This window comes from Microchirus variegatus, assembly GCF_963457635.1.
Source record: "Microchirus variegatus genome assembly, chromosome: 6".
NCBI lineage: Eukaryota > Metazoa > Chordata > Actinopteri > Pleuronectiformes > Soleidae > Microchirus > Microchirus variegatus.
In genome coordinates, this window is record NC_139807.1 from 13,418,686 (window position 1) to 13,664,671 (window position 245,986).

The 245,986-nt window shown below is 40.8% G+C and overlaps 4 protein-coding genes across 4 annotated transcripts; 3 read left to right on the forward strand and 1 right to left on the reverse strand.

Annotated features, from left to right (window-relative positions):
- Positions 1–560: 560 nt before the first annotated feature.
- On the reverse strand, positions 561–1,826 carry adra2db (adrenergic, alpha-2D-, receptor b; the record flags this gene model as incomplete). The annotated part of the gene is made up of 1 exon (XM_083890697.1): positions 561–1,826. The coding sequence occupies one exon, from the start codon at positions 1,824–1,826 to the stop codon at positions 561–563; it is 1,266 nt and encodes a 421-aa protein (XP_083746823.1).
- Positions 1,827–16,887: 15,061 nt separating this feature from the next.
- Positions 16,888–22,258, forward strand: simc1 (SUMO interacting motifs containing 1). Its single transcript, XM_083891814.1, has 10 exons — positions 16,888–17,264; positions 18,123–18,566; positions 18,654–18,901; positions 18,998–19,067; positions 19,875–20,035; positions 20,235–20,327; positions 20,449–20,580; positions 21,409–21,571; positions 21,774–21,858; positions 22,008–22,258. Exons 1-10 carry the CDS (start codon positions 17,133–17,135, stop codon positions 22,217–22,219), a joined length of 1,740 nt encoding a protein of 579 aa, XP_083747940.1. The 5' UTR covers positions 16,888–17,132; the 3' UTR covers positions 22,220–22,258.
- Positions 22,259–23,818: 1,560 nt separating this feature from the next.
- LOC310928991 (CCR4-NOT transcription complex subunit 6) lies at positions 23,819–34,520 on the forward strand (the record flags this gene model as incomplete). The annotated part of the gene is made up of 11 exons (XM_083891673.1): positions 23,819–23,939; positions 25,180–25,366; positions 27,022–27,107; positions 27,205–27,309; positions 27,619–27,687; positions 27,954–28,111; positions 28,614–28,768; positions 31,905–32,059; positions 32,265–32,498; positions 33,347–33,549; positions 34,305–34,520. Exons 1-11 carry the CDS (start codon positions 23,828–23,830, stop codon positions 34,518–34,520), a joined length of 1,680 nt encoding a protein of 559 aa, XP_083747799.1. The 5' UTR covers positions 23,819–23,827.
- Positions 34,521–108,274: 73,754 nt separating this feature from the next.
- LOC310929021 (A disintegrin and metalloproteinase with thrombospondin motifs 2-like) lies at positions 108,275–230,189 on the forward strand. Its single transcript, XM_083891717.1, has 23 exons — positions 108,275–108,402; positions 109,844–110,268; positions 164,834–165,002; positions 197,807–198,012; positions 208,937–209,020; positions 211,421–211,577; positions 212,745–212,850; positions 213,115–213,258; positions 214,068–214,200; positions 215,205–215,234; positions 216,335–216,448; positions 216,853–216,998; positions 217,647–217,822; positions 219,626–219,759; positions 219,854–219,977; positions 220,434–220,514; positions 220,629–220,792; positions 220,876–221,032; positions 221,118–221,253; positions 221,376–221,583; positions 221,836–221,965; positions 222,877–222,963; positions 226,152–230,189. Exons 1-23 carry the CDS (start codon positions 108,315–108,317, stop codon positions 228,275–228,277), a joined length of 5,325 nt encoding a protein of 1,774 aa, XP_083747843.1. The 5' UTR covers positions 108,275–108,314; the 3' UTR covers positions 228,278–230,189.
- Positions 230,190–245,986: the final 15,797 nt, after the last annotated feature.

The window sequence follows — 245,986 nt, forward strand, 5'->3', positions numbered from 1 at the left end:
AGTCAAGATGAATCAGAATGATTTTACATTCAAACCGTACAACACATGTGACAAACCCTGTTTCCTTTATTTTTCTTTCTATGAAACCCGCTCGCTCATCCCTATGCATATATTTTATGGATGGTGTAGACTTTTCTTCTATTGATCTCACCATGTAATGCACTGGGAGCCAGCCACCAAGCACTGGAATCCAAAGGACTTGGATTTCACCCTGCAGCAGATCTGCTCTCCTGCTCGCTGCAGCATCAAATGTGGCTCTAACACATGCACTGCACGATTTCATTTCTGGATCTCAAGTGGGATGGATGAAAAAAACAAAACATGTTTGGTTCTGTCTAAAAACAATCTTCAGATGTTTTTTTTTTGCTCAACTTTACACTTTATTCATGGACATTCAATGTGTACACAAGACTGGAACTTTTTCCCAATAAGATAATAGTTACAGGACATTAAAATGATTTAGGGAGGGGAACTAATCACAGAAGAGGAATGAGTTCCTTCCCAGTACTGTCCAATGAGAGAGGCAAAAAAAAAAATCAATGTGTGCCTTTAAGTGCTAATTAAGTGCGTTTTGAAGTTCTGCATACGATTTTCTTGAATGCTTTTCTGAAATCCCTGTTGAAAATAGTGTATATTATTGGGTTCACAGAACTGTTGCAGTAGCCAATCCAAAAGAAGATGTTAAAAAGTGCACCGGGGATGTAGCAGCTGTCTCTGCAGATCGCCCGCAGACTGTACGTGAAGAAGAAGGGGAACCAGCAGAGCACAAACACTCCCATCACGACCGCCAGCACAAAGGTGAAACGCTTCTCCCGCATTTGAGCCACTTTGGTCTTGTTGACCAACTGTGGTCGCTGAGCTGGGATCTTCTGCTCCGGGTAAAGCTGTGACGCCCGGGCTGATGCCCAGGAGAGGCGACAGTTCTGAGGCGGGCAACAGTCCGACCCCTCCACCTTCCTGCGCTTAGAGAATCGATTATTGCGGGGTTTAGTGTCTGACTGACAGCAGCTCTCCTCCAGGTCTATGTCATCCAGCTCCCCTTGCCTTTGCTGGTGACTATCCGAGCCTTGGCTACTGGGGCTCTCTGTCTCAATCCTGTCCTTCCTGACGAAGCAGGTCTCAGACTGAGACGGCTGCCTCTCCAGGCCGTTCTTGGCCACAAACACAGTGGAGGAGCGCTGCTTGGCCACTTTATAAATCTTACAGTAGACCAGAATCATGATGAGACCAGGGGCGAAGAAAGACACCATGCAGGATGACAGGATGTACCAGGTCTCGTCGTTCAGCAGACATTCCCGTTCGTCATGTTTGGTCATGAGGAGAGGAGGGAAGGAGATGATCGCTGATATTACCCACACTACAGCAATCATGGACTTGATGCGCTTCGGTGTGCGCTTCAGGTTGTAACTGACAGCCTTTGTGACTGACCAGTAGCGGTCCAGGCTGATGGCGCACAGATGCACGATCGATGAGGTGCAGAACAACACGTCCAGGGCCAAATAGAAGGCGCACCAAGTACTTCCAAAGTACCAGTATCCCATGACCTCGTTTGCGAGAGAAAACGGGATGACCAGCGTGGCCACCAGGATGTCCGCAGATGCCAGAGAGACCAGGAACAGATTCTGTGGCGCACGGAGAGCCCGGCTGGTCAACACCGCCACAATCACCAACACATTACCGACAATGGTCACCGAAATGATCACAGTCACCACCAGGATGATGAGCGCAGTGGCCGCCTGCGTGTGAGGCAGAGAGAGCGGCGCGTCCGTGTTGTTCTCATCTTTGGAAACGTTCTCTACCAACAGATTTGACTGGGCTAAATCCATGCTGGCTCCAAATTGTCCTTTCGTATCATGTTTGGCGTTTTGCACCCGTCGTCCTTACATAAAACATCTAAGTCCGGGTGCGCGGCGCTGCCTTCCACGGAGGAATGGATGTGCGTCGCGCGTAATGCTCCTGGTCAGCGCATGCAGACAGAGCACCGCCACGAAAGACACAGTGCCCGCACAAAAGCTTCTTCTCAAGCAGTAAACCCTTCATCACATGTCCACATAGTTCCCACGCAACCACCGAGCAGCGACTATGTGTCACAAATATGAGAAGATTCCAAAGAGTGGAGTCGCTCCCCCAATGTCACATCGCCGTGCGTAATTCTGCTCCTGTGTTTTGGTGAGCAGCATCTCTGGAAGCTGCACGTGAGATGCACACTGCTGTTGGAATGAATGTCCACACATGAGCGAGGTGACATCACTCGGAGCTCAGAGGACCGACCCATCCCTCAATTTAAAGGAGAGAGAGCGAGGGAGAGAGAGAGAGAGAGAGAGAGAGAGAGAGAGAGAGAGAGAATAGGAGCGTTAATATTTAACATGGCCCCAGAGCAGTCTGTGTTTGATGCACACTCACACTTTGATGTTTTCCTCATTTTCATATTTTTTTTACTTCGTTGTGTGCACCATATGCAGTGACCCGTCATTTTAAAAACGATAGGCCTATTGCAAACGTGTCCATGCCACTGACGGGCATTCAGAGTGACAGGACCATTACGAGTCACTGATGATGATGAACTGAGGTTTCTGTGAAATTCCACAGCCCTTCGAGCCTATTCATCAAAAGCCAGCATCAAAATAAAACCGCAGCAATTGATAAATCTGTACTTTAGGTACTTTTGTCATGGTCCACTTCTGTCATGGAGGCACAGACTGGTTTATGAACCCTCACTTGTGTTATTCACTGTAATCTGGAATTGTTGTAGGAGACACAGATGAGACCACATCTGTCTGTTTGATCTGGCTGTTATGTAATGTATAAAGTTATGTATAGACCCACACTCATTGAGGTCATTGTGAAATGATGTTACATAAAAAAAAAGGTGTCAAGTAGTGTTATTCCTTTTAAGTATTTATTAAGTAAACTGCATGTGCAGTTAAAGGTTTTTGATGGATGCCAACATGAATGTTGATGTGAGTGCGTCTGCGTTCATCCACGACAGTTAAGTCGTCTGCAGGCTCAGTCAGGACACCCTTTAGTGGCTACAGGGAGATTTTAAAAAAGTGGGAATTTGCAGAGAAATGTTCAGTCACAGAAGCAGACAGGAGTCTGAACGTGGGCATGAGGCTTAGTGAGTGTGACGTAGATGATCCTGTCGGTGCGACTCTTTTCAAACTATTTCGAGCACAGATCCACCTCGCTGGTGACACTTTGCATCGCAGTGCAGTAACAACATTATAACAGCATGGTAATACTTAGTATAATGGTAAAGCCATCTTATTTCTAATATAAGTATTATTATTTCTTTATAATACTTGGTAATAATAACGGTGGTAAGAAATAGGAGTCGTACTATTTAATTAGTAGTAATGAGAATTATTATTACCATGTTATATAGTTGAAATTCATTGTCCCATATGTTCCACACACATTTTCCATTTTTTATTAGCACACTATTACTTGGTGATGGCTATAGACACATGCATGTAGTACAATAATATTACTTCTCTATGACAAAATCATAACCATACCATTACCATATTGTTACTGCACTGTAATGTAAAGTGTTACATTTATTGATTACAGGATGGAACTGTAGATTTACTGGCAGTAGATCAAAAATCTGGAAAACATGCAGTAACCAAGTGCAAGACAGCTAAATAAAACAGGAAGGAATGTAAAGGGAAGGCAAAGAAAATAATAGAATAGAAAAAACTTGAGAAGAATAATGAAACAGCCAAAACAAAAGGCAACTGTCCATATTTCTTACATTATCTTGTTTCCTCTTCTCTTGTCTCAGTCTAATCTCAATCCCCAGGATGAAAAATAAAAAAGTGTGAAGATCATCTAAAGGGTGAGTGTCACTATATAAATTTATAACCGATCTGCAGACATTATCTTAAGGTTTTACCGTCTGAGCGAAAAACGAATGAAACACAATTGAATCCACAAACACAAAGCAGCTCTTCACATGCAGACAATAACACTCTTGTGTCTGACTCTATAACCTCGGGGGATTAAAGACATTACGTCGAATTATAATTACTACAAATGAGTCTTGTTATGGAATCCTCCAATGTGAGATGTAATTATGTTGTTTTTGTTTGTTTTGTTTTCATCTGTGAGCTTTTCTGAGCATTCAAAGGCGATCAACACATGAATAATACTCAAACGTCTCAGCTGCTTTTGAAGTCATGATTAAATTGGATTTACAATGATATACGTACACCAGAGAAATATACAATACCTCCTGCACTTGTCGCTTTAATCACGCCCTCAAATAAAAATAAAGTATTCATCTATTATTAACTTGTTTGTCACCTTGTAGGTGTTATCAGATAGTTTTGCCTTGTAATTGTATTTCTTTCTACATGGTAACACCGGATTAACAGAGAAAGAACAAACATCTCAGCAAAACTCTTGTTGTCTGTAATCCATCCATTTCAATCTCAGCTGACAGGGCGATAGGCGGGGTACGCAGTTTGTCAGTCCATCACGGGGCCACATATAGAGACAAACAACCACATTCACTCTCATATTACGCTCAATTTACAGTGTCCAATTCACCTAATCCCCACATCGCTTGTTTTTGGACAGAGAACCCGGAGAAAACCCACGCACACACGACGGAGAACATGCAAACTCCATGCAGAAAGGCCCTTGTTCCAACCATGGGCTCAAACCCGGGTTTTCTTGCTGCAAAGGCAAGAGCGCTAACCACTACACCAACCGTGTGGCCATTGTGCGCAATCCATATTTGATAAATACAGAATTTACATGTACATAAATGGCAAATAATCTCATTCATTCATTCATCGTCTACCGCTTTATCCTCCGCATGAAGGTCGTGGGGCTGCTGGTGCCAAGCCCAGCTGACATAGGGTGAAAGGTGGTGATCGTGAACAATCATTCACTTACACACTGTGTGTGTGTGTGTAAATAATCCCATGAAATACAATAATACATTGGCTTTGTAGGTATGTGTTGCACATATACTGCATTTACCAAAAATAAGGCATATTGGAGAATAACACGCATGTATAGACCCACGCTATATTTTTTTCACATCCCATTTTCTTGACACATTTTAAAGCAGTAAATGACTCTGTATATGAAAACAACCACTCACACACTCACACGTTCCTCCCCAGCCTGCACTTTCTATTCTCAGTGATACAACAATAAGCAGAATCCTGTTGCGTAGGATCCAGCTTCCTGTTATGATGCAGTCATCGCTGTGACAGTGGGCTGCACGTACGAGCTGGTACAAGCTGTGTGGCTGAGGGTTTTTTACCACAAAATCACCCAAAAAAAAACTACACCGAAGAAAAGTTGCGCCACACGTGACCTCTCCGTGGCACTTTAATTTATGGGCAAAGTTTGAAATATGAGCAGCACTTATGAAGCCACAGATGTGTTGTTATCCACAAACCGCTCGAAAACCATCAACTCATCAATCACTAGAGGTGCACGGCCATTTAACCACTTGTCCCACTGCCAACAGGTAATGTTCTGACTGATGAGGTTTTAGTGATAATTACTGCTCCCAGAAACTCATCATTAGCAGCGATTATTTAAAATGCTTGACAAACACCATTTTCTCTGCCAGTAACTACACTTATTGTAAGCCGCACACACACACATACACATACACACATTTTCACACTTGTGATGGCTGTACTTGTGGATGCGTTTTTTTTTTTTGTGCTTCAACTAAAACAGAGAAATGCTCACAGGAAAGTGATTTTCCTTTGTTGGACTGTATGCTGACATACACAGTGATGATGCTGATAACACTGTTTACCATACAAGACTGTATAGATAAACACAGAGCCCCTGATGGCAGTGTTTCCCTCAATGTCTCAATCCTCTTACCTTCCTGTTTTCTTCCGTGGGAGACTGTTTGGGTTTTGACGTGAACAGAAACCGCTGCTGCGTTATGTAACACTCACAGCAGTAAATGGCTGGAGGTGCTGTGTGAAAACCTCATCTCAGGTCGCAGGTGATTTGTTATAGTAAACGTTGTCTTCGGGGAATTCACCCGGCAGAAATTTCAGCCGTGGCCCACTGGCCCTGGATGATTACTTAAATGCTGTATATATACTGTGTTTATTAACTATACATGTGTGTGTTACAGGATCTTTGACTGGTGTTGTTGTGTACACTAACGAGTGGGAGGACACACCGTGTCTGTGTGTGTGTGTGTGTGTGTGTGTGTGTGTGTGTGTGTGTGTGTGTGTGTGTGTGTGTGTGTGTGTGTGTGTGTGTGTGTGTGTGTGTGTGTGTGTGTGTGTGTGTGTGTGTGTGTGTGTGTGTGTGTGTGTGTGAGAGAGTGAGGTACATCCACGCTGTGAATCACATGTTCTTTTTTACAGAAAACGCACATCTTTTAACATCCTCAACCCTCCTCCTCCTCCTCTGCTGCTGCTGCCTCTGCTGTCACTGGGCTTGGCAGGTTGAGATAAATGCATTGCTGCTGACCTTTGTTGAGAACCAAACAAATAATACTTCCATCACATTTTCCCGCAGTTTCGGACAAAAGCACACTGGAATATGAGAGCGTAACTGTCAGGGTTAATGAAGCCCTGAAGGTCAGACATGTCCCTGTGTCCTCTGACAAAGGTTTTTTATATACATTGAAAGATTCTTCTTTTTAGATCTTTTTTTATTATTATAGATATACTATATATAATTAAAGTATCTTTCAATCCATCTTAACTCTTGAATCTAGATGTAATGTAAAGGGCTTCATCTTTGATAAAGAGCCGTGACACTTCACATCCAGCACAGAAGGGGGAGCTTTTAGAATTCACTTCCGAGGCCTGCGAGAATTAGTTTCCCTCAAAAACACTTCAGAGAATTAGTTCCTTAGTCACGATTTATGTGGAATTACATACGTGTAGCTGCTTAAAAAATGACTCAAATGACTTTAATACACTGTGAGCCTTCAGCTGCTTGAATTTACGAAGAAAAAAAAGGGAATGAGAAGGAAGAGGCAACATGTGGGGATAAGGTCCTCGGGAATGTGGTTTTATCATTCTGGTGACAAAAAAAACACCCACAAAACTTTTAAAAAATCCACTCTCGTCTGCTCCATTTTTGAGACGCGGTGAGTCAGAACTCAGTCATGAGTCAGAACACAATCACAACTGAATCACTGTTGTAAACAAATAAACCTTAATTATCGCATGATGTGTGTGTTGCAAATCCTCTAGTGTGATTTTATTCGTGTGAATTTTCACACGAGTTACGCTGAGAATGAGATTTAAAAAGGCCAATCGCACACCAGAGAGTACAACTGTTAGATGAATGACAAGAAATAATAGATCATGAAATAAAATAAAGTGATTTGACCATGTAGTAGCCCCAGAAAGGCTAAACATTCACATTACACCATAGTTAAAGGTGCATTATGTAATAAATCTAAAGCAACTGATCGTAAAATCCTCCTAATATGTCACAGAGACTCAGGAATAATGTTCATATAACAAACTGAACTCACCAACAACAACAGTACAACCAAAATATTCACATTAAAACAAATCTTTTACAGACTGCAAATCTTGTTTATGTTTTCTGAAATCATGTTTTGGCATGTGGCGCCACCTACCGCCATCTACCAATCATTGCAGTCAGTAGAGTCAGTGCAGTCTAAGCTACAATGGCGGAGAAAACGAAACCTAAAAGACCTCGGTATTTTGAATTTGAGTGTTTTGGCAACATTCTTACATATAGTGTCTTTTAATGCATGTTTAATGTCTATATGATAATTTGGATCATGGATCACTTGGATCATGTGAATCAGGTGATCTGAGACAGAATGACAGCTCAGCATTTCCTCTGGCCTTTGTTTACAGACACTCACATGCTTTGATCATCTATTTTCCTCTAAATGGGAACATAACTTAACCACATTTCCATTATGCTCCATTGAAGAAGAAATTAAACTATAGCACATACGGAGACGAGACCTCCTCAGTACAATGTTTAATGATGTTATAATTCAAGTGACAAGAAGAAGAAGAAGAAGGCTCGTTTTCTCTGAGACATTTTTTCAAACAGAACTCGTTATGCAGCAAAGTGGAACTTCCACATTTTATATACGGTCTTTGTTGTCAACATAAGAAGTGAATTTAAAGATTTCTTTTTTTGGTTTATTTGTTTAGTTTTTTTTGTTGCATTCATTGTCGCTGTCACTTCCCTGTCATTTCCCCTCAGGCAGTGCATTGTTACAATTTGGATGGAAATGGAATCAGAAGTTTTACAACCATGAAAATTGAGTAGACATCCAAACATAGTGAAATGTCCTGAGCTTCATTTCAGCAGCACGGCACGGTCCAATAGTCATTTTTCTACATTATGCATACAGCCTGACCAAATGGGGTCCCTGTGACACCAAATCTGAGTGTCTAATCTCTCCACTTTAGGTGACATTGAATTAGATTACAGTCCTCGTGCTCTCTGTCCTCAAGTGACAGGTTACCGTCAAAAAATCCATATAAGTACTTGTTTACAAACGTTAGCTCTGAACACTGTTAGTATTCAGGATGTCCCTTTGCATGCAGCCACCAGGCCAAGTACTCATTAGAGCATTCACTTTGACTTTGACTTTGTTCCCTGTTAGTCTTGCATCAGCCTGTTTATTTGTGCAATTGCTGTGTTTTACTACCACCAAAAACATCTCTGTTTATTATCTGTAAACATTTCTGTTGGCACACAATGCTGCTCTCTTTTATGATGATTCATTCACTGATTTTTTTTCTCTCTCTCATTATTAGTTGGGGGTCAATTTCTTTCTTAAACTATCATGAAGGTAAAATCAACAAGGCGACGGTTACAAAACAAACTGTAGGTTAACAACACAGACATGATTGGCCTTTGGATTGTAGGATCGTTCAATGTTCTTATCAATATTTATACCAAACAAGTAGTTATATAAAAGCAGACCATTTTTCTTTTTTCACATTGTGTTGCAGTACTGTGTTTTATTGTTACTGTTGTGGGATTAGCTGTCAGCCTCGCTGAAGGCCACCTGCCACGCACACGTCTGACATCAGTGGCTGAAATGACGGATCACTTTTGAATCCTAATGCCACTTTTTCACTTGATCACCTGCTCCTAAAAATGTGTATACGCCACAACTAAAGTTTCAGCTCAATTTGAATAACTTTATTTTTTCCATTAGGAACTTCATTTTTGCAAAAGCATCAGTGTGTGTCATCACACACATCACTAAACATCATCACCCCATCCATCCATCCATCTTCTACTACATTATCCTCCACATGAGGGTCACTGGGGCTTCTGTGCCAATCTCAGTCCATCACAAACATTCACTCACACTCACACTATGGTCCAATTTTCTATAAAACACTATTTATAGACAGTAAATTTAGTATTTAGTATTTATAATACAGTGTGTCATCTGTTTAAATATGTGAAAAATAAAGCAATAAATATAATATAGGTAATGAGAAAGGATGTTAATATACTCACTCAACTCAACTTTATTTATAGAGCGCTTTAGGCAGATATAGCTGGGACAAAGTGCTTAACAATACAATAAATAAAACATGGCACATAAAACATAGGAGACAAAATAAAAACAATTAAACATTTAAAAAATATATATATATTAAAACAATAAAACTATAAAACAATAACAATGTTTAAACAATAAAAAACAATAAAACTATAAAATGTACAGTGACACCCATTAGCTGAAAAGCTATTATTAGCTATTAGCTAATTAGCTATATAACTATTAGCTATTTAGCTAACTCTGGTATAGACCTGATTCTGTACATCATTATACTCAAGTACAATAAAACTTTACAAGCATCCCTCAAAGTATTAATACATAGTATAAAATGAATCTGTGACTTTTATGCACTTAAAAGTGGATTAAATGTGTAAACTAAAACTTCTAGCGTACCTAGAATTAGAAGGCTACTTGCAGTATACTTCAAAGTGTACTTTTATAAACTAAAAGTGGGCCAATTTATACCCAAAAAAATATACTACTTTGTACATAAAAGCATACTTCTGGAAGTATACAAAAACGGTTACTACATTCAAATTCAAAATTCCGAGGTCTTTTAGGTTTTGTTTTCTGACGTATCTGGCAACCCGTGGTCGCTCGGCAGCTGAGACTACTGACTACAATGATTGGTAGACGACGGTAGGTGGCGCCACATGCCAAAACATGATTTCAAAACATAAAAAAAATGTTTAATGCAAATATTTTGTCTGTACTGTTGTTGTTGGTGAGTTCAGTTTGTTATATGAATATTATTGCTGAGTCTCTGCGACATATTAGGATGATTTTATGGCCAGTTGCTTTAGATTTATTATATAATGCACCTTTAATAAAATGTACTTGAAGTATGCTTCTTTTTGCTCAGGTGTCTCACTGTGTCTGGAGGCCACAGCACTGGGATGTGATCATCATGAACTGCCTGACGGCTGGCGCTGGTTCCAGCAGAGAGTAAACATGGCGTGTACTGTGTCCGTGGTGATGCTGATTGCTTTCTTCCTCCAGTCAACACAGTGTCAAGGTTTGGGACCTCCATCCCAGTGATGTGCTGAGTAACCACAGTAAGAGGCTTCATTGCAGCAGAATTAGGCATCTCAAAATTCACACCGCATTTGCCGGTCTGCTTCTCTGACCATGCCTCTGTCCGGTCGACACCCGTCAGCCTGTGCGGTCACAGATCACAAAGTGTGTCATTGGGTTCTGGTCCACCATCATCTCCACCCCCTCCCCCCCATGTCTCTGGACCTGGCACATTCAGTCAGTCAAATTAAACCTGTTAGGATTATTATTCTTCCGTCCTGAATGTGATGGCAAAGTGAAGTAGGGCATGTGACAGCCCATGCTCTGAACAGCTGAAAAGCATGGCATGGATGTGGACAGCAAACCCAAAACTTCACGGGGGTGGTTGTTGGACACTTTTCAAACAGCGTCCCAATCTCACTTTATCAGACCTCTTTTTTTCCCCAGCCATCTCTGTTTCATGGTCTTGTGGTGACAGGTGACACCTGTTGGTTCAGTGTGACCCTCTTTCTACCTGTCACTCTCACACTCTGCTGTTGTCTCATCACATTTCCATGAGATGGGACTCTCGCTCTCTCTCTCTCTCTCTGCTCTGACCATGTGGTACAGCTTTTTTTGGGGGGGGAGACCCAGGCCCGGTGCCATTTTGTTCTCTGTCTGGCAACAGATGCTGTTTAGGTTCCTACAGCATGATCTTTAGATACAACTTGAACCCTGATAAAGAACAATGTGTTCATCGCCATTCCACGCCAATGATTTTGCATCTTTAGTTTGCACATCGTACTGTATTATTCTTCCATTATGTGTTTTTGACAGATATATGGAAATACAAAAATAAAAAATAAATATAAAATTGTACAGTACTGTGCAAAAGTTTCAGGCACCACCAGCTCTGTTGTTTTTTCTGTCTGTCAAATTCTGTGATCATTGGAATTCGGAATGAAGTGATGTGACTTAAAGCTGCTCTTATATATTAGCGAGCTGTCGATGAGTTTAACTCATCAATGCAACATGTGTGTGTAATACTCAAGCATGTCTTGAATAAACCAGGCGTAATAGATGTTTTTTTATAGCAGATATTTCTTTAAATGAAATAGCAGGACAAACACAGGATTTACCAGTAACATGAGTTAAGGTTCCACTCCAGTATTAACAGAGCTGTGTTATTGTTCAAGTGTAAGGGTAGACCACGCTAAATACTTCACACCTGAAGAGGATGTTTTTTTGTTTGTTTTTTGTTTTTTTTTAAATGTTCCTGGATGTGTTCCAGTAAAGTGAAATAGAAATAATGATCCTCTATTGTCGTTATATCATTGCTAAATCAACAAATCGAATGGTGGCTTAAGACTTCTGCACAGTACTGTGTATGTATATATATATATATATATATATATATATATATATATACATATATATATATACACAGTATAAAGTATATATATATATATATATATGCTTTTGAACAATATTCTTTTACAGATTAAAGCAGTGTGACACTTTCTGATAAGTGATTGAAATAAAAGGTCAAACTTGCAAACAAATAATGATAACTATCACAAAGGCCTGACGACATTATAACAAATTTGTGTGGCATTTATTCATCATGTCATCGTTGTCGTCATTATGACAGTTTCAAACATCATTCGTCCAACTGTTCACTTCCGACGTTATTTCTCGCCCTCTGAAGAGTTGCACAAATCCTCGATTTGCCAGGCCAGCCTGTCTCCGAGCAGTAATGACGCCGGTCGCACGCTCCGAACAATGACGGTCTGTTTTCTGGACACAATGGATTTTCCCCCTGAGGATATTTTATTCGCTAATTATTTATTTAAATATTATTCATCCTCTGCTAAATGTGATAAGACAGCAGATGTGACCGACGACTTCGTGCAGCACAGAGTGTTGGCTCCGCTCATTTGTCAGTGTCACAAAAGAGCCCACTGTCGCAGATAAGGAGAGGATAAACAGTTGTCACCAACTCCATTCTTTAAGACTTTAAGACAAACTAATCCTCTCACTGACTGATGATTCTGCACTCACACTCATCCGTTCATTCACTATCTATACAATGTGTTGAGGGTTTATGGGAGGAGCTAGTGCCAATCCCAGCAGACACAGGTCTTATATGTCTATCACCGGGGCAACATTATATAATGTCAGAAACATGTGACACAGACCACTCAAACTCACACCTACAGCTGCTTTGATTTTTTATTATTATTTTCTTTTCAAGATAACCACATTTCTCATTATCAGTATTTAATAGTATTCTCTTTTGTGAGAATTGAATTTAATTTAGTAGCTTGTTTTGCATATTTGACTTTTTGTTATTGAGTTATGTTTGGGCACCACATACTGCGGTTTGATAATTGCTAAGGGACCAGAATGCACCTGGGTGGGCTAATGGTTTTTTTCACTGGAATAAGAAAGACAGACAGGAATCCCTTTGTTCTTTTCTTTTTCTTTTATGCCTTCAGGCGTGAACTCAATTCATTCTCTGATTCAGCTTTAAAGGTGCCAGCAACTTGAAGATAAAACATGCTTTCAAAACTCTTAAAAATGATTTTTTTGTGTTGCGTAACATGCCCCTGCAGACTTCGCTTCCTGCCTCAGGTGAGTGGTTTTGTTATTCTCTCTGCATTTGAGAATATTTGATCTGATACAAGCCAGAGAAAACAGAAAATAGAAAACTATTATTTAGCTCTTTTTTCTTCTTCTTCCTCCTGTGCTGCAAGTTTGATGTATACCGATTTAGATGAAGTGGACTGAAGTTGAGAAGAAACAATAAATTTGGCGTTGACGTCGCGCCCAGTTCCTGCCTCTGGCTTCTGATGTAAATGGAATGCACCATAATGCATCCTCGGAGATGACGTTGTTTCTGGCATGCTCCAGACGCACTGTGGCCGGTATGAACCAGGCTTTAGATGTCACTGATTCTTAGATTACAGCTGGCAGACACTTTTTAAGACAAAACAAAATCCACCATTTAGCATCTGTACAGCTTCACAATCTACAGCACATGTGTCAAACTCAAGGCCCGGGTGCCAGATGTGGCCTGCGACGGGATTGTTTGTGGCCCACGAGTGATTAATTGGTCTTAAAAATCTGTGTTAAAATAGGTCTATGCTGCTTTGAGGCATGCGTTGACCATAAACTATATTTCCCACGATGCATGGCGATGCATGGCGATGCAAGTGACGGCATCACCATAGCGGACCGGGTTACATCAATCTTACATCTTACAACTTGAATAAGTAATAAATACAAAAAGTTATTATAGCAATATGTTACCTTTATGTTACATTATATTTGGTTACATTTATTTTGTATGCCCTTTGAGGGTAACCATTATGCAGATGTGGCCCTGGAAAATGAGTTTGACACCCCTGCTCTACAGTAACTCCGATTTTAACAAAGCGTTAAAATGGCACCCTTTTGAAAACTTTTTCGTTCTTTCAGGAAAGGCTGTGTGTTACTCTGGTGCTCAAATGTTTAAAGAACAAACAGAAGGCATTACAAAATTTGGTTGATCAAGTGAATTCTTGCTTTTCAAACAAACTCCTTCTATTTCAAGTATTCGCAGATGTCTGCAAACATGTCCGTCTGATGCCAGCTGGCCCGACATTAGACACGACTGGTTCCCAGTGCGAGCAACCGCTAACGAGTGCAGTCATGCTCTTGTTCACCTTGGAAAACCGGCATGTTCTGCTCCCCGATGAAGTAGTTTGTCTTTAATCTGTATCCATGTACGGGCAGCAGAAAGTTTATAGATTCTTCAGGGATTTGAAACATCGAGCTCTCCCTCTCTGTCTTCTATGTGAACTCCAATCACATTTTCTTGCTGAATTAGGTTTGATGTCATTTTGTGTGTCAGAACCAGACCAAGTAGTCACATGAGATAGATGATAACGTTGTCGTCCACGGTTTATTAACCCAATATAAGCAAACCAAAATATGAGCCCCAAAACACTCATAGTGTCATAAAAATCAACAGAAAAGTTGCAATGATTTCCCAAAACTGGCCAGAGAGGGGACACACACACTCACACACACACCTTGACTGACTCTGCTCTATTGCACAACAGCACAATGTCTCATGATGAGATTAATATTAGTAGACTAGACTGACTAATAAGTCTCTCCCTTATGCCATTGCACCTGATCCTATGGGTCATTCATTCTTTCACTTTTTGCACTATTTTCTTTACATACTTTTGTACACTTATTTATGTTGAATTATTTTCGTGTATTGTATTTTGCTGCTGCCACAACAATTTCCCCTTGGGGATGAATAAAGTATTTATATTGTATTCTATTCTATTCTATTCTATTAATAAAGTGTTATGTAATATTACTCAACAGCAGAATGTTATGAATGACTCATCCTACCTGATGTTATTGGTCATTACAGGGTGAAATGACGGCAGCATCTGAGGTTAATACCTCCTTTCATCCAATTTACAACAAGTTACAAGTAACAAGTTACAGAACAGCATTTTTTTTTTTATCTCTCCCTAGAATATCTCAGGCACAAATTTGAAAAATAAATATAAACAACTTTTTACAATATGCTTATCACAATTACACTGGTCTCTCTTATCAACTCAAAACACCAATATGAATTTATGTCACAGCTCTTTATCAAAAGGAAGCAGCTTCGTGACGACCAGCACAACATAACAGTTGTATAATGTTATGTAGTACTGGGTTCATGAGATCTGAATGTTCTTATAGACACAGTCAGATATGCATTGTTGTTTTTTTCCCCCACAGCTGTGTGTTTATATCATTAAAACACATGGGTTTCTATGACAATGTGTTTCTGCTTCATGGCCACTGGCTCACAGAGTATCAGAGATTCATCCTCAGGGATCAGAAGTCATAGCAGCGTCTGTTTGAAGGATGTGTCTTCCTCTTCTCTTCACACTTCACTGTCTGCGAGCTTCCTATGAAGCGCACACAGATGTGCTCTTATAATAAGTCTGCACTCTATACACGACACGAGTGCGCCCTAGTGGTGGTAGATGATATTACACACTGTCACTGTCTGTTTACATGTGGGATAGCAAAGGACACACAGTAAAAACGTGTGTATCTTGTTTTCTTTGTGTGTGTCTTAAGTATTAAAAATCATCTGTCTTATATTGGTTTAGTACTTACTTACTGTCTCAGGGAGGAGTTTTATTGTTATTTGGGCTTAATGTAACAAATGAGGCGTAAAAAAAACATATTTTTTAAGGAAACCAATAGGACCAATATTTAGTAATAAATAATTTAAATATTCAATGTATAATTATACAATATTCATATCAGTTTTCCCGTTATCTGTCTAAATTCATAATCGTGATAACACTCAGGTTAGTAATTATATTAATGGTGACTCTGGTATCACACCAGTGCACACTTGTTTGAAAAAAGTATTTTCTAACTCATTGTTAATCTACAATTGTGCTCTATTATGCAACAGTGTAGCAGAAGGATAAAGCCATAACACCTGAAAGCAAATATGGACGTTGTGTTATCACCTAAAACCAAATACAGCTGTATTCTATTTTTTTTTTTCTGACCACAGGGCTGTTTATATGACTTCGAAATAAAGGCCTGGAAAAATATTGTCATTTTGATGAATTCCTGGCTTTAAATTGTCAGCTTTGTTGTATGAAATGATTATGTACATTAACCCTTTAAGGTACGCACCAAGAAAAAAGCAAAAGCATTTTTCATTATTTTATTTTATTTACTAATGATAACAATAAAGTGAATTTAGACCCTACAGTATTTCAGATACAGGCCTCTACCAAACGGTTGAGACGCCTGTTCATAATAAACCTGGTTTGCATAATTCATAAAGTACAACATTTAGAACAAGTCGCATTAAGTGTTAGTGAGTTCAGCTTGATGCATTTTTCAATGAGATATAGTGACTTAAAGTGAGGTCGACCAAATGGTTGAGTAGTACCTTAAAGGGTTAAGCTTGAGTTAATTTGTTGTTGGGAATGAGGTGGACAAAGTCCTTAAAGTGAGTTTGAATGAATTGTGTGGGTGAAAACTCAATAAAAGTGTGGCAAATTAATTGGAACAATTTATTTTCTACATGTTATATATCTGTTTCTACAGATGTATATGAACACCGACCCACTGAGTGTAATAAATATCAAGAAAGATGAATGAAACGTGAATTTACAGGGTAAACAAATCTATTTTAGGAAAAAGATGACGACCGTGCAGCAGGTGGCGATGTTTGGCCGCTTGTGCTGTGTCATCTGACCAATACCACAGAAGAAGAGAGAAACCGGAAAAGCTCAACGTCACGCGACGCGTCATACGTTCCTGTCATTCGAGTTCTCTAAACATGACTTAAAACGTGTGCCTTTTGGATTTATTACTGAATTAAACCAGCTGAGTGACGGTAACTTGGAAAAAAATACAACCGAACTCCAACCTCTCGGCGACGCCACGTTCATGTAACAGAAGGTATCACCAAGGAAATGCCACAAGTACTAATGTTGACTGTCATGGGCCTGCTAGTAACGTGGCAGCAAAGATTATCCGCAGAAAGTTCGTGTCACCTGGAGTTTAAAGAGGAGAAATGGATGATGTGATCTGCCTCAGCTCTGACGAATCTGATGTGGAAATCGTCGGCTCGTCGACGGAGACTGAGCCGCTGCTCCTCACGTCTGTACGGGCTGACGTCAGCGCTGTGAGCGACCGTCTCCCACCGGTGAGATAACAAATAAACTCGTGCTTAACGCTTAAGCTCTAAAAATCCTCTCATAAGGCTGCCGAGAAAGTGAGATAAATAGCCTTCTGCAACTACAAAAGCAACGGCAGACGTTTCGGCGTAGGGATATTCTCTGGATTATTAGAGTTTTTCCTTTTATGCTCTTGAATATGTTCCTTTGTTTATGGCTTTGTTTACTACAAAGCACAACAATCAAAAAAACTACACAGACAGACACACAGTGAGAGGACACACAGTTTTCAAAGTGAGTCAGTACATGTTTTTAGTTAATTTAGTAGTAAACTTTAGTAGTTTAGTAAATAAATCATACAAACAGGACTCCAGTGTCAGAATAGACTTGTTATACAGGCACTGTCTTATTAAAGATGACAGGCAAGGTTCATGACACAAATTACTATATAAATAATAATAAAAAAAAACAGATTATTTGTACATAATATCATGTTGGCGAATGGCAACCCAAAACAAATCTCCTATGACCCTGTGGTCCTAATGAATTTTCTGTGAATGATCAAGTTAGAATTACAAAATTATGTTTGCCTAAATTAAAAGGAAAAATTGAAAATAATACTAGGTAATAAATACAAAATCAATACCTGGAGGAAAACGTGTTGCTCATAGACTGGAGTAGTGGTGCACTTCAGCCTCTAGTGACGGAAATGAGTATTACAAAAACAGGCACTGATGTGTGTTCAGTGCCTGAAGATAAACTGACGTTTGAATATTTGAGTCATTCCTCTGCCTCTTGATTATTCGTATGTTTAATCATATTAGACAAGCAGCCATATTATTTAATGACCTCTTTTTTTCTGTTTACTTTTCCCTCTTCAAACTCAGATATCACATCGGTCATCATGCCGCTCACCCTACACAAAACTGGAACCCTCTGATCTTGAACCAATGCCACACAAATGCCCTGTATCCCATGACCTGAAGAGCCAAGTCCATCCGTCACCCACACCCGGAGATAAACCAGCTGAAAACATGTTTGAGTTGGACACGTTAAAGGTTGAAAGGTCCTCAAAAAGTCCTGACTTATCGTGCTGCAGCGTTCGTGGTCAGTCCCCTACAACAGTGTTGAACAGTGAGGACACGGATGAGGCATATTGCAAGTTTATAGAAAATAACAGTCCACCATCTTTGGTCTGGCATGACGAGAACGATGAGGGTAATGAAGAGAGCAGATTTGATTTGGACTTCAGGGCGACCAGTCAAGAGGACAGGCATTTTGTGTGCCCTGTTGCACTGAGGAAAATAATGTCCGGACCATGTCGAGCTCTGGTAAGAGGTTATTCTCCAGTTCTTTGTATTAGTAGTTAATTCATTACAAACCTCACATGGCAACTACTCTCTTATGATTTTTTTCAGAGTGGTGTTATAGACAATGGTTTTGAAACTCCACAAGTGCTGAGTCGTCAAAACCTGAGCTTGGTTTACATTGCTATGGAAGAAAACTACCCAGAGGGCACTTTGCAGCTCTTGTCTGATCTACTCCAGCCTGGTTATTATTCACCGAGAGATATCACTACCCATCTCCTGCACAACATTCTGCTCAACCCGCAGTATCCCCATTACCTGTGCGTGCAAGCATTCAACTTGTTGATGAGGACACAGAGGTGATGGAACCATCAAAATGAATAGTATTATAAGTATTATTTATAGCGTTTCATCTGGATTTTAATACATTTTCTCTTCTGTCCTCGCATATTCAGACACCACATGGCTGATAAAAACACAGTTCCATGGGACTGGGAAATGTTGACCACATTCATGGCCAATCAGGTACTTCCCCCAGCCACACAAATATGAGAATAAAGATGGGTGATAAATCAGTGTCAGGTTCAAACAGTATTGTTGAACACCATACTGGCCGGCCCAAAGAGGGAGCCTCAAGCAAAAGGTGTTCACTCGTGAATAAAGTCAATAAGTCATTTCAGTGTGTTGTGTTTTTTTAACTTTTTTTGCTCACCCAAAAATATGAGGTCACCTGACTACTTAAATACATTAATAACTTTTTGGGGACAAATTTACAAAATGATGCTTGAGTTAATTAGGCTCAAATTGTGAAAGAATGATTCAGGGAGCGAGACATCAGTGCAGGCATTTGCCCAATGGTTCTCAAAGTGCAGCCCGCGGGCCAATGGCGGCCCGCAAAACATTTCTGGCGGCCCGCAATGAATAACAGTTGATAATTTTAATCCATTAGCCCCACTGAGAATCTTTGGGATGGAATGGAGAAGACATACTGTGGTTTAAATCTTCTGTCATCAATACAAGATCTTGGTTAAAATTTACCATCGAGTTAAATAAATATTGTGCCATTGCATAAGTTTATCAAAACCATTCCATGGCAATCAAGCTAAAAAATGTGTTTTTTCAACTATGCTATTAGGCTAAAGATATGATAATCTGCAAATGTGTAAGCAACAAAAGAGTTGCATTATGCACAGTATAAGTCCACTATTGGAAAATATAGAAGTAATTGTTTTCTTCATGGTGGTCTGCCTTACTATGCAGACATATTTCCAGCTAAACACCATTTTTCTTATTTCAATAAACTCACATGCGATGACTTACCTGTTTTGTTAGGACTCTACAAAGAGACATCGGTGTGAAGTTGTGTGCATGTTCCTGGACTACGTTGTACAAACATTGGAGGATGACTTTCATGCCAAACTCTCAATTTCTGATCTCAATCAGTCGATCGCCAAATGTGTGTTGTCGTGTGATCTGCAGTTTCCTCGAGTTAGGTGAGTTAGTTAACCAGGAAATAACTTTGGACTCAATATGCAGTTTAATTTTACAATACTATTACACCTAATACACATAGTGAAAATTCAAAAAGCACATTTTCTTTGTCATACAGTTTCAGGTTTTAGGAGATGTCGCTATTGTTGTTTCTAATTTTTACAATAATGTGTATAGATGGGGTGTTTGTTTCTTTTTCAGGGATGTCATCAAGTGGCTTTTTTCTGCTATTATAAATTCTGAAAAGTTTGGGGAGAGTAAAGAAACAGCCAGAGAGAGAGATGAACAAACCAGGTGAATTATTATAATATAATGTAATAATCTAATGTATGTATTTACCCTCATTCACATTATGTACTTGCAACATGTCTGTCCAAGTGCACAAACCCTGCTTTGGGCCCTTTCTCTCCCGCAGAATGGTGTCCATCTTTCAGAGGATGCTGTCTCTGGCTCTGGAGGTCGACTGCTCTCCAACTCTCAGCTCTATAAAGCTGTCCGAGGAGCTCTTCCATTTGCTCATCGGCAACTTGCCTTCGCGGGCTTACAGGTGAGGACAGATGACAACGCTCTCCAGGTTTCAATATTCACTAGGGAAAGAGTAACATTTTATTTTATTCTGTATGGTTATATATATATATATATATATATTTTTTTTTATTTTTTTTTGAATTAGTTTCCAACTGCATCAGATTTACGAGTGAACAAAATATTGTTTCCTAACCTGCTCTGTGTGTCAGTAAAGACACTGATGTGCTGCTTGTTTGAGAAACCATAAACATTTATGTGGAAGCTTCACAGTCTTACTTTGTTTTTAGATTTTAATGCATGGATTTACCCTGACTATTAGCTATTGCTAGATTGTAAGATAACTTGGTTATTCTTACAGTAGCCCAATAGGCAAGGCAGCTTGATTTGTAGGGCACATTTACACAGGGGGAACTCCATATCATCTAATAAGTAAGAGAGAGAAAGAAAACAAAAAGCTAGGCTAAAACAGAACACTTTATGTTATACTATGAATTATAAAGCGCTACAGCAGATCATTTTAATCATTTTAAATGCAGATGTACCTAATAACATACATTATTTTGCTTTTCAAAAACCAGTTTAAAACTAGGAAAGGACTCGGAGAGCGCAGACCTCCACCAAGGCAGCTCAGCCCCCCACGGATCACACCCAAAATTGAATCACTTGTTTCTGGTCCTATTGCGGATCTGAAATTTCATCCAAATCTGTCTGTGACTTTACGAGTTATGTTGCTAACAGACAGACAAGCAAACAGCTCCTTGGTGGAGGGCAATAATATTATTACTCCAGTGGCGCAATGTGATGTGTTTTCCAAGCCGTCGTTGACTGATGTCTTTCCACCTCCCAGGATGTTGTTGCTAGAGAGTCTGCAGAGCAAGCAGCTGAGATGTAAGCTTCTGCAACTACTGCTGGACTATTCATGCCCTCAGAAACCCCCAGAAAAACTGCCCATGTCACTTAGTCTGCTGCTTCACTTTATGAAGAACTGCGCTCTGGCACCAGACCCCATGGTGAATATAACACTTGTTAAATTTCACATTTTCACATCTTAAGATTTTCAGCCAGCCTTCTCATGTGTAGTGATACTAGTCTGAGAAATGTATAAATAAGGAATTTAAGATGCTTCTTCAGTTTATTTTTGTGAACTTAAATGTATTGGTAGTTTGCAGCAATAAACTATTTTAATGTGATAGAGCTGATTTTATTATTCAGGATGGTACTGAAAGGTGGAAAAGGTGGGAAGAGTTGGTCCATCTTCTGTGGATGTTGCTACTCAGCTACAACAAAGCAATGACAGGTGACATGTTTTCTCATACATATACACACATGACAGTACGCTTCACAGCATTTTTGAGCGATGGCATATTTGGGATATGGTGGTGGGGATGTAAGTAAATGTAACCCCACGCTGATGTATTCTTAACTTCTTTCATCTTTTATACCTAGGCTATCTGTGCAGCTCAGTCAGTGAACAAAGCGGTAGACGTGGCAATATGGCCTACAGGCTACATGATAATGTATCCAAGTCAGCCATTCGTGAAGCTGTAAATGCCTTCCTGTCCAGATCCCAGGCTGACATTGGTAATTTGTTACCTGTCCATGTGGATGAGTCTCTCAACTATCTACAGGATCACCTGCTAGATGTCTGTCAGTGCTGAATATAACAATCTCACATGTATGTACATTTTCTCTTGGAAGACCTGTAAAGCATTCAGTTGTTTATATTTTTGTATTGTTCATTCATTAATGAATTATATTGTGTGTTTGTGTTTTTAATAAATGTTCGTCATCGGTTTGTTTTGTATTATATTGTCCTACAGTGAACAGACAACCCATTACATAAAAATTGTCTTCAAGGGATACAGATCAAACCATAACATATTCACTATTATAGTCTGTTAAATAATATAAACTGCTTTTTCTGCAAACACTGTCTAATTTCATTAGCCACAATACACTTAATTATAGTGCCGTAGTCATTTCTCATGGTCCATCACTGATCTCTCAGGGATTTTATTTACTCTGGTTCAACAGCTGGTTGGATCGTCTGCACGCTGACCAATAGGATCGAGCGCTGTTATCGGCAGAGGGAAAAAAATCCTTACAGTCGCCATGATACAGCAGCGGAAACGGCTGAGAAGTAGCTAGAAAACAAAAGAGAACACGCAGTCCTCGCGATTTGGTATGCTCTTGCAGGTAAAAGTGCGATTTTAAATTGGAAGGCTGAAGTAGCTTCAGCACAATCTTGTCTACACGATGAAAGCGCCGTGGTAAATGTCGGAAGTAGAGCTTCTAATACACGGAAGTCGGCTCAGTCTCGTATCGTTTTTATCTGTTAGGGTTTAGCCAGCAAGCTAACTGAAGCTAGGCTAGGTAGCTCGCGGAGACTCGCAGACCCATCATTGTACACCGCTGTGAGCTCGTTTACTTTCTGTTTATCTCAACGATTGTGATTTTTGCTGCTTGGGGCTAGCTAGTTGCAGCTTACCAATGCGCTGTGTCGCGGCCTAGTGTCAGTGCTTTTGCTATTTGTAAACAACAATTTTACCTTTATATGTGTATGTCAAATTAAATTAGTTTCGCTAACCAACATGGACACGGTGCGCTGGTCTGCTATTCGTGACATTTTACTAACTTTGCTTGTCAGTTTCCACCTTGCTAGGTAGCAATGTAGCTAGGGTTAGCCATTTAGCGTTGGTTGTGTACATAACAGCCATCTACTTAGGTTCAGCTAAGCCATGCTAATCGCTAGCGACAACGAGGAAAAATTCGGCTAACTCCAGCTAGCAGTTGCTGTTTTTCTAATCAGAAAAACACAATTTAGTCGTTTTTTAAAGTGGCGTTTCACACAGTCGTGAACAGCTCTGATAATCAAGTAATGCATTGCAATATCGTCCTACTTTTTCAGATTTTAATGGTGATTATTATGTAACTGTTTAATCCAGCCTTCTCAGAAAGACGTTGAACTGTCAGTTAATTGTACCGACTTTGAAGCGAGCGATAACGATTCACTACTTTAAAGCATATTTTGGGCTAAACGTTATTTCTAGTAGAACGGGGATATTTGATAATTTAGCTGTGCAATAGTATAAAATGCACGTACACTCAAATGTGATTATCTCGTTAGCCACATACGTCACTTAATTATCAAGGTTCTCCAACTCCGGGTGTCTGGCCAAAATGACTGAATTGATTGCTGACAACTGGCACATGCTGTCATCTTATGTAACGTTTAAAATCCAAATGAATTGTGTAGTGTTATAGGAATGCCCAAGGAAAAATATGACCCGCCGGATCCCAGGCGGATGTACACAATCATGTCCACCGAGGAAGCATCCAACGGGAAGAAGTCATACTGGGCTGAGCTGGAAATCAGTGGTAAGTATCGAAAGAGTTCTCCACTTATGTAGGTGAAGTAGTTGTAATGAAGTGACAGTAAATACACGCACTTGACATGGCAGTAGACCATGTTCACATTTAAATGACCCATTTAGTCTATTGATGTGACGCCATCTGTATGTTTGACTCTGTGGAAACAAAAATTTAATTGTCAAGTCGATTGCTGTTTTTAAATCAAAATTGTCTCGTGGTGGTAGATCTGACATACACTCACCGGCCTCTTCATTAGCTACACATGACCCACAGGGGTTACACCTGGTGTGGTTTTCAGCTGTTGAAGCCCATCCACTTCACGGTTTTGGTGCTATCTGCCTTGAGCTTCTGCATAGCACGTCACATGTTGTCACATGTGTTATTTGAGTTGGTGTTGCCTTTCTACAATTTTGAAACACCGTGACCATTCTCTTCATTGGCATGGTATGAATTCATTGGAGCCAACTCACTGGATAGTTCCTCTCTTTCCAACCATTCTTTGTAAAACCGAGAGAGGGTTGTGTGTGAAAATCCCAGTAGATTTAGAATAACCAGATATCTTAAATGTAATATTTCTTGTAAATTGAATCTGTAGCAACTGGACTTAAAGATTTAAAAAAAAAAATGTGTTTTGAAATATTGGAGAACCATGACCTGGATTAAGGAGAATCTACACCGTTGTATATCTTTGTATATTTACTCAATCTATTTGTCATTAATTGTTCTTGAACTGCACAAACAAGATGCACCACTTTGGTGCAGCACATGGAACCATACAGACCAGCAGCTAGGAATATTTTTTTTCTACAATAACTTGCCAATTATATTCTTGGTTAAATATTTTGTCAGTAAGTTTTAATTTCAGTGAGATGTCTTCAAATATGTTTTAGCCAGTTTCAAAACCCAAAGATTCACTCTCACAAAAGAGCAAAACCAAAAGCACATAACCCATGATTAAATCTGAAAAACAAACAGTAACTTTTGGTTTCGGGTACTTTTCATTCAGACAGTTTTGTTAGTTAGATTACCTTGTTATCCACTAAACTCACTGCATGTTGAAATTAATCTCTGTTGAAATGTCTTATCCAATATGGTCATGTCTTTTGATATGTTTTCCATTTAGCTTTAAGTGTTTTTTAAATTGTTCCCAGGCATCATAACTATCGTTGTGCTAACAATGAATACAGGAAGTATAAGTTTGATCCTTAAACCTAAATCTCTTGTTTGTGTGTTTTCTCCCTGTAAGGCCGTGTAAGGAGTCTCAGCACAGCCCTGTGGTCTCTCACCCACCTCACTGCCCTGCATCTAAGTGACAACTCATTGTCACGCATCCCACCAGACATTGCCAAATTACACAACTTGGTGTACCTGGATCTGTCATCCAATAAGATCAGGAGCCTGCCGTCAGAGCTTGGCAACATGGTGTCTCTCAGGTAAGGTGTGTCAGGCAATGTAAAAAAAAAACACCTTTAATGTGGGCATGATATCAAAGAGCCGCAGGATTCATTTTGATTTTTGTTTTCATTTCATCAAGGAGTCAAGTGTTGCATAGCCAGTCCAAACAGGAACTGGGCTATCACCTTTTAATATAGCTTGGTGAAACTAGCCAGTTAACATAACTGTGGAAATGAGCAAAATCAAGAGTTGCGGTGAGATGAAAATTCCCCAACTGGCTTTGATGTGGAGCTAAACGGAGCAGTTGTGGTTCGAACATGTGAATCGTGTGGCGGTATTGTGGTGTCTGTCTGCAGTCTTAAAAGGGTTCAAGTCCAATACAGGAATGGCAAACTGTTAATGATAAAAAAAAATATACCCATATTTTATTCAGTTACTTCACTGTAGAGCTGTGAACTCTCATTTTATAATACACACTAGGGCTACAACTAATGATTATTTTCATAATCAGTTAATCTTTACATAATTTTATCTGGTAATCCAGTATTTGGTGCCATATAGTATTGCTGGTTTGCACCCCTGTTTTGGCCCTTTCTGTGTTTGCATTTTCTACCTTTGTGTGTGTGGGTTTGCTCCGGAATCCTCCCGCAGTCCAAAACATGCAGAGGGGTTAATTGGGCACTCTAAATTGACCATCGGTGTGAATGTGGGAGTGAATGGTTGTTGTTCCTGCTGTGTTCCCCCCCCTGTGATTGACTCGAGCACCCTCATGTGGAGGTTGACCAGTTGACAATGAAAGAATCAAGTGTTTGTTTGGTCCCAAAACTTCTAAATGATTTTCGATTTTCTCAAATGCTTCATTTTGTCCACTAGCCATGATTAATCAATTTGATCATAGGGAGCAAAGAAAATATTCACATTTAAGAATTTGAAGTCAGACGGGTTGTTATAGCTTAAAAAGCACTTGAATCAAGAAATCGATATTCAAAGTAGTTAAAGATTAAATTTGTTTTTTATCGAATCAATTTATTGTTGCAACACACACACACGCTTGGCTTTGTGTCAACCATCAAAAAGTCCATTAAATTTTTACCATGGCATAACACAAGTAGTATCTACTGCAAATTTCACTGTCTCCACAGTGGTGCTTTTAGACTGAACTCCTGCCCTCTCTGTGGCTAATCACACATTCACAGTATTTACAAGGGCTGCATGATTAATCATTTTTCAAATCGAAATCACAGTATGAAACAATTAGCAACTCGCAAAGGTTGCCGTTTAATTGTTCTGTATTTTATGCAAGTTAAAAACAAATTAATACCTCTGTGTTGCAGTGTGTAGAATTAGGGGCTTCATCAACCGAAATTGCAACCATCCTACTTTTGTAGCTTATATTCATTGTTGTAAATGTATTCATTTGATGGTATTATTCAACTTCAATCCTACATTCTCCACAATGGTCCTTGCATGCTTTTATGGTGTCATGTGGTAATGCTTGTTCATGTTTTTAAATTATTGCACTGCAAATGTTGAACTGAAACTGACTCCTAAAAAATGTATAATGCAAATTAAATCGCATTTCACATTTTCCCACCTCCTTGATGAGAACTATTTGGCAAACAAAGCTTTTTAACAAAGATGGGTTTTGTCAGTGCTGGTTTCTAATGATCAAATCCCCTTATGTCTACCACAGGGAACTGCTTTTAAATAACAACCAGTTGCGGGTTCTGCCATTTGAATTGGGCAAACTGTTTCAGTTACAAACACTGGGGTTGAAAGGTGAGTGGCTTATATATGTGTTTTGTAGCCATTCCTGCCTTGAAATCCCATTGGTTTCTTGGCAATGATTCAATCTGGTTTGATTTTCCTTCACCAGGAAACCCACTTGCACAAGAAATTATGAGCCTCTACCAGGAACCTGATGGCACGCGGAGACTGCTCAATTACTTGTTAGACAATCTGGCAGGGGCTATCAAACGCTGTAAGTACCCTCTATGTCTTGCGGGTTTCGATGCTGGGACAAGAATTGCATGCAGAAGTTTTTCCTTATTTCCCCGATTCATGGGTTCATCATTATATATATATATATATATATATATATATATATATATATATATATATATATATATATATATATATATATATATATATATATATATATATATATATATATATATATATATATATACTGTGGATGGGGAGGAAAGTGTGAAACCAGCAGTTAAATTGCCATTAACCTTGTTGAAATCATTATCTAATATGGAGTCGTCCTGTTTTTCCTTCTACTCAGTACCAACAGAGCAGCCCCCGGCTCGCTCATGGATCTCACTCCAGGAACCAGATCGTTCACGGGGCTCAGGTAAGGCTAACAGGGCAAAATATAATTGCTAACTATCAATCTAGAAATTAGTAGAATTTAAAAATATCCATTATGGATGGCTTGTTTTTTTATGAAATACAATACTTATTGCCAAGAAGTCCAAGCCTTGTTGTGAACAGAAACATTGCTTATTATAAAACATGTAGAAAAGAGAGTCTAACGCGTGGAGGAAGATGGTATTTTAGTCGCTTAATTATGTAAGTGTTTTAGTAATACATTTACATTTTGTCCATTTCTCCTCTCAGCACTGTTCTCTGTGATGTGCTACAATGTGCTGTGTGATAAGTACGCCACGCGACAACTGTATGGTTACTGTCCCTCCTGGGCTCTAAACTGGGATTACAGGAAGAAATCAATCATGCAGGAGATCATGGGCTGCAATGCAGATGTCATGAGTTTACAGGTGAGGGGTGATACACGAGTGTGGCTTTAATTTAGATTAATAAAACATTTTTTTTATTATAAATGCAGGTCAAATGAGATTTAAATAAATTGGTGTTGGCTACTGGATTGCTAGCATCACTTGGCCAGACAGCATGAAAGAAATGCCTGTAAATTGCCATGCAATCCAATAACCCTGGAAAAAAATGCTCCCTTTGTGAAATACTGGTTAGTGCTGACACTTTGTTTACAATGTGTGGTCATTTTCCTGGGATAGGATAAATGTTTGCAGCTTCCATTGTGAACTAATAATTACACCATTTGTGGATGTATTTAATGAAAGGATGTTATGTTTTGTTCGACTTGTTTTTGTGTTATTTATGTTATATATTTGGATATATATCGTTTTTGTTTCTCACTTGAAGAAAGAGGTTGACTGTTTCCTTTCCTACTTGCTTGTTCTGTGTTTGTAAGTACAACTGCCAGTCATTTTAATGTACATTCTACCACTGTCTTTATTACAGGAAGTTGAGACCGAGCAGTACTACAATTTTTTCTTGCCTGAGCTGAAGGAGCAGGGATATGAGGGGTTCTTCAGTCCAAAATCACGAGCTAGGACGATGTCGGAGTCGGATCGTAAACACGTGGATGGATGTGCAATTTTCTACAGGACGGAAAAGTATGTATCTCCAGCTTTATAGTTATTATACATACATGTTACTGTTGTCTTGCCTTGAAAATGTATCGTTTCTAGGGGTGTCACGGTATGAAAATTAAACCTCACGGTTATTGTGACCAACATTATCGCGGTTTTTGGTATTATCGCGGTATTTTTTAAAAAAGTGTGTGAATATGTTCAGAAAGCATTGATAGTCCTAAAAGCCATGCATTTTTAATATGCTGGCGGTGGGTGCTGCAGCTGTACTATCATGTTAACATTATTGACACAGTATTGTGTGGCGATCTCACATTCCAGAGCTTTTGTTGCTTTTTCAGCCAATCGGCTGACAGAGAATACACATGGCTAATTAATATGCACGCAGAGAGAGCGAAGAGGGGAGAGATAGTGCCTGGAACTTTCCTGTGTGCAGTGTGTGTGTGTGTGTGTGTGTGCAGTGCGAAATTAAAGCATGATTGTCAAGAAAGCAGTCATCAACAAAAGCTTTGTTTGACAAAGGAAGGCAAGGAGAACAGGACAATAATCGTCTGTGGCTGAACATCTAGAAAGCACAGAGACTGCTGGTGTGTGGACTGTTAGCATTTAAGCTAGCGATCTTTATGCTAACGTGTTAGCAGACTTCTTCGTCACAAAAACAACAAACAGATGGATTATTCAGCAGCTGAAAGAGAGCAGGACACACGCGGTAGTTGTCTGAGATGATGACGTGACGCCAGTACCGCGCTATACTGTTATGGGTGAGTTTTCATATACGTATATGTCCTGAGGGCTGTCGTCTCCTCCTTCGGCCATGATTCCAGCTTCGATAAAGTTTGAACATCAGGTTGTAGGCTACAGAGTGCGCCTGCACGGCAACTTCAGCAGACGAAGACGCTGGAAAGGCTCACGGTGCCTACACCGCGGGCGCGGTTATTCACCGAGATAAAAAATTACATTACAGTAGTAATGAAGACGAAATGAAGACGGTAATTATTATCGTCAAAAATGTTATCGCGGTTTACCGTTACACCGTTAACCGTGACATCCCTAATCGTTTAAAAAAAAAAAAAATTCATGGTTAAACGCTGATAAAGATATTCCAAAATTACATTACAGTAGTTTTCCCAGAGTCAGAAATGAATAAATCTTTTAAGATAGACGTTAAATTAAGGAGTGTTTGGATTCAACTGATTCAATTAGTGTGTAAGCTTTCAAATAACATAATCATCACGACAGGTGACCAGAAATGTACTAATACAAAATAAATGGACGTGAGGTAAGGGTGCTCCCACGGTGTTGGAGATTAAAAAGCTCTTATGTATCACATTGGGATGCCATACAATGCAGTGGCACTTTGAGGAAAATCCAAAATACTGTTCTGCTGTGTATATACTGGAGTGAAACAGTTCACTAAACACATCTGTCCCATTTTATGCTGTTTGTTCATGACGGAACATAAAAGACGCACAGAGACATGTAGGGTAGTGACCGAGATGACGTTTGGTACGGACGAATGTAAAACGGTATAAATGGGCCTGCGCCAGTAAGCCAGGGAAGGGTTTTTTTTTTTTTTTTTTTTTCATTTGATACGAGCCAAAGCGTAGGCGTTTGAGTGCTGCAAGTCAGTTGTTTAAATGGCGAGAGCAGACACTGGAGGACGGACGTGGACGCACCAGCAGCATCTTTTTACGTTCTCCTGTGTGGGAGAATTTTAGAATTTCGTGTTATGGCAGCCGTAAGAAGGTGGTGGGTTAAAATTGCAATATAATAATAATAATAATAATATAATAACAATAATAGTCACCTGATCTGGCGCTCCATCTTTATCTATTTCACTACACCAGTGTCTGAAGTATATGTGAGGAAGAGGAGGATGATGAGAGAGCAAATGATCTTATTGGGAATAAATCTGCCTCCCGTGAAAAGTCCATAGCTGACGTTGCTTGCCCTTTTTACACAACTGTACTTTAATGTTGGAAATAATGGTGTTGCTTTGTCCCGACATATTTCATGATTCATTTTTTTGTCATGCATCTCGTAAAAGATGTACAACTTGGTGTTTTGCGTCATTGCTTCATTGTTGAGCGTCTGAAGCACTCTTTGTCCCGCTGCCTCCCACTCTCTCTTTCACACGAGGGCCAGCAGATGATCAAACCGTCCATAATGTTTTACTGTCCTTTGACACTAAATCCACCGCCCTGTTGGTCGACTCTTCTCTCCTCACATAGGACTGCTGTTGTGATGTGACTGTGATATAACTGCAACATGTACTAATCCATTTTACCTGTGACCTAAAAGGTTTTAAATCAGGCTTTTAGCTAGAATTTTTTAAGAGGGTGTGTGTCCCCCCCAAAAAAAGTTAGTGAATCGATTACTTGACTAATTGGATAATAAATCACACAATTACTCAATGGCCCCTTTTTTAAGCTACTAGCTTTTTTTAGCTACCAGCTTTTCAGTTTACATTGGGTTTGTTTTGGGCAATACAATTAAAAACGTGATTGAAAAGTATTAGTTTAATAAACATTTCTACTGTTTAGGATACCTCTACAAAAGAAATGAAACTGCTTCATGGAAATATAATTTAAAATTTAAATCAAAGTGCTGATAGAAATACAAAAATCATGAACAACCTGACAAACAAACGTTTCCCTTCATAAAAAGAATGTAAAAGTGCACATGAGTTTTGTTCAGTGTTCCCACTACATGGTGTAAGATCAACGTCCTCCTGTGATATGTGATCTCAGCTTTGCAAATTTTACACCCGATTACTTTCCTTGGTTCTTCCAGAGTAAAATGCTATTCCTTTGATATTTGAACTGAGTGAGAGGGTATTAGCTCTGCATGTCCGACTCCCTGCAGTGCTGTGTAGAAAGCAAGATATCTCACTCTGTATTTAAAAAAGGATGCATGAAAAAGCTGTGTGATGACATAACCAATAATTAAATATGTCGGCGACTAATTTTATCATCGATTGATGTCCACTAATCGTCGCAGCCTTATTATTAGTTCAGGTATTTTTTATTTTTCCAGTAAACGTGAAATTATGTCCCATTTGCTCTTGTTTAATTTAATTCAGTCTGGTGAGCTGTGTGTGAATTGCGGCATGCTTGAAGAAGTTGAGTCTATTCCTTTGTCTCTCCTTGTTTATTTCCAGGTTCAGTGCAGTACAGAAACACACAGTGGAGTTTAACCAGCTGGCCATGGCTAACTCCGAGGGCTCAGAGGTTATGCTGAACAGGGTGATGACCAAGGACAACATCGGAGTAGCTGTACTGCTTGAGGTCCGCAAAGAGATGATGGAGCTCTCCTGTAAGTTAACACCTGATCATGATCTTTGGAAATTCTTATTTGGATGCTACATTTGTTTTTTTGCAATTAGCTTGTGCTGCTCCTTTTAAAAAGTATGAGACTTTGTATGAGACTGAAGTGAGTACAACGGATGACTGTTGTTTAAGTTCTTAGAAACTCAGAATTCCTGCTCCCTTTTCCCTGCTAATCATGTTCCTCCTTCCAGCTGGAAAGTCACTCCACGGCATGGAGAAGCAGCTGCTTCTGGTAGCCAATGCCCACATGCACTGGGACCCAGAGTACTCCGATGTTAAGCTCGTCCAGACCATGATGTTCCTGTCGGAGGTGAAGAGCATAGTGGACAAGGCTACACGCAGCCTGAAGTTGTCCTCTGTGTCTGGTGAAATTAATGCCATTCCACTGGTGCTGTGCGCTGACCTCAACTCTCTGCCTGACTCTGGTAAGTGAGCTGCGGTGTATCTGATGTTGTTTTCTTTTAATTTGGGTTGTTGGTGTTTCCCAGTATTTCATGGGTGTTGATGTGCCCTTGAGCAAATATGAAACCCAAACGTCTCTGGGTGAGTAGTTCCACCTATTGCTGCTCTGTCAATTTTCTTAAATAATAAAAAAAAAAACAGTGTTGGTTGGTTTGCAAATCTGATGTGTGCGAAACATTAAAGCACTTTTTTTTTGTCAGTTAAGGTTAGCATGTGATGGAAAATTAATCAGTTATGAACATCATTTCATCATACGTTGTACAAAAAATGTCAAAGCACTTGGCATATAAGTTTGCAAATATGAACTTTTTTGTTTAAACGAGTCTTGAGGCTCAATCAATCTTATTTTATATCGCACTTTTCATACATATAAAATGTAACACACAAACATCCCCACCCAGCCCCAATCCATCACATTTTCCCCACCCAGATACCTCCACACACCTTAAATGTAGCTAAAGGCTGAGGAACCACTAGGAAATATTGGGCATAGTTAAGAAAGATGTCGTAAATGATCAGAAAAGATATGATGGACCAAGACAATTAAGAGCAATGTAACGGCTGATGTTGACCTATACTTTTTTGGGAAGACATTGCAATAATCAATTCTACATGTGAGAACATCATCAGGAAAGGTCTCTGCGCTGGTTTGTGAAGAAAAGGCACATACTTTGAATTTTTAACTTGGAGTGACGCTGAATTCAAAATGTCTGCCTCTGGAAATTGTATGAACAGGGGACAGTCTTGAAAAAAGTGCCACTTGAGTTTTTGGAACCCGATTAGGACAATTTTCTCTCTCCCCGCCATGCAGGCGTAGTGGAGTACCTGAGTACTGGCGGAGTAGACTGCACCCACAAGGACTTCAAGGATCTCCGTTATAGCGACTGCCTGACCAAATTTAACTGCAATGGCAAGAACAGCACGGCCAACGGCAGGATCACCCATGGCTTCAAGCTGAAGACCGCTTACGAGAACGGCCTGATGCCTTACACCAACTACACCTTTGACTTCAAGGTAATTGATGTTTTAAACATGTGCACAGAAAGACGGATGCTTAACTTTAAACATACGTACACAAAGTGTAGATTAAGTGAGGTAAATACATGGAAGTGTATATGAGTTGTTGTGATAAATTGTTAAGCTACATTTTTATTTACTTAAGCAGCTGATTCCTAGATACAGGGGAGCTGGAAAGAGCAGGGCTAAAAGAATCTTAAGGAACTTTTAAAAAACTCGGCAACAGGTTCCCACATAGAAATAAGTGCCAGGAGCTGATGAGATGTGTTAGGTGTGCACAGTCTCACAAGATGTGCAGCTAAGAAACTAGTAAGTGTTTTGTCAAAAACATAATGGAACACATCGTTGGCACTGAATGTGTCAGACACTTTGCTGTGTGTTGGTCTCTCAGCGGAAGCAGCGGTAGAACAGTTTACTGCTGAGGGTGAAGATTAGGTAGAAGTGCAGCAGCAGCTGTGAGCGCTGCTAAGGTGTTGCTGGTCTCATGTTGTATGCTAGTCTGCCCTCTAGTGGGCAGAATGTACAACAACCACATGGTGTTCCATTCTAGTTGCCTTTAACGACTTCATCAGATTACCAGTCACCATTATTGTGAAAACACAATGGAGGCTTCACAGAACTGCAGCTTAATTTAATGAGTGTCAGAAGAGGTAAAAACATGTACAGCACTTACAGAGAGACTGACTGCCCCCAGCAGATTAGTCTCAGGAGAGATTTCTGGATATGTGACCCTTCTCTTTTTCTCCCCACAGGGTGTCATTGACTATATTTTCTACTCCAAGCCTAACCTGAACGTGCTGGGTATCTTAGGCCCACTGGACCCACACTGGCTCGTAGAGAACAATGTCAGCGGCTGCCCACACCCCCACATCCCCTCCGACCACTTCTCCCTCTTTGCTCAGCTGGAGCTGCTCCTGCCCAACTTGCCCTCCCAGGTTAACGGGCTCCATTTGCCTGCTCGCAGGTAGTGAGTCCCTGCCACACCACCAGGGGGGGACTGCGAACCACAGCCTCTCCCTTTTCGTCCTCCCACTACCAGCTCTTCCCTCCACCACAACGGAGGAGGAAGACTAAAAAAAACACAACCTGTAAAATAATCATACAGTGAGGTCTGGCCAACAGGGATTTCGTATAATGTTATAGATATTCTATTTTTTTCTTTCTTTTTTTTTTCTCTTTGTTTTTTTAACAGCTTGATTCAGTCCTTTTCGTGCATCATATTTTGTGTTTTGGACTCCTTTCCCCCATCCCCCTGCGAATTCACTCATCCACTTTGTCATCCAAACCTGAGGGGATGGTAGCTCTCACAGATTTGTCACACAGGGCGTTGTTTGGTTTCAGAGCCGGGGGGGCAGGGGGGGGGGGGATTGGGGATGACGAAATCTCCACAGCTGATGGTCTGCTTGTCTGTCTGTCCTGTATAAATCTAAAACCAGCAAAGACAGCAGACTCGTAACTCTCAGACCCAGATGTGGCCAGCCGGAGCAGCGTTTAGCTGACAGACGTGCAGGTGGATGGAGTGCAGCTCGCGCGAGGTGAGATTTTTTTTCTGCTGTCGTTCTGTGGTGCTGAGGCCTCTGTGTGCTCGAGGCCTCACATGGTGCTACAAGATAGTCTCCACCTCTGACTCTGGCCCTGGTTGCATTCGTTACCAAACGCACAAATGCCTCAAGAACCAGGCGTTCGAGAATTACATCCACCTGATTAGACATAAGCAGTATGTAGTGTTCATTTGACAAGGGAGGATGTTGTGAGCTGAACTGAGAGCAGCTACCATCCCTTTTTCGCAGACTATTTTACCCCAGCTTGTTTAGTTGGTTAGGCTAGTCCTGCGCTTAGGAGCTCATGTGGCCCACAAATCACCTTTTTTTTTGGGCGGGGCAAGGGGGTTTTAGGCTGATGGAGAAAGTGATGGAGGGACTACTGCAAACCTTTCCTTTATCTCGATTGCTTTTAGGCAAAGAGAGTGAGTAATGGCTGATACCAGGAGTAAAACCAGCATTCCTCTCACTGTCGGGAGTTGACGTCCAACTCCGCACATGCAAGCTTACACACAAACACTTACACACACACACACAGACTCACACGTACAGGTAATTTGAAGGCAGATCTGTAGCACTATCTCTGAGGCCAGTAGTGACTTTCCCCAGCCATAAATGACATACACAAAAAGCAGTGGGTTTTTTTCACAAGTGTTTGTACAGAATAGAAATCTCGACTCAGTCTTTACATGATTGTATATGAACCACAAAAGACCTGTTTTCTGGCGTTTTTTGTACGAAGAGTAAATTATGATCAGATTTGAAAAAAAAAGAAGATTGTATTGTAAACTATGGCTAAATTTTTATCCAGTTAATGTATGATGAATTGATATTACCAGCTTGTACAAAAGACGTAAGAAGAGGTTGTTCAAGGCGTTCACTGTCACTATTTTGCACTCCCTAGAGATTAACTGTAATAAATGTGTCAGTATTGTTTTTATTTTTGTCCCCCTCCCTCCCCCCACTCTCTTTCTCTGTCGTTTTTGATTTGCCGGCACATTGCTGCGATTGTAAATAGACACTTATTAAACTCTGCCTGTTGCTTCTTGCCCATTAACAAAGCCATCGATCCACACTGCTGCCATTCAGTTCAGAAGAAGACGCGCAACAACGAGTCCCCATCTGTTCATTTGTTCATCTCTCACCCGCTCTCTCGCCACTGATGCGTAACTGATACAAACCCATATATGAATCCCCGACATAACGCAAAACATCGTGCCTCACTGTAGCAGTTGTCGTCTTGCACTATTAACATTTTACGAACGCCTGAACAACCTTTTCTCCTTTTATTTTTAAATACTGTTGAGACATTTGTGAAGATTTTATGTCTTTCTTTTTTTTTTTGTTAATGTTAATTTCCTTTTTTTTTTATGAGCTGTGACAATGTTATGATGATGTGTATAATATCCTTCCTATTCATTGAGCTCTCTAGTAATCAGGTATGCTTTTCCCGACCCACCCTTTCTCCACGACTTATGAATATGAGTAGACTTTACTAAATCCACTCTTGATGGTTTTTTCTGTGCCCAGATCCTCAAAACACTGAGCCCTTTGCTCCTTCCCTGGCCATGAGTTTTAAATCCATCACCCTAATACCCCGCCACCCTAAATTGCCCAAACACAGACTTTACTTACCCCACTATATTACTCAAGCTGTGTCGTTTAAACCCCTTTGCGCAACCACTTTGTATAGTTCTCCTTCCCCTTGTCACTGCAGCTATAGTGCCATCTTCAGACCCCCCCCCCCCTTTACACACCTCTGTATTTGAATGAGGAGCGTCAGAAACCGGCTGCATTTCTCTGAAGGCCAGGCAACGCGTGTCGCTGTGATTTAAAATTTGCTGCATCCCAGATCCACAAGAGAAATCAACTCCTAAAAAAACAACAGCCATGCTTTTAATGCGGACACACCTGATGATCGAGCACTTAGTAGACACAGATGACGTCGCCCTCACTCCCTGTCCCATCGCAGTAGTGAGGAAAGATCTTATTACTGCAATGTATATGTTTAAAAGACATTTTTAAAAGCAAGAGGGGGAAGCAAGTAAATAGGAAGTATAAATTTAGTCTTCAGGTCTTGTCCCGTTTGTTTGCCCCCCTTCATGTTTGTTTTTTTAAACTCTTTGTTTTCCAGTGGAAACCAATGTGTCCAGTTTGCTTCTTTATTATTTTTGTTTTTTCCTGAATGGCATTAGTATTGTAGTAGATTTAAAGGCTAGCTTTTTTTGTAAAGTGTGAATAAAAGATGTATCTCATGTTTCCTTTCTAAAAAGATATTGAATTGTGTTGTTGATGTGTAAATCATGAATTTTATGATGATGTTATGTTCGCTGCATTGTCCTCGATTTAACTCCCCGGTCCCACGATTCTCCTCCTCGTCACGAACCAAATCCTCTGTAGAAATCACCAGACATTGTCTTGGAGAAGTTGAATGTTCTCGATAGTGCTTCGTACCGTGGATTTACTGCTTGTTGAAGGCACTCGGAGTAGCTGCGTCGTTGGTATCGGAACTTTCAGCACAGGGATATTCAATCTTTTCTTTTTTTTTTGTTAGAAAAATCTCAGCTTTATTTTGGATGTTGCATGGCACTAGCTGGAGAGTGCTAGTGCCCTGTAGGGTCAGGGCAGCAGAGCTGTCTTAACCACTGGTCACACTTCAGTATAATAATGGAACACTGTTCTCACTGGTGTAAGGTAACGTTGTGCCGCTGGTCACATGACTGGTCCTGTGATTTTATTGTTTGAGTCCATCTCACTCTGTGCTCGTGCGTCACAGTGGTAAAGTCAGTAGGTTACTATCAAAAGTCACTAATTTGACACTTCGGTATCTTCTGTTGTCGACTCCCCCTTTTCGTCGCACTGTTGTTGCACCGCAGACTTCTGATTTTAAAATCTGGAATAATCACAGGGCTGAGTGAGTAAAGCCCCCCCTCCCCTCCCCTTTTAGTTCCAGCCAGTGATGACATGTTGGCTTTGTACTTTTCACTGTCGCATTGTTTCATATTTGGGCTTTTCTAGGTGTAGAGTGATTTTTTTTTCCCCCCTCCCAGGCTGCATCTCTGTAACGGTGCACACCAAAGCTGCTTGTAGTTGAGTTTTCTGTCGTACAGCTTGTTTCACCAACCAGTGACATGCGTTTTCTTATTTTTTCTTTCACTTCACCTCACATCGTAGTCTTCATTAAATGTAGGGCTGTAAGGAAAGCAAGGTACTTGGTCCTTTTTCCTCACAAAACATCTGTCGTCGTTTCTCGCCATCGTGGATGTACCTCAGCAACTCGATTTAGACGCATCCTTTTTCCAACAACTTGGCAATAATAACTAGACACCTTCAGAATGGGTTTTTAAACATTTTATCTGGAAAATGTAGCTTTGTCATCTTTCCAGCTGTGGTATCTCTCTCTCTTTTATTTTTGCTTAATAACTCTACATTTACCACCTCAGATGATTTCACGATCTAAAAACTGTTATAAGCTTCTTCTTTTTTTAAAAAAAGAGAATTCCTCGTATCGGTCATCTTGTATATTTGCTCATATCCTTCTTCCCTGCTGATCTAGTGGTAGTTGTTCAATGATCAGGATTGTCTATCTGTAGTCAGCTGAGTACATATATTATTGATCTGTGTCACTGTGTTTATGCACTGGACCAACTATTGTTTACCATTCATGAAATACCAGCAAAAAAAAAGGAAAAAAAAAAAAGAGATGAAACAATTGCACAATGTTGTAGAATGTCCATTAACCCAGATGAGAAATCAAGGCAGCTGTTTTCAAATCAACACATACTGTTTTCAAAAGAAACTGAATGGTAAACAATGCTTTCTCTTGTACCCTCTTAGCCGTCCTCTTGATTCCTTTTGGAGTAGTTTTGTTCTTTTATTTGTTTCTGTTTGACAACAGGTTCTGCTTGTTTCCTTTACACCTACCTATGTATTTTCCTACTTCTGGTTGAGAATAAATTCTATATTATCTGTTTCAAGCTGTGTCACCTCTTATTCTTTGCCGTGGATATTGGAAAAAATAAATTCTATATCTGTCTATCTCCTTGTCTTGGCTTCTTTTTCTGTCAGTTTTGGTTTGTCGTGGTCTTCTTCTGACTTGATTTAATTCTTGAGTATGGTCGGGTCAAAATATCGATGTCCGATAATCGATACACCGATATCGATATTTTTAAAGGTGCTCTAAAGTCAACGGTCACTGTCAGTTTCACTCTTGTGTTGCTACTTCATGTGTCCTCACGGTGGCGCTGCTCTAATGAATGAGGGAAAGAATAGGGATCATGGTGGAGAAAGCTATGCTAAGAGATGCTCCATCCACGTTCAATACATAGACTTTATGCACTTTGTTCTCTATGTTGTGAATAAACTAAAGAAATCCTGCACTTTTAACCCTTTTTTAACCTTTTTAACATCAAAATGTCCATCTTGGATTTTTTGAACTTTTGCTTATTTCAGGGGTGGCAAACGTATGGCCCGTGGGCCAGATCCGGCCTGCAGGATTAATTTGTTATAATTCAATTCTAGAAATACTATATTGTTCACTTCCAGTATAATGTGTTTATATGGTCAATTTAGGCATAATATTGTGGAAATTGCACTTATTTTTCTCAATAAATATCATGTTTTGTAAAAAGATACTTCATTAAGTGTAAAACAAAGGGGGAAAAATCAGAGTTCTTGTTGTTCATAGGTTATTATGCTATGATTTTACTGGTCAGACCCACTTGAGATCAAATGTGGACCCTGAACAAAAATAAGTTTGACACCCCTGGCTTATTTGAACTATTAAAGGACCAGAAAATGCCCTGTGAGTAAGCGCTTTTGACCATTTTTCCAGAATAACGTTCAATATCTGGCAGTTATTTACAATTCACTGCATGTGAAAGTAGCTTGTTTTGTTTATGTGTTTATTAATTATTTAGAAACAACACCAGATTTTGCGGGGTTAAATTTGAAAGATTAACAGTATAAATCATGCTTAAAATATAATTTGTTTGAGTCTTGAGTCTCATTGTCTGAAAACAGGCCAAAAATAACTTTTCATGGATGTTGTGTTTTTTTCAGTGAGACAGATATCGTCATGTATAATTATACCATTGTCTTGCAATATATTGATTATCACAGTATCGTGATATTATTGGTATCATAGTGGACTGTGTATCGCGTATTGAATCATGAGTTACCCTGTGATTCACAACCCTAAAATAGAGTAAATTTAGGCAATAATTTCAGGTTTTATTTTCTCTCCACTCCAATAATAAGGTCAGTGGACTGACACTTTGAAAAATAATATTTATTTCGTGACAAATGGCTGTCGATCAGCAGTTTCTATAATGTGAATGAAATAATGTATTTGTACACCTTCATGTAAGGTGGAGCTTGAAAGTGCTTGAATGTGACGCTGGCAGGTTTTCATTTATTTATTTTGTTTATTCAGGGACAGTGTTGAGCTTGAGTGTGTGTGTGTGTGTGTGTCAAACAGCTGCTGAGGTTTTCTTCTGGGTGTGCACGTGAAGCTAAAACTCTTCCTCCGTGACACCCGTTTCCAAACCACTGAGTCCAAAAGAGAGGCCGTCCTGGCTCCAACACCTGTGTGGGTAAATACGCCCAAACCCCTGAAGTGTCCTTCAGTGAGACACTGAGACATTACCGGCACCACAGGTGCTCTATCGTGGCCCAGGCCTGACTGAAGACTTTCCCTGCAGCGTGGCAAATGAAAAGAGAAATTTCCCATTGGGGATCGATAAAGTTTAACATTAACATTTAATACCTTAAACAGCCTGGGGACAGCAGACAGTGTGCTGACATTTATGGGCACACGGTGGAGCCAAAAGATCACCTCATGGACGAGCAGTGAAACCTGATCTTGACTTGATATGATGGCAGGTCTGAGCAGAGACGGCGAGAAGTGTAGTTAGATCATTATCACATGGGAAAACTCCAACAATGCTCCCAAGATCTCATCAAATGTCAGATGGAGCCGTGTCAATAAATCTCTTTTTAATGAACTACATGCAAAGATAATCTCTGTTTACAGTCAAATGTGACAATAACAGTGTTGACACTTATACTCAACAATACAGAAAGTATTTATTCAACGTAAAAGACACCCTTTTTTATTATTATAATAGTTTACTTGTTATTCAGTTATTTGTGTGTGTAGTGCATGTTTGTTATTTATTATTAGGACATATTTTGGCTCAAAAAGGGACATTTTCACAACTTCAGACGGCCTTTAAAAAGGGTTAAGGATTAGTTATATGTTGTTAGTTGCACATTTAGTTAAGATCAGGGGTCTCAAACTCAAATGACCTGGGGGCCAATGCGCATCTCTTGTGGTCAAGAGGGGGCCGGCCTAGAGAACAAAAAGTGGGGGAAAAAAACAACTGTTCACAATATTGCATCATGAAATCACATACTTAATAATACCATTGTATTAATATCAAAAACAGACATTTATATCAAATTACATTAATAATAGTGTGGACAACTGTAATTAAAATTTGTGCCAGGAGCCGTTTTGGCCAATGCCATTCGTGGCTCGGGCCCTAACAAGTGTATTTATATAAGTAATTGAATGTTGTATATGATACATTTAATAATGGGATAATTATGACCAAATGTCTTATTATTACTGTGACGGTGACGTCGTGGGTCATGTTTTCATCATAACATGACATTAAGTGGGGGGCCGCATGTCATCGATTGGGGGGGCCGCATGTGGCCCCCGGGCCACCAGTTTGAGACCCCTGGTTAAGATAGTTACGGTTGTGCTGAAGGGCTCTGGATTTGCATTTTACCCATGAGTGCCCTCCAAACTATACACAGACACACAGGTGCATGTATGTGTGTGTGTTCTTTTCTATACTTTATAGTTGCTATAAACCTTATAACACCAGTAATAAATTCACTAAATCATTGTACGTAAGCGCCTGGTTAAATACGCTAAAATACAGTCTGTGTGCCCTGCTGATTCGGCTGCTTCTTTTCCAGTTTTGTGCTGTAAAAAAAAAAAAATGTTATAAAACCCACAAACTCAAAGCTCATATATTAAAGGCAATGAAAGTGATCAGCGCTGAGTTACAGCGCAGAGTTTCAGCCTCAACAGTTCAACAGTTGAACTCGCCTGTGTTCATCATGATCATCGACCCGCCATGTAAACACAAACAGCTGCTGCAAACTGGTGCTATCAAGGCAGTCGCTTCCATTTGGTGGGTGTTTTTGCTGACTGTACAAACTGGATTTTTTTTTTTTTTTTATTTAAACTGGTATTGGGAAACAAAAGGGCAGCAGCTGGGTCCATGAAATTAGTACCAGTGATCAGGCATGCACCACTCCTCCAGATAGCACCACATACACACACACATGTGAGGTTTTCATGACTTAAGGCAGGGGTGTCAAACTCATTTTCACTGAGGGCCACATCAGCATAATGGTTACTCTCAAAGGGTCAGATGTAACTGTCATACAGAATAAATGCAACTAAATGTAACCAAATATAATGTAAACTAAAGGTAACTACTCTGTAACATATTGCTAAATAACTTTCTGTATTTATTTCTTATTCAATTTCACTTGTCCAATGATGCATATACAATGATACAATGATCGCCATGCATTGTGGGAAATGTAGTTTATGGTCAACGCACGCCTTAAAGCAGCATAGACCTATTTTAACACAGATTTTTAAGACCAATTAATCACTCGTGGGCCACATAAAATGACGTGGCAGGCCACATCTGGTCCCCGGGCCTTGAGTTTGACACATGTGTTACTTGACTTACATTCCACCCTGACCCTAACCTTACCCTCAACCTAACCCTTAAAACATTTCTTCACCTTAAAATATAGTCATTTACGTTATGGGGACTTGCTTTTTGTCCCCACAAGGGAGACAAGTCCCCATAATGTGAGTGTGTAAACAGTTTTATGTCCCCACAACATTAGTAATACATGGGCACCAACACACACACACTGGTTTCATGAGTTCAGAGGACATTGCATTGACTGACATTCATTTCCTGGAGACTTACTCTGACCTTAACCATAATTGCTACTCACCTTAACCTAACCCTAATGTTAGTCTACAGTGAATATAAAGTCAGTAACCTCTAATAAAGCAGCAGAGGCTGTGTGAAAAGTGTTGGAAAAAGCTTGATATTATTTCACTCAAATGGGCTGTGACAGTAAATATCATTCTCACCTGATTGTTCTCATGTGGAGGCCATGAGCTTTAACACACACACACACACACACACACACACACACACACACACACACACACACACACACACACACACACACACACACACACACACACACACACACACACTGCCTCAATTCCAGTTAATGTGTTTAAAATTAGAGTTGGGACAGTGGAAGAGAGAATATCAAAGGCTGTCCAAGTGGCGATTTTCCCTGTTGAGGTTGTGAACTATTTCCTGCTTTTCAGTGGAATATTCTTGCTGCAGCAGTGGTCCAAATGCATGTGTGTGTGTGTGTGTGTGTGTGTGTGTGTGGACTTTTAGGAGAAGGAGGGAGTTTGTTGTTTACAGAGTTGAAGAGAGGGAGAGAAAGGAAGAGAGGGAGAGAGAGAGAGAGAAACAAGACAGATTCCACTTTTCTTCACCCCAATGCAGCCGGGCAATCTGTCTTGTGTTGACGTGGCAGCATGACTGCGAAGCCTGTAAAGTCCTTTACAGATGCAGATGCTCTATCTCTCCTTGTTTTCTTCCTTCTCTATCTCTCTCAGCCCCTACTCAATCATCCCGTTTTTCTTTTTTTTTAAATGAAAGGAAGAAAAAAAAACAAAAAACTTTTCCCCTCAAATTCCCACTCGTGTGTGCGTTCGTGTGCATGATGTTAGGCCAGTAGTTTCCTGTGTGATGTTCAGCCAACTCCTTCTGACACGCTCACAGCAGACTTTCTCTTGGCTCCACGCTCGTGGATCTCAGTTGTGTTGTGCTCTCAGAAATGCACACGTGAACTATCACTGTGTGTTTTCTGCTGCTGGACCCGGCTGCACAGAGTGCAACTGAGGGGAAATCACTTCAGTCACTGAACAGGAACCAAAAAAAAACGGCAGTGGAATCATTTCAGGCACAGTGAAGATGATGATGATGATGATAAGAAAAAAGCTTTTTATTGTGGAGAGAATGACACCTGAGCATGTGCTGCTCTGAAGAACAGATGCCAGTGTTTGTGTGTGTGTGAGTGTTTCTGTGTGTGTGTGTGTGTGTGTGTGTGTGTGTGTGTGTGTGTTTTATTACCCTTGTTAAACCAAGGGGTGTGGCTTTGTCCTGTTAGAGAAACCTGAGAGTTATGTGTTTTAGCCAACAGCCGCAGCAGCAGCTTTGAGACGAGGATGTGCACTGTTAAACACTACAGACTTAATTGTTTGTTTTCTGCCCTGAAAATACCATTAAACTGAACTCAGCTCACACTCTAAATCAGGGGTTCTCAAAGTTTCGATACCTGAGGGCCAATTTAGGAACCCAACATTGGACTGAGGGGCGCCAAAGGAAAAAAAAAAACAGAAATAAATCCCATTTGTAATAATTCTAATGACCAGATTGCAGTTGTACAGTTTACACTTATTGGTCTGTATCCAGTAATGGCCAATAAACATTTAACAAGCTTAGTACCTCCTGGATTAAAGCTGTCAACTGTAATTCATATAGCGGGCCGCCAGAAATGTTTCTGCGGGCCACCATTGGCCCCCGGGCCGCACTTTGAAAACCAATGCTCTAAATTGACCGTAGGTTTGTCTCTATGAGGCCCTGTGATGGCCTGGCGTCCTGTCCAGTGTGTTTGACCCCGTCTTTCACCCTATGTCAGCTGAGATTGTCACAGCGCCCCCCCCTCATGTGGACGATAAAGCGGATATATGGATGAACTCAGCTCCAAGAATCAGTTTATCATCCTCTAATCAGTGTCCGCTGAGGGCCACAGGGACATAAATGTCGTCCTCCACCTCCAACTGTCGTGGCCGTATGCACATACTTTTGACCACACGTGCCATCTGTGCATTCATATAGTGAAGTGGAATAAAAATGTTGGATCAGGAAAAGCCATGAGTGGAGCGCCAGACCAATGTGGACTCTGGTTTTGGTCCGAATGGAACTGTGGACATGTTTGTGTGACACAGAAAATGGAAAAAGGTTGGTCTCAGTGATGTAACTTATGAGATATAAAAGTTCACTTTTGTTTTGCGGGAACATTTTTCATGTCAGTGTCCATGGCAGGCAGACAAAACACATCCGTGCTCCTTCATTTAGGAATGACATAGTTGTGACTGACATGGTGGTTAGGCGCTCTTTTAATCACCATCCAAAGACACAAGCGCGACTCCAGAGAGAAGAGACAGCGAAACACTCTGCAGCACTGCCATTCTACTCATCATCGAGACATGAATACAACCTTCTGCATATAGTTACATTTGATTAACTTCATGCGTCACATGCACAATTTATTCATTTGGTTATTTTTGGTAAAAATCAAGTCCCCACAACAGAAATTATTACAATTTAAGGTGACGACATGTGTTATGTTGCATGTAAAATACTATATTTTTCACTTCCAGATACCTGTGACTTAATGTGTGTGCCTCTATTGAGCCACTGTGGTCTTAAGGTTGAATTGCACATGTGTAAATGTTAAACTTTACTAATTTCAATACTTTGTTGAAATTGCACTTAATTTTGTCAAGAAACATCATGTTTTGTAGAAACGTGTACTTTATTGAATGTAGAACAAAGGAAAAAAAACATTGGGGTTCTTGTTGTTCATAGGTTTTTATGCTATTGCTGTACTGGTCCGGCCCACTTGAGATCAAACAGTGTTGTTTGTGGCTCCTGAACTGAAATGAGTTTGACACCCCTGGAATAGGCCATTAGTCGTTATGGTTAAAGTTAGAAGTAAATGAATCTAAGTGAATGTAATGTCCTCTGAAGTCATGGACACCAGGCTGTGTATGTGGTAAAGGTCAGGTTACATCCTGACCAGATGTGAAATCTATGGTGGCCCTGAGGTGCAAAACACAAACGCAAAACAAAAAACACAAATCACAAATCACAAAACACAAACTTAGTTAATGTTTTTGTTTTGTGTCATTTGTGTTTTTTGATTTGCGTTTTGTGATTTGCATTTGTGTTTTTTGATTTGCGTTGTGATTTGCATTTGCGTTTGTGATTTGCATTTGCATTTGTGTTTGTGTTTTGTGATTTGCATTTGTGTTTTTTTGATTTGCGTTAGTGTTTTTTGTTCTGAGTTTGTGTTTTGTGATTTGCGTTTGTGTTTTGCACCTCAGGGCCACCGTAGAAATCGAACATTAAACACATGAACTGCAGTCACCTGTTGTGCAGGTGTGGTCGTGCAGAGACGGTGCTGTTCTCTCTGTAAAGCAGAGCTGTTCTTGTAGCAGTTGTTCTGGACATCTTCTGTGATGCACTGCTGAGTTCATATGTAAAGACACTTACATGGAAAACCTTTTTTTTTCTTGTTCTGTTTCCCTCTGTCTGTATTTTTGAGTCATTCAGCGGCTGTTTCCCATCGCTCAGTTTGGGCAAACACTTCAACATATTTTAAGACGTCGTGTGCTGTTTGTGTCATTGGTCATAAAAGAAGATCATAAAATGTCTGCGCGAGCCAGACGCACACTTCAGTGATGCATGTTTTCTGCAGTACACAGCGTACGCAAAGTTAATGATTTTAGCAGTTAGAAGTAAACAATGCTGCTCTGCTAATGGCACTAATTCTAATGTGACTCCTCCTTGAAGTTATTATCCCAATAATAAACTCAATATGAGGACGATAAATCACACAAAACATCTTCAAATTAAATACAGAAATGTCAGAAAAATGAAATAAAAGCTCAATATTGAACATATTAGGGGACAAAATGTGTGGAACACCCACAAACACCAAATGAAGACAGAGGACGACACGTCTCAAAAAATGCATGCTCTGATATTTTCTCACAACAATGCAGCATTTCCCGAGTTTATTTGCGGTCAGCGTGTGAGAGGTCAAACGATTGGTTTGTTGTCAGCGCTTTTGATGCGTTGTGTGTTGTGATAATGTTGCAATTATTCACGGTTGAAGGCCTCGCTCTGTGCGTAATGATGAAACCGTGGGGGGCTGATTCAGCTTGACCCATGCGTCCCAGGCGCTTTGTGAAATTAAGAGCGACCTGTGACATGACTCTTTTCCACAGTGTCAAAGTGTCGCTGTCCTCGTCAGTAATTGTCCACAGTGTGGAGTGTGAAGCATCTGAAAACTGAACATTTTCTCTCCAGTGACCTCTCTCTCTCGTTCTCTCGATCATAGAAAATCAAAATGTGCTTTACTGGCATGAGTTTCAGAATGAATGAATGACAAAGTAAAAGAAAAGTACGAGTAAGGAGGAGGAGTAGGAAAGAAAATTAAACTAATCTAAAAATTAAAGGTGCATTATGTAATAAATCTAAAGCAACTGGCCATAAAATCCTCCTAATATGTCACAGAGACTCGGGAATAATGTTCATATAACATCAACAACAGAACAGCCAAAATATTTGCATTAAAAAAAATCTTTTACAGACTGCAAATCATGTTTATGTTTTGAAATCATGTTTTGGCATGTGGCATGTTTGGCCTACCAATCATTGCAGTCAGTAGAGTCTCAGCTGCTGAGCAACCACGTCTGAGCCAAAATGGCGGAGAAAACAAAACCTAAAAGATATTATGTATTTTGTATTTGAGTGTAGTAACTGTTTTTGGCCACATTCTTACATATGGTGCCTTTAAACAAACTTTTAAAGCTTTCCACTTCACTTACCATACTCATATAAACATAATCAGGCCACAAGTACAAGAAAACAAAAAGATTCAGCAGGAGATGATCAAAACAACCTCTTCCATCATATATTCGTTCATATTCGTTTGATCGTTTTAAGCTAATTATTGACATTCTTCCATCATTTGACTACTGCGACTGTAACACACTTATATTTGGTGTTTGTTCCTCTCTGATCAGTGTTTCACTTAGTTGAAACAACGTTTGGATGCTGTTGAAATGTGTGTGTTTTTAGTGTAATGAAGAGTGGGTTTGTTGTTGTTGTTTTGTTTATGCTTTTTGTTGAAGGATAAAGATTGACTTTGTGATTGTTGCACATTTCCATTTAGTTCCACACAGTATCGTTGCCAGCATTAAAGTATAAGTTTATGTGTGTAGATACTTGTGCTGACCATTGCGATGTTTTGCACTTTACTTTATAGTTTAACAGTTTGGCAGTTTTACAACCTTTTTTTTTTACAGTTGCAGTCAGACTAGATGAGAAGATTGATGTCACACTCACTGACTGTTTACCTTTGTTGAACCTTGAGCTGACCTGAGCTGACCTTTTCACATGTACAATGCCTGAAGCACCTCACTTGTGATTGGTGACGGAGTAGAAATATAAAAGGCATGTTTAACATCAAATATCTAAGTGCTCCTCTCTATCTCTCTGACTGACACACATACCTTTGCAGTGATCAGCTGCGCTCACTAAATCACAGCTGAAGCTCAGAGAGGATCAGGCTTTTGCAGTTGCACTCCCTAAATTGTGGAATGGGCTGCAGTTACATTATGTCTTCTGTGTTTGTATTTGTTTATTTTATTACTGTACGTCGCTTTGTTCAACTGTTGTTTTTCAAATGTGTTTTATATCTATAAATTGGATTGGAATAGCTTGAACTATCTGTCATGTTGAGACAGGAAAAAAAAGAGTCTGGGCAAAATGTCAGCCTTGCTCCAGCTACTATGTTTGCCAGAAAACACTTTTTAATTTATTATATAGATTTTGCTGTAGTTTGCGATGTTGACATTTCAACTTGTTGGTCTTTGTGAAGTCATTCCTCTTGCTAATGACAACAGAATGACTTGGATTAAATAAACACCTGCGCTGCAGACCTGGTTCTTCCCATATGGTCGTATGACCCAGTTTGTCCTCTGGGCCTGATTCCCAACAGTCATACCAATAGTCTCTGAAGTGAAGGGGTGGTTTAACTTGTCTTCACACACTTTTGCCAAACCAGACTGCAAAAAATAATGGTATGCAATTGTCTGAAGTTGGGGAGGAGTTGGACAAGAGGAAAGCATCAACAGGAAAAGGAAGACCAGCTGCCTGAGGGAAAGATGCTTGAGGTGGCGCTGTGGCACGGAACAACGGCCTCAACAAAGCAACCGTTTGTCTGCTGCTGCTTTTGCAAATAAATAACGTGAGTGAGGAATAATTGTTAGCGTCCGATCCCTGAGTTATGCTGCTGCTGTCGCAGCTGCCACAGTTGTTGTTGATGCTGCTGCTTCTGCTGCTGCTGTCAGGGCTTGTGGGGGAAGAACTGAGGCCTAATGTGAGAGGTCGCTGGCTGTGGCTGTGCCTTTGCTTACTGTTGTTTAGCCTCTGGTATTTATAGGTACAGAACTGCTTAGTTCAGCTAATTATACTGTAAACACCATAGGGATCATAGCAGTAATGACTGGTTGGCTTTTTTTTCTAAGCGATCAGCGTTGTTGTGCTTTACGTTCGTTTTGCTATAGGACACAATTGCGTAGAACGTGTTTCCACGTGTGTATTAAAATAACCACCAAAATAACCACAAAAATGCACGACCGTGACTACGTGCAGATGGCGCATTGTGTCGTTTTTTTTTAATTGCTGAGAATACTTTGTTTCTCGTTTGATGGAAGCCCTGGTCTCCTGCAAACCTCCGCAGCTCACTTAACATTCAGACGCAGACCCCAGGAATGTTCTTTAATCAACCTTAATTATAGTTTCCCAGACTCTGCTGCTCCCAGGTCAGTTGTTAATCCAGGCTTCTGGTTCAAAAGTTCAGAGTGTCGTTTGTTCACACACAGAGAAGGGGCTCTGAACACCTTTTTTTTGCCAAATACTGACCAACCCTATGCAACCTGCATTCATCATCACATCTGAGTGCTGCACAGGCTGATGTTCATGATGAACCATGCTGATCTGCGTTGATATCTGAGTGTTTTAGAGCGACAAATAAAACTCTCCTCTTCCCGTCAGTTACTTTTATGCTCTATGTACAGCTACATCGAGACCGCAGACAGAGACGGGCCAGCTACGCTGAATTTGCACCACAGAGGCTGTCAACTGTTGTGCACCTGTCTGCCTCACACTTGCATGTAAACAACAGAAAATCTCTGATCGGCTCCCATTAAAAGGAATCCAGAGAGCTCATTGAGGAAAAGCAGCGAGATAATTTAGCCCAGATCCAGTCACACACACGCAACATGTGGAGAGCAAATGTCATCAGCATAGTTTAGAAGTAAGGCTGACACGTTTTCAAAACACTGCACTGCTGGGTTGAAAGTGTGCTGGATGGGTCAGTGAGGTTTGACAGGAGAAAAACACTCTGCCGGGAGCTGGAGACACACATCTCATCTTATATCTGACTGTTCACAAATGCACAGCCCCAAGAGGCTTCATGTTTTTACACGAATACCTCAAACAGGAAGTACAACATAGTTTGCTTTAATGCGAAGTAATATTTGACAGGTTTTACCTAAAGGACTGCGTTTGTTTGGACAGAACAATGTAAATGTTAACATGTGGTTGTGTGTATGTGCATGCAAAGGTAGATTACCATCTATCTATAAAGCAAGTTGCGTCCGTGTGTGTCTGTGTGTCTGTGTCAGATTGCCTGTAAGAATTTGGACATGTGTTGAGCATGGCCCGATGGTGTGCATCCTTGATTTTAATTGAATTTTAATTTTCGCTGATTTATCATGCTGCACTTGCACTGATTTATCACGCTACACCAGGCAGGCAGTGGCTCATCAGCAGCAGCTGTGCTGTCTGGAGCGGGGAGGTGGGAGTGAAGAGGCTGTCGTCACGGTGGGTGAGATATTTTCACACGGTTCACCGCAGAACATGATGTTCTACTGAAACGACAGTGTCTGTGTCCATTCACCAATTCGCAAGCACATATTTATTTTTGCACTAGCATGCTGCTACTTTGCGGCTAACTTGGCGAACCTGTTTCCAAAGGTAAGCTAGCGAGGCTACTATTAGCAAACACTGTGCAATCTCATTAGGCACAACGCAAATGTATTAATTGGCGTGGCTGACAGTCACAATACGCCAATACGCTAATGCTAATCGAAAATGAACATTTGCATTGTGCCCAATGAGGTCGCACAGTGTTTGTATTATGTTAGCTTTTTACGTTCCTTATCATGCATTGCCAAAACTGAAAAACATTCTTCAGTTCCCACTATAGGAATACAACCTTCCTACAGGCACTGCACTAGTCTTTAAGATGAAGGAATCACATGTGACAAGTATCATGGTGATTATAAAGAGGACAGAAGTGTCCAGAGACAAACAGCCATTCACACCACACTCTAACCTGTGGTCAGTTTAGCGTCCAATTAACGTAACCTTAATGTGCATTTTTACGGACAATGAGTGGAAGCCTGATTTACAGGGAAAATCCACACAACCACTGGGTGAACGTGCAAACTCCACACAGAAAGATGTCTGGCCTAACTCGGACTGAACGATCACTGATTTGACGGTGATATGTGGTGTCGTTCACTCATAATTTAGCAGATTCTCTTTTGTTTCTGTCTGTGATGAGCCTAACAAGATAATATCTGCTGTCTGCACTGCTACTGACAGACAAGTGTGCATGTGAAACAAAGGGAGGCACATCAGGGGGTGTAATGTGATGACAGCTTGGACAAGAAATAAGAGCAAAGAGACAAATGAGTTGAGCTGTGTCTCATGAGGCCTTATCTCTGTGTGTTATTCACTTATATTTTTGTTTGCGTTGGGACATTGCGCACAAAGAACAACAACATGTAAATATGCCAGATCTTAGCCATCGGGCTTATTTACAACAGGAGTCTTTAGGCAGGTTGATGGAAACGGACAAAAAACATCTGCTAAAAGGTAAAAGAAACTGAAACAAAACACGAAAACATATAAACATGACAATAACAACAATATCAACAATTGAGGAGAAGCAGCATCGGCTGTGTTCTAGTTAATGAAGACGGACTAACAATATAAAATATAGGACGTAACAAGGCAAACCGTGAAGTAAGGACCATACGTTTTAAGGCGACCAAAACATAAAATGCTAAAGTGATTATTGTGTTGCACATACATTATTAAAGAGTTTGAGATAAATTGCATATTGTCCTCATTTCATTGCACTTAGGTTTTTAAGGAAATGGCTTAAATTCCCCACTTGTATAAAGTTTCAGAACTCACTGTTGATATATAAACATACAGACAATACTGTGTGCATGTGTGTGTGGTCAAAAGACAATTGTCGCTAAATATCGATCAGTGCAACACCTGTGAGCAGAGGAGGCCACCGCTGTTTTTTACTTCTTCATTTTATGACACTGCCTCTGTTGCTTTACGATGTCGTTCTTCTCACCAAACTCTGGAAAGGTGGAAGATCCAATCAGTAAGTAAGAATATACAGAATGACCACCAGGGGGCAACTATGCTGGTTACAAGAAAAGAGGTCTCTTTGAATGGAAGTCAAAGGGAAAATGACATCTAGATTCAGTGCGTCTTCAAGAACATGATGTCAGTGAAAAAGTACAGCACATATGAGTGGACGAATGTGATTGACACCTGGTACCATCCATTAGGAACTCGATGTGGCACCAGCCAGTTAGCAAATCCTGAGGAGTTCATATTCTTATGGGTGATGACTCCACTGTGTACAAGAAAAAATGCTACTACACTCTTAGAAATAAGGGTTCCAAAAGTGTCCTTCTACAAGGGCTGAGGTTCTTCCTGGAACCATTTGCTTCTGAAAAAAACCTTTCCCTGAAGAATGGGTTTTTTAAGGGTTCTTGGTAAAACTAATGGTTCCAGTAAGAACCATTTTGATCCAGAGAACCGTTTTAGACCCCTTTGCTGAATAAACGGTTTTAGAAGGGTTCTTGGTGAAACCTTTATAAAAAGGTTCTACCTGGAACGAAAAAAAGGTTCTCCTATGAGGACAGGCCGAAGAACCTTATATGTTTCTACTTAGCACTTTTATTTCTAAGAGTGTACACACCATCACACAGCCTGCAGCACACATACCTGTTATATTACTGCTCCAGAGCAGAGATCACCCTTTACTTATTATGACTTATTATTCTGACCATCACACTTTTTTTCAAATGAGACCAGTGTACATGACAGAGAGTCTTTGGCGAGGCATCAGCTTCTGCTTCAGTGCTACTTGACAAGCCCTGAGCATCCAACCTGGATACCACTGACAGTGTTAGGTCTGAAGAGACACGTGTGGTATGCCAGCAAAAGATTCTGCCAAATAAGGTTCCCACATTCCACCCAGGGCACTGCCAATCACCGCGAGGCTGTGCTGCAGAATTTAAACACAGCCAAGCCTGACGCTGGAGGTTCAGCATTAAAGAGATGAGTACACAAGATACAGTTGCGGCTGATCTCTGCTGTCAGGAAGGCTGAGTTTGGCCTCCCTCTGCCATTCTTCACCACACAGGGCCAGGGGGAAGGGTATTATCACTGCATTAAACCGACTTTGCAAAGAAGGTATTCTCAGGTAATGTGCTGTGAGAGGTGACTGCTTTCACGAGGTGAAAAGGATGAGGGGGTGGAGGCGGTGGGTGAGAGCGTTTAAAATGTCCCGTGGCAGAGCTCATACAATGGCTGTGTTATTGTTGCTATTGATGAGCGCTTCTGACAACATCCTGCTCTGTTTGTTATCCCACGTTTGGTTGAGTGAACTTCCAGCCCATCCGTCAGCCTGTTTGTCTTTGGTGTGTTCGTTGAATCCATGCTGAGTGTTATGCAGCTGTTTGTGAGAGCGTCTGCGCGCGTGCATTTACATGTCTGGAATTCTTTGAAATCCAGCAGACAGACACACAGATGGACACTTTGTGGCTGTAGTAACTTTCTTGTGTACTGATGTCAGTCTTCTTACTTTCCCACTACAGTGCCTTGTGTCATATCAGCCAGTGAAACGCATCTTGGTGTGTCAGTGTTTAACTTTCGAAGCAAAAATGTTCCTTTTAGGCAAACTACAGATACTGTAGAGCAGTTTTTTCATGAAGCCCCCCTTGCTTTTGCCCAAGACAAACCAGGGCCCCCCAACCCTAAGCCCTGTCCATGCACACACACACCTAAATAATAAAGTGAATAATTACATGTTTTTATATGCAAAAATAAACAGTAAGTGTATAAAACTGTCCCGTGGTTCCATAAAACCAACACCAGGCTAACTCTTGAGATATTGCCTTGTTTTCTCATTTGACATCAGTGAGTCTTTGGTTCTTTTACGTTTCTCAGACCTGATATTTTGTGGATCATCACACTCACTGACCTGATGAGACTCGCTCACGCAGTAATGGCCACAGAAGTTCAGAGGTCACAGAGGTGTTGGTAATAAATATGGACCAAAACATTTAATTTCAGTGATACCAAGTTCTGATTATCTGAGTGAGTGATTGGGATTTTCTAAATTGAATATGCACAAATGTTATTTAATAACAGACCTTGGACCCCAGTTTGGGAACCATGGATATAGAAGATAAACTCTCTGCAAAGTAGTCCTTGAGAGGCTGCTAGAAAGAAAATGTGTGTACCACAGTGACAGACAGCAGAGAGGTGGTAACATGTCTGTTGTGTAAGCAGCAGGATCCTTTGAACCACCTCCTCCTGTTACACAACCAGTAGGAGCACCTGTACTCCCCGCCCTGCCATCTCTTTAACCCATGCCTGGTGACACCTGAGTGTTTGTTGTCAGAAACCAGTCTATTAGTTTGACCCCATGCCTGTTTCACATAAATGACAGCCTTTTTTCCTTTTCTTCCGTCGCTCGGTCTCTGCGGCAACTCGCCACCGGTGTGAAACTGAAAGAACAGGGAACGCTGAGACGGCTCACTCTGTCCCTTTGACCTCTAAAAAGTTGAAAGAGAGACGCTACCTTGTGTAGAGTGAGAGCGGAGGATGATGGATGTCTCTAAACAGTCTAACAGCGTTGCCCTTCTTTATAGAACGAGAACAAATATCTGCCAGAGCTGAATGATGTGTGTGTCCTGCTCCCATCATACGCTGTGCCAGGGGCTCTCATGTGGCTTTCCTTCCGATGTACTTTAAAGACAGTGAAATAGAGAGAGAGAGCCATGTGGACAGATAGCATGAGGGAGAATGAGATTGGACGAAAAGCAAATTCACCTGTGATGGAGGAGGGTTAGAGTGACATTGAGAGGTAGCTGGAGAAGAGAGCTCAGCTGTGTCAGGCTGCCTGTCTTCACACAGTGAAGATAGATGGTCCATGGTCATTCCTGGTCTAATGATCATCCAACAGGCCTGATGTCTCCTTCACTATGACATGGGAAAACAGCCAATTTCCCCCTAAATGTCACATTATAATGACACCAGTGTGTCATTATAAGCACAAAAATAAGTGGATTCTTGAAATACAGTTGAAATCTAGTCAACTCCATATATTTTTTGTGAATGCTACGTTAGCTTAATCTATACACAATCTTTTCCACTACATGGTACCAGCACGACTTGGCTCGCCTCCGCACGTTTCGTTTTTTGCTTTTCCCTTTTACCCGGTTGTTTTTTTTAATACCTGCTCTGGCGAGGTTCCAAGTGAGCTGAGTCGATACTAAAATGTGACTTTGTCAGACTGCCGGCCACGGATTGGTCAGAGTGTCGTCACTGGAAGAGGCGTGAGCAAGACATCCGACACAAGAATATAACCTAATAATGCCAAACTGCAGATCAGTTAGACTTAAAAATCCTGAAAATGTGCATTAATCTCCCACATTTAGCAAGGAAATGTCTAAAATCTCAATATTTAAAGGTCCATTATGTAATAAATCTAAAGCAACTGGCCATAAAATCTTCCTAATATGTCACAGAGACTCAGGAATAATGTTCATATAACAAACTGAACTCACCAACAACAACAGTACAGCCAAAATATTTGCATTAAAAAAAATATTTTGCAGACTGCAAATCATGTTTATGTTTTGAAATCATGTTTTGGCATGTGGCGCCACCTACCGCTGTCTACCAATCATTGCAGTCAGTAGAGTCTCAGCTGCCGAATTTGAATGCACTAACCGTTTTTGGCCATTTACATATGGCACATTTAACAGGGTCTGGTGTATTTAGCGACAGCACTGGCATCATGTTTCATGCAGGAAGTATACAGGAAGTACTGAACAAATCTTTTTAATGAACTGATTCTAATGATTCAGTACACAACTGCTTTACAAGTCACAAGTTTGAGGTGTGTCAGTTTCATGCAGTCGTGCAGTGATTACTCCGCCCACATTGAGGAGGTACTCTATTGTAATGGAAAACCAACCAATCCGTTCTGAGTTGAGGCGTGGCGGGACCATATAGTGGAAAAGCACCATTAGATGTATATTTTATACAATCAAAGCCCTTGTCCGGAAAAGATAAAAGTATCACAAACTTGGCACCCCCTTCTCATAAAGCCTGGCAACTTTGTCCAAAAATGATTGCATGCCAGGGTGAGCTGCGGCCCTGAGGGTTTTCAAAGAGACCTTTAACTGAACAGCGATTGCTTTACACCTGTAATATAAATTAAGTGCAGGCAGGGGAGGGGAGAGGATGGACACCTGAATCTCTTCCACAAAGCAATAGCTGCATCCTTATGTTTCTGGCTTCATGATTTATTACCACTGGTTGGAGCAAGGCTAAGTTTTGAATCCTAAAGTCCTCCTCTGATGACCTCACGGGCGTTTTTTTAAACAGGCAAAGCTCCAGTTTGAGACAAAGTTGGACCATAAAATGATATCTGAGTGGCGCCACCACAGATCCAAACTTCATTTTGCCTGAAGTTGTGACTGCAGCAGATAATCTTCCATCACTGTTTGAAATGGGCGATTTACAGAGAGGCTCAAATATTTAAACAAGATGATGAGGTTGACAGAAGATTATCTTTATAGATTACATTTAAATTTTCATTTCTCCCCAATATGTCTCAATCATCCTGTGTTGACAAAAACTGAGTCGACGCAAAGTTTTATAATTGTGTCCTTTCGATGCTTAACTATTGTTGATTTTCTTTCCAGATCGATTGAATCAGTCTTTGAACGACATAAGCAGAGCTCTAGGGAGAACAGCAGAAGTTCTCTATTATGGGACTCAAACCAGAAGGGCTTGTTGTGAAAGTTTCCTTCTGCTCAGAAGTGTGTTCGTCCCTGGACGAACAGATTGTTGTGCTGGCTTACTGGCAAGAAGTTTAGCCTCTCTGCTGCAAAACACACACACGCATAATGATGGAAACTGTCACAGGGACGTGATGTCTCAGAAATGTTCAGACATAATCCCGAAAAAAAACAGTTTCCCCTGTTGTTAACGGCCATATTTTGTTCATGGAAAAACATAAATAATATAATATCATTTTATTTTCATATTTAAAGGTGCCATATGTAAGAATGTGGCCAAAAACAGTTACTACATTCAAATTCAAAACACCGAGGTCTTTTAGGTTTAATTTTCTGACGTAACTGGCAACCCGTGGTTGCTCAGCAGCTGAGACTCTACTGACTGCAATGATTGGTAGACGGTGGTAGGTGGCGCCACATGCTAAAAAATGATTTCCAAACATAAACATGATTTGCAGTCTGCAAAATATTTTTTTTAATGCAGATACGTTTGCTGTACTGTTGTTGGTGAGTTCAGTTTGTTATATGAACATTATTCCTGAGTCTCTGTGACATATTAGGAGGATTTTATGGTCAGTTGCTTTAGATTTATTACATAATGCACCTTTAACCTTGAATATTTTTCCTATTAAGAACAGTAAGAAAGAGTAGCAAGCAGAAATATTCTAAACAGAAAATCACAATATATATTACAACTCGATTTTTCTCCACCAGTTAATATATAGTGATTTTTAAAAAAAATTATTATTCAAACACAAGTTGCAGGAAAAACAAAATCACACTGAAATTATACTATTTTTTTAAGGAGACCTGTGGCCAAGAAAGGGAACAAAAACAAAACAAAAACAATGACTGGTTCATCTAAAATCCTGCCTCCACTTCTTTTATCTTCATTTCAAACACATGTAGTGTAGATGAAGTCACTAAGCTTTAAACCTTCTGGCTCATTCCACGCCTCAGGTGCAGAATATAGAAAAAAGGCCCTTTTTCCAGTTTCCATGTGGAGATTTGGAACAGAAATTAAAAGATGTTTTTTTTTTTTTTTTTTAACAACAGAGAGCGTTTTTAACAGAACATTTCTGTGCAACACAGCCACAGTCAATATAATATAATATAATATAATTTAATATAATATAATATGAAGTCTGAACAGCAGCTAATTTAAGCACTCCGTTTACACCTGGGATGATTTTGTCAAAATGGCTGCTGTGTGAAGTGACAGTGTTAGCAAAGGTAAGACAATGATTCATGTTCTCTGCTATTTGAAGTGAATGTTGTGTTGGTTCGTGTTCAGCTGTGTGTTCAGTGAAAGACAGACAACATACTGTATGTAGCTGAAGTCTGTATAGTCAAATGTGTCCTTCATAGGGACTGTGGTGTTTGTTGTTAGCATGAAGCTAACGTAGCACCGCCTCTGCAGGTGTGTGCGCACGTGAACAGTTTGTTTGTTTGTTTGTTTGAACTCGGTGGTTCCGTTAATTCGCTGGTTTCTTGTTGTTGCGGTTTGTTTCGGGTGAAAGTGTGGATTTATTTTATTTAGTGGAGCTTCTTCCTGTTTTAACAAATAGCATATTAACTTTAGATATGGACACAACTGGACATTTGTTTTTTATTATTTATTATACAAACTTCCAGACCTTGCGTTAACCGGTGTCATCTGTTCAGCAAGCTTTGTTTTTTTTTGTTTGTTTGTTTTTATGGAGACAAAATGGAAATTGCTGTGTTTTCGTAACATGGTGATGAATGGGTCAGATGAATCAGTTTAATAACTCATACAGAGTTGGACTGGGATGATATGCTTTTTTTTCTACTCGGTTTCTATTGTGATTGTGAGTATTTTGATACTGTAGTGCAGATAATTGTAATTTACTTTTCCTCCTCAAACCATATTGAACGAGACATTTCTTGAGTCATATTTCCAAAGCATTCGGTCAGTCTGACATTTCTCTCCGTGGTACCTAACATGTTCAACACAATAGTTAGTCTCCTACATTTAGCTCCCCCTGCTAGTAATAATAATAATAAAAATTCAAAGATACAATCAGGCAAAGTATTTTCAAAATAGTGAAAATATTATTTTGCCAACTCGCTGTTTCCTGAGCTAGTGCTGTAACACAATAATATAAAAATGCTGGGCCAAAATGAAAAGTGTCTCTCCAAACAGGACACGGCACAAATGTGAGCCTTCAAGTTATGCTTCGTGCTTCACATGAAACTGAAAATGTCCTTTCTGAAACTCTAGGCTGCAGATCACACTGATAAACAGGAAAGGGCTGCAACTATGGATCACTTTCATAATCAGCCAGTCAGTTATTTCCCTCAATTAATCAAGTAAACTTTTAACATATTGAAAAGTGTTTTTCAAAACTTGGAAATGATGATGATGTTCTCAAATGTTTTTGTTTTGTCCACAAACCAAAATGATTCAGTTTCAAACTTTCAATGATTGCTTTGTTATACTGAGCAAAGAAACCAGGAAATATTCACATTTAAAAGCTGAGAAATCAGAACACTTGTTTTACTTCTTTGAGAAAACAGTGAAACTGATTCATCGATTAACACAATAGTTGACAATTAATTTAGTAAATCTTTATTTTTCATGGATTAATAATGGAATAATCGCCGCAGCCGTAAAACAGAACCTCCAATACTTCACAAGGTCATTTAGTGACTGCTGCTTTTTGATTCTGGGGAAGAAAACATTTTTTTGAGCTATAAATCAACTTTTAAATAAAATTAGAAGACGCCTTAAACCAAAAGTCACTGATTTAATGTGGAGTCTTGTTTGTGGATCATTGTATATGGAAGTTGAGTATAAAGCAGCAGTGAAAGGAATTGGCCTGGTGTGAAACAGCTGGAAATCAGTATTTCTGAAAGAATAAATCAATTTTTTTTAAATATTGAACTATTCCTCTCGTGTGAGCTCATCAGCCCACAGCACTGTATGATGTTGTTGTCTGTTTTATCATGTTTTAATTTTGATGTCTGAAATTGTAAATTTCTTCTCTTTGAAATCGTCGATCTTTGAAAACGAGTTAAATTCAGACGTGGAATTTAGCTAAGCAGTTTTAAATGATTGAGGAGAAGCTCTTCAGGATGACTCTGAGTATCATCGAGTTACAAGCATTAACATTGAGACTTATAGGCCTCTTAAGATTTGTGTGGGGAAGAAAATTGAAGAAATTTGTCTGAGTCTCATCTCCTCTTTTACTCCCCCCCCCCCCCCCCCCCCCCCCCGCTGTGCTTGTTTGCTCATCGTGGGAGAAACAATCAGCAATTCTGGAAGCTTCCATGGGCCCCATTAAAAAATCATGAATCAATTTGTGCTTGTTCAAAATTTCAAACAGAACTTTGATTAAAAATTCACCGGGACCTCTCTGTCTGTCGCTTGTAAATACATCATTGGTACTGCTGTGGCTGATGAGGGCTGCCTCGGAATGAGCCCACCGCTTATGTGCTTGATCTTTGACTTTGGTGTCAAGGGCAAAGTCGTAGACTCGGTTCACACGAGTTCTTCTCCAGACGTGCGAGCGAAGCGGTCACTTAGCCATCCTCGTATCTATTTCAACTCCAGTTTAACGTCACTCAGTTTGAGCCGTTCGCCACAGATGCTTTAGAACTAAAATTCCCTCTGTGCTCATCTTTAATGAGGGAAAAACCAGGTGTTAAAACTGAAGTGAGTTCTGTGAGGTGCAAGCATGCATTTAACTGCAAACTCTCCCACCCTGACACACACACACAGAACCTTGCTGCTTTCCCCGGTTTCCATGGAAACCCGGTGGCGAGGGAACAGAGAATTCAAGGACAGGTATGTTTGCAAATGAGAGTTCCTAATATCATATGTCCACTGATCCAGCGTTGTATCAGCACATGTCATCATCCATCACGCACTCCAGGTCTCAGACACCAACAGGGTGCGCTGCGTAAGCACTCGAGTTCCATCATGGAGACATTTGAAGCACATTTGATTGAACGTGATCACACGTGATGCTATTTGCATGCTTGCCTGCTTGGAGTTGGGTGCATCTGCAGAGCATGCTGTGTTTGTAGGTTTTTGCTCGCTCGCATGCGTGTTTGTTTGGCTCCCTCGCAAAAGCAAGAGCAGATACAAACACACGCAGACATAGTCCAATATGGTCCCCGATTAGGAGAGCAGACTGTCCTGACTTTACTTCCTCTTCAAAGCACAAACAACTATCTCAAAACAACAAGAGTAACATGAACAATGTTTTAAACAGATGATAGAGCTGGTAGGAAAAATAAAAACAACAAATCACACTTCTTTGGGATTGGAACAGGCACGTTAATGATACCGTTTGTGTATTTTCAGTTGCTCACGGTGTGTCCTCATCACTTTATCAGTGGGTAACGGGAAAACAATATCTGTCTTTTAGCTCTCCGTGACTGTGTTGTGTTTATCTTGCAGAGCACGGGGAGGATCACATCTCTCTCTGATCACTTACTCACCGTCACAGACATTTAACGCATCAGAAAATAAACATGTAGTGTACTGACACACCTGTGTCCAGAGTGTGAAAGTTTACATCAAGATTTAAAGGTTTACTCACCTTCAAATTATATATTTTTTAACTGTCAAAATATCGCAGTATATTTCTTTTACACCGTATTGTGCAGCTCTACTGAGATGCATCACCTGATTTTTGCATTTCCCAGCTAATTGTTTTGATTTTAAACAACAAAAATTTATTGATTACCCCCATCTTGCCATTCCCCATAAACGGCAGGGAGCCGTTTTCTCAGCAAAACAAAACAAAAAGTCATGATAACGTCATTATGTCTAGCTTTACGGCTAACTGCCAAGGTTAATGACTAACTGGTGAGCAAAGAGGAGCTTTTATTGGATTATTAAGTACGGGACTTGTAAGGACTTGAACTTATATTATGTTGGTATTTGTTGCTAATGTGTGGCAATTAGGCTAGCATACATTATTAGGGGTGGTGGGGGAACAATTCTGAATTGATTCATAAACTTAAAAAAAAAAAAAACACCAGTTTGTGTTATTTGTGTACAGTTTATTTTTGTAACTTAAAAATAAAAAAAAGGCAGCTAGTCTAAGCTTTTACTTTTAAGTTATTTTTTTGTTTTGAATGAATAAATATTAACTTTTGTCTTAAGTTTGCCTTTGTTTGATCACATTCACATTATCATATACAAACTGTATTGTTTTGATGCCATAATCTGCCTTAGCACACTATGCATTGTATCAATTTTTGAATCGAGAATCGTATGAATCGAATCAGTTGAATCGAGAATCGATTTTGAATCGAATCGTGACCCTAAGAATTCATTCGAATTGAGCCACCCAAAGATTCACATCCCTATACATTATGTTGATATTTCAAGAAACACATTATTTTCTCCTTTTACGTTTTCTTTTTCCAGCTTCTTTTTTATACGTCTTATATTTTGCGTGCTAATGTATGTCCTGTGTGACACGGGCTGTACTAAAGGGCATTCCCTCAGTCACATGCACATGTATGGACAGACTGTTATGCCCCTAAAGCTCTCCACACCATATGTCACCCCTGGAGGAGACGCTAACTCAGGCTGTTGCTATGTAAAGTGAGTGCACCATGCTCCAGACCTCATCATCATCATCACGTGTGTTTATTTCTGCCGTGTCTCTGAGCATGTGCTCACACATAATGCACTTTTTTTTTTTTTTTACACATAACTCCACATCACTAATTCTGTTATCACGTGCTCGAGACTTGTGAAGTTTGTTTTCATATATTTGTGTTCCCGTCGCCGCGTGTCTCCTCCTTTTGTTGCTCGGCTCTGTGCCAGCGTGAGTTTTCATCACCCCTCATCGACGGCGTAGGTTTGTTAGGGTGATGGGCTGATTAGTGGCAGAGCCGCGTTCTCGCAGCCTCCACACGCATCTGCATGGCAACCATCTTGTTTGTCTCCTTCAATCATCTTTTCCTGAACTCAGGGTCGTGGAATATTATTAAGGCTCTGTCAGGGGGAGGGTTGTCACTTGTGTGCGCGCGCGTTATGTAATGGAGATGCATCGTGATTTACTGAGGTTGACTGAAATCCACATTTTATGACAAAAGATGAAGTGTCCTTGTTTAATTAAAGGACAGATTTAATCAGATTTTTTTTTATACCCCATTATTAATAAAATATTAGTTTTTAGACTTTTGAGGCTTGGTTGATATCTTTGAGTTTTCATACATTTTCTAATACGCTTCAGCTGCTCGTTGGTAAAAGACTGTGAATTGAAGTGTTTACATGTGGTGACTAAATGAATTATTGCTCATAGTAGATGTAGATTTGTATAATGGAGATTATACAACCTGACAGAAAGTATCGGGACCGTGTTTCTAACCATGTTGGTTGACAAATTAGATTTGGCAATTTGAAGCCTTGTGTTCCGAAGTTTGAATTCAATTACACCATAGCCATATCCTAACGTATACTAGGCTTAAAAGATGTGGTTGTAACCATAACCTGGCTTACTAATGTTATAAATCATGTTCAGAAGTATTGTCATTTTCTCATTTTTGTTTTGCAACCAGCTGCCCCCTGATGGTCATTTAAGAGAATACAGTTTTCAGGCATTCCTGACTCACTTTCCAAACCTGTTGGATTTTTTTTAAAAAACGTTTTATACCTAAAGGATTCTGCATTTAACTGTAGTATGTATTACCCTTATTTATATGTGTTTATATGTACAGTGTGTATATATTATAAAAACCCACTCTCATTCTTAAAAGACAGAAGAGAAACATTCAATAGCAGTGTGGTGCTTCATCATTTTGAGCTTTCCTGTTTATGACTGCTTCTGTCTGCCTAAGTCAACAGCCAGACAGGGGAAAAAGTGGACCTGGTATGCGTTCTTTTTCCGTCATACTCACACACTGCCTGTTTTGGTTTTAATTAGCTGTTCCTCTCTCTCTCTCTCTCTACATTCCTCTGTTTCTCTTAGTGTATATTCCTCTGTCGCACACTGAAATATTCCTGTCCGTCTTTGTTTCTCTACCCATCTCTACCCATGTTCATGCACCGTGTATGTGTCAGGTCTTGGCATGGGTGGCACACTTCCATATGGAAGTGTTCAGGAGATGATATAGAACATATGCGACCCACGCTTGCAGGCTGGGGACTCTGTGGAGATCACACCGTGTCATTAGTGGCTGTGAGAACGCCAGCACTGCAGTGCAAGGGAGGAGAAGGAAGGATAAGGACAGATATAATTAGGTTAAGGATGGGGGGGAAAGGGTGAAAAGGAGAAAAAGAACAAACAATGGTGCTGAGCACATTGTGTCCTTTCTGGTGCTCGGTGTGTTTGTGTGTATTCTGGCCCCTCGCTGGTTAGGTCTCAACACTGTTGTCAGGTGAACTTGGCAGAAAGGCCAGGTACACTCTCTTACTTCAGTGTGCATTCAGTGTTTGCTTTGAACCCGACTCTGCTGGGACCAACTTTAACAAATTGATTTTCTCTGAACCTTTTACGTAACAAGATCTGTCAGGGTCCATTTAACCTGCTGTTGTACCAAAAGAGTTCTTAGTTTAATAAGATACTTTAATAACATTTCCTTGAACTGCAGCCTGCTAAACGGGCGAATGCAGCGAGTCGTGGAGACACGCGCTGATGTCACGCAGACCTAAAAAATTAAAAACAAACACTCGTCTTCCACATTTTCCATATAATGTTTTAAAGTGTTTCAGTCTGTTTTGATTGTTGCTGTTTTGACTGGCCGTATAATGAATTGGTTTAGCCACAATTATTTTGGTTAGGCTGTCGAAAGTTAACATTTTTATTGCACATTATGCACTTTGAGAGAGATATTTCTCAAATGAAGTCATTACACAGATTGTGTTTTGTTTTGTTCTGTAGAGCCAGATAAGGAGATGTACCCTTGTCTCTATAGTATACTTATCTGATCTTATTACAGTTATATTGTAAATGTAATCATACACCTAGACTGTCAGAACACCTTGGAGGTGGAACAAAAAGTCACCAGAACGTAGTTTACACTAAAAGTAACAAGGTTTTACCAACAGTTAAGTCAGAAGACAGCTCTCTACAGATATTGTAAGGTGCTGCTCGGGTTGCCAAGAACATATACTGAACCTTACTGTAATTTAGCTGGACATTCTAAAAAAATTGCAGCCTTCATGACCAAATGATGTTTTGTTTTCTCTCTGTCTGTGTCTGTGTGGGAGTAGATGAGCGAAAACATCCTCGGAACTCAGTAGTTGTAAAGCAAAGTACCCACAGTCTAGTCTACATGTGACTTTAAAATATGTAACCCGTTAACACCGAGTGCATCGCAGGCGACGGCTCTCTGAAAGCTGAGAAGTTGCACGTCAAAGCCAACATGTGCTTATTACAGTAATTTTGCTCGCCCTGTTGCAGGAAGCTGGCGAATCAGCATCTTTGTCACCAGAAAGGACAGAGTTTGAAAAGCACCTGTACGTAGTTTCCATTCCTTGGATTGTTTTTGTACAGTGAGACACGTTATTTTTTTAGTTTTATACTGTTCAAATTTAACATGCAAAATCTGGTGTTTATGTACAACTTCAGTGGTTTTCTTCATTTTATAGTGTTAAAACACTATTTTAACATACAGTAAATTGTAAATAACTACCAGATACCGAAAGTTATTCTAGGAAAATTGGCAAAAGCACTTACACACGGCACATTTGTCAGTCCATTTTATGATTAAAATATGCTAAAAAGTACTGATAGATATTATGAGGCTTAGTTGTTAAAGGGTTAATGTCGTTTTGAGCCATGATGGCCACTGACCTCTAATTTCTTAACTTCATAACTTACTTACTAATCAGTTTACTTGTTCTCAAAACCCCATTTTTCAACTCCTCCATGAATATGTACCACCCAGATGCATCCACTCGTCCTCTGCTGCCAACACACAGCAGCACTGCTCATGCTGCTTTGTAAAACTGACTCAGCAAACTGAACTGATGGCTGAAACGAAGGATCGTAAAAACCCTCGTTATTTTACAGTTAAACCACTCTCATAATATCGTTTTTTTTTGTTGTAGAATTTACAATGCCCAGACAGTAAAATATATTGATCCAAGTCATGAAAATAGCAGGCAAAGTGTCTTCCTTATGATTGTACAATTATAATAATAGATAATAGAATCAAACACATTTGGAGCCTGATTTCATCAGTCAGTCAAGGAAGACAAATTGGGTCTTTTACATTACATCTTTATTAATGAAACGAGGTCAGAAAAGTGGCAAAGAACAAAGTTAAGAAAATAGAAATCGAATTGGAAACAACAAACGCCTGCAGGGTGAACATAAATAAATTAAGATCATTTTAAAGAAACAACTGAAGTTAAATATTGGATGGAGTGCATGTAAAAATAGTAAACATAATATGTGGCTATCTGAAACGAAGGCTGTCAAAGTGAGCAAGATATTACAGTGAAGCAGAAGAGCGATCCAGCAGAGAGGAAGACGGCAGCTGAGAGAGACAGACAGAGATTGTTTGCTCAGGCATTGATTCAGGGCCCCTCGAGGCTGCGTCTTCCATTTACCAATTTGTGTCTTTCTTTCTCTCATCCTCACCTCCGCCCATCTTCCCTCTCTCTGGCGGATCATTCGTAGGTAACAAACAGCGCCGCTTGGGAACGTCGGACCTTCGGTTGCCGGGCAACCACACACTGACTTGATGAAGTGGAGGCAACTTCAGAGGCCTCTGTGAGAACAGTATCAAGGTTGTTATTAGACCTGAGTCCCGATTACCCCCATGGCACGCGCCCGTACACACGCATGCAAACGCACGGTGTTTGTGCAGTCCAACGTACACACAAATACAACACGTGGAAACACGCTAGAAATATGCAACGCTGCTGCTGTTGCCATAAAGTAACCGCCAACAGAAGCATCCACCCCCTCATCATATGTATTAGTGACAGAAAAAGTAACACACAAACTTGTGTGCCGACTGCTATTACAGTCCATACGTCCTATATTTTGCGCTTCTGTTGCGAATGTTAAACCTCTCTTTCGCCACCATCTCTGTTTTGTTTATGAGGTATAGAGGGAGGACTTCCCTTCTCTCCTCCCAGCTAAAGATAAGTGCGGCTTTGGTAATAACAGAGACAGTTATTAATTAAAGGGGGGAAACAGACTTGCTGCTCCCCTCTTTAATTCACCACCACGCCACATGATGCTGAGATGTGGGAAGGAAAAATGTGGGTGCATATGTGTTGGCAGGCCTTGGTTTTTTTCACTTTTTGCTTTAAGCTTTTTGCTGCGAGCATGGGTGTGTATGTGTGCATATGCGTGTCCTGGATTTTGAAGCATAAGCTAGTGATTTACTAAATTTGGTTACGCCATTAAAACATCACAAATGTATTTTCTGGAGGACTTTTACTAATAATCCATTTTAAGCACGATGAAAACAACACAACACAACAGGATTTGTAGCATATACCCCCACCAAAAATAGTTTTGTTTTTGGAAATAATACAGTAAAACTATTCCTTTCCATTTATCAGTGAGTAAAGTAGTGCGTGGGAAATGTCTGATGATAATAAACTACGTGATGTTACTTGGACATAAAATCTTGACAGGATCACTAGATAAATAGTTTATTGTTGAGTTTCATCCACAGGTTATTAAAAGACATTTGAGATGGCCGCTCTCTATCGTGAGTGCCTCTCATCAGATAAGCTCTGTACAGATGCAAACGTTTTTTGCATGTTGTGTTTTACTGCATTAAGTATTCAGCAATCTTTTTTCTCTTTTGCTAGTTTAAAGGTCTCATATTATGCAAAATCAACTTTTTAATCATTAAAATACTTATATTTAGGACTCTGGAGGTCCTATCAGTCGGCAAAGTGTGAAAAGAGATGACTCACTCGTTTTTTTGTGGTCCTCCTCAGTCTAAGTACAGGAGATAAAACATGTGATGTTGACTTCCGCGCTCATTGTGACTTCACAAGTCGCTAAATTCCTGGAATTGTTGTCTCGTGGAGCTCCGCTTTGTCCCTAAGAAACTCGAGAGTGCAGGCGAGGGCAACGGTGCCCGAAAACCGGAAGTCCGCAAGAAGTTCTATTCTTGGCTCCACAGTGCAGCACAGAGTTCTACACAAACTTCCAGCCTCAGAGGATTTATCTGTCCAGTGGATACATGTTGTATATGATGGCAATGTGCCTGCTAGAGCCTGTAAATGATCACTTTTCCAAATGCTAACTGCTGTTAGCTCCCAGTAGCCTCTATGGCTGATTTCCTTTCCTGTCCCTTAAGTTTCTTTCTTCTTTGATGCATAGCAGCGTTTTTGGTGTAACCTAGTACCAGAAGGGCCCTGTATGCAGAGGAGGTGTCGTAGTGGAACAGACAATAGTTCTGGCTGGAGTCCATAGACATGTGTAACCGTCAGCAGACATACCAGGATATTTGTCAGGCAACTCATCTCTTCCTGAGATGCAAAAAAAGTCAGATACAGGAAAAGGGAGAGCCTTTTACCCCAAAATCCAGAGTTGGCTGATGGATCACTGTCATCAAAGTGCTTGAGTCATGTACACAAGACAGAGTGATGGGAACCAACGGCCAACCGCTTACTTACTTTCTCACCGTTCTCAGACGTAGGATGAGGGAAAAGTTAATCAGATGCAAGTCTGGAATAATGTCTCCTCTGGCTGTTTTTCATAGTCATGAAAAGCACACAAGGGCACATATATGGTCATTTATATTCAGGCCGTCAACTTCTTTGAGATATTGCTCGATCGCCATGGATTTAAAGTGCACAGTGAACCATGGTTTAAACAAACGAAGTCATGTGATGTCTGGGGCTCTATAGAAGTGCCCACTGTCACTCTCTGAAAGGCCATGTGATTGGTCAATCACTCTCTGTGATCTGTTTTGTCAAAAGCGGTTTGTTTGCTTATTGTACGGCTGAGCCATCTTTAGACTTTTCAAGAAACATCGATATATATTTTCATACAGAACGAGAACATATTGTTGTATCGATTTTGTTTGTTTGAGCACAGCCCGTCCCTCCCACCCGCTCTCGGCCCAAGTCCTGCATATAGTGGCAGACACAGATTCTGCTGAGGAGCTGCTTTGTAAAACAAAAATAGAGGCTCAATTATTTGGAGATGGACATTGAGGAAGCTCCAGTTAGAGATGGAGCAGATGCACTTGTCTCACTTCATGTATGTGTTTAACCTTTTTCTTTTTTCTTTTTTTTTTTACATACAAATGTGTTTAATGTCTGATTTGCATATAGCTCTCTAGCTCTCACTCGTTGAGCAGCAGTAGCTAAAGTCACAGTTTCACTTACAAACATCAGACTGACGTGAGTTTAGTGCTCGTTAAAATATATTGTTTTCTATGAAGTCATGAGACTGGATTTTTTTGCGGAGGAGGAGGCGGCGCCTCGCAGTAAAATCCCTGGTTGTGATGAGAGAGTCTTGTAGCACGCTGTGTCTGAGAAACGCCTGAACGTTATTTACATAATTAATTATACAGCAGTGTGGCTTTGACTTAGAACAGTGTTTTTGTTATTAATTAATTGGAACAATATTGAAATATATATTGTATATTGCCATTCTCTAATTTGTCTGCTTTATAGGAGAAAATAGTTTTAATAGTCATTTAAATTACTGATTCTAAATACTTCTGCTGGGAATCAAGCCAATCACTGTGTTTCCAGCCAAAGGATATGCTCCAGGTATAGAAAAATACGAGGAATCTTGGCATCATAGTCAGAGGCAGGAATATTTCAGGTTTGGGAACGGTGATCAAAGGAACTTTACGGTGTGTTGTAAGATGAAGGATGTGATGAGTTGTGATGTCTCACCACATTAGAGATAAGTCCACCCTCAGGCCAGATACAGTATCACGAACACAGTCTAGTATGTACACTTTTCTTTTTATGTGTAACATCTTTTTTCTATCAGACTGTCATGTCAGTCATGGACTTGAATTGGGTTCAAATGAGCAGGAGTGAGAAGGACAGGATCAGATGAATGGCATACACACTTGCAGATCAGGTGCCATGTTTGATCAAAACAAACCAAAACAAATGCTTTGACCCTCTGCTCACTCACACAGGGCAGCTGGGACTATCCAAGTCCATCCCCATTCACTTGAATGAGGTATTACTTTTTCCAATATGAACGCTGTTGTTCCAGTGACCCGGTCCTCCCAGGTGTCTCTCTGCTCCTCTCTAATACCTACATTTATCCTCTTAGTGGGCCATAGGTAGATTAACTACTATGAAATGTTCATAAGAGAGACTTATGTGCGGTGAGGGGAACTAAGCTTCTGTCTCTGTCTCTGTCTGGTTCTTTGTCTTTTGTTCTGTTGATTTCATTCATGTGTGTTGATATTTATCAGTCGGTAGATGCTGATTTTTTTCAGTTTCTACTTTTGTTTAGCTTTCTTAAAACTACAGTGAGGAACTGTTGTGATTTTTGTTGTTCGGTCTCTATTTGGTTTCCATGCGTTCTACATTTGAAAATGTGCTCTGTCAAGCAGTACTATCAGACCTGACCTGAAGGGTCGTTTGTGTGTATACAGCAGCAGCACAGGCCTGGGCAGGAGCAAGAAATGGCTTTCCTGTCAAACTGCTGAATGACCGTATTTTATGAGCAGTAAGATTCACTTCTGAAACTTTTTGTGCGCACTTATTGATTATTTCAGTCGTCCAACCTGTTGCAGCTGTATCACTTTCATGGAGCAGTGTTGCTGTTGCCTGTCTGTCTTGACATAAAACAAATCATTTCCTGAGTGCAGCGCTGTGATTTTGCCGTGGCGGCATGACATCTTAACACTGCTGCTATACTGAGAAAGAGAGGGTCGTGTGGAGCTGAAAGTTTTGATCAGCATTGTGTGAACTCATCTGAATGTAATAAACATTTGTTTATATTCAAAGGCTACACATTTTAAGTCTGCCTTATTGAGTAGAACTAGATAGGCAATAGTTTTCGTTTACCATAGAACAAGGAAACGTGGCATGCATATATTGCCTAAATATAACTGTCCTTGTCCATGTTTAATCATTATTTGAGTACTTTTAAAAGGTAAAAACTAACTTGTTTTGTTTGATCCTTGGTTTTGCCAAGTTATGGTTGTTCCAAAGTAGTAGGTCCTTCTTGTCTGAGTTCTGAACAAAAAGTCCTGATAATTAATAATTGTATCCCTTAAACAACTCAGTGATTGGATGCAGTTTCTTGGAAGCATGTTTTCTTTTTGTTTTCTATGTTTCACATTAGAGTCAAGCTGCTGCTTATGGAACAAGCTGGAAAAGGGCCAGGGATTTGTTGCCAAATCTAAGATCATTACAAGAGTCTAGACAGTTGTGATGAATGCATGAATAACGTGTTTAATGTTATTAACAGGGAGTTGTTACAATGTTCCCGACTTAAACGATGAGTACGACCACATCACCGTTTTACATGCTGGTCTGCACTTTCAACAGATTGTCAACACCAATGTTTCCCCTGTGCTTAACTACATTCTGAGGTCATTGATCAAGTTGACTGCAAAAAGAAAATCTGTAATTTATTTTGCATCGGTTTGCAAATTGTCCTGTGTAGCTTTGAATTTGTAAGAGCGTGCATTTACATGTGAATATAGGACATCGCAAGAGAGGTAGAATCAGACAATAAAACTGCATACACGTGATTTATGTAGTAACATGGCCCAAAGGTAACATAAATATATCAGACATAATTGTTCCCAGATCTTACCCCAAGATAATCCCACAACTTATAGATGTTGGAAGGGAATCTGAGCAGTAAAACTTGATTTTGGATGAATACCTGTCCAACCAATACAGTGATCCTCACTGTAACTGCAGGTAGGCCTGAAGAATTTGGGAAAAACACTTGACCATCAACTGTGAGATGTTCTGCATAACATACACAGTATATCCTAAATTGCTCCCTTTACAATTTGCTAGTTGTGTCGTTTCAAATTGTGATTTTGGTTTGGAAACGATAAATTGTCTCAGTGAACTTGAACTGAAAAATCATGCATGGTTTTGTCAGGTAAAGGTATAATTATAAAATTGAAAAGGGTGAATTTGTGTGTGAGAGAAAGAGACAGACGGAAAAAGATGAATGTCAGAACAAGAGGTGCAGACAGGGACAACAAGTTCTTACTGACTGTCTGAAACAGTGTTTGTCCTGAGTGAGATATATTGGACTCATATCTGAGGGGGGGCTCCCGTAGAGCAATGTTTCCAGATTGCTCCTGACACCCTCTATTACAAGGTTATGTGGTTGTCAGCAGTGGTTTGAAAAAAGGGGTCAATGCGTGAATGGAGGTGTTATGAGAGAGTGCTAAAAAACAAAGACTGTTTCACACAAAACATGAAGGCGAGAAACTCTCCATTTACAAAAATCCCATGTCTCCTTTTCTCTCACCCAGACCTTCAAATGAAGCAACACCACTCTCCAAATGTTCCTGAAAATGTTCCAGCGTGTGACAAAATCCTTTAAGTCTTTGCTGTTATTTTATGGTGACGGACATAAAACTAATCACGGTACGATGTGCCGTTTATTGCATTTCGCGCTCCCCGTACAGTAGATCAGATCAAAGCTGCCACTAAGTTGCCTGCGGCAGATCAACCATTTTGTGGGGCCTTGCTTTACCATGGCGACCCTGTTCATTTGCTGTTGAGCCCAAGGGGAAGCAGGGAGGAGTGAGGTCATGAGGAATTGGATATCTGATCCGCCTCCAAAAAAGTATGAAATGGCATTCCAATAACCCTGAGACCTGAGGTCCTGCCTCAGATCAAAGCCTGGAGGGGATTATGTGTATACTCTTTACATTTCCCCGACTGTGTGCCTGTTAGGGCTGTCAATTTGTTTTTCTGAAATGTTCATATTGTTTTGAATGTTGGATGTAAACATCACATTTGAGCATGAATGACCTGCTCAAAACGTATGCATACCTCAGTCTCATAGACGTTTATGTAGTACCCCTTATGATCCAGCAGAGGGCACTTGTAGGGATATTGTTTGGGGGACACGCGATAATTCTACAAAATGGAAATGCTATAATAGTGTTTTTATTTACAGTGATATGTACCTGGATCCTAAAATGGGCTATATTAACAAGAAAATAACACACAATGACCAGCTATTTGACTGACCTCACAAGCTCCACACTTTGTGCAATGCTGTCGATCAAAATTGGTTCCGCCTTTCAACAACGTTCTATTCTCGTTCTAGCGCACGTTTTAGTATTGAAATGTAAATACAACACTATACATATTTGACGACATTATAGATGAATTTGAACTTCCCTTGCTGTCTTAGAGCAATCACCACCGTTTGGGGGCCTGTACAAACCAAGTGACTTTGGAAAAAGCAGCTGCAGCAGCGTCAGCGCCTTGGAGATGCTAAACTAGCTAAGGGAGGCTCCTCTTTCTACGTTTAGCATCCTGATGGTTTGCTGTAGAGAAACAGTGTTCACCTTATACCTCGAGCTCGTTGTAAAAGGGTGTGTGCCAGGGAGAATTAAAGTTGTTGATAAAATAATGAAAACTTGGAGGTAGTAGGGGAGTGGCCTTTGGCAGCTAAAAAAAGTGACCGCCTTGATGCCTGTATTTGCATTTTACTGTCAATAGTCTGCAACTGCAGACTTAAAGGCGAGCACAGAATTTTGAACACTTTATGGATTCCCTCTGTAAAACCAGAGATGGGAAAGCGAGACAAAGCAACATTTTCTTTGGCTTTGTCCTTAAAATCAACTGCGGCAAGTCGTAAAACGGCTTAAGGAGAAGACGTGTGAGACTGCCTCTTTGGACAATCGGGAGCAGTGCAACATTCTGCCCATTACACAGCTGCTATGTGGCGTTTATGTTACACAGGCTGCTTGTCTTCACGAATGTACTTTTCTTCAATTGTTTGCTAAACATGAGAAATGAACAGGAGTTCATATTCAGGAAAGTGTGTATACATGCCCCCCAAGTTTACTCCCACAAACTCGTGTGGTGTCTTCACTTTAAACAGTATAAACGATTGTTTATTGTGAATTACTGCTATTACACATCAGGATAAAACGGAGAAAACATTTACTGCTTGTTAATTTCCTGACCTAAGATTACTCAACGATGACATTCCTCTGTTGGGATGTAAGGATCATTTTTCCCAGACTAGGTCAGGGATCTAGTGTTCAGACTCGCCTGTGGATTGCTCCAAATTTCCAGTGGAGTAAAGCCAGCAACATTTTCTTTCCAGTGACTAATGTGCTTCTTGGATGAAAAATCTTATTGCCCTGTCAAGTGTGAGCTGAAAGATTCTGAATGTTTTTCATATTTGATAAAAAAATAAATAATTAGAAACACATCAGAGTTAATTACACGATATTACTGTTTGCATGGAAGAAGTGGTTGACCTGCCTCTGCTGGCTGAAGTATTTCACCCCACTTAAAAGACAACTTGGTTAGGAAAGTCCTCGTTGAAGTCACTAATTTAAGCAACGGTAGTTTTTTCCGACTGTCGCAGATGCGTCAGGCGGGAGCCAAGTTTAACCATGTAAATCAACTACCTCACGGATGATTTACTCTCTAAATCATCAGACGTGTCTAGAGACACGGTTCCTCAGACTGGGACAGCACACTGACGGAACACAGACTGGGTAAGTGGCTTCTGTTGTATGTTTACACTCCTCAATCGATGGCAGTTGCATAACTTTTGGTCAGACGCTTACCTAACCGCCTTTTGCTCTCTCCTCTGAGGTGCTGCTTCTTCATCTGAGAGGAAGGCCAGCCAATCACCAATCACACGGCCCAGTTAACGCTGACCACCCCCCCCCTCCCCACACACACACACTGCTACCCCATACATGCATGAGCTGTTCTCTTCACTGGTCTAATTAACAGCTACAAATAAACAACTGAAAGGTGGGAAGACAAAACTTTATATTCCTGGCATACTCAGGTTTTAGAGGAACTTTACAGATGGACCTCGTGCATAATTTGGCGGGGGGCTTTCGTTTCTGATTTTGATAGGATCACATCTGTAAAGGCTGGTACAGTGTCTCCAGCAGATGGGGTCTTGACATAGTTACGATTCCCATAAAACATGAAATGCTCATAATAGTCAAGATTTGCGACGATAACCATGGACAGACTTTTGTCTGTGCTGCTGTCTTGTTATTGTCTGTCTGTAGGGCTGCAGGCGCCAGATCTGACACTACTGATTTTATTAGAATCATTATTAGTATAATTAGTACTATTATTTATTATTTACTGTTGTTATTCACTCTATATCACTATCGTTAAACGACAACCAACCTGACAGTGCTCTTGGAGACAGTTACACAACTGTTCCTGACCTCTCCCTCTCCTGCCACTCCCCCTCTCGCTCTTTACTCTCCCTCTTTCCACCCATTTCTCCTCTCATCGCAACAGGAGTCTGGTTCCATAATATATATTATATATATATATATATATATATATATATATATATATATATATATATATATATATATATATATATATATATATATATATATATATATATATATGTCATAAGATCTTTACCTCGTTATATGACATGCCTTGAAGTCTTGAGATTACATATGTTGTGTTTCTGCAATATACAGTACAAATAAACTGGGATTGAAATTAATTAATATCAGTTCTCCTTTTTGTTCTGCGTGTGTACCATTTGGATCGTTCGTCGTAAATCGGATATTCGTTATTAAAAAGCTGCTAAAGCATCATGGTAACTGTACGAGTATAAGAGCTGAATGTACCAAATCCCCACACCCTGATGAACAGAGAGGTTCAGGTGTTACTGTTTAGGGCTGCAGCTATCAAATGTTGTTGTAATCGAGTATTCTATCATTCTATCTATTCTTCGACTAATCATTTTTATCTGAATAATTGGTAGAATACTCAATTACAAAAATATTAGTTAGCTGCAGCCCTAGTAAGCTACATTAAATCAGCTAATATCAATGTTTACTTTAGCGTGTGTCGGCAGTGTTGGCAACTGGATGCTGAATCATTGAGGATGTGCTGTTGTGGTACGCCAGTTGCACCTTGTTGGCTTCTTGTTTAAGTGTGAAGTAGTCCAACATTTTCTGCCTTTTATGGGCTGTCTCCATCTCCCCCATTATACCACCTGAAATCCCGATGTGTGGTGTGCGTCTGGTCAAACAGTCCGTGTGGAACAATGATCCCTGCGTTGAACAGGCCGCATAACGCGCAAGATAGGAATTAAACGAATACTCGAGGCAGAGTTTTTGCCTTGAGGAATTTTGTAATCAAGTTACTCAAATTCCTCGAGTAATGGTTGCCGCCCTATTTCTGTGTCGTCGTCATCAGTGTTGTTATAGTCCTTCATAGTTGAGGGTGATGCACATCAGACTGGTTTATCATTGCTGAGAAGGGCCCATAGAAACAGGCTCAGCTGTTTTCCGTAGTTTTTCTGTAGTTTGATTCATTTTGTTTTTGCTTAACAAACAATGTGTGTGTGGGGTGTTGTATCTGCATAGATAGGGAGAAGTGGTTCTCCCCTTCAAAACACATTTTCACGTCACTTTAAATACCTTTCAGTCACATCAGGCACCTGTTCACACTGCCACAACCAAACTCACTTGTTTTCTTTTCTCTTGTGACTGTGATCTGCACAGCAATTTTTTATTTTTTTTAAAGTTTTTGATGAGGATATACCATGATGTGATTTCCCTGTACACTGATGATCATTAGACGTCTGTAGTGTCGAGACAAGCAAGTCCAGCGGGTGTTCTCCAGGGACATTTTGAGGTGTTTTCACCTTTAAGCAGATGCTAGACACGGTAAGCTCGGTAAATATTGAAGGTGTGCAGCCGAATATATTACTGCACGGCAAAGACAGACAGATTCCGTTTGCTCTCTCTGTGCGCGCGTGTGTGCAAAGGCGAGAGTTTGCACATAATCGTACTGTAGGAGTATTTGTGTACACATTGTGTTTGTGTAGATAATTCATCCTTGGTGTGTATGCACATTTGTATAGGGATCAATACAGAACATGGTCTTTGTGTAGTCCGGAGTGTTAGTAGAAATCAGATGTGTGGCAGAATATAAGCTGAAGGTTTGAATTGAGTTTATCGATGTCACACTCTTGAGCTTCCTCTCTAAATCCCCTCTCAGTGTGCTTGGTGTTTGTTCGTGTGTGTGTGTGTGTGTGTGTGTGTGTGTGTGTGTGTGTGTGTATATATGATCGTACGTGCAATTGTCACCTATCCCCTGCCTGCAGAGAGGGCTTTAAGGATTTTAATTGAACGCTGCCTTTAGATGCAAAGTGAATTTATCCAGAGAGAGTCACATCCCCTTTAACGTTCCTCGTATTCTATGTAAAGATCCTGGATTTCAAACCTACGAGTCCCTGTTTGATGTCGGCGTATTAATACACAGACTCTCACAGGAGACATACTAAATCATTATTAACGTTTACTGAAGCTGTTAAAGGCTTGTTTATTTCAATAGTATTTCTACAAGCATTACAACCTGGCCTTTTTCTTTCATATGTGTTTGCTTCCATTGTTAATTAGACATGAATTTATCCAAGATATAAAATCAATCATCTGCTCTCACTGAAAGAACTAAGTTGTAAGGAATCATTTACTGGCAGCTAACATGGTATTTGTCTGGATTAGCCCAGTCAAGTATGAAGAACAAGCCACACTTACACACAGTGACACACTAAGAGAGGATGAAGTGATTTTCAATCACATCACACTTTTAAATTGCTCTTTGTTTTGCTATGAGGACAAACCCTTTAATTTAAACCCTTCTGGTCGCAGTTACCATTTTCCTGAAGAGTTAACGATCTCATCCACTAGTTTTAGTAGTTTTTAGTAATTCTTGTGTGAGAGAAAATTCTAATCTTCATCGCCATCTTTAAGTTTAATTACTTGCATATCCTAACAACCAGACACGTTGTTTAATATAAACAGTCATAACTTACGATAAGACACAAACATAGGCGCCTTTCAAGGTTCCCTCCCTAGATACGAAGGCGCCAAGCATCTGGACCGGATAATCTCAAGGCTCATCTGCGATGACGCCTCACTGTTCAGATGTCGGGCATTGTCTCAGATCTGAACTGTCTAAAATAATATCTTGAGGTTACATCATTGCTCATCTCCCCGATAATCAAAAATCATCTTGCACTTGTGATGTCTGTGATTTTTTTTTGGTTGCAAAACGTCAACATGACACTGGTCAAATTGCATTCCTATGGGTGATGTTTGAACAGTGTGAGCAGAATCTTTTTAGATTTTGCTTCAGTCTACCAAGCGTTTACTGAAAAACTGAAATGCTCAAGTTGATCTTTAAATCCTGTCTGTGTAGGCTCTGTGTTGGTTTCACACTCAGTGAAACCTCAACTTTTTTCTGTTTCATGGGAAAAAAAACTACAATAAATCTATCAGTTGATGTTACTGGTCATTAAAATGGCAAGATTGTTTTAAATCAGCAACAATTGGACACTTTCACATTGGTCGGGTCACGTCAATGGCTCCCACTATTGTCCTTCTATTGTAAGTAACTATTTGTGTTTTATTGTTCTTTGCTAAAAACTAACCAAAGACATAAATAAGAGTAGTATTTTTGTGACAGTCACTACAATTACCGTACATCTGTACTATGTCTAGTGCAGAGATGTAATTTAGTTTCAAAACTTGCGTTTGGGCTCAAAACAGCATCACAACAGCATATCACAACATCTTCAAACTCCACACTCATGTGATGTCTAAATGTCTTTTGTGTGCCTTTTGAAAAATAATTAAACGAAACACTACTCAAAATATGAGGATTATGACCTTGTGCATGTGTCGTTCAGATTAATTTTTTTCTCGATGTGCTCGTAGGATCTGTTCTGTGTGTCTTGGCAGCAGTTGAACGATGATGAATAAGCATCAGGATTGATCTCGTGTTTTTACAGCTGGAATGTGTTTAAGGAATGAGGCGTGTTTACAGAATCACCCAACCCTAGTTTGTCTTTATTTTACAAATAGATACCATAAATTCCATACAAAGAGTGTTTGTTTCAATTTACTCATGCTCGTGCATGCATGCGTGTATGGGAATTAATCCACTGAGACCAGTCTTGTGTTAGGTGTGTGTGTGTGTGTTAACACAACCTTGTCAGGACCAGTAGTCCTCTTGGAGACCAAAACCTCGCCCTAATGAGGCTGTCTAATTTGAAAAGGAACTGGTAGTAGAAATGGTCACAGGTTATCAGGCGCTAGTGTTAAAGGGGACATATTATGCAAAAGCAACGTTTTAATCATTTTAATACTTATATTTGGGACTCTGGAGGCCCTATGAGTAAGCAAAGTGTGAACAAAGCTGACTCATGATTTTGTGGTCCGCCTCAGTCTAAGTACAGGAGATAAAACACACAATGTTGACTTCTGCAGGGTATCTGACGTCAGAGTGATACATTCCTGGAATTGTCCGCGGAGCTCCGCTTGGTCCCTAAAAAAAAAAACATGAGAGTGCAGGCGAGGTCAATAGTATCTGGAAGAGCAGAAGTATGCAATGCATAGTGTTCTATTCTTGGCTCCACAGTGCAGCACAGAGTTCTGCACAAACCTCCAGCCTCAGAGGATTTACATGTCCAGTAGATACATTTTATATATGACGGCAAAGTGCCTGCTAGACTCAGCAAATGATCACTTTTCCAAATGCTGACTGCTGTTAGCTGCCGGAGCCTCGGCGATGCTGACGTATTTTCGTGTGTCTCATTTGCATTCAAATAGACAGGCACCCAAAACCGAGCGTTCTGACGGGGCTGTTTGCAGGGTGATTGAACTGCTATGGTTTTTCATCCTTAAGATATTTTGACCAAAGCATGTCACAGACATGTTCATTAGGACACCAGTGAACTTGGTTAACTTGTAGAAATAGGGTATAATATAAGTCCTTTGAACACCCTGCTCCTCAGTGGGGAAAACCATGTTTCTAATTCAAACCCAGTCTGTTACTGGCATATGGATATGAGCCAATAACACTAACTTAATACTTACCGCCTCACACTCTGCATATTACAGCCACTGACACAATAATATCAGTTCTGGAATAGTTGCTTTTATTGCCCACATTTTCATTTTCGGGAATGACGGCACAGTGGTGAGCTGGAGAGAACGTTGATATGTGATTAAATTCCAATGTTGAGAATTAGCTCCTGTGCCTGAAATAATGAGATTTAATGTAAGTGGGTAAGGATGCGTTTCACTTGGTCAGCAAATCCCTGAGCGAAAATGAGCTCTCATAAACTCCCCATGCAACTGTTTGCTGTGAGATGTTGAGCCAAACACATGAGCTCCATGATGCCAACTCTGCAAGCAATAATAACCTGGTCTTTATTATTTATATATCACATTAACACCAATTCTTTCTTCATGCTTGATTATTTTATTGTTTAACTTTACTTGAGTTTTAATTCATCTGTCAACATTTTCAGATACAAAAATCCCCAGGCAATCGCATCAAACTTCAGTTAACACTAGGTGCTGGACAACATCAACAGTACAGCACGTAGTAAAAACATGTCCAAACACCAACTTTGCTCTTGGAAAGACTGTTAATCACTGACCAGGTGACGCTTCAGGCAGGCAGAAGAAGGGTTTTGGCCTGAAGTTTTTTTTTTTGGGAGCAGCCACTGGAATGTGGACATTTGACGTCCCACTTAATCTAATGACAATTTGCTGCCTTCAAATTCAATTTGTTAGCTAGTGGTTACAAAGTTGTAAGTCACATACTAGGGCAGGGAATCATAGGGTACCTCAAGATACGATACATGGTCCACGATACCAATAATATCACGATACAACGATTCTGTGATCATCAATATGTTGCAAGACAATCATTTTGCGATACATCACGATATCTGTCTAACTGAAGAAAACGAAATGTCTGAAAAGTTTATTCACAACATGAAGAACAATGCGCATAAAGTCTATGTATTGAACGTGGATGGGGCATCTCTTAACGTAGCTTTCTCCACCATTATCCCCCTGTAAACTCCCTTTACTTCTTTGGCCAGGTAACGTTCATCCAAGTTTCCCTCATTTATTTGATATATCATATTTATTGATTATTGATATTTTGAACTACCCCTGTCGCATACACAGCATGTTTGGTGTTCAAGGGGTAAGAAGGTTGCTGCTATGGCAACAGCAGTATGGATGCGCTTGTTTGTATTACCGTTGGTATTGTGATGGCACACAGGCTTACAACACTGAAATGACACCTGAGTTAGGTCTCTTATCCATCGTAGGGCCAACATGTGCCAAGAATGTGAGCATTCTTCTTTTCATTGTGTTGTTATTATCATCGATCTATCTATATTAGTAGTGCTCGTGCAAATGACTAATAGCTTTGTCCTGGCAAAATACACCATTTTATTCTTTTTTTATTGTCTTTTCAACAAAGTGTAGCAGAAATAAGACATTTTGACATGGGAGTAAAAGCAGAGGTTTTTAAATTATTGAGTATGATTGGTTGTCTGCTGCTAAAAATGTCTGCTGCTAAAAAAAAGGGCTTAGTTGGCAGACTTCAGTTACACTTTTAGGCTGTTCATTGATGTAATTGTGTGATTGGTTTATAGAAGAAATCAGACACAAACAGCTGCTTATTATTGTCTGAAAGGTATGATATGAATGCAGCATAGGAACATATTTAAAGACGGTAAGGTGAGCACCAGTATTTCTTACAAAAATAACTTAACTTTGCTCACAGCAGTTACCAATTATTTCAGAAATAGTAGCTATTAGTTCACTAATTCAAAAAGTTTCAAGCCACGTTTTGACACAGAAGTGAAAAGATATAGCTGGAAAAGTTTCTGGCAACATGTTTAATTAACTTTCTCCTGCAGGACTTTTTTGGATCAGCTGATGTAATCTAAGCTGATGATTACAGCCCCATGACTTTCATGTATAGAGCTGATCAGTTGCTCATATTAAAATATTTGATATTATATATTGAAACAATATTTTTGTCAAATTTTACCAAATTGCCTATTGAGCACAAAAGTCCATCAGCAGGTTATCTACTCTTATTGTTATGAAATGTTCCAGTTTCTGCAATCACAGCAAATTAAGCAATGATCTAGTGAAATGGCTGATACAAATCAAAGATGTATTTAAAAGTCTGATTCATGTGATTAACAGTTTTTCAAAATCTACAAAATGCGCAGGTTTTATTGTAAAAAAACAAACAAATACTAAACACTCTAAACACATTAGAATCAAGGTGAGAATAATTTAGGTTGTAAATGTTACGTTGAGCAACAAACATGATAATGAAAAGCTGCTGGAGTGTGTGTGGTACTTTGTACAGATTATAAGGTAAACTGACTGTAATAGTCTATGTGAATGAGAGGAGGATATGTAGCTGAGGGCATGACCTCCAGAAAATATTTCTGTTTTCTTTAGAGCGGCATTTCGACAAAACATTTCTAATGGCATAGAGGCGATGCAGCTGTCTACAGTATGTGCTGTTTAGTGAGGCAGATGTTTAAATGTACAGTGGACCACGTGTGGGCCTTCTTCTTTCTTTGTCCGATTTGCTCCATTTCTCTCTTGAAATCCATGATCTCGAGCAAAGTCTGGATTGGCTCAAGGATCGACGGTCTTACACCTGTCAAGTGCGTCACTTATGGGGAATGTGTTGTTGATGCGTGCCGGGGTTAAGTGATTGTGCTGAATTGGACTTGACTCTAAACAGAATGAAAGGCGGATATTGTTAAGGACTCGGGAGGTGAAGGAGAGAGTGGGGAGATTAGATGATGCATGTTGGTCTGTTTTCAAGTATTCATGAAAGTCTGTCCCATAGCTCCTGCCTGTGTTTTTCTCCTGTCATCAGCTCATCTTCGCTGCACACTCTGCCCAAACTTGCTGTGTACCAAACATTGGTCCAACATGATTCATTGGCCTTTTAATCCAATACTTGTCCTGAATTGTTGTGCCAGGGCATGCTGATACTCACAACTCACCCATAGGCATCACTTCCATTATAACTATAATATAATAAAATGAAATTCATGTGCATCGAGACACTTCTGCACCTCCTCTGGGCTCTGTTGTCAGTTCCACAACTAAATCTGTAGCACGGGAGGCTTTGACCAATCACAGGGCAAGTTCAGGGAAAGAACAGGTGTTCCTATTGGCTGTTCCACCACACCCAGTGGAATGATTGCTACTCCAGCAACAGCAGAAGCTTCCATTGAGAGTTTCATTAATGGAGAGATTACTTATATTATGGTCTTCAGTTGTGAACAATTTTAATAAGCTGTGGCTAAAAATCAATACTCAACTACTTGAGGTTTTCTTCAGGTTTAACAAAAAATTGACATCTAATAAAATATCAGCTCAAATAAGGCACACATATATGTGTATATGTATAAAAATAAATGAAAGGTACATTTTGTACATCGGTGGCCACAAACCTTTTTTGAGCACAAGATCCTTGACCTCAGCCCTGAACAAAAAACAAGATATCTACCTATTGGAGCATGAAGATACAAATTATGTACTTCCAACTCAAGGCCTTTTATTCAGGCTATCTCTGACATAATTATTTGGTCTTTGCCTTTGCTTTATTCCCTTTTAACATTATGAAACCGCAGAATGGTTAGCAACAATATTCTTAGTCAATTAAATCAAATACAGTTCTGGCCCATCTTAGGCACAATCATACTTTTAAGTGTTTAATGCCAACAGGCAAAGTTTTTGCATAAAGTTCAAGTTGTTCAGTGTGATGGTTGTTGTGACTGAAAACTGTTTATGAGTTCTTTGTGTTTTGGCTCATATAGCTCCAGTCAGCCAGTCTGAGGCAGTATGCGACGTGTCTGTCAGTGAGGCAGCTCTTATACTTTGATTATTTTTTATCTATCAATAAATAATTTCACAGAGTTAAGTGGATCCAAAGTGGGCACTCACTTTCAGTGTGTATGCACTGAGGGGGGGAAACTTCTCTCTGCTTACCACTGTCCCTTGATCTGGCTTTCAATTCTGTCACTTTGCAAATCAAATATCTCCATGACAAATACATCATGTTGGACAGGTGTCAGTGTTGAGTGCAGTCAGTTTTTGCAGTTAAAGCGGTCAAGTAGCCCAAGTAGCCACGTATCATCGGCCAATTCTTTGTGCTCCTCGTTCCTCGCTGACAGAAAAGTCTTCATCTCTGGCAGCGAGTCACCAAATCGCTGTAGCACTTTGCCGCGACTCAGCCAGCGAACATCAGCATGAAGAATTAGGTCTCCATTAGCGGCATCAAGCCATTAATGCCATGAATAAGCGGTCTTGAAGAGCTTGAGCTCGAATCAAGTTGATCAATTCGACTGCTGACCATGAGAGAAGTCCCAACCAAGGCCTGCTGATAGAGTTTGCAGTGATAACTCATAAAGTCTAGGGAAAGCAGCATCGTTGTTTACGCTTATCATAGATTACATTTTTTAAAAAGTAGTGGAGAAAGAAGTGACTTTGTGAAAATGTGTGAACAAATAAAAAATCTGAAAATTGTGCACACGAGAGCTAAAATTAGAGTACTGTGTAATTTTCTCCCAACAAACACACGCAGATGCAGTTTACAGGCTTATAAATGTTGATCTACAACCAAATTCTGAATAATTTGACACCTTAGAAGCTTAGGCGTCTGGACACACGATATGAACCTAGAAAACTGACAAATCTAAGACACTGTATGTCTGTTGTTCTTCGCTATCAGCCATATTTAATTTACTCTGGACTTAAACACTGACACAATTGGCATTATAACACTGATGGGCAGACTAACGAAGAGCATAAGACAGTTTGTGATTCTGCAGCTGACGAGCTTGACTCCTTTAAGAACCACGTCTTGTCTTAATCTCTCTGTCAATTAAATTTTAAATGAAGAGACATTTTATTTCATTACACAACACTGCAGAACAACACAAGGCTGGTGTTTTAGTTTTTTGGTTCTTCAAATGTTAATCAGGAGTATTTAAGATCGTTGGCATCCTGGAAAAGTCTTTGGTTCAGTACCAACAAAAGAGGGAAGAAGTTTGTCATAGAATGGCATGGTCATATACACATTGTCATATATGTGTGATGCCTTTGTTTAAATACTCACACCAACGCACAGAAGCACATGTTCTAAAACGGCAACATAGACAAAAACACACTCACGTCTCACCAACATCCTTGAATCGCAGCCGTGGCAACTGTTTTTCTTTCTGTTTTTAATTAGAGTAAAAGATCAGAGAAATACCAAGTGTCAATACAACCGAGAATGAGAATATGGCAACGGCGACCTTTTAGAGCACTCTGATCTTTTATAATGTCAGGGATGGAGCGTCTTGTTCTTTTCTGCCCGAGGTCTATGCCCCATGCCACGCCCCCACATGGAAATGTAAAGAACTGCAAATTAATAAGGTGCATAGTTATTTTTCACTGGCTATATTTAGGTTGCCTCCACGGTGGAAATAGCCAGTTCGCATCAGAAGTGCTGCTCTCGTCGCTTCTCTCTTGTTAGACTTTCAAAAGACCTATATAGATATCTAACCCTAAGCCAGATATAGATCTATATCTATAGATATAGATATTATGCACAGCTGTACCACAGATTTTGTGTGCTTGTAAGAATGTTCCATTTTTCAATTCCTCTGAGGTGAGAACAATGATCCCATAAGGTACTTTTGCCATGTTCAGTCCCGTCGCCACTTGCTCCTTTCCCACATTCCCAAGGCAGTGCAGTGGGCAAAGGATGAGATAAATCACCCAGCCTGGAGGCTCACTGGCTGGGATCATCTCTATCTGTACAGCCCTCCCCTCTCCTTCTGCTGCATGAGGGTGTTAGTGGTTAGCACTAGTATTAGCCTCAAGCTGTGGGACAAGGGAGGATTTCTTTGTGGTGCTTGTGCCCTGGTCAAGTGCAAAGCAGTCTTATCTCTTAATCCGGTTAAATAAATGGCCTGCATTTATGTTGTCAGTACACTGAAATAAAAAGGACAGCGGTAGGAGATATATCATAGAGTGTACGAGATAAATGTGCTCTTTGCCCTTCTCTGTGGATGGTGGCAGAGGTGCTGAAATGATAGACTACGATGCCACACTACTATTTGTTCTTCTTGTGAGCCACTTATGACTTACAGCAATATGTTCACACACTATAAAAAGACTTTATCAGTGCAGGCTTGAGTGATAATATAGATTATTTTGTTGATATATTGGCGCGGCAATTGGATAAAAAGCCGGTGGAAGAGATAACAACAGCAAAAAGTTAGCAAAGGCCCCATAACAAAGATGGAGAATGAAGGAAAAACTATTGACATTGTTGACGTGTGCTGCAAGAGCACATGGGCATGTTGTATGTGGTGTACGAGAGCATGCTCATGTGCATCCATGCATGTTTCTGTGATCTCATGTCCATGCATGGCTGCCAGTAGAGTGGGTTGGCCTGGCTGGTGGCCTACGTTTGTTTAGCTGTGAATTCTTCCTCCTGATCCACTGACTCACAGCCTGTGGCTTAGGCAGCATTTCTGTGCCCAGAAAACACTAATCTGGAGCATGCAGGCCCGAGACCACATCACCACTACTGTTTAATCGCTTTCAACGTACGTTTAGTCGGGGCTCAAACTGTGCAACTAAGAGATGAGATAGAGAAGTTTCTAACTGCACACGTGAACGTTTTTTACTTGGAAGATGACACATCAGCTGATTTTAACAGTTTTAACTTCTTCGGTTTGTTGGTGCGATGTGGAAACAGATTTCACTGAAAACAGAAGTGTTATGGTGTAAGAAAAATGTGGAAGCAGATGTTCACAGGTTTTGAACAAATATCCAGGTCAGCGAAAGAGAACAATGATTAGGAATTAATATGAGAGAACAAAATTGTCCACTGTAAACATGACTTGTTGTAGGCGACACACACTTTACATTCAAATGTTATTACTGACTCTTCACTTGATGTATTCAGAGCTCTGGGCATCAGGTGAAGAGTCTTTTTTACACCATGTTGGCAGGAGAAGCTTCTGGGAAAATCCAAGCAGATCGATTAATATATCACATAATTTGACGACCTAAATATAATTATAAATGCTGTTTGATTCCAGCTGTCGAATGACAGGCTTGTGTGACCGCAGCTACTGGAGCTTTATACAAAGTGGATTAGTGGCTAAACTGTTGACTTGTTTATGGTGTCTTTGCTGTGTTTCCCATTAAATATCTAGACTGTGGTAGCCCGCTATTTCCTAATTTGTCCTGCCACAGTTCTGTAAAAAAACAAAAGAGGAGCGCTAATGCAGAGTAGATAATCAGACTCATAGTTTTAGATGTGGCTTATACGTATAAGTGGCATGCAGGACAGTTCTTTCTCTCTGTTTCACTCTCTTGTCGGTATGTTTCTGTGCAAAGTTAAGTTGAGCTAAAGCCATGCTGTTTATAATCAGACTACTGTCATTGTCCCAGAGTACAAGCACCGGCTGAGATGTCTGCCTCCGCTACACCGATACGCCCTGTTTCTGCTCATTAGCAATGGGCGGATTTCATCTTAGCTGGCTACCATCCATGAACTTCCATTAAGCTAGCAGGTCTCCTTATCAGTCAAAAAAATGTACAGGCCTGGATTTTATCTCTTTGTCACTGTCTTCTTTGATTATTTCTGGGTCAAAACCAGGGGATTTGAACTGGGGAACATGCAGTAGTAATTGTACTCCCAATCATATTTTAAGTATGTGTTAGTGTGAATTTTAAGAAATTCTATTTAGTACAATTCTAGTCGGGTTAATCCAGTTTTAGTCGGACTAAAAATTATCCGTTTTTGTTTTTTTTTGCGTTTACATTCGGAATTGTACATTGGAATGTTTGGTACCCTTCCCTTGGTCTACTAGAGTAATGGTACGGTATGGTGTTTCTTCAACGCCAACAGTCTGTTCTCATACAAAGTTTGCCATCTTGTTGAGACAAACAGCCACAAACCGAGCAGAAAAAAGAAAAAAAAATGTTCATTGCGTTGTCAGGGCCCTGGTCAACTCACGCGACTTGTCTAATTGACGCAGCCCTCAAGCATAGCCCACAACCTGCCTACCAAATTCTCTGTCGAAATGCAAGCCTGACCGATGGCTTTACGGTTCCAAACCGTACTGATCTGTACCAACCGGAACTGTTCCATCACAGAAACATGGCTTAAAAGTACCAAGTCCATCCGGTGATCCTTAGACCAAACCGCATGCATGTGTGCCCTTGTTGCCACCATCTATTTAGTTAATTCTGTAGGATCTTTCATTTGATTTATGTTTTCTTCCTCCCTCCAATTATCTCAAGGTGTGGTGTCACGTTTGTGGTGAGGTGTCCCACTGGGCTTCTCATGGACACACACTGTCTATGGTAGCTTGAGTGATGACTCAACGGCTCTGTTAACTCGAGTCCAACCTCCTGACTTTGACAACCAACCAACGTCACTTTTTTGCCAAGTGCTTCTTTTAATTTTTATCTAAAATCACAGCAACGTCTTCAGCTCCCAACTAGTAGGTGGGCTTAGACATTTCAACTTGCCTTGCTGATGTCACAGGTAGAGCTGAAATGATTAATCGATGAATCAATTATTAATTGATTACTAAATTAATCGCCAGCTATTTTGATAATCGATAATCGGTTTGAAGCTTTTTTCATGATTAAAACAAGATTTCTGATTGTTTGATTGAATGTGTATATTTGCTTTGTTTTATATTTGACAGACACTGATCAAAGTTTTTTTTTTAACATTTTATGGACCAAACGATTCATCGATTAATCGAGAAAAATAATCGACAGATTAATCGATTACGAAAATAATCGTTAGTTGCAGCTCTAGTCACAGGTCGTCCTAGTCATTTTCTAAACCTAAACAGTAATGGTAGGCAAATTCAGCCAGTCTCAGGAGAGGTCTTAATGTTGTCTCACACACTGCCTCTTCCATTGGAGATGTCCTGCGCATGTGGCTCTCTGTACAACAGCACGCAATTAATCATCATATATTAGTAATTGTGTGGCATTCAAGGGTGGCTCTCCTGAAAAAGAGGAAGAGGGAGAGGGAGAAAGAGAAGGCAAGAAAACATGGCTATATAAATAGCGTGTTCGTGTGAGAAACAGACTTTTCAAGGCCAAAGGGACATGAAGAGGGTGTGAGGAGCAGTACTGGCAGTACACTCTGTTATTGTGTGTGTGTGTGTGTGTGGGACCCAGATGGACTGTACTGAGGTTACTTGGAAAGAAGAAAAGAGTCGTTTTGTTGCCTGGGAAATGGACTTGCCTAAAAAGGAAAAAAAAAAAAAAAACTGTTGCTACATGCTTCCAGAAAAGCACTTGTGCATGGGATGTCATTGCACTGCATTGTCCACTGTCAAACGAGGAATGAAGAAGAAAAGGATAGACAGTGAAAAAAAAATAGACAGACGGAGAGACAGAGGGACATGCGGCAGTCTGAAAGGGAAGGAAAGGAAAGTTACAGAACACCATGAACTGTTGTTTCCTACCTTGAGCTCATGTTCGCTTCATTCGTCAGGAATCCAGTGGAGGCAAATCTCTACCCAATAAATGTTCAAGAAACAAGTAAAAGCCTAACCTAGATTGGTTCATGCATACTCCTTGTATGCTTTGATCACACACTTGTGCACATCACACACACACACACATGCAATGATTGTTTGGTGTTATACAAGTGGCCAGCTGGGTAGAAATCAATCAGGTAAACTAGGTCAGGGGAGGAGAAGAGAGTGGGAGATGCAGGAGGTCTCAGAGGAGCAGGCCTTTGTTCCACATAGGTAGATACAGAGAGATGCATCAACAAAATGCCGCTGGCCTTTCTCTAAGGTGCAGGGAACGCATCAGGTACTACAGGTACACTTTATGGGTCTGTATGTGATGCATGAGTACATGTAGACTCATCATTTGTTCCACATGTTTGGCAGCGCCCTCGGTGCAACACGCGTGCATCTGATCCACGCATCTAGGCGTATTAGATCTTCCACTGTTTTCAAAGTGATGCTATAGACCCCGAGCCCAGCATTACTGTGGCATTACTGTCCCGACTGCTCCTTTCCCATGGAAACTCCAATCACAATCCACCATACTAAGCCCCATCCAGAGAGATGGATGACCGTGTTGTCATTAGTAACCTAATAAGCGTGCTCAAGAACATTCAGCAGCTCTGAACAGACAGGAGCAGTGTTGGATAAAATCTATTCAGAGCCAATTTCCGTGTATCATTCCTAATAACTGGTGTTATTGCATCCACAGTATTTGCTCATCTTTAGGTGCGGAAATAATGAAGCGTAGCATCAAATCAATGAAATTCCCACACTTTCATGTAATACAAAAGATGCATTACAGACTTGCACGCTTATTATTGCTTTTTCTTTCAATTACACACGGCCATGTTCTCAGGATTTATCAATATTTATTTTTAGGTGTGGAATTTTAAATCATAAGTTATGTAACAATCTGATCATGCACCAGCAGAAATTACTTTGCATCCTCCGTCTTTGTGTGTCGGTGTGTGTGTGTAAGACAACCTGCGTCTCCACATGAGCTGCAGGGCAGTTCCATAAAGTTTAATTATATGTTGCATTCCCAGCGGAAGGGCTGAGATTAAACTAAATTAAATTGTGTTGGGGTGCATAAAACGATTCTCTGCTGCAGAGGATATACACACGCATTCATGCTCACATACAAAGGAAGCATGCTTCCCTACAAAACATGTACAAAAAAAAACAAAAAAACACAGGGCACTGATTTCACTTTTACCAACGAAAGCAATTCTGATCGCCATACCAGTGTGTGTTTGCTTGTACAAACTTCATTTTAAAAGGTTTTCATTCCAATACTGATTAGTGTGTCTTTAAGGAAGGGCTACAACAACAACATCTCAGTTTAAAAAGTTTGGAAAAGTTTAATTAAATGGTTTACTTAATCTCACTTAATGCCACTATTAGATTGGATGTGAGTCCAGGAATGGATGCCTTTACCTCCACACCTTTTCTTTTCCTTCCTTATACTGTACTTAAAATGTCGGCTTACTCATGGGAGTTTAGCCTCAATAGATCATTTGCGTTCACCAATTTATTTAAATATTCACATATTTGCATTGACGTCATGGACACGTGTAAATCCTTCAACCTAAATCATGATATATTTTCATCTCCTCAGCCTGTACAGTTCTTTCTTAGCTTCACTTATGCAGTGTGACAGTTCCACTGTGTTTAAAAAATTATACCAAAACACGGCATAAGCTTAATTAGGATTAGAGGATTGCTCATGTTTTATTGATTTACATTTAGCTTTGTTATTCCACGGATAAGTATTTTTAATACAGAGCTCTATCCATCTATGCAACGCAAAATTTTGTGTTCTTCTCCACATATGTTACTTGTCCTCGTGGTTTTTATTTGCGCATGAGTTCACATTTGTTGGCTTTTTTTTCCTTTGGCAACAACTTTTAGCTTTGTGATATAATTTGCTTTGTTTATCAATAGCTGGATGATGGAATGGCTAAAGCTGCTTGGTTCTGCTTTCTGCGATCGCCTCTTCGCTGTTTTAAAACACCTGGACTCATAATTTAAATATTTGTTTGCAGATGTTGTGATAAACCTGAAGAATTATACACATTTGATGATGGATCATAAAAGCAATTAACATAACTGCAGCTTTATCACAGCACCTCTATGGTGCCTCTAGTGTCCTCTGTGATCACTCATTTTAAAAGCCAGGCAGCAAAGTTGCTCTTTCTTTTTTAAACTTTGCAGCATCTAACCTCTTGGTTGGCTCGTGTCAGAGCTTCCCACAAAAATGGACAGCTGGTGTTTTAAGATGTATCCACTCAGGGGACTGCTTTCAAAAAGGTCCTGGTTTTGGGTAATAAAACCATTAGTTTGAACAGAAGGCCAAAACGTTAGATAGGATCATTTGAAAATTTGCCAGCTTCGTGTAGATGCACTTTTGTTTCGCACTGATAAATCTTAAATAATCAGTGACTTTTAACTTTCTAGAAGTCTTTATTTAGTCTATATTGTACTTTGTCTTTTCTCCACGCTCCACCTTTTCATGCCCTCTGTGTCATTATATAACTTGGTCATGTCTTCACCTTTCCCTCTGGAAAGGATCTCCATTCATCATTCTCTCTCCTCATTGATTCCCTAATTTGCCAACTAACAACTTCCTCGCTCACCCTGACACACTCACTCATTTACCCTTTGGCCTCAGACACCTGACCCCCACTGAACATGCCACAATGGGAACAGGCCGCAGGAAACACCCATTAGTTCCTCTGGTTTTACAAACAGCCAAAGGTCTGACACTTGTATATAAATAAATGAGTGATGTAAATGATATTTGGAAATATCAAGCTTAAGATATACGACTATGCCCCTTAATGGTACAATTTTGCAAATTTGCAGTGACAATTAAAATTTTCCGGTCCATATTGATCATCATTTGAACAATCCCATATCAATAACATCTTTATCAGTGTTTTTTCCCCTGTATCCTCTGCACAAAGCTTGCAAGACTTACACCACAATAGTCTCACGTGACAGCGAGCTGTAGCTGAGCTTATAGAGCTGTGTCTGCAGATTTGTTGTTGTTTTGTTACTTTGCCATCTGTGGTGCTGAACCACTAATACTTTGAGATGAAGCTTTTCAGATACTTTGGTGTCATGACTGTCTACTCAAGAGGACAATGCTTTGCTTGTGTCCTCCATTGTCACCATTACCGCAAAACAACATAACATCTATGCTCACAGAGCCCTCTTCTGGACAACTTAGTAATTACTGCAAACTAGTGCACTTCTAGGTTGTTTGTTTTGGACTTTGTTAGGTTTTTAAAGGTCTCATATTATACCCTATTTCTCCAAGTTAAAGTAAACTTAAGGGACAGGAAATAACATCAGCCACAGAGGCTACTGGGAGCTAACAGCAGTTAGCATTTGGAAAAGTGATCATTTGCAGGCTCTATACATATAACATGTATCCACTGGACAGATAAATCCTCTGAGGCTGGAAGTTTGTGTAGGACTCTGTGCTGCACTGTGGAGCCAAGAATGGAACTTTTCGCGGACTTCCGGTTTTAGGATGCCTTTGCCCTCACCAGCACTCTTGTGTGTTTTAAGGAGATTAAAAAGTTGATTTTGCATAATATGGAATTATTTGAATTATTACCAGCGACTTTTACTGCGTGCGTTTTGTATTTTTTTATGATATACCAGGTTTGAGAGATCAATATTGAATTGGAAAACGAATGGAATTAAATCGGGATCTTGTGATACCTGACCCTAGTTGGAATGTAGATTGTAATCAGTTCTTGCCATTTTAATCTGAAGCATTTAAGTAAGCTCTAACATATTATGATGCAGTTGGCGTTGCAATCATATGACACCTACTGCACCTCATTAGTTGCTGTCATCACACACACACTGGCTTCATAATAATTATGACTGGCTGACATCTTGTATGTTGATATCAAATCTGTGTCCGCTTAATGAGTAAAGAATTAAGTCCAGCACACCAGGGATAGCATTCACAGAAGACTCGTGCAAATACATTAGTGCTGCGTCTATGAAAGCCCTTTCAATCACTGTGTCACCCAATGTGACACCAATCTCTACAGAACTGAATGGTTCACGTGTGGCTGCATTAGCCTCGAGCCTGAGCCCACGCTATGCAGGAGAGGAGAAAACAGGATTTCCATTCAATTACCAGGCCCCTTGCACTCTGCAGAACTGATAATGCACCTACGGAACATATCCTACCTCTCATTCTTCTGAAAGCTGGACATGCCTCTGAGGGGTTGTCCCACCTCGTGAGCAATGCTGCAACTAAAAGTCCCTTTTAGAAATGGTAGCCACGTGTCCATTTGTACCCGCAGGCAATGTATTCACAGTAATGGAGCAATGCATATACGCTTCTTATGATACTAAAGTAGACATATTTTTATTTGAAGGTTTACCTGGTGATTTACCAATAAGTCTTGGTTAAAAAGGAGGTACAGCAATCGTTCAATATCATACAATATCATGTTGCACAAAAAACGTAACCACACAACACAAGTTTACTCTGCTTCAAACTGTTTTTTTTGGTGTGGAGTAAGTACTGAGGCTCTACCTCTGTTTTCAAACATTTTTTTCTGCTCTGGGACCTTTTAAAAAAGCAAAAGTGTTTACATTTAGATTGATGTATGTTGCAAACCTCACACACTCACGTGTCTAATCAGCTGTTTTCCCTTGTTATATTGCTACTGCTTCTTTTAAATGTTTTATTAGTAAATTACAACAGCAACCTAAATTACAAACAGAGGATGCCTAAGCTGACGCTGCAGGTCTGTGTGTTGTGCAGTTTGACTGCATTAATTAGGGCCCCTCCCCATAATGGTGGTAGTGAATTCAAAATATAATAAATACATACAATAAATGGACAGAGATTAAGAAATGTCCTCTAAATGGTATAACTGCAATGTATATGATTTAGCAATGATGTTATTCTACCATTGTTTGGTGCATAACTGCACAGAAGAGCCAGCTCATCTGGACAGGACTCAGCTGTCCACCTACATGTGAATTACAAGGGACACTCTTTTGATGACAAGAATGTTCACATTCTAGCCAGGGAAGACAGATGGTATAAAAAAAAAAAAGCTTGAAGGAAGCCATCTACGTCAACCTGAATAAACAATCACTCAACTATCAGCAGTCTATAACGTTGTCCTGAGCTGTCTTCCTAAAGGGAACAACAGTCACACACAGAGCAACAAACATGAAGTCCAACAGCCACACAATATCAGTCTCGCTGTCTTTCACACCTTGACTCTGGTGGAAAAACTAACCTGAAATTGGTGTCTTCAACGTCTTCAAACGTAACTCACGCAAGTCCAATTTCCCACGGTTAACCACAGAAGAGGACAGAAAAAAACAGTATTTGATTGCTGCTTCCTTCATCTGTAAATGGGCTGTGTCGAGCAATACCAGACATGACTGAGGGAGCATTTATTTATGTATACAGCAGCAAATAATATTATAAATAATATACATGCGACTTTTTGAGCAGTAGAATCCACTTCTGAAACTTTGTGGTTGCTTCTTTGTTTCAGTCAGCTAAGGCCGTAGTCTGACTAAGACAGGAAGCCAGACTACTTGCCGAGTTCAGAGTTTACATACGGCACTCTCTATAAGCTAGTGTGTATTTAATCCGTTTCCTGTTGAAGTTTATGTCACAGAAAACCAAACGGTGAGATGGACCGTGCTCTGGTCCTGTATGTTGTACAAAAGTGTTGTTTGTTCTTTTCCGGCAACAGTACTATGGTTTGTACGTCGTCTCCTGCTACTTTCAGGACAAAGACGGGGGAGGATATTTGAGTGCATACACAAAACGCCAAGTCTGACTCCAGTCCGACTAAGTGTATACAATCAGGAGTAATTGGACTATGTATCGCATTACCCTGGTATATTAGTCCAACTAAGACTAGCTTGATTTTAGTCAGACTAATGTGTTTACGTGACATTAAGAAAAAAAATATTATTGTGTTAGTCTGACTTTTAACATGCATGTAAACACACTGATGTTGCAATGTTGCTGTTGTCTCCATCAGTTTTGACAGAAAAGTCGTCACTTCCTGTGTGCAGCACAGGACACAGGCAGGTGCAAGGCAAGGCTATTCTGAGAAATACAGAGAGAGTCATGAGGAGCTAATAGGTGTTTGACCACTGCAGTTTTAAGTCATAATAATATTTGCAAATGTTATGTAAAAAAGAAAAAAAAAAGAAAATTTGCTGTTTGATTGGCTGGACCCATTCAGGGCCACTATTAGCCACTGGTCGGCACCCAAATTCAGATGTTTTTGCCCACGCTGTGCACTCTCTGGCCTAACAGGGTGACATGAGTTTCTCTCTTTCTCTCTCTCACTCGCATACTTTCCCACAGAAAATTACAGTACAACAATAGTACTTATTCCTGGGTGGGACCCTGTACTTCCTGTGGTCAGGTGGTTGAATGCAGTGGTCACCGTGCCACAGAACTAAGGCAGCATCTGTCTTAGTTGGCATGGCTGCATCTCAGTGGAATGAAGCACTGTTATAATTACACGTCCGACTTTTTGACTTCAGGCAGCCTGGGAAAGTCCACTTGTTCACTGCCCTGGTCACTTGCATAAATTAAATGCAGCCAAAGATTATAAACATACAAGGAAAAAATCCCATTCTTTTAAGAAAGATTAATAATATTAATTTTGTGCAGAGCAAACAGTTTCTTTCCACAGTCCAAAAACATGCAGAGGTTAATTGGAGACTCTAAATTGACCGTATGATTGAATGGTTGTCCGTCTCCATGTGTGTTCCTGCGAGCTGAGTTTTGTTTTTGCTAGAGGAAAAAAAAACTATATTGTCAACAGCTGTTGGAAGAGCTTTTGTGGAGTGTTTTTCAAATGTATTGCCTTTTTTATGTAATAATGCTGTAATAAACAGCCCTTCAGTGTTTGTTGTTTGAGCAGAGCTGAGTTAGATATCTGTAATGCAGAGACTAGCACGCCTCCATGCTCTAGATCCACGATGATCACCTTCCATAAAGGGCACTTGAGCCAATCAGATCAGTTAAGGGCATAAAGGGAAATAGGCCACAGGCACCTACTGTGAGCTTAGATAACATAAGACACACAAACAGTCAATAGCAAAGGCTCTGTGTGTGTGTGAGAGAGAGATGAACTAAAAAAAAAACCTCATACCTGAAGGTGGTCCTGCACTGGACGGCAGCATATTGACAATGTCAGTGAATATGTAAAGGCACTATTGACCTGAGGGTTGAGCTCCATGGGCATTCACAGTACTCCACCCAGACAAAAGTGAAAACTATTGACATTGAAAACATACCATTGTGAAAGGAATTGCTGCTACTGTTTCTCAGTATGCTATATGCCTCTCCATCTTATACTGCGATAGAATTATATAAATTGTTCTCTAAATACATTGGATAAGTGCATTTTTGCGTTGACGCAGGTGTAAAAATGTTTCTGGTATCTATTGTTTTTGTCACAGTGTCATGAATCAATACTGTTTCTCCCATTGTCTTTGAATGGTTCCTGATCAAAATGCTTGTTAAATGTGCAGACCCTCTTTGGATGTTTGGATAATGGTTTTAAACACTAAAGAGACGATTGACTTGGAGGTAAAGTTGGTGTGTGCTGTTATACTTTTTGTTTTCTGAGAATAATTTTACAGCCCTATTATTCCTTTTGTGACACTGACTAGACTGACACCAGCACCAATGCAATATCAAAACTTCACATGATCAAGTTAAGAATGACCCAGCATCAGGAAGCACCCCCAGCGTGTTGCTAGCACAACAGCATATATCTCAGATCTGCTCAAACAGCACTTTTTTAATGGATTTTAAGTCATAATTTGGAGTGGACACAACGTTGGACAAGATCCAGGCAGTTGTCATTGGTCAGAGACAGCTTTCGATGGATCTTGAGTCTAATGCAGAGGAGGTGTCTGCAAATGCCTGGAGCAATTTTTTTAAAGCTCATTTATGTTGACTTACTCATGAATAGAGATGCATCTGTTTCAAACAATGTAATGTACCATACATCTACTATAGAAGAGGTCAATGCATCAACAAGTTCTTATCGTTATTGAGTTTCCTCTTACAAGTCTTTCTTCAAAAAATGTCTCTATTGTTGGCGTTTCTTCCCTATGTTCTTGCTGGCCATGTTTTCCAGTGGCCCGGTGCTGCTTCATCTGTATCAATTATCTTTCTGAAGTACAAAAGCAGTATGTTTCCATACGTCTTTTATGTAGCATAAATGAGAACATACTTCTTGTTGAGGGAAGAAAACAAGGCTGATTTATAAGTTGTAATGTAGAGGGATGGAACAGGTGTTATATTTGTACTGCGGGAGTCATTTGAGGGTACGTCTCTACTTGATCTAGAATTCCTTGCCAACAAGTTGAAATTTCATAAAGACAGACGGTTCAGATCTGAAACAGTGGTCTAATTTCAAGGATGTCATAGCTTGAACTTCATGAAGGAGGACTCTGACCTTCTCTCCTTTTTCCTAGTAAAGCTACATGTCACAGTCCGTAGTGATGAGAAGAAGTGGCCACTGTCTGTTTCTAAACTTCATCCAGAACTTTGGGGGGAGCTGGCCCTTTTCATCTTAATTTACTAAGCAGTGGCGCGTGACCAGTGACATTCTAGCCTTGCGGAGATGGAATTAGAGGAGATGGAGAAAACATGAACGTCATTATATCTATATTCCATTTTCCTCTTGTTAATTTATATCTTTTCTTGTCTTGTGGATTAGCTGTTGTATTTTTTTCAACCAGTTAAATTAGACCAAAGTTCAAGGTCATGAAACAACACAGCTTATCTTATTGTTTTCTGGTTTGTTTGCAGAGGTGTGAATGTGCAACCAAACTCTGATATGCATCAAAGAAGCGAACCCTGCTCCGCCTAAAACGTATACCAAGTGCATTGTGGGTCAACACAACCAAAGCATACACGCGTGTGTAGAACGATAGAAATATGGTCAGACGAAAATATATCACAACTGCTCGTAAGCATGAACGGCAAAGTTTTAAAACCTAATTAGTGAGCTAGAGGGGTCTACACTCATTGTTGATGCAGTGCCGCCTCAGGCGAGGAGGGGAATACGTTATTTTTTAGTTTCACTAAATTGCAGCGTGAAAGCAAACTCGGACCGGCTGAATGTTGCCACCCCCAATTGAATCCAGTGGACGATTAGGTGTCAAAACAAACTTAGATTTGGGAAATGTTTAGGGGGACAAATTGTGTTGTTGCACATGATATCCAAATGATGTTATTCTGTTTCTGTAGGTCTTTCCAGACTGCCAGAATTTTTAATTCCCTGTGTGTCACATATGTGGGTCCGCCTACGTCATTACCAAAGCAACCCTTCCACATTGGTTATGTCTGGACACACAAATCTGATGTGAAATTAAATTAATAGTGGGGAAGGCTTGCCTAATTTAAGCAAAATATACGATTTGCCAATGAGCCAGTGAGTGAAAAGTATTTGATTCTTGTCAGTACAGATAAGTAACTGAATTCTTGGAAAGTTTGTTACAAGGCCAGAAAGTGGCCTTTCCAAGTTCCCATCAAACTTGTGGGTTGTAGTTCGTGTAATTGTTGGAACAGTTGAGAAGAAGAATGCATTTTTCACATTCTTTCCTCCCCCTAACAAAGCTACGCTTTCTAATCTCTCATTCTTTTAATTGTTCTACATACAGAGTCATTTCTGTCTCATTACCTAGAATGTCAAGGTATTAAATCACCCATTACCAAAGTATTTGTAGCCTTCCCCCAGAAAACCCACGTAGTATGTTATTGAGCAGTGTAGGAACATGCTGGGCATGACATGACATGCATCTTTCCAACTTTAAACAGAAGGCTATGGCTGCCCCTATTGTTAGGAATATTGACTTTGTAAAATTTTGTATGTTTCAGGCATTTTGTTCAATAGTATTTCCGAGCTCCATGATCTGCTTTTTCATTATCCAATTCTTGGAAGGATTTCAACAACAACTTTGGCTGCTCCTCCTGTGCTGAGCGTGACCTAACCACTTATAACAAATCTACTGCTTATATTAAATCATTTCTCACCAAGTTTAGAAGTTCAGAACAATACTTTCGTTCCCCTATATTCACCACACTTCTGCTCAATGAATAGTACATTTTTAAACAACGTAAGTGGAAGGGCCGCAGAATAAAGACTAATCGCATTAATACAGTAAAACATTGTAAAACACAGATGAAGGAGAATGAAAGTGAACTCCCTGTCAACTGGCATTGTGGTTAAGACTTATTATCAAAAAGTGATCAGTGAGAAAGTGTGGCCATCATAAGGACATCGATTATTATAACTCAGACATGTGCAGCCAACACAATCGAGACCGACTCGTCCCTGTGACTCCCCACAGTGAACACCTAGAACTCCCTGTGTTTTGTCTGAACTGACATTCAGCAGCCACCTGTGTCGAGCTTTCACGGCTTTGGCCCGACGCGCTGTCACGAGACTCCGATGCCTCATCATGTGACCTCTCCGAGACACTGGGAACACCTGTCCTTGCGACTCATAAGGCATGCTAATACATGCAGACACATGGCGGCTTGACCTTGATAGGACAGCGGGAATCATCGGAGAGACATTTCTGCCACGCTTGTGCGCGATACACCATGTTGCATATGGTTGTTCCGTATAGATCTGAACACATGAGACGAGACTACAACAGCAGTGCTCACAGCTCAGATTTTGTTTGTGACATGACATCCTTTAGAAATAAAAAAAAATAGATACATTTGCTGTTGGAAACGGGAGTAAATAATTAAATTATTATAGTAACTGCATGCTTTTGTTGATGTTAACGTGTTCTCACCGTGTGTGCATGGATTTTGTCAGTGTGCGAAATACCCATGAATAATTGGGGGGTCCCATCTCCCATTTGTTGGGCCTTTTCCACAGCGCCATTTGGAAAGCAATTAATTAAAACATTAAAATACAAAATTCCAAATAAAATCATTTACATTTTGTCTGGTTATGTAAGATAAGAAAGCATGCAAAGTGTATTATGTATGTAGATCATGTTATGTAAAACTGAAATTACAAAAATCTTTAGGAAAAAAACATGTTTTCCAATTACACTGTAACATGTTTAGACCCCTCTCAAATTTAGCTTTTGAGGCTTTCAGGGGGGTCTCGAATGTTAATCAAGGGGGTCCCCCAGACCCCCCTGTATTTCGCACAGTGGGTTTTCTCTGGTTTCCTCCCACAGTCCAAAAACATGCAGATTTGGGGATTAAGCAAATTAGACACTCTAAATTGACTGTAGGTATGAGTGTGATCCATGTGACAGTGACCCTCATGCGGAGGATAAAGCTGTAGAAGATGGATGAATGGATGTTTTTGTTGTTTTCAATGTGTAACTTTCTACTGGATGAAGCCTGCGTCCCCCTCTCATTTACAATCCACAAAATAGAATCTATGACTATCTAGAAATATGACCAGATCAGATAATAACCACACCCTCAGGATCTAAAGTTTTCTAAGATAATGTTCTTTCTCCTTATAAATAAATGTATAACCACACAAAGGAAGAGAATAGTACGTATGAGCACAAACTGACACACACACACACACCCTGAATTTCAATTTGGCTCCAAAACTACGGAACAAACGTATTTTAAAGAGCGAGTTTGAACAGCGCTGCACACTGCTGATTGCTCAGAAAACTGTAGGATATACACTTCCTACACTTCGCTGTGTTTTCCGCTATCATGGCGACTGCATTAACACACACACGCAATTTATTTTAACACTTTAACTGCACAATATATTGAAAACACAACAGATTTTTTGCTCACTTGTCTCTTTGGACCATGCAGCTCTATTTCTCCTCTCACAATCTGTTTGCACATGCATAGGCAACAGACATCTGAACACCCACCTCCCAGACAAACACACAAAAACTGGTGTGTGTGTGTGTGTGTGTCTGGGAAGAGGGATATTACTGTCTGCCTCTCCCCTGCTCCTTCTAAGTGCACTTTTCAAGGTACAGGGCTTGGTATCACCATGGAAACAGCAAAGCGACCAGGAGCCGTAGGAGGAAGGAGGTGGCGGGTGGTGGGAGGATGGAGTCTGGGGAAAGGGGGAGGGGGGGGGGGGGTGATGGTGTTGATGAAGACGTTCTCTGGTCACAGATAGATAGAACAGTGCAGTTTAGACACTGGAACATTGTGGTACTTTTGCGTGTTGTTTAACGGAGGGCAAACAAACGGGGTGTTTCTTCCTGCATTTGTCCGTGTGCATCTGTCGTGATTTCTTTTGTGTGTGTGTGTGTCACAGCCTTGTAGATCACTATGGAGAGAGTCCAGATGTGATCTCAATGCTTGGTGAAAGATGACCTCTCACTCTACAACGCTGAAGGGTCAGGGTCTGTGTTTGTGTAGCTATGGCCTTAATTGGACTGTGTTTACACGTGCAATTTCTGGTCTAGTTGTGTCAAACTCTATACATTATCTCTCCCTGACCTCTTCTGTTTACTTTTGCGTTTCTCTCCATTTTGTCTAAGATCAGCCTTTTCTTATTAAGCGTGTTTGCTCTTTTGTTTTCTCTTTATAGCGCCTTGTTTCCTTCTGCCCCCTTCCACATACAGTTTTAGCATCTTATTTAGGGTCTCGCTGCAGACTGTGAAACAGATGGAGGTGCTGGTATGTGGTAGCTATAGGTGTCATAGTCAGAATCAGCAATAAAAATAAACCTCAACATTATTTTTAACAGTAGGGGGGAGATTAAACATCAACTGGATTTGTGCAGAGTGTTTACAACTTGGAGCCAGATGTGGTGGACAGTAAACCCTGCGATGTGATTTTTTATTTAGTTATTTATTTATTTTTTAAAGTTTACTATTAGAGCAGGAGGTGCTGTGGAGGAGGAGCAGTGGAAAGTGAAGCTGTGGAGTTCAGGGTAAAGAATGAATGTGACCTCATTATTGGGTGCATGTCATGTCATCATTAGTTCATCTGTAGGATTATTTAACCTTAAAGTGTGTTGGAAATAGTGATATCCAAAGGTGAGACTGCAAATTGGAACAAAAGGAAGACTCTTCCACTCACTCCTCCCGTAACCATGTGTGTGTTAGTGAACTACAGTGGCATTTCCAAAGCAAAAAGTATGTTGTTTTTCTACATTTGTGAAGTAAGACTTAGCTCCAAAACACACAAAAAAGCACACTCTGGCTCTTTCGTCTGTTTCGGCTGCTCTAGAAATGTTGGCGATAAAGATATTCATGATATTGCTCAGAATTTCAAAGTAAAAGGGCTGGTTTTGATATGGAATGACATATACTTCACAATAATAACATTTATGCTGCAAAATTAGTCTAAAGTGAGATAAAGAATTCTAATAACGTGGGAACCTCTAATTAAAACACCAAACATGTTGAATGTAATGTATTTAACTGAATGTTTTATTACTACTAATATAAAAATAATTGCTAACAAACATATGTATTATTATATCATGTCTATATTCTATCACCTCATTGGCAGCAATGCATCAGCCCTATGTGCTGATTTAAAGAGGACATATGCAAAATCAACTTTTTAATCATTTAAACCCTTATATTTGGGACTCTGGAGGCCCTGTCAGTTGGCAAAGTGTGACAAAAGATGACTCCTCAGTCTAAGTACAGGAGATAAAACATGCAATGTTGACTTCCGCGCTCACTGGGACGTCACAAGATTATAAGTTCCTGGAATTGTTGTCTCGCGGAGCTCCGCTTTGTCCGTAAAACACGTGAGAGTGCTGGTGAGGGCAACGGTATCCGAAAACCGTAAGTCCGCGAAAAGTTCTGTTCTTGGCTCCACAGTGCAGCACAGAGTTCTACACAAACTTCCAGCCTCAGAGGATTTATCTGCCCAGTTGGATACATGTTATATATGACAGCAATGTGCCTGCTAGAGCCTGCAAATGATCACTTTTCCAAATGCTAACTGCTGTTAGCTCCCAGAAGCCTCTGTGGCTGATGTCATTTCCTGTCCCTTATGTTTTGTTTTACTTGATGAATCAGATTGATTCCTCAAGTGATTACATTTTTGGAAGAAGAAACAAAATCTGTCAAATATTTTGCAAACATAAACACGTTTTCTGATATTTTGAAGAGAATGAAATCCATATCACAATTTATAATAACTTTATTTTGGAGATAGACGAGTTTACCTCACTACTGCTGCATGTACGGCTGTAGTCACACCGTCCTCTGCCCGTGCTCAGGTGCTGCTTCATCTCGCCTCACAGTTTTTTCCCTGCACTCCAACTTTTACTTCTGCTAATCATGTCAGCACTTTGGTCGATGCACGCCCACTGCTGATATAAAACTTAATTACACAGCATGTGAGGTCCGGAGAAATTACACTCCAGCAAATGAAACAGGTGTCGTCGCTTCATTAATTAATAACAGGTAAAAAATTGTCCGAGCTGCGACTATAGCTGATGAACAGTTACATTTTAACATCCCTAGTTTACATTGGGGCAGCGAGTAAGTTAGAGCAGCAGCATTAAACTTGTGCTAATTAAATGAACTAAGGCGGAACAAATTACCTGCCGAATGGAGTTACTCCTACGATGTTTCTGCCCTCGTGAACTGTAATGGTTTGATGCTGATGATGATTTTTGGTCACGTCTGCTCAGTTTCTCATAAAAAGCCCAAAGATGATGTAACAAGTTCAGGAAGATCCAAACTTTAGGGCATGGCCGTCACAGATCGAACAATAAAAACAGAGTGTGTGGTATCACTCAACACTGCAGTGTGAACCATGCTGTCTGAGGTGGGATGATTTTTAGCCTCAGGTTTGATTGTTTACTCCCAATATTAACTGATAATCTCCAGTTTGACCAGTGGCATTACGGCGGAGGAGAGAGATGTGGCGAGCGATGGGGCACGCGACGAGATGAGAGACGTGTTATTAAAAGCAAACAACCACTCGCCGCATGTGTTGTGTGTTTTTATATCATACAAGAATGTGTGGACAGAAATGTACAGTCAGTTGATCACAGTCAGGTTAAACTGCTTGGCCTGGAAAACAGGAGAATTTCTTTTAAGGAGATTTTAAATGAATAATTTAATGTACAAAATCTGTGGGGGTCTGTGCTATATCAGCTATAATAATAATAGTAATGTTAATGTTTTTATTAGTTGGTTAGCTGGTTAGTGCAAAAGTCCCAGCAGAAAAATATATAGAACCTGAAAAGATCAGATACAAAAGAGTGTGTGTGGTGTCCTGTGATATCGCATGTGCAATGCATGTGATGGCCTTGCTGTTATTATTATAATTATTTTTGTGGCAGTGTTGGTTACCTGAATTAGTTTGTTGTGTTTTTTGTTGTTGTTGTTGTTTTTACAGTGAGCATGTTGAGGAAACGGGTGGAGCAGTATAGATGCTTGTATGTAGTAACTGGAGTAGCTGGGAGTCAACATGGAGTCCTTTAAGTTTGCGTGTTGTTGAAATGATTTGCCTAACTTTTTGTGAGTAGTGTGTACATAAATTACTACTGCCGTTTTAAAACTGCAATCAATTTGTGTAAGATGTGTACAAAGAATTAACATTATATTTGTGTAACTATATAATATATGTATATATACATATACAATATGTTCAATATCTAATTTATAAGTGTTTTAACCTTTTCACCTCTTCAAATACATGTACATCTATCTATCAAAGTTAAACTGCAACTCCCACAGCTGATCTGAGGCAAGGTTATTATAGTTAGCCAAATAAGGAAAACTAAATGAAATAAAAATAAAAACTAGATTTAAAAAAAAAAAAAAAAACATAACTAACTGAAACTGAATTGTGACTATAAAAAGAAATGTAGTGAAAATGTACTTAGTTTTTGTCTTTGTGAATTAATTTAATACATAATCCTTTTAGGTTCATATGAAGTGTGTTTATTTTTCCTCAGGTTGTATTTGAGACAGCCTTTTCATTCATTATTCATAATAAAATGTTTTAGGTTACAATGTGGGACATAAGGCTATTAAAGATAAACCTCTAGTATTTTATTGGGTTTATTGTTGCTCATGTTTATTCTTTTAAAATACAATACTTATTAATCTTGCACCTGACAAATGCTTCATATAACACTCAAACTAAAAACTAAACTCAAAGTAAAATCTGATACAGAAATTGCAAACTTTCTCTAAAAACTAATTTTATAAACAAAAAGTCCAAACTAAATAAAAACTAAAACTATCATAACCATGATCTGTGGGCCACACAGTGGTGCACGTGGCTGGCATTGTTGCCTGGCAGAAGGTTGCTGGTTCAGGTCCTGGTCTGAGCTTTTCTCCAGGTTCTCTGGTTTCCTCTCACATCCAAAAACATGCAGAGATTCATTGAACTTTCTTAAATCTCCCATAGGTGTGAGAGTGAATGATTGTTGTCTCTATATGTTGGCCGTGTGGTGGACTTGTCCAGACTGTCACACCTTGTTTTCAAATAGAAGTTTTTTTTTATGTTGCTTTTGAAAATCTAGTTCCAAATGTAAAAATCATCAGGAACATTAGACTATAATAAAACAAATTTTAAAAGCCAGAACTTTGTTGAAGTTGACAGAACACTGGAGTGGTTGATGTTAGGGTCTGCAACCCACAATTATTTTCAGGATCATCATTTGGTCCATAAAAATATCAAGAACAAAATGTTGATCAGTGTTTTACAAACAAGTTTACCGGGAAATGATGATCTGATGTTCTTAAACGTCTTGTTTTGTCCACAAACAAAAATCTCTCTGTTTTAATGATATCCAGAATGCTGGTTTGCATAACACTGCTGCTCAATGAGGGTTTGTTTAACACATAAAGCTGTTCTTTTTTATTTCCAGTGTTATTCGTGTTTTTGGATTAACATATAGATCTATCTATGTAGAGCTGCAACTAACGATTATTTTTATAATCAATTAATCTGTCGATTATTTTCTTGATTAATCGTTTGGTCCATAGAATGTCAGAAAAAACATTGATTAGTGTTTGTCAAACCTGGAAAAGAAGAAACAAAGAAAATATTCACATTAAAGAAGCTAAAACAATCAGAAATCTGGTTTTAATAATAAAAAAAGCTTCAAACCAATTCATTTATTCACTGACGATTAATTTATCTGATATATGATATAGTATAGATATACATTTATCTTCATATGTTCGATTAATAATCAATTACTTGTTAGAGCTCTAGATCTATCTATCTATCTATCTATCTATCTATCTATCTATCTATCTATCTATCTATCTATCTATCTATCTATCTATCTATCTATCTATCTATCTATCTATCTATCTATCTATCTATCTATCCTGATTAATCAATTTACAAAATATGTTACAGTTTGGGAATTGATTCATTTTAGTAATAATAAACTTTATTTGTATAGCACCTTTCATACTTGAGTGCAGCTCAAAGTGCTTCACGATAAAAGGAAAATACAATTTAAAAAGGCAACAATAAAACAACACATGGTGGAATGAAGGGGAACATTCTAAAGTAAAAAACCATTGTGATTTATTAAAATCACAATCATTAATGACTAATTATTATGCTATTAATTTCAGCCCTATAGTTGATGTTATGTCTGACACAGTGGTGGATAGTTTGTCAGTCGTCTTGTACCTGCTGCTGTTGTTGTTATGACGAGTAAATCTGAAAATGAAGTATGTACTGTTAGTGGATCAGAGGAGTAAATGATGCTTTAAAGTGGAACAGTGCAGGTTAGGGCTTTTAAGATTTCCCTCTGTTTTCTTTTTCCTCCTGGCTTAAAATTGGGCCCATGGGCCCTGTACAAAAAAAACAAAAAAAACACTGAGTGCGTCTCCGCCGTTGAGCCACAAGGGGCGCTGCTGCTCGGCCGTCTGCAAGGCCCACCTCGGGACGCCTGATGAGATGTACAAAGTTTATGCGAGGATATGAGGGAGAGGGAGCAGAGGAGTTGTGGAACAGTGTGTTAATGATCCAGAAAAAGGAAAAGTCTCACACACACACACACACACACACACACACACTGAGTGAAAGTGTGACTGCGCAGCTTGATTATGAACTGTGGGCTGCGTTTGTGGTGTTTGAGTGCTGTCAGTCTGTCAGTCTGTCAGTCCAGCCCATCCTCTCTCTGTCTCCCGTGCGCGTGCGTGTGTGTGTGTGTGTGTGGGGAGAGAGGCAAAGAGTGGGAGAGCACGCGCAATGAGAGAGAGGGGAGTTGAGAGAAAGAGAGAGAGACACGCTGAGGAGGAAAGAGAGAGGAGGAGAGTTGAGTGAGAGTGTGAGTGGGAGAGAGAGAAAGAGTGTGTGTGTGTGTGTGCGTGTGTGTGTGTGAGACAGAGAGAAAGAGAGAGAGAGAGAGAGAGAGCTCCGTCTCTCCTGGTGCACTTGGCAGTCTAGTTGCGGGCTGCTGTGCTGTTGCTGTCGTGGCGTGGCTGGTCGCGCCAGGCGGGGAACTTCACCACACTGGAGCCCGGAGTCCCACTCTCTCACCTGCGCAGTTCGGAGCTGCCATGGGTCTCTCGCCTGGATTTACTGTCCTAATAATTCTGCCGGCCTTTCTGCTGCACACAAGCGGCCTCTACATCGCCAGTAGCGTTGGTACGTACCGGTCCAGTTAAACGTGGTCAGTGTTTATGTTGTTATCTCTCTATCATCATCATCATCATCATCAGCAGCAGCAGCAGCAGCAGCAGAGCGGATCCTCCTCATCCCACTACAGGAGCGCAGCTCTGTCCGGTGTCTGACTGTGCTTTTTAAATGGCAGTAGTTGGAGAAACAACAGTGTTAGGACGCGTTTTCTCTAACTTTGTGACTGTTTTTTTTATTATGTTTTTTTTTTACCCTGTGCCGTGCAGGAGAGAGATAGAGATATATTTGTCGGCTGTGGTGTGAAAGGGCATCAGATACACACAGGTTTACTGTCGGGTTATTTACACGCAGGCAGTCAAACATCTAAATCGGCCGCTGTCGCAGATATCGATCTGTCACAAGACGCTGGAGTCAGATGTCGGATTATTGATCTCACACGTTATCAAATCACTCCTCCAACATGGGAGCTCCACATTTATGAGCAGTGTGTTTGTTGTTTTTTTAATCTGTCAGCAAACTTTATAGATTAAATATGAACGGTCTGTGTTATTAAATAAACAGTTATTATTATAATAATAATAATAGCACGTGCACCTGTAGACCCCAATACATGGTGATTTGCGTTCATTGCGCTGCACTCAGTTATGTGCACTTTAGTTGTGTCACTGTGTGAAGCATCTGCAGGTCGCCTCCATCATGCACATGTTTCCACTGTCACACATGAAGCACACATATTCCTGAATGATAAACTGTTTTTTTATTATTATTATGGAGTCACTTTAAAAACATGTCTGTTTCACACATGTCAAAATATATATTTATATTTTGTCAAGCGTTTTGCTTGATGGATTTGTAGTCAGTTTTTTTTATTTTATTTATCCCTCTCCCCCCGAATTCAGTAGCTGTCGAGGTTATGGAAATAATTCCTCCTGATAGTGAGAAAACAGCGCGAGAACGCCGCAATTATCACTTTGCTCCTGTGTTGGCTTTCCTGTTGACGGTGGAAGGGCACAGAAGGTGTCAGGAGCGCAGCGCGCACTGCTGAGGCTGCCGTTTCCAAACGCGCGGCGCCGAGCACCAGGGTCGCCTCTGGGCTCATGGGTGGGGCTGTGAATGTTTGTGCGCGTGCACGTGCAAAAGGTTACTGTTTTATTTCCCTCATTTTATGACCGTAATAGCCCTTTGACGCAATTTAGAATATGGAAATAAATAACCCCATTGCATGTTTGACATTTTTCTAATCCCCTATTTTTCCTCCCACTTATTTTTTCCATCCTCCTCCTCTTCTACCCATGATTCTCCACTCTTCTCCCAATACTTCTCTCATGACGTCTCTCATTCCTTTGGTTTCTTTTTCCTTATCTTTCCCTCTTGTCATTGCCTACATTTTCCCATCTCACTCACACAACCTTTCCCCTTCTCTCTCTCCCCCAAACTTTCCTGTACCCAGACTCCCTGCAGCATGTACTGGGGGAGTATGGACTGGTGAGGCCAATCAGTGTGGATGCAGAGGGCCGCTTCCTGTCGCACGCAGTTTCGGCTGACCATATGGCAGGAGGGCAGTCCCGTAGGCGCCGGAGGAGGGAGGTAGGAGTAGGCGATGGTGAGTGGGAAGGACCCAGGGGAATCGAGGAGGACCAAGAGCCCGTGGCCCGTCGGGAAAGACTTTATTACAACGTCACCATCTTCGGCCGGGAGTTCCACCTGCGCCTGCGCCACAATGCCAGGCTGGTGGCCCCCGGAGCCAAGATAGAGTGGCGCGATGACAGCGACAGCACTCGGCACACAGAGCCACTGCAAGATGAATGCGTGTACGTGGGTGACATCACAGACGCGCCAGGAGCCACCGTGGCCATCAGCAACTGCAACGGCCTGGTGAGTGTTACCTGTGCTCCTGTTCCTCCCGACAGTGCTGAAAAAGGGTTAAAAACACAGAGATGGGAGCAGATGACGAAGCTCTTGAGGTTTGCAGGTGAACTCTGTGCTAGAAATAGCAGAAATGTTTGGCCCTTGACCCTCGTCTGTGTCCCTGCTGATTCCTCCTCACTGACCCCGCAGCTCAGAGGTTGTCTGCACACTGTCTGTTTTCTATCTGTTCTGTGAACGTGGCTGCAGTCACCTGGAGGAAAAGCCTGAGTCATGTTTTTAATCCCTCTGTCCTCTGCCCTTTTATTTAAGTCATGTAAATAAGAGAAGAGATGATCAAAGCAAAAACACTGATGTTTGACAGATCACAATGCCTTTAAAATAATATTTAGTTGGTTTGTTTTGCTCTCTCTCAACACACACACACACACACATGCTGGTAAATAATTACATCTGGGATCATAATAGACGCCAAGGATGTGATTTCACTCATGCATGTGCCAAACCAGATTACAGATTTTTACATTATAAACATGTCGTTTTACAACCTTAAGGCATATTGCTAAAAAACAATCAATCAATCGACTAATTAATTAGTTATGTACACCAAGGAGGATTTTATTGTCATTTGTTTGTCTGTCTGTCAGCATCAAAAACGACAGAACAGTTTCCACAGATTTTTTGGAGGGTTGAGGTTAAACCCAAACACAAACCCCTTTAATTGTTAAGCGTATTAAGTCATTTTTTGATTCCTTTAACATACTAAGATAGAGACTGTATGTATCAGAACACTTGTGGTGCTCTAAATTAGTTACTTGTTCCCATTTTTTTTTGGAAGAAATTTATATAAATCTACATGCATCGCTCCGTACTCGATTAGGTCAGGTTTTCAAGACATTGTTGAAATAGCAATTTGAACCTCTTCACCTGTTTGTTTGCAAGTCTGATCGATTTTAAATTGACATTTAAATTGTCGTACAATTACCAACCAAAATCAATCACAATAATAATGATGACAATGACAATATTTTTTGAAAAAGAGCTTTGGTGTTGGTTTCTGCTGCTGCGGATGATGAATTGAGGACAAGGAAAATATGTTGCAACTTTTACACGCAGACGGGAGGAGTTAGAGATAAAACCTCTGACTTTTCAGTCGATCCACACTCCTGAGCCACAGCTGCATCAAAAATGTTGGTTGCACAGGTGCTAATTCAGAGAGATGGACATGAGTACTAGAGCAAAGATGGAGATTATGCGAGAGTTACTGAGCCTACGGGGCAGAGGTGAACAAGCAAGTAAACAGCGTTTTTTTCTTAAAAAGTGCATCGCGAATGATAAAATTAGTGGGAGGAGTGTTTCTCATTAGGAAAAGTGTTCATTAGTCAGCCACATCAGCCCACCACTGAAGCTGAGCAGCAGCAACTGGATCCGTTTAGGGTTGAGGACGCTGGGGACCGAGTGAGCAGCTGAGAGAGCAGGCAGGGAGCCAGGACAGCACAGGCCTGACATGCTCACTTAGCCTGACATCAGTCAGAGGCAACTCTGCTGCTGCTGCTGCCGCCGGTCATCCCTCTACTAACTGTTAAAGTGTAGTTGGTTATAGATAAAAGTTCAGTAGCTGACTGCACTTATTCCATGACTTTAAACATTAGCATGTTTTCCTGAGAAATGTAATGTCCTTGACAAACCAAACCGTTTCCCAGTGCCGTTTTATGAGATAATTGTGCCGGCTAAAAGCTTACTGATATCAGTGCTGTAAAATCCGGGTCAAATAGTTGAAAAAGAGAAAAAAAAATATAGTCAGCACATTAATTATGTCCACTTACATTTAATGTGTTTCTCTCCGCCCTTGAACAGCTCGTGTCATCACTCATCAAATTCTTACTACATCCTCAGACGAGACGAGAAATACAGCCAAGTTCTTTGAGGCTCTTCTTGGTCTCTGGCCACATCTGCCTCTTTAAACCTTTAAAAATCAGAGCTGTGTGGTCCACTTCTGCCCTGATCTGACCTTACTTCCTCAGTGACCCAGAGACCTGGTTAGCGTCTCTCATGCCTTGTGTTGTCATTTAGAGCCAAGAACATCTTGCTGGCCGTGATCCAGGGTGTGTGATGAGGGAAAGATCTAATAGATGACCAAACTAAAAGGACACAAAGTTAGTGTAGAGAGGGACACGTGGACAAATTAGTGTTCTGGCGGGGACTGGATTCGTTGAGCAGAAGTTTTGATCGTGTGGTTAGTTGTGTGGATGCTAGAGGAGGCAGTACTGTAGTGTACTGTAGTGTGCTGTGTGTTAGTGAAGTCTGAGACGGTTGCAGGGCAAAATGAAATCAAACTCAGATGTGCCGAATGTTAACAAAAACAAAACAAAAATTAGCAGGAGGTTTCCACTTTGCTGTTTGTATTTGTCTGAAGTTATTTTGGAGACATTTGTACTACAGTCATGTTTTTTTTTTTTGTAGCTTTGGTACACAATCAGAGACATCTCTGACCTCACTTGTGCTCTTGCCCGCAGCCTCAGTGTTTGTTCAGAGATGCAGAGGCCGGGGCCTGATTCTGTGCACATGTGGGTGTGAGGTCAGATGCGTTCATGTCAGTGTCTGTTTTAAGATCATCCGTGGAATTTGCCTTTCAGCAGATTTCCTGGTCTTTCCTCTTCGCCGAGAAGATATTTACAGAAGACAGAGCGATGCATAATTATTGCCGGTTGGTTTCTATTTGACCACTGTTTAATCACAGCGTTTGTCCTAAATATATATATATTAGTATCTTTTAATTGCATTTTTATCAAACAATGCTGTGCTTCTGAGCTCCGTACTTACTCCACACTCCTCCTTAACATGATTCAATTAAGGATGCAAGGCTTATGGAAAATGAAAATATGGAAAATCCATGCTTTCACTGTTTTTCCGAGTATACTGCATTGCTATTTTTCAACACTACCCTTCGAGTGGATTACATATTGTTTTGGAGAACGTTAGGTATGATGCTCGTTTTCCTGCCTTGCTGTTGTTGGTTTATGTCGCGCTGACACTTTGGCCGTTGCTTAGCTAATGAAGCCATGTATGCCATTAATGTTGAGTGGCAACAAGTGTTAATGGTGTAGAGTGTGTGAGTGCCGTTCATAGATATGCGTAACTGATCTTGTTGCTGTGAAGCTGCTGGGGCACCCGACTCAAGTTGCGCCTGCAGTAACTTGTCATTTTCCTCACGAGACTACTGCTGCAGAAACAGTTAAATAACCATGATGTGTTTGACCACAGTTAAGAGTGAAATCAGGTGATATTTACACCACTTAGTGGAATAGTGATAAATGTTCACCACCAAAGCTTGAGGCAGGTTTGTGAAGCAAAACACGTTTGGTGTCTAATCAAATATAAAAGTCCCTAAAACAGAAAACAATAAATTAAAAATGAGCAATAGTAAATAGCCATGCTGTTGCAGGACGAGACAAAAACATGTTGTACTCTACTTGACACACAGACACATCCTCTATATCCGTCTCTCGTGTAAATCTTCCATTTTTCCAGACACAGGATCTGAGGTTAAAATAGGGTCCTAACTAATGGCAGGGCAGCTCCAGGTTACGAGATCCACCTGGGCAAAAACAAAAAAAAAAAAAAGTGGAAAAGAGGAAATTTGCTACCTGTCATCTTTGGGTTCACTCATAAAATCCAGGTGGATACACACCTGCATGACGAGACATATGTTTCCACAGCTGTGACGTGCATTAAACACCTTCACGCATGCATGTAGTAAACACACCTCTGCTGTGTCGGCAACATGTGCACCATTACACACGTGATAAACCTTGGTAGGGAGAGACAATGGAAGTCAAAAGCAGACTTTTCCCTCATCTATCTTTACCTCGCTGCATCACAAAAACCCTTCGCACATATTTTCCCCCCTATTGTTTCCATCGCTCGTTTTTCTCTCACTCTTTTTCGTTTGTCTCTCGTCTCATGTTTCTTGGCCGGCAGCGGTAGCAGCATGCAGGAGAGCTCTCCTAATGATGGTATTAAAAAGAGTCGGGGGGAAAATGACAGAGAAAGAGAAAGAAAAGGAATGTGGCAGACAGCTTTTTTACTCCCAAAACACCCACAGATTCTCAGCTCTGGCAACAAAAAAAAAAGAAAGCAAGAGACAGTCTTCCGTTAGTGATCGGGTCTTTGACTTTTATGGCAGCATCTCTTCTCCCAAACATTGATCAGACAAGTGGTGTTAAGGGTTAACGGTATTCTTCACTGTCTGTGCAGGGAAAAAAGTTTAGAGCGTGGATGATAGAGCTAGTTACTATCCAGGAGATATTTATCTTTTGTTGGCAGATAATTAGCCTCGATTCCTGTAAAGGTGTTGCCCTTTGTATGTTCTGATGTGCCACTTTTATGAATGGCTTTGTGCATGTGTGTTGTTAGCAGCAGGAATGTTGAAGGGATGTAATCACACAAATTGATAATCTAAAGGTAACAAGGCCACGGCATAATATTTATTGTGATGTTGTGGTCGTTACAGTATCTCTGAGTCGCTTGTGAAGTCCACCTGTCTATAGTGAGTGAGATGTGCTGTGATTGCTGATAACTTATAGTGGTGATAGTGTTGCATGACTCGCTTTGGATCATTTATGTAAACCATAGACTGTGTTTTAGTTTACCTATCGCAAAAAAACTCTCTGGTTTTGAATCCTCAAGATTTGCGATTTGGCCGCCTTCCTGTCTATTTTTTTCAGACATCATTTGCAACTAAGAGTGGAGAAAAACATCGGATTTGGCCGATTCTGGATGGATTCACAAATGTCCAAATACCGGAGTACAGCGGGCTCTCACCCAGTCACTTTATGGGGGGAGCACATAACAAAGAATCATGGAGCCAAGATGCAATGATGCTATTTCACTGACACAGCCAAAACAGAAGTCACAGCCTCACTAGTGTAAGCGGATAGGAGAGCAGTTACATCCAATGCTTAGGGCATCCGTTCACCTGCTTGGCTATGGCTATGAACCCCCCCCCCCCCCCCCCCACGGCCGCGGCACAAAAAACTGTGTTACTATAGAGACTTATTTTAACAACCGGGAGTCACGTAAACATGACGTCACGCACGTCTTTTTTCGGTCAGTTGTCATGGAAACTCATTGTGCGGCGTTAACGTGCCCAGCACTAAACGTAAACAACAACAAAATCAAAAGCAGTTACACACTGGAGCTTTAACAGCCAAGGCTCTGACTAGAATTTGTTTATTTATTCATAAATTTCTTTCTTGAACAGTCCAGGGTGTACCCCGCCTATTGCCCTATGTCAGCTGAGATAGGCACAGCACCATCTGCAACCCTCCGGTGGAGGATAAAGCGGTAGATAATGGATGGATGGACATTTCTTTCCCTTACTGAGAATAATTGGAGTTAGCACAAGGATATTGTTATTGTAATATGACTAAAATCTGGAAGGTCCAGAATTCACACACAAACACACACTTGTGCCAAGAGGAAGAGTTAATCCACTTTCAGTGTGTTGATAGAGACGCAGGCCAATCACAATAATAGCCCTCGGAACTACACTAAATGCCAGTGACATGGACACTTGCATCTGCTCTGCCCCTGGAATACGCTCAGTCATTACCTCCACATTAGGAGTCAATAGAGGAGGCAGCTCTGGGCTGAACCAAGCCATCCATCCTTCCAGCCCAGCAGTTAAGCTTGGTCAGGCATGGCAGCTCTGTGGACCCTACAGCGTGTTATTCCACCTCGGGTCACGGGATAAGCAGCTCTCAACTGTAATCAGCTCAAATTGAAATGATGACATCAATTACGGCACGACACACAACTGTTATTGACCCCGGCCCTCGCTGGCTGTAGAGAGTAGGCTGTGTTTATAGAGAAAAAAGAAAACAGTGGAGGGGGAGAGAGTGGATGAGGAACTGCAGGGCTGGAGGGAGGGCCGGGTATGGAGAGGCCAGACTGCTGAGGCATAGTATGAATGGAGAGACGGGCAGACAGTGAGTGAGAAAGAATGAGAGAGGGAGACAAACGTGGTCTTGGTATCTGATTGCAGGTTCCACCCTGTAGTGTAGCTCCACTCAAACACACAATTACTCAATCTAGAGCTATTATCAGACGGAGAAAGAGAGAAAAGGAGAAGGAGAGGGAGAGAGAGTCAAACAGGGCTAACCCATTCTGAGCAACGCTACATGGAGCAAAAGAGTGCTTTTACCAGAGCTGTGATTACTGCCGCTCACTCAGTGCACTTAACCAGCTCCCTTGCCTCTCTTTCCTCTCGCTGTCTGTCACTCACAGAGTGCTGCCTCAGAGCACACGGTTTGTTTGAGTGGCTGTAATAACAGGGTTCATATTTGAAAAAAAGAAAGGAGCAGTGGAGCTCCACTGATTATAGGGAAACACCACTTAATGTCATGAAAACAGCAGATTATACTGATTCGATTTGCGGAGATGAACACTCGAGATTTATACCTGCCGTTTCGTAGTGAAACGTCACCGTTCTGGCCTCTGCTGTGTCACTGAGACCAGAGGTGATGCGATGCTTTGTCTGTACTCGATGTCTATAGCCCAGTGCAGATATATGATTAAAATAAAACAGATTGAAAATTTCTAATAGCATTTTTGTGGATAAGTGGTAGATTGATATCCCAATTTCAAGGGGACATATTATGCAAAATCAACTTTTTAATACTTATATTTGGGACTCTGGAGGCCCTATGAGTAGGCAAAGTGTTAAAAAAGATGACTCAGCCATGTTTTTGTGGTCCTCCTCATTCTAAGTACAGGAGATAAAACATGCGATGTTGACTTCCTCGCTCATTGTGATTTCACAATGACGCATTCTTGGAATTGTTGTCTCGTGGAGCTCCGCTTTGTCCCTATAAAAAACAAAAAAACGCGAGAGTGCTGGCGAGGGCAATAGTATCCGGAAGAGCAGAAGTCCATGAAGTGTTCTATTCTTGGCTGCACAGTGCAGCACAGAGTTCTACACAGACTTCCAGCCTCAGAGGATTAACGTGTCCAGTGGATACATTTTATATATGACTGCAATGTACCGGCTAGAGTCGGCAAATGATGGCTTTTCCAAATGCTAACTGCTGTTAGCTGCCGGAGCCTCAGTGACACTGATGTAGTTTCCTGTGTCTCATTTGCATTTAAAGAAACAGGCACTCAAAACCGAGCGTTCTGTACAGGGCTGTTTTGGCAGGGTGATTGAACTGCTGTGGTGCTTCATGCTTAAGGTATTTTGACCAAAGCATGTCACAGACATGTTCATGAGGAAACCAGGGAACTAGTTTAACTTGTAGAAATAGGGTATAATATGTGTCCTTTAACAATTGGGGTTTGATTCCAGTTCCTCTAGTCTACGGTACAACCACAATTGCCTAACACATCCAACCACTGGTGTGTACGTGTACTCCTGGTTCTGGTCCCGGTGGTAAACGGAGAGGCTTGTGTCAGGTACGGCATCCAGCTTAAAAAAAATGCTGTGCTAAATCAGTAATTCCAAAAACATCCACTGTGACTCCCCCGAAATTGGGACCAGCTGAAAATACTGCTGTGTACTTCCATATTATGCATATAAACTTGTTGTGCACTTTTTTGAGAACAAAATCAGTAGACGAAAGCCAATTATTTAGACCGATCTGTCTCTTAATGAGATGCAGATTCTGGATATGTGTTTATCAGAACAATGATCTGTGCTGACGTGGCTGCATGAGCCGGTCATGAGTTCACATGATGACAATGGTTTCTTCCTCTATTTCAGTAGTTGAAGCGAGTACAGACTCTTTCTCTCCAGGCAGGTAAATTATCTTTTCTGAGAAGTGGTAAAGACAGAAGGTTACATGCACTCTTTATATGTGCACAATAAAGGACACAAAGATAAATGGACAATGTCGTTTTTTTTTTTTTTTTTTTTTTTACAATAGTCACAACAATGAAAGCCACTGTGCTGGACCATTGAATGAAATATATGACGTCCATGAGACCAGTGTATAAAAACATTATTCTGCGGAGTCTGAAATAGAATGTTATAAAATAGAGAATAGACCAGGACTTATTGGTCATTTTTCAGACACCTGTCTGTCTGTCAGTCCTGCAGGCCACAGGGTCGTGCAGGAAACTAATCGATGCTGGCCGCATCAGCAGTTCTCTGTAGCGAACAGGCCAAAGCAGCTTCTGTAGAGAAACCTCAGAACAGGATGAGACGTTTTCCTTTTGTTGCAGCACCTTAACAAAAACCCTCGGCCTGCCTGCCCTACCTGTGGCTGACCTGACCCATGTTTTGCCTTGTCCACCACGCTGTTTTCACACCCAGCCGCGACACGGGTGGCTTTGTGTTCGTAAACCTTCCACTCGTCTGCAAGTTCCACCCCCCACCCCCCCCTTCTCCCTCCGCGTAATCCTAACAAACAAAACACCACATCAGAAAAATGGGGAGGAAGAGACAGAAATGAATGTCAGGAGGGCAGAAGAAGGTTATGTGGAAGAAAGGAGTAACAAAGGAGGCAGAGTGAGGGAGTGGGGGATTTGAATGTGCCCAAATCTGAACACACATAACCCTCACCGTTTGCTCAGTGTTTTTAATTTTCTTGATTAACATGACAAATTTAGTTTATTGCACTTCATTGCCACATGTTTTGGCTGCACGAGTGTGTAATTAGACTCCCTGCTTTCTAAAAAAAAAATATGTGTGCGTTTTTGCGCGAGCTTGATTTAATAATTTGCATTTGTTCTTCCTCTGGGTTGATTTGTTTCTCTGTCGGGTTTCGTATTTTCTGTTTGCGTGTTCCTTAATAGAGCAAAAGCGTATCTGTCTGTCTCCACACAGCACATACGGTTGGAAATCATTGTTCTCAGTGCAGCAGGCAGCTAAGCAGCAGGAATCACACCTTATAACACAAACTCACACCCTGCGCATCTTACTAAGGCTGCGTTTTTGTTGTTTTCAGCAACACAGAAATAATCACTTTTCCTCTCTCTCTGTGTGTGTGTGTGTGTGTATTATATTTAGGGATTTTTGCCAGTGTAATAGGACCAGGGGAATTGTTAGTGCGCCAGTGTATGTCGTATATTATATAATAATATGGTATATTCTAATAACTGACTCTGTGGGGGCTGGAGTGAAGCAGCAGAAACAAAGAAACACATCTCGCACTTTGATCACTGTAACAGATCGTCTGCCTGCCAGTGTGTGCATGGAGAGCTGTGGATACTGCCTGACAATTATATCATCTGTTTGCCAAGATCTAATGGAGACATTGGGATGACCTTGCCCATATAGCACCATGTGAGAGTGAGTTACCTTTAGAGCAAAGACAATTAATCGATTACTATATTAATCGTGAACTATTTTGATAATCGTTTAGTCAGTTTGAAGCTCTTTTCATGATTAAAACAAGATTAATGATTGTTTCAGCTTCTTAAATGTGAATATTTTCTTTGTTTCTTTGCTCCACATAACAAATAAATCATTAAAAGCTGAATCATCTTGGTTTGTGGACAAAACAAGACATTCAAGATCATCATTTCCAGGTTTGACAAACACTGATCAAAATTTTTTAGCATTTTCTGGCATTTTCTGGACCAAACAGTTCATGGATTAACTGTGAAAATAATGGACAGATTAACCGATTTATGAAAATAATCATTAGTTGCAGCTCTAGTTACATTATAGTCAAGAGACAGGACCGAGCACCTTAACAATGTCAACATTTTGACAAAACTGTCTTCCAAATTATAGATGTAGGTATTTGTCACAACTAGTTACTACGTTTGTACAAACTAGCATTGCTATATTCAGAAATTGGCGCATAGGGTAATACAGGCATGTCCAAACGTCTGGTCCCTGGGACGATCACGGCCCTCTGTCAGATTTTCTACGGTTTTATAATGTATTATTTATTGCCAGAGATGGACTGGGTCAGAAAATCGGCCTCAGTCATGGTTGATATTAGTTTCCCGGGCTTGCTGCTCATTGCAGGATATAGTTCTAATAAGTGTTGGAGGTCCATATGGTTTATTATGTTTTAGACCAATGGCCTCATATCACTTCTGCTCTGCTGAGGTGTCCTTGAGCAAGGTGTCCTCGCCAGCTCCAAACTGCTGCTTGACATCAGCTGTCTTACTTCTGACCTTGCCAGAACAAGTAAGGAAAAGCCCTGCAGGGGACCAACAAGGATGCATTTGTGTAAATGCTGTGTGGTTTCCTCACCATTGTTTTAAGTGCTCATGTTATTAAGAGATTAAAATAATATATATAAAAAAGGGGCTTTTATATGACTTTGCCTGATTGTTTATCTCTTTGGCCATAATCAAAATTATGCATCCTCCCATCCTCACCCTCTCTCTCACACACTCTCACACAAACACACTCTCTTACAGTGCAATGATTGACAGTTTCACTCGGAACACAAAGGGATTTTTCTTTTCCTCACAAGCTAATCCTTGCCTCTCTATCACGCACACTGACACACAGACACACTGGGGAGAAGGGACTTATTGTCAGTTTGTGCTTCATCTCCACAGTTCATTTCAAATCCTCCTTCTCACTGTCTGTGCCGTCTCCCCCACGCCCTCCCTCTTCTACAAGCACAATCACACCATTCAGACCTGCCCCGGCCTTGGGACATGTTTAGATGCTGATTTGGCCGCACACTGTGGCCAAATCAGGGAAGGTGGGTGGCAACATAGTGAGAATGAAGGGAGATGTGGCGGATGTGAGGCACACCGAATGAGCTCCTCTCCTCTCGTGTGGTTGCAGGACAGGTGTGGCTGCACCTGACTCTGATGTGATGTGACAGTATGCTCCTCTCTATCCTTTTTGCCGGTGTGTGACAGCACGGAGCTGCCGTCCGCCTCCATCTCTTGCCCATTCCATCTCCTCATTTCTCTCATCTTTTGGAGGAGAAATAAAACTATTTTGGTGCACTCTCCTATTCAAACCTCCTGTCTGTTTGCATGGTGTGTGTGTAGTGTATGTAGTTCGGCGTCTAGCACGGATTCAAAATTTTCCTGAATTTGTATTTTTTTTTTTATTGTCCTGCGGCACTTTATCGCAGGAATCCCAGGAAATTCACCGACTGTCTTTTTAAGTACAACTTCTTCTTTATTTCAAACACAGAATATTACTTAATGAATGTGATGTGAACCAGATTGTTGTGTGTAAGTGTGTCATTTGCAGTATAGATTATAGTATGAATAGCTGTTCAATATAAATATTTCACAGTGTGCTGTGTTTCAAAAAAAATTTATGATTCCGATGTTCTTGCATGCTCTGGTGACCTTTCACTTTCAGTTTTGTCACGCTGAGATCACAAATGTCACCGCTTGTTGAACCTCCGGCATGTTTCATCACTTGTTCACAGACCGTGTTTTTTCCATCTTCGGTGGTCACTCGTTTGAAGTCTTTCCACGCAAGGTTTGTGAACAGGCATCGTGTCACACAGTACGTGTTGGCCTCATATGGAGGTTATAATACACTGACAGTATAACCAACCACAGACACTGCCCATAGACTGTAAGGCCCCAATCAGATTTAACCCTTTAAAGGTCCCATGTTATGCAAAATCAACTTTTTTTATCATTTTAATCCTTATATTTGGGACTCTGGAGGCCCAATCAGTCGGCAAAGTGGGAAAAAAGATGACTCACTCATGTTTTTGTGGTTCTCCTCAGTCTAAGTACAGGAGATGAAACACACAATGTTGATTTCCGCGCTCATTGGGACGTCACAATGCACTAAATTCCTGGAATTGTTGCCTTGCGGAGCTCCGCTTTCCCGTAAAACATGTGAGAGTGCTGGCGAGGGCAATGGTATCCGAAAACCGGGAGGCCGCGAAAACTTCTGTTCTTGGCTTCACAGTGCAGCACAGAGTCCTACACAAACTTCCAGCCTCAGAGGATTTATCTGCCCAGTGGATACATGTGATATATGACGGCAAGGTGTCTGCTAGAGCCTGCAAATGATCACTTTTCCAAATGCTAACTGCTGTTAGCTCCCAGTAGCCTCTGAAGGTTAAAACTTTTTTTTATCAGCGTGCACGTGCAGTAAGCAACTCACTCTGTCCCACTGTTGTGGTTCGGCATAAGATGCCACAGCCTCCTATTGTAGTATTCTAAAGGTTTGTTGTTGGGAGCAATAATAAAAATATGTGGGGTGTAAAATTTTAGTATATTTTGAATCGGTGCCCACGGCCCTCTCCAGCTGTTGCATTCATGTGGGAGGCTGCACAGGACAGGAGTCACTTACTTTCATGCGTAGAGAACAGTGATAATTGCATTATATTGATTTCTACTGTATGTAAGTGGTGTTTTTTTTAGTTTTGAAAGCAGTCACTTTCTGCATGAACGTCCTGCACTTTGGTTTTTCGAGTCTGTCTCCTCATGCTCGGACAACTTGCGAGCAGACGTCGTAGTATCAGCAAACAAGTCGGTGTTCTGTAGAGCCAACGTTGCAGGAGGCGGAGGAGTGCACAGCCTAAACGGTTTTGAAATGGATTCCTTGGAAACATGCGTCTAACAATTAAACACTTGTGTTTGTGTGTGTGAGGACCAAAAAGCTTATAAACACACACAGGGAGTGAGGACATTTTTGTCTGATCCTCACAATGTTAAAGTGCTTTTTGGGCGTTATAACCCTTAGTGATCACGCGGCACGGATCTGTGCCGCAGGTGCACCCATGATAATTTGCCGTGGGAATAATACACAACTCCTTATATGGACATCCTGGAGGTGTATGTTTATAGGTCACATATTCAGGCTTTACATTTAAAAACAAAAAAATGTATATCGCTTTTTTGTAGCGATATAAAGGAGCAATAATTTTTTCCAAATTTCACAAAATTCAATCTGATTTGAAACATTTTGTGTACTTTTTGTTCAGGTGTGTTTATATGGTTGGTGAAAATGGTTGCCTTTTAGGTTGTGCTGAAAAAAAGGACTTTATATTGCACATTCTTATAGCCTCTGTATATACATTTTAACGTCATAATGGGGAAAAAACAGCCAAAATGCTCTGTGTTCTAAGGGTTAAGACCTGGTCTTAGGGTTAAATCTGTGTCCAAAACCAAACTTTGTGATGCAAGAATTAAAGAACAACAGACTGGCGTTTCATTTAAATCTATTCTCTTTCCCTAAATCATTGGCCACACGTTTCAAAGCAGAATGACCTCCACATTAGCATGTCTGAAATTGTTGGCCTGTTTCCACAGCCACTCTAGGCTAAACTGTGGCTCCGTCTGGTCCAGGAATGTCTTAGAGGTTCAGGTCAGTAAGACCTCACCAAACCCTCATCTGTTTTCTTCCTCTGTTTGTTCCTAATATCACTGATATCATCTTTTTCTGTCTGTGTTGTGGTCCTGGGGTTTTCATCCTGAGGCAGTGAAGTGAGCCTTGGGGTTTGTTGTTGTTGTTGTTTTATCGTTCACACTTGTACTGAAGGTCCACTCCATTGTGTGGTCATTATAAGGGTGTTTTGTTTTTAATGGATGTTGGTCTCACCTTTCAAATATAATGTGTTACAAGCGGCTTTATTCCACAATTACAGTTGGAGTGTAAATGTAAAAGCTGGCAAAGCAGTTGCCTCAATGACTTGCTGAATCATGTGAGCTACTCAAAATCTAAAATTAAGTGTTTCACAGTGTCACAATGACTCAACACAATCGGCACTAAAATTGTCATTGCCTCCAAATGTTTCGTGGGTTTCTGTAATTACTCACACCATCACTGTTGTAGCAGTGTTACTGTTTATCCCGCCAAATTGGTCTAGTTGGAAAGGAAAGTGGTGCTAATAATTCCTTCAGAAGGTGACCAAATTATTTTTGCTAATCACAAGTTATAGGAGATGTTTTGCCGAGGCCTTCAGGGGTTTTTCCATTAGGGTCAGAGTGAGTAGAGCAGGAGAAAAGGGATTTGTTTTCATGTTCTCCAGAGTTTGGGGGCTTTTTTTTCTTCAATGGTGTAGTTTTTCTTTATCAGGAGACACAGGGAGTGTCTCACTGTGGCTCAGATTAGGTTAGACTAAAGAGCTCCATGTCCTTCCTCCACTCTCTCACACACACAAGTGTAACCCAAACCTAATCCTTGAGGTGGGAAGTAATGAATTACATTTACTCGTGTTACTGTAATTGAGTAGGTTTTTGTGTACTGAATTAAAAATAAATAAATAAATATTTAGTGAATGAAGAGGACAGGTGAATTGGCGTTAAGGTCCCTGATACATTATATGTTTACATATTTTATTTTATCAGCACTTTAATTTGTAAAGGTTTGCCTTTATTTGAAACATGAGATTTGTGTCCCCTCCTTTTTGCACGTTACAAGAAAGAACCCCGACTTTGTTAAAAAAAAGGAACTACGTTCATTTTAGACAAGCTACTTTTTTACTTTAACTTGAGTACATTTTTAGACCAGTACTTTTACTTGTACTCAAGTAAAATTTGATCAAAACAGTGGTACTTTTACTTGAGTAGAATGTCAGTACTCCTAACCCTAATCTGAATTTATTCACCTTAAAATGTAATAATTTCTTTTATGTGGACTTGCGTCGTGGGCCCATAAGGAAGAGAAGTCCCCATAATGTGACTGTGTAAACAGATTTAGGTCCCCACAACCTGAGCAATACCTTGAACACACACACATACACACAGCCCTTTCAGTACAGTGCATAGAGGTCATAGCCCTGGCTGAGCCACAAGCTGTTGTTGCCTCTCACTGATGATTCTACCTGCTAATATGTCCAGTGAGTCCAGTTCATCATGTTACTCCCAAGGTCTGCTCGAGGAAGATCTCTCTTTGAAACACACACATACACAGATAGCTTTAATCTTGGGAGTATAGAAATGGCTTTAAGATGTGTGAGATAGGATATTTAATGAAAAAAACACGAACACCTTTAACAGCCACAACTGCACATAGACTGACATTTATCATTTTGGCGTCAGATTGAAAATCTGACATCCTGACTTGTTTTATGTTGATGAAATCTTCAGTGTTAAGCGATCAGTGCTTTTGCATTCCACCCCCACAGATAAAATGGTAATGAGTGTTAGTGCTCCCAAACAGATTGTCCAGTGCAGAAGTACACTTTGCACCACAAAAAAAGAGAGAAAAATGTAAATAATCTTTTGAACGTGTCGAGCCTTGGACTCTTACACGTTGATCCACCAATTGCTAAGAGTTTGTGTTTGACCTAAGTGGTTTTCAAGGAAAAGAAATAGAAAGGAGTTATTGCAGGCACCGACTGAGGCCAACGCGGACTCTAAAATATGTTTTCCAATGCTGCTCCATAATTATATCGTTGTTGTTGTTACTTATACGCTTTGATCACCTGGGATCTAAAAAGTAGGAGTGGGAAAATGGCTTTCTAGAGTGGGTGGTGTAACTTGAAAAACCTGCACCAGCAAATTCTCCTCCCCCTGTTTTCCTCTTAAAGTGCAGGCTGTTGTTTGTTTGTTTCTGAAACGAATAGTGAGTTTGTTGGTGGTTGTCTTTACTTATTTTCCTGCTCAGCAGTGGTACCTTCGCTCTTTGCTTGGGTCCGATGAAGCGGCTCACTGATGAGAATGTTGCACTAGTAAACCGGCAAATAAATTGAGAAAGGATGATTTTCATTAAAGCTCACATAGAGTGGTCCTGTTGCACATATATGTTGGTTATGGAGGTCTACTTACATACATTTACTTGTTTTTATTGTCAAAAACCTCCTGGTTGCTGTAAACGAGGCGATAGAAATCTGTCTTTTCTGATGCTGTTCCTCAGCCACGATATTTCAGACTGAACTCTCACACCCAGAAGACAGAGTGTGTTGTGATTGGCCAGCCAGCGTAGAGCCTTCCCAACTGTCTTGTGATTGGCCAATACCCGGAAGTGACATATTCAGCACACCAGCTCTCAGAAGCACAGCTCCCCCCTCTGGAACGGTGGATGCACTGCTTCTCATTATCAAAACACTGTTTTAACAATGTTTAAAAATAGCTTCTTCACGACTCCCCGCTGTAGTCCCTTTTATGACTTTGACCCAGAGTCAGAAGACACTGTCGCTTGTGAAACACCTCCACAACGGACGTTATTCTTCTTCTGTGGTTCAATGTACTTAATCGGATGTACCCGGACTAGTGCCCGGACCAGCAGGATCTGCTGTTCAGGAGAACTGCTGTTTACGTAAACCAGACCGGGTTTTTTCAGAGATCTCGCTGAGCCCGAGATTACAATAAAACACAGCGTTCTCAGCAATGGCTGAACTGTTTGTTTCTAAACTTCAGGGCTTCGTAAACGAGATACACACTAAAAAACAGCGTTAATTGGAACTTCCGGTCTAGGTCTGCTTTAAATAGCTGTGCTGCTTGGTTATTTCAGAATATGACCTTTTGTTTACTTTAGTTTTTCCTCTCATGCTGCTGGACATTGCTGTTGACTTTTTGAAGCAGTTGCTTCAGAGCTCATCTCTCAGTGTCTACAGGAGAGGGGGTGGGCGACGCGGGGGTAATTTGGTTAGGGGAGGTAACTATGAGATATGGGAGGGAGGAAGGCAGGCTTTCTGACACAGCCACTCGCTGCTGCACTGCTGTGATGTATAATGGCAATACGAGTGAGCTCGTAGAGAGCCGAATGGCCTGCGTGAAACCGAACACACACACACACAGAAATTTGCAAACAAATTGTGCACAAATTGAACCTGTAGGCTTTCCTTCTAGGATATGAGCTACCAAGCACAAGCCCTCATGTGCTGTCAGGATTAAGGTGCCCGTTTGATCTCAGTCAAAGCATTACATAAAAAAGAATAATGTGGAGTCTCTACGAAATTGTATAAAATCCTTTTCCACAAGGAGCTGGAGTAATTCCTGCTCTTGCTCTCCTAGTATGACAGTTTAAGTGGCTTTTGCTGGAGCTTTGGCCGGCAACGTGCCGCTCACAGGAGAAGCACAAAAGGGGCCGATTTTCTCCCAGACACTGTGATTGTATAAAAGTGTGGCTGTTGACTCTGCTTCAAGGCCCCAGTAATTGGGGGCAATGGAGGAGCCTTGTGCTCCCCCCCCCCACCCAATGAAAGCTGTGCTGTTGCTCATATGGGGTGTGAATTACAGTGTCTACTGTATTCCTGTGCGCGTCACAGAGATGGAACAAGTCTGCTGGTGTTTGTGTGTGCACAAGCACATATTTACAGGATTAAATCTGTTCTTGCTTGAGAGTGGTGGGATTCCCCAGTGATTGTCACTTTGGTAGCATGCCTCATCTTTTGTTATTCCTGCAGTGAGTTTTCTCTAAGGGAACTCTGTATATAGCTTGTTTTGTGTGTGTGTGTGTGTGGTGGGTGTGACTCCATGTGTGCATGGGTGAATAATGCTGTTGATGGGTGAATGGGGTTTGGACTTATCTTAGAGAGAGATCTGCTCTCAGCCTGATACGTTGTACTAACGAACGAGAGCCTTTGGATCAGATGTTGGAACAGCGATGCTGTGAAGATGTGTCAACATATTAATTGGCACCCACAAATAAATGAGGTGCAAAATTGGAGTGCAAGACAGACTGTGTATACATTTTGCACAATCACAGTCTTAGGCTTCATCCTTAAGCCTTGCTTTCTTCTCCTGTGTGTGTGTGTGTGTGTCCTTGCTTTCATATGCATAAGCAAAACCCTCACATTTAATATTATCACATCGTTTACATTTAGAGAATTATACTAACTTATTTGCATGGATAGCATTAGTCGATCTTTATTTATAAAGATTTTCTTGCTTTAAACACATAACAGGTTTATGGAGGTTCAAACATCACAGCCCATACATTTAAATATGAACAATATGGTTTTTAATTTGCTTTAGTGTTGAAGGATGGAGCTAAATAAATAGAATCAAGTGCATTGTTTAATGAGAAATCACCTTTACAATATCACCCTGTTCAGTTTCTTTCCCCTCCCAATGTCATCCTGGAGAATATGTTGACATGGCGATAGTATTTCATCTCACACGGCGATATCTTACCTGCACACATTAGCTTAGCAGTGCCATGTGAGACATAATCAGTTCCAACATGGTGGTTCTCTAAAAACCCAGCACCAAAATCACACAACGGTCAGTTGCACGTCACTTTTTTTCAGCCTACTATTATTTAAACAAATTAACAGGTGTATTTTCCTGCATGCATGAGCATCTGAATTTCTAAAATTTAGTCTACCAACCTGCCTTTTAAAGTGACTTCTCTGTCAACATTTTTGTAGTTTAACCGAAATAAATAAATTAAAATGCTCCCATTTCACATCCTGGCACAAACGTAACATCTCCTAACATGGATCCATATTTTTGTTGTTTTTCTCCTTTCTCACCACATTTCTCCACACACAGTTCTTTTAAGAAGTGCCTCCAGGGTAAGACGACAGAGGACAATCCTTGCTGTGAAAGTATTTGTCCTTGTTCGCTAAGTCAGTGTCACATCGTCTTTCTTGACATTCTCTCAGGGTGTTTTTAAAATAGGACTTGAGGGCATTTAACGCTGCTTTAAAATATTCTACATTTTATACCAGCATTCTGCAAAGATGGTCAAAACTGAAGCCTTCAAGAGGATTGGAGAATGCAGTGTATACTGTATTTTGATATATATGATTTAATGTTGGGAAGAAATTACAATAGCCAACAATAAAATGGAATGAAAACATTTAAAGGCGGCATGTTATGCAAAATCAACTTTTTAATCATTTAAATCCTTATATTTTGCGACTCTGGAGGTCCTATCAGTCGGCAAAGTGTGAAAAAAGATGACTCGCTCATGTTTTTGTGGTCCTCCTCAGTCTAAGTACAGGAGATCCACTAAATTCCTGGAATGGTATCGGAAAACCGGAAGTCCGTGAAATATTCTTGGCTCCACAGTGCAGCACCGAGTTCTACACAAACTTCCAGCCTCAGAGGATTTATGTCCAGTGGATACATTTTATATATGACGGCAATGTGCCTGCTAGAGCCTGCAAATTATCACTTTTCCAAATGCTAACTGCGGTTAGCTCCCAGCAGCATAACCGCATTTCCTGTCCTTTAAGGTTTGTTTTACTTTTTTTTTAAGGTGGACCTAAAGAGATACTAGATATTGAACTGCTGTGGTGCTTCATGCTTATGGTATTTTGACTAAAGGACACCAGGGAACTTGGTTAACTTGGAGAACTAGGGTATAATATGAGTCCTAACACAATTAATGCAGCTGCGTATCTTTTACTTTTGCCACCAAACCCTTAAAGAGGAAGAAAAAGCCACTGTGCGACTCCACGCTCACTGACTAACTATTGATGCTTGTAATGATAGTGGTCTATGTAAAGCCTGCCCTACGCTAGAGGATAATTGGCCAGTTTTCAGTCTCGATCTAACACTTCTGATAACTGTGGGTGCCTTCCAATTTAAGCTGATTTGAATAGATTGTCCTGTAGTGTGAGGGATTAAGAGACGCCATTTTAATGCCACCAGATGCATCACATCTTCGCGATTTCAAATCATAAATATTAAGCATGTTTGATATTTACGACTGAACAGCGATTGGGGGCGTGAGGAGAGCCCCGCAATTATCAACAAGGCAATCGGAGTTGGCAGACTTCACCCCATTCCCACACAACAAGCCTCTGGCGGCCTCTGTTGGTCATATTGGCAAGTGCAAGTGTGGAAGCACACACAAACAAACAGGCATGTCTGCACAGGGCCACCTACTTCGTACAAGTATTTCTTGGCAAAAAACATCACACACGCAACAGCTTTTTACAGACGACACCCTGGCGATATGTCTGTTTATATTCTGAAGTCATGTTAAATCATGTGAGTTTGTGTAAGATCCCTGAAATCATTTGATCAAAGCTAAGTGTGTGGTCCTGCGTCTTCACTGGATTGTCTAGTCTTTCTCAGGATTAAAATCGGTGACAAAGTTCGTTGTGTCTGTGGTCTCAGTCAGATTTGAAAATCCTCTAGTCTGAGACACACCTTCACGTATTATTTAATGATAAGGACAGGCACTTACTTGTAATTAAATGTCCATGTCAATTTGATGGTTTACAAAGCTTACGGCGACTGTGATGGTTCTCAGTCATCCAGGTCATGGTCGTCTTCAATAGTTAGCTGAAGACGACTCCGTTGCCTTCAGCAAACTACCAAGGTTTACAAAGGTACACACACACACACACACTGTTCTCCAGGCGAGAGAGAGAGTGAAGCTCGAAGCATGCCTGGGAATATTCTTTCTCAATTTGTGTGCGAGTGCCGCGAATGCATGGGTGCTGGCGAGGCCCTCCTTTGTCATGGAAACACCAATTTTTAATCTTGGGTCCTTCAGCCAATGAATTCAAGCCTCTCACATCAGCTAACTGACTGACTGACTAATTCATGCACCCTGATTATTCTGATGCATCTGAAATTTGTGTCACTTCTGGGCACGTGTATGTATGTACATATATGTATGTATATGTCGCATTCACAGGGAGAGTAAGAGGAGCTGATGAAACAACACCTGACTGTTTCTGCCGTGTGTAGGAAAAGTCGACCTGCTGTAACGTGTTTTGAAAAGGACACGTACTTCATTTGCTGCATAAAAACACAACAAAACAAACATCATCAATTAAGATTGAGAATAGGAATTTATAGTTTTTTCACTCAGACTTTAAAATATGAAGCAATGAAACCTCAACAAATTGTGCCTTTGATGATTTTTTTTTTTTTTTGACATGAAAACGTAGACATCGACCAACTAGACATTGGCCACGCCCGGTTTCTACATTTTCACAGGCGGCTCCAACGGTATCCCTGGCTACCACTGGTAACCTTGGTGATACCGGTGGAGATATGCTGCAGTCAGTGGGCGTTGCCAGGGCGTGATATGAAAGCATAGCTGGAGCTGTGTATGTGTGTGCATACGCGTGCACGTGTACGTGCGTGTGCATGCATGCACACACACATACATGCATGTGTGTGAGTGTGAAATAGAGAGAGAGATCCTCATAGCAGCCTCTGCCAGAGCCTTCATTTTGACGTATCCTTTGATGACGGCATTGGCATTCGAGCAGCCACACATGGGAGAGGGAGAGGGGGGGGGAGAGATCGAGGGAAAGCTGTGAAATATGAAACAAGAGCATCTAAGTTCAGGTACACTCCTGCATAAACACCTACTGTATTAATTAAATGTGGAAGCCAGCAGCTCATAAGAGGAGGAGGAGGCTTAAGTGTTTTTTATTGTTGATATACTTCTATTGAATAAACTGTGGCGCGTTCATGTCTCCGTGTGTGGTCCTGCGAGGCCTGAGCACCATGAAGTAGCTCCTCTCTGTGTGATTTATGGCCAAATAATTGTGCTTTATCAACAGTATTGTAAACCGTATCTCTACAGCAACACAGCCACACCTCCTCTGCCGTGGACATGAGTACTTTAGTTGCTTGGCTAGTAGGATAGTCTAATGAGTTAATCAATAACGAAATTAGCATATCCAACTGCGCAGTGTGAACATAATGTGACTCTAGATGCTGTTACCCCATTTGGTAGTATCTTTAAAACCTCCTTTTATATCAGTTCTTATGTTTATTACGCTAATTTGTTGTGTAAATGAATCCCTAATTGTTGTTTTCAAATCATTTGCCAAAGTCTTTGACTTCAAGAGTTCAATACTAAAAGTAGAAACACTATATATAGTTAGACAGTGAGGATAATGAAATGAGTAGACATTATCTGTCTCCTTTTCTCGTGATAATCCTACACTTTCGTGCCTTTTTATCTGAATAATCCCTCTACGTGTTATCTCAGGCTAATGTACGAGGAATGGAGGAGGGAGGGGGGGGGGGGGTGTATGCACTCGCAGGCTAAAGCTAGAAGCTTCCCAGAGAGGGTTGAGGCGGAGGCCAGCGATGTTCACTCGTCTGTCGAACACGCACACACTGTGCGTCTTCCACGAGAGACAGACTCCCTCGGCCTGGGCCGTCTTCATCAACACATTAGCAAAATGCTGCGGCCAGCGTTTTTCGACGTACTACAACAAAACACAGACGCCGTCCAGAGACAGATGAAAGTGGGGAGGAGGTGCAAAGAACATAGTCCCTGACTACACACACATTGTGACTTGATTGTCATTTTGTCTTTGTTTTTACCTCTGCTGTGTCCATTATTTCCTCCTCTTTACTTTTCCCCCCATCTTACCCCTAAGACTAAGACGAGATTCCCCCCAGAGGATTTTCATAATAAAATATTTGACCTAACGAAGGGATTTAATTACTGGTTGCCCAGCACTGGAGGTGTCAGATTACTGCTCCCTCTTTTCATTGTCCCTGCAATTTATCACGATCCTGACAGCAAAGGTATGTACACGTGATTGTGTGTTCTCATATGTGTATCTTTGTGAGGACAAAGATACACAAGGGCTTAAGGGCTTTCTGGGAGTTAAGACCTTGTTCTAGGCTTGGGGTTAGAATTAGGTTTACGTTAGGGTTAGCGATTTAGTTAAGGTTAGGGTATGGGGCCAGATTAGGGCTGGGGGATATATCGAAAATGTATCGTGACCGAAATTTACGACGATAATCGACTACATTTTGCCGTTATCGATACATTTGATAATTAAAAAATAAATAAAATTGAAGTTCTTTTGGCTGTGTGTGTAGGTAGGCAGGCTGCCTGTATGTTCATGTCCCTTTAAGGCACTCGGACACTTGTATCTGGCAAATGCTCAATTATGCAAATTAGGCGATGGCGTCATTTAGCAACTTCGAACTTATCGAACATTTATCGTTATCGAGGTGAGCTGCTCAATATATCATGATATTGATTTGAGGCCATATGGCCCAGCCCTAGGCCAGATAATGTGTTTTGTGTCCGCAGAGGGTCCACATTACAAATGCTGCACAAACGTGTGTGTGTAAGTGTGCAAGTGTGTTTTTGTAAATAAAACAAAATGTAGTGCTGCAACAATTATTCAATTATTAATCAATTGTTAAATTAATCATCAACTATCATGATCATCGATTAATAGGTTTGAGTGGCTTTTCAATGATTAAAACAGGCTTTCTGATGATTTTTCAGCTTCTTAAATGTGAATATTTATTATATATTAAAACAGAATCGTTTTTGGTTTATGGACTAAACAAGACATTTGAAAACATTATTATTTCCATGTTTGAAAAGCACTGAGCAACATTTTATAACATTTTATGACATTTTATGGATCAAGGAAGTGCTCGATTAATCGAGGAAGTGTCACCTTATTTTCCATTCTTTCAGTTAAGTGGTGATGATCATAGCCAGACTCTTTGTAATTCAGTTGAGAAGGTCAAAAGACAACAAAAAACCTATGTTAATGGTTGCTGTATTTGCACTGTATACAAATGCATGTGTGTTTGCTAGACATTAGTGGGTGTGAGGTAGACAGTGGTGGCCCTCCCAAGTGTAAAATGAACAGCAGTGGAAGGGTTATGTGAGTGTCCAGACCATTTAGATTTAACTATAAATTAATAACCAGACAGGATCACCGCAGTGGAAGAAGAGCAGGAGCCTGAGGGGGCGAGACAGAGGAGAGCAACAAAACAGAGGGGAGTGGGGAGGATGGAAATGACTCCTAAAGCCATTCTGTACGTTGGTGGAAGCCAGAAAATATTACACAGGGAGAGCGTCTTTATTCTAAACCCTCAGCCTCACTTGTCCTAATATTGTGTATAAAGTCATGATATAAGAGGGAGAAAAATATCAGACACAAGCGTCTCGCCTCCATTTCAAGTGAAGCAACTGCTTTTTAATCACAGCTCAATTTGTACTACCCAACAGTTTTGTGATTTTGATGAGGCCACATTGAAAGTACTTGGCAGACGTTAGTTAACATGAGTTATTTGTCAGCTTTAACAGCTGCTACCAACCTTCTTCAGCTGCTGTTTACTACTGAAAGTGACTAAATCTTGAGTCATGAAGTCTTTGATACTGACAGGCGTTTAAAAACACAAATGTTTTTCTCTGGAACTTCGAAGTTAGAAAATGTTTCTCTGCATGGACACAAGTTTCTTTTTGACCTATTGTCTTGATGATGCAACCTCAGTGTTTGTGGTTAATAGTGCAAGGTGTACAGGTGACCCATGTGTTAAATTGTTATGGCGCTTTTGCACTTCATGGTCCCGGCACGGCTCGACTCGGTGCGTTTTTTATTGCTTTTCCATTAGTGATAGTACCTGCTAATTTTTTTTTTAAGTACCTGATCTGGCGAGGTCCCAAGTGAGCTGAGCCCATTCTATGTGCGCTCCGGTCATGCAGGAAGACCTGAACAAATTGTTTTAATTAACCGAGTCTAATGATTCAGTTACACCTAAAACAACTGCTTTACAAGTCACTAGTCGCTAGTTAATGTGTCACGTAAAAAACAAAGTCACGGCAGTTTCATTCAGACGTGCAGTGATGACTCCGCCCATGTTGAGGAGGTGCTATAGTCTTGGAAAACCTGACCAAACCGTGTAGAATCGAGCCGTGCCGAGGCATGCAGGGGACTGTGTCGTGGAAAAGCGCCATTAGTTTGTTCTGAAATTCTCTGCATGGATAAGGGGTGAAAATGTGTGTGTTCATGCAGGTGTTAACTGCACTTGGTTTTACAATGAGGGAAACAAATGCACCAACATGAACATGCAGACGCTTGTATCACAACACACAAACACACAGCTGCTTTTGCATTCTTTGTGTGGACACTCATAGACATAAGGCTTTCAATGGCCAGTTACCCTAACTTTAACCATCACAAGTAAATGCCTAACCCTTACCTTAACTCTAATCCTAACCCAATTCTAACTCTAACCCTAAACCCAGGTCCTAAAGCTGTATGGACTAGCCAAAATGTCCTCACAAAGATAGGTTTGCTTGACAATCGGTCCACACAGCCTACTGAAGACATGAACACACACACAGACACCTAATACTTTGAATGTTAAATCACCACCCTTCTATGTTCTGTTGGTGTCAACACAAAAAGTGAGAGTTCAGCCCTGGAGACCACACCTATGATAGTGCAGCTGTTGGATGAAAACACTTACTGCACAATTTTTCCAAGAAATAATAAGAAAAGAACAATATCTCGGGTTTCTTACAGGGTCAGGAAATGAACTGCATAATAACTTTTAAAGTGTGTGTCACAGAACCACACAAAAAAAAACTGTGAGTTGCTGGCTGTTGACAGGATTCAATGTGATACGTGAGTGAAGAGATGATTTATAGACCCAGATATGGTTCTCCTCTTGTAACATGTAATCATTTTCCACTGTTAATCCCCCCTGCCTCATCTTCAGTCTCCAGATCAGCCCCCTGAGGCCTGATCCGACTCTGTGTCTACCATCTCCTGACCCACTGAGGGTTAAATAAGTCAGAGGAAACTTAAGTGAATGTGGCAGTTTTCCAAGTGCCATTCCCACAAATTATCAGTCTAATTCTGCTCATGTGTGAGGTCATGTTGGATGCGTAGATGCAGGCACGTCATCCAAATCATCACGAAACATGCACTCGTATTTGTGACCTATTGACCCCTGCATTACCATGGCAGTAAGGGGTAACTAAACACCAAGTGTGCTCATGTTGTTTTTATAGCCTGGATCTCTGGGTGTTATTGGAATACTTCCTTTGACGTGTTGCTGTCCTCTATTTTTTATAATTTATCTGCACTTTCATCTGCAGTCCCATTTAACTCAGAGCCACTCATCTAAATGAAAACAGCTTTGTTTCTGTTTCTTTTCTCAATGTCAAAATAGCTGTAGGTTTTCAAAGACTCTTTTGAAAGGCGTCCACTGTAACCCTTCAGCTTGCAATCCTTTTCCCTGACACGTCTTGAGGCATCTCCTTCACTCAGATTGTATGAGATTGCACACAAATTGTTGTTGTAATGCTTTTTAAAAGGCCGTCAACTCTGATGGATACCTGTGCTGTTCACACCATGCCCTTCTCTCTATAGTGTCCTGCCTTCTGTGCTCAGCTGCTATCGCTGCTATTCACTGGGTGGCCTTCGACAAGGTCTGTAGTATAAAGGGGAGCCGACCTCGAGTGTGTTTGTGTGAGCGAGTTTGTTTGATTACTGAAAGACATGGGGTGTAGGGTTAAACAGAAACGCAGTTACATGATGGTTGTGTTTGCCGACAAGTTGTACAGTATTCACACGGTTAATTTAGCACAAAGGTCTGTCCTTAAAAAAGTGTGGTTTTTACAACAGAAGCAATAGCTTCAATCGTTTACCCAGGATTTTGAAAAACCTTGGCACATTTCAACCGAAATTACCCAGAGAAAAACTTTCCCTCAACCACAAACTTTTCCTAGCACCTACTCACGACTAGGAACTTTTCAGATTACCAGGAACTTTAGAGGAGCGGGGCTGTGTGTTGAAGAACACAGATTGGCGCAACATGTTTTGCAGCTGTTTCAGTGTTACTATATTTAACGAGTATTCTGACCCCTCTAGTGACTGTTTTTCAAAAAAGCAACGACGAGCAACAAATCTAGTGACTTTTTTCTGATGTTATTGGAGACTTTTGGAGACAATGACGTGAAAGCACGTATCGGTCTAAAGGTCTTTGCACACAGATGCGAATTATGGCTTAACACACCCAGCAGCTCAGAGCAACAATTTTGAAACTTGATTTGCATACGTAGTCCCACTGAAGCTCCATTATAGCGCCCCTGCACATATCTTGAAATCGTATTTTTTTCTTGTTTGTAAAAAAGAATCAGATTTTGGGAAACAACACAATCAAGCAATCTGCCACCATGTTAAAAGGGACATAATATACCCTATTTCTCCTAGTTGTTCCCTGGTTCCCTAATGAACATGCTTTGCTCAAAATACCATAAGCATGAAGCACCACAGCAGTTCAATCACTCTGCCAAAACAGCCCTGTTCAGAACGCTCGGTTTAGTAGTAGAAAAAAAGTAAACCGAAACTTAAGGGACAGGAAATGATATCAGCCACAGAGGCTACTGGGAGCTAACAGCAGTTAGCATTTGGAAAAGTGATCATTTGCAGACTCTTGCAGCCTCATTGCCGTCATATATATCATGTATAACAACATAACAAGAATCCAATGGACAGATAAATCCTCTGAGGCTGGAGGTTTGTGTAGAACTCTGTGCTGCACTGTGGAGCCAAAAAGTAGAACTTTTTCGCAGCCTTCCGTTTCGGATGCTGTTGCCCTCGCCAGCACTCTCGCGTGTTTTACGGACAAAGCGGAGCTCCACGAGACAACAATTCCAAGAATGTCTCATTGTGGCGTCCCAATGAGTCAACATCTCATGTTTTATCTCCTGTACTAGACTGAGGACGACCACAAACCCATGTGTGAGTCATCTTTTTTCACACTTTGCCGACTGATAGGCCCTCCATAGTCCCAAATATAAGGATTAAAAAGTTCATTTTGCATAATATGTCCCCTTTAAATGTTTTGGCTGAACGTCGTCACCAACACTCGCAGAAACTCAAACCACAGGTCTTATGTGGTTTCTTATTTCCCACAGGTAAATAAGTTTCTGGTAATAAAAGCTCCTGGAAATGTTGGTGGAAAAAGTGGGCTCATGTATACATTGTGTTGCTACCATTGATTCATTTCAAAGTCATAGCAGGTGAGACCAGAAACACCGTTATTCAGCCGGTTGGGACACAGCATGGGCTTTGCCTCCTCAATTGGATTTTCCGCACACTCTGTTTAAGGCTACAGTGGAGAACTTTTAGTGATTTTTTTTTGTTATTATTCTGCCTCTGTTGGTACGTGATTGACAGTTGAGTCAACAGAGGTGATTTAAAGTTATGTTTATGCTGCATCCTTCATCTGAAAACCTGACGTATACGCAACGCATGACTATATGAAATGGAGCTGAGCAGGGCATTCAGTTGTTTTTATGCACCTCCCCCTGCTGAGTGTGACATGTCATTCACACAGTAAATACAAAAGGATATTTAGTTCTGTGCTGCAACTTGTGTTCTTTTATAGGAAGCCTATACTCCAATAAATGTGTGTTTAAGTTCAAACAGTAGTCTCATAATCATAATTCTAAAAAAGCCCCCACATTCACTTCAGTGTGGTGCAAAGCCTCATCGTCAAGGTCGTGCTATTTAGCAAAGGAAATTGCCTTCAAGAGACTAAATATGAGCTTGCACGACAGATCATCATCAAGTAAAAATCTTTAAGTCGCTGTGGATAGAGCAAGGGGCTTGTTGGTCAATGTTCAACCGAGCATCACCATGAATTACAATAATGTAATCAATATTATTGGATGGCTCTCGTATAGCTGGGGTTGCGGCAGGAAGTGGGTGTCCTGCAGAGCATCCTCTGTTAATTTTGTATAGCATATACTGCATTATATGTATGTATATTATATTATATCATAGCACATTTTATTAAAAACAATTCTGCTTGGAATGTGCAATCCTGTGGCCTTAAGCTACTGCATATGTACTGTTATATGATTTATAAAAAATCATGTTGCTGTGGTGGTGCCGTGAGTCATGTTGAAACAAACTATACAACCTTAATTAAACGGTGTAATTCAAAGCTATTACACAGCATAGTCTGCTGTATAATCACCTTAACCACACAGAGCTTAAAATCCCCATCAATAACCCCTTTAATAAACACTTTTATTAACTACATTTCTACTGGCCTATTCTCAGTCATTAATCTGACGTGATGTGGCATGTGCTGATAGTAATGGAGTCATTTATCCTCGCATCTCACTCACTCTTTCACTCTGTCTCTCATTTTCCCCGATGCTCTACTTAATCAGAAACACTCCATTTTGATCAGTGGGGACGTCAGTCATCACACTGTGTTTTGGTTCAGTCCTTGAACACAACATCTTGTGATTATATGTTGTTTGAATTATAGTGTTTTGTACGAGTGGGAGGATACAAGGTTTTCATGATGGTAGTCATTCAAGGCTTCTTTTTTTCCCGTTTCTTCAAAGAATGGGTGTGTTCTCTCTGTTGTATATTTGGTCATGCACTATATACCTTACCTTTTTATTTGATTAATAAAATATTAGGATAACTGTAGTCTGTGTAAGGTCAAATGGATTGAAAAGTGTGCGGCCGCTGTTTAACGTCCTTTACTGCGGTTTCCTCTCGGTGGTCACAGTTTACTTACTTTCGTGCTCGTTCTCCAGTTACGAATTCTCACTCTGAGAAGTCGATAAGTGTCTTTATTTATTTCACAAAAAAAAAGGTGGTTCATAGATCTGGTTTTAAAGCTTGTGGACCTGAGAGGGTTGTATTTTATATCCACACTGTAAAACCCCAGTCTGTTGATTCTGTCTCGTTTCAAATGCTCCCCTTGGACCTCCAGATCTGATTTGATCACATTTTACGCCCTGGTTTTTTATTTTCCCTGCCCATACTTGGCCCAGTGTGGCATATTCTCAGGTATACATGTTTTTAAATTGTCATGGGGTTTATTGAGTGAGTGTTGAAGTTGTTATTCTATTTATCCTTTTTATATGTGGTTATCATCGGAATATTTCATACGTTTTTAAACAAAACAATCAACAATAATTAGGAGATGCGGGACATTATCAGCAGCTATTGGCTTTAAAATGTATTATCAGACATTGGCAAACACACCAAGATCCCATGATATGACTTATGATATAGGCTGAATAGGCTGCTGCGACATGAGTGCAAAATACACTCAACACAAATTAGTAGTAGTAGTAATTGTTATGTGACAAAACAGAGTAACTATCCAAAAATAACAGTACAACTTTATCAAGAAAGTGGCTTTCACAAGCATGGACATCACCAGGTTGTCGATCGTGGCCTGGGGGATGTTGTCCCATTCCTCCTGCAGAACCACTTGAAGTTGGTGGCCGTTCTGGGGAACTGGAACTGGAACTGGAACCCGCTGGTGGACACGCCTATCCAGAACATCCCAAAGGTGTTATGATAGGTGACATGTCTGGTGAATACGGCATCATTCACTTGTGTTGCCACAGCTGTAACGCTCAACCCAGCACTCAGCATGCCTAATGGCACGCTCCCTCATGATTTGTGACATCTGTGGCATATTGACAAGTGACAAAAGTCCACATTTTGGTGTGCCCTTTTATTGACCAGACCATAAGAAGTGTCTGTGTACTGGTTTTAGTTATTGGTGAGGTATGGTGATGTACCATATTGGCAAAAAGTCCAACATCATACAGCCCCTTTGTCTCGTACATATACTTCCTTTCACGTGTCTATTTAAGGAAATCCATTTGATAATGTTTTTGTGAAGTTAATAACCAATTTATCCATTATAGATTCACTCCATTATAGATTCAAAAGGAAAGCTCCTTTTCTATTCCATCATGACTGTGCCTCACTGCACAAAGCAAGCTCCATGCTTGGGTGAGAGTTTGGTGTGGAGGAACACGAGTGGCCTACACGGAGCCCTGACCTCAGCCCAATCAAACATGTCTGAGGTGAAGTAGAATGGAGATTGAAAGCCACGTGATCTCATCTCAACGTCAGTGTCTGACCTCTCAAATGTTCTAATACTGGGGTTATAGTCGATAACATTTCTGAGAAGGCCAGATAGAAAAACAATTCCTCGAGCTATGTGGTCCAGTAAAATGTCCAACAAGTGAAGTTGGCTAAGGAGTTAAGTGCGTTATATTCTGTATATTTAAATGTGTACATCAGCATTTGTGTGTTGTCATTAATTGGATTTTAGTTTATTGAAATGATATGTTGATATGTTTCAGTTTGAAGTGAATGTTATAGAAATGTTCTTTTCTAATGTCAGGTGAAAAACAAACCTTAAAAAACAACAAGAAAAAGCACTTTAGATGCACATAGACAAATAATTATAGGGACTAAAATACAGTGTACATGAATTACTTAATGTAATTAATCAAGTTCACCCTTTTACCTTTTTATTTACTAAAAACAAATTCAGTTCTGCGCTGTCACACCATGCAAAGATCTGTTGTTCCTCCCTCCTCTCTCCCTTATTCACACTGGGATTTACTGTTTTATTTTTATTTTTTTTCACAGGGTTTACCTTAATGCCATAATATATGTTTAAACACTCATTTGTACTCAACCTTTCGTGTTGTTAAAGCCTGGAAAATATGCCCCAGTTAAAATACAAATGCGCCATCAAAACATGCAGTTATCAGTAATTTATGATAATAGGTTGAGGTCCGGATAATACACAACATACGCACTCCAAAATCTTCCCAGAAGCGTGGAAGCTGTTATAGCTGCAAAGGACCATATTAATCCTGATTTATTCAAAATGGTACGTCATAAAAAATCTACTCGATGTAATGTGTGCATTGTCCAATAATTTTTTACGGCGAGTAAACAGGCATACTTTTTCCTTTAGAAACCACAATGCGAAAAATGTTGGTCTCTTTATGCCAACAATGACAAGAGGAATGAAGGCTCTGTGTTAGAGCCAAATATGCACACACACACACACATACACATGCACAGGGGACTCTATTGGCAGGTAACTTCCTGTCTCAGTATCCAGTCCTCTCTGCTGCAGTGCCAAGGTTGCCAGAGGCCGCTCGGTAATGTTTGAAGTGCAACAAGCTGCCTCTGTCCTCTTAAAAGTCGCAGATGGGGAACCCAAGCTTGGCGTTGTGAGAGAGAAGCATCCCAGTGAGATGGGTCACAGGAAACAGAAAAGATTACAAAAACACGGTTACACAAAAAGGCACTCTCTCACACAGACAGCGAGAGAGAGAGTGTGCTTTGTGATTTGAGAATGGGGAAAGGGACTGAGAGTGAGCCAAGATCTGTTTGAGCATCCATGTCATTTCCTCTGAATGCTGTCTGTCGGTCTTGCTGGCTCAGTTACTGTATGATCACCTTCCAAACCCCGGTTTGCTTGCTTTTGTGCTGTTCTGTCAAATATCCTTCTTTCTTACTTTGTTTTGTGTCGCAGTTCTTCTCTTCTTAAAATGTTCTAGTTCATGTCGTGTAAATCTAAATCAGGTGGTCTCAAACTCTAGTTTGGTCAGTAGGGGCCGGTTAAAGGGACACGGTGTAGTATTTATGGGTTTATATGACCCAAAATCCACTTTTGTATACATATTATGTGCTCCTGCATTGTCTAGTCGCTGTATAATATTCTTGGTTTCATTTTCGTAGTGTTTCAAAAAGTCATGTAAAATAACATGGTCGCGGGCCGCTACTGCCTTGCCACGACGCCATGTTTCTACGGGAGTCTGTATAGACAAACGCGAGAGAACAAATCAAGTGTCGCTTTACTTGTAGCGGACATCCCGCCGCCACTCTCTCCGCTTCGTCTGCTATGGCCGCGGTAGCTCGCCCTCTCTCCCTCGCCTCACGAACCTCATCAACTGACACGGAGAAAGATGATGACATTTGACTGGCTGAGGATACCGTAGTGCTCAGGGAAGGGAGGGAGTGAGCAGAGGAGCAGTTCTTTGTTGTAAATGTCAGCCTCTCCTCTAGATGGCACTATAAACTACTTAGTTCACCTTTAAGTGGAAAAAAAAGTCATCAAAATAATAATGTTTATGATAATAGTTTGCATAACTCCAAAATAAAAGTGTTAGTTTTGATATGGAATGATGCATAGTTCACAATATAACTGTATTTATAATGCAAAATTAATCCATCTTGAGGGTCGCAGGGGGTGTTGGTGCCAATCTCAGCTTACTTGGAGCGAAAGGCGGCATTGACCCTGGACAAATCATGCAAAATTAATCTATAAATCAAAGGAAAAACATACAGAGGTAACTAATTAAAAATTGATTTTAAGTGGCAGGCAGCATCAACATTATTGGGGGGCCGCATGTGGCCCACGGACCACGAGTTTAAGACCTCAGAGACAGAACATGAGCAGATTTACTTACCAAAGGGCAATCTAACATGTCAGCTCAGTGTGTATGGTCTTAAAAGCACAACATCTGATGATTACATTTTTTGATGACATTAGATCCTGAGCTGAAAAAAATGCCATACCATAATTAAAACAATTTCTATATTTACATACATAAAATATACTGTAACTAGAAAAGCACTCGGAGAGCGCAGACCTCCGCCAAGGCAACTCAGTGCCTACAAAAAACACCCTGCCAGCGTGCAGCGCGTACGGATCACGCCCAAATTTAATCACTTGTTCCTGGTCCCATTAGTCAATTAGTAAGATGCATGTTATAAATGCATTGTTGAGTCTGTCTGCATGAGCACCAAAATCTGTTAAATCACATTGACTGTGTCTAACTTTTTATTTCTGTGTAATGAGTTCATATAAATCCTTATTTTCTGGTGTATGAGACATTTCTAAAAAAACGTTTCCAGGCGTGCTCGTGTGACACGCGGTTCCCCGGCACATAATACAAACAAGATGTGTCTAGTTATACACATAATAGGCACGCTTAGAGAAACACAGACGCCGAGTCGAGAGAGGAGAAGATCAGAGATCAGATGTGCAGAGACAGTTCACTGCAGACGGTTCCTCTCACATCTCCGCTGGCATCTGGGCCACAAGAGGAGACATCAGGTAATTAGAAAGAAAAGTGAGATAAAGAACAACAGGGGGGGGGGAGGGGGGGAGGACAGTTGGGAGGAAGATAATGGACAAGCTCATGCAGTTTCTTCTGCAAACGCAACTTTTCGTTAGCAGTGTTCTCTGCAAGTGCCGTCGTAGGTTTGACCATAAGCCTGTCACTTTGGTAGGACAGGAAGTTCCTCTTTTTGTTATCGCTGTCACCATTAGTTTAAACATACTGACTAATATATATGAACGTGTGTGTGTGCACGCGTGTGCGCGCGTGTGTGTGTCCACATGTCCTGTGATGAAATATTAAGCTGAAACTGTCAGGTCTGCTCAGGACAAACTTTGCTTCTGGGCACGTCCACCTGAGGCTCCTGACAAGTGGGGGAGGAAACATTAAAGTTAATGTAGAAGGTGAGGAAGTTCAATCATTTTTTGGGGTCGCGGGTGAAACAAAACAAAAAAGATATATATAAATAGAGAGCGAGTGAAAGATTCCTGGGAAGTGAAGCACATGAGCGAAACATTTGTCTGTCTTCCCACGTCCCCTCATTATCTGATCAGTCTGAGAAAGTGAGGAGGTGAGAGAGAGAGACGCTGAGCTGCTGTGATGAAAATCCAGTCTGTTTTCATCCTCTGTTTGCTTTGTGTTGTCATGGCAGCAGTATGTGAAGTTACCTTGTGTCATGTACCTGTTGCTTTCACACGTCACCCTCCACACCCCCTACCCTCGTCTTTAAAGCTGACATGCTCTCGAAAAACCTAGTGAGGAGTTTGGATGGTTCACTTTCACACACCCACACAGGCTCAAACACATGCACAGGGACATCTGACACACACACACACACACACACACACACACACACACAGAGTGCAGATCTGAACCCAGATCTCAGATTCTAAGTATGTCAGGGGTGGGCTCGCATGGAAGTGTAAATCGAAGTTGATTAGGGCCTGTCAGTCTGAAGAACATCACACCCCCATCGTACACGAGGAGAGTCCTTTTCATCTCGCAGTGAGATATGGGAGAAGAGTAGAAGTGCAAGTGGTGAAAGAGATAAGACTTGGCCTCTGGTCAAAGAAGCACACCTGTCCTGACACATCACTCTTTAAAGTATGCTCATGGACCTTGTGTGTGTGACCATGTCGACACGCTGGAGGAAAGATGAGGCATTACAGAAGAGCGAGCGAGTGCGTCTCTGCACAACAAACCCCAGCAAAGGGGTCCAAACATGCCGGGGCAAAAAAATGAATAAGTAAAACCAAAAGTCATACGTGCACATTATTCATGTGATGCTGTCCGTTTTAACTGCATGTGCTGTTACCTCAGCTCTCGCTCTCTCTCATTTCGAGTGAATGTCTCTCTTGTTCTGTAAGCCTTGTGAATATTTCAGCAGTGCAGGCGCCTGCACTAAGCCCAGCCACAGAGCCGACATGTCATTGACCATTAGTGCTAACCTGCTGCTTCTACCTCTCACCTTTATCGTCTCACTCTTTTGTTTCTCACAACTTGATTTGCCACCTTTTGCATGACGACCTGGTTGATTGTTGTGACGAAAAACAAAAACAAAGATGATTTCTTTCCTATATTTTTTAATCATGTTTTTCCTGTTCCCACCGTTGTTTTTGGTAAATCAAGACATTGTTTTTGGTAAATGTAGACAAATGATTAAAAAAAAAAAACACAAGAGAGTAGATATTGGAAATGATTAATGTCCTATTTTGCATATTTGAGAATTTCAGCAACTAATATCCTGTTATTGTGCATTTCCCTGTTTCCACTTTAATATTAACTGTAAAGCTGCAACCTCAACTGTTCCTTTAAGATTTTATGTATACATTTTTATTTATATTTATATAAGGTGTTTTGAAAGTACCATTCTGCCTGATTCTTCGACATCCCCTGGTTTATGTTGTGCATTTCAGCTTGTTTAACTTACCGAAGTGGTTGTGCCGCTTGCTTTTCCCATCCCGCTTGTAATAAATTGAACATTTTGTGGCTTATCATATTAGGCAAAGTAAGGTGAATAATTCCTTTAAGCCGCAGTCCCACAGTTGTAAAGTAAACCACTGCGAGACAATTCCAGGGAAAGGAATGTAGTGTTTGATTTAATGGGAAGTGTAGATCATGTTTAAGTAGTAAGAGTTCAGAGGAACACAAAGGAGGATTTTTATAATGGTCTTTTAACAGGCAGTGGTTGTTAGAGGATGAGTTAAAAACCTACAGAATACAAACCGGTATTTGAATTGTTTTATAAACCTTTCTACTCTGTCGCGCACACACACACACGCACACACGCACACACACAGGGTGGATCAATCAAGAAAACAACAGACACTGCCTGTCAACTGAGGCACAGTCTGAGTCCAATCGATCCAGAGCTAGATCTTATTGGTGTACACACTGTTTGGGCTGGCAAATACACACATGCACAAGCACGCACACACACACACACACACACACACGCACACGCACACGCACACGCACACGCACACACGCACACGCACACACACGCACTGTACAGACTTTTACAGACATGAGTCATAAGCTCTAGGTCAGAATCTTTTATTGTGGCTTTGGTCCTATAGTTGTTAATCTGTCTCTACTACATACTGTAGATGCTGCTGTAGGAATGTTCTGTGTGTGTGTGTGTGTGTGTGTGTGTGTGTGTGTGTGTGTGTGTGTGTGTGTGTGTGTGTGTGTGTGTGTGTGTGTGTGTGTGTGTGTGTGTGTGTGTGTGTGTGTGTGTGTGTGTGTGTGTGTGTGTGTGTGTGTGTGTGTGTGTGTGTGTGTGTGTGTGTGTGTGTGTGTGAAAGAGGAAGTGTCTCTGGAAAATACGGAGGGAGTTGAGGGATAAAACAGCAGCTTTAAGAGTCACAGTTCTGCACTTAACCTGCCAGCAATAGAAATAAAAGGACCGAGAACATGAGAAGATGGAGAGGTAGCAGGGACTGAGAGAGAGAGAGAGAGAGAGATGAAGCTGTCAGTGCCGCCTTGGCACTTTCTCTTTTTGCTCAGTGTGATTGACCATCAAACTCTTTAATCCCGCGGAACTCAAACAACTTCAAAGTGATTTGATTTGTGGTACATTTTCTTGATGTTTTTGTCCACATCCAGCAGTGAGTTTCCCAGAAGTATTGCTGCCAAACAAATGTCATAAATCCAGTCGAACGAGGCACAGTTGGGAGTTCGATGTTTTTGGAAAAAAAAAAGAGGGATAAATCATAAACATGCGTGAAGTCGTTTATTCAGGACTGTTGTTTGTTATTAAATCTGTCGAGCTTTCTGTCCTGAGCGCCTGTCATCCTGGGCAACTTAAAGTACAATATATTTTAAAATGAAATACCGAAATAAGAAATGTATCAAAAATAAACTACACAATACAGCAACTGCACCATGTATCAAAATAAAATACTGTATTTTACCCCGAAAGTGGTGGAGTATGGGCTTGTAACACAGTACACAGTAGTGAATGGCATTAAGGTACAAAACTCCTATCCATTAAACAAAATGAAGACATATAGTGGCCAAGCGGAAGGGAATTGGGCTTATAACCAGAGGGTTGCCATTTTGAATCCCCGCCAGTTGCATCAGGAAGGTGCTGTGGTGACCCCCTAAAGAGAGAGAAGCCTAAAGCAATCAAATAAAGTGACTTGAAATATGATTCTTTGGTCATACACAGCCGCCGAAAAGCAGTGGAAAGAAACGACATCATGCTGCAAGGTTGTTCTGGGCTTATTGATAAATAATGACGACACGCAAGCTTTTGTATACATTCAAGATGGCGGCCACCAAAGAGCAATCCAAGTGCGCCTAGAAAACTATACAAAGGCGTTTGTTGACACTTTTCTGACGTTGTTCTTCATACGTCATACAGATCATTGGTCTGAATGGTTGCAGTGTTCTCCATTAGCGCACACAGGCATTTTCATCTTCATCTTTTGGCCACGCCCCTTGCAAATGGGAGGTGACCACACCCTTTTCCAGACTCAATCGATGCAGTCTTGTTGTTGTTAGCCAGGCTCCCTGCAACTGGAAACACAGCAAAGGGAAGTCGCTCAGCAGTTGTCTTCAGGTGATGTAAACATCTGGTCAGTACAGAGGGTTCTGATGTGATGATGATGTTGAAGGCCATGGACGGAGCCGTTATGTCAGACTTTGATTGATGTCGTATGCGGGGCTGCACCGGTGTTTTAAGTACTGTGATTATGTTCTGCAGGATTTCAATTATATGCACAGCTGGGCGTTGTGAAAGCTACCATTTGTTTGCTAACCTGTTAAGTTTAAGATATTGCAAAGTAATAATAGGTCAGATTATGTCAGGTGTGTGTGTGTGAGAGAGATATCCAAAGTGATTTCTTGTATTGCTCCTTATCTGATCAGCTCGACAGTATCTTACAGAAGAGGAGCAAACATGTTTGCTGGCAGGGAAAGTAATGGAAACACCACTCACACTTAGATCTTTGAATTTGATAATTTTTTTTCTCTGGTTGTGAAGTGCTGTCATGATTATGCTCAACTGAAAGGTTGTCGGTTCGATTCCCAGCTCTGCTATTGTCCATGCCGATGTGTTATTGGGCAAAACACTTAACCCTACATTGCTCCTGATGGTTGAATGACAGATGTGTGATACATGGATTTGCTGTATGAGTAAATGGGTGTAAATGGGTGATTGGCAATAACTGTACTGTTAAGCAGTGTGACTTGAGTGATCAACAAGACTAGAAAAGTGCTACAGTATAATTACACATCATTTAAAATTAGTCATTTTTGCACACACACCTGTTGGTGAAAGTGAATTTGTTCTCTGCATTTTACTCATCATTACTACACAGCAGTAGTGAACACAAAGAAGCCGAGCACAGGAGCACTGGGCAGCACTTTTCTGTTCCCAGGTGCCTTGCTCAGGTGCAAACTAGCCCAGAATTGAACCAGTGACCTTTCGGTTACGTGCCCGATTCCATTCCTCTTGGCCATATATCCCCTGTCGCTGGGGAACCATTCAACTTAAAAGTACTGTATGGTGAGGTTAAGAGGAGCATCTTCAAGATGCATTCAAGAAACCTTGTAAATGTCATCACAGAAGCATGCAGGCCACAAACCAAATGTTTGCTGCTCCTGCTGCTACCTTGTGGTAACACATGCACCACAAATGAGTTAGTCATCAGAGAAGAATGTGTATTTATCTATTTATTTATTTTGAATCAATGCATTGATAAAACATTGTCTAAATGTTTTACGTAATCACGATATATCATTTTTACGTCACATGTGGTCGAATCATTCTGACAGGAAAACTTTCCGATGATGCTGTTAACTTGTCTCAACTGTGAGCTTTAAGAATGGATTGAACACTGTCACTCACTCCACCCTCTGTGCGTGTGTGTGTGTGTGTGTGTGTGTGTGTGTGTGTGTGTGTGTGTGTGTGTGTGTGTGTGTGTGTGTGTGTGTGTGTGTGTGTGTGTGTGTGTGTGTGTGTGTGTGTGTGTGTGTGTGTGTGTGTGTGTGTGTTTGGTTCTGTGGGACAACTGCCCTCTCTGTGTTCAATGTGCGGTCCAATTCCGTCTGCTGTGTCTTAGCTAATTAAAGCTTAATTATTGATAGTCTAGTGAATTATTCAGAGGGGATAATTAGATATAGAAACAATGGTAAACACAGGTACAGCTGCACGAGAGATGATGCTGAAGAGACAGAGAGAGAGAGACGGGGGAAATTAAATGGCGAGGGACGGGGACAGTGTGGCCTTTATTCCTCTGGCTTTTTGCCAGATCTCTCTCAGAGAGAGAGAGCCTCCCACCTCCTCCATTCCCTTTCCTCCATGTTTATATATTTCCCATCACTCCTTGCCTGATGTCTCTGTCCTTGACTCTGCAGTGTTCTTCTCCCTCAGTTTCACCCTTTCTTTCTTTCTTCTTTCCTTCCTGTCCGCAATTCCATCCCTCCATACTCCAATTCTTCCTCCCCTACTTCCTCTTTCTTGCCTGTACCTGTGTTTCACTCCTCTTCTCTGCACCGCACCCATTAGACTTTCTATCCCCCTGTTGCTATGACATTAGCGGGATGTAGCAGTGTCAGGCCGGTCTTGAGGGATGAGACTAAGGAGCTAAGTCTTGCTCTTTTCATTTAATTACTCTCCAACCCCCATATCCCTCCACCCCAACCCCCAGGCCTTGTTCCCCTGTATATCACACCCTGTCTTCCTCCCTCTCCCTCCCCTTCTTCAGTGTCTCATCTTTATGCCTCTTTGTCTCGTCCCCTTTTTTTTTCTCTACCTGTCTTCACACATGCATCCTCTCCCTCATATGCTTTCTGTCCTCATCTGACAAAGAGAGGAGGGGAGGAAGGAGGAGAGAGCAGAGGGACACAATCACACCCACATCATTCCTGTGAAACTGTTTGAATCATGTGGTATCCGACAAAACTCCACCCATTTTCCTCCTGCTTTTGCTCGTGTCTTGCACGTGTCACTAATTCTTTGCTTTTCAAAAATAGGGTCTGCTTGTGTGTGTGTGTGTGTGTGTGTGTGTTTGTGGGTGTGTGTGTTTCTGTGTTGGCCTAGGCTTGACCTTGATTACCATGGTGATGGTGAGGCTCCTCATTAGTGCTGCACTGGAGGAAACTGTTTGGTAATGAGGGAGCAGTACTGTCCTTAGGCGCGCGCACACACACACAAACACAAACACACACGCGCTCAGATGCCGATGCACCACGTCGCATTAGTGCTTGCATGCACCTGCTGACACCTGCGCTTATGCAAGATCTCATACATAACACACACACACACACACATACACACTTTCTGAGCACATCTTGGTCTCATGGCCCCCTACTCAGTTGTCTCACCTCACTGTCTGTTTTATTTTTTCTCTCCACACCCATTCCGCTCCCCCGTCTCCATGTACCTTTCTCTCTCCTGCTCACCACCAGACAGACCCTGCTGCCCACTAAGTATTTTGATAGCAATTTTATATGACCTGAAAAAAATTTCACATTTAATCTTCAAAAAAACAATGGAATAAACCTACAAGTTATCTTTTTTTTTAAAGAGGAAGTTCCCCAAAACCTGCAGTGCATCACATGAGATTATATTTTGTTTGTTGTTGTTTTTTTTCCCATGCACAGCAGGCTACTCAAATGATGTTGCAATATTTAAGTTTGTTTATTTAATTATTTATTCATGCCATTTCAAAACGAGAAGCGCAGTGTTGTTGTTTTTTGTTTTGTTTTTTTCTTCCTGCTCTTATATAAGGAATCATTAGCACTACAGGCTAACTAACCTCTGTCTATAGTAGTGACCAGATGCTACACCTGAAGCCAAGGATCTCATTATTAGCTTACTACAGTAGTTTGTGGTGTTACACCTAATTTATTCTCTTAAGAGTGCCGAGGCCCACTTCTGAATAATCCTCTGAGGTCCTAACCTTAAAGGTGCATTTAGTAATAAATCTAAAGCCATAAAATCCTCCTAATATGTCACAGACTCAAGAATAATATTCATATAACATACTGAACTCACCAACAACAACAGTACAGCCAAAATATTCACATTAAAAAAATATTTTGCAGACCGCAAATCATGTTTATTGCGTTATTGCATGTTTGTGGCGCCACCTACCGCCTTCTACAAATCATTGCAGTCAGTAGAGTCTCAGCTGCCGAGCAACCACGGGTTGCTAGTTATGTCTGAGCTACAATGGCGGACAAAATTAAACTTAAAAGAACTCGGTATTTTGAATGTGAGTCTAGTGTCCATTTTTGGCCACATTCTTACATATGGCGCCTTTAACCCGACAAAGATCAACACACAAGACTAGGATCAATAATTCACATGTATAAATTATTATGTTTTCATGAACATGGGGATACATCAAATTCACTGCAGATTTAATAATTAGTTCACTTTCTGAACCTTCAACACGTGCATGTGGTTATTACAGCTACGCATTAGCAAAATAACATTAAGTGCAAATACTGAAATGTTAGGTCTACATGCTGACCGGCTGACATCACTTTCTTCAAAATGTGTGGACTAACGAGGAAACCACAGCATTCCAACGTTTAGTGCAAGAAGCAAATATTAAAAACTACAATAATAAACAGAAGCAGCAATCATATTGCGCCTTGTTATCCCTGCATAGTGACATGGACTTTGGCACCACCCACAGCTTGTCTCCATGAATTAACTGTCACTTTTCTTTTTATAGCAGTTCATGGAAACTGATACATGCACGTTTTCTTTTCCCCGAACGAAAATCTAGGTAATGTCAAACTGTGAGTACCGATCAGAATGAAGCAGTCAAATCAAAACAGCCCGACAGAGGATAGTGTGTGGAAACCAGTCGCTGAATTCTACTCAAAAACGCTGCATCGCTCTTTCAGTTATCACATGTGACAGAAGCTTTACAGGTGAAGTAGCATGAGCAGCTGTGGCCTAAAACAAGAAGTCTGCTTTCAACCAGACATATGGATAGAAATGCACTCAGATTCACACGTAAAATGTGTGATTAAAATGGTGTTGTTTTGTATTCTCTTTGGGCCAGAGAACAAATAAGCTTTGTGGTTCTTTTAGCCTGAGTGTACCTTGAAAAAGCTAAAAATATGCTTAATTAGTGGAGCAGCCTGCTGTCCACAAACCTAACCCTTAGCATATATTACAATATAAATATATAATACTGTATACCTTTGTTAGGTCTACGGCTTAAGGCAGTGATTTAAAAAGATGTTGTACGAATGATCCATTTTAATTCACTGTTGATGAGAGATTTATAACTTTAATTTACAGGGTGTGGCCTGTAATTCGTCTCCTTCAGTGTAATTTTGTCTAACTTGTCATCCACATGTGAGGTTGTTATGTTCAGTACACACCAGCCAAAGCTACGAGTGAGATCATGTTCATTTACAGATTAAATCACCTCAATAAATAAAAGGCACTGGTCTATGAATTGGTTATTATTAAAAAACATAATATTTTCCTTCTCCAAGTCCTAACGTGGTGATTTTTGGGCCTAAACCTATTCACGTAATCACCTTCATTTCATCCAGAAGTAGTTAAAAACATGTTGATTTGTAAATGTGTGACAAATAGTGACTTTAATTTAGAAAATGTTTGCTCACATCCATCTGTTTTTCTTTGCAGAAATGGTACAAGTGCATCATATTATCCTGGTGAATAGATTGACTAACTTTGAGGTTAATATTGGAGCCAACATTTCCAATAGGAAAATCTCTCTATAAACTGCCCAGTTTGCCTCCATCCTGCCTGCTGACCTCATCAGTGCTCCACCACACACACACACATAACCACACACTGCTACTCCCGATTTCATACCTGGAATTCTTAGAATACTACTTTGGAGGCCTTGGTTGTTGAAACATGAAGATGTTTTTCGTAAGATTATTATTATCTGACAGTGGAAATTTGAGTGGAGAAGTTTGCTGCTCTGATTACACTTAAACGCTGCTGTGACTTTTCGTCCACGAGCAAGGGTGATGATGTTTCCACATGTGCAGATGAAGTCAGGGCTCTTGTGGAAGACAGGGTTTGCAATAACATGTCTGTCGATTTGAGTAGACGGGGAAACATCGCTCCTTTTCCCCTCTTTCTGTCTCTTTTCCATCGATGAAACAAGACTGAGACTGAATTAACCGTCTCAGTTTTTCTTTCCATCAGAAGGCGTCCAAACGCGGTCAGAGCCGTTGACATAGCGAGAGCTCTTTAAATTAGGTCGTAAAAGGAACGCTCTCCCCTCCTTAACTTAAACTGGACTTTAAGTCTACTTTAAAAAACATGTAAACATGTTAGTCCAAATTAAATGGTGCTAAATAGAATTTAGAAAAGTCAGACCAGAGTCCTGTCCCCCTACAACCATTGTGATTAAGACAAGCTGGATTAAGACATAATCAGCCAGGACCTATTTTAAGAACTAATTATACTAATTACATTTTCCCAACGAAATAACACTTCCCAGCGTTTACAATTAATAATCTATATGTTTTATTTATTTCCCATTTGTATGAAAATTAATTGAACATCTTTACACTTTGAGGTGTTGATTAGACGTCATCTCTTTTTTAAGACTTATCAATATTACAAAAGAATAAGAATCAAAAGTTTAAAAAAAAATCTTAGTTTTCAACATTTGTTAATCTTCTAAACTGAATCCTAGTTCGATTGCTTGGAAAGTCCAGTTTATTTGGGGAGGTGTGAATGTGCAACCCAAAATCTGATTCGCGCCAAAGCAAAACATATGTATATATGACGTGGACTACAACGCAGGGCATTGTGGGTAAACCAAAACACCAAAAGGGCGTGTAGAATGACAGTGTATATGTGCCGTATGTTCGCATAAAACGATAGGATTTGATGCGGAGGAAACAGAAGTTGTCCTGCATTAAACAACGGACGCGCACGTATTCTTGTTCATTGTTGTCTTGTCTTCTCCTTCAGTAATTCTTGATGCAGCGCCGCCTCAGGCGAGGAGGGGAATACGTTATTCAAAATGGTATAGCGGAGATTATTAGGTGTGAAAACGACCTTAGAGAACAATCACATCTGTGTTTCCCCAGTTAGATAAAATGAGGGGATGTGGCACTTAAGCGACACACTGAGCATAATCTGTTGCTTGGTTTCAGTGTTAAAGTAGTGAAATATTTTTGACTTACATTAGGCCAATTTATTTCACCGCTTCTGTCGCTCGAGTCTTCCTACATTTTACCAGAATGTGTACAAATTGGTATCAATAGGAGGCAGAATCAAAAGAACGCTTTTTCATTTTTCTTTTTCTTATGAGAGAGACACGAAGCTCTCAATAACTCTGAGGTATAAACTACATTATGAGAGGTCTCCCGTCCTCCTGGCAGAATAAATGTGAATATTATCTGCATAATAATAAAATTTGACATTATTGCATGTTCTGGCAAGAGGGAGAATACAAATGTGCTGTGGAAACGGGGAACAAGTGGAGAGGTGCACGGAGGCATTTAAAAACAATTGATCTTGACATTTAATGGGCACATGGTAATATATCAATTCCCCTGGACAAGCACATGTTGATTGTTGTAACACAATTTTACAGCAGGAAGCCACATTTAAGATATCACGTGCAGACAGGCAGCTGTGGTCAGAGAGGCAGAAGAATCAGAGGGGACATTATTTGATCACACAGTGGCGTTGGCAGCTCTGTAACGGGGAGTAAATATTGCCTGTTCTTCTTACACATGATCTGATATAAAAATACACTTCACCAAGCTTCATGTTGTGCGTTCTCTGCAGGTCTTGAGCAAAATGACACGTCTCAGGTGGAAAAGTGTAGTTTGGCAGGTTTTTTTTAATCAGCAGCTCGACTCAACCACACACTCACACGCGTGTGGTCGCTTTTTTTTTTTCACTTCCATAATAAAGGTTTTGGCGAGCCGTTCCTGATCCTATGATCTCCCCCCGGTGTCCTCAAGAGACTTGGGGCTTGTTTGCAAATGTGTTTTTTTAACACGAGTGAGGCGATGCTGTGCAAAAGCATGCGTTCCATGGTGCGCGGACGTGCTCGTTACATTCGCCCATATGTGGGGTCAAAAGTGTGGAGTGCAGAGGGGGGCAACTCCCTGTTATGCCAAACGTGTGATTGGCTCCTGCTGCTGCTCTGGGAGCGTGCGATTGGCTCTCAGGTTCAGCAGTCAGTGCAGTGAGCAGGTAGGGGAGGGTCTTCGCTCAGCTCTGTTGCTAGGTTACAGGTATATCCAATAGATGTGGAGATAAAGAGATAGAGTAGAGATAAGGAGTGGTGTGGACCTGACCCTGTGTCTGTGTGTCTGTGTGTGTGTGTGTGTGTGTGCGCTTCAGTTATTACTCATGTGGAAACCTAAAACTTAAAGTCACATACTGGGGACTTGGTCTGTATGAGCAATAGAATATTTAAGATTTTAAGATGAAGATGTGTTTTTAGGTTAAGGTACAATTTACCTTAAGGGTAAGGTTGAGGCAAGTGACAGGTGGTTATTAATATTTAGGTTAGAGGAAGTCTGTAAGAAATCCAGAGGTTTGAGTAAAACGGGGATTTCTTGAATGTTTTAGCCTTGTTCATACAGACAAACATCAATCATCCAAACTCCAACAACCCAGAAAAAAGTGTTATAATGTTATGGAGTTGGTGTTGTGTGTTTTTTTCTTCCTTTTTGATGCTGATTACAGAGAGCGAGAGAAAAAGGCTCATTATTTGCTTTCTAGTGTTTTATTGTTGCGTGACAGAACTTAAGTTCCCAGGTGTTGGCTTTCGTACAAACTTTTATAACTGAAGCACGATGCACAACGTTGCTAAATGCTCCCAGAAGTTTTGAGGTTTTTTGTTGTTTTTTACTCTTTGATGAATTAGAAAATAGAAAATCTAGACATTGGACTCACACACCTCCCTGTACGACAAGCGCTATGAAGAGTTGTAACCTTAATGATCCAATTGTGGCCTGTGTTGCTGTGCTTGCGTCACAGAAAACCCTCAAAATGTTGTACTTTTCGTGCCACGGCATAAAAATTCACAGGTGTGGCAGAGTAATCATTACTGGCGGGCAGATCCCGAGCCTGAGGTTGGTTTGTAATTCATTAAAATGCTGTTATATCAAATACAGACTGCTCTCGACAACATCGCTCGGAGAACAGCTGCTCTGCTGCACTTAGATTGCAATCACAGAGCGGTCAGTCGCCACTAATCGGGGTCATTTATCAATCCGGAAGAACCATACACACAAACGTTAACGCTCAGAAATACACGCGCACGCACGCGCACAGACTCGCACACACACTGATCGATGGCTGGGCTGTGGCAGTAAGAGAGGTTGATGGGTGCTTGGCTGGTGGTGTGTGTGTGTGTGTGTGTGTGTGGGGGGGTGTGTGTGTGTGTGTGTGGGTGTGTGTGTGTGTGTGTGTGTGCGTGCGTGTGCGTGTGTGCTGTCATGAACACAGTGAAGGAAAGGAGCGCACAAAAGCTAAAGATCTGTAAAGATTAACCTCCTGTCAACGATAATGCATCAGAGTTGTCACTTACAAGCTAGTTGGGCTGTGACGTAAATGGGATAGATTCAGATTTCCACAGTTCATTTAAAGGACATATTATGCAAAATCAACTTTTTAATAATTTAAATACTTATACTTGGGACTCTGGAGGCCCTATGAGCAGGCAAAGTGTGAAAAAAGATGACTCATGAGTCATGTTTTTGTGGTCCTCCTCAGTCTAAGTACAGGAGATAAAACATGCGATGTTGAGTTCCGCACACATTGTAACGTAACAATGACAAATTCCTGGAATTGTTGTCTCGCAGAGCTCCTGAAAACGCGAGAGTGCAGGCGAGGGCAATAGTATCTGGAAGAGTCCGTTAAGTGTTCTATTCTTAAAGGACTCTTAGGCAGCCTATTCTTAGGCTGGAAGTTCTACACAAACTTCCAGCCTCAGAGGATTTACATGTCCAGTGGATACATGTTATATATGACGGCAATGATGGCTTTTCCAAATGCTAACTGCTATTATCTGCCGGAGCCTCAGTGACGCTGACGTAGTTTCCTGTGTCTCATTTGCATTTTAAGAGACAGGCACTCAAAACCGAGTGTTTTGAGCGCTGTTTTGAGCAAAACAGAGCTGTTTTGGCAGAGTGATTGAACTGCTGTGGTGCTTCATCCTTAAGGTATTTTGACCAAAGCATGTGACAGACATGTTCATTAGGACACCAGGAAACTCTCATCTGTTTCTGCTGCATCAAACGTGATTAACATGTGAAGGGAACGCAGGACAACAAAGTCTCAGGCTCCTGCTTCTTCTCTAAAACAGAGGAGGGGAAGGCTAAAACAAATTTCCACAGCTTAAACAAACACTCCACAGTCATTGCCTTCAGATTGCCTTTGGTGGCTGCCCCAGCGTCTGTTTGGAGGCCTGAGCTTTCCTTAATGACATTCCTCGAGTTTGTTGTTAGGATGACGAAACCATAACAAAAGCTCGGCAACAACAGCAGCTTGGATCGGAATTAAGTATGTTGTCGCTTGGACTAAGTTTGATCAGCAGTACACCAGTTTTATGTTATACATCCTCTGGGCCTCTGCAGCAAACAACCACCTCTTTATAAAAGTGCAGGCCCTCTGCACTGCGAAGAAAACAGTTCTGATTCTTTAATGTTGTCCTGAGAAAGACAAACAAACAGGAGACGGAGAAAGGGACAGTGAGGAAGAGTTATTCTTGATTTTGTAAACATTTGCACTTTTTGTCCTTGTCTGGTGCCAACAATTTATTGAAGTTTTTTCTCCAATTAGTCTTCCACCTCTCTCGCTCTCATTTTCTTCCACCCTGAACATGTCTACTGCTTCCTTTCTCCCTCCATCATCTCCTCCCTGCTGGTCATCACACATTGCATCTGCGTGAACTCCTCTGCTCATTCTGTCTCCGCTTCCTCTTCTTTTTCCCGTTCTTGTACGACCGATTCATAATCTCAGTTTGTGCAGCGGGGGAAACAGAGGGAGAAAGCGTCTGTCCTGGTGAATACCATCAGGAATTGGGAGAGAGGAAGAGAGAATGAGAGAGAGAGTGAAGTGAGGACGGGATATTGAGACAGCCTCCTTTTGCAAACTGCCTGTCTGGCTGGCACCACGTCTCTCGGTCTATCTGCCAGACTGTCAGTGACTGCAATCCTGTCTTTGTCAATGCTCTCACTCTGAAGCGAAATTTCCACATTTTATGTGGTCAGGCAAACCAGGTTTGGCACACTGATGCTATTCTTAGACTTGTGCCACCCTTTGTCTGCTTTAATGATACGACTCCCGTGATGTTGTCTTTCTTTCTTTCTTTTTTTCCCACACCTGGCCCCGTCACCGCTCCCTCTGTCTCTGTGAGTTAGTATTATGAAAACCTGAAACAGATGAAGGAGGATCATGGAATTGTGAGGCGAAAAAAAAAATAAAATGTGCGATGGAAAAGATGGAGAAGCAAATTTTATGACATCAGATGGACGGAAGAACGAAAGTATAGGAATATGAAGGCAGAGAGGGGTTGGACTGGAGGTAGCTGTAGCATAGTGTGGATGCTATTTCCTGTTTATTGATGTCTCTCTCTTCGACTACTACATTTTTACAGCCCACCATCCCCTTCTTTTATGGGCCTGAGTGACCCAGAGACTGTGTGTGTGCGTGTGTGAGTAGTTTTGCTGACATACTGTGATTAAAAAAAAAAAAAAAATGTAGGTCAAAGATGAAAAATTTGCAAATGAGCTGAGGGAAAAAAGCTGATCAAGAAGAGTAGAGGGTGTCCATACATGTGCACGTATGAGACGAGATTCTTTTAAAGAGCACTCAGTGTGATGTGATGTAATGAGTCGATCAGGGTGACAGGGATGGAGCCACGTCTCTGTCCTGTCATCTGGCTTCTACTCATGCACACAAAGAAGACTTAGGGCCTGTCAGTGTCTGTCAGCATATCCCTCCTCCTTTTCCCCAAACGTGTTGACGTTGATTAAAGTGTTGAAAATAATTATTTCTAACATGCACTGTGTTGCAAAATGTGGATGATTCTGCGTTTCTGCGTTTTATTCCTCGTAGCTTAGGAGCGGCAGCTTGAGTGTGAGTTGCTTTGGGATTGGAATGGAACATATCAATCAAATTTGTAAAGAAACTCGTATTTTAAGTTCTCATATAGTGCAGTAATATAGAAAACTCAATAGAATTAGAGCTGCACCTAATGATTACGTAATTTCGTTGCAACTAATGATTATGTAATTTCGTTGTGTTACCTGTACTGTATGATGACAATAAAGTATCTCTCTTATTTTCGTAATCGATTAATCTGTCGACTATGTTCTTGATTAATCCTTTGGTCCATAAAATGTCAGAAAATGTTAAAAAAAACGTTGATCAGCATTTGTCAAAACCAAAAAATCGAATGTCTTGTTTTGTTCACAAACAGAAATGATTGAGTTTTAATGATTTCTTTGTTATGTGGCGCAAAGAACCCAGAAAATATTCAAATTTAAGAAGCGAAAACAATCAGGAATCTTGTTTTAATCATGAAAAAAGGTTCAAACCAAGTCGTAATCGGTTAATAATCGATTAATTGTTTCAACTCTAGATAGCAATACCAATGAAGATGCACGCCCTGCATGTTCTCCTTGCTTCTGATCAGGCATTCACCTCACACTAAAGGACATGAGGATCACCAAATATTTTAATTCACTTAATGGATCCGTCTTACTCAACTCTTACTTGCAGTTCTCTCACACTTCCCTCTCGTTTTCTCCTACAAGAGTTAAACAGCAGAGAGAAAAAGGTTTGCCAGGGGTCATAAATGTCTTATATATTTAGCTTCCCTGAATGTTTTAAATAGCTTTGCTTCACACTGCCTTCATAAAATTCATTATAAATCTACTTTTTCTCGCAAGAGCCGCGTTCCTATAATCCAAAATACAAAACCTGGCTTTCTGCGAGCTCGGTGGGGGGACCATAAAAGTACAATTTGCTGCTGATGTGATTAAAGAAAACACTGTTTTTTATTTGCGTTGACATGTGTAATCTCTTCCCCTGAAGTGTGTCTAATTTTTCAAATCAGCTTTACTGTTGCACAAACCCCCGATTTTCCCTGCGACTCAAAGGCTGAATGAATCGGGAGGGTTTTCACACAGTGTGTGAGTGAGTCACTATCAAAGCCATATTTGTGTGTGGATGTGTGTCAGTGATTGTGTGACTGTGCCTGCTCTGCCTCACTGACTGACTGACTGACTGAATATGTGTGTGTGTGTGTGCCACTGTGTGTGAAGTGGCAGCAGTAACAGGGTTATGAATCAGATCAAACACACACACATGCACACATAGTGACACCAGATCAAACACACACACACTGGACTGGACTGTCGGGCCCCGGCCGTGTGTGACTTTGATCATCACAACATCCGCTCTTCCACTCCAGCACTGCTTTTACTTCTCCTGTGTCATGTGATGTGCTCCTCAGGACACTTACCTAAGACTCATGTTACTCTTTTCACATCTTCAAATAGAGCTTGTTGTGCCTTCAAACACACAGGATCCTCCCGCTGTAAGTGGACACTGTGTGTGTGTGTGTGTGTGTGTGTGTGTGTGTCTCTCTGTGTGTGTGTAGGATCCGGATTTAGAACTCAGAGATGGGTGTCAGGTCTCAAAGGGAGGGTTGTGGTTCGTGTCACTATCGCAGTGGTCATGAGAGCAATAATATTCAAGTTAAATTATGTTTAATTGTGACAGTGTGTGAATGGTGAAAATTGCTCTTTGGAGAATGTGCGAAAGGTTTTTGGGCTCGACTCTGAACTCCGAAATTGATTTCCAAATGTATTACTATGACTGTGAGCGTGAATGGGAAGGATACATGTGTAGAAACATGCAATTAAGATAAAGAAGTGTGGAGGTAAAAATACAGAAAGGCAAATTATTAGGGGAATCTTCCTGAGAGTTGTTTAATGGTGTACAAATATACCCATATTTATATTAAGGAACACATATTCGCCATTAACTAGGTGCTTACTAACATGCATATAGCATACTAGCCCTTTATTAGTAAATATTAAACATGTATTAACACCTTATGTAGGAAAAATCCTAATTCATGTCGCAATAGAGGTAGAATAAGGTGTTGATACTGGCTTAATAATTACTAATAAAGGGATAGTATGCTATTTATCTATTATTAATATTAGTAAGCACTAGTTAATGGTGAATGTGTTTCTTAATCTAAAGTGTTACCCAAATGTGTATTCTCACTGTTTTTTTTGCTCTTTTGTGTAGTAGTGATGCACACCCACAAATTCTAACAATATAAAGTATATGTAGCAATAATAATAACATCAGAAAGATGCTGAAAATCTTCATGAATGACGAACAGCGATACTTCCTGAATGAAATATAGCTGAGGTTAACTTTCTCTTGAGGGTTAATATGCAAAATTTAAACACATCAGACATCATAAAACATCTTAGGGCTCTTCAACCAAAGGAGCAGATACTTAACTGGAATAAAAGAGGAGCAACAAGTGAGGCAGCTGCAATCCATGGATAAGAATGAATGAATGAATGAATGAATGAAGAATGGATGTTTTTATAGCAGCTAAAAAATAAACTGGGATACTTTTCTCAGGAACAGAACTAAACATGACCTGCTCACCAAGAAGCAATAGAGTCCTGTGAGCATTGATTAGGGATAAAACACATTATAAATACGTTATTGAGAAATTAACAAATTAAAAAACTGATTTTAACACCATATGAACTTAATTTTCATGTTTCATGTAAATTGCAAACGCGCACAGGAACCAAACAGGACGACAATTCCCATGATCCCACGCTGCCTCCCGGAGTCATCGAGCTACGTCTTTGCGTTAGCTGCGTCTCGATTGTGACGACTCCTAGTGGCAGAAATGACACACTGTGACTGCGTCAAAGCTTCTGCGATAATGGTTCTCACTATGGAAATGTATGCAGATGCTTTGATGCTTTATTTACGTCGGCTTTTTCAAAGAACGCGTCCAGTTCTTCAACTCCCTCACACCTTCCCCTCTCTCTAACCTTCCACCCCCACGATCGGATTGGATCGATCCAACCATGTCTCCCAGTCCCACATGTCAATTTTCTTTCTCTTTTTTTTTTGGACACAGCTCTCCTCTCCTCTCTGCTTGGTATTCTGGAGTGGGAATGCATGCATCATCGCAGGCCCATCAGCTCCAATCGGAATGCTACACCACAGCTCTGGGAAATGGAGAGGAGAGAGAGGTGGAGTGAGAAAGAGGGGAGTGGGGGGGGGGTACAGGTCAGTGGCTTGTCGACATCCTTCTGGGACTAAAGCCTCAGACTGACAGAGAGAAAGAGAGAGGGAAGGGATGAGAGAACGAGTCAAGGCAAGAGAGAATCTTTTTATTTTTTTGACCAGCCTTTTTGAATGAGCCTCTCTGGGATGTTCAGGAACATGCACATTCTTAAAATGACTCAACAGTAGCTGGTGTTCATACATTTATAATAATATGATATGATAAAGCTCCATGTACGTGTGCTACCATAGATAATAGCGACATTATGGATACAGATGTGGACGTGGAGATGGCTTCTACAGTTCATACATTGGGCCCCTGAGAGGGGCGTTAATGCTTGTTGCAGTGTATATTTTATATCTCTTTAGATATATTCATGAACAGTGAAATCAATTACATTTATACAGTGCAAATGGCTGAGAGAGCTCAACTGACTGGAACACAAGAGAGCGTGTGCAAACAGATGGGAGAGGCAAATGATTAAACATCCACAGCAGTTCCACAAAACACGAGCTGCAGTTAGAGGAAAAGAAAAAGCACATGAATAAAACACATTCAGTGGATTGACAATGCAAAAAGTTACATAAAGCAAACACTGATGTGCTGTCAAGTTCTAGAAAGCACTAAAAGCTAAGCAATGGTGTTTTTCTTTACTTTTAACGCATGTGAACTCATTTGTAATACGACTATACATTAGCCTTTAAATCTGCAGAAACTGAGAGAAACACAGTACTGACGTAGTATCACGTTGAAGCTGGGTAATTTAAAGGGGACATGTTATGCAAAATCTACTTTTTAATCATTTAAATCTTTATATTTGGGACTCTGGAGGTCCTATCAGTCGGCAAAGTGTGAAAAAAGATGACTCACTCATATTTTTGTGGTCCTCCTCAGTCTAAGTACAGGAGAAAAGACACGCGATGTTGACTTCCGCACTCTCTGGGACGTCACAATGCACTAAATTCATGGAACTGTTGTCTCACGGAGCTCCGCTTTGTCCGTAAAACACGCAAGAGTGCTGGCGAGGACAACGGTATCCGAAAACCGGAAGTCCATGAAAAGTTCTATTCTTAACTCCACAGTGCAGCACAGAGTTCTACACAGACTTCCAGCCTCAGAGGACTGGAGGACCTAAAGAGATACTACTAAACAGAGCGTGAACAGGGCTTTAGTTATCTGGCTCAATAACAGCCCAAATCTGCCATAGGTGTCACTTTTAAAAAGAGCCTTGACCTCAGAAAACTAGTATTTAACCACCTGGAAATGGGACTGACGATCCTTCCTACTGCAGCTTTAAATTATACTTTAAAAAGAAAAATACAAGACAAAAACATTTGAACAGAAAAGCAGAGCAGATGGACAGAGGGGGAATCAGACAGATCTGCATGAAGTAAATTAAAATCAGAAGATGATTTGAATGTTGATGTGGTCTTTAAAGTCCACACAGCGTTTCATCACATCAGCTGACTTACCTCTCTTCAGAATCCTCCTCCTCCTGCCACAGTAGACGGAGAAGCAGACGACTACTGATCATTTCAATGTTTTCTCTCTTCTCCTTCTCCCTTTTTCTTTTCTTTTTCTTTTCATCTTTTTCTTTCACACTCATACTCTCCAAAGACTCTCCATCCTCTCCGTGTGTTCTCCCCCATGGCTTTACTCTACACCAATGCGTTGCCTTGGTAATTACCAGTTGTCTTAAACAGACAGATGGAATAAGAGAGAGTGAAGGGCAATTTTCCCAGTGCCTGTTTTTTTTTCCCTGTGTATGTGCACACAACTCCTTTTTGTGTTTGTGCTTTCTATGCATGCTTCTTTACTTCTCTCCTTCCTTCTTAGTCCACTCTTCCTTTGTGTGTGTGTGTGTGTGTGTGTGTGTGTGTGTGTGTGTGTGTGTGTGTGTGTGTGTGTGTGTGTGTGTGTGTGTGTGTGTGTGTGTGTGTGTGTGTGTGTGTGTGTGTGCATAAAGTGGACTTGGGGAATTACCTGACAGAATTTGTTAGTTCAGGATGGGAGTGGGACAGTCTCATCTCCTGTGCTTGTGTTGGCCATTTTAAGATGTCAGGTGTCACTCTGAGAGGTCACAGCTCTGCTCTTTTCTTCCCCGTTTGCTTCAACACAGCCGAGCAGTGCGATGTCTCTTTAAACTGTGAGTGCAAGAGAGGAGGCCAAGGATGGACGGGTTAGTGAGTGAGATGCAACCGAGGGAGGGGAGGAGGAAGAGGAGGAGGAGGAGGAGGAGGGGAAAGCAAAGCAGCATGTTGAGTGTTTAAATGATATCAGATGTTCAATTACTCACACTCATGTCATCCATTTAATTTCCCATGCTCTCTTTCAGGCTGGTATGATCAGGACGGACCAGGAGGAGTTTTTTATTGAGCCAGTGGAGAGGGAAGACGGAGCGGTGGAAGAGGAGGAGAGAGGAGGAAGGACTCACGTCGTCTATCGCTCCTCAGCTGTGAAGAAAGGGCCCGTCAACGGTGCGGCAGCAGACTACCACCCCCGAGGTCAGTCTGTGGCTCTCACCATGCTCCGCTTTACACCCCTGCGCCCTCATGTGCACACAGTGGAAATTCCACAACACGATGCACAACACGTTCTGGTTCTGCTTCAAATGAAACATGCATAAAGCACTCTTCCCCTCGTACACGCCTCCTTAAATAATCAAAATCAAACTATTGTATGCAACTGTTGCATACGTTGAGTCACAGTGTGAGCTGTCAGAAAACATGACACCTACACACACTCAAACACATCATCCTGTCACTGTGAGAAGGAAAATATCTATGAATCTGTGTGTTTGGGTGGTAAAGTAACACCCATTGTATCTTTTTTCTGTATACGTGTGTATACACACATATACAAAAGAAATTATACATTGTGCCTGAAAATAAATGTGTAAATTAACAATATCAGTATATTCACATAGGTTATATTAAGTGAAATCCAGACTTTATCACAAAAGCTAAATTATATTTTATATATTAACTTAATTTAATCTTTATTAATTATTTATGAATTATTATTTTGATCAACTGTGTATATATATATATATATTTTATATAGTCTTTGTTTTTTTGCACTAAACCCAATCACCTCACAGGCACATTAGTTATGTTAAATATTAATAGTAAGCCCTGGACTTAAGTACAAACATTGTCTATTTAATTGTTAATTTCACAGTGTCGTTTCACCATCTCATGCACTCCAGTAACTCCCTACAGTGGCAAACACATGCAAATACATGGAAACAAATGTTTCTCTGTTTTATTCATCCGAAGCCCAAGTGGAACCTTTAATGTACACGAGCGATGTCGACGTATATAATGCATCACATGCGATCTGCTGCAACACCTCAAGACAAAAGAGCACATCTAACAATCCTGGTTAAAAAAAAAAGAAAAAAAAAAGTGATTTTTCTTTATGTTGTGGCATGTTGAGAAACATATTTCTTCAATCTAAGCCTCGGGCTCGTGTCAGAACAAGCGACTGATCTGAAACCTATGAGTCAATCAATTATGACCCCGCTAGAGTCCTCCCGCGTTTCAGCTCGTCGCAGGAAATGTTCTTAAACAACAGAGTCACCCTTGTTATACAGGCGCAGCAAGTTGTGTTGCTCCATAACAAGTGTATCACAATGAGATGAGATGAGATGTGTGTGTGTGTGTCTTCCTATTCTCAGCAGCTGATTCAAGAATGTCTAATAATATACAGAGAAAGAGAGAGTTTCCATAGGAACACCCAGTGAGGACAGACTGTGTTAGAGTAACACAGATCTGCTCCTACTGTTACTGATACCTGGCAGAGTATACACACACACACACACACACATATATAATCACAGTAAAAAAAAATCTATATGGAAATTCTCGCACATAGAGGATGTAACCACATGCATCGCACACAACTCCCTTGATCATGCATTTATGCCTCTGCATGAACACACACACACACACACACACACACACACACACACACACACACACACACACACACACACACACGCACACACACACACACACACACACACACACAGTACGTCTCACTACTGTTGTTGCCTTTGAATCTTTCTTTTTAATGAAGAGTGGGGTGCAGATCAATAGCGTGGGATAGAAGAGTGTGTGTGTGTGTGTGTGTGCGCGTGCGTGTGTGTGGCATGGGCATGAGTTCTGTGGTCGTCTGGATTTGAGTGCTGTGATTTTCGAGGCTTTGTACACGGACAGACAGACAGACAAGCAGGCGTGTACCGCTCCCTGTAGGATTTGATGTGTTTCTCTCCCTTTGTTTCACTACTTTTTTTTTTTCAACTTTATTGTCAGCCATTCGAGAGCACAGGATTATGTAAACATGAGGTTTAAGTTCCCGTTGTTACATCGTTATCACTTACATGTAACAACCACATAGACACACACACACACACACACACAGGAAGTCCATTATAGATCTTCCGGCCCTCCATCCTCAAGTAAAATCACATCCTCCCATATTCTCTTATTCTCTCAGACAGACAGTCACTCCCTCCATGGATCAATTAGCAAATTAATTAATAATCAATCAATCATTTCTGTGCATCTCCTTTACCAAGCCCACTCAATTCACAGCCAGTTATTGAATGTTGGACTCATTTCCTGGCTTAAGACGGAGGGGAGGAAAGTTATATTTAGCAAGGTAATAAAGGAGCTCAAGAAGGGGAGAGGAAGAAAGACAAAGATGGAGAAAGATTGATCAGTTTCTTACACCGTAAGCTGAGGAGGTGTGAATCAATGTCCTAAGTGGAGAGAGCCAGCTTTATTATTAATGTGGCACATTTGTCAATTAATCGCTGCAGCGATAGAAAACGAAGGATTTCCATTCATTTCTTTGACGCCGTCGTTCAATCTGCGTGCGTGTGTGTGTGCAGCGACACATGGACATGTGTCCTTGTACTGGAGGGCTTTTACCCATAATCCCTTTCACCTAGTTTGGCACTTCTACATAAGTGTCACGTTTTCAGCATTTAGGTGTCAATAAGCTCTGTCCCGAAGTGTTGCACAGTTATGGCCACAGAATTACAAATGCACAAAGTGACTTGTTTACACTGACATTTCAGCTTTTTGTTGTTGTTCTGAAATCAGACGAGTTTGCTGCAGCCTCTGGGACAAAGAGAGCGCAATTAGCTGACTGGCAGTGTCACCTCGACACTGCCAGTGGACAGAGGACAGCAACGCACAACCTGATTCATTAGTTTTAGCCCCTGCTGCTGCTGCTGCTGCTGCTGCTGCTGCTGCTGCTGCTGCTGCTGCTGCTGCTGCTGCTGCTGCTGCTGCTGCTCCACGTTGATCTTATACATCTCGTTCTCCGTCGTGTCCTGTATTCTTCTGTGGTTTATTGCGCGAGGCTGATGTGATGTTGTCGGGTCAAAGTCATGTGGTTTTTGCCACGACGCCACGTCACACAGTTCTGTTGCAATGATGCATCAGATAAAAGGATTTTGAAGAGGGTCGGACTGAGGCCATGCGAGCCACTGCTCGTCACTTTAATGCTTAACGTCCGCCTGGCCTTCCTTGAGAACGCTCTCGCTCTCTCTTTTATTCTCCTTGCAGTTGCTTCTCGTCACCTTACATAATGCAAGCACATAATAAGTTAAAAATGATTAAAAATGAAAAAAATAATATATATAATACAAAAATATTATATATATATATATATATGTATATATATAAAATATATAAATAATAATAATACAAAAATAAAATAATAAATAAAAAAATACGTTAAAAATAAAATAAAATACAAATAACGCAACCACGTCTCGTTTCTGTAGCTGTGGCAGAAGTCTCAATACTATAAAAAGAGGTCAAAGAGTTCAGTATTTAACAGTTTAACCCAGCCCAAAGTGATGGCAAATTAGTGTTATTTCTAACAGACGAGTGAATGAAAATCAATTTATTTCAAGCTGGCTACAATCTTGTAAAAAGCAGCTACATGTTTTAAAATTAGGTTCAAATCCCGTTAAATGTGGCAACATTCTGTTCTGTTCACTCACACGAGAGGCTCCATTAACCTCTGAATCTGCTCTTTATACACACATACACATAATGACTTTAACCTACTTGGTGTTTTAGTGAGTGGCTGTTTAATACTGGGGACCGATATAGTGCAGTTTTAAAGCCCTTTTTATTTTTGATTTAATTAGTTTTTGCAGTATCACTTCAGTGGCGAACAAAGCAGCTGAACGTGGCTGAATACTGAACCACCTGTTCAACTAACATGTAGAGACTTTGTCAACAGTTTAATCGCAGTTTTAAGGACATGTTGCACACAAACAGCCACAGTCCTGCGCTGTCTTCCTTTCTTTCTCTTGTCAGCTCTACCTGCAGCCTCACAGCAGGACGCTGCTCCTCTCTCTCTTCTTCTTCTTCTTCTCTATTTCATTTCCTCATCTGTGGGAATTTTAAATAAAGTGGCAGAGCTTTACTTTTCCGTCCAGGCAGAGACATATTTGTGGGACAAAGACATCTCAGTTTCCCGAGCAGAGCGCTGGAGAGAAACTGTTTTCAGTCTGTACTCCATCATTCTATACTCCACACTTGTAATTTTGTTCTCAACCGCTGTTTCCTGACATATATGATGTGTGAAGAGAATCTCATGCACTTTAAAGACATACAGTTAAACTGTACCAGATTAGTGCCACGCTCCATTATCAAGCCCAGTTACTGACGTAACATATTCTCTTTCCAACAATGTCTCCCCATTCACCCTAAATAGCAAGATGGCTGCTTCACTATATGAATGGGTTCGGGAGCCATCTGTCCTAAGTCTTCAAGCAGTCATTAAGCTCTAAAATAAGTGCTTTTTCAAGGGGAACTCCTTCACTGTTTAGATTATGTAAACAATGTCACTTGCCAAGGCCTGCCCGAGGCTGAGCATTTTTAGCAAGCAAAACCTGAAGCTTGGCTCCGCTGAATTTCAGAAAAATAAAACATTAACCTCGGCGAGCAATTATAGTGCAGTTAAATGTTAAATATGGCTCCTAAAGCTCAAGATAGCAGCCCACAGTGAATGTATATTAGTGCGCAGGAGAAGGTGCTAGTTGAGGAAAAGTTTCAAACACGTCCCGCCCATGTTAGCAATGTTCAATGGAGTGTCAATATTTACACATGTAAGCTTTAAACGCTGATTGTGTACGTGTGTGTATCAGCAGAGCAGAGGAATCACACTGTGTTTCACAGCGTGCACTTGGTACAGAACTAGGTTTTATGTATATAATAATAATAATAATGAGTAATGCTCAATAATATGGGTGTGATATTGGGCAGCAGGGATCCACCATGAATCAGCAGTGTGGCACATGCACATGCAGACACACACACACACAGATACAGTATATTGTATATGTGTGAATGAGCCCTGGCCCAGGTGTGCCTCTGGGAGGAAATTAGAGTGCTAGGAGGGGAAGTATTTCAGCAGCCAGCTGCTTCCTCTCTCCCTCTACATGGCCGTTGGCTCTTTCCCTGGAGAAGCACCACTGGCTTATTACCACACTGAGCGTGTGTGTCTGTGTGTGTGTGTGCGCAGTCATGAATTCCTGCATGCATGCATGCATGTATGTATGCTTCCCCCCCCCCCCCGTGCGTTTGCAGGTTTCATTTCTTGGCTGTTGCACTCGTGACTGACTGGCAGCATTTTTGCGCGTGTGTGAGTGTGAGTGTGTTTTTGTCCGTGTGTGTGTGTGTGTGTTCTCCCTCCGCTGACTCCTCACCTGCTCGTAAGCTCCCAGCACGCCCTTCAATGAGCCGTCACTCAGTGTGCCACAGCGCTGGCTTTGAAAAGAGCAGCACTCGGGGGGGATAATAGCAGGGTGCAGCTGACCTCTGCTCCCGTCTGCAGCCATCACTGCTGCACTGACCCACACACAAGCCGTGTGTGTGTGTGTTTCTGTCTGTTAAACAACAAAAGAGTGGATAATCAGAGAATAAGGAGGCCTGGAGGGAAAGAAGAAGAATTGTGTTATTACAGTGATAAAGAGAGTGTCACTATAATCATGGTAATCATAGTATTTTTGACAAAATAGCACCTCTCTGAGCCTGTACGCTGACTCTGATGTGGTTGTTAAATCTTCACAACCACACTCTTGATGTCAAAGATAAGTTAGCATATCTAAGTGTGTGTTATTTTGTTTTTAATATTTACAAAGGATAATGTGGGGTTAAGTTGTGACACTTTAAGTTGAATAAAAGCATTCAGTGCCAATTCTACTATTATGGACTTTATGGAGCCAGGAAATGGTGACTTTGCAGTGCTCATTCTATATAATATGTTGATGACTTTGTACAGAATAATAAATAATACACACATTCCTGACACACCAGTTTAACCCTTAACACCTAAGCCTTGAAATGTTTTTCGCTCATTTTAACCATAAAAGGACGCGAAAATGTCCTGTGAGGAAGTGCTTTTGCCCATTTTTCCAGAATAACCTCTGATATCTGGCAGTTATTTACAGTTTACTGCACGTTAAAATACTGTTATAAGAATTTCAAAAAGGTTTGTTTCGAAAAACACAACAGTTGTAAATGACACACTCTCCCCTCTGGCGACAAAGATGGTAATTCTCTAGAGTGATATTCCCCTAATAACCACACGTTTGAATTCTTCTGTCGTCAGCGATATGCTCGGTGTTAAAGGGGTTGAAGGTGAGATTAGGCTCTGTTCACACTTTGTTCCAGTTTAAAACATTTAAAATTATTTTTTTTAGTAATTATCCATCACTGTATTAAGCAGTTGGTGGAGAAAGAATTGCGTCAATTCCCAATGTTCATAGATATGCGTTTAGTAAATTATGCAAAAATGCATAAAGAGTTAACTATAACTGTAAGTATAACTATATTATTTTATAATGTATTTCATTGTATCATTTACATTATTATGTATGCTGACTTAAACATATAGGGCTCTCACACACACACACACACACACACACACACACACACACACACACACACACACACACACACACACACACACACACACACACACAGCAGGTACAGCTGTGACTACAGTGACGTGGAGGAGGTGCCCAGCGCACTGTGTTAGCATCAGTTATGTAACCAGTCGACCTCAGGGACAGAAGCTCATGGCATGTGACTTCCTTCCTCCCCCTACTGTCATAGAGCAGCAAACACACTTCACACACACACACACACACACACACACACACACACACACACACACACACACACACACACAAAGCCCCCATACATTGAGTATGAAAGACAAAACAATGCAAATGTTTTCAGTTTTTAAAGTGCTTCTCGTGAAATTGTGGGAGGACAATTTGCCCCTTTTTTTTTAGTCTCAGTGAACTGAGCTCTAACTACCTTGAATAATAATAACACTAATGAAACACCTATGTGGGTGTATGCAGGGCCTGTAAATTGGAAAATGTCGATCCCCCTCAGTCTGAAGAGTCACTCACTATAACACCAAGTATGTTAATGTCATAATGTGTGTGTAAAGAGGATTTAATTTACAGCAGCAGATTCAGAGGTTAATGGAGCCTCTCATGTGAGTGAGGCTCTCACTATAATAATTCTACTCTACAGCAGTTTCCTCTCTTTCCTCTCTCTCTCCTCTCTCTTTCCTCTCTCTTTCCTCTCTCTTCCTCTCCAAACATGTTCCTATTAGAGTCACGGTGAAGTGTGTGGTTTTTGTCAGTTGTGTCCAAAATATAATAACAGTAATAACAACAAGCAATTAAAATAATAATAATGAAATTAGGCAGGTTGTTCTAAAGAGTGGGGGCCCAGACTGAAAAAGTCTGGAAGGCCTTTGTATGAGGATCTCGCTATAGTCTATATTCTCATGTCTAATTTTTATTTTCCATTTAAATATATCCTCCAAAGCAAAAACATGAAAGCAAAAAATGAGACATGATATAACGAGATCATAAAATCTGAAGAAAATTGAACTCCGGGTTAAATTCTAAGCTTTTTCCTACGCCTTTCAAATGTATCCTGATACATGTGATCTGAGGAGCTGCGATGAATTCATCAATAGCACTCAGCACGTGTTGTCAGGATGAATTTTATGACTATTTGATGATATGTTTGACTATTTGATGATATGTTTGACATTGGGTTAATCCTAACCCAATGTAATTCGTAGTCTGGAAGAATTACAGGTAAAATTGGAATGCAGCCACTCGAGTAGTAAAATGTTCACTGTTCAGTGTTTAAAGCACAGATTCACAGGTATAGTGTGGATAAAACAGCCATTCAGAGACGAGGAATAATTATCTCTGCATCTGTCATTAAGTTGTTCTTTTTTGCTGATTTCCTTTAATTATCAACCACGGTCTAATGTATTTAAAGGGGACATATTATGCAAAATCAACTTTTTAATCATTTAAATCCTTATATTTGGGACTTATATTTATTGTCCCTATCAGTCGGCAAAGTGTGAAAAAAGATGACTCACTCGTGTTTTTGTGGTCATCCTCAGTCTAAATACAGGAGATAAAACACGTGATGTTGACTTCCGCACTCATTGGGACGTCACAATGCGCTAAATTCATTGAATTGTTGTCTCACGGAGCTCCGCTTTGTCCATAAAACATTCGAGAGTGCAGGTGAGGGCAACGGTATCCGAAAACCTGAAGTCCGCGGAAAGTTCTATACTAGGCTCCACAGTGCAGCACAGAGTTCTACACAAACATCCAGCCTCAGAGGATTTATCTGTCCAGTGAATACATGTTGGGAACTAGGTTAACTTGGAGAAATAGGTTATAATATGACCCCTTTAAAACATGCATTATGCATAGAAACTAATACAAGTATTTTGAGACGATTTCGTTTTCTATTCGTTCAGCTTCTGTCCCAAATATCGACAGCTAACTATCTCCGCTTTCTTATTCGTGTCGAATAAAAGTCGTGATACATTTCCTTTTTTCCACAGTGGAAATTACGCACAGAACTCCATGTAGCGAGAATGACATTTTCAAAGTGGCGTGTGCACCTCGTAGCTGCTGTCTCATTAGCGGAGTGATGTGTGGTGGTGGGAGTTTGTTAGTCTGCAGTTCATTTGCTGCTGCGCCGCCTAGGGAAGTTTAATTGAATAAAAGACAGCCCGGCACTTCTTTATTTGATGATGTCTATAATACTAGCCATGAGCATCAGGGACACTAATTTATGGCTCAGACGGTTAGTATGTTAAAAAGGAGTTGGGTCGGTCATTAAGAGCATTCAGATTTTTGTGTTATTACTTTATACTTAATTCATTGTTACATGAAGGAGAGGAGGAGGCGAGACTTCCCAATCGTTTCCATGTATGTCTTCTTGTCTCTTGGCATTAGCCTGATATGCTCACATTGATCTCAAATAAAAGTGGAGAGTATGGTGAGATGAGAGGAGCGAGAAAGAGGGAAGGGAGAAAAAGCCTTCTTATAGCTGGAAACACATATTTGTTCTTCTGTTTACTGTACCCACTGAACTGCAGTGACTGTCAAATCCAAATGGGTCATGTTGTGGTTGTCCATACATTGTTGATTCCTGACCTTTACTTGTGTTTGCTTGTTGCCGAGCAATTATACAGTGGTCGCCGGTAGCGGACTGTAAGGTTAGGTTATTTATCTTCATTTTTCACAGCTACAATGATCTAATGATACTTTTTTAATTGTGTTTGTTTCGGCTCACAGACTCTGATCACACTCTCTTTATTGCAGCTACAGAAACATGATTTACTCCCACCTGGGTTCCTGAAAGGCCAAGCACAGCAATATGCCTCAAAGAGAACTGGATAACATAATGCACTGTCACTGAATGGAACTGTGTGTTCTAAATCAGCATGTAAAGCAAGTTTTATTTATAAACCCCGTATCATTTATTACACCATGTTATTGTGAACATTACTACAAAATATTGTCGGAGTTTGAGGCGATAAATAAATACGCTGAGATTACAATGTGATGCTGAGCAGTGTTCCAATGATGGCACTCAGTTAGACATTGTCACAGAAATAAATGAGAACAAGGAGTGTGCACAGTCATGAAAGGGCCGTGGTGTCCCCCACACAAGTGTCCCCTGACCTCACTGTCATTTACGAAAAGTGCAAATCACCAAGATGGACGCAAAATTCAAAATGGCTGAATTCCTGTTGAGTTGAGGCCGTGGTCCCTATTTACGTTTTTGTTCGTCTTAGGCTACTACAAGTTCCCACCAAGTTTCGTGAAATTCTGTGCAACTTAATCTCAGCTTGCTTCATCCACGTTTCATTTTAGGGGGCGTTATAGAGCCCTGGTGCAACGCAGGGGTCCGAGCCCTATGCCGAGAACAAATTTTCGCCAGACCTGACCTCAAAGTGCAAAGTTTTTATGCACGTTAACACCCTCAAAAATGACTGGAAATCCATGGATATAATAATAATCTGAAGGATAACAAAAGGTTGTTGCCATTCATGCTCGGGCCCGAATCAGAATCAGTACAGAGGACAGTCGATCCACTGTGAGCTTGTGATGTGCACATGTGCAAGCACACGTCAGCCTCATATTGAGGACCATAAAGATTGTATATGTAGCCATGCAAGAACAATGATTAAATATGAGTGCTGGTATTTGTAAATCTCAACCTCTGGCAGTCCTCGTCATTATTCTGCATGTGTTGTACTGTAAATTTTACCTGATCTACACTTGGTCTGTGAAGTATTTACGGGGCATTGAATTATCAGGACCACCATCTTTTCCTCTCATCAATAAAATGTTCCAAACATGATGTCCGTGAGAAAGTTTAAACTTTTAAAAAATAACATAAAAGCAGTGGACTAAATCTCCTTCGCCTGCAGTCACCTGTTGATGTCCTTGAAAACTGTCACAGAAAAGGGCCATAGACATGAGGGATTACTAAACCTTGGTGTAATCTGGCACAATAATTAGCCTTTAGAGCAGCTGTGATATTCATTGACAGTGTAAGTTCTAAAGGTAGATATTGTTTTTGTTTTTTAATTGACAGCAACCAGTTTGACAAACCAGGTATTAAATTGCATAGTGTAACAGTTATTGGACTAGCTGTGACATTCAAATGTAGGACTGCAACGATTAATCGATTATTATCCGATTACTAAATTAATCAACATTTATTTTGTGTTGACGAGTGTTTTTTCAATGTTCAAAACAAGTCCTGTAAATGTTGAGCTTCTTAAATGTGAAAAACAGGATCTGGTTTCATATGGAATTAGGTTTGTGTCAATATTTTCAAACACAACTTTAAAAAACCGAATAACACTTTATGAATTAAGCAAAGAAAACTGAAGCACAAACTCACAAATTGCAAATAAAATACAGGTTTTAATCATTGGAAAATATTGTATTTTATTTGTCTGAAAACAGACATTTTGTTTGCAATGATCGGAATTGTGTTTGCTCTGATTTGTTTTTTGCACCGTTGTTACAGACGTACAGCGGCTCAAAGCCTGTTACTACTTCCAGTCCATTGAGTTGTTGCTCCAAAACTCAGTAGCCAATCAGCAGGCAGCTTCCTAAGGCCCGTCCATGATCAATACATATATATATATTGACACAAATCTAATTCCACAGTTTTATTGCGCCATACAACAAATAAATCATTAAACCTGAACTTCCATCCAATCATTTCCAGGTTTGAGAAACTTTTTTCAACATTTTCAGACCAAACAAGTTGTCGATTAATCAAGGAAATAATCATAAGATTAGTTGATGATGAAAAGATCTAGTTCCATCCTGGTTCACGTGGTTCAAAAGGTTGATCTGCCTTAATTAATCACACTGTAGGTGCGCTTTGACCGTAGCCGGAAATAATCCGATGTGTGACTGCACCTTTATTTTAACACGATGGGTGTGAAAATAAACACTGCATCAATTTGAAATAACAGGGCTTTTTCTTCAATTATGTGTCAGGAGGATGTAACACAGTTGAGCTCACACAGTTAGTAGAAAATGACCGCGTAAACCCTTGGCTTTTATTTGATGTGTGCGCGGCAGCCACGGTCACAATCATGCTGAGACAATTAACCAAGCACACTGGGCTCGTCCTTTGTGCCGAGCGGCTTGATTGTGTGTGTGTGTGTTTGTGTTGTCTCTGTATTGTCCTGGCGCGGCGAGAGGGAAATGGATCATCCGCCACAGCAGATGTGCTGACACCGGAGAAAACTTAGTTCCCTCGCCTGGCATATTACCCACACTCCCCCCCCGTGATACCTCTGATTCTCCAGGCTTCCGACCGTTTCTCAGAACTCTGGGAGTTTTCTGAAAGTGTTCCCAGTGAGGCTGAAAAGCCCCACTGTTCTGGCTTGTGATCATTATTGTGTATATTGTGTGTATCTTGCTCATATAGGACATAAACCGCTCCCTTTTCTCACCTTGACTTCCTCCTTCTGACCTCTATTCCTCAGCTCTTTCTTCCCACCTCTGGATCTCCCATCCCTTTCTTGTAATTTAAGGGCTTATTAAACCAGGTAGTAAAAACCTGAATTAATACTTTAGCGTTGACTCATCTAATGATAGCAAAAATGATGAACTGCACATAATTTACTAATGGCACACAGTTGCTTTCAGGTCTGGTCATTAACACTGTATGTAATGTTGTGAGACTGCTCTGATGTTTGCTAAAATGTAGGCGCAAATTGATTCCGAGCAGCAGACGTCCACCTACACAACACAACACATCTCCAATTCTCGTGCACACAAGGAAACATCTGAGCTGCAACACTTCCTTGTCTCTGAAATGCAATAGGTCAGTCGTTAGTCGGAGAGTATAACTGCAATGTATGCTTGTGATTCTTCTTCCTCCTCTCCCGTTTTCCCTGCCCGTGAATCACCTCCAGGCTCCCTGCTGCTCTGACTTTGCGCCAAGTTTGCGATCGCTGCGTGTCTGACTATGCAAAAGTATGACTCACTTGATTTGGAAGGGCTGGTCTTATACGCTGCTACTTCTTTCACACCTCCTCACGCTAAGTCCTGTATGGTATCAGCAAGTGTGTAGTAGTTGCTGCTGACTTTTTTCCAAATAAATGCCGCTTCAGGTCATAATTCATTACTTACTCAAATCAGAAAATGGTTGACAGACCTAAAAAAAAGTACTTTTTGCTCACCCCCAAATTAAGGAAAAAGTTCATTCAAACTATATTTAGCATCTTAAACTACCATGCAAAAGTTTGCGCTCACCAATACGTTTTTTTTTTTTCCATTAAAGGTGCATTATGTACGAAGTCTAAAGCAACTGGCCATTAAATCCTTCTCATATGTCACAGACTCAGGAATAATGTTCATATAACATACTGAACTCACCAACAACAAGAGTACAGCCAAAATATTAGCATTAAAAAAAACTTTTGCGGACCGTTTATGTTTTGAAATCGCTTCAATGGCGGAGAAAACGAAACCTTAAAAGACCTCGGTATTTTGAATTTTAGCGTAGTAACCATTTTTGGCCACATTCTTACATATGGCGCCTTTAAAAGTCACACTTTTATTCATCAAAAGAGTTGCAAAATGAATAGAAAATATAGTCAAGACATTGACAAACTTAGAAATCGTGACTTTTATTCCAAATTCCAAATTTTGCCCTTCAAACTTTGCTTTCGTCACATAACCAGCAAAGCTGTTTTCAGCTGTGTTAACATAATTGCAGAAGGGTTTTCAAGGGTTTTCTAATCATCCAATAGCCTTCTGATGTGATTAGCAAACACAATCTACCATTAGAACACTGGAGAGATAGTTGCTGGAAATGGGCCTCTATACACCAAAACCAGACGTTTGCAGCTAGAATAGTTGTTTACCATATTTACAATGTATAGAGTGTATTTCTGATTCATTTAATCTATATTCATTGAAAAAAAGTGCTTTTCCTTCAAAAATAAGAACGGTTGTGCATATGAAAACTCTCTAATCCCTAACCATACCCTAAGGTTTGTTTGAATGAAGTTAATTCATGTACACATTACCAAATGAATTCAGTTTCAGCCATTTTCATTTTTAAGTGTAGTTTAGCACATTGAGCGAGAATATCTGAAGTGTCCGTGGTCCGTTTCTCATGCCTTTGTTATGCCGCTGCCACAGATATCGAGATTTTTCTCATATTCGGGGGATAAACAGGAAGGAAGATAGAGATCGGGTTGTGTGTAAAGCATGAGCTGAGAGCAGATGAGAGGAGATAAATGAGGTTGACTGAGGGGGGAAAGTGCCCTCATGTTGAGCTCCTCGTCGCTTCACTTCAAACCTCTGAGGTGGAAGCTCGTGCCGGGATCATTTGCAGTTCAAACATTAATATGAGAGCTATTAAAAAGAGAAACACTGTAAACAATTAAAGTCCTCTTAAAAATAAACGTGCACCAACAAAGATGCCATCGAGGCCTTTCCAGAAAAAGAAAATGAGCCATGAGCAATGAAGATTTCTATAAACAAAACAGGGAATATTGCTTCAATGAAAGCAGCCACACTGTCACAACCTCGACATAGACAAGTTTTTTTCTTTTTCAAAAAAGATAAACACAGCAATTACTAACTTTACAGAGCTGCTACAACATCAAGTCTAAAGCTAGATCTTGCTAATTAAGTCCAGAGTGTGTGTGGAGGGGAAAAAAATAGAGGAATTATCTGAGATATAAGAAGACATTATTTTTCAGATTAATTTCTAATCTCCTGTAATCACAGCTTTGGTGGGTTTTTGTACTCAATGTGTTTGACGCACCCACACAACCACAGTGGTGGATCTTCAGATATACTCAGGATCCCTTAGTGTATCTAGTGTATTTGTTTTATGTCCTTTCAAAACATGATTTCATCGCAGGTATATTTATTTCCTCTGGATAAATTTACAGCACACACACACACACATCAAAAAAATACACACACACACACATCGTAACAGGCATGGTGGTGGTGTCTGCCTGTGGCAAACGTGTTGCTCTCCCTGTCTGGGTAGTTAGGGCTGAGATTGCCAATAAATAGTGGCCGGTGGCCTTCAGCATCACCAGCAGGGAGAGATTTGTGTCCTCGTGCCTGATTGGTCCAGGCTTGAGGAAGAGAACAAACCATCTCATTAATCAGGGAACGCTGTTGAGACACAGTGCTTGTGTTTCTGCTCCACTCACACTCAATGCTGGTGACACCATGTACTGTGTGTGTGTGTGTGTGTGTGTCTAACTGAGAAAGAAGTGAGATAGAGAAAGTGTGTGTGCAATGTTATGTCAGGCGATTGAGATGGCAGCAGTGCAGAGCTGAGGCTTTGGGTGACAGATGACTAGGTGTTAAAGGCTGCAGGTGCAACCGTGACTCACATAACACACGTGTGCGGACGAACTCGTAGCTCCCGAGGCTGTCACATCACAATTGTACCTGTGGTTATATTTCACCTAGCACCAATTTTCACCTTTAGGGCTGCCAAATAAAGTCTAGAGCAATGTCAAGTCAGGATATCATCACTCTGTCATCGACCCAGACCACAAATGCTGTGCTTAAAGTCCACAGTTACCAAACTTTCAGCAAGCGGGCAGGCAGAAAATATTTTTCAATTGGTATTTTTTACCTTTCTGGAGTTGTTCACTCACAATAAACTGTGCTCGTATAACAACTGTGTTTGCTTTCTTGGTTTGGGGGCTCATATACAGTACAAAGCACAATCTCAATAGTGTTGTGCTAACATACGGAGAACAATGCGATCCTAAACTCAGAGTGAGATGTTTTATAAACACTGAATTGTGGGATGTGCATTTCCGTAAGCTGATTTCTGCCTCGCTACTCTAATCTCATATTAGCTTACAGTAGGACACGCTCACACAGAACGATGCATAAGCCTCTGAATGCTTATGAAAGAAATGGTGGGCATGCAGTTGACAAATACAGTATGTATTTCTGAAGAGAAAAATGCTTTTGTTGATAGTTACTTTAAAAGGTAAGTAGGTCAGAGCTGATGAAAATTCTGTTATTCATCATTATAACATGACAAAGGAATAACATGTATTTCTCTAAAAGCCTTTGCACAGCGATAGCTTCAAATACATATACATATATATGTGTATATATATATATATATATATATATATATATATATATATATATATATATACATTTGTGTATGTATGTATATATGTGTGTATGTATGTATATATGTGTGTATATATATGCATGTGTGTGTATATATGTGTATGTGTGTGTATATATATATGTGTATGTATATACGTATATATGTATATATGTATGTATGTGTATATATACGTATATATGTATGTATGTATATATGGAATATATATACACACACATGCACACATATATAGAAAGGAAGGGAAACTTAAAAAAAAACATAGAAAAATAACTTTGGGAAAATAAAGTCTCACTATGACCTTCAGTATTGCAGCACACCTGGCACTGAAACTGCTGCTTATATCAGAGAGGCGACATTTTGTGTCTCTCGTTCGCTCGCAAACCGCTCTGTCATAGTTAATAATGACCATTTGACTTATTCCATGATTGCATCACATTTATTTAAAACTATTTGTTGTATCTCGTCTTCTCCTGTTACCTCTTTACACTCCTTGTCTTTTCTTTCCCTCTCTCTCCAACTCCATCATCCATTCTGTCCTGGAGGTAGCCCTAGGGCTGACAGGTGTGTGTGTACGTGTGTGTACGTGTGTGTGTGTGAGCATCCCCCCTGCATTTTTATTGCTGGTGCATGCAAACTTTGAGCAGAAAGAGCCAACCAAACTTAGATGAAGTTTTAACTTTGACTGTTCTCTTTTCGCTTCATGAATTACCGTTGTACTTTGGACGTTCTGCTTCACGCTCCCCATAAAGCTGGCATTTGTGTCTCTATGACGTCAGATATCCAGATTAATTCAACAGATAGTGACACATTATTTAAAATAATACAAAACATGCGTTGTACCCTCCCAAAAAAAGATGAATGTAAATCCAAGGCAATATATCAATGTGAAAATATATATATATAAATGCCAATCTATATTCCCAGTCTGACATTCTGAGCAGTGAGGTCAAACTCAGTGAAGGTAAAGGTGATGTGCTGCATTTAAATGAATGAAATATTAATAGAGTCAGGCAATTAGAATAGTGGTAGCTGCAGTGTCCCAGGAATCCAGAGCAGACATTAGCACAGCGCTAATAAGATGATTTCCATCGACCACGGCCAGACAATGCAAGTTGTGACAACTGGGACCATGAGAGAGACCCGGGGTGGGAGGATAGTGATATTTTGGATATTGAAGCCTGACTTGCACCTCTGCCTGAGGGATGGAGAAGTGCTAAGTGGGGCTGAGATTGTCAGTCAGGTGGGAGAATGGTTAAAGGGCGACCTAAAAAGCAGCATTATGACGCATGAGGAGCAGGGACGGCACTGTGTGTGTGTGCGTGCGTGCGTGCGTGCGTGCGTGCGTGCGTGCGAGCGAGTGAGAAAACAGGGAAAACTGCCTCTTTTCAATCACTAAGCAGATTTAATTGCGACTGTATAACAATCTTAGCAAGCAATGATTACCTTTTCTTCCTTTCATTCATTCCTTCTCCCTCCCCTGCCTGTCTCAGCATAGTTCCAGGTAATTCATCAGAGAAATTGAAACTTTGTGGGTGGTTTGGCCACACACACACACACACACACACACACACACACACACACACACACACACACACACACACACACACACACACACACACACACACACACACACACACACACATACACACATATACTGTATACATTTGATTTGATTTGCACAGCTATTCCTCTTAGGACACTGCAGTGACTGTCGGATTACTGTTCAAATAGCCCTGAACATAATCTGTTCCTCAGAAATGAGGCTACCTGGTTCAGTAGGACCAGGTTTTGGGTCTACTGGTCCTGACATGGTCAGTGTTTATGCCAGAAAATCTCATAAAGAGACTTAGAAACAGATCGAATACCAAAATAGCACAGGAAATAACTAATGACGACTGAAATAAAATGGAAACCTGATGACAGATGTTACATTTTCAGTCAATTAAAGTGATTTTGGCCGGTGGTGAATGCACCGTTCATGATTTCTTTCCCTTTACCACATGTTACTGTTACTAACTGACTCATCATAAGTAAAGGACACACTGGAACCATCACATCACACTTTTTAGTCCTCTTATTGTTTGGATTGGACATGGTGGTATAAAACCGAATTATTGTCTTAGTCCAACTAAACAGGCTAATTTACATGCCTATTTCCGAGGAACTGGTTAAGATTTAAAATGTGGTTAAGGTTGGGTTTTGGCATTAACTGGATAATGTTATCCTCGCTTACACTTCATCTCCACTCCCTCTCACACATGTAAACACACACTCTGACACTGGATTTATCATATTAACCTTTAACAGTCACACAATTATGTCATTCAACAGTATTTAATATACCTTAGTAATGCAATGTCACTGTAATATGCCAGTGACTGACAGAATGGCTTGTGCACAGTGAGCGCTTCCATAAGCGTACGCACATGCACACATACACAGAGTAATCAGTGCCGCAGCTATTATTAATGAGAGAGAACCAGGCCATTAATATTTAAACAGTGTCACTGGGGCCACCTGCATTTGTGTGTGTGTGTGTGTGCGGTCATCCACATATAGAGGGTCACGGGGACTTTAAGGCAATTTCCTCATGCAGCAGTGTGGTGAGACCAGGGTAGAGAGAGTGATGGAGATGCATCTGTTTCTTAAAGGAGAAGAGGATACAGAAACAGAGCTGCTTGTTCCCCTTCCCATTCTTTCATGGGATATCGGCTCAAATGGGAAACAGTAGCTATCTCATTACATCACAGTGGATGAGAATGTGTGTGTGTGCGTGTGTGTCCGAAACCCACTAAAGGAATGCTGTGGGGAATTGTGACTCTTTGGTCCGTGTCTAGTCCTCCGTAATAGACATGCACTGCTGACATAGTGCACGCACACATGCACACACACACACACACACACACACAGGCCAGCATAATGGTCAAAGGGCGTGGAGGCTGTGCACGCCTGAGGACAGAGCTTAGCATAAAAACTGTAAATAATGACATTAGCTCTTCTCCTTTCTTTTTCTCTCCCCTCTCATCCCCACGGTCTCTTCCTCTGTCCAGGATTAGTGGGTATTACTTGCTCCGCAGAGCAAGGAGAATGAAACTAATCTCACTTCCAGTTCCTAGATTGGGATAGCGATGAAAATATTCCTTTATAGCAATAAACAGTCTTTATTAAATCTACCTGGAGGACAACTGAGTCTCTACATTTAGCTCAACAGTTGCCCTCAGATAATACCAACTTCATCTTTGAGTCGTCGTTAACACTGATTGAAATGTAATTAAGAATATCAATTATAGCTGGGATTGGTTTAAATTAAAGCTCTACCAAAACATAATGAAAAAAATTATAATTACATTATATTAATGTTAACAAATAAAGCAAACCAACCGTTTTATTCTATTTAAATGCACCAAAACACCAAGTCAAATCCCTTGTTTGTGTAAATGTACTAATAAAAAACAATTATGTTTCAGAAGTATTAAAACTAGGTATTGTAATGAATAGCATAAAGTAATAAAGTGGGTTTAGTGTTTGTGTGTGAAACTGTATTCTGTATCAACCAAACATTCATGTCATTAATTTATTAATCATCAAATTATGTTTCCTAATTAATGAGGTGGAAAGAACCACAGGTTCCTTTTTTCTCTTTTTGAAATTGCTTTTAAATCCTTGTTTTTGCAGCTGCATCACACCTGCTCCAATATTTAACACTTTTGATATAAATGTCACAAATTGTTTTGTTTTGTTCTGTTTTTGTTTGCTGTATGACATGCTTTTGTTTTGGGAAATGTCTCATCTCACATGCACATGAATATTGCTCTGTGTGAAGCACTGATTGATGCAAATTAAATACAGGACAGAATCAAAAAGCTCCTGTTATGAAAGCATGGGATGTCAACCAGGAGTTCACCACAAAGCCTAGAGGCAGTTGTTTTGTTTTATTTCTGATTTTTCTTTTTTTTAAATACCCAAAAAAACAGAAAAGAGATTTTACTTCTCTGACACTTTTTTAATATATCCATGCAAAATTAGCATTGTATTTGAAAATGACCTTATCTGAATCATCATTACATTGAATCAAACCTTGTGAATCCAAATCAGTGCTGATACCCGTGCAGTCATCATACTGTATATACTACACAGACGAGGACAGATGGAAATGAAATGAGCGTTTCAACCAAACGTCGCCGAATGTTCAATTTCTTAGCTGCTGAGAGAATAAATATCATTAGCAATTAAAAAAAAACTTTGTCATGATCCCATCAAAGATCCCTGAGGGTTGCTCCCTTATTGGCCATCTGCCTGTGTACAGTGATTTGTTTACCTGGAGCTTCATTAAGAATGGAGAGAGTGGGGAGGTCATGCTAGTAGCTCCACTATCCTCCCCGCTCGACTATAGAGTTACATTTGTGTGGAAGAGGCTGCATTGATTAACCATATGCCTGGGAGGTTATTGGTGGTGGTGGTGGTGGGGGGTTTATTGGGATATTGGGATAGGATAAGACCTTCTTTTACCCTAGTGCATATTTGCATTAAGGTCCTGTTTGCATTGGTTGCCAATAAAGCAGCAACAATCATAATGTGAAGCCTTTGTCGGGATTTTCGAGGAAAGAAGGATAATGTCAACACAATGCACACACATGGACCATACTCAGGCAGACATGCTGTAAACATCCATCATAAACCCTCAAAACCATGTCAGGTGTTGAAACCAGAAATTGCAAAAAGAGGTCAGTCATAAATAATGTAAAGGTAAATAAGAGGAAAATAGACTAAAAAGCACATTATGTGGGAACCTCTGTTTGCAAAATAAAAAAAATGGCACTGGCCAAACCAGTCTAGAGGCTTCAAAACCCAAGTTCAGATTCTTATGCATGGCGTCACTATCAAATGTTTGGAACCAGCCGCTGCATTATCCTACATTTACATTTAATTTCAGTATTTAGCAGACGCTTTTATCCAAAGCAACTTACAAGAGCGGAATAAGCTGCATAGAAGTAGTCTTGGAAAGAAATCCACTAGATGGGAACAGTGGACTGATGCTGTGGAGCGTGCCTAGGTGGATGCAAGTGCAGAAGGAGATGCAGGGTAGGGGGTAGGGTAAGTTACAGAAGATGCACTTGGAAGAGCTGGGTTTTCAAGAGCTTCTTGAAGTTAGACAGGGGCGCTGTTCTGGTAGAGCTCCGTAGGTCATTCCACCAGTTTGAACACAACACATGAAAAGAGTCTGGATTGTCTTGTGCGGGGTGTTGGCGACGCCAGACGACAATCCTTGGATGAACGGAGTAATCGCGGGGTAACAACAGCCTTTAGCAGAGCTTTTAAATAAGTGGGAGCAGACTCATGAAGCGCTTTGTAGGCTAGCATCAGTGATTTAAATGTGATGCAGGCAGCTAAGGGTAGCCAGTGGAGCTCAATGAACAGTGATCTGACATGTGCCCTTTTAGGCTGATCGAAGACCGCGCACGCCGCTGCGTTCTGGACAATCTGTAGTGGTTTCACAGCACAGGTCGGGAGAGGCCTGTTAGCAGGGCATTGCAGTAGTAAAGGCGGGAGATGACCAGGTCTTACCTCCAAGGCTACACTTCTCAAACCGGAATGCCATTTTTTTTTTATATATATAGTGTATGTGATTGCCAAGGGCCTAAGGGTGGACTTGTTTCTCTACCATGTTTTGAAGTTTGCTCGCAGTTTGACATTAGACCCGTTCTTTGCTTGTTTTTCTCCCCTGTGGTCACTTTTTCTACACAGATACGGCATCTGTGTGTGTGTGTGTGTGTGCGCGTTTGATGGATGAATCTTGGAGATGGTCTGATCTGTGAACTCTCTCGTCCATGCAAGTCTCTGTTAAAGAGAGCTATATCAAATGATGGTTTTGATTACAATTTATCTGCTTCTCTGACAGCGCTGCTCCCCGTACTGAGCCGGCTTTGTAAGAATGATGAATGGCTCTTTTAATTGTTTCTAATTGATAACTGCTATCAAAGACTTTGTTATGAAACACTGCCAACTTAGTAACACCAATACACTGTAGTGCTTTATTAATTCTCTCCCGTCTGGCTCAAGCACTGTGCAATTGTAGAGAACACCGTCTGTGCATTTGTGGGCCGACGAGACAGTAATAACTCTTGGTGTAAGAGCATGCCAGAATCTAAAATGCCAAAACACTTTTATTTTTATTCCTCTCCCTGTGTCCAAGCATTTAGTGTAGTCCATGCCTTAATGTTTTTAAGTCATTACAGCATAATATCTGCTGATTTACTACTCGGTTTAGGATGTTGGGTTAGATATACTATATAATTATGTTACAGTCTTGCTTATGTGTTTGTCATTACCATCTATGATGAGGTGATATTGGATGATTTATCCTCATCCTGCTGCCCTGTGGCAGGCACACTTTGCTCTGCTGGAGAGTTGCTGTAGAGAGAGAGTATTTGCATACATATTGCCTCACACCTTTACATCAACTTTCCTTTTCTCTCACCCACATTTACCCATTGTCATAACTACAATCTAAGATACACTTAATGAATAAAAGAGGAAATGAAGGAAGCAGGAGAGGAGAGAAAGAAAGAGTGAATGGTGGTGTAGGGGCGGGTTGCCAGTCTCTCTCACCTTTTGTTGGTCATTTTAACAGACGAGATGTTGTAGGAATTATGTGGCTGTTCACACCTACTTCACCTGTGGGACGTAATGTTATTGTCTGCTCCATCTGTGGCTGTCATCACATTCTCCAGGTGTTTACATGACTTTTTTTGTTATCTATCACTTCCAAATATGAGGACAACAACCGTAATTGAAAACAGACAAAGATAGAATTGTTGTCGTAAAAAGAGAAACATAAAGAGACGGCGTGAGTGTAGGGGGTCAAATGCATTAAAAACCACTGGTGACATAACTTTTTATTTGACACTTGCAGAGTAGAAGAATTAACACCAAGGCACAACTAATTTTTGTTCAGGGCCCACATGCAGCACAATTTGATCTCAAGTGGGCTGGACCAGTAAAATAATAAAAACCTATAAACAACAAGAACTCAGAATTGTTTCCCTTTGTTTCACAATTAATGAAGTATCGTTTTTTTTACAAAATATGAGGAAAAAATTTGAAAAATTACTGCAATTTTAATAATATTATCCCTAAGTTCACCATTTACACATCATTTACACATCACTGGTAGTTTAGTATAGTATTTCAACAACAAATTAATCCTGTGGGCTGGATCAGACCATCTGGCGGCCCGTTCTGGCCCCCGTATGTTTGACACCCCTGATTTAGAGTGACCTGGAGTCGATTACTTTTTGGTTTTCACTTTTCAGAAAACCTTATGAGTTGTCAAACTAATGACGAATTGTGCTAATTGATTAAATATTTCCCTTTAATATAGAAGGACAAAATGACTGTTTTTATGTAAAACATTTTAAACCCAAACTTAATATGTAAATGACAGCCAATGCTACCGGAATCTCTTCCATTATTAGCTTTTCTGTCACTGCACTTCTTTCAAAGTCAATTCTGTTTCATCCAGATGTTGCTCTGGACATGTGGGATGAGGTTTCCATCTGATTATTCTTCCATGTAGACCTAGAAGTTTTGGCCGTGTCATCTTTTTTTTTGGTTTTTGAGTAAAATTTTGTCAGTAAAATTACACAATGGTTTAATCTTTTCATCGGCTCTTGGTTTCAGATACTAGCTGTGCGGCTTCTGAGTTTCCCATGCTACCTTAAAAACACTGGTTATATCACAAGTGTCTCTCACAGTTTATAGCTTGGTAAAAAACCCTGTTCAAAATTCCACCTTCTCATTATTTTCTCTCCACTTTCTCACCTCATGCTGTTGTTTTTATCTTGTCCCCATCATATGTTTCTCCTCCTCCACTTTTCTCTCTCTTCTCCTGCTCCCCCTCCCCTCCTCTCCTCTCCCCTCCTCTCCTCTCCTCTCCCTCCACCCTGACTGTGCTCAGGTTGACAGATGTTTGGCTGCTTGGTCTGTCATAATAACTGTGGAGTTAGACGTCTCAGGTGGCTGGTGCTGGCTGTTCTTTGAGGACCTCACAGCCAGGACAGGACATTGCCGAGGGCCACGAGTGAAGGGAGGATAAATGAGGATTGCGATGACAGGAGAATAGCGGAGCGAAAAGAAGGCTGATAATATTAGTTATTTCATGAAGCCTTTTAGCCAGCTTCTCAGTATGTATGCAGTAGATTTGTAGAGGACTAGAGAAATCTCAGAGTACACATTGCAGTTTTATGTGCCATAGTATATTGACAATTTAGAGAGCGGAGGTAAAAAGCTAAGGGAGTGTGGACATTTTGGCCGGTCCTCACTTTCTGTCACCCATTAAAAGAGATTTTTCAGGGCAGGGGTGTCCAAACTTGTTCTAACGAGGGCCAAATTTGATAATGTATTTCTGGGGGCCAATAGTAGTCTTACAACCTTTTTTAACAGCCAAATTTACGCGCAAAAGCCATGTTTTATAATAGTTTTATTGTCCTTGTCACAGTTATCATCTTAGATTTGGAGATGTTTTGATGTAAACAAGTCACGCAGGAGTGAACAAATGAAACAATTCTGCATTTCTTTCACATCTGGAGTCAGATATCATAATAACATAATAAGGTAACAGGAAATGACATGCGATTGACGACGATTTTTTGCTGCGGGCCGTACAAAAACTGACCGAGGGTCGTGATTGGCCCAGGGCCGGATTTTGGACATGCCTGGTTTAGGGTAAAGGTTAGGGTTAGGCATTCAGTTGTGATGGATAGGCTAAGAGTAAGGGACTAGTGAATGCATTAAGTCTATGATAGCCCTTTCACACCAGCAGGTTTTGTGCCGGTTCTAGTTCCAAAAACCCACATTGTGAACCGGCTGGTGTGTTCAAAGCCGAAAAAAATGTGTTCAGAACCTGAAAAGTTGGTTCTCAGCTGGAACCAGAAAATAGTGGCACTTCCTCATGAACCGTGACATCATCAGTGGGCGTGTTGTAGTCTGGGTTGTGAAGATGAGCAGAAAGTAGAGTAAGCGTGATGTGTAAGATTTTGCACAGTGTTGTGTTTACTTCCCGTCTGAGTAATGTCCTCCCACTTTGGTTCCTCTGGTGTGAACGTGGGCTGGTTCACCAGGTTCTGAAGCTCCATAAGAGCCAGAGCAGAACCGTGTTTTGAATTTGATCATTGTTTGTGACGTCATCTGTGCGTAGATTCTTACCAAAATGAAATGGGAACACACTTGGAAGATCTAAAAACTATCCATCACAAAAAAATCGGATCGATCGAACAGGAGAAGAAACTTACGGACGATCATAACCTCTTTGGTGGCTTAAAAAAACAAACAAAAAAGTCCATCCTGCTTTATTTGCAGGGGGTAAATCTGTAGGAAACAGATCTATGCTGACAGTGATCACTGCGTTGTTCATTAACAACATAATCCATTTCATACAGTTTGTATGATTTCTTTTATCGCATATTTGCTGATGTAAATGTGTTGGATTGTGAGAAAGTGGAGAGGATGAAGTGACAGAAATAGAAACCACAGCAATGAGAGGTTGCAGAGTTACGGAGGAAGATGACAAGTGGGGGCCACAAACCCTTAAAGCAAACAGGTGGTTGTTTCTGTGAAGTTGTGTAGATTCTCTCTGGAGAACGCGATGTTGCACCTCGCTGTCACCACCTCTCTCTTTTTTATTATGTATATGTATAAACTCAATGACATCAAACTATAGCTGTACATATGGGCAGTGGAATATAATAAAAAAAAAGTAAAAGATATGTACATAACTGCGTCTTGTTATACATGCTGGTGATGTTTTTGTCTTTGTTGCCCTGTCATAGGTGTTTTTCTACTTTTTGATTTCATAAGAGATCATTAAAAATGCCCGGCTTTCTGAGACGGATATAGACAGACACAGGGAAGGACAGATGGTCAGGTCCTCAGACGGGTCATTTTCAGACTGGACGAGATTGGCTGTATAAGCCCCATATCAGGCCGGCTTTGCTGTCTTATTGGACACTAAGGTTTCCCCGTTTACATCAGGGCTCTGTGGATACAACCACAGAGCAAAGACAGACAAAGGGTTTGGGGACATGATTGATCTTTGCCAACTATATCATGGCAGTGGATGACAATGATTAGATTACCTTGTTTTGAGATGTGTTTGCAATGTTAACATGGGCTGTTCTTCATCCTGTAATTATTCATATTACAAGAGGCATTTTCTCGGCTTCTTGCAGCTTATGAGAAAGAAATGCCACTTAATTTCGGGCTGATTTGTGTCCCAAACATCAGCGCTTTGTAGGCGACTTCATATCCATTATAGACTTTATGAAGATGGCTCAGCAAATGAAAGCGTGGCAGCAGGAATCGGTGTGCACCACATCACCTCCCCGAGCCGCCACCAGCCCCGTGTGTCTTTGACAGACAGACAGTTATGTAAGAGAGAAGAGCTAAAGGTTGCTTTGTCTCCCAAATCACCAGAAATCCACCCCAGACGATCGCCGTGAGGATCGGTGGCCCTCTTGCCTGCTGATTATTAAACCTGCTTCATGCAGTGTGTGTAAAATAGTCCTCTTCTTCATTTCAGTGATTGAATGCATCGTCTTAAATATCATAGATCTTTGGACAAACTCGCAGTCGGGGAACGGCCACTCTAACAGTAGTGTAGAAATCACAGCTAAAAATAAACAGCCCAAACCTCAAGCGGTTATTAATAAATGGGCAAAGTTCAGTGCTTGATGTCTGAATAATTATTATGGTCTTCAGGGAGCTGTCCATGTAAAATTAGAGTGCTGCCAACCTAAATAATTAACAGCAATATGATTATGGGAAGCATAGTTCATGTGTCCCAGGCTCTGCAGCCTTTTCAGCTGTCATGGAGAGGAAATAATGAGCATTCAGTAGGAGGACGTTGTACGGGACAGTGTGGCATGTTCCTACCTGCCCCGATGCTAGCAGCAGCATTAACACTGCGCTGCCCGAGCCACTCATCACCTTGACAACCCATAAAGCTGTCACCAGGGAGACAAAGTGTCCATGCCCTGCAAGCTATATGACCAGGATATGTGTGTGTGTGTGTGTGTGTAAGTAAATGAGTTCATATGTGAGCATAGACTGTGCCTCCCAGTGGAAAGACAGCCTTGAACTGGGGTGAGTCCACTGTCTCCCCTCCCACCTGCTGCCACTCATACGTAAGCGCTGTGAGTTAGGAAAGAGAAATGCAGGAGACATCTTTAATGCTTGGGATTTTAGTCCCTCCTGCGGGAGGACTGTGTGTGTGGGCAGACACCCACAAAGTCACCTGTGTTTGCAGCTGATTTTCAAATGATTTACATATTTATATGGTATCATCATGCATTGCTTTTGTGTCTCATAATAGGACACGTCTTTGCTTTTAAGAACTAAAAGATTTTGAATCAGAATCAGAAACAGGTTTATTGCCGTGAATGCTAGAATCAATACAGGGAATTTGTGGTGGTGAAATTGATGCCAAAATACAATAAATAAGAAAAATATAAATTACACACTGTATTAACTCAATTAAACAATAAACTATTACAAATTAAAATACAATATTAAATTAAATGGTGTACAGTTGCAGTCCAGTGCATTAATGTAATGCATTAACAGGGATACGTTAATGTAACATATCATGTTTTTTTTTTTCTGTCTAAAATCTATCTGCTTGATTCAAGCGCGCAGAGCAATGCATTACTGTGAAGGATTTGTGATTTCTGCTGTCTTAACATACCTCCCTATACTGCAATTATTCAACTGTTGCTCACTTGACCCGTTTAAAAAAAGAAAAGAATGGAAAAAAAAAATAGTATCATTGTTATTTTAATCAAAATGTGTTAAGAATAGAAATAATTCTTATAGCATCTAAGAGAGCAAATGGCAATAAGGTTAACCGTTCCTTGGCCTCAAAAGGACTGACACTGGCTACTCTCTATTATAAAGAATGCCAATTAACTTAAAGACCTGGTTTATTGTCTGTGTTTGATATTTGTGTTTCTTTTATAATTAACTCGGTTGTACAGTAAATACACCAGCGTGTGTAATGAATTGATATACATGCAAAAAAGTACAATTTTAACTTAGTGTTCAAATTATGGGCATGAGACTTCGACTTATCTGTACAACAATGAGCAGCTTTTGTTAGAGTTAAAGTAACATTAACAGTCAATATGTATAGTAAAATAAAAAAAAAGACTCAACCTGCCTTCTCAAAGACATTTAAACAAAACAAAACATAGGCTAATACCTTGGATTTTCTGGTAATTTTAAGTGCATTACAGCAAGTGATTAAGATCTCTCCCACCCGGCTCTTGTTTAATCCGGTCCAGCGCTTTGTCAACTTTGTTTTGGAAACACAGTTGGTCATATTGCTTACAGTCATACTGATCTTGTCTGATCTCGAATGCTAAGCAGGATCAGGCCTGGTGAGTACTTCCATAAAATTCCCCCATTGTGGGACAAATAAAGGATTTTAAAGGTGTCATTTACTGTGATTTAAAGGGGACATATTATGCAAAATCAACTTTTTTAATCATTTAAATTCATATATTTGGGACTCTGGAGGTCACATCATTCGGCAAAGTGTGAAAAAAGATGACTCAGTCATGTTTTTGTGGTCCTCCTCAGTGTAAGTACCGGAGATGAAACACACAATATTAACTTATCAGCGCTAATTGGGACGCCACAATGCGCTAAATTCCTGGAATTGTTGTCTCGCTGAGCTCCGCTTTGTCCGTAAAACCTGCGAGAGTGCTGGCGAGGGAAACCTTATCCAAAAACCAGAAGTCTGCGAAAAGTTCTTCTTGGCTCCACAGTGCAGCACAGAGTTCTACACAAACTTCCAGCCTCAGATGATTTATCTGTCCAGTGGATACAGAGCCTGCAAATGATCACTTTTCCAAATGCTAACTGCTGTTAGCTCCCAGTAGCCTCTGTGGCTGATGTAATTTCCTGTCCCTTAAGTTTCGTTTTACTTGTTTTTAAGGTGGACCTAAAGAGATACTACTGAACAGAGCGTTCTGAACAGGGCTGTTTTGGCAGGGTGATTGAACTGCTGTGGTGCTTCATCCTTATGGTATTTTGACCAAAGCATGTTGCAGACATGTCCATTAGGACATCAGGGAACTAGGTTAACTTGGAGAAATAGGGTATAATATGACCTTTAAGTAAATATTCTGTTGCACCAGGGTGCTTTGACGCATCCTGCTGGTAATACATGGCCACAGCGCAGCTGAAAAACGTGTTCAATACATTTGTAAGTAATTAAAACTGTATGAACCTTTGTGTCGTTATGTATAATTATGCTATGAATCCTATATAACATATGATCTCACACGCACTCCGCTGAAAAGGTCAATGTCTGTCATTATACAGTAGAGCCGCTTTATGCAGAGCACAGCAAACGTACTACACCTGACTGTCAAACAGTCGTCTCCAACCAAAGACGGCTTCTCTGTCGTTAGATGTGGATTAATCCGTTGCCATCTTTTCTTCTGTTGTTGTGCACCCCCCCCCCCCCCCCCCCCCCCCCCCGACACACACACTCTTTCATCCCCCTCTCCCCCACCTCATATTCAGCGGGCAACCAGACATTCTTGACATTTGGCAAAGGTTGAAAGACAAAGAACCTTTGTCTCCTAATAGGGCTGAGCTCCATACCCACCTGAATGAGAATACTCTGGGAGTGACAGTGGAGTGTTTGTGTGCGCTGGAGGAAGTTTGCATATAGGGTTATTTTTGTGTGTGTGTGTGTTTCATGGTGAAAATAGTGGGGAGAAGTGCGTATATAGGTATACGGAGAGGAGTGTGAAAATGCAAATGAGGATGGAGAATGAGTGGGTAGGATGTGAGAAGGAAAGGACAGCCGCAGGTGGGAAGAGACATGAAGGGTTGTGTGTGCATGCAGGTAAGATCTGTGGGAGGACGAGGTTTGAGACTGTAAATGATCCTTCTTGAGGAAAGAAAAAGTGAACACTTTTTTCTTTTTTGATCAATCCCCTGTCTGTGGTTTGAGTGATAACCGTTTTTTTGTAACAGAGCCTAATGTGAGCTATTGCACAGCAGCACACCCTGGTGTCTCACCCTCACACAGACAGACAGACTCAGATGCTCTACAACAGAGCGCTATTCTCCATCAGTGGAGGAGCTTCAAGCGGAACTCGCAACAGCCAAGGTCCTTGTGGGCTCCTCTTGTCTCATGCTCTCATCCATCACACCCCTCAGCCCTGCCTCTCACCTCCCTCAGCTCCTCCCTCTGTCTTCCTTGCACCTTATTCCTCCAAAGTTGTTGTCTGAAAAACTTGCTACGATTGATTTTTGACTGAGATCGAGTATGGGATTATTTAGAAATTGTTAAAGTTAATGCACAGTGTCTGAAGTTAGTTGGCTAGTGACCTGCACGAGTACAGGGTGTCTGTCTTAAAAAGTATTAAAAGTTGATAAATAAATTTTGGGAAATTGAAGGCCCCTAAAAAGTATTAAAAAGTCTTAATCACAATTTCATGACATATTAAATTTTGTAATACATTTTTGTCCATAGAATTTGACTGCAAAAAGTATGCATGAATCTATTTATTGTCCTCTCCACGTGTGTTAAAAACACCAGTGTGCAGCTATGCTCGCCCTGCAAGATCGGCTCGGGGCTGCGAGTGCACAGGTGACGATAAGCATCTTGCGACAGCGAAAGCGCTCCTCCTGGTGCGAAATAATATCCGAAATCGCAGGAAATAAACTCCAAAATTGAGTCAAAGTGTTACTTGCATTGGTTTAGTTTAATCTTTCAAGCTTTTTTCCTTTCAGGCTTATGATTGTGCTCTATGGATTTAATTGCAAACTAAAACTGGGTTGTAAGTTAAAAGTGCATTATGTAATAAATCTAAAGCAACTGGCCATAAAATCCTCCTAATATGTCACAGAGTATATTCATATAACATACTGAACTCACCAACAACAACAGTAAAACCAAAATATTTGCATTTAAAAAACCTACCGCTGTCTACCAATCATTGCAGTCAGTAGAGTCTCAGCTGCCGAGCAACCACGGGTTGCCAGTCGCCAGACGTCCGAAAAACGAAACCTTAAAAGACCTCGGTATTCTGATTTTGAATGCAGTAACCGTTTTTGGCCACATTCTTACATATGGCACCTTTAAATGTGTGTTGGTGATTACAGCTTGAAGTCACGATAAGGTCTTAAAATATTTTGAGGGTTTTGAAAAAGTCTTAAAAAGTTTTATTGAACTTAACTTCAGGATTCCTACATATACCCTCTAGTAAACTTTGCTTGCATTTTCTGTTCCCCAAATGAAGGGAACATGAGAACAGATAGTGGTTCCATTTGTCCAAATGCTTATTGATACTATTGTATTGGCCAATGAGGAGCAGGTATCAATTTAATACCAGTTTTCCATAGCACCTGTGGCTCCTGCATTGTTTTCAAGGCACTGCGATGTTGTGAGATTAAGAACACTGGTTTCTCTGTGTTTTGTCTGAGCATTACATAAGCACAAAGGTAAAAATATCTGCATCTGGGTTTGAAAGCAAACGGTCTGGTTATGACATCAGGCTCGTTAAAGGCAGCAAAATAACTAGGAAGTGCCAAGGGTTGTTGTGAAGAACACATGCCTGATATCCAACTTCCTCTGCTAACAAGATGAAATGTTTTCCCCGTGTGCGCGTGTGTTTGTAACAGAACAAAAGTATGTGCTGCAATAATCTTTAAATTCTCCTCTTCTCTGGTCTTCTGCTACACGAGTGTCGAGCTTTGCCCCCACCTCCTGTTTCTGTCTCGGTCTGTGTGGGCACTCTGTCACTCACTGGAATGTGGGTAGATATCGAGACTTTCAGATTTATTCTGCCAGCGACTCAGGAGCCAATATTAGCCATGCGGTCCTTGTTTTACCCATGAGCCCGTTGCCTTGGAAACGTTGCATAAGAGGGAGTGGGAAAGTGGGATGCCCCTTGCTGATTGGGAGACAAGGTGGCAGATCTCTTTTTCTCTCCCCCTTCTCTTCCCTGTATCTTCCTCCTGCATCTTGTTCATTTCCCTCCACTCAACACTCGTTCAAAGTGTGTGTGTGTGTGTGTGTGTGTGTCAAAACAGTGGGGCTGCAGCCATCCCCTCGTGCCACGTGTTGAATCAGCTCGGCTCACAAAAAAAGCTTTGCGGTCTAAAGCAGCAAATCTATTACAGTTAGTCAGCCCCGCTCCCAAGCTTCAGCTAAATTGAGGCTTCTGTTGGAACAGTGATTTATAGCCCAATTGAAAATGTTTGTCCTCATCGTGCTCACACACTGAAACACACACACTCTCCATAAACGGAGCTGTGTGTGTTTGTGTGTGATCCTGGCCTGTGGGAGGCCTTGGCTTGAGTCGGGGAGTATAAAGCTTTGTTGATTCCACCGAGACCCCATGTTCAGGACTCCATGACTCGGCCTTCCATGGTTTCCATACAAGCAAGGTCATGCTGTGTCTACATACCAGGAGGATGAGACAGAGGGAAGGATGTCCTTGGCTCTGGAGAAGGTGCAATTCATCTCCTGTGTCCTCACTGGAGCAGTTCTATCCAAACACTTTCAAACAAGCCACTTTGACATGCTTGCTTATAGGCAGAACCAGAGATGTAATAAGTGATCTGGTGTAGGTGGCACACTTTTCAATGGAATAACCTTAAATTAAGTGAGGTTGAATTATTAACTTTTTTTTTTTCCCACCACATAGCAAGCCAAGAAAAGAGCAGGGTGGGCAGCCCCTGTGTGAGGAAGCTGTCTTAATCCATGTGTTAGCAAGCACCATCTGTTGCTTTTATTCAGATGGGAGCAGAAATATTTGGTTGATTAGGAGAGGATCTGCGAAGGATAGCCGCACCGTTACCGCCACTTACAGGGGGACACACATGCTCGATTCTGTCAACTGGTGTCATCGACATAAACAGAAGACACACGCCGAACATCGACGCGACACTGCTCCGCTGAGTACTCGTGCATATGTGAATGTGTATGACAATAGCATTCACAAACACGCCAGCTAAACACAAACAAGTGGCTGTTTACTGACAGATTATCAGGGACTTGTTGCACACTTTGAGTCATTACAAACATACTGTATTTTAAACTGATGTACTTGCCTCCTGCTGTAGTGACGACACTCACAACAGTGTTATGGTTGTTTCATAATGGATGTCTTGCCTCAAAAAGAAGGCAATAGTTTTTTTTCGTCAGTTTAATTTCTGTGTGTGTGTGTTTTTCTCAACTGAAGGTGCTGATCTCGGAGGTCTGATGGACCTGGAGTCTCTGTACCGTGGCGTGGAGCAGAGCATCAACCACACGCGAGCAGGGCGAACACGAAGGCAGAGCCAGGACAGGGCCTACAACATCGAGGTGCTGCTCGGCGTTGACGATTCTGTGGTCCAGTTTCACGGGAAGGAGCACGTCCAAAAGTACCTGCTCACGCTCATGAACATTGTAAGTGTTCGGGGGGGGGGGGGGGGGCTGTGTACATATGTAATTGTATTAAATATTTAACGACAAAAGCCTCAGTGGGATCAAAGATCTTATAGGATTTTATAGCAGGGTCCTGGCAAAGACAGACAGCAGCGCTTTAGAGCAGTTAGAGACGGACAAAGTAGCAGACAATCTAAACAATAAATTAAGATATTACAAAATGTACAAAATAAAAATGTATTCCCAGTTAATTTAAAAACATCCAGAGCGACAAGCCCTCTAAGATGCTGCTAATTTTTGCAAATGATTCTAAGCTGATTTATTAAAGTGGGTTATTTTCAAAAAAAACACTAAAAATACATCTTTTTTTAAATAAACCTGAAACACAAAATAGCCTTGCAGTTAAAACTATGTCAATGATGTAACTACAGAACATTGAGATATCACGCAATGAGCATACCTCATACAGGTATTTGCTCTCTTTTTTCAAACAAAAAAAGGTAACACACACTATTGTGTACACACTATTAGCATTAGTTCAGCATAATAATATTGAATTCATCATTTATAACGCATGGATACTCATTAGTATGTAGCTTATAAACACAGTTATAAAGCTTTTGCTTGCTTGAGTACAGCAGCTAGTTGGACACTGTTCCTCAGCTGATGGGATGAGTAAAACATGTATAACTGTGTTTATAAACTACATACTAATGAGTATTCATGCGTTATAAGTGATTCATCTAATATTTGTAAATGCTTAACTAATGCTAATAGTGTGTGCTTATTATAAAGTCTTACCCAACAAGGTACAGTTATTAAATGGGTGAACTGAACTGCTCCATAGAAGTTAAATAGGAAATAAGTCACAGAGGTCAGAAAACGAGGGTGAAAGACCCGCACGCACGCACGCACGCACGCACGCACACACACACACACACACACACACACACACACACCCACCATCAGAATGAGGATTCAATTTCCTTCCTTCATGTTCTCATCCAGCAATCAGCCACAGGTAATCCTTTCATCTCTATCTGAATATGATGAGATTATTTGTGTATGTGTGTGTGTGCCCGTGTGCATGTCAGTGTGTGTGTGTGTGTGCGATGAGCCTTGTGCTCTGAAGGGGCTTCCACATATCTTTTCATCAAGCTTTGTGTCATGCCATCATTCACTGTGCGTTTGTGTGAGAGTGACAGAGAAATGCACAAACAGCAGGCAGTGTGCTCCAGGCCACAACAACACTTTGCCAAGTTCTCACACTCCCAGGTGTGTGTGTGTGTGTGTGTGTGTGTGTGTCTGTGTCTGTCTGTGTCTGTGTCTGGTTGTTGGTGTGACACTGATCACATTGCCGACTTTAATCTTCGCAATTTCAACCTGTGGCGAGAGTGCAGTTTGCACGCATTTTCATTCTGCACATCTGTTTGCGTGCTTGCAACTGTTTGCTTCGGCTTATATCGCGACCACTGTGCAAGAATCTGATGTCCAACTGTAAAACAGGTGCAGGCGCACATCGGCAAATCCTTCGTCTCCGCTCAATGCAAGACAAAGAAGGAGAGCCAGTGAGCTCTGTGTGTGTCTTCCTTTCAGATATTTGTTATACAATGTAGAAGAAGAGAATCCCCCCCCCCCCCCCTCTAATCTCTGGGGACGAGATGGAGAGACAGAGGGAATAGGAGTATTTTAAACAGTGCATTCAGAATAAATTACTGACAGCCAGATAAACAAAAATAAATAAATAAGAGCTGCCTCCCACGCGTGGCATCTGGGCGACTTTCTTCTTGAAAGTTTGCTTTGCTCACTTCAGGATCTCTCTCTCTCTCTTTATTTTATTTCTTTTCCTCTCTGTCTCTCACCCTCACAGTCGCTCAGCAGCACGTAGCCTTACACGTAGATTTTTATTATTATTTTTTTTTTTGCATCGTTACTTCTTCTCTGTGACTGTGGTCGTCGATGGCAACAAATTCTCAACTTCGGTTGAAACTTTTCCAAGTCAGAATTGAGTGATAACATGTTTATGGGAACAACATACATGGTTAATTTAATATTTAAATGAAGGTGAGTGATCCTAGAAGATCTACTTTACACAAACATACCAAGGTTCATGTAGGACAGGTTTTGTATTCATGCCTTTTTCTCTGTTGTATTCCTCACTGAAAGACATCATTTTGTAGACTTTGGTTTAAAATCTTACACAAAATATTGTTTACTAATGTAATCTACTTTATTTCTATAGCCCTTTACAACAGCCCATAAAAATAAAATAAAAGCACACACGGCATTACAACAGACGGTAACAACAAATTCATGAAGCATTAATCAAAGCATGAAAGTACCAGTTAATAACACACAAGAATAAAAGTGAATAAACATAAAAGAATAAAAAGAAATAATTACTTATTAAAGGACACTTGTTAAAAACATCCGGTTTATAACATGTGTCCTCTCTGCCTCTCTAAAACTTTGACCACTTCCACCTGCTTACGTCCAAACAGAGTTTTCTACACTACTACTACTACAGAGTTTTTTCTACACTCTGCCTTTCTGTTTACATATTTACACTTATTCATATGCCACATTGACAAAGTCATTGGCAGCATTGTGATAAAACTGGACATTTTACGCAGAGAGCGTGCTGGCAGACATATATTATCATATTTTAGAATTACTGCAGTTGTGGAGCTTCAGGAATGGGATTTTTGCTACAACCTTTTATTTTGCTAAATACATTGTTTGTAGTAAAATCCTATATGCAGTGACTAAAACTATAGGATAATATTGGATTTTGAAGCCAACTGATACAGTCAACAAAGTGAAAAGAGGTTGTTTTTAGCTTATTTATTAGTCGAGGGTGTGTTGATAGATAGATAGATAGATAGATAGATAGATAGATAGATAGATAGATAGATAGATAGATAGATAGATAGATAGATAGATAGATAGATTAAATAAAACAATACAATAATAAAGTAGACAATCTGGAAATGTATACAATATACAGTGAATGTAAGTATAAACATATCAAAAGAAGTTAGATGAGAATGGGTAATTATAGTTTTTTTTGTTTGTTTATAAACATAGATAGATAGATAGATAGATAGATAGATAGATAGATAGATAGATAGATAGATAGATAGATAGATAGATATCAAATAGTGTTTTGTGATGTTGTGGTTTGGCTATACAAATAAAATGTAATTTCAATTCATTATAAAGCATACACTTAATTAAATGCTGGTGTGGAAAAAGTAATACCATAGCAATGAAGTCTATTATAAAGTATACTTCTGTGTTAATAAATGTAGGTATTGAAGCAGCAGAGTTGTTTTTTAATCTGTGGCCAAATTATAAATGGAGGCCATCGTGCAGTAATCCTTCTGTGGCGACGGTCGCTGGGTTAGATTTGGTAAACCACAGTGATTAGTCTGTCTACCTGCCCGTCTCACCTTTAGAGAGGTGCTCCATAGTGTTAATCACACTCTCAGTGATATAGTCAGTGATGGTGGTGGAGGTGTATGTGTGTGTATGTGTGTGTGTATGCCCTTCAGTGAGGTGTATTCTCTCTGCACCTATTATTCCTGTAAGAGCTGTAGAAATGGTTCAAATCCATAGACATGTCAGGATCACTGTCAGATACAGAGCTGGGTCTCTCTCTCTTAAATATCCCCCATGTGTGTTGACAGAACGATGTAAAAAGATGTCCAAAGTCTTCTAATTTATGTCACATACCAGCCAAATTCGATAAGATGACTCAGTTCTGTGTCATCACCAGCTGAGCATGTTTGTAATACTTATTTTTTCAAAAATGTTTTCCACCACATTCCCATTGCTGATTAAACGAAGCCACTCCACGATCAGTTGGTAAAAACACATGAGCTCGGTGTGTGAAGCCACCTAGAAAAATACCCATGTTATTACACAGTCAGCGGCCTTTATGAGCTTATTATTACTGTATTAGTTAGGTCGATTATATGGACAAATTCAGAGATAAATTATTTAGAGGTATTTGTTTTAACATTCGAGGTGTCACTGTACGTATAGATGTAGGTGTAGGTGTTAATCAAGTGCAGATTAAAATCAGCAGCCCATCCCTGCCTTGTGTGACACTATTTACTCTTGGGTTTCAATATCGGTTATTTCTTCCTAATTCTTGCACAGCACTGATTTATTCCCTTCTTCTAGTTTCAAATAGTTGACATAATAATAAATTGATTTGAGGTTGGATATGTGCAGAACAAATGCAGAATTAAAATAATTAAAGTTAGGATGTTGTAAAAACTGTAACAGGCTACACCGAAAACAATCCAAATGATAAACCCCACCCCCTCCTGCCAGCCCTCTTGTCAAAGTTCCATCCCCAAAACAATGGAAGTCATTGTCTGTAGCAGAACTGGGAATTTTGGCAGCACTTCCTACACTACTTTTCTGTGAATACCTTAACTTCTATCTTCTTAGCTTCAGTGTTTTATGCCTCTGCTTGTTGTAAACACTGAATACAGGCTGAGAGAGTACGAGCAGAGTGAACACAGGTATGACCACAATATGGGACATGAAAAGGATTTTCACAAAAACTTTGTATATATGTATGTGTCAGTCTTGTATAAAGTACCTTACAGGGGATACTTGAGTAAAAGTACAAGTATCTTACCAGAAAATGACTTTGGTAGAAGTTGAAGTCACTTTTTATTATATTACTTAAGTAAAAGTCTTAAAGTATATGACATTCACTGTACCTAAGTATCAAAAGTCATTTTCTGATGTAAAATGTACCTAAGTTTTTTTTATTATTATTTTATTTAAAGTGAAGAGGGATTGAGCTGTGGTAGGATGAGTTGTCTTTCAACTGGAAGGGTGTGGGTTAAATTCCGTGTCCTTGAGCAAGACACTTAACCCCATGTTGAACATGTGAATATATGGAAAATGTGTGAATGGCAGAACTGTAGTGTAAAGCAGTTCATCAAGACTAGAAGAGAGATATTTAAATACGGACCATAATACCAACTCTTCTTCTTTGGATTTTATTTGATATATATATAACAAAGTATTTGTACTTTTACAACACTGGTATGTGTGTGTGTGTATAGGTGTGAGGCAGTTCTTTATTTTCCAATTAGCATGCACATAAACAAAATGAATCCTCACAGTTCATTTTAAAATCACATTGCCACTTTCCCCTGCAGCCTCACAGCTTAGTGTTCGGCCCTTTCTGCATTATCTTTGTCTTTGTAACGATTTTGTGCCTCGCTGACATCGAGGCCGACATCTTTTTACGACACAGACGCTCACACAAACACGCAAACTGGGCAAATCCTGGCCACCTTAGGTACATGAAGCCTGGGCGGTAAGTAATGACAGCTGGCATCACCTGTCAGAGTGTGACTGCACAGGCAGCAGCGTTAATGAGAGCAGCATTACTGTGTGTGTGTGTGTGTGTGTGTGTGTGTGTGTGTGTGTGTGTGTGTGTGTGTGTGTGTGTGTGTGTGTGTGTGTGTGTGTGTGTGTGTGTGTGTGTGTGTGTGTGTGTGTGTGTGTGTGTGTGTGTGTGTGTGTGTGTGTGTGTTTGTGTGTGTGTGTGTAAGCTCATCTCATTGAATATGTGGGTGTGTTTGGGATTCTAAATTGCTGTGGTGTGTCTGTCCTCTGGTGTCCACCATCTGTGTGAGAAGTGTTTAAGTTCACGAAGACACATAAAACTAAAGCTGGGACAAAAATGGCTCTCTGTGTGTGTGTCCGTGTGTGTGTGTGTCTCTAATTAGAGTGGAACTTGTGGTGTTGGGGTCACCTGGAAGTCAACCTCTCCTAATTGGCCAGTTGTCAAGGAAACGGGCTGAATCTGGCCGAGTGTGCACTGACCCTCCCAAGTGTCCATGTCCGTGTCATCTCAGACAAATAAACATCCTTTCTTTCTCTCGCTCACACACACAGGTTTGCATAGCTATTCTTCTGAGGACACTGGTGACTTCCATTCATTTTGACATCCTAAACATAGCGTTATTTCTAACCTTAATCATAACCACAATACAAATCTTAGTTCTGCCAGATTACATCCTAAATAGGTGACAAATACACACAGAGAGAATGATTGTGTCATGTCCTCCCATATACTTTACCCTGCCAAGTTAACGATGGAGTGAGACAGATGTTAATAAATGAGAGACAGGAATACCAGAAGGTAGAGAGACAGACAGGCGAGATAAAAACTTTAACACACACACAGTCTCTCTTTCTCTCCTACACACACACACACAGATAGTCTCAGACACAGTTAAACACCCAAGACAACAGAACCTTCTGCTTTTGTTTGATGGTTACCTAGCAACACGCTCTTTTTTAATATGGGAAAAGGAGCATCCAAAACATGGAACTGAAGGTCACAGAAATGAAAGTTCTCTCCTGTCCCAGAGTTTGCTTTTCATCCTGTCACTTCAGGCGACGAAGTCCATGATCAGGAAATTAAAAGTGACCAGGCCCAGAATCACACTTTATTTAAACAGTTTATTGTCCCTGTACATGTTGGTGTGGTCACAAGTCATTTTACTTGATGTGTTTACATTTAAAATTTGAATGCAACAAACTATACAACTTTATTTAATTTTGACATTTTGCTCATGATTTATCCTATTTGTTTTTATCAAGTAACATTGTGAATGTAGGTTTTTTTTTGTACTCATCATGTAGAACAAAGCATTTGTACCTTTTTAGGTACAGTCTCGTACTTTGATTTCTTAGTGTGTAGTTTGTCAAGGTTGAGAAATTGACTCAGTTGCAGCTTTGACATTTTTCATAGAAAGCCTCCAAGGATACTTGTGTCAGCCAGGACATTAAAATGTTCACTTATTTCAGGTTCAATGCCAAAACACACAAACACGCAGTTGTGTTAGTCCACAAAGCCTCACGAGTATAATACAAGCTATTAGTCTATTCTTTCCCTGACCTAAAGTGGAGGATCAAAACATTCCAGTTAGAGTCAGTCAGTTCTCTGAGACTTCCAGTGTTTTAGTGATATTTGGCTGTCATCAGTAAGTCAGAATTCTGGCAATTGTAAAATCAAAATGTGGGGGTTACACAAATGTGGGGGTTACACATCATTTAAATAATAAGATGTGGATTGGTTTGACTCTCTCTACACAATGTAAAGTTATTGAACCATCACATTTTATCCTGTTCTTATTTCATACAGATACCCCCGAATTTCCACTGGACGCGTTACAGCCGTTGCAAATCGCTTCCATTCTAATCAATGAGAGCATTTCCAAAGCGTTTTCGATAGGTAGCAGTTCTATTTTTGCCGTTGCTGCTGCTTAACCGCGTAAATTTCAACAGAGCAAATTGCACCAGACAGGAAGTCCGACACAGACTCAAAGTAAAACACATCCGCCCCCCTGTCAAAATAAAACACAATACGCAGGTCATATAGCCTGTCACAACTTCACATCAACATTACGTCGCGACCGGTGCTGCCAGGTCAACAGTCAATTAATCAGAGCGTCTCGGAGAGTCATAATGTACGACGAGAGACTGATTGTTGAAGTGGAGAAACAAAATCATTTATGGAACCAGATCAACAGTTCTTCCACGTCGGAGAATGAAAAGAAGCTGTGTTGTTGTTGTTTCCTTTATACACACAGTCTATCGCGGGATCTCGCGAACTTGCGTCTGTTCGAGATTATCTCGCGATCTTCCGTGAATACCGCCGGCTCCCAAGGCTCGCGCCGCTGCTGTAACACGTCCAGTGGAAATCCGCCTTTAGTGGTTAACAGATCACTCAGTTAATCCTAATAGGCTGTTGGGATTTCCAACTTAACACCACTTTCATTTCCTTTTCTGTGTCTCCTTGTTGCCTTTGTTTCCTCGTTGCCTTCAAAGCGTCTCACTCTCCTGTTCCTCTGTGCTCTTTCTCTTCCTCTCTGGCTTTTCCGTCTCTATTCATAGCATTGCTCGACTCTTTCCGTACCTTGCTCTCACTGCATGTGTCTGCTGTTCTGTTCTTCATCCCTGCATCTCTGTGCTGTGTGTGTGTGTGTGTGTGTGTGTGTGTGTGTGTGTGTGTGTGTGTGTGTGTGTGTGTGTGTGTGTGTGTGTGTGTGTGTGTGTGTGTGTGTGTGTGTGTGTGTGTGTGTGTGTGTGTGTGTGTGTGTGTGTGTGTGTGTGTGTGTGTGTGTGTGTACAGTATGTGTCTCTTTCTCTGCATTGTGTCCATCAGCCATCTCATTATGGCTGTCTGTTTTTACATCCCTTTGCCTCATTAGGCACCACACACAGCCACTGAGGACAGCAGGCCTCAACTCCCGTGCCAATTTACCCAAACTCTCTCTTTCTCCCTCTCTTTCTTTGTGTCTCTCTCTCTCTTGCTTTGACCTTGTTTCCTTGCATTACGCTCTTCCCTTCCTTCTTTGCATCCTCTTCCCTTCATGTCTTCTCCACGTGTGTTAATGGGAAACCGAGTTCCTTGCACTTTCCTCACCTTCCTGTCTAATTAATTGGGAAAACCCTGCCAGCGTCTATCGGCCAACTTTTCTCTTAAAGGAATTGTTTGACATTTTCTATAATACTTATTTTGGGATTTAGAGAGAGTTAGAGGAGGAGATCAATTCCCACATCTGTCCAGTGAATACAGCACTGTTGTCATCAGGTCACTTCAAGATAGTGACCCCGCAAAGTCACAGCACCAACCAAGAAATAGATTTTCTTTATAGCTTTGTGACATATTTTACATTTCTTCATCGGTATAGAATAGATCGCACAAACAAGACGCACCAATCAGTCACTTCATTAAAACAGCCAACTTGTTGTACTGTTGGGTTCAAGTCATAAAGCCATGGAAAATAAGTTTTAAATGTCATAACAGAGACAGGCATTCACTGATCTGATCAGCTGAGTGCGTTTCTACTACTCTGCATCCCACTCCACACAAAACTAGGCTTAATTTAGCTCACTTTCATGTCCACAGGTCAACGACTACAACATTTGTAGTGGCAGTGCTGTCTGTGATGTTTGTCAGGTGTTTAGATCTAGTGTGATGTTTTTACTTTTTCTTCTTTTTCTCTCTCTGATAAACTGCTGTTGTGTATTTGTTATGGTATTACCTGTCACCACACACTCATCTCTGATTGGTTTGGTTGGTTGAAAGTGACATAGACGCAGACATAGTCATTTTCCAGAATGCTGTAAATGAGACTATTTTGTGTGTGTGTGTTTGTGAAACATTGTGAAAGCGTCAATAAGTCTCCACGGGCTGTGTCTTTAAGTGTTTACAATGACTGACTGACAATCATGTGCCAAATAAGGGCAAGGGGCTGCAAATCCCAACTGGATTATCAGAATCAGAGAATTGTGTGAACTAGGCTGTAGAGATATCTATTTCTTTGACATTCATTTATCTCAGAAACCCGATAAATGATTGTAAAACCCTTCTTTTACTTACTAACTCTTCATTTTTACTACAGTATTTTCAGAATAGTTAGGACAAATGCAGTAAAATCTGCTTCTTGGGAAAAGCCACAGCCGATGATCTGCCTCCAGTGCTCTGTCCCTTGCGTCCTCTTCTGTTGCACCAACTGTCCTCATGTCCTCCTTCACAACATCCATGAACCTTCTCTGTGGGCTTCCTCTTTTCCTCCTGCCTAGCAGCTCCATTTTCAACATCCTCTGTCCATTATAGTCGTTGACTCACTCACTATATCTACAAACCGTTCAACCTGAGCTGTTCCTCGAATATGCTCATTTGTAATCCTGTGCGTCCTGGTCACTCCCAAAGAAAATAGAAGGTCTTACTACCGTCTTGTAGATCTTCACTTCCACTGTTATCCTTCTGTCACACATCAGCCCTGACACTCGTCTCCACCCACTCCACCCTGCCTGTGCTCTCTTCTTCACCTTGTGCTCTGTCCATTGCTTTGGACGGTTGACCCCAAGTATTTAAACTTGTCCCCTTTCTCTACCTCTACTCCTCCTATTCTTTCTTGCTCCTGCTGACCTTCGTTCCTCTTCTCTCCAGTGCATACCTCCACCACTCCAGGTCCACCTTCTCTCGCTACATATTACAATATCATCTGCAAACTACACAGTCCATGGAGACTCCTGCCTGACCTCATCTGTCATCCTGTCCATCACCATTACAAACACGAAGGGGCTCAAGAGCCGATCCCTGATGTATAATCCCACCTTCACCTTGAACCCATCCATCACTCTAAGTTCACACCTCACCACTGTCCTCATACATGTCCTGCACCACCCTCACATACTTCTGTCACTCCTGACTTCCTCATACAAGACCACAGTTCCTCTCTTTGCACCTGATCATAAGCTTTCTCTAGATCCACAAAGACACACTGTACCTCCTTCTGGTTTTCTCTATACTTCTCCATCAGCACTCTGTCTTGGCATTAACCCATGCTGCTGCTCACTGGTCTTCACTACTTTATACCTCTGTACTTTCAATGGGAGACACATCTGCACTATAGGGTTCGGGCGCAGGGAATTATTTTTGACGTATTTTTGAAACGAAGGGGAAATTCGACAAGTTGTCCAAGATGTTGAGTTCCACTCTGTGTTTCTTGAGTGTGGGAGTGATAGCAGCAGTTTTAAGAACAGGAGGGACGCGGACAGAGATGAGAGAGGAATGAATGATGTTCATTATAAGTGATGAGAGGGAACATATGGGGACAAGTTGGCAGGTAGAGGATTTAGATTTTTGGATAATATCAGAAAAGACATCAACTGTTGGGAGTTGAAAAGTAGAGTAAGTTGTGAAGGAGGAGTGTGGGAGCTGTGATGTTATCACTACCCAAAACAAGCAATGTTTTTGGTGAATAGTATTAATATTCAATATATTATTAGTGTCTACTAATTAATGGCTCACCTTCATCACAGCTTGACCTTCATTCTTTTACACGCTGCTGATATTTGTCTTCACTCGTGTTTTTTCTCTGCGACATAGGTGAACGAGATCTACCACGACCAGTCTTTAGGAGCAAAGATCAACGTGGTGCTGGTGCGGATTATCATGCTGGGCTACGGCAAGGTAAGACATCACAAGACACAGTTTCTACTAAGAAGTGGCCTGAGCTGCAGTTCTTGGAAAGTGTGGGCTTTCTCTCTCTCTCGGTTGGCACCGCCTTTGATACGAGGATTTTGCTACAATCACTTTAAGTACCTCGAGAAAGTACAGCCAAGTAGTACACACACACACACACACACACACACTCATAAACAAACACACAGACGTGCACATACTCATCAGCGCGCACTGATGCCCGGAGCCTGTTATTTCAGTGGACTGAGCAAAAGAGGAACTAAAAGCATGCAGCATCTCAGGGGAGTGTTTTTAAGTCGCACGCCTTCACAGTTCAGCACCAAAGCACACAGAAACTCTGCCTGTTATGCAATCAGCCTTCCTCCCAGTAGGCTGCAGCACAGAATCATGGGAAGTCCAGGCGAAGATAAACAATCAATGATGGCCCTCCCTCATTCATAAACAGAGAGACCGGACGATGGGGGTAGCATCATTCGCTTCTTCACTGTAACATAATCTGCTCGTCTGAGCTGAGGAGAGGAAGAGAAAGAGTGAGAGAAGAGGAAAAACAGATAAAGCCAGAGATGGGAGGAAAGGAGGAGGGCAGGGATTACCCCACAGGAAGGTACAAATGATTTTATTGCTGGAGAGGAGCTTTGTGATACACTTATGATGTAGCCTTATCTCTTCCTCTCCTCTCTGCATGTCTGCAGTCCCAGTGGAGCACACACACACACACACACACACACACACACACACACACACACACACACACACACACACACACACACACACACACACACACACACACACACACACACACCTACATTGGTCATTCTGGACCAGCCCCTATGCAGCTTCAGCTAAAGCTCTGGCTGTCCATCATCCCCAATTACCGTGGCAACAGAGCTGCACCCAGACAGCCTGCAGATTGCCTGTGTGACCCTGAATGCGGGCGCACCCATACACACACACACAAACACACACACACTAACATGTTCACACGATACTCATCCTTACAAATATCAGAAAAATCATGACCATACACCAAATGCACTCAAGCACTTAATGAACATGTGTGTAGTGCACAGTGCATCCTGCGACTCAGACTTCACGAGCCGTCATATGTGCAGAGGTAAGGCCATATGTCTTTGCTGCAGTGCTCTCACTCTCTTCACACACCGTGGTGTTTGATTCAGCTGTGAACTGTGCAAACAGCCAGGGAAAAGTAGGAAATGAGGCAAAAAGGAAGCAGTGGAGGAGAGAGACGGAACAAAGTACGGTGTACTGCGGACCATGTTGAGGAGTGAGGAGAGTGCACGGCCTAATGAGGGGAAAAAAGCTACGGAAGGTGAAGGTGAATGCGAAAAATGCTAGTGTTTGTGTAGATGTTTATCATAAGTACATTTCTGTCATCGATTTATTGGTAGTTAATGAATTAGCTCAGTTTTCAGTTTTAATGTTCACTATTTAAATAAAAGAGATGACAGGATTCCTTATGTTGTGGGGACGTTAAATCTGTTTACACACTCACATTGTGGGGACTTGACTTCCTTATGAGGACAAAAAAAATAATGTAAATAACAGGGTTAGGATTAAGCCAGTAGTAATTATGTTTTGGGTTAGAGTCTCCAGGAAATTGTAATGTAATGTCCTCTGAAGGGATGGAAACCAGTGTGCATGTGTGTGTTCATGTATTTTTCATGCACTCTATTGGACCTTCTCTGGCGTTAGAGTTAGGGTTAGAATTAGGTTTATTCTAGGGGTGGGTTAGGGTTAGGCCAGGGACGTCCAAACTTTTTTCTTAATGAGGACCAGATTTGATAATGTGAAGAATTCCGGGGGCTGATGGTCCCTTTAGACCTTTTTTTTTTTTTTTCTAAAACACTTAAAGTTACATATAAATACACTTTTTTAAAAATAATTGTATTTTCATTGTCACGATTATAATTTTTTAATGGCAATGTAACCAAATCTCGACTCGAGGTTTCAAAGTGAGACTCCTTACTAGATGAACTAATGGGAATGACATGTTTTTCATTCTGTTTGACTCCGTCTCGGGCCATAAATAATACATTATAAAACTGAAGCTGCTGTTCGTACAAAAACTGACCGACGGCCGTGATTGGCCCGCAGGCTGGACCTTAGACATGCCTCGGTTAGGCATTTAGTTATGATTGTTATGGTTAGGGTAAGAATGCTGTGCGAGAGTGTTTGTGTGTGTGTTTGCACACCTCAGCAGTTGCTTGCTGACAGTATACTATAAAACACTGTGACACTGCCCTCTACAGGGTTGTATCAGAAATTATATAAGCAGGTATAGTTCCCTAATTTTACCCAGTGCTTACACTCTGTGTGTGTGTGTGTGTCTATGTTTATGTGTGTGTGTGTGTGTTACTTTCTTTCCAGTCCATGAGTCTGATTGAACTGGGGAACCCATCTCAGAGTCTGGAAAATGTGTGTCGCTGGGCCTTCCTGCAGCAGAAGCAGGACACAGGAGATGCTGAGTATCATGACCATGCCATCTTCCTCACTCGTCAGGAATTTGGCCCCACGGGAATGCAGGGTAATAAAGGCCATACGTCCAATAAGGTGTTCATACATGTGTGTGTCCGAGTGGCATGATGAAAAAAAAAAACGTGATAAGGACATAAAACTTGTGAGGACACACATGAAAACTCCAATATTCCATTTCCTCATACAGTTTCACTGCACACTGTGGGTTTGGTTGTTGGTGGTTTGCTGTGCAGCAGAGTGCAGACTAACAGGCAGGCTCAGGGGAGAGGCCTCTGAGGGCAGTGGCCGAGCTATCCAGAAGCCCTTCAGCTGCCCTTGGGCTCAGCCTTCAGCAGCAGGAAATCAATAGACAGTGCAGGGCCAGCCACAGCTCCACAATTAATGGCAGTACAGGACAGACAAGCACACAGGGAGTTGGAGATTGGCATGTGTGGGAGTGGAGGGCTACGGTTTAGGGTTAGGATCCAAGGGTTTACCCAACAAAGAAAGAAACGTGTATTTAATAAGATGTCTCATGTTTAGTGTAGTGTAGGTTGTACAGTAAGTTTACTTAAAGCTCACTCATCATTGAGCTCTTTTGACTAACACACTAAAGAAATGTCTAATCTATCTATCTATCTAGGGTTAGGGTTATCTATCCATCCATTCATCCATCCATCCAAACAACAAGCCAGGCAAATTAGTTCATTTATATATATGCAACATTTCTGCATTAAAATATGTATAAGCATCCATTCTAATGTTGTATATTTTGTTAAGTCGTGTACTTACAATAGCCAATGTGTTTCCAACACTTTTTGAAATCATAGAGAGCCCTATTTCTCTTCAAGGTAATCGACTCATTTAATTTTCGGTGACTTTTTTAATGAGCTTTTAATCAGCTTTTCCTTTCTCTGCTATCACTTCTGGGGGCAAAACTCCATAAAACATCACAGTGGAGAAGGAAATATTCCGTAAACCATTGTGATTTTGTATTTATTCATGTGTTTTTGTCATTAAATGATCAAGACTACTCATTGCTCTTTGCCGCCTATGCTCTCCCCTTAAAGTGCAAATACCAACAACTGACAACCACACAAGACAACAATTTCCATGATCTCACATTGCCTCCAGACGTGATCAATGTTTCTGACTGTTTCTTGTGCTTCCTAAAGCTTTCTGTACAATGGAACAACATGTTTGTAGTTGTTTAACGCCTCTCTTCCTGGTTATCTAGGTTATGCCCCAGTGACAGGCATGTGCCATCCCGTGAGAAGCTGCACTTTGAACCACGAGGACGGTTTCTCCTCTGCCTTTGTGGTGGCACACGAGACTGGACATGTGTAAGTGCTCTGCCATTATAATGTCTTTAAGCTTCCCTTACGTGATGCAGCAAAAGACAACAGAGTAGTTAGTTCAAGTCTGTATTGATTTATTACAGTTTCGGTCCATTGGTCACCTCGACCAGTGTCTGATGAGAGAACTGCTGCTGCCTCGCTCCTTTGTGCTGTGTTCTTACTTCTCCTCCCACACATTCTCAATCTGTCTCCACTGATTCATCTCATCTCTCTCTCCATGTCCCTCCCTCCCTCCCTCTCTCCGTCCAGGCTGGGGATGGAGCACGATGGCCAGGGGAACCGCTGTGGAGACGAGGTGCACATGGGCAGCATCATGGCTCCGCTGGTGCAAGCTGCCTTCCACCGCTTTCACTGGTCTAGATGTAGCATGCAAGAGCTGGGACGCTACCTTCAGTGAGACTCACATTTACATATAAACCCACACCGATATGAGTATTTGATTCAATCTGATTTTCCATTTCCATGATTTTCTCTTCAGTTATGTCATCCTAGATCAGATCTGACAGAGACAGAACTGTCATATGAGAGTCCATGTGTTTTTTTTTCCTGCATTTGCTGAACATCAACTTGGACCCTGGCAAGGGTTGATTTTCAAATGAAGTTATTTGTTTTTAAATGTCTTCATGGTTTTGCTCTACAGTATCTGTCCGACCTGCTTATTCGACCCTAACGCTAAGAGGAAACTCAGAGGTGACTGCACATTTTCAGTCGCTGCTCTGAAACTGTGGAATGAGTTGCCTTTGCACATCAGGCAGGCTGACTCACTTCCTGGTTTTAAGTCCTCTCTTGAAACACATTTTTCTCTTTGATTTTAGATGTTTGAGGTGTTGGCCTTCACTATTTTTTATTCAGCTTTGTCGTCTTTAAAGTGCTTTATAGATACAGTTGGTTTGGCAGCACAGCAAAAATCAGCGTGTCACCTCTAGAGCTGTCGCTCACCCACAAATTCACTGTGATAGCTTTCCTTTCTGAAGTTCTTCTCACTAAAAGAGCATCTTATCTTATCTGAGCTTGCATATCTCCCACTTCAATAACAAGTGGCCTCACAAATATGGGCTCATTTTAAAATGAGGTGTGGTAACTAAATTAGATTCTACTAGACTGTAGTACTAGTTCCATTTCTAATTTTCTAATGAAACAAGCACCTGGAAAAGGTAAATGAAAGTAACATCTGATCACATTTCTTGCGTCTGCTCTTGTAGCTCCTATGACTGTCTCCGTGACGACCCCTTTGACCACAACTGGCCATCGTTGCCTCAGCTCCCTGGTCTGCACTACTCCATGAACGAACAGTGCCGCTTTGACTTCGGCGTGGGCTACACGATGTGCACCGCGGTAAGAGATCCCCCATAGTCTGACTTTACTGACACAGCTAGGTTCTATGAACACTTTCCATGACACACTGAAGACAACATCTGTGAGGAGCAGCCTTTTTTTAATTATTAGTATTTCAATGAGATGGTGTGACTTGTCAAAGGTAGGCAGCTGGTGTTTCCGATGAAAGAGCAGCAGTCTTTGTTGAAATGTGTAGGATAGATACTTTTAGAGCTTCCTATAGTAACTGAACCCAGCCCTGACATCCATCTATGATATTCACTGTCATGAGAGTCACACATACACAGCTATTCACATTCATCTGATGTCCTCTGCTTTCCTCTCCCGGGCACTGGCAACCCTTTTTTTTTTTTCTGTTATTTATGTTAATTAGGTATAATATCTACTTTAAAGGTGCCATATGTAAGAATGTGGCCAAAAACGGTTACTACATTCAAATTCAAAATACCGAGGTCTTTTAGTTTTCATTCTCTGATGTAACTGGCAACCCGTGGTTGCTCGGCAGCTGAGACTCTACTGACTGCAATGATTAGGTGGCGTCACATGCCAAAACATGATGTCAAAACATAAACATGATTTGCAGTCTGCAAATATTTTGGCTGTACTGTTGTTGGTGGTGAGTTCAGTTATCAACATTATTCCTGAGTCTCTGTGACATATTAGGAGGATTTTATGGCCAGTTGCTTTAGATTTATTACATAATGCACCTTTAACATCACACTTAGCTTGACACCACAGTGCCTTGACGTGAACCAGACACAAACAATATTTTTTTTCCTTAACGCGACATCACACAGTAGACACGCTTCACTCAGCTGCAGCGTCTCTCCAGGCCTCTTGACCTCCCACCCGTCACCTGTCACCCTCACCCGCTCTATGACTGTGAAGCCATTGTGGCACGCTGTTGGGAAGCTGTTGCTTTGATTGACAAAGGGCTTGTTCCGAGGCTTTGCTCACATTGCTAGATTACCCTCTATTCTCTTGTCAAACCCATTCCCCCTCAGCTACAAAAGGCGGGCCAGTCAGGAACGCAGGTAAGGTGACACCACTTTCTGGAAGACATGTGGCCCGTCGTTTGTTTTCTCAGATTTTAATTTAATTTGTCCTCTGAAGTTGTAATTGTTTGTAATGTTGCTCCTTTACTTTTCTTTTACTGTACTTTGTTTCTTTGTTCTACCCATCGTCATTTTTTTGGACGTCTGTCTGCAGGATTCTAAAATGCTCACATTTCAAGATAAAAAAAAAAGGCTTATGGCTAAAATCCCTGAAAACACATTGACTCCACGACTTCACTGGTTCAGTGGCCTTGGTGCAGTTCAGCAGTTGAGCTCTACCATATACTCTTTTCCTGCAAATCTGTGTTAAATCACTGCAGCACTGGCAGGAAAAGCCTCATTATATTGGCACACTCTTGACTATAAACGAGTGGAAAACGTTGGAAATATTTCCCATCCAAGGAGAAAGAGCCAGAACAGAGGCTGTTTTTCCATGTTTCAACTCAAGCTTTTAGGATCCTCCAGTCTGATGTCATCTGTGATTACCTACCGCAGTCGAGCCATTGACTGCGACTCACCCTCTGACCTGCAAAGGTTCCCCAGGGTCTTGGCGTGCAGGGAAAATTGTGAAAAAGAGAGAGGAGGGCATGGCCCCTCATACACTGGACTGTAAGTTACTATGGCGGTATCCTCATCAATGGTTCATATAAGACAAGGAGGAGAATTTGGAACTTGATCTGTGTCTAGGGGCATTTCAGAGGTCGCTGAGAACCTCTTTTTTTGGCCGTTTGCCCTCTGCCCTCTGCCCTCCCTTGTGACCTGTTTAAATCACGGCTGTCTCATTCTGAGAGTTCTTGTCTCTCTCGTCCATCCTTTGGTTTAGTTTGCATGAATAAGTGTGTGTTTCTCACTGGAGCGTAGTGTTCAATGCAGTGACACAGTTGCGGGTCAGTGTTCTTGTTGTGGCGTACAACACAGTTGTGGTTATTGTTGTGATTTCTCTTTTTGTTTCCTGATATCTTTCTTTTGTTTCCTGTTTTCATTCCAGCTACTTCATGATGGTTGATGCTGTGTGTGTGTGTATTGTTTGTGTTTAGGCTTTTGATTTTAACCAAGAGTCTCTCTTATTTTACCCACAGTATCGCACATTTGACCCATGTAAGCAGCTGTGGTGTAGCCACCCAGACAATCCCTTCTTCTGCAAGACCAAGAAAGGACCACCCATTGATGGCACCACGTGTGGAAACGGGAAGGTATTAATGCATGTTCACACTGTACTTTAATAACCCGTTTAGACCTCATATTAATATCCATCTTAATGATCTGATCACGGGCAGATTGTGCTAAGTACAGGTCTGTACACAGATCACAGAAACCACATTTGGTACAGACGTGGATAGAGGACACTTATTTCACCTTCTCTCAAACAGTCAAGACATTAGTGTGTGTTTGAGTAAAGGGCGTGGTGAGGGAGGCCAGGTCCGACCTCATGTGGTCACAGGAGGATTTTAATGCAAGGTGTGGACAGTACTTAGCAAACTGTTCCCTGAGGACAGATGTTAATATCAGGTCTGAGCAGGGCGTAACATACAGCGTGTCGGATCATTTGATGACCCCCTGAAACAACATCTGTCATTTGTTCTTGACCTTTTTGCAGCACTGCTTTAAAGGTCACTGCATCTGGTTGACCCCCGACATCATAAAGCAAGATGGAAACTGGGGTTCTTGGAGTGAGTTCGGCCAGTGCTCCCGCACCTGTGGGGGAGGAGTACAGTTTCGCACACGTGACTGTGACAATCCAAGGTATGAGATTATATTATGTTTCTTCCCTAACTGGGCTGCAAAATATAGTTGCAGATTTATGAGATTGAAAGAGGAAAAAAAAGTAACAGATTTATCAGAAAAAACATCGGAAAAATTGTATTTTGTTTTTGTAACCAGCGATATCCTTGGTACACGGAATGCAGTGTCTGTGATGACATAGTGCCTTTAAAAACAAAATACTGGCCTATTTTTCCAACTTTTTTTCTCATAAATTTGCATTTTTTTCTTGTAGATTTCCTACTTTTAATCTCATAAATGTGCAACTTTATTTTTCCGTAGATTTGCCACTTTTAATCTCATAAATCTGTAATTTTATTTTCTCGAAGATTTGCCACTTTTAATCTCATAAATCAGCGACTTTATTTTCTCATAGACTTGGCACTTTTAATCTAAAAAATCTGCATCTTTTTTCTCTAAATATTACCCAGCTCCCCCGGGTCTGTATTTAATCTTTCCTCATACTTGGCCCTAATACGCCGTAGTAAACTCTTGATATTGATATTTCACAGTTCATTTTCCTGTTAAATGTGTGTAATTTTTCTTTTTTAAATGAATAATTGGATTAAAACACAATTTTAGACACGTGTAAACGCGTTGGGTGTGTCGCCCGCTCTGCCACTTTCACAGACCAGCCAACGGGGGCCGTACCTGTATAGGGGCGACTTACCAGTTTCAGATATGCAACTCCAATGAATGTGAGGATCTCTACAGCGACCTGCGAGAGGAACAATGCCACGCTGCAGACCCTCGCTTTGAACTCCACAGCAACGAGCACCACTGGCTGCCTTATGAACACCCTGACTGTGAGTATGCACCCACATATGGAACAGGGCGAGGTACGGTGAAGAAATGCAGGGTATAGAGCGATGCTGTCAAAACAGACACAACTGACCTGTGAATGACGAACCACAATAGATCATACACTGGAGCATTTGTATGAATAAAAACTATAAAAAAAAGAGAGAGAGGCAAAGCAAACACATAATTCTTCAATGTGTTTTGGTTTTAGAGGTTTTTATATATATAGGCTGTGTTCACTTATGGTCATTAACATCTGGCTGTCCTGCTGAGCCTGAGTGCAGCTGTGAGGTATGTCCACGCCCTCCCATAAAAACACACCACGTCTTTGAAAATCCTCTTTGAAAACAATCTTTGAACTTGGTGTCTTCTCCTTTCTTGTCCACCCATTTGCTGATGTAATTTGAACCTCAACACCCCCCCCCCCCCCAACCCCCTTCCTCCACCTTTTACTCCATGTAGCTGCTAACAGATGATAAACTATCAGATTACCAAAGGGATAACATTTAGCTTGACCTGAACCAAACAGGCCTGCAAAACTCCTGTGGAGGATAAAGTGGTGGACGATGAATGAATGAACAAATGAATGAATGAATGAACCAACCCAACAGGCATTTATTTGTGTGTGTTTCCAAATATTTCAGCCAAATGCAGCTGGTCTCAGATCTTACCCTCTGCGTGTGTGTGTGTGTGGGTGTGTGTGTGTGTGTGTGTGGGTGCATGGTTGTCAGACCTACCTTGTCTCTAAGTGGAGGTGTCACTGTCTTCCTGACATGTGTTCATTTATCATCCAGCTAAAGGGCAGCCATAGAGGAAAGTGTGCAGCTGTCTCCATATCTAAACAGAGGTCAGGCTACACACACTCGGTTAAGAGGGGCCTCTCTAAATTGTTTTTCTTTGTTCTTATCACTGCTAAATGCCATATTTCTCAGCAAGACTTCCTCAGTCCCGGATTACTTACGTCTGTGTGTGTGTGTGTGTGTGTGTGTGTGTGTGTGTGTGTGTGTGTGTGTGTGTGTGTGTGTGTGTGTGTGTGTGTGTGTGTGTGTGTGTGTGTGTGTGTGTGAGAGGGAGCGAAAAAAAGAGAGAGAGCACAGATGTGTACGCCGGTGTGTGTGAGAGAGAAAAAAAGTGAACAGGGAGGTGAAATTGAATTCCATTTGTGGTCTGTCATCTCCTGAGTTCAGGAAGAGTGAGAAGAGTGTCTACTTAGACCCTGTGTGAAATGGGAGCATTTGTTTAGCACTGTTTTTGATTCTATTTCCGAATATTTGTGCTGCTGTTCGACTAACTAGTTAAAGATATTCAACCGTCTCCCTTTGTTCAACCATGAAATTGTCCACTGTGGGTTTTTTTTTCACCCAGATGAGATCAGATGACCTGTCCCAAATCAGATATGTTCCATAGCATTAAAATACCTGCAAATTAGCCGAGACCTATTTTGCTTAAAGGATAAGGAGAGTAATGGAATGTGTTTTTGCATTCTCACTTTTAGCCTGACAGAAATGGCGTTTTTCAACATTATATTGCTCCAGTGGCACCTCTGTCTCCGTCGCCTGTTTATTAACAAATAACAAAACTGCTATAAAACAAGGTCTCTGAATGATGTCCATCTGTAGTAAACGTGATGAAGTAGAAGTATTCTTTCTCACTGGGATGGACTGCCAGATTTGTGTCTCTAGAGCCTCATGTAGTCATAGTATGACTCACACAGACGAACACAATAAGACAAAGGAGGAGACTCGTAGAGAGTTCATTCAGAACATAGTAAAATTATGATTTTTAATCTGTTTCTCTTTGTTTTCCAGCTAACAAACGCTGCCACCTGCACTGCCGATCCAAGGACACTCAAGATGTGGTCTTCATGGAGAGGGACGTCTTGGACGGCACACGCTGCTCGTACAAGGACCCGTACAGTGTGTGTGTGCGTGGAGAGTGTGAGGTGAGTGACGCGAAGAAGTGTGTGTGTGTGTGCGTGTACCGTATGAGAGATTTGTACTGTATAGTTTTAATCCGTCCGTTTTCCTCGCGAACAGAAAGTGGGCTGTGACAACGTGGTGGGCTCCTCAAAGCAGGAGGACAAGTGCGGCGTGTGTGGTGGTGACAACTCCAGCTGCAAAACCTTCAAAGACACTATCACACGTACAGCCAAGAAACAAGGTACACACACACACACACACACACACACACACACAAACTGTTACAACACCTCTCGTCTTCATCGACTACAGACTGGACATGGTTTATCTGTGAGGCAACTGTTAATTGTGCTGGTAAGCACCAGGTAAACGCTGTGCTCGTTGTCAACAAGCAGGGTCCTGTTTACTCATGTTTAGCTAAACGTCGCCCTCTAGAGGACATATCAAAACAATGTCCAACCCCCACTTAAGTTCAAATGTAAGTGTTTCCATGTGAGTCAAGCACTGCCCGTACTCAGATTACATGTATTGAAGAAGATGATCAATCTTTGTGAAAATCACAGCTACTGTAGGCTGCCATGCTTGTTGAAATGAGAAGGACTCCTTAAGTGGTTGAGCTGAGGCTCTTTGTCAGGAAACTGTAAAATGAACCTTTGATGATGATGGAATCACACACCACATGTGTATTTCATTTCAGGTTTCCTCAAAATGCTTGAAATCCCAAGAGGAGCGAGACACCTGCTGATCCAGGAGCTGAAAGCAACTTCACACATTTTAGGTATGCAGGGACACTTTACACGACAACATATGTGAGCGTCGACACTCTTGACTCTGTGTGTTGTTGAAAGATAAATTATGCAAACCTCCACGTATATTTGTCACACGTTTGCAGCCGTGAAGAATGTGGCATCAGGACTGTTATTTTTAAACGGTGAAAATGAATACCCAGAATCCCACTCGGTCGTCGAGAAGGGCGTGGAGTGGGAATATGAGAACGACAACGACAAAGAGACCCTTCAGACAACTGGCCCTCTCAGACATGGGATTCTTATCATGGTAAATACATGAAGATGTTGTCATCTCACTTACACTCATAAATGTAAAAGAAGTCGTTTACATGATGATCTCTCCGTTGACAGATGAAATTGCATGGAGACGAGGACGTAAATTTGTCCTACAAGTACATGATGAACATGGACAGTGACTCTCCCATTCAGAACAACATGCTGGTAGAAGACAGTGCCTACGAGTGGGCCCCAAAAAGATGGTCCTACTGCTCCAAACTCTGTGGTGGAGGTACAGTAAGCGCCGGTTGAATGCTTATACGTTCATGTTTGTGTGATTTCATTTGTTGAACGTTTCTTTCTCCGCCATGTTGTAGGGAAGCAGTACCTGCGATATGGTTGCAGAAGGAAAGTTGACAGCAAGATGGTCCACAAGAGCTTCTGTAACAAGTCCAACATGAAGCCGAGAGGAGACACCAGAGACTGCAACCAGAAGCCCTGCCCTCCGCCCATGTACGCATTTCCATTTCTAAAAGACAGCAGAGGAATTTGAAAACAGTGTGATACAGTCAATGGTGGCCTTCTTTAGCTTGACGTTAGCCCTCGACCTGTCTCTCCTCTGTGATGTTCTGCAGCTGGGTGACAGGGGAGTGGCAGAACTGCAGCAAACCATGTGGAAAGACGGGCTTGCAGATCCGCTCGGTCAGCTGCGTCCAGCCTTCAGACGACAACTCCACCCGCCCCATCCACAACAAACACTGCAACGACGACCGGCCCGAGTCTCGCAGGTCCTGCAACCGACATCTGTGTCCCACCCAGTGGAGAGTCGGCCCGTGGTCACAGGTGGGGAACTGAGTTTTTTCTTGGAAACGGCTGTGGTGATATTTTCTTTTTGTATTCAAGCCCAACTTGTGGCGGTTTTTTGTCCAATATTCAGTGTTTTAAATATCTCATGATTTCCTCAGAATTGTATCCTTGGCAGGTTTGAAAAGCATCTGTGAAACAGATCATTTGATCTCCCCCCTCTTTCTACTTGCAGTAAACCACAGTATCCACATTGACCAGGAGATTTGTGTGAATCTTCTTCATTTTCAGTGCTCGGTTACGTGTGGCAACGGGACCCAGCAGAGACAGGCTCTGTGCCACACCAGGGACAACACCATCGGACTCTGTCTGGACAGTAAGCCAGACACCATCAGAGTCTGTCGCTTCGATCCATGTCCCAGTGAGTGCAGATGAACCTCCACCCACACATGACACATCTTACTATGTGGAAGTAGTCGCACTACTTTATTTAATTGTACAGAAATGCACGGATACTAGAAATGTAAGGCTGTAAGTGAAGTTTAAGTGTTCAAGTGTGAACATCTTGATTTGTGTTTGGTTGAATGTCACAGCCATGACTACTGCCTCCATAATACTACATTTTTATCAGATTTTATTCGTTTTAGCTCTGTTTCTGGAGAAATATGCTAATATATGAATATCCATGCTAACAAACCTAAAAAAGAGAAAAGGTGATTTTCTCCTCTATACATCTTAGTCTCAGGAAGTAGAATTAACAAAGAGAAAAAACTATGTTGAATAGAAAGAACCATGATTTCTTGTCAGTCTTTTGTTCTCAGATGATAGAGAAGATGTGGAAGTGGGTGCGGTAAAGTGCATGCACTTATCAAAGCTCTCTGTTTCTGTCCATCCTGACTTAAACAGAGCCAATAGTGTTTTTAAACCTCTCCACATTGCGGGTACTATGAATGGCAGGTGTATCCAGACTAGAATTTTTGGGTTTGTAAATAGGACCAGAGTGATATGAATTGTTTGTGTGTTTGGATATACTGTATGTGATACTGCATAATGTGTTTGAATCAGCACCAAAAGAAGAAGGGATAGGTGATCAATAGGTTATCAAATGAAAAAAAGCATCCATCCATTCGTCTTCTACCGCTTTATCCTCCACATAAGGGGCATGTGCTGTGCCAGTCTCAGCTGACATAGGGTGAAAGGTGGGGTACACCCTGGACAGATTGTCTGTTCAAAGCCTCCAATTTACCCACCAAAAGAACATGTTAACCAGTAAAAAATAGTTCCCGTCTCACTTTAAGAACTTCTACCCTCTCTTTCCTTGTTTCTCTACAGAGGGCTCATCGGACCTCAACAAGAACGGCAACATCCTGATCCAGTGGCTGTCTCGCCCCAACACCAACTTCCCCAAGACCTCCTTACGTAAAACCTCCCTCTATAGTTCCCAGTCTGGCCTCCACAGCAGCAGCTGCAGCTGCATGTCTGTCCTCTGCTGGGCCCTGCCTATCTCTGTCCTCCTGTCTCTGCAGGGTTGGCCCCGGCTGGCCCCCTGACCCGCCCTCCCCCACGCCCCGTGCCTGTGCCCACGCCCGTGAGCGAGCGGCAAAGCTTTTGCTTCTCTTGTGGTTGGGGGGGGGGGGGGGGGTGTTGTCTCTCTCTCGCTCTCTCTCTCTCTCTGTCTGAGACAGCTCTGACTGAGGGGAGGTCTCTGGCTCCTGTGTGTGCTGGTTGGTTCTCTCTTGCTCTGTCACTCTCGCTCTCTCTCTCACACACACACACACTCTCTCTCTCTTTCTCTCCTTTGTGGAGCATTGTGTTGTAACCGCTGGCCAGTTGAAAACTCAAAAGATCAACAAAATACTAGATGTTAAAAGGATTCAAAGTGACAAAGTGAACAGGTTTTTCTGTGACACCGTCTGACGTGTCAAAGAGCCATTTGTGTGTGAGGGGACCCCCCCCCCCTCCACATTTGGCAGCCGTGTTTGCGCAAACTAGCCGCGTGTTGTCATGGGTTACCGTACTCCTGAGATGCAGCTGCGCTTTTTTTCTTTTTACAGCGCACTGTCATTGCAGGGAGGAACAGGTGTGAAAATAAATCAAAGGTATATAAATATACATATAGAGATAAAAAAAAAAGTTATATATATAAAAAAAAAAAAATATGAAAGCTTTATTGTGAATGTGATCTTGTCACAATGAGGACATCTTTGCTAAAGTGCTCATCTGACATCCTGGTTCCATTGGATGAGAACGGTTTCTCATTCTACGTTCCATTCTCAGATTGACAGGAACTCAGCACAGGGACAGGAAGTGACATAGGTAAACAACATTTTGATTTTGGTGGGATGGGACTTGAAGAATCTTGAAGTAAAGGCTAATTTAAAAAAACGAAAAAGAAAAAAAAAACACACAAAAAAAAAACAGGGTAGTCTGACCGCTTGAGGTTGCTTCCCATTTCACCTCACCATCAGCCATCCTCTCTTTGACTGTTATACTAAAGTTCAATAAATGCAGCTTATTTGTGCTTGCAGACTTTAAACAAATACATCTATAGATATATTTGTATTTATATATACCTATAAATCTAAATCTATATGAGTAACAATAATATTAATAATGTTTTACCATGAATAAGCTGTAGCTTATTTGCCTAAAACCTTTGGACTGCTATTGATCGCTTAGATCCTTGACTGTTATGTGTATTTTTTTATTGATTTTACATGAATACAGATGAATATTTAATAAAGGTAAAGTGTTCCGGGAGGAAGGAGTTAGACCTATATTATGCAGGACTTGGTCAGTTAGTTGCCTCTCCATTATCTCAGATGGATCAGTGGTTTACTGTCGCTTCTTGTTTTCTTTAAGGATAGGATCATGTATTTGTCATGCGCATTTGCACCCATCACTCCTGTGTGTGTGTGTGTGTGTATGAGTGTGTGTGTGTGCATCTGTTTGTCTGTGTATGTTGATGGAAGCAGATCATTCATGTGCAATCTCCGATGAGTAAGTAAATCAATGTGTGAGTGATGAGAACACGCCGTCTTTGTCCGTTAAAAAAAAAGAAAAAAGAAAGAGTATTTTTGTGTGTGTGTGTGTGTGTGTGTGTGTGTAAGTGTGTAAGGGTGCTTCATCATTTGGGCTTTTACACATCGCAATCAGATACAGAAATACCTCATAAACTTTGATTTGAGAGCGTCCGATGATCTCATTTTAGTTTGATGAACATTAATCACATGAACAAATGCCTTATCTTGGATTGAATGTAATGGCATTTATCTGTGAAAGAGATGGCTTTACTCATTCAAAGTTTCACTCGGAATAGAGGCAGCTTCAAACCAACTTAACAAACTCACACCCGCCAACCATCAAACCTACCAAGGTGATGTTGGACCAATGTCCGACTACTGGAAAGGGTTTACAAAGGGCCAAGGGTATGGACACACATGGCATCTAGAAAAAAAAAACGAAAAAAAACACTTCAGACTTGTCATTGTATTGTGATCACATATTTCTGTTGTGACTATGTAGCGAGCTATCCAAGGTTTCCTTCTGCTGGAGTTGGACTGTATGAGACCAAGCCAGACCTAGCAGTGCGATACTGTATATAACATTGGTGTTGACTGTATTTAATAATGTTCATGACTGTTATCTTCTTCTATAATATTCTATACTATGGGTAACTGTTTTGTGGCTTCACTGGCCTGCTGCGTGGGGCTGGCTAACGTTTGGCAAACGTTGAAGAAACATTCAGATGGACTACGTGCACTGCGTCTATATGCACTTTGATTTATCAGGGAAATTTTATTAATGTTTTGTAAATGTTTCATATGACACTTAATGTGCCATTCCAGTTTTTACATCAACATGGAAATTATGTATTTTATTTAAACAGCAAATGTCATTTATGTACTTCATGTTTTGGTTTGTTTGTTTTGTTTTGTTTCTTTTTCCTATCGATAAACAGATTGACTGGTTGATTTCCAAGTAATGAAGTGTTTTACCAAAGTGACTGTGAACTTGTAACTTTCGATACAGTTGAATTATTTTTCTTAAGAAAAGAATATATCTATATATATTATGCGGGGGGGGCGTACATCTCATTGTTTCAGTTCCTGTCATTCTCAACAGCAAAGTTGTATCAATAAAAATGTTTTAAAAAGTGCCATCTTTCTCTCACTAGACACTGGCCAGATTTATTGCTTGATTATTTGTTGAGGGGTCAAATATTGCCTGGAGAACATGGCTGTTTACTGGCATGGTAGAACATCAGTGGTGATGGTAGAGGTTGAAAATTTAACTGAAACAACTATGGGCAAAAGTCAAAAGTAGTCGAGAAGCGATGTTGTCGATGTAAAAGTCAGACCTGAAGGACAGATATATTTGCAACACCAGACTAGCAACCCTTCTTTTTCTGTTTCAGTTGCTCTCGACTAATCTTATGACTGTTCTTCAGGTTTTTCCTCTTCTTCCTGTCTGCATCCTCTGCTAATGATCCAGCTTCAGACTCTATATAATGCTTGTTGTTTCATACTAGATCTAATAATCACACACCTCTACAGTGTCTACCACTGGCTACGCCCAGTCTCAGCTCTCTGTTCTCTCCTTTACAGGCCAGCGTTGTCATGGAGACCGCTCCATGTTCTGTCGTATGGAGTCGCTGAAGCGCCACTGCTCTCTGCCGGACTATCAACGCATGTGCTGCAAGTCCTGCAGCAATTTCACCCTCACAGAGCCTCCTCCACCAAACCCCACCTCCAGATCTGTCCATGTCACCACTGTCCACCCCATCATTAGAGCTCCTCCACCCACTGGCACCGTCAGCTCTGCTTTCACCACCATTCAACCCACTACGCCTGTCATCTCCACCATTTCATCCTCCACCACCAGCCCCTGGACCATCACCCATCCTCCTGCCTTCAGCTCTCCTCTTCCTCATTCTACTCCAGCCTCATTCATAACCACAGACATGATCACAAGCCGTCTATCATCCGTCACCTTTTCCGCAACAACCGCCTCGGTTTCTACCACCTCTCCCAGTACTGCTCGTCCACAGCCTCTGCCTGGTCCTGACATGGATGAAAGCGCAGATACACAGTTGGAGAGCACTACAGAGTACTATAGTCTAACAACATCTGCTTTGATAACTACCACAGATTTCGCAACCACTTCAACTAACTCAAATCCAACAGAATTTAGCTCAAAAACAGACGCCCCGATAAAATCCAAGCCTAAGAAGAATATTCCTCCAAAGAAAACCTCCAAAAAGGTGATTCCACCAAAGATCAACCCGAAAAAGAATACTGCACCGAAAAATACTACAAGAAAAGATGTGCCAGCAAAGATCAATCCAAAGAAGAAAACCTCTACACCAAAAAAGATCACACCAGTAAAAACAACTCCCAAAAAGAATCCTCCATCAAATACTTCTCCAAAAAAGATTCTTTCAGAAAAAGCTACACCCAGAACGAATCCTCCATCAAGTACTTCCCCAAAAAAGACTTCTACATCAAACACTACACCCAAAAAGAAACCTCCAGCAAGTACTTCCCCAAAAAAGACTCCTCCAGAAAAACCTACTCCCAAAAAGAATCCATCAAATACCTCTCCAAAAAAGACTGCTTCAGAAAAAACTACTCTCAAAAAGAATCCTCCATCAAGTACTTCCCCAAAAAAGACTACTACATCAAAAACTACTCCCAAAAAGACTCCTCCATCAAGTACTTCCCCAAAAAAGACTACTACAACAAACGCTGCACCCAAAAAGACCTCGAAAAAGATAAATCTAGAAAAGTCAACTCCCAAAAAAGCCATTCAGCCTAAGACAAAAGTGACAAAGCCTCCAATCAACAAAAATAACCCAAAACAAGGGCCCAAAAAGGCCTTAGAAACCAAGGTCAATCTGAATAAGGACAAAGTAAAAAAGCCAAATTCAAAAAAGAAAACGCTCAAAGAAATTTCTCAGTACACCCCAGCTCCCTCTCCGTATTCAAGTCGAGCGCCGTCAACGGAGTACTTTACTTCTACGATATCCTCCAGCACGACTGTGTTTAATCCATCGCCTTTTCCCAGTTCCAGAGTCAATGTCACGTTCATCAGTAACAGCACAGCAGCTACAGATCAAACTCCACTCTGGTTCAGTAACATCACTGAGGCCGTGACACCCGCCGTATTTGATGGTCTCCTAACATCCACTGGTACCATGAAGTCTGAGGTTATGATGGCCAGTGGGACCATGTCGTCCTCTGGTGACGTCACAGTCACCAGTGGGACCATCCTCAGTGGTGATGACATCACGGTTTCTTACAGTAACGGGGCAGCGGTCAGCGACACTATCTTGCTGGATGACGGCCTCACCATGGTGATCCCGACCATCACCGGTGAGGACATGGCAGATTTCGCCTCCTCGCCCTGGCTTGACCTGTCCGAGTACATCCCCGTGAGTGTCGCCACGACAACCCCAGACCCCGTCGCCTCACAGTCAACAGCAAAACCAGACATCGCGGCCACCGCAAGCTCTGCTCCAGGACCTCTGGGAAGAGCCGAGGACAACAACGACAATAACTCCATCGACATTTTGATCAACAGGATCATTGCAGACAGCGATATCTCTCAGAGCAACCTGATCCCAAAGCGCCGGATCAACCTCCGAGAGAGAACCAAGAACAAACGCATTCAGGAGCTTCTGGAGGAAAAGCGAAACTTTCTCCTTCGGATGAAGAGAGGCCACGCTGCATGATGGACCGAGGCTTCTCATTTCTCTTCTCTTATAGAGATTAACTTTTTCTTTACGGGACGTTGTAAGCATTGTTCCCAAACCCCCTCTGTGAATGGCCTTTATCAGGCCTTTCCTACAAAAACAAACTGTCAGATCACATTCATGACTATTAGACCTGCTGCAAAGAGAGAATCCCATGATCAAATGTTTGAACTGTTGGAAAAAAAAGTCCTTTAGAGCACAGACTAATGCATTTGTTTAAACACAATGATGAGAGAACATGAGAGATGAAACCTCCATTTTTGACCAGCACTTTACTAAGCCAAGCTTTTATTCCTGTGAGCTTCCTGTCGACTCTTGTTTGAGGCTTCACTCCATGGGTGATTTAGATCAGATATAATGCAGTTTGTGAAATGGCATTATCAGGACTGGTGCAAAATCTACAACCTAGATTTCAAATCTCCATCTGATACTTTATTCTATATTAAAGCCCAGAACTGCAGCAAACCCATATGAATGGTTCCCTAAGAACAGCTACTGTAGCACAAAATGCAAATAAGTGGCCAGTATTCCGAATAGTAAACGCACACACACTCTGCAAACTGAAGCTTTTAGAGGCCTGGCGTCAGTACGGTAATGGAAAACAATCAGAACTTTACTTGAATTTTGGGGCCAATTCCAATTCCTATCTTAACCCTCAATCTTAACCCTCGAGCTCAACCCTTTATCTTAACAGGCCCTCAAAAGTGTTGAGGGTTATTTTGTCACTTAGAAATGGGACACCCCTTAAATGCAGATACGTCTTCAGACTGTAGGGGGCAGAATAACGCGAAAGCTGCGTCCAGTCTGTCAACTCCAAAAAAGAAGAAGAAGAAGAACACATTTACGTCACGATTATTTATTACGATTCGTTTGTAAGTCAAGTTATTAGGTTGTCAGTTAGTTATAAGATACATACAAATACCACAACCACAGACATATTCAGCTGACAGTTACCACACACCACGGCTTACTGAAAAGTAAACGATAGCAAACGATCGCTTGTCCGCACCGGCCGGCTATTGACAAAAGATAAAAATAAAATAAATGTTACGCAAAAATGACGTCAGTAATCCATAAAATGGGCCTAAACTAAGATAATACAATGGTTTTCATCATTTTTATATCTCTATTAACAAAGAAAATACTTGTTTTGTAGCGTACTCGTTTCCCTGCTTTCGGCGCCATCTTTGTTATGTGAAAACACGCAATGCATTCTGGGTAGCCCTTGCTCCAAAGGGTGGTCTCGGAAAATCTCAATATTGAGGGCGATACAGCCCTTAAACTTGTCCCTCAACTTAATTTTTCTGAGAATAGGGACAGCACTTGCACTAGAGGGAGCGCACATTTTTGAGATTGAGGGTTAAGATTGAGGGTTAAGCAAGGAATTGGAATTCACCCTTGGTTTAACTGCATTGTGGAAGGTTCCACTCCTTGGATTGTGTTGCCTTTTCAAAGCAGTTTGTCCGTCTTTCATCTCCCACGCCTGTTTGCTGAGGTAACCTAAAAAAACCTGGTGCTCTCTGGATTTCGATTCTATATTTTGTCAGTTTTGCCAAACATGGTGGCCGTCATGTGTTCATGTGTTTATGTATGTATGTACAAAGAAGTAAACTAAGCCTGTTTGTATCAACTGTATCCACATAGAAGCTTCGAGGGTCAGTATATTTCTTTATAAAAGTTTCTTTACTGGTTCGTCTCTAACTTGCAGCAACTGCAAAAGGATCTTTCTGTACAATATATGTACATATGGAAAAGAACTTGATGTTTAATATTTATTAAAGTTTAAGTGCCTGTGGAATTTTGCAAACTGCCATTGTCGTGTGCTGCCTTTCTTCGCTTCAACCAGTGGATATTATGTCTTAAGTAGAGTTAAGTTAACGCAGACACAAGACTTTGTGTCCTCTAATTCAGTTTGTACCATTTAAACTGTAATTTCTTTAGATATACATGTGCAATACCAGAGTGGTTCCATATATTTCATGTAGGGGGAGACACAGCTCATATATTCATGTGTGCTGGATTCACCTGAACCAGATATTCTATATTTGGAACATGACTTCAGAAGAAAACTGGGATGAATGGATGGAAACACAGCAAAAACAAATGACTGCATGGCCAATAGAGCTAATTGTTTGTTTCCATTTTGCCCGTGGGAGACAACACAAGTGCCTCCCAATGTTTGCATCACAGCATGTACACAAATGCAAAGAGATGTGTGTTCACCTCGTACTCTGAACCTTTTCAAAACATACAGATGAATTTCAGTTTCAGTGGGTTTTATCCTCTGTTGTCCTTGGTGTTGAACTCACAGGTCGTTAGTAACGGTGTCACTTGTGCGTTGTCAATGAGCACACTTTCTCCCGGTGTGTAGAGTATAACGTCAACCTTTAAAGCCTCCAAATTACAATGATGATGTTTATTCTCCCCTTCACATCTTCTGATATTTAAGGTTTTCGCTGTTTACTGCTCATTAAGACAAATCATGAAAAACTCACCTGATTTATTATGGATGAATTATTCATTTGTTGTTATCACTTAATAATATATTGGCATCGTATGCCTCAGTAATGACTTTCCACTATGTGGCTTTATTAGATTATACCACCCCTGTTTTCCCCTTACTAATTATTTCAAAAAGCTTCTTGGAAGAAGTCACCTTTTCAAGAAAATCCCCGTCTCTGCCTCTCTAATGATATGAGTGATACTTCTCAGAAATCCTCTGGCTGAAAAAAAAATCAATATCCAGGCTCAACCATCAGAGCCTTCCCATTTATATCCATCCTTTGACTGAAAGTGTTCAGCTCTGTCTGCGCGCACAGTGAAGCTCTCATCAGCCATAAAACACAAGAATCACAAGAAGAAAGTGTAAGTGACAGAACAAGACGTTCACTGACTGACTTCCTTTTGTCTTGGATTATCGTTTTCCCCTCAGTTTAAATGCAGTCGGCACATACACTGTGTTTTAGTTTCCAGCCTCTGCTAAAGTAATGGACCCATTTGTGACCTGTGTTTTTCTGATCATATCTTCAATACCTGCTGTTCAATCTCGTGCTTGTTGTTTCTCTCTCCTGCGGTTTTATTTGGACTCAGAGCCTGTTGTTTGTCAGCAGAATGCAAATCACTGAGTGCAATCAGTGTGGAGCCTAAGAGTCTGTCAAGGCTGTGTTGTTGGACTTATGCTACAGATGTAAGTGTGTGTGTGTGTGTCTGAGGCAAATTTAGCCCGTTGTAATTTGTCCATTAGAGAGTCACAAAAGGACAGAAGTCTTTTCTTATTTCAAAAAAAATAAAAAATAAAAAAAAGACAGCAGTCTTTTCATAGGTTGGATGCAAAGAATACATGCATGTGACTCACAGAGGAGGAACGAGGTCGTGCTGCCTCCAGCGCACACTCGCACACGTGTGACTGTAGTAGATTGTTGACTGAATGTCAGAAGGAGGATGTGTGCATAAATCCTGCTTCTGGGATAAACCCCCAAATATAGACACACCATGTAATGCTCACTACGAAAATGTCACACTATAATCATCAGCGCGTGCATCTAAGTGGTTAAGACAATGGTACATTTACAGCAGAATCTCCTATATCATGATAAATGACCTTTATTTCTTTGAGTATGTGATTGTATTTCATGTTTTACATTAGTTTACAGACCCTGTAAACTAGTCAGAGGACACAATCTTCTTCTGAACAGAGACTTTACAGTTGCACACATCAAAATGTGGTAAAAAGTGAATTTTTTTCTTCAATATAATCAGATTTTTATGTTTGTATTCTCAGTTTTGTCACCGATCAAATCAGCTGACATAAACACTCTCATGTCTACAAACGTTTCAGAGGTCGCTATATAAAAGGACAGTTTGAGAAGATATCAGCTCTGTTTACTGTAACGGTTGATCTTGGTGTTTTCTTACCAATAAACAACATTTAATACCATGTTACACCAATGTCTGTGTTGATCTGGTGACAAATGATAAAACCATATTTAATTTCAGCCAAAATGTCCAGAGAATTCTGGCCTTTAATTTAATAATTGTTGTTTTATTTACTTTGATACATTTATTTACTGTTACTCTTAGTAACCTTATCTCTATTGAGTTGTATTTCAGCAGCTTCAGTCCACAAGAATGATTCTGAATCTTTTTTTTTTATTCCATAATTCACCTCACTAGTTACCCTAAACCAATTTCTTCTTCTTCTCCTGTTTATGATTCACCTTGTGGCCAAAGTACACACTGCAGTGAATTGAATTCCACTTTTTTTGCAGACAATACTCAGCTCTAATATCAAATTACAGTCCTGCTTTGAAAAGCTATGTCGTCTGTGAGACTCTACCCAGAGATTAATGAGGCTTCTTTTCTATTGTTCCCTTTCTCTGAAACAAACAAAACTCTGTCTGACATTTTTGAGTCATTTAAAACTTAAACCCCATGTTTATAAGATCATTATAAACGTTCTAATAAACTGCTGTTTGCATTTAAACTCTGAGTTTTCCACACATCCCTGAATGTTCTCCGTCTTATCTTTTTCACTCATCCTCTCTGCGCTGCTCCATCATCTTCCCTGGGACGATTCTCCCACTCCTGGATGTTTGTGCGTTTCATTCCCGTTGCCAAGAATCTGTGTCTGGAAAGAAAATATTAACCAGTGTGCGACTCATTACATTGATTAATTTGGTTTCGTGAACAAACGCGGTCTGGTGGTTTGCACGAGGCTGTCCTCAAAAATGAATTGGAGATGTTTGGCTCCGCCTCCTCCAGTGAACATGTGCAAAGCTTCCACATGTGCACCAGACTCTCTGCGTGATGCATGTTACATGCTTCACACACTGAGGTCAAAACTGTTTACATATGTTTCCACAGTGCATCATTCACTTTGAATTACAAGGCGTGAGTGTCTTCACTTACAGGGAGTCATTTTTAGAAATTACACATCTTTACATATATATATGTGTGTGTATATAAATATATATATATATATATATATAATCCTCCATCTTGTCTCCTGTTTTCTGTTTGTTTTCCCTTCATCTCTCCAATCCCTTTTCTCCTTTCAGTTCATAGTTCTCCCTTCGCTCCTTCGCTGCCTGTGTTTTTTTCTCTCTCCATCAATACAGTCGACCAATGACAGTGAGTGTTGAAGCTGAGGAAATGGATGGTGTGTCTATTTTTAGAACCAGAGAAGGAGGGCAAGCCAAAAGTAAGAGAATGGGAGGAGGGGGGAGGAGGGTGGGGGTGATGGAGGCGGGGTGTGAGGAGAGGAGAGATCTGCATTCTGACTCTGCCTCTTGTCACAGAGAGTTGGAGCTTCAGAGGAAGCAGCATCACCGGCTGGAGACACGGCATCGTAAATAAGACAACAACAACAACATTCAGTCAGAAAGGAAAAGCTGCAGATTTAAAATCTGTGTTTGCAAGAGAAGAGGAAAGACTCGAAAAGCAGGTGAGTGGAAAAAAAGAGCAAATTGTGGTAAAGATCATGATAATGCATGAGGTGAAAATCAGCTCTGCTCTGTGCTGCTGCTGCTGCTGCTCAGAGCTGCTGTCGTGGAAACATTTTTAGCTGTTGTGTGTCTAAGGTGTGGTCTAAATATAGCAATGGTTACACCTTGGAAGAAACAGGGAGAGGCTGGTATTCTGGTTTTGGCTGCCACTATTTTTGGCTTGGAGGTTGAGACAGAAATGTGCTGTGGGCTGCACTCAGGGTTACAACAATATGGGGCTACATAAAAAATATCGACTTACACATTCTGTGGCTTTGCATGACTGAGGAGACGTTTCAAAATAGTCCTCTGTTTATGCCCCTTTTAGAGATTTGTAGGTTGTTCGGGGCTGTTTGCAGCGGCAAAGTAACCAGACGGCGTCTGAGAGTCAGGAGAAAAAAGTGAACTCAGGAGTGCGTTCGATTCAATTAAAGACCAAAATAGATCGCTGTGTTTCTAAAATGGCCCTAGGCGACTTGTCATTTATGAAGAGGAGTGTCTACAGATCCAGACGTCAAAATTAGGTGATTCAATTATGTGGTTGGAAAAACACTTAACGTGCTTTCACGAGAACATGTACAAACACAGGGAGGTACAAGCCTCACATGTAAGTCCCAGGAACGCTGTTGAATTAAATAATGTTTTTTTTAGGGTGGATATCACACAAATGTGCTCATTTAAACTGCTTTTTGTATATGAATATCATCCACTGAGAGCATTGTAAGCTCTGTAGGAGCACTGAATTTAGTTTAAAAAGTATGAAAAAGACATAAAAGCCAACTGATTATACTGTAAGGTAAAAAAGGAAGATTGCTCATGGGGCGGAATATTCTATTAATTGGTGTACAGATAATGAAGTGGATGTAAACATGACTTTTCTTTCCTCCTTGTCTTTGCCTCAGCGATGCGGCCGCGCTCCAGACTGCTGTCGAAGAGGAGACTCCTGCTGCCCACAATCAGAGAGGGCTCAGAGGAAACGTTACGGGATATGAACGAGGCCAACACACTGCACATCGCTGGCCACAGCCGGCCGTTGTCCTCGGAGGACTACCTCCTCTCCATCTGCCACCTGGCCCACCCCACCTTCCCCACCAGAGACGCTCCCCCTCATAACATCCACTCAAGGCAGCTGGAGGCTGTGCACGAGAGGCTGAGGGCGTCACAGCACAGTGGCAGAACACCAAGCGGCTTCCGATTCAGCTGCTCAGAAGAGGCCCGAGCAGTTCGTGCACAGCAGGACGATCAGAAAGAACTGAGTGTTGAGCTGATGTTCGGCAAATCTGACCCTCTTGAGTATCTTTTTGGACACGAAAACAACCTCTCAGGAGGTGTGAGGGGGGCGTTCGTGGAGGGAAAATATATGGGGCAACGTGGGAGTGCATGGGAGGGCCGGGTTCGCTCCAGAGCACACAGCATCCCCCATGCTTCAAGTCCAGTCCTCCCACGTGAGCGCAAAAGCAGCTGCCCAGAGGTGCACACTAACACTTTGGTTCCAAATATCTCTCCAAAACACCGATTGTCCAGGTTAGAGGCCCAGAGAAGGAGTCCAGTTATAAGAGGAGCAGAGGCAGAGAAGCAGAAATCCACCATCAAACTGTCCTTCATCTCTCAGTGGATCTCTGACTGCAGGTCGGCATGGAGGGAGGTGCGTGCGCGTGCGTGCATGCTGCCCGCCATCGCTGAGATGTAGAGTGCAAAAAGACACTAGACGTTAGAGGACTCTGCATGTGGACGTGTATTATGCAGATCTGTAAAATGAAAATGATAGAGAGGAAAGTGTCGTCATGATTGTCCATACTGTATCATATCAGTGTCATTATTTTCTCTTGCAGGAATCATACAAAATGTGTACAAAATGACCAAATCTGCAAAACCTTTTTCTACTTTTCTGTGTTTTGTGAACTGCATCTGAAAAAAATGAATAAATAAACCAATATTTTGAATATCAAAGTGTGGGATCACTGTGTTTTTCTTCCAGCTACAGTATATGCACTCTGTGTTCATGTGTGGAGCCTTGAAAAAGGAACTCCACGCTCAGCTCTGCTGGTGCCAGCGGCTGGAGTTTCTATGGTAACTGTCGTGGGATCCTGTGCTGGTAAACACACAAGTGTGGAGAGACACACAGGAAAGAAACACACAGCATCTGCTGTTTCTCTGACTCGCCTGCACCTCTCTGTAAATGTAATAATCACCCGTCCACTGGTGTTTATAATTCGTTTGGATCACATTTTTTTAACGTTGCAAATTTGAATGTAACTGTAGAACAGTGCTGAACAAATAAAGCCACACCTGGATGTAGTTGAGAATGTGAGTCACTAGAGGGCAGGAGTAGCCAGTTTTATGAATCCTCCATGAAAATACTTTACATAACCTCCACCATCATAACATTTTATAATAATAATAATAATAATAATAATGCATTATATTTATAACCTCAAATCAAAAGCAAATAACACATGTAGGGTCTGATTTCCTCTCATTACTACCTAAAGAAAGTATTTTGAAGGTAACTTGATGGTCATAATGGAAACATAATATTACAAAAATGTATAATAAAGGGCATTCACAGTTTTTAAATAAACAATCCATCACACAAACCAAAAGTATTAACCCTTAGCGCTCACGCAGCACAGATCTGTGCCGCAGGTGCACCCATGGTGAATTGCCATGGGAATAATAGACAACTCCTTATATGGACATCCTGGGGGTGTGTGTTTATAAGTCACATATTATTCAGGCTTTATAAACATTTTGCGTACTTTTTGCCTAAGATGTGTTTATATAGTTAAAATATATCAGATTGTCTGAAGCTTGTGCTGAAAAAGGAAGGATATAAGACACTCTATATTGCACATTCTTATGGCATCTGTATGTACTGTACGTTTAAACATATTAATAGAAAACAGCAGCCTAAACTCTCTGTGTCCTAAGGGTTGAATAAGTGAGGTCCAATAACATAAAATAAAAGCATATTAAAATGTTGAATAAATAACAGAGGAATAAACATACACAAATAAAACAAAATTAACTCTTTGACACAGAAAATACATACGGATGGATAAATAATATAAATGGACAAATTAAATAGATAAGTAACAACAACAAAATAAATAAGTTTAGGGATAACTACATCGTCCAAAAATTTCCATGTTTACCTGATCAAACTGACCTTTGAACTTGCCTTGGTGTGCTTGTTTGTTTTGACTTATTAAAAACTATATTCAGAACCTGTCATAGTCCAGGTCTCTCCTTAGTCTGTGTTAAAACTATGGGCATCACACACACACAAGTTAATTAATGAATGGTTTCATATTTGCGATATGAAAAGCAAAAGCGAAAGAGACAGAGAGAACAAAGGGAAAGCGCTGAGTATTTATTTATACACACTAATATAAAGGAGAGTTAGTTCCACCTGTGTCTCGTTGACTCTCCTTTCCTAGTATAAGGGAGAGGCAACGAGACACAGGTGAAACTAATTAGACAAAGACCAGGAAGTGTTAAACGCTTGTTTTTGGTCAGAAAATTTCTATTATTTAATTGGATTAGTGAGAAACCTCCTGCTGTAACTCAGTGGCACAAAGACATGTTTAGTTACATGCATAGTTTTTCCTATGGAAAGACTAATTGCCAAATTAAAAGGAAATGTTGACACTTATGGATATATGGCGGCCTCTAATGGATTACCTGCAGAATGATCAAATTGAAAGGACTGACGTCTTCTAAAAGTCATATTTACATAGCTGTTATAATGCTAACTAGCTAGCTGACATTTCTAATTAACTTTTGGCTAGCTGTTAACATTAACACTTAATATTATCCCCTGTATTAATTCTAGATCCCATACTAGATGGCAAAACAGCATTAAAACGCACTAGCTTACACTGTTTTTAGTTATATTAGCACTTACAATGTTAATATTATCACCTGTATTAATTCTAGATCCCATACTAGATGGCGAAACAACATTAAAACGCGCTAGCTAAAGCTGTTTTTGGTTGATGTTAGCACTTATAATGTTAATATTATCGCCTGTATTAATTCTAGATACTATACTAGATGGCGAAAACAACATTAAAACACGCTAGCGTCTTCTTCTTCTATGGATTTACTCGTCTGACAATACATATGCCGCAATGCTCTCCTGTTACCAGTGGGGGCACTAATGTAAGAACCGCTTCCATGGGTTGTATTCGAGGGTACGCACAAGCGACCTATGTGGTCGGATGAGTTGGAGGGCTTATTGTTGTTTTCATATAGTTTTTGCTGATATTTCTTTATGCTAATACTAAGTTGGTGTGCTGAAATCTGGTGGTGCCGGCGTGAAATCACTGTCAAATAAGCTATGACAAAACTATTGACAGCATTTTGGAAGCTCTCACACGTTGGTTTCACCAAAACTGAAGTTGTGTCTGTCTGTGTTATTCTCTGTCTGACTGTTTGTTGTCTCTCTGTATTAATTCACTCAGCAATGCAAGGACAGAGAAAGCACACAGAGAGCACAGACCTCCAAAAAGTCTGCCCAGTTCCTGTGTTCAGATCAACACCGCATTCAAATCATGACCCCAGAAAATCTCAAAATCAAAATCTGTTCTTTATACATGTCGTTCACTGGCCGATAAACATAGGCATACATGGGCAAAGACATGGAAACCCATGAACACTTGCTGGAACAAAGGGGGCATTTTGAGCGTCAGTGGTTCCAGTAACAGAAATAACACCTTCTTTGACACAGGAAAAGACACGAGTCTCACAGACGCTCTTGTCTTCCTTTTCACACTTGCTCTGATCATATACCCAGATCAGTGGGGTCTTCACCAGGCTTCTCCACGTGTCACATATACAAGTCCTATATCACAAAAATTCAAAAGAACTTGATGAATTCCGGCCAATTACAATCACATCCGCGGAGCTTTTTCGATGAAGATTAATTAATTAATTTATTTTTAAAATAATATTATATATTTGTTGTATATAATGTGTATAAGCACTTCATACACATCCCCCATTCTGTTTTCTACACACACATACAGCTGTAATGCTTCTTTGGAGAATAGGTTTCTTTAGTTTCCTGATGACACAGATTCAGGGTCTGATCACAGTCCTGCACGACCTGATGATTACCTCGACATCAGTGCGTCAAAAACAAGGGAAATGATGCCTGATTTTAGACTCACAGCAGTGAACACAAAGCTGGTGTCACCAATGGCAAAGACGTCGTCCAGACTGTTTAGTCTTATTAAAACCTTGCAACTGTGGTCGTCATTGAAAGTCATATTTCAACATTCTCTTTAAATCTGTTTTATCGGTTTAATGTTTTATTCATTAAAGACAACAACAGTCTGTGACTCAGAGAGTGGTCATTTAAAATGATATTGTACACTTTCAAGGACAGTCATTTATCCTGAATTCATTTATTTATAGGTCGTGCTTTATTTTGACCATCCATTTTATTTTTATTTAACCTTTATTTAACCAGATAAAAGACCCATTGAGATCAAGATCTCTTTCACAAGGGTGACCTGGCCAAGAAAGGCAGCAGCACACATCAAAAGTTAAATAAGAAGCAAGAAAATGCAACATTTACAAAACAAAACATTGAAATATAAAATTGCAACTAGATAAACATAAAGTGCAGTTGTGATCACAGTAACTATTTAAGAACATAGACACTGTTCAAAGGATTTCTGTTGTCTGTCTTTTAAGATGGAGCGGAAAGCTCCTAATGAAATAAAAGTAAATTGTTGACTCTCTGCTAGACAATCTGTTGACACTTATTCAACCGATTAGTGACACACGATGAACTAACTGCCGGTCGACTCTAACCCTAACCCTATGCAAAATATGAATATATAAATATAAAAACAATGTTTGCACTGTTATTAACCGTCATTTAACTACTTTTCTGCAGATTTTGTCAGCATCTTATTAGCTGATTAGTGTGATCAAGCCTAAGTTGTTTATCTGTTGACAGTATGTTCAACTCTTAGATTAGTTGCTTACAACATCCTATAGTTGACAGTCATCAGACTAGTATTCGTGATACTATACTTGCATCTGTAAATCAGGACCTTTTATTTAAAGTGAAAAAACTATATAAAAACTATAAATGAGTGTCAACTGTTGACATGAATACCTGTTGAGGACTATAAATAAAATCGTTAACTTTATTTGTTATTGCTTGACTACAACACAGCTAACATTTCACACGAAAGTATGAGCTCAAGTGTGTGGTGGAGAAAGGAAACCCACACGACACAAAGGACCAAGTGAAACTAGCGTATGCCCTCTCGACCTGAAGCAACACGAGACGTCACTGTTCTGTCTTTGTGTGACACAATGAGGCAAAAGGTCTCCTGCAATGTTGAGTCCTTTATGAATTATTATTATTATTATTATTATTATTATTATTATTATTTGTATTATTATTATTATTATTATTACCTGCCCCTGCTTTGAGCTGATGTTTCAGCAGCAGTGTGTGATCAGCTCAAACTAGAAAACATGATGGCTCTGTGGAGGATGTATCACAGTATTAGAAGGAACATTTACTATATGTAAGTTGCTATTTGTACTTAAATTGTGTATTTCCCTTTTATGCAACTTTGCATTACTACTTTACTATGTTAGTTATTACTAAGACAAAGGAATTTACAATCTTTTAAATATTTTTTTTGTGTCATTTTTAAAATATAGATTTTATTTTGAAAGAATGAAATGAGGTGACAAAAGCAGACTGTGAAAGACTTTTCAGATGATTGATGAGCAAACTCTCAAAAAGACTTCTGGCCCCAGATTTTCACTCTTAAGAGAAGGATTGTAAACTTAAGGCCAACTACTTTGGCTGAACTTAAAGTAGTTTAACTCCAGCTACAACTGGAAAAAAACCATTTACTATTTGTTGTAGATCACAGCCTTTTTGTTTACTACGTCTCAAACCCTGTGTGTTTAACACATTTCTACAGTTACAATAGCAGTGATTATTATTATGCTTTAGTTTACTATAGCCTGCCAGCTGATGGTTTGAGTCACTTGTAAATGAAAGGAGAAGTGCACTCACACCAGGCTGTAAAGCTAAAGTCTGCAGCGGAAGAGACTCTGCTGACGTTATTAGTTCCTGTGGGTTCAATCTCGCACATGGCCGTTTTTGGTAAAGAGACGAACCCACAAAAGGACATTTGAATTAATAAAGAGTGTTGGTAATCCCCTCACATAAACCTAAGCCCACATCCACCCCACACACACACCCACTCACCCACTCACACACTCACACACCCAACAGTTATAGGGCAACAGAAAGAGAAATTCAATGAAATCTGCTTGTGGTCATAAATGTAATGGACCAGAGTCGACCCTTCTTGTTCTTGTGCTGGAGAGTGTGTATACTCCAGTCAAGCAAAACAATGAAATATTAATTGAAAGGACAAGTGAAACATTCAAGCTTGCCAAGTGCAGTCTGTCTGGGGTTTTCTAAAACCTCAAAGGGTTTAATATAAATAATAAGCCGCAGTGTGGCGAAAAAGACCATTCTGTAAAAGTCACATGTGGTCTTGTGGACCAGCTGACCTTTGTTTTGGTTGTGCCACGATGCTGCAAATGATGAAAGTCCCTCTCACTCTGCTTCATTTTCACGGAAGAACCCCTCAGTCTTAATTTAGCACAGTCTGGCTTCTGAGGGCTTTCAGAAGAATTTGGAAATCGGTTCAGTGAAACTGCGAAGAAATACAATTGCTTTTGTAGGAGAAGAGGAAAAGAAGAACAAGTAAGAGAAAAACTGTTTATGTCTACATTTCTCCAAATTGGATGATTTCAAATAATCCTGAGCGCTTATATACTCCTTACACCTCCACACCACTTTTTATTGGCTGAAATTGAATATACTACCAAGAAATATGATTGGAAATGTGTTTAAAATTTAAAAAAATGGTTTTAATGGCCTTAAAATCACCTGTTGCATGTAATTTGGGCCAACATTTCCGCACCAGCCTGAACAAACAAACCAACCAGAAGGTGCATTTCACATTTTGAAACACCTCCCTACAGAGCCCCAGACATGACATGGGGGAAAAAAATTGATAAGTTCCCACGAAATAGGAAAAACATGTGCACAAAATAAAAAAAAATTTCCAACGAGGGGCTACAGCTTGATGGAAATGGAAAACGTTAGTATGATTGAATTTCATTTTAGACTGGGAATGAGCTACAAAGATATTATGAAAAGCCTGGCATTGCAAGGAACCATAATTACAATAATTTAAAAAGGAATATTGAGAGCCAGGTTGCTTTTTACCAGTGGAGGTATGACTTGTACATTAGTGGCTATTGGTGTTTCTAAAGAAGGTGCGCTCCATTTGCTTACCCAGCTGTCCAGGAATGATATTAATATTATCATTTGGTATTTCGTGCAAGCATTATACCTACTTCGTTGCCACAAATGAGTATTTTGTGCACACATTGTACTTATTTAGGGGCCACCATTTTTTATTTCGTGGCCACAATTGACTATTTTGTGCGCACATTATAGCTATATTGTTGCCACAATTTAATATTTTTTGACCATGTCATGTCTGGGGCTTCGTACCTCCCTTTTCTGGTATGTGAGGGCCACCATAGCTTCCGAGATGCCACTAATTCTTAATTACTGTTGCAAACATCAAATGATCTGAGTGATGGTTGTTTTCATGAAGACAGACCTGGAGGGTCAATGGACTGGTGCAGGCCAGACCTTTGGGTCAGAAGTAGGATTTTCACTTTCATGTCAGTCTTCTTTCAGTTACATCTTATTTTCCAGAGTTCTTACTCAAATGCAGAACAACCATAAAGATGAGCATCCTAAATATAACAGTGGGAAAAAATGTGGTTGGATTTCACTTCATCCAGAAAAGTGAAACGGAACATCGAAGTGAAACTCGAATGGCTCAAACCAAGAGTTTCAGGCGTCAGGTGTCAGGCCTGTGTTGTAATGGGCTCTAAAGATGGTGTTGATGTCAGATTATGAGGACAATACTGTGAGATAAGGCCGATATTAAGTAACTTTTCTCACCAGCAGCAACACAGTAAAATAAAGTGTGCTTTTATTTTCCGCGCACCCACACACCTTCTCTTCTGATTCACACTAAAAAGGCTTTAACCACAAACACGGCCACCTACACTTTGTGTTGTCAAATTATGGAATATAGACCACACACACACACACACACACACACACACACACACACACACACACACACACAGCCACAAATCAAATTGAATCAGAACAATGACATTATATGAAGTGAACATGATTTCACCATAAACCAAGTTAAAGAGGCTTAAATTGTCATTTGTTTCCCCTCTCAAATTTGGTTGTCTCCAATTCAGACACAGTTTAATACACTGTACTGATAATTCAAATAGCAGCCACTAATGTTTAAAGTAGGTACACACGAAATAAAAGACAGATTTTGAAATAGTGGCAGTACCATGTTTTTTTTGTGTGAAGCCAGTATTTCCGTTTTAACGCGTTTCTTTAACCTCTAATGATATTATGGCAATTTGTATGACTGATACATTTCTTGCATACAGGTCCTTTATATGATTACTTTTTGACCAAACTTTATCACACTGAGTATGTTTACATGCCCAAAACCCCCCGATTATTTTCAGGTTTTTGTAGTTATCTGGTTATTCAAGTGCTCATGTAAACGGAATAAACTGATATCATTATCAGTTTATTGCCGTTTTTGAAAAACCTGTTTAACACATTTACAGGTTTCTTAGAGACATGTATACACTTTAAATGGTTTATTCCAGTTACCCCATTATTGCCAGTAATCGTTTTTTTTAGTGTGCATGTAAACACACTCATCATCTTACATCTTTGCACTCCATGGTATCACTCACTCACTCTTCTACTGCTTAATCCTCCACATGAGGGTCACAGGGGGCGCTGCTGCCAATCCCAGCTGATTTAGGGCAAAAGGCTGGGAACACTCTGGACAGATTGCCAGTCCATCACAGGGACAGGACATATGGAGACAATCCAAGAAATGTAGTCAGTCCTCGTGTGGAGGATTAAGTGGTAGAAGATGAATGAGTGAGTGCGGAATCTCTCTTTTAAAGCACAAAACTTACACTGAAAGCCTTTGACATGCATCTTCTCATTTTTGTGACCAAAAACTCTCACTGACTGAAAGAGGGAGGACACATCACCCCCAAATCAGTGGTCATTGAGGTCAATCAAGATGAACTACTTAAAATAATAATAATAATAAAAATAATACTATTACTAAATTACTTATAATACCAATAAATCTTACTTCTACCTAACTATTAGTAACAGCTAGATAGAAAGGCGAGAGACATACAATGGAGTGAGTAAGCGTTTTGTTTCTTCCTCTGGTGGTTTCAGAAGTTTCAGTTTCCACTTGTAAAAAATTCCCTCGGTCACAGGAAGGATGAAGGATGCAGCTAAAGAGAGTATTTAAGGTGCCCCATCGACCTCTTTACCCTCACAGTTCTCCTGTCAACACACTTCACTGACCTGAGCAGAGCTTCTTTCTGTCCTCTTACCCACAAACACCAAGTTTGTTTTGCAGCAACCGGCGTCATCTTGATCAAAGAGGAAACCAAAAATGTCCGGCATCATCAAAGTGTTTCTGCTCCTGGCTGCTCTGATCTGCATCTCTAAAGCACAGCGTAAGTTTTTATGTCTTTCCATGTCATCATTTTGAATCAAATGGATTATAATAATTAAATTGTTGTTTTTTTCCCCTTTTTTTCCTCTATAGTCAACGAATCAAAGGAGAGCTGTCTGTGTCAGCGCGTCAGGAATGCCATGAGTAGAAATTCTGGTGTAAAGGACATCCAGATCTACCCGGCAACCATATTCTGTAACAAAGTGGAGATTGTGTAAGAAACATTATTTAACTATGTGCGATTAAACTATTATGTCTACACCAGTTAGTCCATACCTGTATGACTCATCTACATAATCCGTTTATTTGTTACGCGAAATTAAATCCCTTCGTCTGATCTTCTCCTCTCTCCAGTGTCACAGCCAACAATGGCTTCCGTTACTGCCTGAACCCGAAGATGAAAGTGGTGAAAGAGCTCCTGCTTAAGATCATGTGAGTGAGAACATACAGACCTGAGGTCTGCTCTTCATCTTCAGAGTACACCTCAACATGAGGCAATAATGTAACACCTTTCTAACACGGCTGTAATGTGTCATTTCTAGGAACAACAAAACCACTACAGTCAGTCCAGGTCAGTCCACGTCCAACCCTGACAGCTCCAGCACGGCTAACATGTGAATCTTCAGGCATGGACATCAACATGTGACCTCCGACCCCATAAAGTGAATGTAGATGTGAAATGAATGAAAGCTTTTTTCTATTTATCTTATATTTAAGTCTAGGTGCACTTGCACCACATCTGTGTTTTATTGTATTTGTTTTGTGACGTTTCAAAACTTTGTTTTCTGTTTAATGGGATCTTCAAATAAAATAAATGAAATTCAGTGGAGTCCCTTGCTTTCTGTTTCATGTTTAAAACCGTTTGTGTCTCGTGTCAACAGTGCCATCTTGTGGTTTGGAGTTGTCGGTGCATTTGAGTCAGATCCTGTGATCTTGTTACAAAACAAAAGCATGAGATATCAGTGGAGGGAGTTGAGGTCTGAAGGGTCTCCCAGACATAATGTACGGGTCTTACAAAGGTGTGTGTAATACATGCCATGGACACAGATTCTGGAGTTATTAAGTCAACAACCAGCCAACACTATGCTCTGACTCAGACAGGAAACAGTTCAGCTGGAATTTCATCAGCTGTGATCCTCTGTACACACACGTTTGTACAGCTGTACTTGTTAGGATCTATCATTGACTTCTATTCATTTGGACAGCAGAAATAAAGCTTTATCCTAACTTTAACCCTCACTAGTAACTAATGCATCCTAACATTTTGTTTTCCATTATGTTTCTTCCAAGAATGTATATGGGTATGTGTTAAGTTGTTTTTTTTGTTTTTTTAAATAGAATTTCCACAGAAGAACCTTCCGTTGAAATGAAGAAGTCTGGCTTCCGAGAGATTTCAAAAGAATTGTTGTGGGAGAAGAGGAAAAGAGAAGTAAAAGAAGAAGAAAGCTTTCTCCAAATAGGAGGATTTCAAATAATCCTGAAATATTATATTCTCCTACACCTCCACAAAACCGTTTAATGGCAGAAATTGA

Excerpts from the sequence above, each read along its gene's own strand:
- simc1 (XM_083891814.1), top strand. The coding sequence starts at position 17,133 with ATGGATGATGTGATCTGCCTCAGCTCTGACGAATCTGATGTGGAAATC. Across the intron at positions 20,036-20,234 it reads CTGCAGTTTCCTCGAGTTAG|GGATGTCATCAAGTGGCTTT; the intron begins GTGAGTTAGTTA and ends TTTCTTTTTCAG. Across the intron at positions 21,572-21,773 it reads CTCTGGCACCAGACCCCATG|GATGGTACTGAAAGGTGGAA; the intron begins GTGAATATAACA and ends TTTATTATTCAG.
- LOC310929021 (XM_083891717.1), top strand. The coding sequence starts at position 108,315 with ATGGGTCTCTCGCCTGGATTTACTGTCCTAATAATTCTGCCGGCCTTT. Across the intron at positions 219,978-220,433 it reads ACGTACAGCCAAGAAACAAG|GTTTCCTCAAAATGCTTGAA; the intron begins GTACACACACAC and ends ATTTCATTTCAG. Across the intron at positions 220,515-220,628 it reads AGCAACTTCACACATTTTAG|CCGTGAAGAATGTGGCATCA; the intron begins GTATGCAGGGAC and ends ACACGTTTGCAG.